The 288,358-nt window shown below is 33.9% G+C and overlaps 1 protein-coding gene, 1 long non-coding RNA gene and 1 pseudogene across 2 annotated transcripts in view; 2 read left to right on the forward strand and 1 right to left on the reverse strand.

Moving 5' to 3' along the window:
• Positions 1–2,466: 2,466 nt before the first annotated feature.
• On the reverse strand, positions 2,467–124,020 carry LOC141518404 (uncharacterized). The gene is made up of 5 exons (XR_012477183.1): positions 123,916–124,020; positions 90,487–90,627; positions 81,579–83,813; positions 75,646–75,749; positions 2,467–2,587 (listed from the first exon to the last, which is right to left on the reverse strand). It is a non-coding gene; the product is annotated as an uncharacterized LOC141518404 (long non-coding RNA).
• On the forward strand, positions 100,027–101,183 carry LOC141517168 (septin-9 pseudogene; annotated as a pseudogene).
• Positions 124,021–191,100: 67,080 nt separating the features above from the next.
• Positions 191,101–288,358, forward strand: part of LUZP2 (leucine zipper protein 2) — a 517,934-nt gene continuing 420,676 nt past the window's right edge. Inside the window, exons 1-2 of the mRNA XM_074227567.1 lie at positions 191,101–191,175; positions 206,772–206,834. Of these exons, the coding sequence (XP_074083668.1) occupies positions 191,101–191,175; positions 206,772–206,834 (138 nt within the window). The remainder of the gene's footprint in view (positions 191,176–206,771; positions 206,835–288,358) is intronic.

Here is a 288,358-nt window from a genome sequence, read left to right on the forward strand (position 1 = left end):
AGATGTCCATTTATCGCCACAATTATTTAATAATTTACTAGAACTACTAGCTATAGCAATAAACAGAAGAAATGAAAGTAATGAAATTAGGCAATAAGCAACCAAACTATTCAGTCTTTGTAAACAATATAATTTGGTTAGAAAACCCTAGAGAATCATGTTAAAAGAATAGTTGCAATAAATATGTTGATAAAAATCATCAGCATATCTATATAAAACCACCAAAACCCAACAGGAAGAGATAGAAAGAGAAAGTTCATTAAAAATAACAAGTAATAATAAAATACTTGGGAGGATTCATACAAAGATAAATCCAAGGACTACAAGTATATAATTACAAAACAATATTCAACATTTAAAGAAGCTCCAAACAACTGGAAAAATAATTTCTCATGTATTGTCCAAGGCAATATAATAATAATGACAATTTTATCCATATTTAATTACTTATTTAAATGCTATAACAATCCAACTAATGAATTAATCTGGTAGAAAAGAAAGGTCAAAAATATCCAGAATATCAATAATGATAGAAAGGACAGAAGCTGTATCAAATTTCACAGTGGATAGAGCACCAGCCCTGGAGTCAAGAGGATCTGAGTTCAAATCCGACCTCAGTCACTTAATAATTACCTAGCTGTGTGGCCTTGGGCAAACCACTTAATCCCATTTGCCTTGCAAAAACCTAAAAAAAATTCAAAGTGGTATTTCAGAGTGGCAATCATCAAAATGATCTCAAATTGGCTAAGAAATAAAGTAGAAGTTCAATGTGGTAGGTATGTAATATATAGAAGCAAATTTGCCTAATATTTGATAAATCTAATTTTCTAAACCTTTAGGGACTTATTTTTAAAAAAAGTTGCTAAGAAAAGTATCAAGTAGGTTGGCAGAAACTAGGCATAGACTAACATATAATAAGTACATAAGGAAAAAATGGACATGTGATTTGGACATAAGAAGTGGTACCATAAACAAAATTAGAGAAACATACTTTTTTTCCTTGTCAGATCTATGGGGAAGAGAGTTTCTAATGACCAAATGAGAAATAGAGGGTACTATGGGAAGTAAAATGAATAATTTTGATGGTATAAAATTAAGAAGTAGTTTCACAAATGAAACCTATATAGCCAAAATTATAAAAAATGAGGGAAATTAAGAAAAAATGTATATCTGGGTTCTTTTTGCTGATAAAGCCCTCCTTTTTCAAGTATATAAGGAATTAAATCAAATTTATAAAAATAATAGTCTTTCTCCAATTGATAAATGGTCAAGGAATATAAAAACTTTTTTCCCCAGAAGAAATCAAGCTTTAAGTAAGCATATAAAAATGTTTTATATCACTATTGATTGGTAAATGACTGAACAAGTTATGATACTGTTGGACTATAAGAAATGATCACCAAAATACTCTCAGAAAAACCTTGAAAGGTGTATTTGAACTTTTGCAGAGTGAAATGAGAGAAGTAAGAAAAAGAACACTGTACTCAGTAACAGCAATAGTGTACAATAGTCAACTGTCAATGACTTAATTATTTTAAGAAATAAAAACGATCCAAGACATTTTCAAAGAACTTATTATTTTAAAAAAAAAATGCTTCCTAAAACCAGATAATGAAGTAGAGTCTGAATCCAGATGGAAGTATATTTTTATTATTTTTTTCTTGAACTTTTTTCTGGCCTTTCTTTTACAAAATGACTAATAGGGAAATTTGTTTTGCATAACATAACAAATTTCTTGTCCTCTCAATGAGGTGAAAGTACAAGATGGAGAGAATTTGGAATTCAAACTTGGAAAAAAAAGTTATAATCATTTTTACAAGTAGTTGAGAAAAATAAAATTCTAAATTTAAAAATAAAATCCAAGATAAATACTCCAAAGGGGCACAAAGCATAACTATCACATGGAAACTATAATGGTTCCTGGGTAACTCAGATTTTTAAATTCAATAAAAATAAGGATGGTCTCAATATTAATGTTTAATGTCTACCCTCCAGGTTCTGTGTCCTGGGCAATCAGCATAACAGAGGAGTCATTTTAGGGTCACTATTTTTGCAGAGCTGTAATCAGCTCCTCCAAGTCAAGGTTCAGCAAATCTAGAAATTCATGCTGAGTGTTTTAAGATTCCCCATTTGAAACAGAGAGCAAATTGTCCAAACAAAGAATCGATTTTGGCATAGGTCAAGAATAAAATAGCAAAGTAGCAATCTCTGCTGCAACAGGATTTTTAAAAAGTAAATGGACGTTCACATTCTAGTGTTCATTGCCTGTGTGTATGTGTGTGTATGTATGTATATATACATATATTTAGTATCTGCCTAGTTATATAGTATGACATTTTCATTTTTTCTCTTCCTCCTTAACTAATATCATAAAACTACCCTGTGTAATCAAGGGAACTAATAGCACTAGTCAGCAAACATAGAGAGACAAGGGAAAAGCCTTACCACTAGTTAAAACTTCTCCAGCCATGTTGTCCAGTCATTTCTATTTCTTCATGAGGCTGTGAACCACATAACAGCAATGTTATCCATTAAGTTTTCTTGGGCAAAAATACCGGAATGCTTTGCCATTTACTTTCTTCTTAATCTAGTGGATTGAGGCAAATAGAGATGAAGTGAATTGCCAGGGTCACACAGTAAATGTCTAAATTAGTATTTGAATTCAGGCCTTTCTGATTCTAGGACCAGTATTCTATGCCTTGAACCATGTTGCTGCCTTCAGGGAAAACAGGATTAAGTGACTTGTGAAAGGTCACCCAGCTGATAACATCTGAGGTCAAATTTGAACTCAGATCTTCTGACACCAGGCTCAGCACTTTACTAAGCCACCTAGGTGCATAGTTATGACCCTTATAGGGTCAGTAAGAAGTGGATCAAGTCCAGTAACATTAGCATGAGGAAGACATTTTTGTCTCTGTCACTTCCTAACCAAATGATTCTGGATAAATGACTTGACTTTATTTCTCCCTAGCAACTTCCTAGGAATGATCTAAAAGCTGAATCATCGAGAAAAGCGTGCTATTTCCAGAATGTCCTTACATTAAGATGTAAAATAAAGTCAGGAGATTCTTTCACATAGTATGAAACAACAACAAAAATAATACATTCATCCTTTCTTGGTGATGATTAGACAGTGATTTTCTAGACTGTCCTGAGAATGTGTAAGGAAATTATTTCAATGATGACTGAGTATAGAATTTACAATCAAATCTAAAGACATTTCATGGTCCTTTCTCTTTTTATCTTTGTTTGAGTTACAGTGATCTTGTGAGTTTTGTCCATGGTTTTAGGATGCAAGGAATCATGGAACAGGAAGGAATGGATATTTCATCTAGCCCATCCATCTCATTTAGCAGTTGAGGAAATTTATAGTCATCCATGTAAATGAAGGCAGGCCCTGAAGCCACATCTTCTGCAGTCATGATCACTGCCCTTTCCATTGTATCACACCATCTCCCCTAATATGTGTCCCCGGTGTGATACATATCAGTAAAATCAGGGATCCATTTAAGGTCTCTCCTCATTCCCATCCCTGACCCATGTGTATTTGGATATGGGGAAAGCATGGAAGAGAGGGAGAATTTGGCCACCATTCTTTAGAAAATGCTTAGGACAGGGTTGACTGTGGCAATTATTTCAGAGAAGGTCCTACTACATTGGCTTCCTTTGCTCTCTGAGAGCAGTAATGCAATGGGCAGAAGATATTGCCCAGTCACTGAAAAATACAGAAAAAATGAGAGTTTAATGATGAGTATGTGCTTTAAAAGTCTCCAGAGCCCAGTATTATTCCCAATGTACCACCAGGTAAATTGACACAAGAGGATACTTCCAGGGAACTTGTAGTTCTTGCATTTCCTCATTTACACATTCCCTGATATAATCTACTCAACTGAAATTGCTCTTTTCCTCTGTGACTCCTCACAACTGACATGCTGATATCCTCCATTGCCACTTGCTTAGGGTAGACTGATAAGGAAAGTTGTTTGGGGCCAAATCCAGGAGAGGGTCAGCTCTTGACATAATATACTTAGTATACCAATTGAGCTGTAAAATAAATGATGGATGGGTCAGGGATTATACAAGCTGCTGGAGTATAAAAAAAGTTGCCTTTAATTTATTTACATGGCATGCTTGCAGTTTTAGCTTAAGAATCCATAAAAATATCATATACTGCTTTAAAATTTAAACATCTTTTCATATCTGGGGACATAAACAAAATCTCTAAGATTTGAAAATCTTAAAAATTAAAAACATATCCATCTTTGCATATCTAGGGATACATAAGATTATTTGTCTTATTTGTCCCTAATATTTACTTTTCTATTGATAATGGACAGCAATAATAAATATCATGATAAAATGGCAAGGCCCTTTCCACAAGCTGCCCATACTTTTAAAGAAAATATCAATCAGATACTGACTTAAAAGTGAATGCGTTGGCTTCAATATTTGGAAGAGAAACATGAATTATCTATTGGCTCCATAAGTTCTTGCTGATCTATGCCTTTTGTCTAGCTAACATAGAAATATTTGCTGCAATGATGATTAATTGCCCTGTTCTCGGGTTTTTTCACATGAATTTCAACATTAGATATGTCATACCTGGCTCAATTCTGTGTTTGCTTCTGATGCTTTGGGACTAAGTCACTGAATAATAGCAACTACAATGAAAACCACTTATCCTTTATTAACCATGAAAACAAATCAAGTCTTATTTCATGAAAATTTATGACTTTTTATGGTTATTGCTTCTTTGAAATTCAGGTCACTGGAACTAAGATAATAAGCTCACTAGGGCTCTAAATTAATCTAAAAATGAGTCCTGTTTTGTCCCAGAAGAAGATCTGTTTTTCTTAGTATTTATTAAGGTAAATGAAAACTCTGCAGTTAGATGTCTTGGGAGGAAGCAAACATCCTGACTTGAGTTTCAGAAAAAAAAAAAAAACCCTTTTCTAGGTAGCAATAATGACACAATGATGACTTCTGAGAGCAATCCCCAGAGCTGGGGAATGGTTGAACTCAAGTGTACCAAATGAAGAGATTGGAGAACACAGTCTGAGCTGGTTGATCTCCCCATTCAGTGAGATGACTTTTGTTCTCAGATCTATGGAATGTGATCCCAAAAGTCTGAGTTGGCAAGAATAGTAGAGAAAATCACGTTCAACCCATACATTACATGTACAAATCGTGTACAACCCAAACACGCTAGTGCTTTGAAGAATGAAAATGACTGCACCAATCAACCAAATGATTGGAAGCGTGAGTTGTACAAATATGTTTGTTATAGTAGTGGTCACACTATGTAAGACATACTTCTCGCTGGCCTTTTCCAGAATCATTCATCCCAGGGTCTAGAAAGAGGAATGCTAGAGATGGTCTCACTACTGAGGGAGTCTCTTGACCTTAAGTGGTTTCAGTTCCTCCCATATCAATAAGGCAAACAGAACAAATTGACAATGCTGGGAAAGCACAATCTGTGCTGTGATAATATTCAACCACCTGGTACATTCTAAGCTGTCACTTGATGGGTAATCATAAGTATAGTCTTTCCTCTCAGACCTTCCTCTCTGTAAGTTTTTTATGACAGGAGCTTCAACAATGATCATAGCCTGCAAATTGTTCTCTAGAATCTGCTACAAGGAAGGAAAACCCACAATTTCTCCAGAAAGTTGCTTCATCATTGGGAGAGCTCAAGTCATTTACAAGTTTTGGGATTTTGTTTGGAAGGTTTTCATCTAATGAGACTAAACATGGTAACCCAATCTCTCCTCTACATGATAGCAGTTCAGATACGTATGACCAACTGTATTGTTCCATCACCCGCATTTTCTGTTCCTCAGACTAAATGCTTCTAGTTTTTTTCAACCTATCCTTAATAAGAGTGGAAGGAAATGGTTTTATATTTCTTTATTATCCTAGTTTGTAGCACAATGCCTGGTAAATGTTAGGCACTTAATAAATGCTTGTAGATCCATTGATATATAAACACTCAAGCTTCAAATACAGCTTCTTTATTTCTGTAAGCTAGAATTTATTACTATTTTCTATCAAAGGTGATTCAACACCATTACTTTGTAAAAAACAGATTTTACAAAGCTTGTTTCATATAAAATGGTTATTCTCAACCATTGAGTGCTAAGGGACAATGGATTCCCTTGTGTAATTTTTAACCTCCTTTCTACCTCTTGCTCTTTTGTGGGCCAGTGTTACTGAAATAAGAGCTCAAAGAGCTTCCTATAACGTGGTTTTAAAATTTTCAAATCTTTTGATATGCAAGCTCTTTGGTCTTTGGTGTTGGAAGTATAGAAACAATTCCTCCAAAGGAAAGAAGGGTAAATGTTAGCCAGATTTACACTTTAGCAGTAACAGATTGTTGATAGTGGAAAAGCATAAAAGAAAACATTAAATTATCTTTTTTTGTCAGTTTCTTCATGTCTTCTCTCTCTACACAACACTCTGGCACAGCTAATTTTTTTGTAGTTTTGGGTGTCCAATTAAACATGCTCTTGCTCAAAGAAACAACCATGATTTAAGGTTTCCTTTCAAATTACTAGTAGCAGGTGCCTTCCTTCTTAGAAAGATTGTTTTATATTTAAGGAATCAAATGTTCTAAACTCCTTTGTGAATACTGTTAGAATCTGGTCAGGGTCAGAATTTATTCTTTGTGAGTGATCAATAAAATATAAAATAATGGAATTAAATGTTTTCCCCTTTCTAAAAATTAAAGATAATCCCCAAAATTATCATTGACAAAGAGGGTATTACAGAAAATACTTTCATTTTTACAGGTACAAAAATAGCATCAATTTCAGTGGGAAACACTTTAAACTAAAGCATGGCAAACAAGGAGATGTTTATTCTTCTTTGAGTGAGATGAGACATGAAGTTCTTAGTGGGAGAAGCAATCTCTTTATTAAGAGATGCAGTAAGATGAAAAAAAAAAAGACAATATAAGAGCTAGAAAGGTAAAAGTAAATTTTGAACTATCATTGGCTAGTAGCACTAGCAGCTTCATCCTGAATGCTGAAAAGGTGTTGGTGGGTAAACAGAGACAACTAGAAATCATTGATTATTTTGATTATTTCAAACACTAACAAGATATTCCCTTTATGGGTATTATATATTGAAAAGTTGAAGTCAATGATCCTAGAGTCCTATCATCTTCCTAACAAACCTATAGGAAGGTACTAAACATATGGTATCTATTTTTATTTTACAAATAAGAAAATCATGGCACACAAATGTCAAACTAGATGAGAGATATAGCTAGCAAAATGAATTTGAACACACACTTGTACTGATTCTGAGACCTATAGTCTTTCAATGTAATGGATTTGATTTAGTTGTCTTTTGAATTGTTTGTTTTTTTATCTTTCCTCTCATCATAGTAACTTTTTATATTCAGACTCTTTGTTATCATTGCTGTTGCTATTTTGCTCACTTCTCCAGCCCAATTAATGACTTTTAACTGTATGTTAACATGGAGATCTGTAACCAAAGTGAAAGGGAACTTTCCAAAGATTTAAGCATTTTTGTACTGCTCCTTTCAGAGCTAATTCTGATAGATACGTTTTCAGGTCCCCCATGTTGGAAGTGATTAAAGGAGAGGTATGATATCTGCTCTACTCGTCTATGCTCTGTTCTGTGAGTGACTACAAGCAGTCTTCCCTACTCTGGCACAATGATCATTATTCTGACTTCCCTGGGGTTGTAAACTCTAGTGTTCTAGTGTTTCTCATCACAAGAGGACTGTTACTCAAGACTTCAGCCCAGACGTGTGACCAGAGTTTATATATGGGCAATGCAAGTAAGTCCTATATCCAGGGTCAGCAAAGAGACCCCCACAGTCTCAATATGATAAATTGTCTGATCCCTTTACTCTTTGTGAACTTTGAACTTTGAAAGAACTTTGAAAACTGTGTCAGTTGATTTGTTTATCTTAAATTCTGCTACTGGTTTACTGGGGTACAGACTGCTGATATGTACTCTATTCTCTCTCAGGAAGGGAATCTCTTTCTTCTAATATTCTCATTTGTTTGGGGTTGGGAAGCTATTTGAACTCATCCTTTTGCAGGTTCTGCTGGTTCAGTATTTGTATTGAGGTATTATTAATAGACATTTAGAGGGGAATTTGGGAGAGATAAAGTTCCTACCTATTCCATATAACCTTGACTTTGTCCCAGGATTCATTCATTTCCTTAATTTTATATTATCTTCTTTGATATACCTTATTTTAAAGCTTGCAGTCTAAAGAGGCTCCTTTGGAACAGAGATTTTATAAACAAAGAAAGTAGAAAAGCAGTTTAGGGAAATCAACCTTTCCTGACAATATATGAAAAAATGCAAATTCACTTCTCCAAAGAACGGAGTCATGTGGACTTTTCTTTACTTTTTAAAGGTTCTAATTTGTTCAGTAAAACCTTTGTTTTCTTAATTTCCATTTATATTTTAGTCTTTAATATATTTTATGGGTCTGTTTACTTCATATAGTTCAGATATTTTCTCTGAATATTTCATGTATGACATTTCCTTTAGAGTTATGATAGTCTATCACCTTCATGTAACAAAGTTCATTTAGTCATTGTGCAAAATATGTGCATCAATTCTATTTCCAACTTATTAAATTTCCTTTGAGAATGATAGATTTCTTGATCTGAGAGAAGTTAAAAATTAGTTCTATTGCCGGGAGACTACATTTGCTAGCAGCATCTTTTTATCTCTGTCCCCGATTTGCTATATCCTCTTGGGAAAAGTCATTAAGTCTTTCAGAAAATTTCTCTGCCTCACTCCTATTTTAGCATTCATTACGTGTTCAGTCATGTTAAATGTATCTAACTTATTTGTGTCCTCATTTGGTGTTTTCTTGACAAAGATGGGAATGATTTGCCATTTCCTTCTCCATCTCATTTTTCTGTTGAGGAAACCAAGTCAGGTAGGGTTAAATGACTTGCCCAGAGTTATCCAATTTTGAACTCAATTCTTCCAGATTGAAGATCCAGAACTCTATCCAATGTGCCAATAGTTGCACATTGCATTACCTGTCCAGCTCTGAATCAGAATTTTTAGACTGTAACAGACTTTGCAAGTCTTACAATATATTTCTTATTGAAAGCATGAAGGCCTTTTGGATACAGCTCTAAGCAAGGCAAGATAATTTCTCTGATTCATCTTGCACAGCTAACAAATTGAAATTCTTAAAGCACAGGTCAGATTGTGTTACTCCTCTGCTAAAAAAGCTTAAGTGGCTACTTATTGCCTCAAGAATCAAGTATAAATTCCTCCTCTTTCTTTCATAAGTTGGCTTTAGGAAACTTTGAGGCTTCCTAGAAGAAAACACAAAATTCTCTGACTTCAAAACTCTTTATAACCTAAGCACCTCCTACCCCTTACTTTTCTTCTTGCATCTTATTTCCTGAAACATATGACTCTAATCTTCTAGTGAATAAGACACTCCATCTTTGGGTTCTGACCATTTTCTCTGATCGTCCCCCATTCTATAATACTCTGATTTTTCTGATCTTATTATCGACCTCTCTGATTTCTTTTAAGTTTTGGAAAAAAACCCTGCCTTCTATAAGAAGCTTTTCCCTAGCCTCTTATATACAATACTTTTCCCCTTCTACTTATCGACTATTCATCGTGCATATAACATATTTGTACATCTTGTACATACTTGACAGCCAGTTGTCTCCTCCATTGGATTAAAAGCTCTTTGAGGGTAGGGACTGTCTTTTGCCTCTTTTTGTATCTCCTGCATCAGATAGTTGTGTGCTAATAATTGAATACTGATTGATTTATACTTATTGTAGCAAGTGCTAAAAGAAGACCCAAGAGTGAGTATGTAATTGAGGCTTGATGTCAACATTCAAAAAGGCCAAGTGAAAGCTAGGGGGGGAATGAATATTGACTTGCTTGACACCTACCAAAATGTAGCCCCTTAGGGATAAGCACACTGCCATCCATGAATGGAAACACCATAATTCTGTTTTCCCCTAGAAGTAAAATTGCTCCTATCATTTGGCCTACAATATTGTTTTGACCTAAATTCTGGAGATGTGCTTTAAAATTATAAAGCATAGTTTTATGACCAATCAGCAAGATTAGGGGTTTTGACTAAATGACTCCACAATTTCCTCTGATTTACAAATTTAATATACTCCTGTAACTGTACTCTGAAGAATTCCTATTCTGTTGCTGACCTTCAGGTACCCTTTTAGAATTTTGGGGGGATAGAGAAGGTTATCATTAAGTAACAAAAGAGAGTTTTCTGAATACTTCATTATTCTTAGAGAAAATTAAATCCTTTTTTAGCTATCACATTTTTATCAAGTTAATGTATTAGTAGACTATGATTTTAGAAGACTGCCTTTTCTCTTCATATTACATTAAGCAGATGAATATTTATATTGTCTGAAAATTTAATTGGCATAATTGTCCTGGTATTAGGAAAACCCAAATTCACATCCTTCCTCAGACACAATTTTTTGACCCTATGGAAGTCAGTTGACTTTCCTCTGCCTCAGTTTCTGTATCTGTAAAATGTAGATTATAATACTTCCCAGTGTTATTGTCAGGATCAAATAAGGTAATATTTGTAAAATGCTTAATACAGTTCTAAGAATGTTCTACTTACTAAATGTGTATTTCCTTTCCTCTTTTCATGAAAAGCAATAATATTTCTAAAATATTTTATTTGGAAAAAGACCTAGCCTATTTCATGGAAGACCTAGGTTCTAAATTTCAAATTTTCCAGTAACTAAAAGTCATTCTGTTTGACCTATAGGGATGAACATCATCTGGACAGCAGGGGATTATAATAGATGATCTCTACCAATTTTTAAATTCTGTGACTCAAACTTAGACTATCTGGAAGCTTAGGAACTTCCTCTGCTCCTCCACTTAAAACTTAATCTAACTAAAACAAAGTATTTAAGAAGTGGAAGAGGCCTAAAATGCCATATTTCACAGCCAGTACCTGGCCTGAATCTTTCTAAATCCTACCTTAAACATAGTTGCTTAATTTTTATTTGAAGCCCTTTGTTGGAGATAAACCAGTCACCTCTGTATGCTAATAAATGAATAAATTAATAGAGATTCAATTCAGCTCCAAAATACACAAAAATAATAAATGAATATTTGATAAAAAATCAAAGTAAAATAAAAATAACCCAAATTATCAAGAGAAGCAGGAAATAATTGAATAGTCAAAGCAAGATGAATATTCAATGAATGCAAAATTGAAGAAAAGACTCAGAATATAATTAAGCTTCAAAAAGCAATTAACACATTCACATTAAATGGACTGATTTGGAAGATGGAAGAAATTGAAATCTTAGAAAAATCAGGATTCCAGAGACATAAGAAATGAGTATGTAAAGAAAAAGGAATAGATACAATAATTGAGGATCTGATTAAATAATTTTTTCTAGAGTACAGGTATAGGTAATCCTCCCCAAGTAGTAAAAATAAATAAATCTCAAAACCACAGCAACTAGCAAGAGAAATCTCCCCCCCAAATAAAATGTAATTAATGAATTTCAGAATTAACAGATTTTTTTGAAGTTTTGAGAATGAAGAAAACGATCATTTGTTTAAAAGTGTGCACGAGGACCATCATTGGAGACCTCAGAAATGTAGGAAAGACATAAAGGAATACAAAACTGAATAAAAGCTTCCTAGTCAAACTGCTCAGAGAGTTATGAATGTTGGAAATATGCATACCCTTCTGAAGACAAAACCACCAAAGAAAGCTCAAAATATTTATTTATATAAGCCTACTATTAAAACAAAGATGAATAAAAATCAATATTCCAAGTAAGTAGGATTCAAAGATTTACCAATAAATTCTTTAAATTTATAGCATTTTAAAGTTATTACTACCAATGCTTAAAATGAAAAAGAAAAGTTAAAAATACAGTGTTATAAATAAAATTTCACTTTATTTCACTTTTTTTAGGGTATTTTTGGTAAGGCAAATGGGGTTAAGTGGCTTGCCCAAGGCCACACAGCTAGGTAATTATTAAGTGCCTGAGACCAGATTTGAACCCAGGTACTCCTGACTCCAAGGCCGGTGCTTTATCCACTCTGCCACCTAGCCGCCCCTTTATTTAACTTTTAAGAAGGAAAAGATATCAGCCTTAAATAGAAAACTCATAATTAAGAAAAATGGAGGCGGAGTGGAGCCAAGATGGTGGCATGAAGGCAGCATTTCCTGGGAATCCTTATCCCCCAAATGCCAAAATAAACAAAGGATGACTAGCCATGATTTAGAGGGGCAGAACCCATAGAAAGACTGAGTGATGACTCTTCCCAGCCTAAGACAACTTAGAAATTCCGTGGAAAATGCATGTTTCACCACGACTGGGGGCTGAGGAAAAAACCTTGGTGCAGAGCAGCCCAACCCAGCACCGGTGACAGAATTCTGCTACACCAGAATGAGTGTAGAGTGAGGAACACTGGCTGCAGAATCTGCAGCAAGAATCTGGAGAAAGCAGCCTGCACCCCCAGAGACAGTAAGGGAAGACTGCAGAAATTTCTTTGCTCTCCCTCTAAGTAGGACTCTTCTATTTGCCTACACTTAGATATTGCCATTTGGGCTTCCATACTAAGATAGAAGGATACATCCCTATAGAGCCCTAGGGCAGAAGAAATTATTGGGACCATCTACTTATCAATGCACAGGCAAGAGAGCATAAGACCTTTCCCAGTGGAGTACCCCCCCCCAAAAAAGTCCAAAGCCTTGAAAGTGCTTTCTTGGGCTGAGGATATGAGTAAACAACAGAAAAAGAAGAATTGGAAAATAGAGAATTACTTTCATCCCATGGAAGATCAAAACACATTCTCAGATGATGACAAAAATGGAAGCTTCCATATCCAAAACCCCCAAGAGAAACAGAAAATGGACTCAGAGTATGGATGAGCTCAAAAAAGACTTTGAAAAGCAATTAAGGGAGATGGAGGAAAAATTGGGAGGAGAAATGAGAGCCATGCAGAAAAAAAATCATGAAAACCAAATCAAAAGCTTGGTGAAAGATATACAAAAAATACTGAAGAAAATAATATGTTAAAAATTAGTTTAGGCCTAATGGAAAAAAGAAAAAGACAAATGAGGAGAAAAATGCCTGAAAAAGCAGAATTGGCCAGCTGGAAAAGGAAATTAAAACAAAAAGCTCTCTCAAGAAAATAACTCCTTCAAATGCAGAGTGGAACTAAAGGAAGCTGATTAATTTGCAAGAAATAAGGAAGAAATAAAACTCTTCAATAAAAAAGCCAGAAATTAGAAGAATATGTAAAATATCTCATTGGAAAAACCAACTGACCTCAAAAACAGATCCAGAAGAAATTATTTAAAAATTATTGAGCTACCAGAAAACCATGCCCAAGAGAAGAGCCTAGACTTCATTTTTCAAGAAATAGTACAGCAAAATTGCCCTGACATCCTAGAAGCAGAGGGTAAAATAGAAATTGGGGGAATTCACTGATCACCTCCTGAAAGAGATCCCAAAATAAAAACTTTCAGGAATATTATAGCCAAATTCCCAAACTCCCAAATCAAAGAGAAAATTTTAAAAGCAGCCAGAAACAAACAGTTCAACTATGGAGGCTCCATAGTCAGGATTACATAGGATCTGGCACCATCTACATTAAGGGCTCACTGGGATTGGAATATGATATTCTGGAAGGCAAAAGAATTTGGTTTACAACTGAGAATAAACTACCCAGAAAAACTGAGCCTCCTCTTTCAGAGGAAAAGATGGACTTTCAATTAAGTAAGGGACTTTCAATCTTTCCTATTGAAACGACCAGAACTGAATGGAGAGTTTGCTCTCCAAGTACAGGATTCTGGTGAAACATAGAGGGGGTGGAAGAGAAGGTCGAACTATGAGGAACTTAATGATGTTGAACTCTTTGTATTCCTGCATGGGAAAACGATATTGATAACTCATATGAACTTTCTAATTTATAAGAGCTGTTAGAAGTATCATATATAGACAGGACATAGGAAGGAGAAGAATATAATGGTATAATATAGCAAAAAGATGGAGTCAATGGGTGAAAAAGGAAAGTACTAGGAGCAAAGAAAAGGAGAGGAAGAAGAAGCCAAGCAATTTCACATAAGTCAAGAAAAAGCTTTTTCAATGGGGTGGAAAGGGGGAAGGCAAGGGGGAATGAGTGAGCCTTCATTCTCATCAGAAATGGCTCAGAGAGGAAATAACAGATACACTTAATAGGGTGAGGAAATCTATCTTATCCTAGAGAAAATTAAGAAGAAAAGGATGGGATAAGGGGGGATGGGGAAGGGAAGGGGGGATAGGTGATAAAGGAAAGGGAAGATCGGGGGAGAGGGTACTCAGATTCCAAACACTTTTGGACAAGGCCAGGATGAAAGGAGAGAGAGAGAGAGAGAGAGAGAGAGAGAGAGAGAGAGAGAGAGAGAGAGAGAATAAATGAGAGTGGGGAGAAATAGAGTGGAGGTACAGCTAGTAATAGCAACAGTGGGAAAAATATTGAAGCAATTTCTCTGGTGAGCTTATTGATAAAGAAAGCAACTCACCCCAGAGACAGAGCCATTGGAATCTGAACACAGACTAAAGTACAATTTTCTCTCCTCTCCCTCTCCCTCTCCCTCTCCCTCTCCCTCTCCCTCTCCCTCTCCCTCTCCCTCTCCCTCTCCCTCCCCCTCCCCCTCCCCCTCTCCTCTCCTCCCCCTCCCCTCCCCTCCCCTCCCCTCTCCTCTCCCTCTCCCTCTCCCTCTCCCTCTCCCTCTCCCTCTCCCTCTCCCTCTCCCTCTCCCTCTCCCTCTCCCTCTCCCTCTCCCTCTCCCTCTCCCTCCCCCTCTCCCTCCCCCTCTCCCCTCCCCCTCCCCTCCCCTCCCCTCCCCTCCCCTCTCCCCTCTCCCTCTCCCTCTCCCTCTCCCTCTCCCTCTCCCTCTCCCTCTCCCTCTCCCTCTCCCTCTCCCTCCCCCCCTCCCCCTCCCCCTCTCCTCTCCTCTCCTCTCCTCCCCTCCCCCTCCCCCTCCCCCTCCCCCCCCTCCCCCTCCCCCTCCCCTTCCCCCTCTCCCTCTCCCTCTCCCCTCTCCCCCCCCCTCTCGCTCTCTCTCTCTCATCTTCTTGGGAGGTAGGGGTTTTATGTTCACTCTTATAACACATTCCATTTACATCAATGTATGGCATGGAAACTATGTCGAGACTATCAGACAGCTTTGTGGTGGGGGCGGGGAAGGGAGGTAAAAATGGAAGAATTCAGAGCCTGGCAAAGAATGCTGGATACATATTACTGTTGTATATAATTGGAAAGCAATAAGATGTTAACATGTTAAATAAAAGGGAGATGAATATTTTGGAAGCATCAGTAATGATGTTATTTAAAGACAAAAAATACATTCAATTTATTAAATAGACTTGGCAGTATAAGAGCTATAGAAGAAGAAAGCTTGTACTCCAGAAGACATCAAAAATCATTTTGGGGAAAAAAGAAACTGCCAGATGACAATGCAAATTAGATTTATAAACATTAGAATGAATGACTTTAATTAATCTATTCCAGCGATAGTGGTTAAAAGATCTAATTTTTTGAGAAAAACTAATATTTTCCCTGGTTAAATATAAAGCGGGCTTTGATATTCATTTTCAACTCTTCAAGTTCCAAATTCTCTCCCTTCCTCTCTTCCCAATCCCCTCTTTAAGACTAGCAATTTTATACATTATACATGTGTAGTCAAGTAAAATATTTCCATAAAAGTCATGGTGTGAAAGAAAATATACATTACAAAAATCAAGAAAAGTAATGCAAAAAAGTATTGTTTTGATTCAAAGGATTTAACTTGTAAAAAGTTTTAAAAAATTAAAATTCCTTTAAGGCAATAAATTGAGTACAGAAACATAAATAAAATAAAACTGAGATATTGTTCTAAACTATATCATGGAAGTGAAAGTTGAAAATAAAAAAGGAGACTGGCAATAATGATATTAAAAAGTCCAAGAAACTGGACTAAAACAAAAGCAAAGGTTTAGCAATTAAGAACTGACTTCCTGCAGGAGAGTTATAGAGTTAGAAGGTATATACAATAAAATTGTGAATGGACAATAAGGAAGAGGACAAAGAGTATCAGAGAAAATTTATTTCTCTTTCTGTGAAATTATTTGAGTTGTACTTTGTTCAGTTTTTAATAATGAGAGAAATGATTTTTAATAATAGATAATATATATAAATTTGTTTGAAGCTCTCTATTGAAGCGAAGCCAATCATCTCCCTAACCTAATAATTGAATGGGATAAATTAACAAACCTTATAATTAAGCCCTAAAGTTAAACTTTGCAAAGTTATTTACATATGTTACAGTACACAGGCACACATGCACAAACACTCATACATATGTGAGCGATGAAGAATTATTATGCCCATTTTCCATATCGGGAAACAGGGATGATCTGGGGTTGGGCTTGGGGTTGATTTGCACTGGATTATATAGTAAGAGCCTCTGAGACAGGATTTGTTCAGATTTAAGTATTGTGCTATACCTGATGCTTCACCTTTATCTCTTTAGCAACATATTGGGAGAGACAGAAGATAAATGTGTAAGGGATTGTCATTGGGGAAATTTTTTTGAAGGACAGAAAAGTCAAACAGAATCAAGGTAATAAATAGAGGACTTTGTACTTACCAAGTAAAATCTTATCTTTGGAAACTGAAGAAAAGGAGGAGGTAAGGGACAAAGATGCAGTTTTTGAGATATGTAAAAGTATAAGTCAGATGGTAGAACTCATCTATGGAAAGTGGAAAGTAAGGTCATGTAGTAGGAGAGAAGGGTGTGAAGACAAGCTTGGGAGCTTGGAAGAAAAAGGATAAAATTTTGAAATAAGAGTTATAAAGAGGGTGATAAAGTTTATCAGAGATGCAGTAAAATTTTTGGCATTTGAGGGGGGCACTATCATGTCTGAGAAAACTATTTTTTTAATGAATTCAGTTAAGATTTCAGTATTACTCTACCTTGATAGGGTTGACCCAGGCTTGAAGTTTAGCAAACACATGATTAGGAAGGGAAGAGAAAAGTGTCTTCAATTACTTTCAGAATCCATATATTTTATTGTTAAAAAAATAAATGTTAAATCAGAATGGACTCATGGGAGGAAGCCAGAGAAACAGGTTAGGCAACAGTTAAACATCAAAGGTCAAGATAAGAAAAGATAGGTTTAAAAGGTTTAAAAGGAATGAAGATGTGCGATAAATATAGTTATGTAAAGATTAGGATGAGATAGGGAAATTTCAATTTATAAACACTTAGAGAGAAAGATTAGTCATAATAATAATGCAGAAGGTGTGACTACCTCTCTTATTAGGTGAGGTTGAGAGAATCTAGATTTTATGAGATATGAAAAGACGAGGCTTTTCAAAGGGTTATGAGTTGATATTTTTTGCAAGGGAATGCGGTTAAGTGGCTCGCCCAAGGCCACACAACTGGGTAATTATTAAATGTCTGAGGCCTGATTTGAACTCAGATACTCCTTACTCCAGGACCGGTGCTCTATCCACTGTGCCACCTAGCCACCACCTATCAGTTGATTTTTTAGAGTACTCTATTGCATTTTAGGAAAGACAATGACAAGCAGTAGTGGTGTTTTCAAAGGAAGGCAATCAAGGCCTGATATTGTTGAGCTCATTGAAGAATGAGAAAGCCCTGTCTTGGTGATAACTGGATCAAAGAAAAAGTGAATCTTGAATATAAAGTAATAAAATGAAAAGTTCTAAATTTAGAACCAAAGGAAGAAATACATATATATGTATATACACAAGCATGCATATATATGAAAAAACTGTTAAACTAGATACATAAGTTAAAAAATAAAATTGAATGGGATAATGGGAATGCCTATCAAATTGTTATATATATAATATATATATACACATATATATGCACATACATATGTTTGTGCAGATATTATGTGATGTATTCATATTAATTCACTGATACATGAATGGCTGTAAAACATTCTTAATTTTCATGTTAAAAGTAATTGTTTAGGGGTGGCTAGGTGGCACAGGAGACAGAGCCTTGGCCCTGTAGTCAGGAGTACCTGAGTTCCAATTCAGCCTCAGACACTTAATAATTACCTAGCAGTGTGGCCTTGGGCAGGTCACTTAACCCTATTGCCTTGCAAAAAGCCTAAAACAAAAACCTAAAGTAATTTTTATATAACTATGTATATTAAAATAATTTTATATAAATATGTAAATATACATGTATACAATCACACTTTAAACATAAAAATATTTTAATATATCTTAAAATGTATAGGAATAGATATTAGAAGCACATTTTCATTGAAAAAGAAATCTTCTATTTTCCTCTAGTAATAGTTTATTGCTTTCTCGGCAATTTATAGTTTTGGGGGGTTCCCTAGAGAACTGAGACTTTAATTAAATCTGCCAAGATGGAATAGACAGTTTGTAACTAAAGTGGGATCTGAACCCAGGTCATCTGAAATTTAATTCCACTCCCTATCCCTTATGTGCAGCTTCTTTTCTTTTACATTGATTTTATATTATGATTTTGCTTGTTAAGTTTGCTACATTATTCTAACCTGTCCAAGATATTTTGTGTCCTGAATTTTCCTTTTCCATACTGTCTCATAATATTCTCTCTTACCTTAGATACTTCCTACCTCTGTGCTCCTGAGCAAATCATTTAAATTTTATAGGTCTTAGTTTCTTCAACTGAAAATGTGGATAATAATCACAAAACTCTCAGGTTTATTGTGAAGAACAAATAAGGTGCTATTGGCAAAACTTATTCCAGTTCTTCTTCCCCATTTAATGCTTAATAATTGCCTATTCCCCTTCTCTACATGTATGTAAATGGACACACATGCATGTATCTACATGCAAACATTGGATTTCATTTCAAAAAATTTATAAATGTTGAGAGATCATAGTGAAGGGGGAGCCCACCTCTGAACAAGCAAGATTTTTTTTCAAGTCTCATAACTTGTTGTGACCTTTAGCATTTCATTGAATGTCTAAGTGCCCTAGGAAAGTCTCCGAGCAAATGTTTTATCTATCTATCTATCTATCTATCTGTGTCTATCTATAAAGTGTTTCTCTATCATCTATCTATATTTCATCTATCTATCTATCTATCTATCATCTATCTTTCTATCTATGTGTCTATCTGTGTCTAAGTGTGTGTCTATCTATAAGTTTGTGTCTATCTATCTGTCTATCTATCTATCTATCTACCTATATGTCGATCAGTTTGTCTATCTGTCAATGTATCTATGTGTGCATATAATTATCTATTTCTCTCTCTGTCTCTCTCTCTGTCTCTCTCTCTCTCTCTCTCTCTCTCTATATATATATATATATATATATATACATACATATATAGATAGATAGATAGATAGGTCTAGATCTAGATATGCTGATCTACCCTGAAAGATCGTTTTCTATTATAGTAATACCCCATACTAATGAAAAGAAGAAAGTCTAGTTCATATATAGGTATATATATATATATATACATATATATATATATAGAGAGAGAGAGAGAGAGAGAGAGAGAGAGAGAGATGCATTTGTACACATATAAACACACATAATTATGCATCCCTATATATGTATATACATACCTGCCCATAAATATTTATTATAGGGTTGAGGAATAGACAGTTTAAATGATGTTATCTGAAGATAGGAGAAAATTTGACATCAAAGAAATATCTCACCAGTAAATCTATCTTCTGAGCTTCAAAAACTTTCCATTTGCATGCCAATTCTTAAAAAGCAGAAGCCAAAAGCAGGGCAAGACAGGAAGAACTAACATGCCCCTCTTTAAATAGCCAACACAGATGAGTACGGCATGGGACCGCATTCTCAATTCTGCTGCATGACCTTGGACAATTCACTTAACCTCCCCACATTTCTGTTGTGCCATCTGTAAAATTGTGATAATAATCTCTGACACCTGCGCTGCAAGCTGCGAAGGTGAACACGATTGCATTTGTGACAAATGCGGTGCCCCTGGGAAGAAATGTTCCATATGCAATCAAAACAATGATAATAACAATAACTTGTTATTATTTCCAAGACATTCACTAGAGGGGCTGGTGCACCGCTTGTTCGGACCATATTGGCCTCTAATTAAAAACTGGAAATCCTGCCAGCTTTCATTTAAGTCTGTCCTCAGTAAGGATGACTGTACTGTAATCTGTCTGTTGAGTCCCATGAAGATTAGTAAATAGTCTGGGTGAGTTCTTCCTGGAGTGAATCTCTTGCCAGAGAGTGATGAAACTAGAAGGGCATATTCAACACTCCCCAACTCAGTCTTTCAGCTTGCAAGGACTTTTCAGTGTGAATTTTTCCCTATCTTAGTCATAAGCAAATACGAATTTGAGGAAATGGTACCAGACTGTTTTCCAGTTTGGTTCTGCCATGACTGATCATGGTTGATTCCACATACAATGAAGGACTGGCTGTAGTCCTGGTCCTGGTTATCCATAATTTGTATTTGTTGAGCATATTCACATTTAATGGGAGATTGTCATTTTTCAGGTTCATTTCTTCAGCCAATAAACATTCATTTCCTCCTTACGAGAAATAGTATCTAGCACTGGAAGACTGACTTACAACATCCCCTTCCTTTTTAAAAAGCTTTAGTGTTCCTTACTGAATGTGTTCATCCATTTGTGGAAGGATTTTCATTAGCCAGATGTTGAAATCCCTGCTTGTAGAAGAGAACGAGAGATTCAGTGTCCAGTCAAGATGTCTCTAGAGAATGCAAATCTTTATGGAGCTCTCATGAGATTAAAATGGAATGTTTCGGCACTGAAGGTGAAATCTAGGCTGTAGAGAGTTGGAAAAAATACCCTTTATAAGGTTAGAACAGTATCCTAGCAGGGTAAAGCTAGGGCACCAAAATTAGACAGGAAAATAGACAGGCTTTCGAGAACATGCTTTGTCCTATTAAGAAAAGAACCCATTAAGAAAGTCAGCAATCCACAGAACTCAGACAATATCCACTTTCCCACATCCTGTTACCCAGGATTCAACTTTTTATTTTATTTTTTTTCCGTAGGATTTGAACAAGAATTGAAAATTGAAAAAAGCTGAGTTAGAGAGTAGTGTTCTCCTATTAAGGGAGACCAAAGGAGAGTGTAGGAAGTAAAAAGGGAAGCTTATTTGTAAAATGCTAAGTGCTCTTCCATGGTGTTGAAAGAGCTTTTTGTTTTCATTGGAAACCGCTGGCCTGGTTCCTTGCAATAATGCTGAGAACCAAAAGGTATGTCTTTATGCTGCAATCACAGAGCTTCCTTACTGAGTTCTAATTTGGTTTTCTTTTGGTTAAAGCAATTTCTTCCCAGACTTTTGATTAAAATGGGGAAGGTGGAGAACATCCATCGAGGAAGGTTCACAGGGCAGCAAACATAGAGCTACAGTAGACCATTTATCATTGCCATCTTAGGTTACAGATGGTAAATGACTTGTCCAAGGTCAGATGGCTAATGATCAGTCAATTTTTGATTCAAACACAGTCCAGAACTTTCCACTTTCTTCCGCGGTAAAGGAAGAAACATCCTAGAATTGATGATCCAACAGATAGGCATAATGATGAGTACTTTAAAAGGATTTCTAAAATCTTAATATTATGGGGTAGAGGGTAAATGATCCAGGAATTATGATTCTATATACACCAGGAGGAGAGTCTCAGACTTAAGCAATAGCAGGGAAAGGGAGAACAAATCTGGCAGGGATGTGGACATCAGACTGTGCCACAACAGTAAGGTGGACAGTGGGATGAAAATGTTCCAGTAGGGACAAGGAGCTTCCAAAATACCAAAAAAGAGGTGTTTCTTGGCAAAGGGGCACAAATTATGCCAATAAGTGGTCTAGAGAGAGATCGTCCTTACTCCTCTATAGGGATTGGAGACAGATCCTGAATCAACTAGAAATCGATGACAAGGCAGGACCACAGGTCTGGGGTAAAATAGACAAGAATAAAGAGTCAGTCTCTCTCCCTCATGTTCCTTGTTTACTACCTTTTCAGCCATCAACAACAATCCATTTTTATTGGATATCAGTAATATCTTGGGACATATTTCTCCTAGAGGTTATAATATAGAATTAAACTTTGGGCTTATTAGGTAGCTAATGCCCTTAATACAAAAATGGAAAAAAAAACTAAAGTCTAGTTACTGACTGGAGGATTCAAGTCAGAGAGGGATCAATGGCAAGTCTGAAATCAAACCAAGTTAGCCTTTGAAAAGACAGAATCCTTGAAACATAGATTTCGACTTGACTATACCTTTAAGGTCATCTTTTCCTCTGTCTTCCTTTGAAAGATTAGAAAAAGAAGCTTAGAGAGATTGGACAACCTTGCCCAACCTCAACCAACTACTATGTATCTGAAGTAGGATTTAGACCTACTTTTTATGACTCTGAGTTCAGAGTTCTGTGCAGCTAAATGTTCTTTTGGGATTGTGGGTTTGATTGAATCTATAGATGGTGATTGAGTAGTCTTGAAAGTCAGGGTTATAGTTGTAAGGTTACATAGAGCATTTATATAATTTGCATAATCCTTCAATGCTCACAAAGCACTTTACAAATTCCATCTTATTTGATTTTTTTCATTTTATTTGATTTTCACAAAACTGTGACATTTATTATTAACTCATGCAAATGTGGAAACTGAGGCAAAGAGAGATTAAAGTAAATTGCTTAAGGTTATTCGACTAGTAAATCGTCTGGATTCTGACTCTGGGCTCAGCAATTTTCCTCTGTATTACCTATTTTCCACTAAGATTAGATTAGAAGGATTTATCCTCTTGTACCTAAGTTGTGATTATTTTTGGTGACTAAAGAGAAAGTCATTCTATATTAAGTCTGTTTCTACTTAAAAGTAGAAAGATCAAGTGAATAAGGCTTGTCTCCTATCTCCAGCTTGTCTGAATATTTAATGTTTAGATCTCAGGCCTAGTCAGCACCCCAAACATAGTGACCAATATGTTCTCTGTTTTTCTCCATCTCTGGTTCAGTACTCCACTCCCTTTCTCCCTTTGATTTAATGCCCAAATCTACTAACCTCAAGTTTACACTAATGTGATACTGTGCCTTTGTCAGTTTTCGCGGGGAGTACTTTTTGTTCCAGACGCCCTTTTCCCTAGCAATCAAAATTGGCTTGCCCTTTATCATATTTCTCTTAGATTCCTGTTCTCTATGAGGGTTAATCTGCAGAACTGAATTAGCTTATGCCCAATAGGTGCATAACTTGTTATCCTGTTGTTTCCCATGCTTAGAATTCTACCCTCCATTTCTGCCTCCTGGATCCCAAGTTTAATTTTAAGGTAAATTCTCATTTTAAATGAAGTTTTCCTTATATCCATTCCTTGTATTGTTAGTTTTCACAAGCACAAGCATACAAACACATGCACACCTCACGTACAAATATTTCAGTTTTTTATTATTTTATTTTAATTTATTATTTTATTGACTTCATTAACTTTGCTCACATTAAGAAAATGTAACATATGTCTTTTCTGACCCTCTCTCCTCAAACTATGTAAGTCACACTTGTTCCTCAGAAAAGCAGAATATGATTATTTCTTAGGGGTATTTATTTTCTGAGACCATCAGTTTCCTACATTAGTTGTAACTAATCCCACCATTTTGTTCAGGGTCAGTGACTAATGCCCAAATTATGTTTAACCAAATAATTAGTATTTATGGGCTTTTTACAAAGGGATATTTATTTCAAAGATATAACAAGAGCAAAGTAGAAATGCTTCCCTTAACTCTTCATAATTTTTCCTATTATCCTGGGGCAGATAATTTATTTCAATTTCTCCATACCATTGACCTCTACAAATTCATTTCAGAGGCAAAATGACTATTTGATGAGATTTAATCTTAGTTACTACTAGACTGGCATGTCAAACTTTACTCTTAAATGACATTTCTTGTCCTTTGAGGAACATGGACCTAGAATATCTCTATACCAGAGAACTGTCCTGTCCTTTTGAACTCTTAAGTTCAATGGCTCCACTCCTCTTCATGTAAAAGTGGAAAGAAGAAACAAAAGAGAGGCTGAATTATAATATACTTCCATAGATCTGCGTGGCCTTAGAAGAGGAGAGTGTCCCATTGCTTCTGGTCTTTAGACACCATGAGTAAAGGAGTAAATCATCAATAAAGTAAGATTTTTTTTAATACTTTTGAAACAGTCAGTCCCAAGAATCTCTTTCTCAACAAATGATTAGCAAGGCAGACCCAATAACAGAATGTCTAGTCCTGTTCCATAGTTTCTCCAAGACATGACCAATCCCTGTCATTATGAGTCTTCTGGAAGCAGGTTTCTCAGTTTCTCAAAATGGGAAATACATATGGGCAAGAAAGTTGATGGGGTCCGTTTACCTGGTCTTGCCCTGTACTTTATATGCATATATCATCTTTTCTCAATAGAAAGTAAGGTATTTGAAGGTAAGGACTATCACACTTTGGAGTTTTATTTTTGGTGCTAACCTGATGTCTGGTATAAAGTAGATCTTTAAGACAAAATATAAATGTTCCCTTTGGTGTTTCACAAATAAACCCTCTCATTTTCTAATCTTCTTACAAAGTTCTCCCTTCTTCAAACTCCAGAGTTCCATAATAGTGTCATACTTTTTGTACCTAATAGATAAAGTACTATTTTCCATATCTGGCTGACATCCATATGTAGAATGCTCACTCCCTTAACCCCAGCTTCCTTTGTGATTCCAATGTCACCCTCTGCAGGAAGCATTTCCTGATCCCCTGACTTCTAATGTCATCCGCTCTCTAAGATTCCTCCATCTACTATGTATAGATATTGTTCAATCATTTTCCAGTCCTATCTGACACTGTGTGACCCCACTTGCGTTCTCTTAGAATAGACACTGGAATTATTTTTTGTTTCTCCATCTCAGACAGACAGGGCTCAGACAGCAAGTGTCTGAGACTGGATTTGAAATCAGAAAGATGAGTCTTCTTGTCTCCAATCCCAGTCTGTTACCCATTGTGCCATCTGGCTACCCTGTACCCAGATGTTGTATGTAACTCTTTATGAACATGGTTTTCTTCATCATTATAACATAAGTTAATAAGGCCTAGGGACTGCTGTGTTGTTTTTTTTTTTAATCACCAATGATCGGTAAAATTCCTATAACATTATAATCATTTGGCAAATACTCAATGGTTGATTGTTTGATTATAATTTTTTTCAGTAAATAAAAACATTTAGTGTCCAAAGACAAAACATCTCTCACCATTGATATTTCAGGCAAACTGGTAAGATAATAATGAATGAGGAACTTTAGTAGATCCTGCAGTCAAACAGGTATGACTGTCCACAGCTGTTTTGGGCAAGGATCTTTCTTGAAAAAATAAAAGGAAACCATCCTCAGTTTATATTTGACAGCAATGTTGTGTTTTGTGGGTGAAAAAAATGAAAGTAAAAGATCAGTTGAATATCCATAGAGTGTGTTTGTATGTGAGAAAGTGCTTTACTGAAAAAGCTGCCCTCTAATTGCTTTAAAATGTCAGCTACTTTAGAAGTGAGCACAGAGATAAGAATTACTAATGGGATATGAAGCTCTCTCTAGGTCACTGGTTTATATTAGGCCTAGGTCAATAGTGACTGAAATTCATTCTTGTCAAATGTTTGGGAAAGTCTCAGTCCATTTCCTACTAGCTAGTGGATATATCACCCCAATTGAAACGTAATTGCCAGCTCTATTGGCATTTGCATCAGAGATTTGAAGGATTACTCATCCCAAGAACCTTTAATCCTGTTCTCTAAGAGCACTTTAGGAAATGAGTCAACTTTGTGGGAAGAGGCTTTTAAAAAGGTATGATAACCTAAGTTTTCAGATAGGTGACAATAAAGAAAATGCTTAAGTGGCATCATGAGTTCCTTTGGATGGCAAATATATTTTTTCTGTGTAAATCACTGAAGAGATGTCAGTGATGGACCAGTTTGAACAACTGATCTATGCCTTAAATCCCTGAAAAGTATCTTCAAATTTGGAATGACTGCATGTAATCATATAATCATAGATTTAGAACAAGAAATGTTTTGCTTTGTTTTTTAATACTCTTTTTATTTATTTATACATTAAATAAAAGTCTTGTGATACTAAACATAATCCCTTCCCCCACAAAAATAGAAAAACTTTACAAAAAACAAAGTGAAAGAAAAAAAACTGTACTTTATTCGTTGTTCAGATGCCATCAGTTCTGCCTCTGGGGTGGATCACATTCTTTATAAGTCCATCAGAGAAATTGCTTTCATATTTTCCCACAATTGTTATTGCTGATTGTATTTTACTCCATTCATTCCTCTCCTCTCCCATTCATTCTATTTTCTCACTCTCTTCCGACTTTGCTCCTCCTCAGAGGTGTGCTATGGGTGGCACAGCATACAGAGCACAGGCCCTGGGGTCAGTAGGACTTGAGCCCAAATCTCACCTCAGACACCCAAAAACCAGCCCAGTCCTGTGGTTTGGGCAGTTTACCCAATCCCACAATCATGCATAAAAAAATAAAAAAAGAGTGTTGTATCTGACTATCCTGTCCCAAGATCTACCTTCTCCTCTATCACCTTCACCCCCTTCCCCTCCCCCTGTCCCCCTTTTTCCCCCATCTCATTCCTCTCCTTTTCTCTCTAGAGTAAGATAGATTTTTATACCCTATTAAGTGCGTATATTATATTTTTCTCTGAGCCATTTCCAATTCGGATGAAGGCTCATTCATTCCTCTTCCCAATTTTTCCTCTTCCTCCTTTATTTGATTTTAGAAAATCTTTTTTTTTGAGGCCTTCCATAGCTTGAGCCCAATTTCTATATTTTTTGGAGGTTTTGGATGCTGAAGATTGGACTTTGTCATCTTACAAGTTTATATTTTGATCCTTAATGGGACCAAAGTAATTATCGATGGTTGGGGATTTTTCTGTTTACTCATTTACCCAGGCTATGCCCTTGTTTTGCGGTACTTCCTGAGCTTTTGAATGTTATTGGGATACCCCCACAAGGACCCCAGTTCTGCTCTGGCAATCGGGGTCCCCAGACCTGGCTCTGAATATGCACAAAGCTCCAGAGTCCTGCGCCAGGGACAGAAGAGAGACATGGACAGTCTGCCCCCACCTTCTGTGGACTGAATGCTGTGGAAGCAGCTACCTGGTGGCTCCCTGCTGGGTGGCTTGGCCAGCCTGCTTCCATTTCTAGGGGCCAGGCTGCAACTAGGGCCACAGCTGCGCTGAGGGCCACGCTGGCCTGGGCTCTGTACTCAAACTGGCAGAGGTTTCCCTGCTGATCTTCCAAATCGTCCTGAGTTGGGAGGTCTGGAAATGGCTTCTGTTGCCATGAACTGGCACTGCCAGGGACTGAAGCACCCAACAGATTATTCCTGGAAGGTTGGAGCTCCTTCCCTCTGGTGCTGTGGTGTAACCCTAGCTGCACAGCCACGCTTTCTGGCCCCAGTGGAATAGAGCCTCTCTATGCATCTTCAAGTTATCTTGGGTTGGAGAATTATTTCCTTTCTGTGAGATACTCTCCATCAGTAGGAGTTACTAGAGAAGGCTGAAGGATTTTATTGTTGAATATCAAGTTAAATGACTTTATTAGGTTTACAATGTTCCTAAGTCAGAGGTGGGATTTGAATCATTGCCTTTCTGATTCCAAGACCTTCCTGAACTTTTTCCATTACATATCAACTTCATCTTTTTTTTTTTTTAGATTTTTTACAAGGCAAATGGGGTTAAGTGGCTTGCCTAAGGCCACGCAGCTAGGTCAATATTAAGTGTCTGAGATCGGATTTGAACCCAGGTACTCCTGACTCCAGGGATGGTGCTTTATCCACTGTGCCACCTAGCCACCCAGCCTTTACATATCTCAATGGAAAACATCAAAAATCACTGCCTTGGGTTTTAGAGGACCTGATTTCAAATCCCATCTCTGTCAACTCATCACCTGAGCAAGTTATAGAAAACTTTGGATTCAAATTTCTCATATGTCAGACGAGAGGTTTGAATTAATTATCTTATAATGTTCTTCAAGTTCTAAATCTGTGATCCTAATTTACTTAGGAACAGATCCATATTAAAATATTCCTAAGAAAGCAGATTTCTTCCCACTGGGAATCATCCCTTCTCCCCTTCACCTGCCCTGATCCTAAATTTCCTTCATCATTCAACTGAAGCCCTGAGTTTTGCCAGAGTCCCTTACCTGCTGTTCTGTCTCACATTGATCTCTCGCTTCTTGGAACTCCTAAAGCACTTATTACCTGTATCAATCATGTTGGCACTTCTTCTCATTGTCTTACATTCTTAAATCTGTTTTTTTTTTACTTATGCCTCCTATCCTCAACTAGGTCAACACGACAAATCCCTTAAGGACAATGGCTCTCCTACATCCCTTCTGCATTCTTATTTGACAAGAAAAGACCCATACTACACTGTCAACCCTGAGGAAGGAGAGAATAAAAGAATGAAAGAAAAAAAAAAGGAAGGCAGGAAGGAAGCTGGCATTGTTAATTCCAACCACTCCTATCCTTTCATTTTTCCTTGTCCATCTCTTAGTTGGGTAATAAATCTTTGGTCTATGTACTCAGGCTTTAGTGAGTTGCTTGATCAAGTGCTGTTATTAAATGACGGATGAGGGATGATTTTCAATAAAAGAATTGGATTTCTATTCACGTTTCTCAGGTATTTTCCTATGCTTCAATGAAAGAACAAGAACTTAAGAAGAAATGTCTTTATTTTCTGAAGGATTACATTACTCTTTTGTAGAGAACGGAGAGGAAAAGAAATATCTAAAGAAATGACTTATTCCATGGGAAGGAAAATAGGTGTATGAGGGTTGTGATCTTCCCTAATTTGGGACATGGGGAGGGATGGAGTGTGTAAAGGAGAGCATTTCCTAGAAATGTAGACAATTACTGTAGCATAATGGCCTTTATGGTAGCTTAATGGAACATTAAACAAATAAACAACAATTATTTTTACTGTTTGTGAGTCAGTAGAAAGTCTATATTGCCTGAGAGCTAACTAAATTTTGTGACCTCTTGTTCATTGCTTCTAACAGTATTTTATCTGTTATACTGGGATTGCTTGAGTCTATCCATATTACAACCTGATTGCAGAGAAGTATATAACACTTTGTCTTGGAAGACATGGGCTATTTTTAATGACAATGAAATCTGATCTATGACTTTATTTCATTGAAACAGGGACCTCCCTAATATCTATCTATACAGATCAGCAACTATTTTTCAATTTATAATTTTAAAAATTAACTATTTCACTGCATATTTAAGTGACTTGCCAATTCAATTTGATAAACATTTGTGTGCTTACTCTAGGTCAGACATTATGCCCAAGGTTACACTATAGGTATACTTTGGAGGTAATGTTCAAACCAAATCTTCTGTGATATCAGTTATCTATCCATTACACATTTTGGTTTCTTATATGGAATACAGATACAAAGAATTATAGAAAGTTAGATCTGACCTTGGAGAGTAGATCTAAACAAAGCCTCTCATTTTGCAGGTGGGGTTCAGAGCAACTAAAGTTCTTACTTAATTTCATATAGGTAGCAAATATCATAATAAGAGTCCAAACTCAACTTTCCTGTTATAAAATCCATTGCTTTTCTATATACCATGCTTTCCCAATCAATCAATCATAAGCAGTATTATGTTACTACTATGTTCTGGTCTAGTGTAAACATTGAGGATATAATGATAAAAATAGTTCTTGCTCTCAAGGACCTTACATTCTATATATGTTGCTTTGCTATAATTTATATTGATATGTTATTTTTCTAAATACACATTACAAAAGTTTGTTAACATTCATCCAAATGCATATGTATATTTTTAAGTTACAAAATTTCGTTCCACACTCCCTTCCCACCCCACTCCCCTCAGTGACAGTCAGGCTAGTATTGTACATATATAGCTGTGTTAAACATGTTTACAGATTAATCATTTTTGGTATGAGGAATAGGATTAAGGAAAAGAATACGTAAGAGATATTTTTTGGAAAAAAAGTTGATGTAGTGTTCATCAGATTCTGAAGGGCTTTTTTGTTTGTTATATTTTCTTTTTCTTCCTCTGGATGGGGATTGCATTGTCCATATCTGGTCTAATTGTGTTGTCCTAGTTCTCTGAACTGCTGAGAACTACTGCACCCATCGGGATTGATCATCCTGCAATGTGGTTGTTTTTGCTATTATTATTATTATTATTATTATTATTATTATTTAGTTTTTGCAAGGCAATGGGGTTAAGTGGCTTGCCCAAGGCCACACAGCTTGGTAATTATTAAGTGTCTGAGGCTGGATTTGAACTCAGGTACTCCTGACTCCAAGGCCAGTATTTGCTATTATTTTTTAAATTTAATTTTTTCCTGTCTAGAAAGTTAATCTGGGACTAATTTGAAGAAGAAGAAAGAATATTAGAATTGAGGCAGGTATATACCATCACAACTGGAAACAAGGGGCTTTGAAAATGTTTTTACATTTGGGTTCAAGTAGCATGTTTCTCTGTGCCATTTAAATTCTTGAGAAATCCATTTGGCCAGTTATTAATTGAGAGAATATGACTATATAATAAAAAAATGGCCCTATATACTTGATAATTCCATCTATTAGGACTATGTATACATAGTTAGTATGGAAGTAATAGAAGTCTAAGAATGAACTGAAAGTAATTAAGCTTGTATATATAGAGGTGGTCTAGCATACTGGATATATATTATGGTTAAGAAAACCTGGGTTCAAATTCTATATTTGACACTTCATGACCCTTAGTAAATCAATGAATTGCTTTCACTTATATAAGGGGTACTACTACTTCTAAACTTTTGATATTGAATAGTACCACACTGTCCAACCAAATGATTGAAGACATGAATTGCACAATTGTGTTTATTAGCAGGAGGGGTATACTGTGCAAATTTCCTTATAACCTACCTTTATAATAATCATTCCTTCACATGACCTGATTGATAGGGAAACAGGACTATTGGAGCTGGTCTGCCGTGGAATTCTCTGGACTTTAAATTGGTTTCTCTTTCTCCTGTATCCTCCTGTATCAAGGAGATACCATGGCTCATCATCTATGCCTGGCAAGTACCAGCATGTGATGTCTGGTGACAGAATGCAAAAACCCAATATATGTTCTAATCTGTCTCTCAGTGGACTGATGATCAGCATGGTCTTTCCTCTCAGACATTCCACCTTTGAGCTAATTAATCACCAGTATGTTACAATAGCATTCAACCACCTAATACACCCAATCCTATCTTCCAATGGATTACTCCTGAGTATATATCCTCTCACACTTAACCTTTGAACTACTCATTAGTTTGATATGAATGGCAATAGCTTTAATACTAGGTCAATGTCACCTTGCCATCATTGGGTCTATGCTGTTTTACTCACTTTACTCCCTTGAGCTTGAATTCACTCAATGCTGCTGGAACTGGCATTCTTTCTAAGACTTGGGTCCCCTCTAGGGGAGAAATCTTGCCAGGAAGGTCCTGATCTTCACAAAGAACAGGGAATCTCTTAGATTGGACCCATTATCCCACTGGATATCTCACAGCACCCACGTCCACTACTCCAGGTTCAGGATTCTGAACCCAATTCCCTTTCCATAGACCAAGGGCAATGGAGGTCAGTCCCCATCCCTTCAGAATGGTGCTTGTTTAATTGATCCATGTTCAATTGTTGTTTACATGGAACCCTTCTCTACTTTGACATTCAAAGTTCTCCTTTTTTAAGGCTACAATTATAAAGAATAAAGCAATCCCTATTTGCAAGGAAGTAAATTTTATATGGCATAATAGCACTCAGAGATTGATGTTATAAATTATAGAAAAATTGCATTCTCTGCCAAGGATAAACCTTCAGATAAACGTATGATTAATTTAATTAGAATTAGTCATATGGAAATCAGCATTTTAGTGTTAAATCTGCATAATTGGTATGGGCTAAATATATAGTACAAAATATTATAATGAGCTTTGTAAGTTGGACAGGAATAAAAATAACCAGAAACCACAGGTTAATTTTAAAAAAGAACCACAGAGGAAATAATTGCTAAAAGATTGAAGAGAATGCTGGACCCTTTTGGTTGATGTGAAAATGGGAACAGGGCAATAAATTCCATGGACTTCTTATGTGCTAGCATTCAAAGTGGATGGACTTTAATAAGTTTCATGGATCAATCAAAAACTCCAAGATATTCTGAAAAAAAGCTGATGCTGCCATAATTGACTCCAAGCATATGGAAAGCACAAGGTGGTCTTGAAAGGACTACTAACCTCCTCTAAGTTTTCTAAAACTGACATCTTTAGAGATTCTCAGTCACATAGGCAACTAAACATTGTCTAATACATGAAAATCTGCCAGGTAAGGAAGAGGACTTAAGACTTAGAAAAATGTAGCTTAGATAAGGAACCCTGACTTTCAGCTGTTAACAGTGGAGAAGTTGGCCTAAGAACTTTCTGGAGATATTAACGAATACTGTATTTTTGCCAGGATTTCTCTTTTCACTACCAAAGGCTATTTCAGGGTGACCTAAATATTGGAAACATTTCTCTCATTTTTTTAAGGCAGTACAATTTCTAGGTTAAGTTTCAGTTCATTAGCTTAGATGTCAGTGGAATCTTTATCTAAGTGTTCCAGATGTTAATGTACCTTTTGGAATATTTTGAATATCATCCAAACACAGGAAAAAAAATGGGACACTCCAATTCAAAAGGCAGTCAGTTCAATAGAAATTGTATGTTCCTGGACAGATATGCTGTGATTATATCACAGACATACTTTTAGAAAAAAATTACCTGTACATATGTGTCTCTCTTTGAACAATGCAGTGATTTTACTGAAGTGGGTGCTCTCTCAGTTGATTATCCCACCACCTCCCACCATATAAATATATATATATATATATATATATATATATATCCATTAGCACTGTGACTAGAACATTATAAGTATTTAAACTTTTTCTTTTTTTTTAACCCCAGAGCCTTAATGACTTTCTGTGGTCAAAGATAAACAGGCAAACATCAGCAAATTAAATATATATATATATATATATATATATATATATATATATATATATATATATATATATGTTATTGGTCAAGTTCTGGTAAATTCTCTTCAAATTATCGACTAATTTTCATAAATTCCTGACTTCAGTCTTTAAGTTTATAAATATTAGTTTCTTTTCAAGGGGAGAATAAATGATGTAGACTAAAACTTAAAAAAGCTAACCTTCATATCAAAGAAATGTCCATAGGCTCCCCATTGTAAACATCAGACGTGAAAGCTTATGCCCAATTGATCATTGATTTTTCAGAATATAATTCTATTCCCATCTATTTTGAAACTTCAAATGTATTTATTAGTCGTCATATTTTTATAGCTTTGATTTAGAGAGCCTGATTAACCCTATGAGGATCAAGGGATATTATGGTCACCATCTGGGCCCAAGTTTATGCAGGAAGAACTCTCATTGTTCCTCATTTATCAATTAGTAAATAGCAACTGTAGTTCAGGCGTTCTATATGAAGAGATATAAAGACAAAAATGAAACCACACTTCCCCATTAGGAGTTACATTTTATAGCATTTTCAGTATTTTAGATCTGTAAAATAAATCCTGGATATTAAGGACTTCACTAGGATGACATATCTAGTATCTAATTGAACCCAGATATTCCTCATCCAAAGTCTAGTGTCCTTTGTGCTATACTATCTAAATGAATTTCAAAAAAGATATCTTGGGAGTAACTAGGTGGCACAGTAGATAGAGCACCAGTTCATTTAATCAGGAAGACTGGAGTTCAAATTCAATCTCAGTCAATACTTATTAGCTGTGTGACCTTGGACAAGTCACTTAACCCTATCACATCAAAAAAAAAGAAAAAGTTAAACTGTCCATAAATCTTGTATGTCTACATACAAACATACATACATACATATATGTATATATCTGTCACATATATAAGTAGATCAACACATATGCATTATGTGTTCTATGTAATGCCACATTCTCCATGTATACATCACGTATATTCACACATATTGAAATGTTGTATAGATGAAAAACCTAGCAAAGGCAAGCAGCAAGTGTTTAGTAATCAATCACTATGTACTAGACATTGTGCTAAGTATTGTGGGTACAAATATAAAGAAAAAGCTCTATCCAGGCTGCAAAAAATAAAAAAAAAAGCAAATTAAAATATATTTTCATATTACTGTCAGATGATAATTTAAGAATAGAAGCTAAAATGCAGGGCTGACATCTGATGTGGAAAGAGAGAAGAATGTCCAAGAGAAAAAAAAAGAAGCACAAACAGCCTAAGCCTGTTATCATATGGAGACTCTGAAAGGAACTCTACAATTAGAGATCAGTACTGGCAAAGAGAAGAGATATTCAAGTGTGAGAAGACATTGAGGGAAGTTCCAAGTAAAGAAAGTAAGACAACTGAGTCATGGTAGCAAAGTCCATATAGTCAATGGAGCAACCAGGAAGGGAAACTAATGTTTCCTTACCAATTATGATTTTCTTCTTGTTGCCCAAGGGATATTAGAACATAAAAATATATTTAAGCTGTTACTTAGACAAGGAGGAGCTTAGAAAGAGAATTTCATTCCACAAGGATTAATGATCCCCTGAGTAATAGAATCAATGGACAGAAATGATGAGTGTACACTCTTTTTCAGCACAAATATCAGAGGGCATTAAGGGAGTGTCGCTTTTGTTGAGATAATTTTGAGAAATTTACAGCATAACCATTAGGCACCCAACCCACCCCACCCAGGTGATTTGATAGAAACACTTGTCCAAGAAATCCCCTTTAAGATGTATGTATTTTTTTATAATACTAGTGAAATTTGTCATTTTAAAATTGTTTTTAAAGTCTTTTGGACTTAAAACTTTTCCTTGTTATCCAATTTAATTTGATCCACTGGTGGTAAAGTTTCAATTAGATCAAGCTAGAGAGATAGAGACTTGTCAAAAGAGCATTTATTTTTTTACCAACCACTTTTTAAAAATTATTAAATATTTTGGATCCTTGATGGAGCAGAAATGACATGGTTCTTCCCTTGGGGCTCCCACAGTAAGCTGTGACTAATATTAGTGACTTTGAAATTATTTCTTATGTAGCATGACATAAATCTGACATGATGTCCACATCAGCCAAGTTATAGAGGTTCAGGATAGAGGAGTCAGTGTGTATAGTGTTATGGAATGATCACAAAGGACCATATTTGACAGTCAGAATGTCCTTCCTGATTTGGCCTAAGGACTTAAATAAAACTATGTATGATAAGTATGTCCAGAAGAATTAAAGTTACAAAATTATATCCTTAGAGGAAAACTTGGACTAGGTAGATTACATCTTTCCTCATTAGACTAATATTTTGGGGGAATTAAACTAAAAATTAGATGAAAATTATTGGAATACATGAAGGGGGAGATCAGTTAATGAATACATCCATAATAATGAAGTTGAAATCCAATGATCCTCATAATTTGCATTTCCCAACTGATTTTAGGATTAGAGTTTGAATTTGAAATAGACTATCTTTCATAGTTAATGGATCTTCTCCCTTATATTGACCATCAATTAAAAGTGTTTTTTTAAATGTTTTGCATGTTACAGAGTTTTTTTAATGACATTTCCAGTTATCAAACATCTGATTATTTCTGTTTTTAAAAGGTTAATGAAAATCTGCTTTTCCCCCACTCTTTTTTCTAGAATGCCTACAGTGAATTTTATAGGTCTAATAGACATAAGGACTGCACAGGCTAAACAAGTGTTATGGGGTTCTGTTACATGTTTTAAGACATTATGAAATTAATGGAAAAGATAGAAAATGAACACTTTAAAGAGTATTGACCTGAGATTTAAGACACAGAATTGATTTAATCAAGTAAACCCTTTACTCTAGAAAGACCAGAGTTGTCTTTGAATATGTTGCATGAAATTCCACCTGTATCCTAAAAGCTATGGAATTTGGACCTACTAAAAAGGAAAGTATTTGATTCTGAGCACATTGATGAATCATGTGTCCATTATCCAAGGGCCAATAAAAATCAATGAACAATTGTTAGACACTCAATAAATACAAGGAATTATGCTAGATGGTAAAAGAATGCTTCTTGCAAGATAAACACATAACTTCTTAACTTACCAGTATGCTTGCTAATTCATCCCTTCATTGAAATTACCTCCCTCAGTTTCCTCTCTCAAATATGTTTATGTAGGCAAAGGCTTAAGACAAAGATGCAAAAATATAAGCACATTATATTGATGAAAAAATACTGCCATAAGTTTTATGGTATACCAAAGAGTGTCCTCAACTGGAAACTGGACATCTGTGAATATTTGATTTCATCTCCATGAAACAATATAATCCTGATATTCCATCCACTGCTGTCCTCCTTAAACTTCCTACCTTGGTATTTCTTTTTAAGCATCTTGAGGGCAAAGTTTGTCTTTTCAAACATATCCCATGCACTAAGATAGTATTTATTAGAAAAAAAAGTTGAAAATGGGTTGAGAAGGTCTTGATATATACTTCAAAGTTGGGGAGTCAATGGAAAATAAAACAATAAATGACCTGATTGCCATCATTCAATGAATGTCATGAGAGTAGATTTTCACTTTCATGTTATATGGGTAACAGGGCTAGAAGATAATGATAATTTTTGCGTTCCAAGGCTAATGTATTGTTAAAAGATTAAGAAGTTTCTGGGACATGATGAAAAAGTCCCAAGAGGCTGCAGACAAGGGAAGTGATGTGTGAAGTAATGCAATATGGGTATAGTTACCTGAGGTACTTTTTAATAGATTTCTAGGATACCTCATTCAGAAACATATTCAATCAAAATCTTTTGCTTTTCTGAACAAGTAAAGAATTGAAAATGTACTTGATTTGATCAAATTCCTTCATGATATTCAGGGAAAAATTTTCTCCTTTTGTCTATTTAGAGTTGTATAGAAAAATGTTAACAGTAATTCATACACTGTATGAGGACTCAGAAAGCAATGAAAAAACTAGACTTGGAACTAGAAAAGCCTTTTGCTGTATTCCAACAGAGAAGTAACTTTACCTCTTATTTTCAGTTTTCCCAACTTCAAAATGGCTACAGTAATGCCCACATAAAGAACTTGGTAAAAATGTTGAAAATTTTATCCCGTTGAATGAATACCATTAATTATGGAAAAAATGCCTTGGAAAACTATCTTTTGGCTAACATTTAAGGAAATATAAACCAAAAGGACATAACCCAGAAAATAACTTGGAAAGGAAGAGAAATAGTAAGCAAATATTCAGAAGTTAAAATATTTAAATATAGAAATGAAATATTAACTATAATATTAATTACTATATATATATTTGGAAATGGATAGACAGAAATAAAGATCACAAATGTTAAAATTTAAATTGGATGCAAAAATAAGTTTTCTTCTATTTCTTACTCATAGAAAAGCTTACTGAGAGATGTGCTTCCCTGACATCCTTTCACCTGATGATATGAAGGGAGATGTCAAATATTTTAGTCAAAATCTTTTCTGTATTCCTAACTCCAACAGGGAATGAAAAACACTCATGTTTTTGCCAAAAGATACTTTTTATAGTGAAAAGATTGAATAATATATACCTCAGAATCTATGAGACACTCTTAGAGAATTCTGTACCTAAGACAAATATGCTAATATAGGCAAAAATTAAAAAAAAAAGAAAATGGGAGCAGATTTATCAAAATCAGTTGTATTCATAAAATAGATTTTTAAAGCATGATAATATTTTCTACTCAAATTTATAAACTTTTTTTTGAAAAAATAATAAAAATATCACCAGAATGTAAGCTGTAAAGATTTATATCACTACTTCTTTACCTTTTTAAAAAAATAATTTATCATAATTCCATGAATTCCTTAGGTTGTTAGCTTTAATTGCATAAAATGATATGTATAGGACTATAAAGATAACCTATTATTTTGATATTCATTAATCAAAATATTTTAAAGCAAAAAATAAATCTAGATTAAAACTATTCTACATCTTTTTATGTTATAGAGATAAAATTGATTGTTAATCAAATTTATATTTTGTGCCCCTGAATATTTCAATCTCTGTTACCTTGAACCATATAAATTATTTTTTTAAAATAAATTGTATGAATAATTATGTCATCAGAAATATACTGTAGAGAGGAACACTATTCACTTACAACACTTGAGTCATTTATTAGAAGGTAGATATTCCCAGCATGCAACCAAGACATTGATACCATTCTAGAGGGATAATTCCCATTTCTATTGACAGTCTTGGTATAACTGAATCAAGAGTCATAACAAAGTTGTAGGTAGATGAAAGAACAGTGAAAAGCCTCTTCCTCAAATGATAAATGAAGGAGATGGCATATTTGACTTGAGTTACCAAAAGTAACAAAAAAAAATCTTTTCCTGGGATACTCATAGGGTGTGTTTTTGCTGTAGAATATAAGGAAGTGGAGAAATTTATGAAAATGATGAGATTTTCCCAAATAGTCATCATTTGTCTTGATATACAGTGACATTAATGTGTAGGTAGGCAGGGGGATACTTGGTAAAAACTATATTGGAAAATATTTATGATCAAGGAATAAAAGAAGAAAAAGGACTGTGGGTTGTTGAGAAACTTTGTGTCTGTATTTCTTAAACATTTTCTTCAAGGATATTATTTGAAAATTCTAGATGAAGTAAACACAAAAAATCTATTAGGGAAAAAAGAAATTTAATTTATTATAGTGGACAAAAAAGGAGGGAAAAAAGGAGTTACTTAGGTCACTCATTATTTAATCAACTTTATGGGCTTAATCAGATCATTGCTCAGTCAGATTAATCCTGAAAAAGAAAAAAAGTTAAAAGATAAAGGTTAAAACAGTTGCTGTACAGAAAATAGAATCTTCTCTAATATCTGCTTGAGGTTGCTTGAAGTAAATCATGGTCTAGTATTGATGAGAACATCCTTATTGAGAGCACAACCATCACCTTAAAAATTATGCAAGCTTTCTAACCACAATTCATTTATTCATTTGCAAGCCGAATTCATTGATCTCTTTCTCTATTTTATACATGTAAGCATTTAGAGATATAAACTTTCCCCAATAGCTGCATCCCATAAGATTTGGTATGATGTGTTTTTTTTGTCATCGTTTTGGGTGAAATTGTTGATTATTTCTTTAATTTACTGTTTGATCCACTCATTGTTATAAATTAGATTATTTAATTTCTACTTAAATTTAATTTATCTTTCCATAGCATATTAATACATGTAATTTTTATTGCATTATGATCTGCAAAGAATGCATTTAAAACTCATCATTGGGGGGCAGCTAGGTGGTGCAGTGGATAGAGCACTGGCCCTGGAGTCAGGAGTACCTGAGTTCAAATCCAGCCTCAGACACTTAATAATTAGCTAGTTGTGTGGCCTTGGCCAAGCTGCTTAACTCCATTGCTTTGCAAAAACCTAAAAAAAAACCTTATCCTCTTATGAATTTGGACGGTGAAGTTTTGTACTCTGATACATGCAGCTGACATGTACCAAAGAGAAGGATAATTTCTTTCTATTCCCATTCAGTTTTCTCCAGAGTTCTATTATATCTAACTTTCATAATATTTTATTCATTTTCTTAACTTTTTTCCCATGTATTTTGTCATTAGGTTTATCTGATTTTGAGAGATGTATTTTAAAATCCATCTTTTCCCTGAAATAATATACTGAATTATGTAGAGTCATTTATTCCTTAATATAATCCAAGCTCCTTTGCACTCCAGTATCTTATACTGAGACCTTCTTTTCCTATAATGTGGAAGGTGATAAGTCCTGAATTATCCTGACTATGGCTCCCTGATATTTAAATTGTTTTTTTTTTGACTGCTTGAGGAATTTTCTCTTTTAGCTGAGAAATCTGAAATTTGCTTCTAATATTCCTTGGAGCTTTTATTTTGGAATATCTTTCTGAGAGTGATCAATGGATTCCTTCAAACTCTATTTTGCATTCTTATTCTAGGATAGCAGAGCAGTTGTCCATGATAATTTCTTGCAAGATGAAGGCTGTTTTAATGAATTTTGTTTTTAGGTAGGCCAATAATTTTAATTTATCTCTCCTGGATCTATTTTCCAGTTCATTCATTTTCCTCAGTTGATTCTTTACATTTTCAATTATGTTTTTTAACCATTTTCTTCGTTTATTGGAATCTTGCTGTCTTAAAGAGTCATATGTCTAATTCTAATTTTTAGGGTTTTGTTTTCTTAAGTTAGCTTTTTTTTGTTTCCTTTGCTATTTGATCAATTTTAGTTTTTGATGAGTTACAATTCACAAACACATTTGATCTGCCACATGTAAGCATTTTGTCACTACTTCTAATTTATTTATCATCCCTATCAGAATAGTAGCTGTCAATGATTACAATTTTTGTGCTCATTTTGATAGTTAAGTTCTGCTCTTGGGGCACAGGGGTTACAGTCCACTTCCATATGTTTTGTGCTGGGGCCAGGGTCTGGTCTCTGGCTTACCTCCTGCCTATTGTGCTGCCTATGGAGCTTTAGGTGCTAGTGCATTACTGGGGCTCAAACTTTGTCTTTCAAGTTGGAGTTGGAAACCTCACTTCTGACATGCTGCATTGCTACTTGCTGAATTTGAACCTGAATTGGAACATGGCTAAGAACCTCCTACTGACTTTCTAACTCTTCCACCTATGCTTTTTTATTCATCTTTTAACCATGTGAGATGGAATCTTACTGAATTTCCTTCTTGAGAGGAGAAGTTGTTTCAATCTGTTTTATAGTTTTAGAGTCTGTTTAGAGGATTCTTTTAAAGTTGTTTCAGGAAAAACTCCTGAAACTTCCTAGCTTCATGCAACCATGTTGCTTCTGCCCTGGAAATTCCTCAATAGAAAATTATTAAGAGAGACAACACTAGTATTAAAAGAAGTTGGAAAATGCTTTTTTTGTAGAAGTCAAAATTTTAATTAGGACTTAAACCAAGTCATGTAAGTCAGTAGAGTAAGTTGAAGAAGGATAACATGCCATGCATTAGAGATAGGCAGAAAAAATGCCTAGAACTGAGAGATGAAATCTTCTATGTAAAACAACCCAGAGCCACATAGATAGGACTAGAAAACATTTTGTGATGTGATTTAAAGTTACCAACATCCAGTATCAGAGTGAATTTTGCAGTAGTTGAAGCAAACATCTTGGTTTGTCAGCAACATGTCAAGCATATGAAATCTTTAGATCAAGTGGCAAAGAAAAATAAGCCAAGTGAAGGCAATATTATATTGAGGCTCAAGGTCATTTTTAAAACATTATAGATGATGTATATGATATGGCATTGTATATAATATTGAATTATATTAAAGAGATTCTCTATAGTATCATTCATATTGCTTTTCAGTATGAGGCAGTAATCTATATTGGATAGATCATTGAGTTTAATTTCTTTCTTTGACATATACTGGCTGTATGATCCTATAAAAATCATTTAAGTCCCTAGTGTTATACTTATTATTCTAATATAAGAGAAGATTTTCAACCACATCAGGAGAAAGAATGTCCTCACCTAGTGAAATCAGAGATACACGACCTATTTTCTATCCCTATTCTTATCATTTAGTAATAATTTAGAAACAAAGCTATAAAGAAACATATTAAATATAACTAAGATATATCAATGCAGCAATATTTATAGATGATGTCCAAATAAGAAAATTAAATGAACTATAATTTTTTCCATATTTTTATAATGAGCCAGTTTCATTAGCAAGAGTAGTGGGGCTAGTCACATTTGGGCTACATTATTTCATGTCTTGGTGAAAAGACGTTTAAAAGGCATACTTAAGCAGATAAAGTTAGGAGGATTATCTGGACATGCCTAATATTTGTTTTAAGTGATAAGTCAGTGCTGGACATGATGTAATTCTTAAAAAATTAGAAGAATTTTCATATTTCTAGAAAACAAAGAGAGAGAAATCCTAAAAGAACAAAAAATAATTATAGAATCCAGAAAAGGTGAATGAAAAGTTATAATAACTAACTTACATGGCTAGCTTTCTCATTCATATGCTATTGGTAATGATCTAATTTTCTTGAAAGCAGAAAAGATCTAGGCTTTTGCCCAATAATTCCTCCTTAAAATTTCATAGTCATGTTGCTGGCTGATAGTGTATTTATTAGAATATTGTTGTTGCCTATTGGATATGGGTGAAGTATGCACATTGATACTTTTGACAGAGCAAAATCTATACTCAAAAGTTTCCTTCAAAAATAGGGCTTCCCACATATGTATTAATGATTATATAAAATCCCAGGACTGAGTAGCTAAAGTAAGCAAAATATAAGTCATGTTATTATATGACCACCAAAAAATAATGGCCATTGTAGTAGTGTCTTACAAAAGGCACAAATACAAAAATTCTATATTGATAGAGAACATCTATAGAAGCTTCTCTTTTCAGATGACATTCATTTCCATCAAGATATACAGTATTAGAATTATGGCATCACAGATTCAAAGATGGAAGGCATATTAGAGACCACTTTTATCTATTTATTCATTTCTTTGTTTTTATCTAGGAGCCTTAGTTTTATAGTAAAGGAAACAAAGAGAAGTTAAATGACCGTCTCATGGTCATCCAGGTATGTGGTAAAATGAAAATTCAAGTAGAGTCTTCTTAATATATTAGGATTCTCTCTCTCTTATACTGTATAGTACTGCCCCTTCTCAATTAATTTTATTATTTTATAGTAGCTAAAATAAAGCATTTGATAAATATATATGTGTGTATTTAGATATATATATATACATAAAACACATATATATGTATATATAATATATACATATTGTATATATAGGTATATGTATATGTGTGTATATATATATATATATGGAATATGGATATATATATATATATATATATATATATATATATATATATATATATATATATGTGGAATATGGATGACGATCATCATCACTTTTCCAGATTTTGGTGCTCAGGCCTTCAAGCAAATCATTGAATTAGTCTGTTAGTATATATTAGCTAGGATAATAATCTGGGTCCAAAATAAAAAAATAATACAAAGACAAATAAGAACACAGCATTTTTTCACGATCCCAACTTGATCGTTTTAGTGTCAATATTCTCTGGGCATTACAAATAATTAAAAGTCCCGGAACATCACTATTTCAGAATAATCACTTTAGTAGGAGAATAAACACACAGAAAGGACTTATGTAAACTGAATCAAGGACTGAAGCAAATTATTCCATTATGTATGGTAATTACTGTATAAGAAATTATATAAAAGGATTCTCTAGTGGAAGATATGTGAGAAGATGTACTTAAGAACACAATAAATATATAAAGTTGCGATCTATATAAATGGAAAGAACAACCAATAAGATCTCATCACCTTTGAAGATTGGAAATAACATTTAGTATAAAAGATTAGGCTGAAAAATGGCAACTTTTTAGGTAGTTATCTAACTACTCATAGAAGTAATGCCATCTTTAAATTACTTAGGGAAATTTAGATTAAACAGACATCTGTGTAGTTAAAAAGAGCTTAGGATTCATTGTAGCTCTTTGCTTTGTGTACGTATTTTTAAAAAAGACACCTTTAAAAAATTTCTTGCTGGAGTGATGTTTCTCATAAAAGAAGAGAGAAACTAACAACAAGCAATCTTAAATTTCACCTTAAATGACTAGGTGTATTAGAAAGTTATGATGTGATCCTTAATATATTATTCCATTCTGAATTACATGTTGAGTTGATCCTTAGAAATATAGTGAAGTACGTAATATCAGACAATCACTTCTCAATTAAATTCTTCCAACATTTTTGCACAACTGCAGGATGCTAGATATTTTGACATAAGGGATATAAAGATAAAACCAACACTAGACTTTCCCCTAAGAAATTTATATATTAATTTGAACGAATAGGTATTTAGTATGTATAACATTAAGTCAATGCAAAGTTTATACAAATTTTGTAAGATCATTTCAGGAGGAAGAGAGTATTAACATATACTGAGAAATCTGGGAGGTGTTTCTTATAGGAGGTAGATGCTCACCTAATACTGAAGAGTGATGAAATTCCTAAAACTGGTCTCCTCCTTTCCAGAGTTGTTACTATAGTATTTCCTGTAGTCTCCTAGGATATTGCCTCTATGCTTCAGTCTTGTGAGTTTTTTCCTTCTACTTGCTATGAAAACAAGAAAGGGAATGATAAACCCAGTTCTTAGGAGCCTGGCATAAAAGAACAGACTCCCATTCACTGGTTTTTAGCTCTGTGATCCTGGCAACTCAATGATATTTTTTAGAAATTGTGTTTCCTCAACTGTAAAATTATACCTGCCCCACATCTTTCCTTGGATTGTTGTGTGGTGTTAGATGTGAACATGCATTATTAACTCTGAAGTGTTCCATAAATATTTGATGTTTTTTTTATTATTGACATTTTAAAGACTTTTACCTCCACTGTTGCCCTTATCTGACTGACTATCATTGCTGCAGTGGTGACCCAAGATTCTTAGGGTAATACTGATAACCTGGAACCTATTATTTTCTGTCAACTTAGAAAGCCTATCTACCATTTATCTCTTTTCACACTCTACAGAGGGTATGAATTACTTCACTGAAAATCAAGTGGATACTCAGATCAAAACCTATCAGGAATCCTTTACTTTGACTGTTGGCCAAATTACAAATGAAATCTGTTCTCTATGACCCAAAATCCTCACTAGGGGAAAGTTTACACATCTTTAAAACTTGATTATCATATGAACATATTTATATACTTGTATTTTTAAAGGATATAGCTCCTGACAAAACTTGTTTCCTTGTGTGGGAAATGGTTATAAACTCAGTAAAGATCTATAATTTATTAATTTATTTTTAATCTTTGTATCCTTGGTACTTAGCACAGAGTCTCAAATCTTTTGATTATTTAATAATTGCTAAATAGACTTGATTAAGTTATGGTTTATATTTATGTCAGAACTCCACATACCAAACTTCACACTCTGATAATGAATAATGGTCTAATTTGTCACTTCCCCCTAAGTAGTTGCATTTTAATTGTGAATTTCTATATTGGACCAAAATTTAAAATTTCTTTATTTTTTTTCAAAGAGAAGGAAACAGTTCATATTTTCTTCTTTTCTTAATATGAATTTTCTTTATTGTTTCTTTTTAAAATAACTTTTCAGGCATGATTGCTAGTAATGAAATTTCACATAGAAAGAGATTATAGGATTGTACATTTAGAGCTGAACAAGACCTCAAAAATCCTTTTTTCCAATACCCTCCTTTTTATGTAAGAGGAAACTGATGATCACGGAAAGAAAATCACTTGTCCAAGTTCACAATGGTAGCATCAAGATTATTATACACATGCCCTGATTCCAGGGCCTGTGCTCTTCTATTGGACTATGCTCAGCTCTTGATTCTTTTGATTGTGCCTACAATCAAACTACATAAAAAAGAAAAAAAAAACTTCTGAGGCAAGAGATAAGTCCAGGAAAGAGAAATCAAAAGAAGTAGTAACTTCTATCTGAGTAGCTATTAATGAACAATGCTCATTAAGTTATGATCACTCTGAGCCTCATTTTTCCCATTTATAAATGATGATAACAAAATACCTTCTTCTTATTGCCGATTTCAGTTTTGCCTATATGCTATATATGCCTATATGCTATATATTCTATATGCCATATATATTCTATATGCTATAAATTCTCCAAAGAGTATCTAGTCAAAAACTCCATTCCCCAATACCATGAACATTTGGTTTTTTATTAAGAAGAGTGGAAGGAACTGAACTCAGCAAGAAGAAAAAAATTAGGGGAGAAATTAAATTGATTCTCTTCTTTACTAAAGTAAGTGACTTTGCATTGATCTAGAACTCATCAGTTGTCTGTATGTAATTGTCAACTACTTAGAACATAGAACATAAGTGAAAATTGATCTTTTTTGTTGTTCAAGATCATGTTTTATGAAATTTTCCAGTGAGTTTTAATTTCTATTACTATATCTTGCTATTTCAACAAATAGTATTATATCATAAACATATCATATTATATTGCCATTGAATTGTTAAGTAATGTTCAACTCTTCAAGTTGCAATAAATCATACTGGCCATGAAGTTTTCTTGATAAAGGTACGAGAGTGATTTGCTATTTCCTTTTCCTGTCCGTTAAATCAAACTGAAGTAACTTGCTAAGAGTTACACAGCCAATAAGTTTCCAGACACAGTATTCAATCTACTGAGCAGGCTAAGTGTTTCCATTATATTATGTAGAAATATAAAAATATCACCATATTTCTTCTCTAAAGAGATAATCAAATATAAACTTGGAAAAGTCAGTTGCTCACTTATTTATATTCCAGGCACTATGCTAAATTCTAGGGATTGAAAGAAGGGCAATTGAAAAGCCTTACTTTCAAATTCCTCACAGTCTAATAAGAAAAGAAAGTATGCAAATGACTATGCAAAAACAAATTATATATAGAATTAATTGGAAATTGCAAGATAGTAAAAACTCCAGAAGTTTGAGGAATTAGAAGAGGCTTCCTATAGAAACTGTAATTTGTTCATTCATTCATTTATTTACTTATTTTGCTGGAATTGAAAGGAGGAAGCATAAGTGAAGAAAGAAGGCAAGGAGTCATAGAAAAAATATCTAGAGTTGAGAGAATACTTAGCCCTAGGAAAAAACAATTAAATCAGTTTCACTATATTGGAGTAAGTTATAAGCAGACTGGGAAGGTTTTTGAGATAAATGGGATTTAAAGGGCACTGAACACCAACTGTCTATTTTATATTAAATCCTGGAGATGATAGGATGCTAGTGAAGTTTATTGAATAGGGAAGTAACATAATCTGACTTTTATTTTAGCCAAATAACTTCAACAGTTTAGTGGGAAAATGGAGTAGAATGGGGAGAGGCTAGTACCATTCAGAACAATCAGTGAGCTATTTCAGTAGTTCAAGTGTGATGTGAAAAAGTAAGAGTCTGCACCAGAGTAAGATAGCATCAAAGGACAGATGGGTAAATTTAAGAGAGATGTTTTGAAAGCAGAAACTGTATACTTGGCACTATATTTGGCACTGAATTGGATAAAGAGAGTGAGGAGTTGAAAAATGACACCTAAATTCCAAAACTTTGTGAAACAGGGAAAATAGTGATACCCTTGACAGTATTGAGGAAGTTAGAAAGAACTGAGGAAATATATTGAATTCAGTTTTGGATATGATGAATTTTAATTGTCAATTTAACATGTCAAATGGACAGTTGGAGATGTATGTCTGGAGGTCAGCAGAGAGGTTAAATTTTGAGATTTATCTTAAAGATGGTAATTAAAGTCATGATTTCTAATGAAATCACAGGAATATAAAAGAAGAGAACCAAGACAGATGGCTCATCAATAGGGACTAAAGAAAATCAGTTTTACGGAGTAGAAGACCCCATAAAAACTGGAAAGAATAAAAATATTTACGAGCTCAGAAGATATGATCTGGATAAGTATCCAGTAAAGGAGATGGAAAAGTGTCACATAGGTAGGAGGAGAACCTAGAGAGAAGGGAATATCAAGAGAAAGAAAATGATGATAACATCCGAAGACACAGAATGGTAAAAAATAAAGAATGAATGGGGAATAAAAAATATTAGTATTGATATTTAAGAGATCATTGGTACCTTGGAGGGAGCTGTGATTTTCTATTTCTTCAACTGTAAAAGTGAGACATTAAATTGCCTCAAAGTTCATCTGGACATGGATATTCTTAGTTATTTTAGTCTTTTTTCAAGTATCAGAGATAGCTCAAGAAATTTTTACATCAAATTCTAGGAAACTCATGAATTAAAAGATAATTTGATAAAAATATCCATACTATCCATATTAATTATTAGTATTTGGGATGAAAATTTCTATAAATTCTGCTACAGTGATAAATGCCAAATATATTGCTTTGTTTTATCTAAATATGAAATTTAAAATGGAGAGAAGTGGAATGTCATTCTGTCTTCAACTAGTGATTAAGGATAAAGACTAAGGATTTTATATTTTGCAATTTATGCCCCTCTATTTTATTTTTTTTATTTATTTTCCCTGGTTTCATTTTAAAACAAATCTTAAAATCATCTTCAAAACTTTGAAATCCAAATTATTTCCCTTCTTCCCACCACCTCCTGCCTTTAAAAAAGTAAGTAATTTGATATCGATTATATATGTGTAATCATACAAACCATTTCTATAAAGTTAACATGGTGAAAGAAAACATAGATTCTCCTCCCCCCCAAAAAAGTAATCTCAAGTAAAACAAAATAAAAGAAATATGCTTCAATTTGTATTCATTTCCTCCAGAGTTGTCTTGGGTCATAGCACTGCTGAGAAATGTTGTCATTCACAGCTGATCATCCTATAATGCTGTTGTTATTTTGTATACAGAACATTTCATATTCCATCTGCTCACATAAATGTTTCCAGGTTTTACTGAGAGCATCATTCTCATTCTTTCTTATGGAAGAATAGCATTCTATCATAATCACAAACCACTGTTTGTTCAGCCAAGGACATTCACTAAGAAAGTGCTGGAGATTCCCTAAGAAAGAGCTGAATACACAGCCTTATACATATATAGCTCCCTTTCCTTTTCATTTTTCATCTCTTCTGAAATACAGACCTAGGAGTGGCATTGTTAAGTCAAAGGGTATGCAATGCTTTATTAGCCCTATGGGTAAAGTTCTAAATTGCTGGGCAGAATGGTGGAAGTATTTCACAACTCCTCCAACACTGCACTAATTTCTCTTTTTTTCCCCTACATCCCCCATACATTTGTAATTTTCCCTGTCTTTCCTATTAGCCAATCCAATAGGTATAATATGGTATCCCAGAATTGCTTCAATTTGCCCTTCTCTGATCAAGAGTGAACTAAAACAGTTTTAATATATTCATAGATAGCAGCAATAATCTTATCTGAAAATTTTTCATATCTTTTGATCATTTATAAATTGGAGAATAGCTCTTATTTTTTATAATTTTTTTCTCAGTTCTCATTGTTTGAGAAATAAAGCCTTTATCAGATAAACTTGTTTCAACATTTTTTCCTCAGTTACTTTTGCTAACATCCCATTCCCCATCCCTGGTTACTCTATTGTGTTTCTCCTTTCAGTCTGTCTTTCCTCAATTATTTTGCTTCTGCCTACTCCCTCCAATCATTTCCCTCACCCTGTTCTTCTATTCCCTTCCCCTCTTACTTTATAAGATAGATTTATATGCCCAAAAGAGTGAAGTGTGTATGTTATTCCCCTCCTGAGACAATTACTACAAAAGTAAAGTTCACTCACTTCCCCTCCCCCTCCCCCTCCCCCTCTTCCATTCCACTGCCAAAACTTTTATGTGAAATGACTTACCCCATTCTAACTCTACCCAGTATATTCCTCTCATCCCTTAACACCATTTTTAAAATTTATTATACATTTATATACAAATCCTACCTGTCATATACATATATATATATATATATATATATATATATATATATATATATATGCCTTAATAAAAGAGCAACTTGCTATGGATAATCTTTCTCAACTCTCTATGAAGGAATATAAAAATTTACATCAAGTCCCTTATGATTTCCCTTTCCTGTTTACCTTTTTATGCTTCACTTGAGTCTTGTATTAGAAGATAAGATTTTCTGTTTATTCTCTGGTCTTTTCATCAGCATAGTTTAAAAGTCCTCTATTTATTGAATATTCATCATTCTCCCTGAAAGAGAATGCTCAATTTTTTCTGGGTAGCTGATTCTTTTTTATAATCCAAGCCTTTTCCTGCCAGAATATTATATTACAGTCTTTAAAGTGGAAGCTGCTAAATATTTAGTTCCAAAATAATGTGATTACTTTTTTTTCTGAGTGCATACAAGATTTTCTCCAGAACCTGAGTATTCTGAAAATTGATCATAATATTTCTAGGAATTTTCATTTTGAGATCTCATTTAGTAGATGATCAGAGGATTCTTTCAATTTCTATTTTTACCCTGTGTTTTTGGAAAATCAGGGCACATTTCTTTGATAATTTCTTTAAAGATGATTTCCAGGATCTTCTCTTTATTATGGCTTTCAATTTGTCCAATAATTTTAAAATTATCTCCTGTATCTATTTTCTGTTTTTAAAAATTATTTATTTTTCATCCATACACGCATGAATATTTTAAAGTTACAAAATTTCCTTCTACCCTCCTTTCCCATCCCCCTCCCCTCCACAATGAGCCGTCAGGTTAGCATTGTACGTACAAATTTTTGTTAAACATGGTTACAAGGGGCATCTAGGTGGCGCAACGGATAAAGCACCATCCTTGGAGTCAGGAATACCTGAGCTCAAATCCGACCTCAGACACTTAATGATTAGCGAGCCTTGTGGTCTTGGGCAAGCCACTTAACCCCATTGCTTTGAAAAAACCTAAAAAAAAGCAAAACATGGTTACAGATTAGTCTTTTTTGGTATGAGGAATTCCTGGATCTGTTTTCCAGTGAAATATTTCATATTGCCTTCTACCTTTTCATTCTTGTGGTTTTGTTTTATGGTTTCTCGATTTCTCACAAAGTCATCAGCTTGCTTAATCCTATATTTTAAAAAAAAATCAATTTCTTCATTGAACTTTTGTATGCATTTTTCAATTGCCCCAGTATAGTTTTTTAGATTTTTTTACTTTATCATGTTTTTATGTGTATCTCCTTCATCAAGCTGCTTTTTTTTCATGATTTTCCTACATCACTCTCATTTCTCTTCCCAGTTTTTTCTCTACCTTTTTACTTAATTTCAAAAAAAAACCTTTTTTGAGTTCTTTCATGGTTGAGACCAAATCATATTTTTATTGTAGGTTTTGGATATGAGGTTTTTAAATTTATGATCTTCTGAATGTGTTTTGATCATCTTTATCAACATAATAATTTTCAATGGTAAGATTTTTCTGCTTTTTATTCTTTTACCCAAATCTATGACTTGATTTTAATTCTTTATTAGGGTAAGGCTCTACTTTCATGGGGGGGCACACTGTCCAAAGCTTCAGCTATTTTCAGAGACATTTTTAGTACCTACAAATATTCAACTCTTCCAACGTGGTATGATCTAAGGAGGGGTTTTTACTATTCTTTTGGCCTGTACTTTGGTCTGTGGATGACCAGGGTCCCTGTGACAGCAAACTCTTTTGTTCTATTCCTCCTCCTCTTCCTGAGACTGTGACCCAGCTTTGTAACCTAGATCTGAATATGGATAAAGCCACAGAGTCCTGCCTCAGGGAAAGTAAAGAGATCCCTGTCATCTCCTTTTGACCCCTTTCCATCTGCAGGCCAAGAGTGACTCCCAGGGACTATTTCTAATCTACTGGGACAGAATCTACATGCTGAGGTTTGTGTTGGACTGTGCTCTACTCTCACCCTGATGCCACACCCCTTTCCCACTGTTCTAAGTTTTGGGGGAGCTGGAAAATTGTTTCACTTGATCCTTTAGTGAGTTATTCCTTTCCAGAATTTATTTAGAGTCATAATTTAAAGGTGTTTGTAGGAGTTTGGGGGGGGAGAGTTCAGGTGAGTTCCTGCCTTTATTCCGTGCTCTTTGCTCTGTCCCTCCACTTTAAATTTAAGGGGAGAAAAGTGTTCTTCTTTGTTCCCATCGGGAGTAGCAGTTGAAGAAAGCTGATTGCCATATGTAAGAAAATTGACAATGAAAGCACTTGCAAAATCTTTGCATAAAGATTCATTCTTTTAAGTTTCTTTTCTTTGCAATTTTGGACTATGCAATATGCAACTGAACATTTGTACAATATGTTTGGATTTATGAGCTTTTGCAGAATCCCTCCATCTCATGCCCACATTTGGAGTCTAATTTTGGTAGGAAGATAAATTCTAGAAAGCTAATTCAATTGTCAAGAGCTTAGTAAAACTAGAAAGATTTCACTTATAGTTTTGCATCATATGGTCTGCTGCCTGGGGACCAACTTGGCTAAATTTTGACCACTGGGGAAAAATGATTTGGACATGGCAAACCCACGAAAGATTATCAAGATGACCCTCAGTCATGCTGTCAAAGTCATGAAGGTAAGACAGAATAAAAGAGGGCATGGATTGCCAAGAGATATACTATTAAAAAACTATAAATATTAATTTAACTGCTGCTACTACTCTCAATGTGAAATCATCTTCTAATTGCCAATGAGACAATATACTACTGGAGGAATTGAACTGCAGCCATGAAATATAAGAAAGTACAAGAGGAAAGCCTTCAATGTAGATCCTTTAAGTAGCATTGCTTAAGAAGACATAAAAAAATGCCAAGTATGAAAAGACCAGATGGATCTCTGGGAGTCTGCACTGAAAAAAATCACCAGCTCATTAAGTATTGAAGTACATGGGCAAAATCAAACTTTGATCCTAGCATCCTAAACTGTAAATGGACTTTTGGTAACAAGAGATGAGCATTTAAGTTTTACTTTGATATTGAGAAACACAACATATTATTTTCAGTTTTGTCCAATTTATTTTCCTGTTTCTGGAAATGAAGGTGCTAGTAATGGACAGTATGGGGGAAATTGTATTCAGGTGAAGTCATAAGGAAAGAATAGGAAAAATTGAATTTCTTTCAGTGAGCCACGAAGTCCAAGATAAGACAAAGTTGTACAATTTTGTTCTAAGATTAATGATTCTATGTTTCCAGTTTTTCGGTTGTTTGATGCTAAAACTTATCCTCTTAAGGTTCCAGATCTCTCTTGACAAACTAAACCCCTCTTATACCCATTGATGCTAATCTGCTCTGAGTTTCATTTCTTATGTCCCCTTGTTTTTTAAAGTAACAGTTAATAAATTACTCCAACTTAAAGATTTATTTGGAAAAAAAATGTAAAATTTTCTTCTCTTCCATACTATCTTCATCTCCTGGGTAACAGGCCAATTTAGGGTAATCTTACTGAGGCAATTCTTTAAGCTTAAAAAAGTGATTTTATCGTAGGCATTTCAAGCAAAAATGGACACAATAACAAAGATATTGGAGCATGGATTTTCAGAACATTTTAAAATTTCAATTATACTTTGTATAATTTATATTATATTATATTTATTTATAATTTATTATATTTATAATTGTATAATTTAATCATTCATGAATAGAATGGGAAATAAACAAAAAAGAAGTCAGACAAGTCATGTCCTTAGTAAGTATATTCAGTCATTGTTAAAGCACTAGATTTGGAGTTAAGAAAATCTAAGTTGGAATTGTAGTCAATTATTTAATAGCTAGGGGATCCTGGGAAAACCACTTAAGTTCTCTTAGCCTCAATTTCCACATTTCTAAAATTGGATAATAATAATAATTTCTACTTCACAGGACTATTGTGAGGATCAATGAGATAATATACAGAAAATGCCATATAAACTTTAAATATGTTTGTAATTATTATTGATTAGGGAATACATATTAAATATATTTAGTAATATATTTTAAGTTTATAATATATTTTGTATTTATTATCTCATTTGATCCTCACAACAATTTTGTGAAGTAGGAGCTATTTTTATATATATATATGTATACATATATATATATGCATATACCATTATAAAATTACCGTCTATTAAATATTATTGTTATTGTATCATTTCTATAATGTTCAATCCTTACTGACCCTATTTGGTACTTTCTTGGCAAAATTTCTAGAGTGATTTTCCATTTCTCTCTCTCTCCAGTTCATTTTATACATGAGAAAACCAAGACAAATAGGGTTAAATGAATTGCCCAGATTCTCAAAGCTAAAAAGTGACTGAAGTCAGGTTTTCACTCTGGTTTTCCAGACCCCAGGCCCAATTTTTCATCCACTGTGCTAACTAGCAGCCTCTCTAATACATATATAGATATAGATATAGATATAGATATAGATATAGATATAGATATAGATATAGATATAGATATAGATATAGATATAGATAGATATAGATATAGATATAGATATAGATATAGATAGATAGATATAGATAGATATAGATATAGATAGATAGATATAGATAGATATAGATATAGATAGATAGATATAGATAGATATAGATATAGATATAGATATAGATAGATATAGATATATTACATATAATATATGCATATGTTATTGATGATGAAAATGAGAATAATATTTAAATAAAAGTAATTTTCTAACATGCCTTATAAAATAACCTTCAACAAAGTGCTATGGGTAACTAAAGAATAAAATAGGATTATCAATTTAATTTAGGAAGTGCCTTAGCAAATAGAAAATTTGTGTAAAGAAAAGCATGAGCTACCTAACTTTATAGCAATACTTTTTAGAGCCAGGCCTTAAGGGAGAGGGCAAAGGCAAGGTGAATGATAGATTTTACTCTTAGTGACAGACCACTGTTGCAGAGAAACTAATTCTGTGGTGTCATCATCCATAATAATACAGCTGTCACTCGTCAGACATCAGTCAGGGCAGTTTTAGGACCTGGAGGGCAAAGAGTAGCTTGCACATGATTGAAGGTAGTTTTCTGCCCTAGGATAAAACATTACTAAATGGTACATTGATTAGGCCTTAGTGTAGTTGTCTGAGAACTATTCTAAGGCTGACTCTGTTTTTTTTTTTAAGGTAAATAAGAAAGACACTAGGAATCCAAGTGTCAGAGAACAGAGGCAATCAAGTTTTCTTGCACAATTACTAGTTGAATTTCAGGTCTAACAGTGGTATCAATGATCCCTATACCTTGCATGCAGAAATAAGAATATATCTGAACATTTTTCTTATTTCTTTTTTATTCTTTTTTTGTGCGATGCCAAATGAAGACCAAACAGAACATTTTAATCAACACTCAATTGTTCTGTGTTTGGGAAAGAGATAACGACGTTGGTGCTACTGGGTCCATATAATTCATTTTCACCTATTATTTATTCCTACCTTGTCATTACTTTCTTTAAAGCATTTTATTCTGTAATACTTGAGTATTAAAACCTTTTTTGGGATAGAGGTGACTCTTAGGATCATGATTTATTCTACATTTCAGTAGATTTTATGATCTGAGTTTAAAAGGGAAAAATAAGGAGAGTTAAGGTGACACAGTGAATAGAACACCAGCCCTGGAGGCAGGAGGACCTGAGTTGAAATCTGGCCTCATGCACTTAATAATTATCTAGCTGTGTGACCTTGGATAAGTCCTTTAATCACAATGCCTGGCAAAAAACAAAAAGAAAAAAAAAAGAAAGAAAATCAGCCCTCAGCAAATTGCAATAAGTGAGGAATATTATAATTTTTTTCAAAGTGATCATCTTGAAAGAACTATAGCTGACCAACCTTCCTGGTTTCCTTTTTTAACTATCAAGAGTAACCTTAATATTTGAGTCATATTTTAGTCATAAGAGATTAGTGAAACAACTAGTATATCTACAGTAGGATTTGAATATGATGTATCTCTGACTCTGGTTGTAGCAGCTTATTCTCTATACCTACATGATGTCTCTTGAAATATAACCTTTTAATGTGAGTCCAAAAATAGGCATTTGTATGAAAGCAAAAGGAAATCTATGAAACAGGTTGGGTGCTATGGGGTAGCATCCACAACTGCAAAGGAAAGAATAGGTCAGAATTTTATTCCTGTGGAATGATTTACCAAACGCATTTTAGCGAAAAAGAGCAAAAATTCATTATATGCTTACCACTAACAATAGTTTTAAGGAAATACAAAAAAAATGGTTGATTGAAAAGAGCAGATACCTCAATACAAACATCTTTTCGCGTAATGTGAGGAGGAGAAGAGAAATAGGGAATTATGTGATCTATTTAATGTAGTTCACATTCAGTAAAGTTCTAGGATACCCTTGGAGAAGAAAAATTTTATTCTGTCAAAATTTTTAATTCAGTTCAATACGTAGAAGTCTGACATGATCTTAGATTATTGTTATCTTAAGCACTGTGACAGATATAAAAGAAAAATGTAAAAGGATTTCCATGTTCTGGGAACTTAGTCTTCAAATGGAATCAAGTTTTTCTTCAGGACAAAAAGAACTCAGAATTTCATTGTGACTCATGATTTCCTCTATAATAAAGCCAAAATAAGAACAAAGAAAATAAACCATTCAGGCTGGTGATCTCTTTTCTGGTTTGGAGTTAACTGGTTTTAGTTAGGATGATCTTTGAGACATCACAACCTTTCTTAGGTAGAAGTAGCCATTGAGAGCTGGATGACACCTTGACTAGAACCTACACCAACTTCCTTTTTTACCATAGTGAACTGAAGTGAAAAATGAAGTGTTGAGCCTAAAGCTAGTCTAGAGTAAAGCACCAAAGGATGAGAAATGATTCCAAGAATTTTAAGACTCGGAAGGATCTCACAGGCTCTCTACTTCAATGCATATTTTATCTAGACTTTCTTAGATAACATTCCATTCAAGTGGTCATCTGGTCTTTGCTTGAATACTACTAATAATAATCTTGATGATGATGATGATGATTCTATTGATGATGCAAATAATGTAGAACTGAAGCTGAAAATTTTTCTTGGATAAACAAATATTCCAGAAACATCAACACTAGAAGTGAGCCCGTATCAAAGGATGAAATGTTGCCATATAATCATGTAATCAGTGTTAATAACAATCTACAAATACTTTAGAATTACATCTTAATAGATGCTATTTTAGCTGTTTATAATCTCCAAGATACATGGGAATTAAGAAAAAGCCTTACAAAACTTTCAAACTATAGTGACCTAGTTGAAGACATAAAAATCTTTTGGGGAAATATTGTGTCTCATTTCATTTCCTATTTTCCTCTCTGCTACTGTAATGCTAACTTTCAATGAGCCAACAGAAAATGAGGTTATATCCCCATCCTGTTATTCATTTGCAAAACTCAGTTATTATATCCAGCTGTAAAGTAATTAGCAGAGCATTAAATATAATAGAAGAAAAATATCAGACCTTGTCCTATAACAATTTTTGTCTGATCTTCCTCATAAATGAGAAAAGCACATTGATAATGATGATGATTATCAGTGAAGTTCATAAAACCCTTAAAATTTACAAATATTTTATAATGCAAGCAAGATTTCATTTTAGTCTCATACAACATCTTAAAAATATTCTAAGAATTTGAAAAATATTCATAGAATATCTTAAAAATAGGAATTATTGTTTGTTCTTATTCCCATTTTATAAACAAGAAAACAGACACATAGAGGTTGACTAATATTTTTGATGATCATGCTGCTAATCTCTCAGAGGCAGGAATTCAATCTAGTCATCCTTGTAATATCATGCTTCTTCTTATAAGAAATTGCTTTAGTCTCTTAAATATGTAAAACATATAGCAACAGAGAGGTTTATATGAACCCCCTTTCTTCTTTTGGTCATAGAATCAAAGATTTAGATAGGAAAGGGAGCTTAGAGTCTAAATTCACCAACTCTCCCTTGAGATATGCATAAATGCATACATAATATTCCTCTTGGGGAATAGCATTTGAGAATAACATTTCTGATGACAATATCTCATTCTATACATAGGAAATTGCTCTGAATGGATGCTTTCTTCTCCTCTCCTGTCCTCCCTTCCCTTCTCCTGTCCTGACTTATCCTGTCCTATCCTCCCCTCCACTTCAATCCTTTCTTCACCCTAATCTTTAAGAGACAAAAAAAACCCTGTAGGCTTCAACATTTTTTATCTTGATGCAAAATAGTGGAGAATGAGTTATTTCTACTCTTTTTTTAGTTTTTTTTGCAAGGCAAATGGGATTAAGTGGCTTGCCCAAGGTCACACAGCTAGGTAATTAATTAAGTGTCTGAGACCAGATTTGAACCCAGGTACTCCTGACTCCAAGGCCAGTGCTTTATCCACTGCACCACCTAGCTGCTCCTAGAGAATGGGTTATTTCTAAAGAAAAATAGTAGTAGCAGAATATATGTGGTTAACCAATCTTCAGATGAAAATGTGTAAACCATCAAGATTGTGAAACTCAAATAATTAAACAATGGCACTTATCATGATGGTGCTGGGAAGAGAAGACTATGACTGACTCTGTAGGCTAGTTATGGGAGATTAGACTTCTCTTGCATGGAGTTTCACTTTAAAAGGCTTGATTTGGCTTGTAATTTGAATTTAGAAATATTATATATGCAAGTGAAAGAAAAGTCTTCATCTCCTCCAATAATCTTATTAAATTGAGACCCGCTTGCTTCACTTTGGTTATGAAACATCAAAAACTTTATTTCTCTATGGAAGTATAGTCAGTTCCTGCCTCTGAAGATGCATACTCTTGTCACTGTGGGAATATTTATCATCCTATGACAGTTGCCATGAAGTGTTCAGAAACTGGTGCTTTTATAATCATAATATAGCAGAGGAAATCTTTATGATCAGAATTCCTGTTTTTTAGAATTATTTAGAATGTCACCTTAAAACTAGTAGGTGTATTCCAGACCATAACTACATTTTTGATTTTCCGTTAATTAACTTTCTTTTTTTAAAGATAAAAACTCTAACTTTTATATCTATTTACTTTTAATGAGCTACAGATGTTCCAATGAGATTAGGGTTTCCCTAATCAACTAATCTGCTTCCCTTTTGCAGAGTGCTGTAATGTTGATTTTTCTCTGTATAAACACCTTATCAGGGATATTTCATAGCTTTCATAACAAAACCATTATTTAATTTTATACAGCTTTATGTATCTGAATCCTGTCATCTATTCCATTTTAAAATTTTCATTGCCCTTTGCAAAATTGCTTGATTTGGTCTATATTTGCTATTTTCTAAAAGTGAATAAAATTTTCTGTCTCTGTGTAATTCTTTAGAACATTTCTTTTGTCCTGCCCTGATTGCATCATTGATTTCAAAAGTTAAAAAAAATAGTTGCAGTAGCAATCAAGATTTACTAAATAATAGCAAGCCTTCTCAATGTTGTGACAGAAAGTTAAATTCTTAGTAGCTAAGAAAATTATATTATGTTCATCTATATTTTCCCACTCTCCTAAATGACATTTTGTGAGTTATAGAGAATCATATTTGCCTATTCCAATATAATTCATCAAACATTTATTAATTACTTTCCTTGTACAAACACTATGCTAAGCTGTTGGGAAAGAATAGTCAAAAAAATAGAGTTCCTCTCTTTAAGGAAGTTTTTCGAGAAGTGCACAGCATTTATATAGGGAGGTAAGTTGTGTAGTTGTTAGACTGCTGAATTTAGCAAGCATTCAGGAAGGCCCATGTTCAGACATGATCTCAGAACTTTCTGAGTTATGTGACCATATGCATTTAAGTTCAACATGAAATTCTTTATTTTCCATCTGTAAAAGAGAGATAATAAAAGTACCATCCTCTCAGGAATATAGAGAGAATTAAATGAGATATTTTTAAATAAAATACTCTGGAAATGATAAATAACAATATAAATACTGTAATTATTATTCTTGCTAGTAGTAGTAGTGGTGGTGGTAGTAGTAGTAGTAGTAGTAGTAGTAGTAGTAGTAGTAGTAGTAGTATATGTTGGGCAACAAGATGGTGCAATACATAGAATTATGGTGTGAATTCATCTTCATGAGGTGAAATATATCCTCAGATACTTGCTAACTCTGTGACCCTGGGAAAAATCACTTACACAAATTTGCCTCAGTTTCTTCATCTATAAAATAGAAAAAGAAATTGACAAACCAATCTAATATCGTTGTCAAGAAAACACCAAGTGGGATCACATAGAGTCAGCTATGACTGAATAGAAAATTAACATTTGAGGAAATAGCAAAGACTAACAGGAAGGAGAAAAATATATCTAATGGCATTAGAAAAATAAGTGTTGATCTATGATGAAACCCTTAGATTCTTAGATGTGGACACAATGAAAGAGGAGATTTCAGTCCAGGATCCTCTACAAAATAATGGACAAAGAAAATGCCAAATTGTGGAACACCAAGTAGGAAACAGTATTAAAGAACATTGGATCTTGATCACAAGATAAGGGGATAGTTCTGTTCTTGATTATACCAGCAGATTTTATTATTGACCCTAGGCAAGTCATTCCTTCTTCCCTACTAGGCCTCCTTTGTAAAATGAGATGTTTGTACAAGATAATCTAAAGTTCTTTCCCATCCTGTAATCATGATTTTAAAAGTGGATAACATAGCATCTCTTTCACAAGGAAATCATGAAAAAGATTTAAAAAACACATTTCTAAAATTATCCATAGCATCATTTTTTTTGTGGAGGCAAAGAATTGCAAATTGAGGGTATGTCTATCAATTGGAGAATGACTGTGGTATATGGATATGTTGGAACATATTATTTTACAAGAATCATAAGGAATGGGACTTCAGAATAGCCTGGAAAGCGTTACATGAACTGATGCAGAATGAAATGATAAGAACCAGCATAATATTATACATGCTAGCAATAAACTTAGGTCATGATCAACCATGATGTACTTGTTCGTTTCAGCAATACACTAATCAGTGTTTTAAGACTTGTGAGAGAAAAATGCCATCCATCTAGAAAAGGAAGTATGTAGTTTTAAATGACGACCAAAGCGTATTATCTTGAATTTTTAAAAGTTGTCATATATTATATCACTTTTTTCCTCTATTTTCTTTCTTTCTTCCATTTGGATCTGATTCTTCTCTCACAACATGATCAGTCTGGGTCTTTAAAAAGTGGTTGATTAAGCCTTAACTTATCAAAGAATCAAAGTATATGGAAATCTTAGACCTGACATTCATCATAATAGCTCATTTCATTGATGGAAATTAATTGGGGGAAAAACTAAGACATCTTTGGTCAAAATTATGCTTGGTACAGCAATATTAAAATTGGATCTCAAGGCTATAAGCTCACTTTCCTGTACTTTATCATGCCTCTATCACCTGGCCCAGACTTAATATTGTCATGCTCCATAGACTATTGGTTGTAGATTATACAATGTTGTTCTCAGAAAAAAGTCCAAAGAAGTCTCCAACTCAAGAATTTAAATCCATGATTTCCCATTTTGGTACTATTTAGGGAAATGTTTCCCATTATAACTCATAATCAGAATCTGAGTAGAGGAATTCCTATGGCTTTTATTTGACAATTTATCAATTTTTAATATAAAGATTTCTAAAACTTATGGTTCTGGATTTAATAATAGTGAGATCAAAAAAATGTGTTTTCTGAATCTTTCCACCTCCAATTCTGTGAGCATTTCTTACCTTTAGTAAATTTTCTCCTATTTTTTAATTTATTTGCTTATTTTTACTCATATAGGCCTCTATAAGGCTACAAGCTTCTAAAACAAAATATAATACTTTATCAATCATTTTAATAATTATCAAGTACCCAGTGTGTTCCAGGCAACATGCCAGACATTGATATAATGCAAAAGTAAATCAGTCCTTGCCCTAAAGGGTATACATTTTAATTGGGAAGAAAATATATCTATATATAGGCATCTATTAAACACATTTAATTTAAAGACAAGGTAACCTTGGCGGTGAAGGTACTAGTATTTGGGACCAGTAAAAACTTGATTTAGAAGAAGATCCCTGAAGTAAATCAGAATTTCAGGAATTGCAAATATGAAGAAAGCCCATTTTAAAGGAAAAAAGATAGCAGTCCAAAGACATGGAAGAAAGGAAAGGATGTCAGAATATAAAATGCAAATATTAATTTCATGTGTAAATAGCCCCCCAAAGTAGTATAGGGTCAGATTTTAAATGACAACCAGATGAGTTTTTATAAGAACAGAGAGAAAACAGGGAGACAAGATTTTTATGGAGATGTGACACAGTCAGCCCTGTACTTTCATAAAATCTTCTTGACTTCCTGTTCTCATGTTCTAAGATTAACTTTTATATCCCTGTTCTAAGATTAACTTTTATATCCCTGTGTATTTATTTAGATTATCTTCTGCATTTACTTATATCTGAACAGTTTTTTCCCCCAGAAGATATAACCACAACCACAACCTAGTAATAAACTCTTTGAGGGCATTGACTATCTCATGAACGTATTGACATCCTAATATAGGGCCCAACACATAAGTGGCATTTCTCATAAAATAACCAGTTTCTTTCATTGTCATTAGTAATAGCATTTACTACTACTACTAGAATGTTTGCAAAGATCTTTTTATACTTTTATTCCATTTATTTTTTAAATTAATTTATTTATTTTCATCTATGAGCACATGAATATTTCCAAGTTGCAAAATATCCCTCCACACTTTCTTCCCATCTCTCGTCCCCTCAGGAAAGAATAGTCAGATTAGCATTTTACATAAATATTTACTTAAACTTTTAGAAATTAGTAATTTTTTAGCATGAGGAATTAGGATTAAGGGAAAGTGATACGTAAGAGATAATTTTTATAACGTGTTCATCAGATTCAGGAGAGTTGGATTTTTTTCTGTGTGTTTTGCTTTGTTTTGTTTTTCTTCCACTGGATGGAGATAATATAGTCCATAACCAGTCAGATCCAGTTGCCCTAGCTCTCCGGACTGCTGGGAGGAGCTGTTCCATCAGGGTTGCTCATCTCACAAAGTGGTTGTTGATGAGTCCATTGTTCTCTTGGTTCTGCTCCCTTCACTAAGCATCAGATCCTAGACGTCATTCCATGCTGCTCTAGAGTCCAACCATTTAACATTATTCCATTTAAACCCCAAATATTATGTGAGGTAAAAATTAATGATTGTTATCCTCTCATTTCAAATTAGAAAACTAAAGATTAGAGAAATAAAGTGAATTCCCGTGATTCATCATCACAAAATTAGTTTCAGAGGTAAAATTTGAACCTCGGGTTTGTGAATTTCAAGTTTGTCAACTATAACGTGTGTCCTTTCTTTACTTATGAGCAACTTACTTCAACTCTGGCCCTCTTTTTCCAAAGAGGCTTTAATGTTATCTTTTTCTTACTGAGTCTCTTTTCCATTAAACCATTCACTATCCCTTAAATTATATGCCATTCTTTTCCTAATCCACATACATTTTAAAATTAACTTTTTAATCAATCTACAGACATTTAATAAGCCTATTTTGTATTGGTTACTACAAATACAAGGAAAAATGACAGTTCTTGACCTCCAGGAACATGTATTCTATTGGGTAGACAATAGGAGTTCATATAAATAAAACAGAATATATAAATATATATATATATATATATATATATATATATATATATATATCATACACATATGCATATATATTATATATATATATATATATATATATATATATATAGTGCATGTGTACAAAGGAACAGCTAGACGGTACAGTGGTTAGAGCAATGGGTTTGGAACCAAGAAGACTCATCTTCCTTTCAAATTCAGATTTAGATACTTATTATCTATCCAGTTGCCTCAGTTTCTCAGTTATACACAAACTGGAGAAGGAAATGCAAAAGCACTCTCCACTAGCACTGCCAAAAAAATTCTTCTGGGATCATGGAGACGACACAATTGAAACAACTGAAAGATAACATCAAATACTGTCAGTAACATTGAATTCATGAGATGGATGATACTTTTAGATGAAAAGAAATGCTTCACCCAGAAGATAAATCTTGAGGTGAGTTTTGATGGAAACTAGAGATTCTAAAAGGTATAGGTGAGGAAGTAGTAAGGAGGATAATCTAGATGGGGGGGGCAAAGGGGAAGCCTAGGCAAAAGTCAAAAAGATGGAAATGGAATTTTTTTAAGAATAAAAAAGGTACAGAGTGGCTAGGTGGTGCAGTGGATAAAGCACTGGCCTTGGAGTCAGTAGTACCTGGGTTAAAATCCAGTGTCAGACACTTAATAATTACCTAGGTGTGTGGCCTTGGGCAAGCCACTTAATCCCGTTTGCCTTGCAAAAACCTAAAAAAAAAAGAATAACAAAGGCAGAACATATGTATGTACACATAAAGGAAGCACGTTAAAAAAAAGGAGGATTAGATATGATTATTCAAAATAGGGAATTTTGGAATTTCTGAAATGTAACTTCAGTAAAGAATTTCAAGAAATAGTAGTAAAGTGATCAATTTCCTTCCTTTTCCTCTTTCCATTTTTTCCCCTTCCCAATCCCTTTTTCCTTTCCTGGTTTATTGCAGTCATGCTATATCCCAACATCCAAGAAATCTAAGTTGAGTCTCTCAAAGTACAATGGTATTGTGAAGAGGAACCATGAAAAAATATTTCATCAGAGAGAAGTTAGAATGGTAAGAATGAGAGGAGAGAGAGATTTTTTTCAATAATATAACATGATGAAGAGTAAAAGAGACACAGTATGTGGATTTCACTAGATTCAACCCAGTATGAAAAGACCTTAAAGTTCTCCAGCACATTGAGTCTATGATTAGACATGGGAAGAATTCTAAATTTAAGGTGTTATGGATTCTGGTTGATTTTATTGGAAGGAATAGTCACATTGACGAGATATATTATTTTAAATGTCTAGGTGTTGATAAAGGGGGGAATAGTGATAAAAATGGATGCATAGGAATGAGCAGGGGTTATGTTCCTTTAATTTATAATTTTAATTTTATGTAGTTTTTAGCAGCATTATATACACAGAATTCATTTGATCGATGTTGACTAATTCATTGTTTAATAGTGTTATTTTTAACAGACAGATGGGATAAGGTGGGATGAAGCCATTACTATTATTTGTTGTTGTTTGAGTTTGTCATCTTTTTCTAAATGTTGGCATTCCTTTGAGGAAATGCATTTTAAAATGTCACAATAATAGCAGTAGATAGTAATTGAGTAGAAGCAAAATTAATAGTAATTGTTCTGAAGAAGGGAGTAAATCTTGGGAGGATTGGTGTTAAGAAAATTAATTATTCTCAACCCAACTCAAATACACTAGTCATTTGGAAAATGGCTATCTTCTATCTGAATGAAGGTACATCAAGGATTCCAAGTATCCTGTGTCATTTAGAAAGGCATGTTTTGAGCAAGAATCTTTGACTTAATTTCTGATCTTTTTCTATTTCCTTGAAAATGCTGTGGAAAAATGAAGACACTTCAGAGAAAGCTCTGGTAATAATATAGGAGAACCAGGATCAGCTGTTTTCCACTTTAACTTCACTTCAAAGTAGAGAAAATTTGAGAATGGAGGAATTTAAATGATTTTCTTAAAGTTACATGTTAAAAATTTTTTTAAACCCAGTTACTTTGACTCCAAATCAATAAATCAATAAACATTTGTTAATAAATTCTGATGTGCTAGATCTGTACAGGGAACTGAGAGTACAACTAGAAGAAAATAATGAAAATCCCTGAACTCAGTAAGCTTTTTCTTCAATTCAGATTAAAGCTATGTTTACAAAGTATAAAGTAAGTCTCTTTGTCCAGTTCCCTCAAACACACCAGTAAGAAATGCTAGCTGACCCAATCATTCAAAATCTATCTTGAGCTCTAACTAAACGGGCAGGCAGTTTGGTAGGTTTGCTTTATATAAATGCCATGGAAGCCAGTGATGAACTTTTCTCAAGTTGTTAGTTCACCAGATATCTCTCCAAATGTGATCCTAGCATACAGTTCAACTTCCCAGTTATTTAACTGAGCTGTCTAATAGGCACAAAGACTGAGTAAGACATAGGTTATCCCAAATTGTTATATCGAAATCTGCCCCATCCAATTAAACATCTGTGTTTGCCCTATATTTATGGATCTTCAGATAGGGTTGCATTAATCTCTAACTTGGCCTTCTTTACTACAGAGTAGAGAAGTTGGCATATTCAGCAAATTCCAATACATATTTTACCCAATCTGGATTTTTGCCATAACTTTTGTCTGCTAGGCCATGAAGCTTAGTTTGCTTTTTGCTGAGGTTGAAAATAAGTTATATCTCTAGTGATGATGTCTAAGGTTCAGGTTTAGAATAATTTTAGGAATAAAATTCTTGAATTCGCTTTTTCCCTTTTTCTGAATATGTGAAATATTCTTAATTAAAATAACCTTTTGTTTTGTTTTGTTTCATTTTTTATTCACTACGCATTTGAACAACATTTCTAAGTAACTGCAGATCCTGAATAACTTATATCTATTTCATGTGAGAAAATAGAAAGTTTAAGAGTGTGATGATTAAAGGGGCTTGAGAGACATAGTTTCTGAGTAATTTCATCATTTTTAATAATAAGGTGAGTACATTTTAAAAATATAAATATTTCATTCAGTTGTTTTCCCAACTACATGTAACAGTAGTTTACATCAACCACTTTTGCAAGGTTTTGATTTTTACATTTTTCCCTCCCTTATTTCCTGCCCTCCCCTTGATAGGAAGCAATCTGATATAGGCTTTACATGTATTATCATGTTAAACATAGACTTACATTAATTATGTTATAAAAGAAGATTCAAATCCAAAAGGAAGAAAAAAATAAATATTATAAAGAAAAAATGAAAATAATACAAAAGACAACTTTTAAAAACTGAAGATAGTAAGCTTTGTTCTGCATTTAAATTCCACAGTTCCTTCTCTGAATATTGATAGTATCTTCCATCACAATTTTTTTCACATTTTCTTTGATTATTGTATTGCTGAAATGAACAAATCCAGCAGTTGATCATTATGCAATGTTGTTAAAAGTGTCTATGATGTTCTTCTAGTTCTGTTCATTTTACTCAACATCAATTCATGCAAACATTTCTGAAGTCCTTTCCCTCATGATTTATTATAGAACATTAGTGTTCATCAGATACATATACCACAATTTGTTGAACTATTCCTCAATTGAACAGCATTCCCTCAATTTCCAATTCTTCAAGAGCTGTGATGAATTATTTTTTGTACATGAGGGTGTTTTACCCTTTCTTGTGACCTCACAGGGGGAGCTAGGTGGTACAGAGAATAGAGGGCAGGAGTTTGAATCTAACCTCAAACTCTTGCCACTTACTAGCCATGTGACTTTGGTCAAGTCTCTTAAACCTGACTGCCTTGCATCCAGAGTCATCTCCAGTTTCTTATCTGGTCACTGAACCCAGTTAGCTCTGGAGGAGAAAAAATGAGGCTGGTGACTTAGCAAAGCAGCCCCCTCACTCAAATCCAATTCATGTGCCATGGCATTACCTCCCTGATGTCAAAGTCTTCTTCAAGAATGAAAGACAAAACATTATTGTCATTACTGTATGTTCTTTGAAGAGGTGTTCCTGAGGGATAACTAATTAAGCTTCTAAAGTAAAATCTGAGCTATCTTGGGGTAGGAGACTCAGGTCACTCAAAACTTGGTGAAAGAGACATCAATTTTCATATCATCTGGTCGGATAATAGAAATAATCAATATTTTCCCAGACCTATCTGAACAAACACAATGAGAAAGATATACCAGTTACTGGAACTCAGAAATACTTTTATTATCTGATTAGGTGTTTAGATAAATCTCCAAGAGAGATTCCCCACATTGTTTGGCTTCTGTATTGGTTGGTATCTGAGATACCTGGACCCATTATGCTGGGTCCATTCAACCAATGAAATCATTTTTAATTTTACAAAGGAAAATTTACTTCAATTGTATAGCAGGAACACATGTTTGAACATTTCTCTTAACATCTCAGGGGCATAAATAATCCTCCATATCTCCTTTGTCTCTGGGAATGAGAAGGCGATTATACAATTAAACAATTTGTAGGTTTAAAAGTTTTGTGTTCAACTAGGAAATTTGTTTATCAGAACACTGGAGTTAAGGTTTCGAGACTGGGAGTTGCAGTGAGCTAATAAGGAAAAAAAACCCTTAAAAACCAAAGTTTCTAATACAGGTTTGGAGTCACTGAATGTTGATAGGGGACATGTTGAACTTGGGACTTGTTGAAAAGAATGCTATGTAGTAAGTGTATTAAGCCTTGAACATAATCCCCTTCTCATTCCCAGAGACAAATGAGATGTTGAGGATTATTTATTCCCCTGAGATGTGGCTTAATTCACTCCCTACATAGCAAATGAAAAGAACAAACAAAACAAGACCAAAACCTGAGTCACCTGACGTGAAAGGAAGGAAAGGGTGCTATTGGATTTTAATTATTACATTTTTCCACTCAGTAATGTTATTCATTCCTAGGTTCTTCTGGACAAGGGTTTTGGCTTTATAGTTAGGGAGTTCTAGAGAAACAGGCCATTTCTGCTAAGCAGTCGATAGAAATAAAAAGACTACTCCCAACCAAATGGTTGAGCAAGGATGTTCATACATGGACAAACCATCCTGTTGCTCAAAAGGAAGTCCCTGGTGTATCTCATGAGATGTCTTGATCTTAAGTGATTCAAAATACATGAAACTCTGTTCTATTGGAAAGATAGGCTATAGTCAGATCAAGAAGGGCTTTCAGTGGCAAAGGAAATATTCTTTTATCATAAAGATAATAGGAAAATCTTGAAGTTTATCAAGCATTTCTGAGAGTCCTATTCAATGTATGACATTTTTAATAAAGATTTTATTTATTTTGAGTTTTCCAATTGTCCCCTAATCGTACTTCCCTCTCCCCACCCCCACAGAAAGCAATTCGTCAGTCTTTACATTGTTTCCATGGTATACATTGATCCAAATTGAGTGTGATAAGAGAGAAATCATATGTTTAAGGAAGAAACAAAGTAGAAGAGATAGCAGGATCAGACAATAAGATATCAGTTTTAGGCTCAGAATGCAGTTCAAGACTTACCAAGAGAAAATATTCACATAGAGAATCCATCAGGGGCAGCTGTAATCCACTTCCACAGGCATTTATAGGACTGAAATATTTCTACTCCTAACTCTAGATAGAAGCTGTTTTCAACTACATTAGTTTAGGTTCGGAGGTTATGAAGTTGATGAATTTGGCTACTTACTTTTTCATTTCTTAAACATATTATGTTTTACTATACATACAATTCTCTCCTTGAATTTATCTTAACTTGAGAACTGTCTCTATAGGAAACCAGAAAATAAAGCTGGGCATTTCTAGTATTCTACTGATTTATCATATTCTTTCTTCACCTTTTTGCTGATGAGATGATCCCCTGCACACTTTCTACCAAAAAAAAGGCCACAACTGAATTTTTACAAACAACATTCCAATATGACATATCCTTGGAAAGAAAAAAATGTGAGGACTTTCACACAATGTTTCATAAATATACTCTGAAAATGATCTAAAAGGGAAAAAAATTTGCAGTTTAGAGAAAAATAACAGAAAAAGAATACTGTATGTCAGAATAATGGCAACATCAGTAACAAATTCTATTTCACCTCAAGTATTCACAGTTGCAGAGATGGAAACAGAGAGGGGGAAAACAGTGTGATTGAGGGTCCAGTTCCTTGCCCTCACAATGAACAAATTCTTTAAAAGCAATAACATCTGCATTGCCAAAGCAAAATGTTTCCTCTTTTCTTCAAATAGCAACAAAACAAGATGAATTTTGTTGAAGTCATCCCCGATGGTTCTTCTTGATGTTATTCTTAGAGTTTGAAATCTGTGGGTTTTTTTTTTGGAGGGTTTTTTGATGAGAAATAGAGTGGAGAGTTAGGAGGGGAGAGAAGTAGAGGAGGTGAGTTAAAGCATAGGTGAGGGTGATACTTGAGAAGTTGCTGTTGATCCCTAGAGGTAGGCAGTTTGCTTTGTTCATATATATTTTTCATGTACCTTCAATTGAAAGACACATATTGCCCTGATAACTACTTTAAGTAAGAGAGACTCTAATGCTAATTTTATCTTAGTCCAATAAAAGGATTTATAAAGGACTCTTCAAGAAGTAACTTGTTCAAGCCCGTATTAGCAAGAAGTGATGCATTTGTCTCTGTCTATCATTAAAATATATTTACAAATTGAAGAGGTGGGAAAATGGAGGGAAGTAATAAAAAAAATTTTAATATAACCTCTAAAAGAGAGAATCTTGAATTCAGTTATCTCCATGAATCATAATTGCATTTTTCCCTGTTTGTGACATTTTATCAATAATTGATACTGCTTTCCTCCCTGGTATCCTTGCATCAGTGAGATGGTAACCTTTTCCCCAATCATAAGGGAGAAGTAGAAGAGGAACAATCAATGAAGCCGCTAGCATCTGTAAATGTCATAAAAGTCTGGATAAATGCTACCCTATAGTGACCTTTAGACAATTATTTGTAAGGTCACTCCAATGACCCAAATGAAAACAATGGATAGCTATGGCGATGATCAATTGTTCCAGTGGGAAAGATTGACATCCTATTTTCACATTTGATCCATATTATTCATATGAATAAAAAAATAGTTACCTCAATATCTCACTTGTCACCAATTTTAGCATTTGGATAAAAAAAAATCAAAATGATATGCAGTGTAACACTACTGAACAAAAAATAACAGCATTTTCTTTATTCTGATATCTAAAGAGCAGACAGGTAATTCAAGGCAATCTAATGAAAATCACAAGATTTTGGTATAATCCTTGGCTTTTCCACTTACAATATCTGTTACTAAACAAATTGCTTCATCTCTCTTAGATATTGTTTAACTTAACACCCTCTAAAATATCCTTCCAGACAAAAGCATTTTGTAAATATTTAGCTTTTTTCTTCATTTGTCACTATTTTAAAAGTGTAGCTGTATTCTGGGTCTATATTTTAGAATGACTAAAAGTTAGAGGTTAACCAGTACTTTGTTTGAATCCATTGGACAAAACTAGGAATAATATGTGGGGTATGTAGAAACACAGATTTAGATTTTATACAAAAAAGAGGATAAGCTGATCTTTCTAACAAAAGGAGATGTTCCTAGATAGAACTAGCTTGTTCACCAAGTAGAATAGTCTCTCTCACTCATGGTCTTCAATGGGATGTTAGATGATCACTTGTCATGTTAAATCAAAAACCAAGACAGTATGAATTTATTAAGCTCTTACCATGTTTCAGACACTGTTTTGAGTTATGGAAATACATATGGTTGCAAAAGGAAAATCAGTCTTCTATAGATGGGTTCTACATGACATAAAGGAAGCTAATACTTTAAAAGGGAACAAAAAAGTAATGGGTGGAAAAGAAGATATTGACTTGGGAAGATGGGGGTAAAGTCTGTAGAGTTGGGAATGAAGCCAGGAGTGAAGTAGAATGGGTAGGATGTGGTCTTAGGGCTTCCTTAAATAAAGGTTTCCAAAAGAATTTAGCAATCAGATGAGATGTGGAGGTATTTTACAGTGTGAGAAAGCACTGAGAAAAATGCATTTTCCCAGCATGAGAATATTGCTGATGATTGGAAGAGAATTCCATTGAAGTGAAAAGTAGAAATGAAGGAAAATATGCTGACTTTCAAGTCTATCCTGCATGAATTTGTGTCAGTGTCTTTTGTAGAAGAGACTCATTTTTGGATGTGGATTGAATTAGATGATTTCTGAGATTTCTATCAAGTCTGAAATTCTGGTTTCTTGATGGGGTGACTAGAATGGTTAATAAAGGAAGCAAATACGTGGCAGATGATTATACAACACTGTAACTAAGGATGGTTAGTCTAAGAAAGAAGTGCCTAGAAATACCAGTCATACAGAAGATGTATTGGACATATTTTGCTAAAGTGGGAATGTTCAAAATTAATAAATTAATAAATTTGAGGTAAATACAAAAAGATATCCATATTATTTGAACTGTTGAAATATAGGATTAGATACCTTAGTAATTACTGGTCTTTATAGTATTATAAGATGGGAAGCTAGAAATGAGAGGATCATGAATTCAAGATATTGTAGAAAGGATTTCCATTTTGATTATGGGATTTTTGGTCCCATCCAATTCTGAGATGATTCAAATTTATTATTTTTGTTTCCTTTCACATGTTGAAAAGAATTAATTAAATGAGGATTCAGAAATAATGAAGAGGAAAAAACAAAAACCACTACATTAAGGAGTCAGTCATGGTTTCATTAGTTTTATTCTTTGTTTACTGATGTAGCTCAGAGACCCTTCATGGATTTAGTTACAAGTTGCTGTGGCCAAGAGATTTACTCTATTCTATAAATTGGTGATGACCTTTCTGTAATTAGCTGGTCCTTCACCAAGAGATAATTTTAGTTCATCATAAGTTTCCTATAGAAATTGCTTTCCTATTTGGCAGATATATCAGTGTATAGACTCCTCTGACATAACCTTCAAGAAACCAGTGTCACCTGCACTTCTTGCTAAAGATTAAAGAATTGTGATTTAATTTAACATTAATAATTAACTAGAAAGTCAGGATGGCATAATTAATAGAAGAGCTGTCAGTATGACCTGAGAAGAAGGTCCAAATCTAAATCATTATGACCGTGAGGTGTGGAGTAAGACACTCATTATTTCAGGCAAATCTTGAAGACTAAAGCTTAGACAATGATGCCAGTGCCATAGGATAGCATATTTATGCATTAGTAGTGTCATATACTGGCAAATTCATAGCTTGGCGTGCACCAGAGAGCTAAGGGATAATAGCAATGTAATAGATGGATTTATAAATATCCATAGCATATGGTTTCGTTTAAGTCTCTGTTAAAAATTTCACCCTCTCTAAGGGATTTCTCCTCATATTCTTAATTTTAGGGCCATCCCTAAAACTTATCTCCAACTTGCCTTGGATATATGTTAGTGCGCATAGATGTTTGCATGTTGTCTTCTATGCTGTATCATAAACCCCTTGTGGGTCGGAATTGCTCCTTCCTTCTCTATATTTCTGGTGTTTAACAAATTTAATGTCTTTAAATACTTGCTAACTTGATGTTCAGAAAAAATATAACATGACTTTTCTGAACAAAATATATTTTTTCATAGATGCACAGAGCAGTAGTAGTTCATGTTGTAGCTCAAAATTCATCTTACATTCTAGTAGAAAGAAATCAATAAAGATGATTTTAATTTAGGACAGGTAAGAGGTATGTTAGATAAAAGTTGGGGCCTGGAATAAGGAAATCTTGAATTCAAATCCAGCTTCAAACCCTGAGAAAGTCACTGAATTTTGTCTGTCTCAGTTTCCTCACCTGTAAAATGGAGATAATATTAGCAGCTACCTTGAACAATCATTGTGAGGATCAAATTAGTTAAGCATAGTGTTCGCCACCATGCTCAGCACATAGTAATTTCAGTATAAATATAAATTAGTATTATTATTCTGCTAGATAACTTGTGACCTTGGTCCAGTCACCCACTCTCAGGGCCTTGATTGCCTCTTAGGTGAATTAGAGATTTATTCTACTCTTTGTAAAAGCAGAGGACTGGACTGCATAAAAACCTGGGATTTCTTTTTGCCTTGAGGTCCATGAAAAGTTGTGTTTTGTTTTTTTAGTGGCTGTTATTTTAACTCAGAAATCGAGGGGAAAAAACACAAAAATCAATTTTTCATTACGTTGTGATCCATGGCCATTACTGTTATTGCTTTTCTCATTGATACCAGATGAGGATACTTCAAGGTAACATATAACCAAACCACCAGGGCTCCACATTCTATTGGAACTCTAGGGCAGGTTAATTGCAGAAGTCATTCATTAGATTCTGCATACACCACATTGATCTACCTCCCATTGTGCTAATTCTGCAAATTCTTGTCATTTAGTCTCACCAGTTTAGATCTAAAGAGGAACCATACCACCTTCTTATACTGCACTCTGACTACTTACTTCTAAACATAGGGCTGACACTGTTTTTTCTATTATTTTTTCTTCACAATCGCCATTATCTTAAAATGCCTTTACCTTTTGAATTTACATCCCCTGCTCCAGATCTGAGAAAATTTATCCTTGAGTAATGACTAGCACTCAAATCTTAATTTTTTTACTTATTTGTGAAATGGACAAACTACTGAACCTGAAGGCAGAAAGTTCAAATCCAATCTCAGAAATGTATTAGCTATATGTCCTTGGGTATGTATCTCTCTCCCTTTTTTGGCAAGGCAATGGGGTTAAATGACTTTCCCAAAGTTACACAGCTGGGCAATTATTGTCTGAGACCAGATTTGAATTCAGGTCCTCCTGACTGCAGGGATGGTGCTCTATCTACTGTACCAGCTAGCTGTCCTGGGAATGTCGCTTAAAGTCTCTTTGCCTCAGTTTTCTACCACCTCCCTCACAGGACAGTGAAATGGCTCATTTGAGAGAGAATTAGAAAAACTCATCTTCATGAGTTGAAATCTCACCTCAAGAGACTATGTGACCCTGGGCAAGTCATGTAACCCTGTTTGCCTCAATTCTTCATTTATCAATCAATCCAGAAAAGGAAATGTCAAACTACTCCAGTATCTCTGCCTAGAAAATTCCCAAAGAGTCAGACACAGAAAAATTACCAAAAATACCTCACAGGATTGGTGTAAGGATAAAATGAGATGTTATTTGCAAAAATGCTTAACATAGTACCGTGTACATAGAGGAAGTAAAGATGGACAGTCATGGATAAATTCTTATCTGCACAATAAGAAGGAACACTTAGAACACTGTTTAGATTCTGGTTTTATTGAAGCATTTGTAAAGGTCTTGAGAGCACTTTCTCTCTTTTTGGATTGGGAGCTTTTTGGTGACAAAATCCTGTCCAAATTTAAAATCATATCTTCTCCAATATCAAAATTTTATTCAGATGTATTAGCACTGTGAAATGTTCACTGAAACAAGACCAAAGAACCTCAGAAAGGACCTTTGTCAGCACACATCTGATTTATTTGTTTAAAAAAATGAGATTGTTTACAAAAGACACCAGGTTAAATTAGAGAGTTGTTTCTAAGATTCTGGGAAGAAGAATGATGGAGGATTATGGAATAGCACCATCTCATAAAGCTGAAAGGAACTATGAAGACTAAAACAACATATCAAACTAAGTTGCTTTGTCCTAAGGTCTTTCAAGGATGAAAATGGGAGACCATAAGAAGAAAAAAATTAAATTTTTGCAAAAAGTGTTTCATATGTGTGTATATATGTGTATTTATTTGTGTGTATTTTATCATCTCAAGGACAATGGAATAATTATACTTAGATGAGTAAACCATACTATTGATGTGCTTCTAGAGACTGTAGAAATGTGGCTAAAGATTGCAAAGTTGGGGCGGCTAGGTGGCGCAGTGGATAAAGCACCAGCCCTGGAGTCAGGAGTACCTGGGTTCAAATCCGGTCTCAGACACTTAATAATTACCTAGCCATGTGGCCTTGGGCAAGCCACTTAACCCCATTTGCCTTGCAAAAACCTAAAAAACAGAATGTAAAGAATGTAAACTTGGGGAAAAGAGCTATATTAGGGAAAAATTATACATGCATGTCTCTATGTATGTATATGCTCATATATATCATATCCATGCTGTATGCCTCATAATTATATAGAAATTGTGGAATAAGTGGAAAAATTTGTTGGATCCCAGTCCTACAAAAATTAATATTAATCAAATCCTATTGCATCTATATATTTGATATATCATCCTTACACACATATCACATTATGCCCACCCTTAAAGAAGTATTAAGAGGAAGTGAGTAGACTTCAAAAAGAAATATTCAACAATGAATCATATTTTAAAATTTTCACAATTTACTGAAAGATGTATATTATCTTAGAACCTATTATACTTATTATCTATTAATTTTTTAAGGAGAAATCAAATGATAGAATAAATTACCTGTCATGCTTTCTTCAAAATCATCGTTGCTTAGAAGATTCCAGTGATGGAGGTAGATAGATTTTATGGTGCTGATTGCATAAATCAGAACATCTCAGGTCTTCCTGTAAAAGATAATTAATTATACGGTGGCTTGTCCATGTACATGAACAACCAAGTGGGTGAATAATAGCCTATTACCAATGTTACAGAATGCATTTGGATTAATATTCTGTGAAGCTTATCCAACAGAATGTATTATCTGGAACATAAAACATAAATAGACAAAGTGTTGGTCCCAGACTTGATTAGGAAGGTGAAAGAAAACTTGATTGTTTACATGGCAATGAAAAGCTCTCTTACCAACCATAAACTTTCTAGGAAAGCATATCTCCGTATTTTTAGTACTATTATCAAAGAATTCTTTAGGAAGAAGTCAAGATGAGCTGGTCACAAGTATGAAAGCTGATAAGTTGACAACCAGAGTGATCCGATGGTACCTAGCAAAGTCAAAAAAGACAACAGAAAACTTGCACAATAATGGGTTGCACTCAGTAAGGTCAACTTACGAGAGGATATTATAGGTGGACATGGATGAATGAACTGCAGTCTATAACTTTGTGGGGAAATCCTGAATGAAGGAAATTAATTTCAGTTCTCTGTTACTACATCTATAAAAGGAATTGAATTGACTCCATGAACCCTCCAAGCTTTAAATCTATGAACATAGGGTTCAATTATTTCCAACCCTACAAAATATATTATTCATCAAAGTGTAGGTATCTCATATTTTCTTTATTGACATCCCCAGATAGCTGATGGTTGAGCATATAAATTCTAAATAATTATTCAAAAGAAAAATTATATATGACTGATGTCAAAATGGGAAAATATATATCCATATTGAGGCATGTGAATTTTTATTTCTTTATTTCCTTCTTTTGCCTTGATCAAAAAATAATAAGAAATAGAACAATACTGCCATTCTGATGATAGAATACATTGTCCAATCTTGCTGTTTGCTGAGTCGTTTTAATTTAAGACACTCCAGTAGAAATTTAATTTTTTAAAAAAGGAAAAAATGAACTATCTATAGCATGAATTTGTCATACAAATTAGATTTTGCTATCAGAGCTTGTATAACCAGTAGGAACCCACCTAGGCAGTCACAGACTGACTTAAGGAAATTCTCTTCAGAAACCTAATTGAAATCTCCTAGTTTGTTTAAAGTTGAAACCAGCCTTCAATTCACATGGCAATTTGCTTGATATGTATAGAACTGCCTCTATTTCTATAATTGAGCTTTGCTAATAATTTTTCCTACAATGCTTCCTACAGGAACTATAAGTGATATCACATTGTTTAAAGGGCAATAGTTGATAGACTAGGAGTTAGGGTATCTATTTTTGGAACCACTCTGCCACTTTTTATGTTATCACAGAGAATTCAACTTAACACTCAGAGCCTCGGTTTCTTCAGTTGTAACATGAGGATAATTCCCTGGTCTTCTTTCAAAGCTTTTATACAGAGGAGCTGTTTGATCTTTAGTGATTTATGTATCTTCTCTGGCACTTTGCCTGAGATGTTTGCAAATTCTTTGACTATGATTCTGACAAACCTGGATCCTTTTCTATACTTCCACCAATATTTATAGGGATGCCATAGAGAAGAGAGGAAATAATATTTATAGGGTTACTTGTCTCTAAATTGTTCCTTTTCTAATATATCCTATTACTTCTAATTTCATCTTCCTTAGACACTGATATGGACCAAACCCAACTTAGTATTTATCTTATTGCTAAATTTGGATATAATTTCTGGCAGCACTTTATAACTATATAATTAACTATATAATTGTGTGTTATAATATCCTATATGTAGTTTAAATTGTTTAGAACAAAGCTGGAATTTTTTAACTTGGAATACAAGGTCTTCAATAACCTGACACAAACACTTCCCACAATTAATTTTATCCAGCATATTACCAAGACAAAAAAAATTCACCATCACTTCCTATCTACTTACTATAAGTACATTCCATCTCTGCCTTTGTTGATAATGGCTCTTTGTTCATTGGAATCAGAATTGTTCTCAGCGATCGATCCTAGACTGTTAGCTAGCAAGTATAGAGTCAAATCTCTGAGATGTGGAAATTTTGACATGTAACAAAATTTCTCTCTTCCACATATATAAAATTTGGATAATGCTATGAAAATAAGCTTGCATTTTTTTTTGCTTTCCCATGACTTTATGCTTTATATTTGTCATGTTTGATTCTTTGTGACTTGATTTAGAATCTTTCTAAAGATCCTGGACTGATTTACAATTTTCTTCTGCAGCTCAATTTACAGATGAATAAACTGAGGCAAACAGATTTAAGTGACTTGCTGATGGGCCCATAACAAATAGATTTCTGAGGCTAAATTTGAACTCAGGAAGATGAATTTTCCTGACTCCAGGCTCAGTATGCTATCCATTGTTCCATCTACCTGCTCTTCTTCCATATAAATGACAGCAATACTGAAATTTAAGGGTTAAAAAAGGATTTCATGGAAAATCGTTCAATTTAAACCCATTTGACTTTGAAAGGTCTAGGGAATTTAGAAGTTGACATCATATTGGAAACTTAAGTCTGAGGACAATGCAATAAAAGAGATTGTCCTTTGATATACAGGAGCTTGATGGAGAAAGGAGTATATCTATATGGAGAGAAATGACAACCACTCCATAGCAACATATGAATTCAGAATGGCATTCAGATTGCACTTCTGCTATTTTCTGTATAACCTTGGACAAGTAGTTCAATCTCCTTCAGTCCCCTAAGTTTCCTCATCTGTAAAACCATTATGCTATGTTCCTTCCTACTCTAGGTTTCTGAATCTAGGTCCTAAATCTTAGGTAAGTCTACAGTGTTATGTTGAAAGAATTTTGACTGGCACATAATGTTTTAGTTCAGCATCTTTTCTTTTGTTTGTTTTTAAATTTCTTTTTTTTTAATCCATATACACATGTATATTTTTAAGTTATAAAATTTCTTTCCACCCTCCTCCCCTCAACAGCAGTCAGGTTAGCATTGATTATACATATTTTTGTAGGTTGTTTTGCAAGGCAATGGGCTTAAGTGGCTTGCCCAAGGCCACACAGCTAGGTAATTATTAAGGGTTTGAGGCTGGATTTGAACTCAGGTCCTCCTGACTCCAGGGCCAGTGCTCTATCCATTGTACCACCTAGCCACCCTGATTATACACATTTTTGATAAACAAATTTACCGATTAGTCATTTTCGGTATGAGGAATTGGGATTAAGGGAAAAAGATTTATTAAAGATACTTTTTTAATAAAGTTCATCAGATTTTGAAGAGTTTTTTTTTTTGTTTTGTTCTATTTTGTTTTGTTTCGTTTGGTCTTTCTTCCTCTGGATAGGATAACATTGTCCATAGCCAGTGTAATATGGTTGACCTAGCTCTCTGAACTGCTGAAAGGAGCTGCTTCCATAAAGGTTGATCATCTCATAATGTTGTTGTTGATGTGTACAATGTTCTTTTGACTCTGCCCCCTTCACCCAGCATCAGATACTGTAAGTCATTCCATGCTTCTCTAGAGTCTGACCATTTATGGTTTCTTAGTAAACAATCATATGTACCATGTACCATAAGTTGTTTAATCATTTCCCAATTGACTGGAATCCCCTCAATTTCCAATTCTTTGCCACTACAAAATGAGCTGCTATGAATATTTGGGAACGTGTGTGACTTTTCCTAATTTTTATTATTTCTTCTGGATATAGATGTAAAATTGGAATTGCTAGATCAAAGAGAATGATCATTTTTATTACTCTGTGGGCATAGTTGCTCTCCAGAATAGTTAGATCCATTCAAAATTCCAACAATGCATTAATGTCCCAATTCTCCCACAACCTCTCTAACTCTGATCATTTTCCCTTTTTGTCATCTTGACCAATCTGATGGATGTGAGAGGATAGCTCAAAGTTGTTTTAATTTTCATTTCTCTAATCAATAAAAATTTGGAGAATTTTTTCATGTGATTATATGTAACTTTTATTTCTTCATTTGAAAATTGGATGTTTATAACCTTTCACCATTTATCAACTGAAGAATGACTTATAATTTTATAAATTTGATGTGATTCTCTATATGTCTTAGTAATGGGACCTTTACCAGAACTCCTAATTATGAAGATTATTTCCCAGATTTCTGTTTTCCTTCTTTTTTAGAATTATATTTATTAGTTCTTATACAATAAAATTATTACTGAATGTAAAAAGAGACCAGTAAAGCTTTCATATAAAAATCATTATAGAATTACTTAATCTGTGATGAATAAACTAGTTTATGTCTATAAACTACAAATGCTCTCTGCCAGTAGGATATTAGACTTCAGAGTAAATTTTAACCATATGTTCTAATATATTTTTTGCTTTCCTTCTAATTTTGGCAGCATTGATTTTATTAGTGAAAAACTTTTTAAATTGAATATAGTCAAAATCATTCATTTTGCAGTTTATAATATTCTCTAATTCTTGTTTGGTCATAAATTTGTCCTCTTTCCATAGATCAGATAGATAGAATATTTCTTGGTCTATTACTTTATCTTTGATGTCTCCCCTTGTCTAAATCCTGTACCCATTTTGTCCTTATATTGGTATAGGGTGTGAGACATGGGTCTATGCCTAGTTCTTGCCATACCATTTTCCAGTTTTCCCAATAATTTTTGTCAAATAATGAGTTCTTACAACAGAAGCTGATGCATTTGTTGTCAAACTGTAGATTGATGAAGTCATTTACTGCAGTTTTTTTTGAACCTATGCTAATCTACTGATTCATCACTCTATTTCTTAACCAGTACCAGGCAGTTTTGATGACTGCTGCTTTATAATTTAGTTTTAGATCTGGTAGAACTAGGACACCTTCCTTTACATTTTTTCCATCAGTTTCCTTGCTATTGTTGCCCTTTTGTTACTCCAGATGAATTATGTTACTTTTTTTCCTAACTCATTTAAAGTAGTTATTTGGTAGTTTGATTGGTATGGCATTTGATAAGTAATTTAATTTGGGTAGAATTGTCATTTTTATTATATTAGCTTGAACTAACTATAAGAATTTGACATTTTTCCAATTATTTATATCTGAATTTATTTGGATAAGAAGTGCATTATAATTGAGTTCATACAGTTTCTGTGTTTGTCTTGGGAGGTAGATTCCTAAGTATTTATAGTTGTCTATAGTTATTTTAAATGGAATTTCTCTTTCTATCTCTAGCTCTTTGGCTTTGTTGTTCATATATAGAAATGCTGATGACTTATATAGGTTTATTTCATATCTTGCTACTCTGCTGATTTAGTTAATTGTTTCAAAGGAGGTTTTTAAGATGATTTTCTCAGGGTTTTTTAAGTATACCATCATACCACCTGCAAAGATTAGAAGTTTTGCTTCCTCAATGCCAATTCTGATTTCTTCAATTTCTTTTTCTTCTCTTATTGTAACTGTTAGCATTTCTAATACTTTATTGAATAGTAATAGTGTATATGGGCTTCCTTCTTTCTGTACTGATTTTATTGAAAATACTCCAAGTTACTTCCCATTACATATAATATTTGTTGATGGTTTTAGATAGATACTATTTATTATTTTAAGGAAAACTCCATTTTTTCCTAAATTTTCTAGAGTTTTAAAAATAGGAATGGATGTTGTAGTTTATCAAAGACTTTTTCAACATCTATTGAGATAATCATAAGATTCATGTTGATTTTGCTATTGATATGTTTAATTATGTTGTATGTTTTCCTAAAGTTGGACCATCCTTGCCTACCTGGTATAAATCCTACCGGATCATGGATTATCATCCTGGTAATAACTTGCCTTAGTTTCATTGCTAAAATTTTATTTAAGATTTTTTACATCAATATTCACTATGGAGATTGATCTATAATTTTACCTGTTTTTGTTCTTCCTGGTTTAGGTATCAGCACCATGTTGGTAACATAAAAGGAATTTGGCAGGACTCCTTCCTCTCCCTTCTTTTTAAAAATAGTTTATATTGAATAAAAATAATTTTTTCCTTAAATGCTTTGTAGGATTCAATTGTAAATCCATCTAAACCTGGAGACTTGTTCATCTTTATTGATAGTTTCTTCAATTTCTTTTACTGAAATGGGGTTATTTAGGTAATTTATTTCCTCTTCTGTTAATCCAGATAGGTCATATTTTTGTAAATGTTCATCCGTTTCACTCAAGTTGTCCAATTTATTGGCACAGAGTTCAGCAAAGTACTCCAAATTATCTCTTTGATTTCTTCATCATTGGTGGTTAGTTCATCCTTTTCATTTTTGATACTGGTAATGTGGTTTTCTTCCTTTTTAAAAATCATATTAACCAAAGGTTAGTCTATTTTACTGGCTTTTTCATAACACCAACTCAGTTTCAATTTTGAGATCAGTTGTTTTATTGTGTTCAATTTTATTAATCCCTACACTGATTTTCAGAATTTCCAATTGGGTATTTAATTGGGGATCTTTAATTTGTTCTTTTTCTAGCTTATAGTTTCTATCTCAATGGATAACTGTAAAATTGCTTTTAAGATTTCAATTGTACCTTTACTTATAACAAAAGGAATTTAGGTCTCATAGGATTCCCTTTGCTGAATTGAAAGTAGGTAGTGGCTTTTTGTAGAAGTTTCTCTGGATGCTACTGTATCAGGTTGACAGAGTACTTTAGAGCCCTCTTGGTAGAAATCTATGACTACTCTATATTTTAGTCAATTAATGTTTTTCCCAAGAAAAAAATAATAAATTATGTCTTATTATAAATATTTAAGTTGGAAAACATTTAAGTTTATCCATCAGTATGTCTGTGATTAAAGAGAAAGAAGCTGCTTCTTCATAATGAGCTAAACCTAAAATTGAATGATAAAGTGAATAAGCAGGCTAAGAATCTATTTATTATCTTCAGTCACTCCAAGCTGCTCCTTTACATCAAGATACATTAAGAAAAGATGTATTTCAGTTTTATAATTCACTTATTCCTAGATATACTTCACATACCTGCACATATATCAGAAAGAAAAAAAAAATGACTAATCAAAAATAAATCAATACAGTGACCATAGCTGACATTCAGCTCCTGTTGTCAGGGTTCCCCATGTTTCTCCTTAATTTTTATTGTCTCTTTCTCAAGACAATGATTTACTAGAATATTAACCATTGTTCACCTTCTTTAACTGTGCTTATCCTATAAAAGTATTATGCATGTTGATCCTATACCTCATATATCCCATGGTTTTGGAAACTAATAATCTTTCTGAGTTATGATAGGGCAGAAAATAATGGTAAATAATTATGGTAAATAATAAATGGTAAATAAATTCTCAGATATGTGGATGAGTGTAGGGTACCTGATTAGAAAGAACAGACATTGAATTGGAGCTAGCAGTTAGAAACAGAAGAAGAATTCTAACAGTCACGTTAGGCCGCTTCACTAGGGAAGACTTGGACAAGAATCAGATGGGTTGCAATCTCCACTTAGAATATTAACTCCAATTTTTGACTTTCTTTTTATTCCCCACTAGTTAGCACAATGCCTTATCCATAATATTTGCTTAATATATCTTTGTCGTTAATTGACTGGAGGGAGAACTTATATCAAAAATGTTACAATTCAATTGATGTAAGTGAAGTATTATTTTTAAATGGAATATCTTTATATGCAACTTAAATTTCCATCTAAAAGCATTTATCCACAAAGAATATGTAGGAAATCAAAATAAATGCAGAATATGAAAAAAGTGAGATAAAGAGATATTGCCACACAACACAAACAATCCACGCCCAAGATAAATGAGTGATCATAAAACAACCCTGAATATATTAAAAAAGAACTTTGGTACCCCTACATTCAAAGCAAATAATATAAGGACTCTGCCATCTAAAAAAAATCTGAAAGAAAAGCAAACTCCAAGGTCAAGTTTCCATTTCAATTATCTAGCCATACTGTTATGAAATCAATCAATCAAAATCCTAGCATTTGCTGCAGTTAAATTAAGAGAAAAAGCTCCTGGACAAAAATAAATGATTTTTGAAAGTCACATTTTATAGTCATCCATAATGGCAAAATGGAACTGTGTCAAATAGTTGATATGATGTCGTTTTCATGTGGTAGGAATACAATTCTGTTCCTAAGGGAGAAGAAGAAAAAGCATTGCTTTGGTTAGAAATTTTTATACAGCTAAGTTTATAACATTCTTATTTTTCCTGTACATATAACTCATTTCTTTTCTCAGAATGAATCAATAAATGCCTTAAAACTCTACTAAATGTTAATCTATATAGAGTAAATATCAAGACAATTTCCCTTTGTACCAGAATTTGAATGGACAAAACTTCAAGAAAGACTAAGTCTTACAGAGACAACATTATATTTCAAAATCTACACAAACTGGCATAGATAAAATTGAACCAATGCACTTTAGGAAACTTATGCTTGCGTTTCACTTTGCATTATCATTGAAAAAGTATTCAAGATACTTTCTTGATACTAAATTCATAATTGACTTGATTATTCTGTCTGATTTGACAGCTAAACTCAGTGATTGAAAATTGTATTACCTGTCAATTAAGTGATTTTAAAAAAACAATAATTTTAAGATGGTAGTCTGAGAATAAAAACCTTAATGTTTCCATTTTCCTTTAAAATTTTCATAATGATTACGTCATGAAACCCAATTATTTTATCTTCATTTTATGAATAAAATACTGAGGCATAGAGAGGCTAATTAATGTGATAATTATGACACTGGACTTGGAAACAAGCAGATCTCAGGTCAAAACTGATATCGCTTATTTACTCATTTTGTGTTTCTGATCCAGACAGCTGTCGTTTATTATGTGTCTACTATATTATCTCTCTTCTTTGTTCTACCTACTGGGAGTCAGGCAAATACTTTAATCACACTGGGTCTCAATTTATTCATCTGTAAAATGGTAAATCTGGTATAAATGGCATGTAAGGTAGCTCCAAGTACAAAATCCATAACTCTGTGCAATGGATTTTTGTTCATTATTGAATTCATTTTCAGTCATTGCCTTATCTTTGTCACTCCATTTGGACATTTTTTTTAGGTTTTTGCAAGGCAAATGGGGATAATTGGCTTGCCCAAGGCTACACAGCTAGGTAATTATTAAGTGTCTGAGACTGGGATTTGAACCCATGTACTCCTGATTCCAGGGCCGGTGCTTTATCCACTGCACCACCTAGCTGACCCTATTGATTTTTTTTCATTTGGACATTTTTTGACAGTGATATTGGAGTGGTTTGTCAATCCCTTTTCTAGGTCATTTTAAAAAATAAAGAATCTAAAGAAAACATAACTTTTCTAGCATCATGGGGTTAATCAGTATCTGAGACTAGATGTGAATTCATGAAGATAAGTCTTTGTGACTTCAAACTGAAAAAAACTATCTACTATGTTACCTAGCTGCCCTTGCCAAAGGGTATAGGAAATAATACCTACTCTTCATTTGTCAGTAAATGAACCTCAGCTAACATCTGGATAAATTGAAGTATTCCATCATTAACATATTGTGCTTTATTATGAAGTTTATCTTTGCCCAAACCCTAATCCATTTCTGCTTTCTGTCCTCAAGGTCTGTAGTATCCTATGATGATAATGAATATTCTCTTTGTGCCTCTGTTTATCTTCCTCCAAATCTTTACCCCCAAAGCTTCCATATCCTTCCTTGTGTATTTCCTTATTCTGCATATTTATAATTCACATTTATATTAAAACTGAATATGTATATATGTAAATATATCATATAAAAATATACTTCTACTCATTATAAAATATAACTTTACCTTGCTTCACTCTTTTTTTCTTTACCTAAACTACTTTATCCTAAGATTGTATGTTTCATTCTACCAAGTGTCCTTAAGGTAGAATCTTTAATTCATCATCATTGTTTTTTGCATTTTATATTTTGATGTATAAAGTGAATATGTGACAAAAAGGCATCATTTAAACTCAAGCTGTGTTTTTCTACTATATTATAATGCCTCTTCTGCTTGACTTTCAACATAGGAAAAATTATTACGACTTGACTTTTTTATCCAGTGCTGTACTAGATAAAAATATGGTGAGCAGTGCTTATTGGGTTTAACTCATACAATCTATAAAGATCTTGAAATGTAACTTTTAAAGTGACATGGCAAAATTTTACTCTATAGATATCTTTCCTGAGAATTGCTATGTCATATAATGTAATATCCAAATATTTTTCTGCTATTTTTGAATAGTGTTTATATCCTGGATCACATAATTAAATACCATTTATAGTGGTGAGTTTTTGACATTTTACAGGAGGATTTGATTTGATTTTTTAAAACAGATAAAAGTCAGTTGCCATTGACTTTGGTAAAGAAGAGACAGAAAATGGGCTCAGGTATTTCATTTCATTTCATTCCATTTCAGAGTCATAGGCAAGATGGGACTATAATATGTTGGGATGAATTGGTGAGACTTGCAAATGGACTCCCTCTCATTCAATCATTCTATCAATCAGCAAGTATTGCTGTGTTAAGAATACAATTACACTGTGCTGAGGATACAAATGAAAAGGATGAAAAAATCACTACTAACAAGTAGTTAATCATTTTAATGCATATATTTACAAACATTTATTATATATATATATATATATATAAAAGAATACATTGTATATATTGTATTTATGGGCATATAGGTAAAGGTACAGTTATATATATGAGTGATTATATGTGTGTGTACTAAACTCAAGGTAACAATAGAAAAGAGGAAACACAGGCACAAAACAAGGCTTCATTCCAAAGCTATTTTCCAAAGGAAGAGAGGGACTCTTAGTCAGAGGCAAAGAAACATTCCAGTCATGTCATAGGTAATGGTGACTTGATTAGAATGAATATCAAGAGGACTATTTTGAAGAACATGACTTCGACTTTAGTTGAATAAACAGATTTCATTGTGTCACATTATGCTTATGCATCCTAATCAGTCTCTGAAATGTCAACAGTCTGCTCCATCATAAATTTCAATTAAACATTGTGACCTGCTTCTCTCCAATTTGAATCACATCCTTCTTTGTTTGGTGTGGGGAGTTCGCATTGATTTGAGCAAGACTGGTTTTATAGTGAATTACAAGGAGTTAATGGCATTCTAACTTCTGTTGACATCATCATCTGGAAAAGACCCAGCTTATACACATATGTATTATATATATGAAGAGGAAAATAAGAAAAGCTAAAATTAGTAGGATCTGAAAGCAGAATTAGTGCTGGAAGACTGTAGAAGCCAGGTAATATAATAAATAGAGCTCTGGACCAGTGGTTAGAAAAATTGGAATTCACAACTGCTCTAAGATAACTTACTAACTGTGTAAATCTTACAAATTATTTAATCTCTTCTGCCTTGATTGTGAAGTAAGCATAATAGTAGTACCTATCTTCTAGAGTTATGAGATTCAAAAGGCATAATCTAAAGTATCCTGTCAGGGTGACTAGTTGGCGCAGTAGATAGAACATGGGCCCTGGAGTCAGGAGTACCTGAGTTCAAATCTGGCCTCAGACACTAAATAATTACCAGCCATGTGGCCTTGGGCAAGCCACTTAACCCCATTTGCCTTGCAAAAACCTAAAAAAAAAATAAAAAAAAGAATAAAAATAAAACATCCTGTCTATGGTGACTGGGATGATGATGATAGTGATAATGATTTTGACAATAAAGATGATGATAATGATGATGATGAAGGAAAATTTAAAAGAACCTTTTGGGTTCCATGTTTTCAACAGAAATATACAAAAAGGATTATTCACTTGTACACAGTTCTAATTCAGACTTTTGACAACCTTTATTCGTGTCTTGACATGGGAAAAACAAAATGGTATGGGTCAAGTTTAAATGTCAAATCTATCATAGTCTAGATATTGTCACTTAGGAAGTTGAAAATTGTTTATTTTAATTTGATTGTTGATTGAGAATAGCAACCTCATTTTGGAAAATGAAGAAGTGGGTTCAATCCACAGCACTGATATTTCCTAACTACATGTTCCTTAGCTGTATTTCCCCCTTTTTAAAAGTGAGATTATTTCAGCACATATTTCAAAGAAATTACGTGAAAAAGTTTCTAAATCTTATTCTGTACGTTAACCATTACTAAGTCCCTTTTTAAGGATATTCTTTCACTAGGTCAAAAATATATCTTTAAATGGAACCAATTTCATTTTTTAAATTAATTCATTTGAAGAAAGTTATTATTTCCATTTTTGGTTATAAAAATAGATATTTAGCTCATTCATTCATTGTAAACAAATTTCTGTTTTTATATCGAACTATAAATAAATTACATAACCAAACAATATTAATTTTGCATATACACATGATGTTTTCCCAAAGTCATTGAAGGAGATAATTGCAGAAGGAATGTTTTACATCTTTAAATCTACATACTAAATTAAGTTTTGAGATTTTTAGATAAAACAAAACTAATGAATTATGGGATTGACTTAGCTGTAGTATATTGAGATAGATAGTACATGGATTATGGAAACAAAGAATTGATGTCCTAGGACTGGCTGTGCATTTTTGTGATGCCTGATCTTGATTATCTTACTGTCTTTGGACCTTAGTTTCCTCATCTTTATTATGATGCAATCAGTCATTCTAATGTGTCATATTCTTCTGGAATGTCTCTAATAGTTAATCTGCCTCTGTGTATTCTATCTTCCAGATTCCAGCTATTTTTTTGCTTATATATTGATTTTATGATATTATTTCTTTTTTGTTTTGAATTAGTTATCTTTCACTTCCTCACATAACTGCATACTTCATATACTTCACATTCCTCATATATATTTATATACATATTTGCAGTGTATGTCTACAGAGATAATTAGATAGACATGTATATTTTTATTTATTTCAAAACACCTGTTATTTCTTTCATTGAAAGAGAATTGTTACTGTGGATTTAGGTTTTATTTTGTGCTAAATATTTCTGCAATTTGAGTCATTCATCAAGTCTATCAATCCTTTTTAATTTCTTTCAAGATACTTATTTCACTACTGAGATTTTTCAGGGATATCCTGCTGTGATTTCATTTCTGTCTTGGGAATCTACAAAGTTCTATAGCTTATCAAGTAGTGATTAAATTGCTTTTGATTTGCCATATTTTAAGACTTTTAAATGTCTTAATAATCAGCTTCCCTTCTGGTTTTGGTATCATTCCTGTTGTTCTTTATTTTGATCTATGTTTTTAACTGAATTTTCAATGAAGAAAGGTTTTAGTCTCTTCTTCCTCTTGATCTTTTTCTTGTTCTTGTTTCTCTTTTTCTTGATTTCTCATTCTTCCTTATAAACTAGTTTAGGATTACTTGCTTTTGTTAATGTGTAATTCCTTGGGACTGGACCTCAAAGCTTTCTCACTCTCCTAAATTGGGACAATCACACGTATTTTTCACTGCCCTGTCCCAAATTAATTATAAAGAAATAGGACAGAGTTCCAGCTAGATGCCAGATGCCTTATCTCCAGGTCTCATGAATCTTGTCCGACTAGTACACTGCTTCCAAACCTGTTTCTTCCGTCTCTCTCTTAAAACTGATAAAATGAGAATATGTTCTCCCATTTCTTAACATCATCTTTGTTCAAGTTATTGGTCAGTTGATGCCTTCTGCTGTTTGAATAATGGTGTGTGGGCAAGGACAAAATAATAAAGGACATAGATAGTATCGGCATTATTATTGAGTAGATCCCAGAATGCAAGCCAGGGGTCCGGGTTGATCATCCTGATATTGTGACAAATACCAGGGAAGAGAAGTTTGGGATTTGGATTCTGGGTGAGCACCTTATATTCTCTATTATTAACTAATGAGGTTAGTTCTTGGTTTGTCTAAATAGTTTAAGTTGCACTACCTATGGTACCTCATTTCTTTTTTAACAGATTTTGAGAGTTAATGGGTGCTAGACAAATGTCTTGCTAGTCTCATGACCTGTAAGTTTCCTTATATATAAAATGTGGGGGAACTGGTCTAGATGTCCTCTGTGATTTTTTTTCCTAATTTATAGTCCCAGCTAAATCTAATCCATCCTTTATCAGTTTTTCCCCCAGAGTATATCTTCTTCCCATTTATCTCTTATATCATGGTGACTTGTGCCCATCAACTATTCTTGCACTTATCCTAATACCAAGAAATTGTAATCTCTCACTTGTAAGATGTTTATGATCCCTGGATCTGTAACCTAGCTAGAACTGACTCTTAATAATTATTTGTTTAATTGAATAGCTTGAAGAATAGCTTTGATCTGTTATTTTTTTCAATTCAAGTGGGAAATGGAAAAGGAGGAAAACATATTTCGATTCATTTAGGAGCTCTTTGTATTTCACCAGTGTCCCCTGACCTCACATAAAGTGATATTGCATGACTTTTGACATTTATTTTTTAACTTCAGAGCTGGAAAGAGTATAAATTGACTTTCAGGGGTAAAGAAATCCTTGTACTTCCATCACTAGCTCAACCCAATCAAAATATGAGCTGCTTGGTGTTTCTCTCATCTATTTTCTTGCCTTTTTTATATACCTTAGGCAAGCTCCTTGAATTTAAAGATACTCAGATTAAGGGAAATGGAAAAGATTGTTTGCCTAGGAAAAAAGAGGAAAGACCAGGGAGGAGAATTTCCATATCAAAGAAAGACTGAGGACAGCTAATGCTTTGAGGCCCTAGGAAATGCCCTCCTGAAGCTTACTGGCTTATGGGGAAATAGGCAAGAAAACAGCTAAAAAGGAGATCTTCTGCAGCCTAGATGAGACTTTGTGAGCTCACCTTAAGCAGGTCTTATATTCACTTTGCAAAATCCCATGTTATTTCCACAGAAGCTTGAGAAGCAAATGACTCAGCAAGTGTTGTTGGACCTCAGAGATCAGTCACAGACCAAGTTGGGTGCAGAGGGAAGGAGAAAATTGCCTGGAGAAAGTGGGAGATAAGCCTGGCTTAATTCAGATTTTGGGGAAAGCTCTTTTGAGAGACCAGGAATGTTCTAACTCTTAAAAGATTATTCTTGTACCAGAGAACATAACATTTCCTAGATTTAAAAAAAAATGGACAGACTGGTTCCTGTCAGTGTCTATTTCCAACTAAACATTCTGCTTAAATAGCTATCTTTTTTTTAACTGAATAGATTTTTTTCCCCCTGTGGTTACCATATGCACTAGACCTTTTGTGGAACATACAGATAAATAATAATCATTCTCAGTAGATAAGGAGCTTAATCTAAGATGGAAGTTAAGACTGAAGAAATAAATATAATGAAGTGACCCAAAGTCCAGGGGTTAGGGCATCAATTTGAAGGCAGAGTATTCAGTGCATTTGCTATTGGCTCTTCAAGCTCTACAACCTTGGGGAGATTCTTTTGCTTCTCTGGGCTTCAGTTTTATCTAGAAAATAAAAGTTTTTTTTCATACACCCAACCTTTGGCCCCATATCTTAACTAGACAAGAAAACTTGGATTTCAATAGGTCATTAATTGTGAAAAATATTGGAAAGGTATTTGATGAAGTCAAAGGATGGGAATAAGTCTGTTTTAGTTGAGGGAGGAGGAGATTTCTTTATGCCCCTTAGTTCCTTGATAACTGAAATGAAAATTGGGACATATTTATAACCAGTATAAGGCTGAGAGGAATCACTTAGGTGTGGAAGAGAAGTTGATCCTTCAGTAAGTTCCCTTCTTTAATCAGAAAAAGAATTTTTACCATTTTAGAAAATGTAGAGGATATTAGACTTTCCTAAACCATCATCTCTTAAAATCATAATCAGTGTTTGCATCTTCCAAGATCTAAGAACAAGACTGACCTCACAGCATTCTAGAGATCTCAGAAAAGACTCTAACAAGAAATTCTTGAGAATCCTATGAATGGAAGAAAAGGACTTCTAGCAGCTAGCTTCTGTGACATACCTTTTGCCAAATGTGTTTTCTAACCTTGTGTGAAAAGCAGGAGTAGAGCTTACAGGAGGAAGAAACTAAACCAGAGAAAATTTATAAGGAGCTATTACAGTAGGCCAAGTTAGAGTTAATAATATCTGCAATGGGGTGGGAAAGAGAGACACCAGTAAGATTTTAGGTATATAATTCTACTAATTAGATGCTTGGATTAAGAAAGAAAAGAGTTGTTAAAGATATCACAGAATTATAGGAAACCTGAGAGATATTTTAAAACTTTAATTTAAAAAATCCTTAATTGTTGTTTAAAATGTCTTTTATTGGATAACAGAACCAAGATAACATTGAAAAGGCAATGAATGACTCACCTGAGCTCTCCCCCAAACCTCTACATTCGTCTTTAAGTAATACCATAAAAGAATGTAGCAGCAGAACCCACAAAAGAATGGGGTGAAATAAATTTCCAGGCCAAGACAAATTAGCAGAAAATGTCTGTGACATCTGGGTGGGAATGGAGTACAGTCCAGTTTAGTCCAGGTCAGCCCAGACCCAGCAAACCCAGTGAACCTTGGGAACCACTGATTAGTCACCAGCAGAATCAATCTGCTTCCAGAGCCCTCAACCCATAGAAGGTAAGAGGATCAAACAACTCCTTAGACGTTACTAGCACTATGGCAGGACACTGTAATTTTGCCTGTATTCAGATCTGAATTGAAATTCTGGCTGGCTATCCCCAAATGAGGAGAAGTCCTAACAACCAGAACTCGCAGCCCCAATATAGCCAGGACCCTCATCCCATTTCTAGGAAAGAAAAGAATGATTTTGGTTAGTAAAAGACAGGAGCACAGGCTATGAGAATAGTGAACACAGCTCTTTACATCATTTCATCCTGGAAGAACTCAAAACATTCAGGTCCCTAGAAATATCTCTGAAAAATCCATGCAAAACCACTGCAACTTGAGATAGAGTGCCCTCCACCCTGGAAGCAGAGTCTTACTTTAACAAAGAATTTAAAGTCGAGAAATATGCCAGGGAAATGAGCAAACAAAAGAGGGGAAAAAATTCTGATCATAGAAAGTTATGATTAAAAGTAATATCAAAACATATACTTAGAAGAGTCAAAACTCCTACATCCAAAAGCCTCAAAGCAAAATACGAATTGTTCTAAGTCCATGAAAGAGCTCAAATAGGATTTTGAAAATCAAGTAAGCGGTAGAGGAAAAATTGGGAAGAGAAATAAGAGTAATTCAATAAATTCATGAAAAATGAATCAACAGCTTGCTAAAGGAGACTGAAGATTTTGGCAGAAATTTTTTTTTTATCATATATAAAATGGGATTTGGGAATCTTGGTTCTAGAATAATATCCCATGTTCTTTATCACTTCTATTTTATCCTTCTATAGGACATTTGGTAAAGTATTAATTATATGAATAGAATATGAATATAGAATATGAAAAGAATTATGAGAATTACATGAGCCATATTTACTCTATCTTATAAAATTGACTCCATTTTAAAATTTAATTTTCATTACTCTGTAAATTCTACCTGTTTGTTAATTTGAAAGCACATCTTTTTTTTCATATCCTGGAAAGTATATTAGGTCCCTCTCCCTGCTTCCAACTCCCAATCTCTCTCATCCTCTTCCCAAATCAGAAAGCCTTTAATCATTCCTCCTCTGAGAAAGCAATTTATTTAATCTTGTAACCTGATTACATCCTGTTAATTTTTTTATGCATAAAAATTTTTATTCTCTGTGTTTCTTGACCAGTGTTAATAGTTCTAATCCCAATTTATTATGTTTATTAAATTGATATCTTTGTAAACTTAATATTTGTTTCCTCTATTATTTCAGATTTCACTCACCATACCTTAGTATGAAGATATGAAATGCATAAATTTTAGGTTTCCTGTTAAATGCAGAAACCTTTTGAAGACCCTCTAATTCTTGGGTATTTTTACCAATCACCTCTTTTGTGAAAATGAATATAAAACCCTCTTAAGCATAGCACCAAATAGCATAAATAATATGCTACATGATCATCAAAAAGGATAAGATATATGTCTATTATAATACACTATTATATACTATTATCTATTATTTCCCATATTGCTATGGGAAATATTGAGACAGTCATTGTGAGTCCTGAGATGAACAAAATTTTTGTAATTTTTAATTTTACTGACATTTTATTATTACAAATACATATTATGAAAGTTTTTCAAAATCCAACCATATGCATATGTATATTTTTATGTTACAAAATTTCCTACCACCCTCCCTTCCCACACCCCTCCCCTCAGTGGTGAACAGTCAGGTTAATATTGTACATACACATTTGTGTTAAGCATTTTTATAGGTTAGCCTTTGTGGAATTAGAATAAAGGGAAAAACTACATGAGGTATTTCATTTTCATTATTCTGTAAATTCCACCTGTTTTAATTTGAAGGACAACTTTTTTTCAAATCCTGGAAAGTATATTAGGTTCCTCTCCCTGCTTCCAACTCCCAATCTCTCTCATATCCCCTTCCCAAATCAGAAAGCCTTTAATCATTACTCCTCTGAGAAATCAGCTTATTTAATAATCTTGTAACCTCATTTATATCCCGTTAATTTTTTTGTGCATAAAAATCTTTTTCTCTCTGTGTTTCTGGACCAGTGTTAAACAGAGATCTAATCCCAATTTATTGTGTTTAATTAATTGATATCTATGTAAACTTATCATTTGTTTCCTCAGTTATTTTTAGATTTCACTCACCATACCCTAGGGTGAATATATGAAATACATAGCTTTTAGGTTTCATGTTAAATGCATGAAATATACAGCTTCATGTGCTGGATAAAATGTTAGGCTTAGAATTAGCAAGACGAGTTTTAATAGTTTAAAAAATCATCTCAGACACTGAGAGAAATGACCATTAATTATGAATTATTTGAGAAGATTCAGACTTCTTCCTTTTTTCCTGAAGTTGTTATTTATATTCAGTAATTAAGGAAATATTTTATTCAGTAAGCTTTTGCACCCTTTTTTCCCCATTTGACCAATTATGCTTTTTAAGTTCTTGTCTTCATTTCATTTTTGTTGTTCTTTTACAATTTGGCTGATATTGTATTTTAAGGTGATATTTTCTTGAATATCTTTTTTGTGCTTCTTTCACCAATCTATTGACTCTATTTTCATAACTTCCTTGCATTACTCTCATTTCTTTGCCCTTTCTCCCCTCTTCCATTTTTTTCTCTAAAATGCTTTTTTAAGTTCTTTCAGGAATTCTTATTGAATCTATGTTCAATTTATGTTTTTTTATCATTTTGAGGTTTTACTTGCAGTTGTTTTTATGCTATTTTCTTCTTCTGCATTTATGTCCTGTCACCATAGTAGTTTTGCTTTGTTTTTTAATAATCAAATTCTTTTTTGTGGTTGTTTGCTCATTTTTCAACATATTTCTGAGTTTTAGCTTTTGTGTTAAACATGGATTCTGCTCCTACTTTGGAGGGGACACAATTCTCAGATCTAGCTATGGGGTTCTATAAGTTGTCAGGGTTTCCAAGGTGATATGATCCAAGGAGAGGCATTTGAATCCTAGTGTTCCTCTTGGCCCTGGAACTGTGATGAGGTCCCCCTGCTTTTCTGTGATCACAAACCTTAGTGTCCCTGTCTGTCTCGGAACAGAGACCATGACTCCTGTTCCCTTATATATGACCATTAACCCTAGAACTCCAGGTCCCCGGCTATCCTGTGGCTGCTCCTCTTATCCCTTGAATTGTAGCTATAGCTCCTGCTTCTCTGAGGCTCTCAACCTAGAACAATAACCCAGATATACACATGGAAAATGTCGCAGGACCCTGAACCCAGTGTCAGCAAAGGGTCCCCCATTATCTGTTTATGACCACTTCCCTGACCCCTTTGCAATCTCTGGACTGAGTTGTTGCTTTTAAAGATCCTGTTATGACTATTAGAACAATTTCCAAAGACCCACTTTTGTAGTTGGCACAGTCAATACTTCCCTCTGAACTAAACCTTACCCAGGTGTCACAGACCTCTCCCACTGATCTCTTAAGTTGTCTTAGGCTCCAAAAATGTTTTACTTTTACCTATGGCTGATTCTGACACTCTAGAATGCTATTCGACAAATTATTTTAAAAGCATTTTGAGGGGGATGCTTAGAATAGTTGAGTTGTTTCTTGTATGTACTCAGTCACTTTGCTCTATCATTACTTGATATAAGGTTTTAAAGTTCCTTTAATAACTTATGCTATTCTATTTATCTGAGTCAAATTCAAAATCACCTGCCTATAATATGAAGGATTTATCTTCTTTTTTATTGAAAATAATTTTTTGCCATATCCAATCTACTACTTTCCATGATTTTAAAAGGACTCCAGAAAACAATCATTTAATCAGCCATTTTTCTTCTGTTCTGATATATCAGATATCTATGGTAAAATACTTGAACTTGGGAAATTTTCCTTAAAATAGCCTTATTTAGTTCAGTTAGGTTATAATTCTTCCAATAATTATTTTTTTCTCTACTTCTCATTCTGAAGATCAAACTTTTGGATAAAGAAATGATAGAGATAATGTCTGGACTTGTAATTTTATGAGGATGGAAAACTCTTAGGTGAGGAAAACACCCTTGGCAACTTCATGTCTTTGATAACTAAAGAATTGAAAGGTTTACCTATTTGCCAAATGTAATGCAACATCTGCGTGTCTAAGATATAACTTGAATTCAAGTCTTCTTATCTCCAGAGCCAATTCTATAGCCACCCTATACCCTGCCTCTCTCTGGTAATCAAAACCAAAGTTGAATAATCCTACCTATTCATTATCCATTATACTCCTCTCAAATGGCTCATTCATTTATTCAACATTTTCATAAAATACAAACTGGGAAAAGTACTATACTACTAGATGGACAAAGCATATTGCTTAAAAAAGAAACGATCTGTACGCTCAACTAACACTCCAAATGTCATGAAAGAGTTTTTCATAGATCTCAAAATATGTTAAATATTCATGTTCTTTTCTTTCTCTTTTTTCAACCCTAGTTCAGATGAAAACACATTTTTTTTATCTTTAGCATTTACCACAAACTTGCAAAATATGTATGCATATACATATGCCTATATATATAGATATAGATATGGATATATATTTGTCTATAACAACATGTAATTGAATATCTTAAATATCTTATCTGGATTCTGACCCATTCTATATTAAGAGAGAGATTGAATTTTCCATCTTTGTGAGATGGGAGAAGAGTGCTATGTCTGGGCATTCACTTGATTATTTCTCTGACTCCTACAAGACAAACCGAAATTATGTATGTCTAGTATCTCAAATATTTGTGCTCACTTTTCCTGATCACCCTCCATAGAAGGGGAAGTTAGCTTACCTTTGACAATTTTGTTTTTTTTTATCAAATGCTTGGTACGCAAAAATCTTTCCCAATTAGTGAGCAAAATAATTATTCAACCGAATAGTCAACTGAAATCAGGGCAACTTTTAAAATTAGAGTAGGAGAAAGTTCTTCGGTTGGATATAAGATAAACTCTCATTTCAATCAGAGAGTTTGATTTCACTTTGTTAGCATACTCTGCAGTGTTTAGGTTTATATGTATTAAAAAAGCCAGTGGTAATACTGGGAGTTAATTTCTCCCATGTCTGTGATTTCATGAACATTTTCCATTAACCGTTTAAAAGTTTACCGTTTTCTTCTTTGCTCTCCTAATTCTGCTATTCTTTCCACCTAGTAAAGTGTATAAAATTCATGGTTTTTCACAAAGTAAAAGCAGACCAGAGGGTGGTATTTTTTCTTAAATAATGAGTAGCTACTATTTTCCAAAAGGGACATTTAACATAAGTGAGGACCAAAGGCATCAGATTTTTGTCTTTTGTGAAGTTGGAAAGCAACAAAATGCACTTCCTTTTAAAAATACTTTAAGGAAAATACTGACAGATTGTTAAGAGAAACAAGTAGTAGTAAGGCATCTTGCTAATTAGATTTATCAACCACAGAATGATTCTTTGTTCTTAGAGAGTCTTATTCACTGACACATTGGGAGTGGGGAAGAGGGGAGGGCTCTGCAGCTGTTTAATATATATATATATATATATATATATATATATATATATATATGTGTGTGTGTGTGTGTGTGTGTATACATATATGTGTGTGTGTGTGTGTGTGTACATATATATATGTGTGTGTGTGTGTGTGTGTGTGTGTGTGTGTGTATACATATATATATGTGTGTGTGTGTGTGTGTGTGTGTGTGTGTGTGTGTGTGCGAGCTCTGAGTTTGGGGTCCTTTTATTTCTATGTATTATTTCATTCCTGGCATGTCCTGATGCCCATCTGCATTTCAAAGTCAACATTAGTGGATTCACCCATGCCAATTCATCCCTCTACAATTAGCCAAAGTGTTAATTTGATAATGACAGGGTCTTTACAGAAATGAGCTAATTGAGTTGAAAAGAATAAAGGAGAACTATCTAAGGATGTTTCCAAAAGGAAGGTGGAAATGGTTTATAACCACACAGTAGAGTTTTCAGTTTGCCTCTTTTTCTTTAAAGCCTTTCAATCACATGCCCACACCCACTTCATTATCTAGTTGGCTACAGACAAAAAAAAAAGCCTTCACAGATGTAGTGAGCTGAGAATATAAATCACTACTAGATGTAATACATGTTAGTTTTATAATGGCAGTATATAAAAATAGAATGGCGAGTTATAGATACAGATATATATATATATATATATATATATATATAGGAGAGCACGTATGTATATAAATATAGGTAAATATACATATTTAATATATGTGTATATGAATATATGTATTATGTGCATGTGTGCATCTATATCTACATTTAGACTGCCTCTAACTCTTGCTACTATCACATCTTTGTGACTATGGTCAAGGAATTTAATCATTTGAAACCTTAGTATTTCCCATCTACAAAATCAATAATAATTCATTTAATACTATTTTTATGAGGTTATTGGGATGGATCTGCTTTCTTAATCTCCTTTCCTAGGTTGACAATCATGTTCTAACTCCCCAAAATAAATGCCTTTCCCATCCCCATAGTACTTCCTGGGGCCTTTTTCAGCCCTTCCTTCTGCCTTCCTCTGTGATCTTAGCTCTTGAGTTTCAGTTAGCCTAACTATACAAAGAACTCCCTTCTCTGAATGTCTTCCGATAGTGTATTCTTTAAGCTTCAGTTTTCAACACTAATTTCCTATTGAATGTCTTTACTTTCATATACCATTTGTAACTCATGCACAACACATCTAAGGAAAAACAGACTTGCTTTTCTTTTTCCTCCGATCTTCTCTTTCTGTTGGAGACACCATCATCTTTTCATTTATTCTAGTTCACAAGCTTAGATTCAATCTTCATTCTTCCCTCTCCTTCTTCCTTCATATTAAGTTCCAAAATTTCATGGGTTCTATCTTTACATATTTTGAATCCATCAGGATTTTGTTTCCTAGGCATAACTGAAACCTTAATTTGACTTCCCTTTTCCTCTCATCTGTTTTGTTATAATATTTTCCCATATTCATGGGAAATATTCATTAAGTCCTTCTCTCTGTAATTCGTTTTTCTAAGAATTTTCAGTCTGTAATTCTTAAAACATTGATTTGGTCGTGACATTTACCCATGCAAAAAGATCTGGAAGCTGTCTCTTGTTTTATTAGAAAACCCAAACTATTTAATTCATTATTTATAACCTTCAAGATCTAACTCTAGATTATCATTTAATGTTTTTACATCACCTCCCTCTTGCCCTCTATATTCAGATAAGTTTTGTTTGTCTCTTCACAAAGCACTTCATCTCCTGCCTCTAAGTCTAATATTTACCCTTCTTAAGCTATTGTGTTTTAGCATTTCTAAAGTCATTCATGACATATAAATTTTTAAGCTTTATATTTTATATTAGTCCCTTCCTCAACATCAAATACTTGATATTATATTTTCCTAAAAGTATTTTATTTACTTTGTGTGCAACTATATATATATATATATATATGTTTATATGTATGTATATATACATATATATATATACATATATATATGTATATATATATATATATACCCAAAAGAACATATATTATATTTGCTTTACTATGTACATTTTGACGACCATAACCTAGCAGAATAAGGTCCCCTGGGAAATGATTGAATTAGGTTCCATTTGACATTGAGATTCCCTGAATTTTCTCAGGATGTATATGTTAGATTGAGCCTAGCCTGAAAGTGGTATTAGAAGAGAGGCAAAAAAGGTAAGCCACGTTGGGGAAGTTGTTGAACTGGAGCTTCTCAGTAATGAGCAGTATGAAGAATTACTCAGGTCCAGGGGTCATGAGGACCTCCACTAGTTGAAGTTGAGGAGGGCGATATACCCAACTTTATGCCACTATGGAATATCCAGACATCACTCTTTCAAACCACTTTTGCCAGCTCACATAAAAATTTTAGAATTTTGATATGAAGAATTATGAGTCATCTGCCCACCATGTAGACTTCTCAGTTCAAACATCCTCCCAAAGGAGAAATGAGCTCTCTAGACCCAAAATTGAAACTATATCATGGAGGATGGTGATTTCCATAACATCTACTCTAAGCAAGTAGAGAACTCTAACAGCATAGGGTCACCCTACTTCATCCTCAAAAGAATTGAGGTTCTGGGGCATATGATTCTAGAGCCATCTGGTAGAAGAACTGAGATTCCAGTAGTCAAACCCCAGGAACAGTCCCTTCAGAGGATGGATGCTCCAGTATCAAGACCCCTGAGCTGCCTCAGTGAAGACCCAATGGGTTTGCTGGGTCTCTAGATGAATTGGCTTTTGATTATGGTGATAAGGGAAACTGATACCTCACCCTCACCCATTTAGCCTATGGAAAATTGGGATCATATTCCACCTTTTCCTCAGAAATAATGGAACTGAAATCTCAGTCTGTGGTGGATATTTCACCAAAAATCTCAAATCAGAAGCAATTCCCAGAGATACTAGCATCATGGCAGATAACTCCAGAGATGTTGAGATATAAAGTAAGCCATTCCTCAGAGGAGTGAGAAGGTCACACACCCTTGATTCTGACTATGTGGGAAGAAATGTCATCTTGAAGAAGATGAGGGAGAAAATCATGAAACTGAGCTTTGAATTCAACATCAAGGTGGTTGGTCAGAGTGACTTAAGAAAATCTCCATTTATCAACATTATTTAAATCCAAAGTGACTCAGAAATCAGTTCAAACAGATTCAGAGGAATGGATCCCCAAAATCATTGAGAGCAAGTCCATCATTCATTAAATTGAGAAGGATGGCTGTGATTCATATACCAGTTTCAGGGATCACATTAAAAATGAGAACTGCTGGCAACCCATTATATCATTCTTTGATGATCAGTATGAGAACTACATGCAAAAGAAAACCAACATCAACTGAAAGAAGAGGATTCCATGCAACTGATTGCACAATTGCATTTATTTAATTTCTGCTACTGGCCACTTTCTCTGACCATAGATATTGAGTTCTGCACAAAATGGTTAGCATTGAAAAGCTGACATCTTGACTATGGAAGAGACTACCTCAAACAAATGATCACAGCTGGCCTACTGTCCAATGGTATTGTTGCATGTCTTTAGAAAATAAAATATCAACACACAGAAGATAGACTAGTAAATGTGAAATTTGGAGAAATTATTCCATTTGTTGTTTCATTCTTTAGATTACGGGTATTTTACCACTGTAACTTCATGAATTCTGGAGTCTGGTAAGGCAGATAGAAGAAGTTTATCTTGGCTGTTACCTGTATCCATTATTGAAGAAAAGGTTAAATTTTAGTCATAAAGTAGAGAGAATAAGATTTATTTTTTTCTTACATGTTAAACAACCCTAGCTTTGAGTACTCAAATGCATTTCTTCCTTTTAGACATTTGCTTCCAATTTCCCAGCTCCTGTTGCTTTAACTGACAAGAAGAGTTGCAGGTTAGATTTCTTTTTGTTTTGATGTTTGCATACCTAATCTTATTCAAAGCAATATTATTGATTTTAGGAAAGACCAGGAATATGGGTGAATCAAGTTAGTTTTTAAATAGATAAATTAACCTGAATTCTAGCCATCTATCCTACCATCTCCCATACGATTTGAGCAGATGTTCATAAAGGACTAGGGACCCTGTGAGAAATGACGCTAGGAGGGGTTCATATTAACTAAAATGTCATATCCATGCATATAACACATACAAACATAAACATAATGTGCAGAATGATTGAACAGCTAAGTAGATTAATGGATATAACATTAGCCCTAGAATCAGGAAGACTCATCTTTCTGTGTTGAAAACTTGCCTTAGATATTTAGTAATTATATGACTCTATTTGCCTCAGTTTACTCATCTATAAAATGAGATGACGAAGGAAATGGCAAAAAACTACATTATATTTTCCAAAAACCTCAAATGGAGGCACAAAGATTTAGGAGTGCCTGAGAAAAGACTGAATAACAACAAAATGCAAAATTATAAACAACATATGAGTTTGGAAAGTTCTTGACCTTATATTATAATGGAGCAACATATAAACAAATAATGGCAAGTTTCAGATCAATTGATTACTTATTGCTCTTCAAAGATCAATGAAAAGGGTAAAAACATCACTTTTACAAAAAATATTCATAGAAGCCTGTTTGTGGTGGCAAAAAATTTGGAAACTGAGTGAACATCTATCAATTGGAGAATGGCTGATGAAATTTTGGTATATGTATGTTATGGAACACTATCTTTCTATTTGAAACCAGGAGGGAGGGGAATTCAGGGAAGCCTGGAAGGATCTGCATAAACTGATGCTGAGATGAGCAGAACCAGAAGAATACTGTATACCTTAAGGGCAACATGGGGGTGATGATCAATCTTAATGGACTTGCTCATTTCATCAGTGAAACAATCAGGGGCAATTTTAGGATATCTGCAATGGAGAATGCCATCTGATTCCAAAGAAAGAATTGTGGAATTTAAACAAAGACCAAAGACTATTACCTTTAATTTGTTTTGTTTGATTTTTTTTTTTTAGTTTTTGCAAGACAATGGGGGTTAAGTGACTTGCCCAAGGCCACACAGCTAGGTAATTATTTAGTGTCTTAGTTCAGATTTGAACTCAGGTACTCCTGAGTCCAGGGCTGGTGCTCTATCCACTGTGCAACCTAGCCGCCCCTATTACCTTTCATTTTCAAAAAATAAAGGTATCTTATTATGTAATTTTTCTATCTCTCGTATATTTTTTCCTTAAGGTTATGATTTCTCTCTCAACACATTCAATTTTGATCAAAGTATAGCATGGAAACAATGTAAAGACTATAACACTGCCTTCTGTGGGGGGAGGGGGTAGTGAAATTGGGAGAAAAACTGTAAAATTCATAAAACAATAAAAAATTATTGCTCTTCACTTTTTTTTAAGTTTTTTTGAAGGCAATGGGATTAAGTGGCTTGCCCAAGACCACACAGCTAGGTAATTATTAAGTGTCTGAGGTCAGATTTGAACTCAGGTCCTCCTGACTCCAGGGCCAGTGCTCTATCCACTGTGCCACCTAGCTATCCTAGAAGACTTCATATTAACAGAGTAGATTGCTTCTATCCACTACACCACCTGCTCACCCTGCTCTTTACTCTTAAAGACAAAAATGATCTCATTATTTTTGGATCAAGATTCAGTGTGTGCAGCTGTGACTGATCAGAGCAATATAAGCCCAAAAGGTTCAACCACACATCAGGAACAAGCATTTTATAGGGCAATTTGGACATTTGGAGTGCAGCTGTCTCTAAAAATGCATCTCACATTACATTTGAGTCACTTAAAGACACTAGAAGTTGGTTAGAGGGTAGGAGTACAGAAGAAGGAACCTGTAAAAGGTCTTTAAATAATGTGGAATTTGAATTAAATTATAAAGGAAAACATGAGTCTGAGTTGAAAAGGAATAGCATTCTAGGATGACCAGAAACGCACCTTAGTGTTAGTGAATGGCGTCAAAGGAAAGACATTGTAAACCAAAACGATTGGAAGCTTTCATAATATTTCTAAGGTTTCTAATTCCCATCTGGTAACAGCTTGATTTTACTTTCTGGTGACCAACTTGATCATGGACAGGTTCATCATCTGTAGAAGAGCCACTACCTGACTAATTCTTAGTTTCTCATAATCAAAGAGACAGGCAAAATGCTCTCAGTCTTATAATCCTCCTTTTACTAATGAAGTAATGTTGACAAAGTGAGAAGAAATGATAATTCAAAGTAATTACGAAAATTAATTTAATTGCATATACCAGATCCATATCCAATGACCAAATGTGCCCACACAAAGGAAAAAAAAAAAACCTCCTGTATCTATGTTATTAGCATAAGCAAAGAAGAAATGCTCAAACGAAAACATTTCTAAATGAAAGATGATTCAGTTTCTGATTCGACAGTAGGATAAAGGAATTGAATTTCATTGTCTTTCCAAAGGTATTATTTAATTCAGCTTTCTATCAACTTGGGTTGGAACACAAAATAAACTGTGTGACCTTAACTTGTTATTTTACCACTATGAGTCTCAAATTATTTCCTTCTAAGTTGAGAAACTGTAAGATATCCCAGGAACCTTCATTCCATAAAATGCCTGTCATGCCAAGCAACGTCATCCAAATGTTTGCTTACTTTCCTGCCCCCCACCTTTGAATTGGGACCATCTGTGGACTGAAGGCCAGAATTTTGAAACCAATGGAAAACAAATATCAAACTCTGTACATTTTCACTGTCTTAATTTTCTAACATTTATATGGAAATATTTTTGTTATATTATTTAAAAATGCAAGTAAATAAATGGGTATGAAAAAGATTGAAACAAACAAAAGCCTAAAAAGATGATCAGGGAGACCAATTACTAATTTGTCACTAATGGAAATAAATTTCATAATGAATAAAAGCTCACAGACACAGAATAGCACTGATGTTCCCTTCCATTAGAGACTAAATGTACTTAACCAGTTCATGGCAACCTGGTGACGGCAGTTTAAGAATAATGACACCTTATTAGAAGGGAAGACTACTTCAGTTTGATGAAATGAAATCATTGTATAATAGAATATTATTATCAAGAGTGCAGAAAAATTGGAAGTTACTGCTGTGATCGGTTGTCTTTGAAAAGCAAAATCAACAGTGGATATGTATAGCTTAGATAACCTCGTGATCATTTTATATAACTTGTAAGCCCTGAGTATTGATCATCTATGCCTAAGGCAATGGGTTTACTCATTGACTTCCATAATACTTTGCCCTATAAAATAATTGTACTGATTATTTTTGGTTTTACATTATATTTTCCACTATATTCCTCTCAACATGCCCACCAAAAATTATTCCTAATAATACAGATTTAAAATGGAGAGGATGAAAAACTGTTTTGCAAAAGTAATTTAAAAAGTCAGAGAGAAGCATAGAAATTCTACTTATGTATTCACCTTTGAAAAAACCTGGTAAAAGAATCTTCTGATCTCTCTTCTTGGGAGCTCTACTTTGTCTTTAAAATTAGCAGCATTCACTTTAATTTGGTGAGTGTTCTTTTAATATTCACTATTTGTATATCATTCTTTTCATTCTATTTAAAACATTTATACCAATTACCATATATGCATAAATATATATATTCATTTATGTGTATATTTTACATATATGTGCATATATAAATATATGTGTATATTATAATCATATAGATATATGTATTTCCTTGTTTAGACATATGCAACGTACTTACCATAGTTTAAATTTAAATTTTTGGATAAAATAATTATATATATATATATATATATATATATACATATACATATATATATATATATATATATATATATATTTAGGGCTCTTTAGCTTGTCATTGATTTTCATGTGTATATATGTATGTATGTATGTGACTTGTTTGATTGTCTTTGCTCTTCACGGGGTATATGCCTGAATCAAGGGTATGAACATTTTAGTTCATTCTTTACGTAATTCCTATTTACTTTCAAGGATGACTAAGCTAATTCATAGTTCCAATTTTGTGATTGCTCAATTGATTCAATTGTGTCTGACACTTTGTGACCCCAGCTGAGGTCTTCTTGACAAAGATATTGAAGTAGTTTGTCATTTCCTTCACTACTTCAATTTCCAGATGAGAAAAATGAGACAATTTGGTTAAGTGACTTGCCCAGGATCACACAACTAGTATGAGTCTGAGTATAGATTTGTACTCAGGTCCTTCTGATTCCAGTGCCAGCGGTTTGTCTACTGTGCCATTTGATTGTTCATAGTTTCACTTCCATTTCAGGGAAACTGAATCTTCATTGAACCCTATCTTTCCTTCCATCTACAACTCAATGTTTTTCTTCCTTTTTTTTTTTAAATAAATGACTTAGGGGCAGCTAGGTGGCATAGTTATAAATCACAGGCCCTGGAGTCAGGAGGACCTGAGTTCAAATCCATTCTCAGACACTTAATAATTACCTAGCTGTGTGGCCTTGGGCAAATCACTTAACCCTACTTCTTTTCAAAAATAAACAAATAAACAAATCAATAAATGAGTGAATGAATGACTTAGCTGTTCTTATTCAAAGAATCATATGGTACTTCCATCCACTTTATTTTAAAAATTAGAAATTTGAGGCCTCAAAAGAAATTATTTCTCTAAGAATTCATAAGGATCCAATATTAAATTTGTAATTGGAGCCCAGTTCTTTGATTATATACCCAGTACTGTTCCCATTGTACAATATTTATGTATGGCATTGGAGAAGCCAAATCCATTTGGAAAATGTCTCAGGATCTTAGTGTCTCTCCAAACAAAGCTTCAGTGGAGTTGAAGCTTTAAGTTTTATCTAAGAATAATTTAGCCATCAATATTGTTTAATACAGAATGAAAAACAGGATATTTGATTAACTCAAAGACTTTTGGATATTTGTTACAAAAGGTGTAGAACTCAATGGAAAGTTTTATCTAAAAATAAAAAAAGAACTGTAAGAAAACTATAAAAGACTATTTATAAAACAATGATAAAGGTAACCCTTAACTTATATTTGAAGGTATTATTAATATTAGTAATATGATAATGAATAGTTATGATATTCTTAAAGCTTTTCATTATCAACATAGCTTGAAAGAAAACTTGAGACTAAATTCTTTCTGATTAGGTGTTTCTAAAAGCAAAATTGGATAAGGAAAATGTTAAAAGGAAACATTATTTCATGACTCCATCAAAGAAAGGGCACATATAGAGGAAATAGATGAGGTGAATGATATTATTTGAAATTTGCTCACATTTGGATAGAGAAAACTGGGCATGAGGTTGAAAAAGGACTTCTAGGAGTCTATAGATTAAGATTAGCAATGAATAGGTAAGGGAGGTACTTTTAGAGAACTGGATAAAATAAGGAATAAAAGGGTAAGGGGAGAAGAAAACAGGGAGAGGGTGAAAAGAGAGACTGAAAATGAAAATACTGAGTAGAACAAAGACTTAGAGATGGAGTTATTTTGTGTAGCTTTCCTCATTTTTTTCAGTATCCAAATTCTCTTTGAAGCTTCTGGCTAGGAAATGAACTGGGTGCAATGAATTACATGGCAATGTTGAACATTCAGGGACTGGTGATCATAATCTCTTTAGATTGGCTGTACTTAAGAGGGTATTAAACAAGATAATGGCATAAAATGCATAAAGTAGAAGATAAAATATTGAACTTTTAGAAGTGAGGAAATGTGTACTGGGTAGAATGAAAAATGGCTCTATTTTTATTTCATGTTAGCAATCTAGGGAGAAAAATAGACATGGGCTGTTGTGCTTTGGGAGTATTAAAGGCTTAAAATTTCAGGTTTTTTTTTTCATTGTCACACATTTGCTATGACACAACACAAACCAAAAATAAATGCCAAGGGAAAAGATATTTTACTATTTTACTTTTATTTTATTTTTGCTTTGATTTTAGGTTATGTCAGTAGTATGATCCAAATATCATAGATGAATAAGATGATTCATATTTTTATTGATCTTTATTTGTACTTCTTTTTCTATGTTGAAATGTGTAAATTTCTGATTTCTTTTAGATATGATTGACATCTGATAAATATTCACTGGTGGACAGGGAAAGACAAATGGAAATGAAACAGCCATTCATTAAGTGTCTACAGCCAGGAACACTGTGATGTGGTTTATAAATGTTATCTTAATTTGTACTCTCAAAATTATATCCTAGATAATTCTTTTAAACCCATTTATAGTTGAGGAAAGTTTCCCAGTGGCCTAGAAATGGTAAGAGTCTGAGGTTAAATTTAAATCAAGTTTTCTTGAGTGAAGTGCCAATTCTCTATCTATGATGCCATTTATTGCTAATTAAAACATAAATTATTGGTTGTCTTCAAAATTGTGTTAAGTTTTTAAGTCTTGCAATGTGAAGAAGTGTTAGCATACCATCGAATGTGAATGGTAAGAAGGTGATTTCAAAGCACCTAGATCTGAGGACAAGCTCCGCTGCTTCCCAATGGAGTAGTATGAACAAAACTATTTTACACTCCCCCCCCCAAGAGTCTTTCTTTATTCACAAAATAAGTGAATTAGATTGGATCTCTATGGTTCCTTCCTCCTTTAAATTCTATTCTATGAGAAATACATCTTACATGGGATAAAGGATGTTATAGTTGATAAACTAAAGTTGGACTGTAATTTTTTTTGTATATTTCTACCCAAATATACTCTGGACATGTTAAGCCCAATAAATTTTAACCTAAACTGTTTCTCAAATCAATGTATTTAAATGTAGTCTGACAAAAAAATCTTAAAGTTAAAAAGAACATCTGGAATCATTCAATATTTTGTCTTATTTGTAAAATTATTCCTCCTATTATAAATCCCAACCTATCTCAATCTTTTTTTATAGGTTTTGCAAGCCAGATCGGGTTAGGGGCTTGCCCAGGGCCACACAGCTAGGCAATTATTAAATGTCTGAGGCCGGATTTGAACTCAGGTACTCCTGACTCCAGGGCCGGTGCTCTATCCATTGAGCCACCTAGCTTCCCCCGTCTCAGTCTTTTTAAGGAGGGAGGAATCACTATCTCCAATAGGAGCTCATCATATTTTAATAGCTCGAATTATGAGAAGGTTGTAAAAATTATTTACTTCATATAAAATCCTTATCATGGAGGATGACTAGTTGAAAGAATAAAGTGGGGATTGACTCCTTTTGACCAAAAACATTGCCTCAATACTCTAGGCTTAGCATGACATTTATTGATAGTATCCAGCCCTACACACCTAGGAGGATATAGTGACAGTTCTAGTTCCTGAAAAAATTCCACCTGACTATCCACATGGTGAAATATGAGCAAAGAGTGCCTATTTCTGGTGATAAAATGAGTTGAGGTACTGTTATACTATTTTCGTCCATTGCTTACAAATCATGAGCAACCATCACAGATGGACAATTGAGCAAGAGGAAGAAAGCATACTGGATTGTATCTGGGAATCTTTTATCTCCTTCAGTGATTCTTAAGATGTTTCTTGTCCTCATTTTTAAAGGATTAATATATTCTTGTTGATGTGATATGGCTGTAAGCATTCAACCTCATAAAATTAAAAGAATTGGTCACAAACCTCACAAAATAAAAATGGAAGAATAAAAAATAGGATAAAGCACATTACAAATGATGTTGTGCAAAAGGAATAAAACAGCAGATAGCATCAAGGATGCGTATGGATAATAGACTATAAGTTCTATGACACCTTCTATCTTTGTATTTCAACAAATTACTCATTAATAAGTAGAAAAATATGAACCAAACATATTGATAATATTTTACTGTTTAGCCATTTGTCATCAAGTCCAGCTCTTCATGAGCACATTTACTGTTTTCTTGAAAAAGTGACCAGAGCTGCTTGCCATTTTCTTCTCCATATCATTTTACAAATGAGGGAATTGAGATTAAATAGGGTTCAGTAAGTTGCCTGGGGTCACAGAGCTAGTGAGTGTCTGATCAGATTTGAATTTGGGAAGATGTATCTTCCTGATTTCAGACCCAACATTGTATACATTGTACCATCTAAGCTATGCATGAATACAATGAAGGATAACAAATGGACAACTCAAATATTTCATGGCTCATATGATAATAAATTTAGAGCTGGAAGAAAACTTAAAAGGTGATTGCATCAACATACACCATTTTAGAAATGAAGAAACTGATGTGCAGATAATTTAAATGACTTTTCTGCCATCATACAAATAAGAAATGTCTGAGACAGAATTGAACATATGTCTTTTTGACTCCAAGTGAATTGCCATTACCACTGATCCATGAGACTTCTAGTATTTGCAATATATCCTCTATGGAGAATTTATAGAACTGCATAGTCAAAAAAGAATGAATGACAGTTAAGGTAATATTCCTGATGAGAAAATATTCATTTTGCAGAGCAATATTTGTTCTTTATAAAATGGAACACTTTAACCCCCGGGGAATAAATACATGTGTATTCATATATACATGTTCCTATGTATATTTGTACACATGTCCTTAGGCAAATATCTGCATGTACTTGGGGAGAGGTGTGTGTGTGTGTGTATGTATACAGTTTTATGGTGCATATACTCACATTAAATATGTGGATGTATGTATATAAGCATAAATAAACATATATACTTATATATTTGTTTGCACACACATACACACTATCAGCACATGACAAAGATTCTTTTTACATGTATAATAAAAAGAGAATCAAAAACCTTAAATAGTAGGACAATTTACTGATTTGCTCTCTTTTAACTGGAATTCTTTTCTGAACTTTTGTTCAAGGGAAAAGAATTAAATGGTAAGAAAACAATCTGCTGCCTTGGGTGAATTTCAATTATCAACTTCCCAGTTATGTCTTTGTGTTAGTAGATAGTCAATCTAATGTTCTATATTGTCTATACCTACTGTTCCAAATGAAGAGAGTTTAGAAGTTCAGAATGATGCCACGAAGGCATGATAGAACCCCTAGTCATTATCATGTCCACTAAACAGAGATTACTAAAGCCAAAACAAAGATAGTAAGCTAGGATATTTTAGAGAATTTTTCAATTAAATAAGATGTGTATTTTTTTCCTGTATGTTCCTTAGCTAACGAAAACTATTCAAACTAATCCATGACATCCAACTTTGCAAATTCTTATTAATCCAATTTTACTTATTCTTCTGTTACGAGCCAGGGGTAGGTAGTGGGGAGGGAGTAGTCATACTTGTGTCTATTATCTCTTAAATTTTTGTACAGAAATGTTTTTTTCTCCTATTGACATCATTGCTCCACTCAGACTATTAGCTGGGAGTTCATACTTTGAAGAGAGTGTTGGAACTGTTACCACTGGGTGAGAAAAAACATGAACCTCAGGGACTGCTTTTATTTCAAATGATTTATAGATATATTTTAAAACAGAAATATCTGAAATCATCCTTTCACACTGTTGAGTGACAGAGTAAAGAGGTAAGGGATGCAATTGCATTCTAAAAATACAGTATATACCCAGTAACCTCAGTGCTTTGGAAGAGTTCTTCAAAATCAGCATGAGAGGATGGCAACTTAAGCTCCTCCTCATTGTTAAGTGATTGCTAATTGGAAGAGGAATGGCGCTTGGCAAAGTCTTGAGAGCGCAGTTCCTTATGAGGTTGAAAAATGAATTTTCTTGGAGATCATTCCAACTTCGAAGCATACTTGACACCTGGTATACTTCCAAACAAGGCACTCCATTTCATCTGTTTCTGTGGGAGTTGCTAAGGAGATTTTCTTCCAATATCACATTTGCAGAACTGGCACTTTCTTTGTTTCTGTACTCTCTTCCATGCCCCTTATGTATGATGAAGGCTTGGTGCTCAGTGATGGGAGAGCCATAAAGAAAGTAAAGAGATGATGTCTAATCCAGGATAGTTTATATTATAGTGAATGTGAAAAGATATATGCCCAGAGAAACACAATGCATTAGATAACCATTAATGCATATTATAAATAAAAAGTCTTATGAGGTCAAGCAAAGGAGATAATGATTCATGGCTGGCTAGAACAAAGGACGTGATCTTTCGTAGCTGAATCTTGAAGAAGAGGTTGGGCTTTAATGTTAAGGAATACATTTTGAACATAGAACATATAATATTTTCAAAGATAATGGGCTGAAAAATTTAGTTGGAAGGGACTACAGGTCTTTAGTCCCACCTCTTCATTTTGAAGATGAAGAAGCAAAAAGTCAGAGGTTAATAACAGAACTTTTCCAAAGTCCCATGTCGGGAAATTCCAATCCATACTCTCTCACCCAGCTCTCTAGCTATTGCACCAATTTTGCTATAAGATGAATTCAGAAATATAGAATACATTAAAAAGATAGGGAATAAATGACCAATCTTCTGAGTAGTCTGAGGTATAATGGATAGAGCACCAAACACTGAACTCTGCTCCTCATATTTATTAACTGTGTGATGATTAACAAGTCGTATAACTTCTTGGAAGTTTGCTTTTTTATCTACAAAATGAATGAGATAATTCCAGTAGTAGCTATATCAGACAAATGGTATAAAACTCCTATGACAAAATGTATACAAAGTTCTTTGTACAGTTTAAAGCCCTGGTTAAGCATTAATAAGTTTAAAATTGTACTAGGTTTTGGGGACATCCAATAAACATGTCAGTTTACATTCTATATTGTGAGGTTTTGAAGTTATGACATCTAATTCAATTTAAACAACTATTAAGTACTATTTTCTATAGCACTCTATGCTAATCACCTAAGGAGATAAAACAATTAAAGATTCCACAGTTCCTATTATTGTGAAAGTTAAGAGTCCAAGTGATAAGTAAGAATGCAAAAAGCTATGATAGTTTCTTTTACTTATTTTTTTAATTAATGGCAATAGAGAGATATGACACAAAGTCCAGCATGAGGTCTGATGAAGAAAAGAATCATTGAGACATAAGGGATTAGGGAAATAGATATGCTTTGAAATCAACTCATCTCTATTTTGAAAAGTATGTAAATTCATACTTGGGTGTTTCAGATTTACTAATTTTGATTTCTTATGAGTTTGGCAGCAATCTAGGACCATGCATTCCCATATGAATTTAGCCAAGTCTTTAAATAGCAACATTTACCTAAGTGCCTCAACTAAGAAATAATCATATGATAGAAATCAAGAGTTAGGTCTGAAATTAAAGAAGCACAGATTTCAGGAGACATAGCGGGATTGCAAATAACTTAGCTAAAGGGAGAAAAAGAAGTTCCCAAATAGAAATATACCTGATATTTGAACAGAATAGTATGAATTAAATTGATGAGTGTAAATTGAAACAATTTAAGAATTTTAGTCTGAAGGAAGAAGTGGATGTTATAATTCAAATAGGGTTTTATTTCCTACTTCAGTTTGAAGGAAGAGGAGATGATCTAAAGAAATTGTTTTTTTTTTCTCACATTGACAAAATGTTTCCCTCATAGGAAGATTAACATTGATATGACTGGAAAAGTGAAAAGAATATAGCATAAATAAAAACAGTACAAAAGAGATTTGATTTTATTATTTTATGAAGAAATAATAATATAGTGAGATTTGTTGGAGTCCCCAAACAAAAATAAATATAAACAATTTCCACATTTTGTATCCTGCCCTATCGTCATTCTTCTCTAGAAAATCCTATATCCACAGAAACCTGATTTAACTGAATGATCTGTGCTTACATTTCCATCTCGGTCCACATATTCAGTCCAGTCATTCATATCACCATTTTTGGCTGGCCTCTATGAGATAATTTTTAGCCCAAGTGGATTCTAATACTTCACAGACTAGATAAGGTACATTGCCACATCCAATATCTCATTTATCATATTTATCAATTATTTCATGGCCAATACTGAAAACCAAAATTTCTTTATATTTTTAAGAAAATGAAATAAGCCTGTAAGTTAATATTGTTGGATTCCTGTAATCTCCAAAGAATCATCAAGACTAATGTAATTCAATTAGATGAATAATCTTTGAAAAACACCTCTAGACAAGATGTTGTGCTTAGTCCTGGGTGAGGTATGAAAAAGAATATGTGCCTGAACATCATCATCAAGTATTTTAAGATTTTCCAAGTGCCATATACTAATGATCCCTTTACAACAACCCTTAAGTTAGGTACTAATATTATGATTATTTCATATTCCAATTTCATATATAAAAGGGATTGAAATTCACCAGAAGTGCTGGTCACACAGATAATATCAGGCAAGTTATGAAGTCAATTCCTCTTCTCTGCAAATTTAGGGATTTATCCACTAGACCTTGCCTGGTTTCAAAGAGTTTTAACTATATAGGAAAAAATAAGATTACTAAAATCCAGGATTATCAAGTAACAAAATAAATTTAGCCATAACTAACCCTATGTAAAGAAACCAATAGAAAACAATATAGGATTAATGAGATAAATGCTCTACTCCAAGAATACATTGATTACTTTTTTTAATGTATGCCTTAATGGAGTATTGATGACCCATAACAAAGGAGCATAATTAATGAATATATTACAGATTGTACTTAGCACATTAGAGTACTGAAGAAACATTGGTTATAAAGCAAAGAATAGCACAAAGCTGGCAGAAATCTAGAATATATGTCTTCATAAGGATTCAGTTTCCTGAGAAACATGATCATAAACAAGGAGAGGACTGCCAGTCACTGAGAAAATAAAAGTGATTCCTGTGTTGAGTTGGGTCAAACCATATACCTTTTATGGTATTTACGATCTCTGAGATTCTCGTGTATGTCTGCCAAAATGCCAAAGTCATTGACAATTGCCACATAAGAAATTCCCACAAGGCAAGATTAAATTATTTGACTGTCCTAATAAGATAGATTCTTTAGGGGTGGCTAGGTGGTGCAGTGGATAGAGCACCGGCCCGGGAGTCAGGAGTACCTGATTTCAAATCCGGGCTCAGACACTTAATAATTACCTAGCTGTGTGGCCTTGGGCAAGTCACTTAACCCCATTGCCTTGTAATAAAGGCAAAAGATAGATTCTTTATTTATACCATGCCATGGCATGGCAACTAGGTGGCTTTTTGGATAGATCACTGGAGTCAGGAAGATTTGATTCCAAAAACAGTTCAAATTCTTAATTGATTATGTGACCCTAAGGCAAGTAATTTAAAACTATTTTCCTCAGTTTCCGCATATGCTAAATTAACTAAAGAAAAAAATTATAAACCACTTGTTTATCTTTACTAAAAATTCCAGATAGATTGATAAAGACTCTGGCATGCCTGTAATAACTGAACAATTACAACATATATAAATAGAAACACATGGAATGATGGAAAAATGGCTTGTCTAGGCGACTGGAATATCTGACTTCAGGTTTGTCACTGAACCTATACTTAGATGTATGACTAAGAATAATTTGATATGGGGCAGGGGTGGGAGTATAGATGTATATATGGGAATTGGAGGCAAATAATGGTGTCACAGAGTAGAATCTCAGAATGTATACAGTAACACCAAAATAGTTAAATCACTGGTTCCATCAGTATTTATTAAATGCTGTTTGGCTAATTTATAGATGGTATCCATAACAACTCTCTAAGATGGGATATAATTACAAATGAATCAAAGATTCACAGTTTTCATGAGATTTTTCAAATCAAGAATTCTCAGTACTGAAAAGAGAAATATGAACCCTAATTAAATCTACCTAATAATTATAGCTCGGTAGCACAATAAATAAATAGAGCACTGAGTTTAGAAACAGGTAAACTGATTTCTTAGTTCAAATCCAGCCTAAGACTCTTACTAACTCCTTGACCTTGGTCAGGAGTTGAATGCCTCGGTTTCCTCATCTGTGAAATGAGCTGGAGAGAAAAATGGAACACCACTCCAGAATCATTGACAATGGGGTCACAAAGACTGAAAATGACTACACTATCAAAAAAACTGTTATAGAGTTAGGAATTTCTATTTCAATTATTATTTCAACTCTTCAAAAATCTGAGAAAGAAGCTCTTTTTGAGAAAAAAACCACTCTCATGTTATATATTGTTCATTTATATTCAGCATTATATGGTCAATTTATATTCAACATTGTATGGTCAATGACATAAATGTATATAGGCTTATTTTTTTTTATAATTGAAAATGATATCTCATCTTCATTCTTAAAGATCACCATGATGGTGAGGTGATGCCATAACAAGCACGCTGTACCAAGTCACCAGTCTCACTTTATCCTCGAGAGCCATCTGGGTCCAATGGTCAGGTAGATTGGAATTGCCCTGGATGCAAGACAGACAGGGTTAAGTGAATTATCCTGAATCATTCAGCTAGTGTCTGAGGGCATATTTGAACTCACGTCTTCCTCAATTCAGGTTCAGTCTCTAACTACTACATCACCTATTTGCTCTTGTAATTATCTAAATAATAGTTTATATGTTCATCTAATGTAAGTTCATTAACAGCATCTTTAAAATTAGCTGTCTAAAATAGGATTATAGAAAAGATATAGATGAAAGTCTTCAAATTTTTGAAGATTTAATATTTTTAAAATGAACTAAAACTTTGGGGGCATACTTTAAGAGATACTACAACTCAAAGAATAGTTAGGATATCATGGGGTTGAACACATAACAAGTTCCTATTTCATTTTGAAATGCTTCCAATTCACTAAGACTTTGAGAATAATTTAGAATTCATGTTGTTCCCACAAGACTTTGATTACTGCTTCTAGCTGTCTCCATTTTAAAAGATTTTCATCACCCATATTTTGGTTATCATGTGTATCATCTTGTGTAAATTTCTTAGGAATCACTATTATGTTTGATCAATTTTGATTCACATTTTTGAGTGTGAAAAATATTCTATTTTTAGGATAATAGTTAAACTCTCTAACACATAGACATATATGTTTATAAATATACATAATCACACTTGTGAAATGCAGAAGTTAATATTATCTGTTAAGTTAATGATTAATGTTGATATTTAGATTTTAGGATATAATTCAGGTCTTTTGTTTGTGTCATTCTAGGTATTCAAGAGGTGCTGACTGCTTGCAGTTTTGTCCTTTTATTTGCATTGCTAAATCCTTAAGTGTTAACTTTCTGTTATTTCTAGTAGAACTGAAAAAAATCTTTTTTTTCATTTTTCCTATCACACAAGCCTCCAATGTTGATGAGAAATCAACATGACTTAATTTTTAAAAACTCTTATTTATATTTTATTGGGTAAGTATATTTGAATGTTGGTCATGGAAGTTCTTTTGGTTCTAATCTTGAACATAAATGTTTTTGTCAAATACTAATAAGTAAAGTATTTTTGATTGTTCAGTCTGTTGTTTTCAGGATTGTCCGATGCTGCGTGACCCCATTTGACTTTACTTTACAAGATATAAGAGTGATCTGCCATTTCCTTCTCCAGCTTGTTTTACAAACAGGGAAACTGAGGCAAGCAGGGTTACGTGATTTGTTCATGGTCACACAACTATTAATTGTCAGAGGCAGTATTTGAACTCAGAAAGATTAGCTTTCTTGACTACAGTCTTGGCTCTTGAGCCTTTGTACCACTAGCTGAACTTGTATTTATATTACATGAATCAGGACCATTCAGCTTACAGCTTATTGTTAACCTTTATTTTCTCACTGAAATGAAGTCTATATGTTGTAAGACTATTTCCACACAGATTAACCTATTTTCCATAAACATTGATATATACAAACAGAAATGCATATACACACAAATTCATACATACACATATTTGGATATATTCTTTTTTGAATGAGGAAGGTGTTTTTAATAGATATCTATTATTGTTATTATTATTATTATTATTAATTTTCATTGATCACAGTAAGTAATGCAAAGATACTTGGAACTGAAATCAGATTTAAATCCGATCCTATGTTGACTCTCTGCTTACGTTTAGCAAATCATTTAACCTCTCAGTTTCTTCATCTGGAAAATGAAGTACTTTGACTAGGTGACCTTAAAATTTCCAATCATTTCTGACTCTTCTTTCCTTTAAAATCAGGACTTTTATCTAGCAATTCATTAATTGTTCAATCCTTTTCCAGCAGGGTGGATATGAGTGAATAGAAATGAAATGAACTTGGAATTATTTAATCTAGCACTAACCAAGGAGATAAGTCACCTTAATACATGAAAGAGGCAGAATTGTTTTTGTTATTGTAATTCTTATACTTCAGGGGTGGGGGGAAGTGAAGAGGTATATAGGTGGAGTCTATGGATGACAAATACACTAAAAATTAATGACTTTTTGCATGTTGGTGACCTTAAATGATTGTTTTGGAAGGCAGAGGGGTTAAGTGACTTGCTCAAGGCCACGCAGCTAGGTAATTATTAAGTATCTGAGGTCAAATTTGAACTCAGGTCCTCCTGAGTACTCTATCCACTGTGCCACCTAAGTGCCCCCTTTAAATGAATCTTTTTTTAGGTTTTTGCAAGGCAAATGTGACTAAGTGGCTTGCCCAAGGCCACACAGCTAGGTAATTATTAAGTGTCTGAGGCTGGATTTCAGCTCAGGTATTCCTGACTCCAGGGCTGATGCTCTGTCCAGTGTATCACTAGTTGCCCTTAAATGAATTTTTTTTAAAAAAATTTTTTCTACTCTTTAAAATTCTTTGTTATTAGAGACTGTTCTCTAGAAGGAGAGAGTTCATTTACCTCTCATAGCAAACCTAGTTGATATTAGGTAATAAATGTTACTCAAATTTAATTTTTAAATCATGTAAATATTTCCATTTAGACTTTTGAAAATGTATCTTCTCTCTCTCTCTCTCTCTCTCTCTCTCTCTCTCTCTCTCTCCCATTAAATATAACATTTCTCATTTCACCCATAATATTCATTTGGATTTTAACATCTGGTTTGAATTTGCATCTGTAATTACTTAAATTTTTGTTATTTGGTATTTTTATTATATTTCTTAGCAGCTCTTTATCTTTATCCTGTCTGAAGTGGCCAGCAAGTTTTAGAATATTCAATGACCTCACAATTCTCAGATAAATAATTTGGGAGGACATTGAATGTTTTATTTTAATCATGATCCTGTATTTTTAGTAACTCTTATATCTCCTCATTGGTATACCTCTTTTGTTTAGTATTTCTTGAGGAATCATAATATGTGAGGTACTTAGCAAAGATATATATATATATATATATATATATATATATATATATATGTATATGTATAGATATATACACATGAATATATAGTGAACCAACAAAAAATAAGTAAAGCCTATTCCTTCTACCCCTTGCAATATTATTTTCTTTTAAATTGGGTTGTTATTCATTTGTATATTTTTATATTAATGTAAAAACTGGATGATAAATTGAAAAAATAGTTAGGAAAAAAGTCCATTGACTTTCATCCTACTATAGTGGCCTCATAAAAAATATAGAAATAGAAGGACCCCTAGGGACTATCTAGTCCAAATCCCTCATTTGATAGACGAGGAAGCTTAAACTCCTAAAGATGAATTGACTTACTCAAGGTAAAGAGAAATAATTGTTTCTCTTTTATAATAGTAATCAATTAATTTTGACGAGATCCGGGAATTTCCCCTTCTTATTTCCTCATGTTCTGATTCAGGGGTGGGGAACTGAAAAATCATTTGGACCAATGTCACCAAGGCAACTGCAGATCAGACTGGAAATTCAATTAATCTCTGAGTTTTTTTAGGGGTGAATTACTTAAATATTGATTAAATATAGCAGGCTAACTTTTAAGTTGTTAATTTTTTTGAGTCACAAATGAGGTTATAAATAACCAAATGGCCCTTGGAAGAAAAAAGCTTCCCCATCCCTGATCTTGTTGGTTTAATCAATCCTGGAAGACTAGGATTGATAATTTTCTCCAATTTTTTGCACACCTCAAAATGGGAAACCAATTATACTCTACTCAGACTTGAGTATGAGGAGGTTGATACTTTCTCTAGATTGCCTAAGGCTGGGGGAGGTAGTCTGGGAGTAAGAGTGACATAATCAGCCACATTTACCAGCTTCTCATTAGATTAGATCCAGCTTTCATTATAATATTCATTCTTCTCATGAATTGTTAGCAAAGAAGAGTTGACTGCTGTCTGTCAGATAGACCCAGTCTTCCAAGAGCATATAAGCTTCAATAGCCTTCCATTATCCATTTTTGGCTCTTGAGAGACAGCCACAAGATAATACTTTTTATTAATTATTTCCTGAGCATAATTAATAAAAATAATAATTACTCATATATTATGCCTTTCAAAAATTTTATGTCAAACAATATGGATACTAAATGTTAAAAAAGTTGAATTTAATCTAGGTCTTTGAACTCAGAGTCAATAATCTTTTACATTTATATATTTAATAATAAATACCTCTTCTGCCTCCTCTTTTTTTCTAAGTGAGATAATTCAATTGTATCTTATTTTAAGCCTGAAGATGCAATAATGAAAGTTATAAATGGTTTAAACTGGAAGTGACCTAAGAGATCTCATTCAGTCTATTAATTATGCATTCAAGAAGCTGAGGGTTGGATTATTTAAATGGTTTATACAGCATTATACAGGGAAACACTGGCAAATGAAGTCAAGGAACTAGATCTCCAAACTCTCACTTTCAGTGTTATTTCTGATGAAAATCTATGGGTTAAAGGAGGATTTAAATTTACTGTATGTGTGTATGTATGTATATATATATATATATATATATATATATATATGTATGTATGTCTATATATATACATGTATAGATTTATTTATCCATTCATATATATTTATGTATATTATATATAAATATATTAATTATATTATATATACATATTATATATCAATATAATTCATGTATAGAAGTTGCCTCTGAATGAATAAGGTTATTTATTAATGAAACCATAAATTTCAGGTGACCATGTCAGCTAGACAAGTTTGACTTACATATTTTTCTGCTTTTATTTTTATAGTAAATACAGATGACTTCTGTGAGCAGCCTTTTGGTGAGGATAAAAGGGAGTTTGTCTGGTCTTCCAACCCAATAGTTTTAGAGGGCAATTTATTCATAAATTAACCTTTCATCCAACAAGAAAAGGTGTTTTTAAATATCTATCACTTCACTGTGCTAGGTTGTGAGAAAACAAAGATGAAATGAAATAATTTTAACTCTAGGACCATATATTCTACTGGGGGGAATCTAAATAATAAGTAAAAAATAGATTTTAAAAATTTTGGGAGAGGATGCTAGGCATAGAGACGGTCTGGGAAAAACTGTGCTGGAGGTAGAATGGGGAAGAAAATTTGTGATTGCATAAGGTAGAGAGGAGAAGGGAGTAAACTGTAGATATGGAAAAAGAAGTGATGTTATGCAAGAAGGGAGAACAGATACTTAATTGGTTCTTGGACATATTGTGTGAAAGAGAATAAGTTGAAATAAACTTGGAAAGGAAGACAGGATCCTAGATGATGAAAGCTTTTAAAATTCCAAGCAGAACTGTGTATTTGGTCGTAAGAGGCAATAGAAACTCACTGGAGCTTGGTAAGACAGGTAGAGTGACATGATCAAATCTGTGCTTTATAAATATTGATTTGTAAGTAATAGGCAAGATTGAAAGGGTGAATGACTTGGAATTTCACAGATTAAGAAACTTCATTAGTTCTGGTGAAAGTGACTAGGACTTCAGCTAGAATCTACAGTATCAAGCTTTCAAAGTCTACCTAACTTATAGATAAAACTGAACAATAACTCTGTGTCACTTCAAGGGGGAAAATGAGTTTATTTATCATTTTTAGAAATGGGAAATCTGAGGGAGTTCAGAACATCACAAAATCCAAATAAGAATTGGCACTCCATAGAATAGGAAATTAGAAGTGCTTTTTTAAGAACCAGTGATAAGTCCTCTTGAAAGCATAAGAATTAAGAATAGCACTTTGCATGTAGAGAGTGCTTAACAATTGTTTCTTGAGAGCTGCTAGGTGGCACAGTGAATAGAGTACCAGCCCTGGATTCAGGAAGACCTGAGTTCAAATCCAGCTTCAGACACTTAATAATTACCTAGCTGTGTGGCCTTGGGTAAGCCACTTAACCCCACTGCCTTGTGGAAAAAAAAAATCTTAAAAAAATTGTTTTTTTCATAGATTGAATGCCTGGAACTATTGCACCTCCCAATGGAAGCTTTTTTCCCCCTCTCTTCTAACTATGAAATTTATCTGAAATCATCTTACATAGGGGTAAAAAATGAACTTGAAGTCTGGAGACTTATTTCTACTTTCAAATCTGCTGTTGGATTCCTAAGTTACCTTAACTAAGGTCATATTTCTGGACCTAACATTTCTCATGTTAAATAAGAGAACTGAGCCAGATGTTTTCTGCCTTCCCTTATATATTAATGAACTATAAATCTAGACTTCTATCTGTTTCAAGCTAATTTTCACTTTTGACTAGCTTCAGTAGGTGGTACAATATTTTTTGAATATTTTAAGATTTTCCATGACTCTACCAATCAATGTGGAGCAATGTGTTTTCTTGAACTTAGAGAGATTTTAAAAATAAATCTATTTATTCACTTAACATTTTCACAGATGTGTTTCTTTTACAATATTATAAGTATTAGAAAAATTCATCAAAAATTCTCAGTGTTTTGCACCTTGTAGGTACTGAGAGTTTATATTGAAGGTAGATTAACCATTGAGGAGTTAGAAAGAAATATGGTTGTAATATTTCTTTCCTGGTGTGAAAAAGAGAAATGTGTTTTGACATAAAAAATATTTTATTTATCTCACTTGCTGTTGTTAGTTGAATCATCAATGTAATTTTAGTACACATAGCTTGAAAGGAGGGTAATCTAGGAAGTATGAGATTAAAAAGGAAATAGTTATTGAGGAATATTCTGAGAAACATACAGTAAAAGAGGAAACAAATGTGCTATTGTTGACTGTTTGAAAAAGCATCTGGTTCTTACATGAGAAAAATAGACCTGTTTTATCAAATTTCCAAATGTAACATTTCAACATATCAAAGCAACTAAGATTTCATGAAAGCATATCTTTGTTTCAACAACCTAAATCACAACCTTTTCACTCCTTGATAACTCTTCTTCAAAAACAAACAAGCAAAAAAATTAAAACCCAGAGGTATGATATAGCATTATAGGAGATCAAATGTTTTATTTAAATACAAGGCCAGTGATCCTGACTGTTATTCTTAGTGTCACAAAACTAATTTAAAAATGAGAATAGGAAGCTGTGATCACTGTAATCCAACATGTTGCATTTATTAAGAATGGGTCATATCTGGTTGACATAGTAATTCTAATAATTACTAAAATGAGTTGATACTAGAAATGCTCTGATCAATTTATACTTGAGCTCAGCAAAATATTTGGCAGAATTTCTGATGGTAGTCTTAGGGACAAAAAGGGAATATGAAGTTACTTAATAGTTCATATAAATGGATTTGGAATTTGTTCCATTAATGGATCAAGACAGTAAATTGCTTGTTTCTAATTTTTTCAGAGACCGAGGTCTCCAATGAAGTGTTTGAGTCTTTGTGTTATTCTTTTCAAAATTTCTCACAATGATTGAATGAACTTTTAACTTGCAGGCTTATTAAATCTATAAACAGTTGGGAAGTATAGCTAATGTGCTGAATGACAGAGTAAGAATGGACACTAGTCTCGATATGTTAGAATCTATATCTTGATAGAAAATGTTTTGGAAAGAATGTAAAGAATTGTTCCCATTGGAGTTAATTTTAAGTTGTTACACATTTGCTGGCAATGATGATACCAGAGAAAAGCAACTCACATAGAAGTTGTACAAAGGTTTAGCCCTGTGATATGATTTGTAAAAGAATAAAATGTATAAGTAATAATCAAGAGAGATACAGTATGAAAATAGTTTGTGAGAAAGTTGAGGGTTTTAGGAAGATATAAGATCAGTAAGAGTCAACAACATCACATAACAACCAAAAAACTTAATTCTGTACTCTTGCATATTTAAACCATAACATGACAATGGTATTCATTCAGTTCAAGATAGGAATATTAGTGGGTTGGAGCCAAGATGGCAGAGAGAAGGAAATCCCATCAGTTCTCCCCCAGACCACTCCAAATATCTTTAAGTTATGATTTTAACCAAATCTTAGACTGGCAGAACCCACAGAAAAACTGAGTGAAACAATTTTCCATCCCAAGACGACTTGGAAGATCCATGGGAAAGGTCTGTTCCAACAGGATTAGAAAGGAACACAATGCAGCTAGTACATACCAACTGAAGGAGCAAAGTGACTCCAGTTATCCTGGAACAGCCCTTGGAATACCTGGGTCCCTGCGGTGCCTGTGTCCTGTGTCAGCAGGCACAGTCTCTAGAACACTCAGCCCATGAATTGCTGAAGACAACTTGTAAGGTCAGTGGGAAAACTGCCATACTAGAGTGAGGGCAAAGTCCAGTCCAGAACAGGCCTCAGGGAAGCCCTGATCCCCCCTACCAGAAGTAGAATTAGGGAGCCACTTGGCAGAGAGCCACCCTCCAGATGCTCCCAGAGCACTCAGCCCAGGGATGGAAATGGGGTCTGGGGAGATTGCTATTTTTGAAACTTGCATTTCTCATGATAAATAAGAGAACTGAGCCAGATGTTCTCTGCCTTCCCTTATTTATTAGTGAACTATAAATCTAGAGTTCTTTCTGTTTTAAGGTAATTTCTACATTTTACTGTCTTCAGTAGGTGGTGTAATATTCTTTAAACATTTTGAAATGTTGCTATATCTGAGGCAGGACGCTGTTGCTTTGCCCATTACTTTTATCCCAGGCTCAGAAAGGGAATCTTTCTGAAAAAAGATCCTGTCATAGTGGAACAGGTACCCTCTCACAGTTCTACAGCACAGGGATATGCTTGTGGTCATCCACAGACCAGAGCATTAGCCAGGAGAACAGTTAGAGTCTCTCATAAGATATTAGAGGAATTGAAGCTACTGTAAATAGCTGCAAAAGTCCTCAAAATCTTGGGAAAGGAGAGCCCCACTTTAATAAAAAGTTAAACTCAAATAATAAGCTGGTGAATTGAGTAAAGTAAAAAAGAAGAAAAAAATCTAACCATAGACAATTATTTTGGTCCCATGGATGATCAAAATACACTCTCAGAAGATGACAAAGGCCAAATTTCTGTATCCAAGGCCTCCAAGAAAAATATGAATTGGTCTTAGGCTATGGAAGAGCACAAAAAAGACTTTGAAAAACATGTAAAGGAGGTAGAGGAAAAATTGGGAAGCAAAATGAGAGCAATGCAAGTCAGTCATGAAAACCAAATCAACAACTTGGTGGAGGAGAAACAAAATTGCTGAAGAAAATAACATCTTAAAAAACTGCAAAAAGCAGTCCAAAAACACAGTAAGGAGAAGAAAAACCTTAAAAAGCCGAAATGACCAGATGGAAAATGAGATAATAAAGCTCTTTGAAAAAATAATTCCTTCAAATGTAGAATGGAGCTAAGGGAATCTCATGACTTTGTGAGAAATCAAGAAACAATAAAAGAAAACCAAAAGAAGGAAAAGCTAGAAGAAATGTTCAATATCTCATTGGAAAATAACTGACCTGGTAAACCAATCCAGGAGAGTTCATTTTAAAATTATTGGGTTATCTGAAATTCATGACCAGGAAATGACTGCATTTCTAAAGAAATAATCCATGAAAATTTTCCTGATATCATAGAAGTAGAGGGTAAAATAGAAATTGAGGGAATCACAGGAATATTGTAGCCAAATCCCAGAACTTCCAAGTCAAGGAGAAAATATTACAAGCTATGAGAAAGAAACAATTCAAATATATAACTACAGTCAGGATTATACTCTCTGCTAACAATGAAATTTATCTGAAATCATCATAGTGTCTACATTGAGGACTCCTAGGGCTTGGAACATGATATTCCAGAGGACAAAAGAACTTGAATTTCAGTTGAGACTCAACTATCCAACAAAATTGAACATACCTTCAGGGAAAATGATATGACATTCAATGAAATAGGGGACTTTCACACTTTCCTATTGAAAGGACTAGAGCTGAACAGAAAGTTTGATCTTAAAGTACACTACTCAGGGGAAACAGAGAGGATGGATGAGAAAGGGTAAATTATTAGTGATTTAATAATGTTGAGCTTCTTGTAAGTACTGCATGGCTAGATGATACTGATGATACTCATATAAATCTTATTTATTAGGACAGTTAGAGGAGCATATATAGTTAAGGCACAGGAAGGAGTTGAATATGAAGGTATAATACATTAAAGATGGAGTCAATGGACAAGAAAGGAATACACTGAGGGAAAGGAAAAGGAGAGGTAGAATGGGCTAAGATCCTTCATGGAAAAAGAACCAAGAATAAACTTGCAATGGAGTGAAAAAAAGGGAAAGGAATGAACTTTGATTACCATAAAAAGTAATGCAGAGAGGAAATAACATACACACTCAATAGAAATCTATCTTACCCTAGAGGAAAAATGGAGACTAAAGGGATGGAAGAAAGGGGACAGGGGAGGGGAGGGGTGTATAGGTGATAGAAGAGAGGGAAGATCTTGGGATAAGGTAATTAGATACAACCCACACTTTTGAGGAGGGGAGGGTGTAAGGAGAGAGAGAAAAGAATAAATGGGAGGAGGTGGGGAGAAATAGGTTCGAGTGAAATATAGCTAGAAAGAACAACTGTGGGGAGGGGATATTAATGCAACTTCTCTGATGAATTTATAAAGAATGTGATCCATTCCAAATACAGAACTGATGGTATCTAAATGGAGACTGAAGGGCACCTTTTTTTCCCTCACTATATTTTCTTGTGGTTTCTCTGTCTTGGGTGGGGGGAGATGGATTATGATTACTTTTTCAATAAGACTATGTAGGAATTTGAAAAAAAACAAATAAATGAATAGATTTCTTCTGGGGGAAAAGAATTTGATATCCTTTATTCAAAAATATTTTTAAAAAATAAATGAATATTATCATTTTAGAAAGGATGCTAACAACCTGAAGAGGTTACTGAAGTTTGCTAAACTCATGAAGAGCTTTAAACTATGTCATGAAAGAATGAATTCAAGTAAATGGAGATTGTAGAGTGAAGAATACAAAGCTTGAGGCAGAGTAGTGATAGATACAATTGTTTCCATCATACTTTTGAAATGTTACTATGTGAAAAATATTATTTCAAATTTGTCCTGTATACAAGTACTATGAGTGGAAATTGTAAAGAGAAAAGGTTTCCTCCACATAAAGACAAAGTTTCTTAATGAATAATGTGATTTTTAAATAGCATAGATTGCTTTTTGAATGAAAGTTTTCCCATTTTGTAGGTTTAGATGATAGTTGTTGGAGATGTTGAGACTTGGAAGAGCTGGCCAATAATGACCTTTCAAGTACCATCCAATACTATTATCTAATTTTCTACAATTCCCATTAATTCCCAACCAGAAAAAAAAATACCAAATCAAGACTATTCTAATAATGGATCTCCCTGAACTTTTCTACATTATACATATCAAACATATCAAATATGGCTTTCAATATTCCTCAATGTATATATGCACTGAACCAGATAGAAAATCTAATTTGAAAATATTTAACAGAAAACATAAATGTAACACATATAATGATAGTATCTGGTTTTATAAATAAATATTTCCTGCAGGATCCTTACATACAGTATAGTGGCCTTAATTTCTTTTTTTTAAAGTTATATATTTTTATTTATTTTGAATATTACAATTTTTCCTCTAATCTCTTTTCCCTCACCCCACCCCCCAACAGAAGGCAGTCTGTTAGTCTTTACATTGTTTCCATGCTCTACATTGATCTAAGTTGAATGTGATGAAAGAGAAATCATATCCTTAAAAAAGAAAAATAAAGTATAAGAGATGGCAAAATTACAAAATAAGATAAATATTTTTAAATTAAAGGTAATAATCTCTGATCTTTGTTCAAACTCCACAATTTTTTCTCTGGATACAGATATTATTCTCCATCACACATAGCCCCAAATTGTCCCTGATTGTTGCACTGATGGAATGAGCAAGTCCATTAAGACGGATCATCACCCCCATGTTGCTGTTAGGGTATACAATGTTCTTCTGTATCTGCTCATCTGGCTCAGTATCAGTTCATGCAAATCCTTCCAGGCTTCCCTGAGTTCCCATCCCTCCTGGTTTCTAATAGAAAAGTGTTCTATCATATATAGATGCCACAGTTTATTAAGCCATTCCCCAGTTGATGGAAATCCCCCTAAGTTTCCAATTCTTTGCCACCTCAAACAGGGCTGTTATGAATATATTTTGTGCAAGTGATGTTTTTATGCTTTTTCATGTTCTCTTCCTGGTGTAGACACAATAGTCTATAGCTGGATCAAATGGTATGACCATTTTTGTTGCCATTTGGGTATAATTCCAAATTGCTCTCCAGGAAGGTTAGAGGAGTTCACAGCTCTACCAAATAGTGTCCCATTCCCACAACCCTTCCAACAATGAACATTATCCTTTCTGGTCATATTGGTCAGTCTGAGAGGTGTGAAGTGGTACCTCAGAGAAGCATTTAATTTGCATTTCTCTGATAAGTAATGATTTAGAGCAATTTTTCCTATGACTATGGATTGTTTTGATTTCCTCATCTATAAATTACCTTTGCATATCCTTTGACCATTTGTCATTTGGGAAATGGCTTGTTATTTTTTTTATTTGACTCAATTCTCTGTATATTTTAGAAATGAGTCCTTTGTCAGAAATACTAGAAGCAAACATTGTTTCCCCAACCTTTACAACTAATGTTTATGACAAAGGACTCATTTCTAAAATATACAGAGAACTGACTCATATTTTTTTCTTAACAAAGGCCATTTCCCAATTGTCAAATGGTCAAAGGATATGCAAAGGCAATTTACAGATGAGGAAATGAAAGCAATCAATAGTCATAGGAAAAATTGCTTTAATCATTACTTATTAGAGAAATGTGAATTAAAACTGGGACACTATTACATTGTTGGTGGAGCTGTGAACTCATCCAACCTTTCCTGTAAAATTTGGAAATATGCCCAAAGGGCAACAAAAATGTGCATACCCTTTGATCTAGCAGTACCACTACTGGGTATATATATATATATATATATATATAATATATATATATTATATATATAATATATTATATATATAATATATATATATTATATATATATATCCATCCTGAAGAGAGCTATTGAAAAAGGGTAAAAACATCACTTGTCCATAAATATTCATAGCAACCCTGTTTGTGGTGTCAAAGAATTGAAAATCAAGTAAATGTCCTTCAAATGGGGAATGGCTTAGCAAACTGTGGTATATGTATGTCATGGAACACTATTGTTCTATTAGAAACAGGAGGGTTGGGAATTCAGGGAATCCTGGAGGGATTTGCATGAAATGATGCTGAGTGAGATGAGCAGAACCAGAAAAACACTGTACACCCTATAGCAACATGGGCGTGATGATCAACCTTGATGGACTTGCTCATTCCATGAGTGCAACAATCAGGGACAATTTGGGGCTGTCTGCAATGCAGAATTACCAACTGTATCCAAAGAAAGAACTGTGGAGTTTGAACAAAAAACAAGGACTATTTACTTTAATTTAGGACAAAAACTGATTTCTTATTGTCTGGATCTTGTTATCTCTTATACTAGTAGTACTCCATGACAATCTAGTGGAAGTAAAATACGAAGTTATAACTTGGTGATCTGTTGGGGCTCTGTCGGCTCTAATATTCTCTGATTTTATAATTGAATACCCCAAGGTTAGATGAACAAAAATCGACCTTCATAGATCTGATTGTGAATCAGTGAAGTCCTTTGATGAAGAGGAAGGAAATAGATGGTATCATTATACAGAGGAATACAAAGAAATATCTATTACATGTGCATTAAAATAGTCCTAACTAAAAATCTCATTATTTCTCCCTGGAACACATTAAGGCTGTTTTGTTTAAGAGGTTACCTAAATCATTGGAAGTCTTGAAAAAGCAATATGATTAGGAGTTTAAGTGTCTTAGGATTATTTGATTCAAGCTAGAAAATGAAAATAGACAGTTTTCCCCCTTCCTTTTATACTTAATCTCACAGAGGTGTATGGAGAAAGAGAAGGTGTGGTTCCTCATACTCTAAGGTTGTTAATAGACCAGGAAGGAAATAATGTTTTGAAGAACTGGATTTTCTAAGAAATTCAAGCCAGTAATAGGTGTATTTATAAGGAAGAGAGGTCTATCATAATTTGTGATACTTCAAATATTGTGAAATTCAGGCTAAGCTTAATATTGGCTCATTACCCTTTTGAGGAAGTGAAATGGATTTCTCTGTCTACTGAGTTGAACAATAGATAACTTTTTCCTTCCACACTGGGGCAAAGCTCTCATTGAAGTCTTTAGTCCCTTTGGAAGTCATTGAATTTTTTTCTAGTTTGGAGAGTGAAGTGAGCCTTTCAGCAAAATGAAATCATGCCCATGAAAACTAGAGTTAAATCATTTATTTAGAGTTTTAAAACTTGATATTAATCTCAAGGGGGCCACAATTGGGAAGTTAGCATTTATCTAACATATCTAAATATAAAAGGGACAAAAATGTCTTCAAATACTGAATTGCCTTGTCTACTTTGTGATCAATTGCTTTAACAACGTTCTATTAGAGTTTAGACAAAGAAAAATCAATAAATCCTTTAAAGTGATATCATGTTGTCTGAACCATCCTTTTCTGAAATGGTCTGAATGACCACTGGTGGAGAAATAAATTACCTTAAGAGTTTTCTATCAGAAGCAATAATATGTGTCAGGGGACCACTGTACTCACAGAGCATTTGCTTACAACACACACACACACACACACACACACACACAAAGACACATACAGAGACACACAAACAGACATAAAAACTTTCAAAAGATTTTTTCAAGTAGTTAAATTAAGACATTGTTAACTTTTAGTTAATTTTAATAGTTTTCAAATTCTCTACAGACCCTGTATTCCCATATTTCCTGCACCCACTTGACAGATCCCACCACCTTGCCCCTGGTATATCAGAAGTCAGATGACTCTTTTGATGGATTTCATAATTAATGCATCTTTAAATGGTGAAAATGTTATAATATATACATACATATATAAGTAAAGAATACATATATATATATATATATATATATATATAGAGAGAGAGAGAGAGAGAGAGAGAGAGAATATTACTATTAACTGTTAAAATTGAAAATAAGTTTAAAATAAGATCACTGATTAGTTTCAGGTGTAGAAACATTATGCTTCATATGTTTATCACAGGAAATTAAGTATAGATGAAGAAATGGTCAAAGACTTACTTGGGATTGTAAATACAGTTCCTGAATATATAACCCAAATCAATTTCTAAAAAGAAATGTCTTCTGTCATTTAAAAAAGATTTTATTACTGGCAGCAGGCTTTGAACTTTTTTTGTAATGCCTTATATTTAATTTCTTTTTTCTTTTTTAAAAAACTTATATATTTATTTTCATCCATGGTTACCTGCATATTTCCAAGTTACAAAATTTCCCTCCACCTTCTCTTCCCATCCTCCTCCCCTCAGCGGGGAATAATCAAGTTAGCATTTTACATACATATTTTGTTACATATTTATAAATTAGTAGTTTTTGGCATGAGTAATTAGAATTAAGGGAAAGAGATACATAAAAGACAATTTTTATAAAGAGTTCATTAGATTCTGTAAGAGTGTTTTTTTCTGTGTTTTCTTTTGTTTTGTTTTTCTTCCTCTGGTTGGGGATTATATAGTCAATAATTTGTCAAATATGGTTGTCCAGGCTCTCTGGACTGCCGAGAGGGGTTGCTTCCATAAAGGTTGTTCATCTCATAATCTCAATGAGTAAATTGTTTTCTTGGCTCCACTCCCTTCAGTTAGTATCAGATCCCATAAGTCATTCCATACTTCTCCAGATTTTGACCATTTATTGTTCCTTATAGAACAATAATATTCCATATTAATCATGTACCATAACTTGTTTAGCCATTCCCCAGTTGATGGCCATTCCCCTCAATTTCCAATTCATTGCCACTACAAAAAGGGCTGCTATGAATATTTTGGAATATGTAGGACTTTTTCTATTTTTTTTTTACAATTTATTCTGGATATAGTCCTACAAATGGAATTGCTGGGTCAAAGTGTATGAACAGTTTTGGTGCTCTTTGGGCATACTTTCATATTGCTGTCAGGAAAAGTTGGATCCCTTCACAACTCCTCCACCAGTAATGAATGAATGAATGTTCCAATCCTCCCATAGCTCTCCAACATTGATCATCTTCCCTTTTCCCATCTGGACTAATCTAATAGGTGTGAGATGATGCCTCACTGTTGTTTTAATATGCATTTCTCTAATTAATGAATTCACATACAAGTAGAATCTGAGATTTTTCATTCAAATAAATTCAACAAACAATTATTATATATTAACTCAATTGTAGCAAATTCAGGAGATTTAAAGACCAAAATAAAATAATACTAGCTCTCAATGGATTTTTGCTTCTTTTGGTAGTATTTGGAGGGGGATGACTAATTTGGGCAACATGTATAGTAATAAAAAGTTGTCAGGTAATCCCTTATTCTGAAGTGGCATGTGAGCTATTCATTTAAACCTTTAAGAAATCTAAGGTAAGGGTGGTAAGGGAGAATATACCTTTCTAACATGGTATGGTCAATCAACACAAATCTATAGAGGTTGGCAGATAAAATGAGCTAAAAAGGTACATTAACAGGAATATAAAATTTATGCATGGGAGAAATATGCAATAATAATAAAAACATAGGTCTAGTATACATTCTGATATGGCTTTCAATGCCCAGGATTTTACGAGCCATTCTAAGAACTTGTTAAAAAATATATATCCTGGAAAAAATAATTTGTTATCATTTTGAATATTAGGAAATACAGGGTCTTTGGATACTAACTAAAATTATTTGATCATTCAGCCTTATGTCATAGCAGTGGTAGTAAGTGGGGTAATGATATTGCCAGTAAAATCATCAATAGCAAGAGTAAAGAAGCTAGCAGAAGTAGTAAAATCAAAACAAATAGGAAGAAGCACTTCTAGAGTTCTGTATATGAAGAATTGTGATAAATAGTGTTAAGCGACTTGCCCAGGGTCACACAGCTGCAAAGTGTCTGAAGCCAGATTTGAACCCGGGAAAATGATCTTCCTGACTCAGGGTCCAGTACTCTAATCACTGTGCCACCTAGTTATGCCTGAATACTTACTTGTACATTATTGAGAATATGCAGGGTCTGTCATTCTGAGATAAATAAATATTTATATTTCCTCTTGAAAAGAAAAAAATGTTTTATTGACAAAACACATGATGAGGAAGTCAGCAAATTGCAGAAATATTTAAAAGAAGCCAAAATTAAACAGCCAAGTACTAGTGAAAATTGATAACAGGTTCCCAACTTTGGACTTGTTTTAATTGCACCTAATGTGGAATGAGATATGAGTGGGGCAGAGCTGCACAGTATCATATGGCTCACTCTCTCCTCTAAAGTCATCGAAGTTCAGGGTCATGAAAAAAATGAAGAAGATTGACAGTGGTCCAGGATGCAGTGCTTTACTATGGTCTTTCTAAATTAAGGTCTTCCCATATCTCAGTTTGTCTGAGTATATTCCCATTTGGTGACTAAGGTCTGTGTTAGGGATGAGACAAAAGATAGCTCAATTTAAAAGCACAAATATATCATTCTGAGAGGGGAAAAAACATTCAAGTTTCTTGTCAGAACAGAAAACAATTACCATTTACACTCCATTCTGAGTCATAAAAAATATAAATAGTAATTCACAGAGTACGCAGGGGCACCAGAAACTGTGTAACACCTCACTAAAAGTTGAAAACAAAATTAGCACTTACCTAAAATCAAACAAGATAGGACTTCATGGATGGAATCATATGCTTGCTGTCATTTAAGGACAGATAAATGACAAATGATATAAATAAAACCATCAAAATATCCTTCAGAATAACTAATAAACTGTACATGAATAGGAATCTCATTGAGCAGTTTCTTGCTGCTCATAATTGTTCAAATATAGTATTAATACCTAAAACTTAAGATGACTTTTAATAGATTTAGTCATCCCAAATATTAAGAATCTACAATGTATGTGGAATGAAGTCATCAAAAGCAACAAACCTAGCAAAAGTAAAGGATAGATAACATCCACATCATCACTTTCATATCATTTATCACTAGACTATTACCAAGGATAATTTTAATTACCCAATGAAGATAAGCACATTTTTTGAGTTAAATAAAGCAGTTTAAAATATAGTCTTGGTAACAAAGATTTCAGAACATAATGAAATGCTTATCATCTCTTCATCTAGTACCAAAGATGACTTGAATAACAGTCAGAAAGTAAGCAATCATTCTGATTCCTTAAATTAATTACCAAAACAAACAAAAACTTGTGCAATAGTCAATTAACTATGGAAGATGACTCCTCAATAGAATGAGTTCCTTTAGAGAAGGTTCTGTTTCATAATTATCATTCTTAAATTTCTAACCTAGCTCCTGGTACATAGTAAGAAATTCTTAATGAATTCTTGTTGATTGTAGGACTCTCATAAAAAGGAAACATGTCCAGAGAAAAGTTTGACTGATCATGTAGTGGGGAAAAAAGGATAATCAATGTTTAATCTGTATACTCTACTGATTTCCATACAATGTGGAAAATATGGAAAATCCCAAGTTGGTGGATAGATATTCTAAGAAATACTAATAGGGACCATGGGCAAGAGATGTAGAAAATGATAGAATATCATTTAGAATGTTATCCATAATGTTGGAGTGAGTATTCACAAAAATCAACCCAAAAGTGGGATAATGGGTTTGAAGATAATCTATCTTCATTATCTCCATATTATATTTAATGGAAGAAGTTCCATGACGGGTTGACAGGAAGCTGAGGGATACACACACACACACATACACACACACACACACACACACACACATAGATAGATAGATAGATATAGATATATGAATACATACATACATGAATGAATGGATATATAATATATGTGATTTTTGTATTTACATGTATGTATTTATATGCATTTTTATATATACATGTATTTATATATAAAGACCCATGCATATATCCATATACTTGTGTATATGTATGTATGTAGGCATGTAGTATGTATGTATTTATATATTCACAGTTATAATTATTCATTTTTAGATAATGGAGATAAGAAATAGATGTTTCACTCTGGGAAAGACACCTAGTCTTTCTGTGCCTTTTTGCTTCATTGTTAAAATGAAGCAAATTGACTTAATGGCCTCTAAGATTCCTAAATCTATGATCCTATGTTGCTTTGACTTCTCCCCTCCACCCTTATTTTTGAAGAGGTGGATAACAATGGGTATAGAATATATGGAGATATACATATATATATATATATATATATATATATATATATGTGTGTGTGTGTGTGTTTGTGTGTGTGTGTGTGTGTGTGTGTGTCAAGCTCAGCTTTAAGTTTTGCTTGATTTTCCTGAACAACCTTTTATTTTCTTCTTGTTTTCATTGATCCTTTGTTACAGGAAAGTGTTATTGAATAGAGAAGGGAAAATATATTTGTAAAGAAAAGGGTTGTAAAAATAGAAGATGTAAATACGTAAAAAAAGATTCTATTAAAATAGTGACATAAATGGTATGTCTTAAATTTCATCTGATAACCTGTTTCTATATCTGGCATGATCAGTTCTCCCCTTGCTAGAGTATGTTTCCTAAGACATTTGCTAGAGTAACAAATTTGATCTGTTATTGGAAATAAAGCAAGGTTCAAAGAAAAGTGTGGATTCTATAATTTAGAGAGAAAAGACCCAGATGGATAGGTCAATGATTATCTCCTACTGCTGCAGAAGTGGAGTCAACTGGTAATATATTCAACTTTAACCCCAGGGAGAGGACAGAACAAATTCTATCTTAAGCTATTCCATTGCTAACAAGTAGATAAAAACATGGTGCATGCAATATAGGTTGGAATTTTTTTTATTCTCAAACCCTGTTAATAAACAGCAGGGTAAAAAAAAAACTAGACTAGGGAAAAGGAGAGAAAAAAATCTAGGTCTCTGCTGATTTAATTTTGTCTTATTTTTAATTATTTGAACTAAACATGTGCAGAAGTGGGAAAGTTCAGTAAAGAGTAATTAGCTGATTATACTTATTGCAGAGATTTGAAGATTATCCAGGGATTTTAAGAACTCAAGATTGCTAAGTAAATTTGCTTTCAGAATCAGCTCAATAGATTCCTGTAAACATCTATGCTGATCATAGACAAGGGCGAACAAGAAAAAAAAGAAAATTCCTTCTACATCCTCAACGTTCATTTTAGTCATTAGTTTCAACTTTTTCCCCCCAAGCAAATTTTTGACCTATATGATAAGTACAATATTAGGAAAGGTGTGTTTTATTTGTCCCCCACTAATTCTAGGTAACTTTATTCAATGAATCAATTTAGAGGTGTTTGAAAATGGAGTTAGATTACCTTAAGTGGTGGTAAATTCTTGACAACTGAAGACATATAGCGATATGCAAAGAAGTATTTTGGATTGATTCTATTCAAGTCATACAACAGGAAATTGGACATGGTGACCTAGTATACCTATAATCTAGTGCCCAGATTCTATGGCTTTAATTATAAATTTGGGACATTTTACAAAATAAATGCCCCAAAGAATTTATCCACATTAACTTGCTCCAAATAATTAAGTACATGGTGATGATGTTTCAAGACCATTCATTGCCTATAATTTGTCAGTTGAAAGCAGTTTGGGAATTGGGCAAAGTAAGACAGGAGAAATATATAATCTTTCTCAATCTGTCCTAACTTTCTTGATTCTTTTCCTTTCCTTTTTTCATCTATATGGTGGAACACTGGACCTGCATTCAGGACACCTGAGTCCAAATTCTGCTTCAGATAATTATTTTTTTGCCACAGTTTATTCACATCCATTTGTACATGCATATTTCACAAAATTTCCCTCCACTCTCCTTCCCCACCTCCGCCCTCAGTAGGGAACAGTCGGGTTAGCATTTTACATACATATTTTGTCAAACATATTTACAAATTAGTAATACTTGTCATGAGGAATTAGAATTAAGGTAAGAGATCAGAGATAATTTTTATAAAGTGTTCATCAGATGCAGAAAGATTGTTTTGTTTTGTTTTTCTTCATCTTTTGGGGAATAACATAGTCCATAACCAGTCTAATACAGTTGTCCTAGCTCTCTAAACTGTCGAGAGGAGTTGCTTCCATCAAGGTTGTTCATGTCATAATATTGTTGATGTGTAAACTGTTCTCTTGTTTCAATTCCTTTCATTCAACATCAGATCCCATAAGTCATTGCCTGCTTCTCTAGAGTCGACCATTTATGGTTTCTTATAGAGCAATAATATTCCATAGTTTTCATGTACCATGATTGTTTAACCATTCCCCAATGGATGGGCATTCCCTCAATTTCCAATTCGTTTTCATTACAAAAAAGAGCTGCGATGAATATTTTGGAATATGTAGGACTTATCCCATTTTTTACAATTTCTTCTGGATATAGACCTAGATTTGGAATTGCTAGGTCAAAAGTTATGAACAATTTTATTGCTCTTTGGGCATACTTCTATATTGCTCTGCAGAAAGGCTGGATCGATTCGCAAATCCACCAGCAATGCATTAATGTCCCAGTCCTCCCACAATCTCTCCAACATTGATCATCTTCCCTTTTTTCACATCTTGGCCAATCTAATAGGTGTGAGATGATACTTCATTGTTGTTTTCATTTGAATTTCTCTAATCAATAGTGATTTGTTGCATTTTTTTCATATGATTATACACACACATATATTTAATTTCTTCATTTGAAAATTGTCTATTCATATCCTATGATCATTTATCAATTGGGGAGTGACTTGTGATCATATCAATTTGATACAATTCTCTATATATTTTAGAAATTAGACCTTTATCAGAACTCCTTGTGGTCAAGATTGTTTTGCTGCTTTCTGCTATTCTTCTAATTTTGGCAGCATAGATGCCTCCAATATTTAGAAGTTCACTTACTTTGTGTGTCTCCTTTCCTTGGCTATCTCCTTCACTGCTTTGGTTCCCCACCCTATAGCATGTACTGCTCAAAAAGTTGCCATGCCTTCCCATCATTAGCCATTATACTATCATTCCGCAAACTGTGGGTGTGATTTATTGCAAGATAAGTTTAGAAAAATAAAATTTCCTCTTCCCAAGAAACATAGAGATAGTAATATTCTGTAGAATGGGAGATGTGGTTTTTGATCCTTTTTGTTTTGATGTATGATCCATATTAGCATGGCCTGGTACAATAGCTGCTACTATAGATCGAGCACCGGAGTCAAAAAACTGAATTCAAATCTGGCCTCAGACACCTACTAGTTTTCTGAACCTGGGGGAGTCACTAAACCCATATTTTCCTCTGTTCTTCATCTGTGAAATGAGTATATGCTGAAAGAGGATGGTAGAGCATTCCAGTATTTTTTGCCAAGAAAAGCCCATGTATGGGGCCATAAAGACTCAGATACAACTGAATGAGTAACTAACAACAAATTAGCATAGAGTGATTTTTTTTTTAGCTCTTGCAAGGCAAAGGGGTTAAGTGGCTTATCCAAGGCCACACAGCAAGATAATTATTATCTGAGGCTGGATTTGAACTCAGGTACTCCTGACTCCAGGGCTGGTGCTCTAACCATTGTTCCACCTAGCCACCCTGGGTGATTTTTTCTTTAAAAAAATATCTCCTCTAGAGAAAAGAGTGCTCTAATGTACTTGGGATATTCTTATGAGGCATACTTATACAGATGGATTAGAATAGAGAATAACGAATTATTACATTTAGAAAGGGTAGAAACACTGACTAATGTGGTCAAGAATCTGCTAGGTCCTATAATATATAACAAATATATATTTTAAAAAACTTTCATATAAGTACTATTATGCAAATGATGTCATAAACAGTGTTAAAATCCTTCGTCACCTGATTTTTTTTTCAGTTTTATCACACTTCTAAGAGGTAGGACGATATTTTCTCTATATTCAATTCTTTTCATGAAAACTTTTTTTTTTTAAATAGAAAGGTAAGCTCATTCATACCTTCAAATATGAGAAAAATAGAGGGGAAGTACTAACACAAGGAGCATTGAAAGATGTGATCTGTTAATTTGTAGAAATAGGTTGTAGAGAACTTTAATGGATCTGTTGTTCATTCTCTAGAGCAAGAAGTAAAAAATAATTCTTTAGACGTCATTGAGTAAGTTAATCATCTAACATATTAAGAAAAGTAAGAGCAGTAACTGAGAAAATGACTATTAGCTGGTACTGATACTCTAGTTTTGGTAACCTGGACAACGAGAACTAATCCAGATTTATAATTAACATCTTTAGTAGGGAACTGTCAGATTTTTATTAGCCCCTGATTTATTCTTAGCTACATGTTGATGACAATAGAAGATGTAAAAGAGATCCAGTGTCTCAAAAATTTAAGAGCAAATTTATTCTTTAATAATTAATAGCCCAGGGACAGTTAGGTGGTACAGTGGATAAAGCACCCACCTTGGAGTCAGGATAACCTGAGTTCAAATCTGGTCTCAGATGCTTAATAATTACCTAGCTGTGTGGCCTCGGGAAAGCCACTTAACCCCATTGCCTTGCAAACACCTAAAAAAAATTAATAGCCCAAAGACATCAATTAAAAATGTATAGATAATTTCTTTAGAAGAAAAGGAATTTTACCTTTGAATAGGCATTTTCTCTTTTAATGTTTAAGAAGCTTCTTATTCTCTTTCAGGTTATTGAATTAACTCGAGAAAGATGTAGATTGTTGTTACTGTTGTTCAGCTTTCAGTTCTGTCTGAGACTTTGTGAGCCCACGTGGACTTTCTTGGTCAAGATACTGTAGTGGTTTACCATTTCTTTTCTCAACTCATTTTACAGATGAGGAAACTGAGGCAAACAAGATTGAGTGATTTGTCATGGATCACAGAGCTAGTAAGTGTCTAATGCCAGATCTGAACTCACAAAGATGAGTTTTCCTCACCCATGGTTGACAGCTATATGCCTCAAAATCTCTGGGTAGAGGAGATTTTGGAGAAGGCTACTCAGATGAATCTAGAATTGTTTTCATCAGCAAGGTATGATAGAAAGAATTTCATAGTAGTATAACCTTCAGGTCAAGCAGAAAAGGATCAATTTTCTGGAAGCTGAATAAGGCCAATTTATAAGTAGAGAAAATCAATCTGTGGTCAGTGAGCCTCCCCTTGTAAAACAATGAACAGCTAAATGAGTCATTTTATATTTCCTTCTCTCAAATCACAAGAAATGTAAAAGTGTACAGTACCCTGGGGGGAAACCAGGTGGAAGTGATGCTCAGGAGAATAAAAGGTTGCAAAATGCTTTCCATTTGACCTTAACATATTTCCCCTAGGTTCACCACCTGTTTTCTCATCTATAAAATAAGAGGGTTATGGACTATGCATCAAACCAAACATTTGTTGACTCTTCAGGTGGTTGTACCTTGAGGATGAATAATAAGAAGGCATAAGTCATCCTTCCCTCTGGTAGAGGAAACCTTCAGAAAATCTCTGGGAAGAAGAAATCTTTTGAGACCGCATGAATCCCTTTTACATTTCATATACTGTACTTCATAACAATGCCCAATAATAGCTTTCACTGAGTAGTAAAAGTAAGAGTTTTAATTCTAATTTATTTTCTAAAAAAAATAGAATATGTGTTTTTCAGAGATTTAGTTATGCAGAGATTCTGAGTGTGGACCTTCTGGAGAGAAGATTAAAAAAATCCTCAAGGGTAACATACCAAACCAGATGGAGAATCAACCTTGAAGTCAGAAAGATCTGGGTTACAGTTCTGTCTCTGACACACATCATGTATATGACCCTGAACAAGACTATTAACCTTATAGTGTTCTAGCCAACTCCTTTACACTGAAAATTTCAGGGAAGTTCCTGATGACTTGCATTAGTACAAGAAATTTCCTTTACTAAGATTTCCCTGGATCAGTAAAAGTATATGCTGTTTCCCTTTTGTGTTCCCTATATACATACATGCATATGTGCATATGTATGTATGTATGGAGTTGATATTAATATACATGGAATGTACATGTGCATATGTGTAAATACTAGATCAAAGGTATGTAAGTTGTATTTCCCTTTGGGCATCCCATGCTTCTTAGCATGATGTTTTCAACCATGTTATCCAATGCCTTCTTTGAGAATGAACAGTATCAAAGGTAGCTACTGCTCTGATGGCAAATTCTTCAACTTGAAAAGTCTATGAGCCTCAAGACCAAAGTGAAGGGAATGTGGGTGTATGATCTTCTGTTTGCAGATTCAATGCAGTCTCTGAAGCTGAGACGCAACAAAATATGGATAGATTCTCTGCTTCTTGTGCTCATTTTGACTTAATGATTTATGTCAGTAAAACACAGAGACTCCAGAGTCAAGTATTAAATGTTACTACAGAGGGTGCAACTATGATGGCCTGGACATGATCTTAGAATGTCAGACGTAGGCTTTCCAAAAAAGAATGTTTTATGGAGAAATCACACAAGACAGACAATCACAAGGGAATCAGAAGAAGCAATATCGGGACACACTGAAGGTCTCTATTAAGAACTCCAGAATTGATTATACCACATGGGAGATACTGGTACAAGACCGCCTACCATGGCATGCCCTCATTAGGGAGAGTGCTATACTCTATGATTAAGGTAGAATTAAAATAGTTCAAAGGAAATGAGAGATAAGTAGGTTTAGAGTAAGCACCCCAGATTCAGGTGGGTGGACTATTTGTGCCCAGACTAGAGTAGAGCATTCTGTGCTCTCATCAGCCACAGATGGATATAGTCATTTGTCTCAAACATAATAATGTCATTTTGGTCTTCTTCAATAACAAAGGATACAACCAAGCAATCAACCAATTTCAATTCAAAGCAGTGTCAACTCACTATTAAAAAAAAAAAGCTTTGAGTATGGTTGTGGCAATGGATACTTTCATCCTTTGCTTTTATCACACAAGGCTACTGGTGTGCCATGAAGTTCATCATCAATAGATTGAGTGCTTGATGAATCATGTAACTATGCTATCACATTAAATAAATAAAGAATAAAATTGCACTCAGTCTCATGGAGAAAAAAGTAGTTTGGTGAAAAGGAGAGTCACAGAACATTAAGAATCAATTTTTACATCATTTAAAATATTGGAAAATTAAGTTTTTGGTTCTCTAAACTGGCTATCTTTGTCAACAACCAAAGAGTTAGTATATATGCACAAAATCTTAGACTGAGAGAGAAGCATCACTGGCAACAACAAGGAGTTGATCCTCCCTGTGTATTCCTTTCTTGTGACTCCTCTGGAGTAGTCTTGCAGTATTGAGCACTGATCTAATAAGGATAATAATAAAATGGAGAATTCCAAAGGATGTTCTACAGAAAAACCTTAAGTCCAAGTTATAGGATGGAAGTACTGAAGGAACTGGAACTATTTATTCCGGAAAGGAAAAAGGGGCATGATAGCTGTTTTTTTGTGAAGTTCTGTGGTGTGGAATAGGATTTGCACTTGCCCTTTATAGCCCCAAGGGATCATAACAGGAGCATCACAAGGGATCATTAAAGGAGCACTGGAAATTGCAAAAAAAGCATATTTTGGTTCAATATCTGGGAAAATTAAAACTGTCACTATGTTGAATAGGATGATTCAAGAGATACTAATCTTCTCTATATTAAAGATCTTCCTGAAAATATTAGATGACAACTTGTTGAGTATATGAGCTGTGATTTCTTTGGTGTGTGAATTGGAGGAGATGGCTGCTAATGTCTCTTCCAACTGGAAAATTCAGCCATACTGTTGATAACTGTGATACCAGTAGAAGAGATGAACTATATCAGCTTTAACCTACTCACTGAGAATGGTCAACAAAGGATAAAACAAGACGTTTATCACAATAGAGAGCTGTATGATCTAAAAAGAAAATGAAAACAAGTGTTTCAAAAGAAGCAATAACCCATGTATACCATTGCAATGCAAATCATGACAACAGAATAAAAGAAATTCTACAACACATTGGGTAGACTCTTCTTCCAAGCTGATGATTCAGATATAGCCTGAAGTGCTCCTGAATGCAACAAAGCCAAATAAAAATCAAATTGATCAATATTAATACAATATGACATAGATAATGCTAAAAGTTATTTTATAAATCAGTATGTGGCCCACAGGAATTTTTAAAGTCAACCTTTTCTTGATTTTGATACCTCTTCTTTGGAGGTTGTAGAAAAGGGCCAGGAGAAGAGTCAGATGTAATGGGTTGTAACACACCTTGATGGAGGACACATACCTAAAAAAGAAGATATATTTATGAAAATATAGCAATTAGAGATTGGAGACATGATATAGATTTAGACCATAAACCTTTCTCCACAGATGAGGCTTAAACTAAATTTTCCTAAGGGAAGGCTATGTCTTTCCTATTATTTTTATATTCCTATAGTTTTTTCCCAGAGGATTCCATCCACAAAAACCACTTAAAATATTGAATAATAATTCAATGATTTGATAGTGATATTCTTAAAGAATGGTCAGATAGAGTGAATAGAATGAAAGTATTTCAGGACAGCTAGGTGGTGTAGTGGATAAAGCACCAGCCCTGGAGTCAGGAGGACCTCGGTTCAATCTGGTCTCAGTCAAAGGCTTAATAATTACCTAGCCTTGTGACCTTGGGCAAACCACTTAACTCCATTTGCTTTGCAAAAAAAAAAAAAAAAGAATGAAAGCATTTCTTTTATCTCTTCTTGCCTGAGGACAACCTTAACTAGAGTTCAATTTCCAACCCAATCCTTCCTGCTTGTTCTGATTATATTTTGATCAGACAAGAAAGAATAAATATACCCAAACAATATCAACTATATATTTCAACAAAATCAAATCACCAAAAACAAGCATAATATTGCTCTGCATCCTCTGCCATGTGTTTAAAAATCTTTTTTTTTTGTTTTTGACTTTGCTTTCTTTAAAAAAAATTTAACTGGGGCAGCTAGGTGGCACAGTGGATAGAGCACCTGGCCCTCCATTCAGTAGGACCTGAGTTCAAATTTGACATCAGACACTTAATAATTGCCTCTGTGACCTTGGGCAATTCACTTAACCCCATTTCCTTAAATAATAAATTAAAAAATGGTACTGTCAAAATATAAGTTGTTCATTTGATTCAGATGACCTTCTTTCATCTAAAGCTGTCTCTATTTCCAATTTTTTTAAATAGAACAATATGAGCAAGAAGAGTAGGAAAGGGGTGAAATATATAAAATCTATAGTTACCATAAAATTGTAATGGCGTTTTTAAGCCCTAAAGAAGGTCATTCATTAATTCATTTGTTTATTTGCTTAGTGCTTCACTTTCATTTTTACTATTGCTAAGGAGGAAACCCTATCTAGGATGAATATCTCATAGGAAAGACAAAAATAAAAACAGGTAACTAAGTGACAAAGCAAGTTGAATATTAGTATTTGAGAAAGAAAGACTTGAGCTTAAAGCTAGCCTCATATGCTAATTATCTGTGCAACCCTGGGTAATCTCCTTTAATCTTCCATCTGCCTCTCAGGTTATTGTGAGCATCAAGTTAAATAACATGATCTATAAACCTTCAAATGTTAAATCAATATATACTCAATTTACTCAATATTTATCATAACAGAGGGCTGTAAGATCTAAAAAGGAAAGTGAAAAAAAGTGTAAGAACAAGTAATAGTATTATTTATGATTATGATTATGATTATTTTTAGTATTAGTTGTGCCATCAGCAATAGCAGTACCAGTACTAGTAGTAGTACTTGGGGTACTAATACTGGTGATGGTGGTAGTAGAAGTAATAGTAGTAGTGATAGCAGTGGTAATAGATGTTTTACCAATAAATAGTTGAGAAGTAGTAGTAGTAGTAAAAGTGGTGGTAGTAGCATTTGTAGTAGTGGTGGTGACAACAGTTGTAGTTGTACTTGTGATAATGATAATAGTAGTAGTTGTAATGTGGTATAAACACTAGTAAGAGTAGTATCAATAGTAGCAGCAGCAGCAGTAGTAGTAGTAGTAGTGCTTATAGTATGACTACTAGTGGCAGTAGTAGCAGTAGGAGAAGGAGGATGAGGAGGAGTAGTAATAGTAATAGTAAGGCTGATAGTAGTAGCAGCAACTGGGTTGTTGGGTGTGTTCAATGAATGTTAGTAATTTCACATAAGGATTTTGGAGCCCTTTTCAGGGTTGTTTTCTAACTTTGATGGCTACCTGAACCACTTAACTCACCTGTGGCTCCAAAGAATCCATCCCATGCAGTGACCATACCTGATTAAACCATTTGGCAAGCAGGCTAAACTAGGTTGAAGGTAACCAAGGGAGGCTCAACCTCATCTGTGAGTAGTGGGGGATATCTATCCCAGGCCTGTGAAGGGTTCCACTGGAGGAATGGTTAGAAGAGAACAAATCATTCCAAGGACCATGAAGCAGGTGCTGTGGAGCTTTTGAACTTGATTAGTCATTGAAGACGGCAAGGTCATTCACTGAATCTAAAGCCATCACCAGTTGTCTTGACTATCTCTTGCTATGCTGGATTATGATGACTTTGGAAGAGAGAGTGAGGAGAATGACTTCAGGTAACTCTACCTCACTTAAAGTCGATTTATGCACACAACAAAAGACATCACTCATAACCATTCCTCAAAATCCTATGACAATAGGCAAGTGATGAAGCAGCAGGTACAGGTACACTGGGAGCTGTAGTCAAACCCTGCAAAGAGGTGGCCCTGGACCATGGGGTCGTTTCCCCAGCTGAAAGCAGCAGTGAGATTTGGCAGTCCCCTGAGTGATTGGGCAGCCCTATCAAGGACATGATGTGAGAGTGACAAAGACAATGTGTAGTACAGTGCTGGACTGATCATAGATTAATCCTCTCTAAGCTATTATTCACATTCAACCAAAGCAGTGGACCAAAAGCAAAATAAATTCTAGAAGAATCAATATTAAGAAATCAGTGTCTTTCTTAGTAGGAACACATTGCTAACTTGGAAGGAAAGCTGAGCTAATACACATTTGGCAACAGTGGAGAAGAAAAAGAGTGGTAAGGTTTCATTTAGTGTCCAGTACTCCATTTGCCCATCTGGTTCAGACCACTTGGAAACACCAAGACTGTTTTGATGAAAATGATGGGTCAAATACAGAAGCTACTAAATGAAAAATGAAAATTCCAAAGGGTTTACCAGCAAGATAGTTCATCCATTTCTAAGAAGGCAGCATTTATTTCTATCAAAACTAAAGTGTAAGTGAAACTTAGAGAGAGAAGCAGGACTCTTAGCTCAGGAAGAAGGCAGATGAAATTTAATTTTTTTTGTAGACAGTAACAAACCAAAATTCATTTATGATGCCCTGAAAACTATGTATGGGACAAAGACTTATAGTACATCTCAGCTACTCAGTGATGATGAATCCATATTGATTAATGATAGGGACATGATCTTAGAGAGAGGAAAGAGCTGAACATTTCTGTAGTGTTCTTAAGAGACAATCAATCAATGCAGAAGTCATTGATTGTTTACCTCAAGTTGAAGTCAATCATTTTCTAGCTGAAGTTCCACCTGAAGAAGAGGTTTTGCATGCCATTAGACTTCTTTGAAATACCAAAACACCTGGTACTGATTCTATTACAGCTGAGACCTACAAGGTGGGGGGGGGCATTGTTCATCCAAAAAGTAGCTGAAATTTTGCAGATTATGGGGTATCAAGAGGTTATGACCCCAAAATTCACGAATGTCTCCATCGTCTTGCTCTATAGAGGTAAAAGAAATGGATTATCCTGTGACAATAACAGGGGCATTCTCTTTTAGTTATTGCTGGTAAGATTCTTGCCAAAGTCCTTCTCAAAAGGTTAATCTTTCACCTGGAAGATGGTCTTCTCCCTGACAGCCAGCTAGAGTTCAGAAAGCGTCAAAGAACAGTTCATATGGTGTTTGTTACCAGACAACTCTAGGAAAAATGCCAGGAACTGAATAGAGGTTTGTATACAACATTTTTAGATATGACCAAGACCTTTCAAACTGTCAGTCATGAGGGTTTCTGGAAAATCATCTCAAAACATGGTTGCTGGAGAAATTCATTGTTATTGTATGTCCCTTTCATGACAGCGAGCTTGCCCAGGTTCTGGATACTGGATGATGCTCTCAAGGTTCCCCAGTTTCCAATGGAGTAAAACAAGTGTGCGTCCTTACTGCCATACTTCCCAGCATGATATTTTCAATCATGTTATCAAAAGCCTTCACTGCCTTCACTGAGGATGAAGATGACCTCAAAGTTAGCTATCACACTGATGGCAAATTCTTCAACTTGAAAAGGCTACAAGCCAAAATGGAGGCAGTATTGGTGCACGATCTTCTGTTTGCTCATGACTATGCATCAGTGCAGCCTTTGAAGCTGAGATGCAGCAAAGAATGGAGAGATTGCTGCTTATGCTCAATTTGGTCTTACCATTAACACCAAAAAAACACAGATGCTCCATCAGCCAGCTTGGCACCATCCATATGTGGAACCACTGAATACAGCAAATGGCAATGTTTTGAGTATTATGGAAAAGTTCATTTACATTGACAGTGTTCTTTCCAAGAAGGTACACATTAGCAATGAGGTTGACACATACACTGCCAGTGCTAGCTCAGTATTTGAGAGGTTCTGAAAGAAAATGTGGAGAGGTGGTATTAGACTGACTACCAGACTGAATGCCAACAGAGCCATTGCACTGATCTCACTGCTATATACCTGAGGAACTTGGTCAATCTACCAGTGCCATGTCAGGAAACTGAATAATTCCCTTTTAAATTGTTAGGGACGATTCTGAAGATCTGGCAGGAGAAGCTACCAGACACTGAGATCCTTTTTCGAGCTATATTGCCTAGCATTCCAATGTTATTACAGAGAATGCAACTACATTGGACTGGACATGCTGTTGGAATGTCAGACATGTGCTTGCAATGGAGAACTCACACAGGGCAAGCACTCATAAGGGGGTCAAAAGAAGCAATACTGAGATGCCCTGATATTCTTATTGAAGAACTTTAGAATTGAGTGTACAGAACGAGACAACTGGCACTGGACCACCCAGCATGACACGCCCTTCTCAGTGAGGGTGCTGCACTCTATGAGGGAGGCAGAATTGAAGCAGCTCAAAGGAAACGTGACATATGTAAGTTTAGAGTATCCACCCCAGATGTTCACATGAACTATTTGTGCCCAATTTGTCATATTCAGAACACATATTCATCTGATTAGCCAGTCAGAGACACTTTAACTTGCTAATTTGTCACAAATATATCATTGGTCTTCTTTTATAAAGAAGGGTATGAATCAATCAATCAACCAACCAACCAATCAGTAGCAGCAAGTACAGTAGTAATAGTCATAGTAGAAGTAGCAATAGTTGTAGTCATTGTTGTTACGTTAATAATTGTAGAATTTGGAGTTGGAACAGAACTTAGAATCAGTGATTCCAAACTTCATTTTATAATGAAGAAACTGAGACAGAGAAATGAGTGACTTGCATATAGTCATAAAAACGGACTGCTTATTTGTAGCATTGTTCATAGAACTCTTAAGTCTAAAGTCATGAAGGTCTGAATTCAAATTTGACCTCTGATCCTCATTAATGCCATGATGCTAAGGAAGTCACTTAATCACTGTTTGTTTACGTTTCACACATCTGTACAATGGAGGTAATAACACCTGCTTCTGAGGGTTGTTGTGAGTACCAAAATAGGTAAGAATTGTAAAGTTCTTAGTATATTGTTTGAAGCATAGTAGATGCTATATAAATGTTGGCTATTATTATCATCTTCAACAAACTCCCCCCCCATCATCATCAACATTGACATCATTAAAATAATTGCAATCTATGAGTCTTTATCTGTTGTAGAGGCTAGAAATGTGAATGAATTATTGGTGGATTATTAGTTTAGATCCCTGATCCAAATCAAATCAATACTTTTTTTTTTTATCCAATACTGTGTGTGTGTGTGTTTGTATGGAAAAGACCATGTTAGCATATATAGTTACTTTATTTTTCAATTATTAGGATATCTGATCCAATAATCTCACCTGCTTTAATAGAATTCACTTGTTTTTTTTTTTAAATTCAATTGGCGTTAAGTGACTCCCTCAGGGTCACACAGCTAGAGGTATATGAGGGTGGATTTGAAATTAAGTCCTCCTGTCTCCAGAGCTGGTGTTTTATTTATTGTTTCACCTAGCTGCAACAAGAATTCAGTTTCAATAGATTCATATAGATATGATATAGTTACCCAACTATAATATATACATATATTCAAAATCTTTGGGTGGGAAAATCTCTGACTATTTATCTTCTCCCTCTCTCTCTCCCTCTCTCCCTATTTGCTCTCACTTTAGCAGAAGAATTTATCTCAACAAGATTTCTGAAATCAATTAAATTTAAAATCATATCATTATGCATCTATTATGTATGCATATCAATGTATATAATGTGATTTTTACTATACATATGGTTTATAAAACCATCAAATATATGTTCAACTTTGATATTTTTCTATAATCTTTGCCCTGGGACTGGGCGACATGTTTAATTCTAATTTAAAATGTATACGATATAAGCATCTATTCCACAGAAATCTCAAACTTACATATCATGAATCTTTTCAGTAATGAGAAATTCGGAGGCCATAGGCATAGAAGCAAACAAATAACATCATCAAAGTTGATACTGATTATATATTGATGAGAAATGATTGTTCACCTATTATCTTTCTTAAATCAGCTACCTTAAACAGTTAGACAATTAATTTCTTAGAAAAAAGACATAAATTAAAAACCTGATCTGAAGGCAGAATAAAACAGAAAATACAGTATATAATTGGAGCAAATTTATCTTGATTCTTTTATTTTCTAATACCATTGTATATAGAACCTCAATCACTGTTTGCTATAATTGAGACAATGAAGGCAGCAGGATTATGTAATTTAAGAAAATAATGCAGTGATAAAGTAGTTCAAATACATTTGGTTTTTATTTTTAAGGTTGTCTTCTATTTGATTTGCATGTTGACATTTTTAGAAATCTCTGTTCTAGAGATATACAGAAATATCATTTATGTCTGATTAAATACGGTGCCTGGGGTCATTCCTATAAAAAATATCTGGGTTAGTGTTGCATAATTTGATATATAATTGCAAATAAGAGTCTTCTTTCTGTAAGAAAATGTTATGAGATGTTACATCAATATGTCAGTGCCTTTTGTCTAAATAAAAACTAATCATGACTCATATAATAACCTGAATTTATATTGGGAAAATGTTTGTTTGAATCAAATAAATGAAGTCATTTATTTCCCCAAATACATAATAATGTCATATTATTAGATACTGTGGATTCAGTGGCTTAGCATGGTCCAGTCTTAGCCATTGCTTCTATTGTTTTTCATTGGAATGTCCAGTAGCTCTTTCTCATACAATACTCATAAGAATTTAGGAAGAGAATATTCAAGCAGGGGGAAAAGAAAGCTTAAACTCATTATCATTACACTCCAGATAGCATTCTCCAAAGCCAAGAATTAGAAATAAGTTTATTGGCTCTGTCAAGACTATATGGTAATATTAGATCATATGATAAACACCATTGTAATAAGAAGGCTATAAGGTTATATGAGGATATAAGAAGAAAGCCAGTGGATGATTGCTGAAGTTCGAATCAGGGATGTCCTGAATTCAAATCCTAAATCTGATATTTAAAACCTTTATGAGTAAGGACAGTTAGTTTCACTTTTCTGAACTTCTTTTTCCATATCTATATCTATATCTATATCTATCTATATCTATATCTATATCTATCTATATATATCTATATATATTTATATATAAAATAGTGATAAATAGTTCCCAAAGTGCTTACCACATAGGAGTTATATTATATTTATATAAAATAATCTATAAAATAGATATGTTTTATAGTGAATAAAATATTGGACTTGGAATTAGATAGTTACTCGCTGTTTGATTTTGTTCAAGTAATTTAAACACTTTCAGTTTTAGCTTCCTCATTTTTACAATACAGAGAATGAAAAACACCTTCATCTTGGGACAAAGTTCAATGAAAGCAGCAATGTTGGGAGTCTCAAATTCTTAGGAGAGTTTTCAGCTTATAAACCTTAAAATTCCACTAAGGATTTGGGGGTATCCTGGATATAAAAATTGTTTACAAAGTTTAAAGTGATCATGTAAATTCCGATAGTATATTCATCACCATCATCATCTTTGTAAAACTTTACAAACATTAAAGCCTTATCTAAATTTTATGACTACAAAACTATTATCCAATTTGGGATTAATTTCCACAATCAACCTACCATTTCTGTCTGATCCAGTGAAGGGTGAGTCCTAAAGCAAATTTGAGTGGTGTAATTGGGGTCTTAATGATCAAATGACAAGTAGAATAACAGCATTAAAGTCCCACTTAACTGGAATTCAAAGAACTGAAAGCCTATATTAGCTGAAACTTCTTGTATGTGTATGTGTACATATGCAATAATATGCACTATATACCTAGGAAAAATGGGAGTAATAAGCCATGACAGTGTGATGTTGGGGAAATCAACATTTGACCATGGGATCACTTCACAATTCGCTTAGTATTGTATGATTTTATAATTTCAACATGCATTATGGATAATAACGTTTTGTTTTAATTGACTAAACCCTTCACACTGATGATTTTTTTCTAGTTCTACCATTAACCCATTTCAATGTTGGTTTCCAATAGACAAAATAAGAAAAATTTCCCCTGAGGTCATAAAAAGGATTGTAGGAAGTATCACTTTCATATACAAATGAGTGCTGTGGTGTTTCTATTTTGATCAGTGTCATCATTCCTCTCTATACATATTCATTTCTATTGAAATCAAATTGTTCATATGTGTGTGTGTTTTATTTCTTCCCCACCCCCCTCATTTTCATCTTACATTCAGAGAACACTCATAAATTGTGGGGAAAACCCTGGACAAAATGACATGTTCTTCATTAAAGGGTGGCAATTCATTCTGTGATTACTTGGTATAACCTTGAGGCAAGTGGTTTAAAACTAATGGTTGAAGTCATCTTCAATGGAGTGTATTGTGTTGCTTTGTTTAGTTCTGCTCTTCAGTTCTCATTTTCCTGGAGCTACTCCATCCCTATGCCTGCACGTTTCTGAACAATAATGTCTTTTGAAAAAGTTCTGTGGTTTTTGTACAACATTGGGTGATTTATTGCACTATTAGGCTGTTAGGATGACAGTATTTTCTGTGAAGTTTTAATGTAATAGATCATCAGAACAGCTGATCTTTCACATAGGGGCACTGGAGTAATGCGTCTTCCTAGTGCAGTGACTTGATGAAATGCTTTGAAGATGGCACCTTGAAATCAAACTGAAGAGATACAAGGACAAGGGCAGCTCAGCCACATATATTTCATTGAAATTAAAGTAACAGGACCCTGGTTATTAGAGTTCAGCGAAATGATTCAATGATGCTAATATAAAAGGAGGTTGTTTTAAATTCAATTAAAGACAATAGAGACTTCTTTTAATTTGAATCTTTGCTCTGTCTTAAGAATGATGATGAAGAAACAACATTCATTCATGTAAGTATTCTAAAATTCTATGGTCCTACTCTTTCCAACATATGGTGTTAGGCATTCTAGTGCATACAAAAATGATCATAGAAAGATTATAATCAGTCTTTCATTGCCATTTGCATAAGATCTCTTTTGAAAAATAAAGTAAGGTGGATCCTGGGAATTCTGTAGAATAAGAATCATGCATTCATAAAACTTCAGAGGCAAAAGGAAACTTAAAGCATCATGCAGTTGAACTTAAACCTTTGTCTGTGTGGGGGGGGGAGGGGGTGAGAACTGCCAAACAGTTTCACCAAGCACTTGTCAAAAAATCAGGGATTTAAGATTCTACAAGAAGAAAGTGATTCAATTTTGGAAGGTTTGAAAAAATTTTTAAGTATTTTTTTTCTTATACCTCAGTGAAATTTACTTCTCTTTAACTTTTATCCCTGGCTCTCCTGTAAAATATTGAGGGTTGCAACTAACAAATATGCTTTCTCTAGCCTAAAATAATCCTTCAAAAATTATTATGATTCTAAGAAAAAAATACAATCAGGTCCTAACCTGAAAGATTTCATAATGTAATTGGGAATATAACACATGGAATTGTGACAAGCTAACATACTCAAGAAGTGTAAGATCAGTAATGCAAGAGTGGTAGAAGCAATAAGAGGCAGGGATTTCAGAGAAAAGAAGGACTCTAATGAATAAAGTGTTGGGGAAGGATTCAAGTGGATATCATCTGGGCTTTGCAAAATATGCAGGGTTTTGATAGGCAGAGGAAGAGGGAGGGTTTGAGAGACCAAAGGGAGAACATTTAAAATGTATAGTGGTAAGAAATTGAAAGAGATTTTGGGGAGAATACCAAGAATCCTTTGAGGAAAACTAGAGGATATCAGTAGAAATTGTGGCTGTAAAAGACGATGTTATGTCTTGGAAAGTTTTAAACTTCATGTTTAAGGAATTGGGACATTTTTTCTTACATAAATAACAAAACGTTTTTTAAAAAATGACCAGTGAAACTTTCCTCAAAAGATTTATATCCTGAGAGATTTGTCATGACTGTGATCATGCTCAATCACCTTTGATTGCTAAATAAGTCCATGATGTTTTGTCCATAACTATGGGATGCTTTCGAGTCTTGCCCTTAGAGGGGGCAACATTTTAGAGTATATGTCACCAATGTGGAGGGACCTAAAGATTACTTTGAATGAATGATCTAAGAAAATTTGATTTTGTTTTATAAAGAAAACACTGCTCTTAAGCTTAGAAAATCTGATCTCATGTCCATGCCCCACTATTTCTAACCTTTTAATCTTGATCAAGTATTTTGATAATACTGTTTGTCATATATCCCAGCTTTAAAATCAGGAATGTAATTTAGATGACATCACAGTTCCCTTTGGTTCTGATATCCTGAAATATCAATTGATCAAAATAAAAAATTGATCAAGAATTCTCCATTGGTATGGGTATTTGGGGTGGTTTAAGACTTTGTCAGTCTTAGAAATAAATCAATCTATAAGTATGTATTTCTTACCCCATACTGTTAGGAAAAATGTAGAAATTTCCTCTAAGCATATTTAGCTTTCAACAGAAAAATTTTATTATTCCCAGTCTTCAGAATGGAAGAAAGATAACATGACATGATAGATAAAGTGCCCAACTTGGAGTGAGGAAGTATTACATTCAAATCATGCCTCAGACACTAATTAGCTGTCTGATCACAAGCAAGTCACTTTTCTCTGAGGGTCATATTCCTTTCTAGACAATGAAGGTGCTTATTTCTGAAATATCTCTTGCCTGAAGAGTTTTAAGTTTCAAAAGAGAATATATACCCATAAATATATCTATATATCTATATATATATATATATCTATATATCTATATCTATATCTATATCTATATCTATATATATATATATACACACAAAACACCTTACGAACTTTAATGTGTTACATGATCAAACTTGATTTTGCTTTTGAGAGAACTGAAAAAGATGAATTGAAGAAAAAAGGAAATATAGAATTTCATCCCTCCTTCCTCCCATCCATCCATCCTTCCTTCCTTCCTTTATTTACTTATTTTATAGATTTATAATAATGATAAAATGACAAAGATGAATTAATTACCATTGTGTACCATATTTCTTATTATTCATTTTTTCCAATTATTTGTAATTTTTTTGAATTTTTGAATTACACTTGTCTCTCCCTCCTCTCCCTTCCCCTTCCCCTCCCCTCCACTTGACAGCTAGTAATCTGATCTGGGGTATTCATGTACAGTCATGTTTAGGATATTTCCATATTACTCATGTTGTAAAAGAAGAATCAGAACTAAGAGGAAAAATTAGAAAAAGAAAAAACAAAGTATTTTAAAATGTCAAAATAGTATACTTTGATCTCCCTTGAAACTCCATAGTTTTCTCTGGACTTGGATGATATTTTTCTTCATAAGTCTTTTAGAATAATCCTTGATTCGAGGCAACAAGGTGGTGCAGTGGATAGTACATCAGTACTGGAGTCAAAACAACTGGAGTTCATATTTGGACTCAGACACTTGATACTTTATGTGACCTTGGGCAAGTCACTAAACCCCTTTTCCTTACAAAAACAACAACAAAAAAATTGTCCTTGGTCATTGAACTGCAGAGAGCATCCAAATCTATCACAGTTGACCATAACACAGTGTTGCTATTAATATATAAAATGTTATCTTGGTCCTGCTCACTTCACTCAACAGAGACCTTTTCTGGTCTGCCCCCTCATGATTTCTTACAGAATGATAGCATTCCATCACAGTAATAAATCATAATGTGTTCAGTGACTTCTCAATTGATCAACTTCCCCTTATTTTCCAATTCTTTGCCACTACAAAAAGAGCTACTTTGAATATTTTTGTACTTTTGGACCTTTTTTTCCCTTTTTTTATGATCTCTTTTCTATACAGACCTAGTAGTGGTATTGCTGATCAAAGGTATGTACAGATTCATTATCCTTCGGGCATAGGTTCAAGTTTCTTCCATAATGGTTGGATCAGTTCACAACTTTACAATAGTGAATTAGTGTCCCAGTTTTCCTATATCCCCTCCAACATTGATCATTTTCCTATTTTGTCATTTTAATCAATTTGATAGGTGTTAGGTGGTTCCTCACAGTTGCTTTAACTTGGATTTCTTTAATAAATATGGATTAAGAGCATTTTTTCATCTGACTATAGATGGATTTAATTTCTTCATCTGAAAACTCTGTTCATATTCTTTGACCATTTTCATTTGGAAATGACTGGTAATCATAAATTTTATTTTGTTCTCTATTCATTTTAGAGTACTTTATCAGAAATTTTAGCTATAAAAATGTCTACTGTGTTCCTTCCAATTTTAGCTGCATTGGTTTTATTTCTACAAAAACTTAAAAAAATTAATTTAGTAAAAATTATCCATTTTCCATTTTATTAATGTTCTCTATCTTTTGTTTGGTTATAAACATCCCCCCCTTCATAGATCTGATAGATGAATTATTCCTTTTTTTCCTTCTTTTATGGTATCACCTTTTATGTCTAAATCCTATGACCATTTCAATCTTATCTTGGTATAAGGTGTGAGATACTTGTCTATATATAGTTTCTACAATCCTATTTTCCAATTTTCTCATCAATGTTTGCCAAATATTGAGTTCTTATTCTAGAAGCTGAGGTGTTCAGGATTTCTAACAGTAAATTACTATAGTCATTTTCTTCTGTTTCTTTTGTAACTAATATATTCTACTGATACACCACTCTATATCTTAGTACCAAACAGTTTTGATGACTGGCACTTTATGATATAGTTTTAGATATGCTTTGGCTAAGTCACCTTTGTTTACATTTTTTCATTAATTCCCTATATGCTTGACTTTTTGTTTCTTCCATTGAATTTTGTTATTATTTTTTTCTAGCTCTATAAATACTTTTTGGTTGTCTAATTGATATGACAGTGAACAATTTAATTTAAGTAGAATTTTCACTTATTTACACTGCTTATCCATGAGCAATTGACATTTTTCCAATTGTTTATATCTAATGTTGTGTGAAAAGTGTTTTGTGATTGTGTATATATGATTTCTGGGTTAGTTTTGGAAGGTAGCCCCCAAGTGTTTTATTTTGTCTGTAGTTACTTTAAAAGGAATTTCTCTTTCCATGTCTTGCTATTGGGTTTTGTTAGTAAAATACAGAAAAACTTATAACTAATCTGTATGTATTTTATATCCTGCAACTTTGCTAACATTAGTATTTTTTCAATTAATTAGTATTCTCTAAGTATAACATCATATCATCTCAAAGAGTGACTTGTTTCCTCATTTTTTACTCTAATCCCTTCAATTTCTTTTTTCTTCTCTTATTGGTAAATTTGACATTTCCAATACAATATTGAATAAATGTGGTAGCAATGCAATTATAAATTTACTGCTTGACCTACTCAGTCTTCACAATTTGGTTATTTAGTTTCAAATTAACTTTTAGTCTATCTTTCCAGGACACTTTATTACACAAAATTTTTATTTTATCATGATTCATAAAGAGTGCATTTATTATTTCTGCCTTGCTGTATTTGATTGTGAGGCTTTTATGCCCTATTATATGATCAATTATTGTGTAGCTGCCATATACCACTGAAAGATAGGTATATTTCTTTCTATCCCCATTCATTTTTCTTCAGAGGTCAATCAAATCCAAATTTTCTTAAATTCTATTATTTTCCTTAACTTCCATTTTGTTTATTTTTCGGTTAAGTTTGTCTAGTTCTGAAAGACAGAGATTGATATCCCCTGCTAGTATTTGTCTTGGGAATATGTTCTTTTATAACTCATTTAGCTTCTCCTCTAAGAATTTAGATGTTAGACCATTTGATGTCTATACACTTAGTGTCAATGTCATGTACCATATTGCTCCTCACCACTTGAGACTGTTTAAATCCAGAATGCCCTCAACAATCACCTATTCTGTGCTCTATTTATTTGTGTGCTTCTCTCTTACAAGATTATTACCCTCTTTCTTTAAAGGATCATGCCTTGCTCTTCTTTCTGCTTCCCATGAAGTTTCTCAGGAATATCTTGTCTGCAGTAAGTCCTTAATAAATGTGTAATATTCATTTTGAAAACATAAACCTAATGAAAGTTCATCAGAAACAATGACAGTCTCTTAGTTGACTCTCTTTTTTTCCCCTACAAATGTACGGTTGTTAGATCTTGTCCTTCATTATTGAAGAGTACCCAAAATAATATCACTGTAGAAAAGAAAGTTGCAATATGTTCAACTGTGTTTGATCAGAATAATACAAGCTCAGAATGCTCCATCACTGATCAGACTGAAATAGTTAAGTGTACACTTGGAATGGCATCTCTACACTAGAATATTTCATGTTTATTTTAAGTAACTTCATTTCTGACCAACTCGTAGAACACTACACCTTCACTGATGAGAGCATGTCATAATGTTTGTTCCTGTACTAGGGTCTTCCAGGCTTCACAATCAATTCCACAAATTTTTAAAATTTTATTTTGTTTTTGTAAATTATGTTTTACTTTTCCAAATACATGTTCTGAAAGTTTTTTAACATTCATCCATTTGCCTATGCATATTTCCAACTTACAATATTTCCTTTCACCTTGCCTTCCCACCCCTCCTTCCCTCAGCAGTGAACAGTCAGGCTAATATCATACTTACATATTTGTGTTAAGCTTGTTTATAGGTTAGCGATGTTTTGGTATGAGGAATTAGGATTAAGGGAAAGAAATACATAAAATATATTTATAAAATAGTAAATGAAGTGATCCTCAGATACTGAAGGATTTTATTTTGTTTTGTTTGGTTTGTTTTGTTTTGTTTTTTCTTCCGCTGGAGGGGGATAGCATTGTCCATAGCTGGTCGCATAGCGTTTTCTGAGCTCTCTGAAATGCCGAGAGCAGCTGCATCCATCAGGATTGATCTCAACATCTCAAGATATTGTTGACATGTACATTGTTCTCTTGGTTCTGCCCCCTTCACTCAGCATCAGATCCTGTAATTCATTCCATGCTTCTCTAGAGTCTATTTATGGTTCCTTATAGAATAACAGTATTCCAAAATATTCATGTACCATAATTTATTTAGCCCTACCCCAGGTGATGGGCATCCCCTCAGTTTCCACTTCTTTGCCTTTGCAAAAAAGAACTACTATAAATATTTTGGAACATGTGAGACTTTTCCCAATTTTTTATTTCTCTTGGAATAGGCACAGAATTGGAATTTCTGGCTCAAAGGATATGAACAATTTTATTGTGCTTTGAACATAGTTCCTTATTGCTCTCCAGAATTGTTGGACCACTTTACAATCCCAGCATCAATGCATTAATGTACCAATCTTCCCACACAGTTCCACAATTCTTAAAAGATACCTTGAGAATGCCCTTGTACTTTTCTGACCTCCCTATGAGTGCTTTTCCTATGCAAGATCTGTTCCCACAAATAGTCTTTTTGGCAAGTATATATTTAACAATGGAACAAGGTGACCTACTCTAAGAGTTGTGCTAATGTGAATGCCTGGCAGCCTAGTTGTGCAATAGCTCTTGGTGTCTTGTTCTGCCAGGTGATTTTCAGAATCCTCCTAAGACAATTTAAATATAAGCAATTTCCTGGCATGATACTGGTAGACTGTTCAGATTTAACAGGCATACTACAATGAGGTCAGAATTATAGACCTTCAGTTGATAGTCAATCTAACAGCTCTTCCCTTCCATATTTTCTTTTGGAGTCTCACAAATACTGGGCTAGTTCTGACAAAGCATATATTAACCTCATTATCTGTAAAACCTCCCTGAAAAGTATACTACCAAGGTAGGTGAATTTATCTACAATTTTTCAATATACATATATGATGTTGATTGAGTTTTTTAATTTATTAGCCCCAAAGTAGCACAAGCAGAAAAGAATCAAACCTTACTTTGGTGCATCACAACTTCAGAGATTACATATAGTGCACCATCATCAGTGAACAGAAAAACATGCACCAATACCCCCTCCACTTTGGTCTTGGCTTTTAGACTTTTAAAGTTGAAAAATCTTCAGTAGCTGACCTTAATGTTGTGTTCATCCTCAGTGAAGCAATTTAATGTGGATGAAAACATCATGCTCAAAAGCATGGGAGGAAGGACACAATCTTGTTCCACTCCACTGGTGACTGAGAAATCATGTCCACCATCTATAACTTGGGCAAGCATGTCATCATGAAAATAATGAACAATACTGATGAACTTCTCCAGATTACCAAATTATGACATAATTTCCCATAAACCTCCTGATTGACAGTTTCAAAGGCCTTGGTGAGATTTGCAAATGTTGTATATAGACTTATGTTCCAGACCTAGCATTTTCCCTGGCAAATACCAATTGCCTGGTTAATATTTATAGGAAGGGAAAAATAAAAATATTCATTATTTCATTAGAATAAGATTTAAACTTCCATTAACAATTCCTTGCTTGTGTTTAATCAGCTGACATTTTCCTAATTTTATTAAAGTCAAGAATACCCAATAGCATAATTAAATGGAGTAATGTATCCAAAAACACTTTGAAGAGTATAAAGTACTACATAATGAAAAATGGAATTATTATTTCATTCTTATTGCTTAATAATGACCATATACAGCATAAATATAAATTTATTCTTTCATTACAAAGAAGTGCGGCTTTAGTTCATATATATATATATCTTTGCATATGTATATACATATTAGTATTTGTGTAAATTGATAACTTTGCATATTATATATTCATTAATATATTGTGAATTTAGGTATATATATATACATATATATATATAGAAATATATATATATAGAAATATATATATATATATATATATATATATATATATATATGTAGTAATATTTTCCCCAGTTATACCAAAAAATAGACTCCTAATTTATAATTCCCTGGCAAAGGCAGGCACTGTGTTAAGTGCTCCTGATTCCCCTCAAAAATAACATGAAAGAAACCTCTTAACAGAAATTCCATCAACAAAACCCAGAAAGAGAAGTGAGGAGAATACCTACCAACAAGGTCTGTCTTAGGGTGCAATGTTTGAACTGGGAGTGGAGACCAGAGGGCCAGTGCAGGGACAGCTGAGGGGGACCCCAGAGAACTGGCCTTGACCTCAAAGTCTTTGGTGAGTTGGTAGGTCCAAGGACCAACTTTAGCTATGTAGTATTTGGCCAAGGAGAGAGGAGGGATGGGATGGTGAGTTCCAACACAGAGAGTTTCAGAGCATGCATGGAAAATGTCCAGCTGGGCAAGGGACCTGAGCTCCATACTTTCAGCAGAGCCTTCCCCCAGAAAAAAGGGTAAACAACCCTCCATCCCTCAGGCTCAAGTGTGGACAAAAGAGTTCAGTTAACTGAAAGGGAGATTAACTCTCTCCCTCAGGGCTCAGTACATTGTTCAAGGTGAACTCAGACCCTGATGCTGAGGGCCTCAAGCACTCCATAGAAAGCAAACAGCGCAGCCTACTGGCCTGCCGTTGGAATTACTAAATCATATGAACAAAGCCTGTAGCATCTTCAAAAGCAAACCTCTGAGATCCAGTCCCCCCACCCCCTCCAACACAAGATCCTAGGAAGATGAAGAAAGGCCAGTAGAGAAGGGGGGGGCATGGAGGAATGCTTAGAAGAATTATTTTCTAACCCAGAGAGATCTAGCACTTTTGAGGAGAATATAAATTGGACTCCAACTCAGAAATACTTCCTTGAAGAAATCAGGAAGTAGTTTAAAAATCAATTGGAAAAATTGGCAAAAGAAACTCAAGAGAAAAGTAACATCTTGCAACAAGAAAACAAATCCTTGGAAAATAGAATTGGACAAATTCAAAATGATAATAATTTTCTCAGATCCACAAGTGGGCAAATATAAAATGAAAATTTTCTCAAATCCTCAATTGGGCAAATGCAAAAAGAAAATAATTCATTCAAAACTACACTTGACCAGATGGAAAACACCTTCAAAAATAGAATTGGCCAACTGGAAAAGGAATTGCAAAAAAAAGATAAGTAAAGAAAAATTATTCTCTACAAAAAAAGAGTGGATTTGGTGGAAACTAATGACTTCATGAGACAACAAGATTTTGTTGAACGAAACCAAAGATCGAAGAAATAGAATAAAATGTAAACTACCTCATCAGCAAAACCACTGACCTCAAGAATAGATCAAGAAGGGACAACTTGAGAATTATGGAGTTCCTGAAAATATTGAAAAGAAAAAAAACCTGGACTTAATATTACAGGATGTAATGATGGAAAATTGCCCTGATATCATGGAATCAGAGGGCTAAATAGTTATTAAAAGAATATATCTATCCCCTCCTGAAAAAAGACCCCCAAATTGAAAACACCAAGGAATGTTATGGCCAAATTCCAGAACTATCAGATAAAAGAGAAAATCCTGTAAAATGTTAGAAAGAAAGAATTTATATACCAAGGAGCCACAGTAAGGATTATGCAGGACCTGGCTGCAACAACATTAAGGCATAGAAGGGCCTGGAATGAGATATACCAACGAGCAAGAGAGCTTGGAATGGAGCCATGAATCCACTATCCAGCAAAGCTAAGTCTTCTCTTCCAGCATAAAGGATGGACATTTAACAAAATAGGAGAACTGGGAATTCTGAAAGGGAGACCTGAGGAGATAGCATCTTTCAAGTATGGATATAACCTATCCAAATAAAAAGATATGGGAAATGAAGTATTGCACATAATGAGCAACAAGAAGGCTAGGATAACTATTTCATATGTGTCTTGTCTTAATCTCTGTTCATCAAGCAAAAGACAACCAAGAAGCATTCTATCTGTTTGCAAAATCTTCCAGTTCACCACTAATTTTCTTAAATGCTTATAACAGCCCATTGTCTTAATTTTTATTTTCTAGTTAACTTTTTGCTTTTTTTCATTTAGAACAGGTTATGCTTCCCCCTTTTCCCCAGAAATGGAATAAAATAATATTTAGTTAAGTATGTATTTCATAGAGACTTTATTTTCCCTCAGGGTTTCACAACTCAATATTCCTTTGCCCTATACCCTTGTATATTATTCAGATGAAATCATATCTGATTCTGATGTGAGGACTAGAGGGCCTAGTTCAAAAGATTTCAGAAGTCACAGTGAAGGGGGATACATTCCCCAGAGATGGGAATGTGAGTCCACTCTGAGGACCCTTCAACACCTTTCAAGTATTATCATGACACATTGGTAATAAAAACCATAGTTTATAAAAATCAGACAAAAATTGCAAAAAAAAGTCACTGTCTTCATATAGGAATGTGACATTAGAATCTACCTGCCATCAAATCAATAGGACATGAACAGAAACTAAGCAAATCAAGTTATAATGTTACAAATGACCTATATCATCTGGCGTGTTGCCAAGTGTCTTGGTCCTTCACCTTGATAAATATTGATTCTCTATATTACTTGAACCATTACAAAGTGATGGTTTATAGATCCTAACTTTGTCTATTAGTATTATCATCACCAAATGGATATTTACAGCCTGCATTGACAATGCTAATGGTTCAATAAGGAAAATGACAAAAATCAAAGTGTAGGAATTTTACAAGCTTGATAAAGAAAATACTGATAAGGGGCAGCTAGGTGGCCAAGTGGAAAGAGCACCAGCCCTGGAGTCAGGAGTACCTGGGTTCAAATCTGGTCTCAGACACTTAATAATTACCTAGCTGTGTGGCCTTCGGCAAGCCACTTAACCCCATTGCCTTGCAAAAAACTAAAACAAAATACTGATAAGCTAATGAAAGTATGCTTTCTGTCTCCATGAAAGAACTATACTAATGACTCAAAATTTATTTTACCCTTTTAAACTTCTACAGTTGCCCCTAATTCTACCTTCTGGGCCATGGAAAATAAATCTATATTTTCCTTAATGTGGTTTTCTTAATAAAAAGCTATAGTTCTGCCCATTTCACTGATTTGAGCTCAAATATCCAGTGACTCCATTAAATTTAGGAAGATGCATAAGACTACTAAACCTTAAAGAATCTTGAGTTCTTCAAAAGACACTCACCAGTCTCACAGATTTATAACATATTTGCTCCCATTCCCTCTAAAGTAAAGCCAAATTGAATTGGAAGCTATTTCCCCTACTTAATCATGCTTTTCCTCATTATCATATGTTGCCCACAAGCTTCATTCCCTACTTGGAATGTATTTCTTCCTTCTTACTGTCTCTCAAAACACATTATCTTTCTTGAACACAGTTCAGTTGCTACCTTCTTGAGGAATCCTATCCTTAGCTCATCATAGGATGCTGATTTTAATGCTGGGAATATTCCTGTTTATTACTTTTCCTTTGACCTCTTCATTCTTTTTTGCAAGACAATGAGGTTAAGTGACTACCCAAGGTCACACAGCTAGGTAATTATTAAGAGTCTGAGTTTGGATTTAAACTCAGATCCTCTTGACTCCAGGGTTGGTGTTCTATCCAGTATGCCATCTAGCTGCCCCTGACCTCTTCATTCTTTACTGTGCAATTCAAGTGTCAAGGTATATTTTGTAGGTATTCAGAAAAGACTAAACTCCTTGAGTTTAGGTTCTGTTTTATTTATGTCTTTATACCTTATCATGTAACAGAATGTCTTACCAGTAGTAGTCAACAGGTTTAGAGGGAAGGGAATAAACTTTTAATTAGCACCTTACTACATGACTGGCATTATGCTAAGTACTTTGTAAATATTATATTATTTGATTTTAAAATAAGCCTATGAGGCAAGTGCTCTGTTTTTTTGTTGTTGTTGTTGTGCTTGTGGTTGTTTAGGCATTTCAATTATGTTCAACTACCCATGACTACATTTGGAATGTACTTGGCAAAGATAATAGAGTCTTTTGCTATGATATTCTCCAGATCATTTTGCAGATGAGCATATTGAGCCAAATAAGATTAAATTACTAACCCAGTGATACTCAGTGCCTGAAGTCAGATTTGAACTCAGGAAGATGAGTCTTCCTTACTCCAGGTAACGGTACTACCTAGCTAACCACTCAGCCCTATTATTATCCCAATTTTACAATTGATTAAACTGAGTCAAATGGAGATTAAGAAATTTTCTTAAGATAAAGCAGTTAGTAGTTTTGAAAATATGAGATGGTGGGGAAAATATTTGCTATTTCAAAAATTAAAAAAAAAAACACTACAGAATCACCTTATTCCTAATTTATCTGATGACAGCCATGGATCAGTCATTAAATCTCAATAAGATTATTTTAAAACATATATTTTAAGTGAAATAAGATATATTCAATTAAAACTGTAAGTCATACAAGCATTGCACAGTTAGCTTATGCAACATTCAAGTGATTGTGAAAGGCAAGGACATTTATAGGGTGGAAAAGGTAGGTTGGAGTCAGGTTAAGAAGAATTTGAAATGCCTAACAAGTTTTTATTGGGTCTTAAAAGTCATTGGTAGACACTTCATTTTATTGAGAGAAAATGATTTAGAGATAGAGTTATACAGTCAGTCCATGGGGCCAAGGCAGTCCATCTCATTCATTTAGCAGCTTAAAAGAAATTTGAAGTCTAGAGACATTCAATGACATATATCCATGATCACAAAATTAAGCCAGTAGGAGTAGGTTGAGTTAGCAGAAATGTATCCACTAAGATGTTATTTTAAAAGATGGCAGTTGGGAAGGGAAGATGAAATATATGTATGTTTCCATGTGGTCACAGTCACTCATATATATATATATATATATGTATATATATATATATATATATATACATATATATGCATATATATATATATGCACATATATATATACATACTAGTACCTATTAAGTACCTAATCAAAATCTTTTCCTCAGCAATTTTTTAAAATCACATCAGTTACTGCATTTCATTCAATATCAATTTATATGTCACTCTCCATTATGAAACTATCTTTAAAAATAAGATTTTTTTATTAAAAGAACTAATTATGGAAAAATGATTAAGGATTATGTTGAATGTTTCTTATTGTAGAAAGAGAAGAAAAAGAAAGAAAAGAAGGGAAGGAGAGAGATCAGAAGAGAAACAGAAGGATATATATATATATATATGTATATATATATATATATATATAGAGAGAGAGAGAGAGAGAGAGAGAAAGAGATGAGAAGAAGAAAGAGAAGAGCAGAGGGAAGAAGAGAGCAAGGGAAAGATGGAAAGAAAAATAAAAAAGACAAAGAAGGAGAAAGAGAGGGGCAGAGGCAGAAGATTAATGCATCATTTGTCGCTTAGTTTCCCAATATATATTCACTGAGTGGAATTTAGAGATATCTCTTTGATTCTCACAAAGTAAGTGTTTAAATATCTGCTATTGGGAAGATATTGGAACTTTAAGGATCAATTTTTTTAAAAAATGAAATAATAACTACTCAGAATATGCTCAAATTTTAGTTGAAGAGGTAGGGAATACATAGTATCTGTCTATTACAAATACAAAGTATTTGTGCATGCATACACAAAATCACATTTTTATATGTAAATATGTGTGTTTCTATCATTTGCATGTGTGGATGCACACAGATAGATTAGATAGACAGATATAGACACATACACATATGCATGCATATATGAAAATATGTTCAATCTTTTCAGTCCTATTTGACTCTATATGACCCCATTTGGGGTTTTCTTCATAAAAATCGAGTAAATGACATTGCTTTTGCCCCCTCATTTTTCAGAAGAAGAAAGTGATATAGGTAGGGTTAACTGACTTCCCCATTATCACTTAGTAACACTAAGTTAAGATTTGAAAACAGGTCTTTCTGACATTAGGTCTAGGTTTCTATACATTACAACACTTAGATGCTCTGATCATCTATATATCTGCATATCTACCTATATATCTACCTATGTGTCTATCTATATTGCCATATATCTATTTATGAATATATCCATGTGTCTGTCTATCTATCTATGCATCTATGTAGCTATCTATCACGTATCTATTTATCTACCTGTGTCTATGTCTCTCTCTCTCACTCTCTCTCTCTCTATATATATATATATATATATACAAATTATATATATATATATATACATATTTCTCCATATATTCAAACTAATTAAAAATAAGAATTCAAATGACTTTGGATTGGATAAAACTTGTAGCTGAGGGGATCAGGGAAACTTTTCATACAAAACAGGATGCCCTAGCAGCATCTTTAAAGAGGAATTAGATTCTCTAGGACTGAGCAAAGGAAGGGAGTTCATTCCAAGTGTGAGAGATAGCCCATGCAAAAGCAGGTGGTTGAAGACAGAGGAGCCTAATTTGGTTGGATGGCATGAGATATAGAAAGGAGATTAATTTAATGAAATTGGGAAGTTAGCTTGGGGGTAAATTGTGTAGGGTTTTAAAAGCTAAACAGAGGCCAATATCAAAGTCATCCATCAGTGAGGGAGGAATCTGCTTTTTAAGGTTGGTTTGTTGATGGCTTAGTGTGAAGAAAATCCCTAATATCAAGGTAGCCAGTACTTACATATTATACCCCCAATGATGCTGTTTCAATGACTTTATAATCTCATACATAAAATATTTTATGATTTTATACACAGCAGATAGCTTACTGTTAATATAGCCCATCAACCCACCATGCTTCCTTAAACTATGTTTCATTCTTTGTTTACTCTATTGATTTCTATAAGCAATCAATCTTAATTATCGAATCCCATTCTCTAGCATGTTTTATGACTATCAGTGTGATATTCAACCTTCCCATCTGTTATCCATTTCTCTTGCTACATAGCTTGCCTATCTCCTTTTATTAGCATCCATGATTTGATTAATATATCTTTTCTATTTCTTAGCCTTTGTCCACTTTAGAAGTTAAGTTGATTTTATTTCATTCAAGTCCCTCATTTTCCATCTGTGGTGCTTATCCCAAATATATATATATTATGTTCATCAGATGGATCTTTTAACTGCATAGCATCATCTGGTCATTGGTCATTTGAGTTGATTTGTTTTTCCTATATAAATTGTAATACTTATCTCTTTTAAATAGTCATGGATTTTAGAGCAGAAGTTCTCTAATATTCTGGGACATCATCCAATTTTTCCAGTGTCATTCATGAAAAGGAATATATAGAGAAGTTTGCAATATAATAAATGTTACTCGATGTAATGTCCCACAATTTATTCTACCTTCCCATTTGAAGCTTTTTCCACTAGTCTAAGTAATTTTAAAGATAAATTTTACCTTTGATTCAGGGTGACTCCCACAGTCTACATTTTATTGTTTTAAAATTAATAAAATCATGATAAGTTTTCTTAATCTAAGATTAGTTAAGCGGCATTGGTCAAATGAGCAGAAGCCTTGCCTTCTTTGATCACTTTTCTCTTCCTGTCCTTTGCAATTCCAAAGAAAGAACTTAGAAGATACATGGAGAAACAATGAAAGGCTAAAGGACTATTGATATTCCAGTGCTGATGAATTCTAATGGTTTTTTGGAATGAATGAGCATAGAGAGACTGAAGGAAGAAGGCAAAATATTCTTCACTAGGAAGAATAAGCAGATATGTACCATACTAGAAGCAACTTCAAGTTCCCAGTAATAACAATGATAACAAGGCATTCTGCCTTCATCCTAAATCTCACTATAGTATTTGTCTCTTGACACTATTGTCTGTTTTCCCCAATATATCAAATTCTGATAGAAACATGAAAATATATACTCCTCCAATGGTGATACCAATCAATATAGTAGTCTGTGCTGGTCCTTAAGAGAAATATTCCATACCTATGATTCCATTAGGCTACCTAATTTTACAGGTAAAAATAAAAGTGCATTTGGTCTGTAAAATTTAAGGTAAATTTGGACCATACTTCATGTGAAACATAAACATACTTCTGGACAAAATTGTCCCTCAACTTTCAAAAAATATAATTTTTATTTCTTTTGAATCAAAATAGTAAGAAAATGATATAAATAAGAAATGTTTGGGAGACCTACTTTGATGAAAAGGATTAAAATGAGTCATTATCAGCATGGGGATTCGGATTTGCATAACAAAAAAACTGATTCCCCTTGCAAGATATTTAAATTTTAAAATTGTTATTATATCTGCATTCAGTCAAGTGCCATAAGCTTGATATTTTGCTTTAAATTATCTAGCTAGCTAGCTACCTATCTCTCCATCATCTATGTATATATTTATCTATGTATGTATCACTGTATCTATATATATGTTCTTTGAGTCTATGTATACATGCATAGATATTTCTATGTATGCATACATGTTTGTATGCAGGTATTTATCTATCTACCCTGTGCTGTTAAGATTTCAAGCTTATTAATGCACAAGTACTATCTATTGGCAAAGGAGAGCAACTGCAGAGTGACTCAGTGAGGGGAACTGTTCTAACTCCTGGTGGAAAAACAAAAGAATGTTGGGGGAAAAAAAAAAAAAAAACTTGTTTTGTTTTTGAGTTAAGACAATATGAAATTTTGTTTTCTTTTAATAAAGCTAATATTTCAAATATGGTAGACGGAATTGAACAAAATTTTGAGTTAGAAGCAATTGAAGTTCATAGAATCACACATGTTACATTAGGAGGTAGATTAGTTGCTATTGTTTTCAGCTCTCTCATTTTGTATTAAAGAGAGGAAAAAATAGTTCATTTTTATAATGATCTTTAAAATATATTTTATTATTGGTTTATTTTATCCACTTCTTGGTTTAGCTATAGTAAATTATTATTATTATTAACATTATTATTGTTATTATCATTATCATTATCATTAGTGAAGTAACTAAGAATCTGTGATTTTTCTATAATATTGCATGACCACCCAGCCAATACATATCAAAAATGGGATTTGAACTTCTTATGTTCTGATGCCAAGTCTAGTACCTTATCCTCCATATAAATTAAAGCTTTCAATGACAGAAAGAATTGGAAGAGGTGTTGTGATATAATTCTAATCTCAGCTCTGCTACTTAGTTGTGCAACTTTCATCAATTCAGTGAATTTCTCCTAAGAACCTCATGTAATTTATCTGTAAAATAGGAGTTATTATCATTTTTTCCCTCTTATTACAGAACCTGGTTGGGAGGAAAAAATTGATAAACTATAAAACGCCACTTATTTTCAAACTCCTATTGTCAGCCATATCTTTGAGGGGCAGTTTTGTTGGAGCAATAAGAGTGAGCTGTTCAAGATACCCGAGTTTGAATACCAAATCCACCTCTGAATAAACAAATGACTCTTTCTCTAAGGTCTTTAGATATTTTCACATGGAAAATGAGAACTGGTAGGCAAGCTGATTTCTAGAGTCTCTTCCAACTCTGTAATCTAGTGAAGAGTTTGGTTCAGAGTTGTATTTTTCAAACCCAGTGGCAAATTAAATTCACTTTTGTCGCTCCCTTTCTTGGCTGCTTCTGGTATGTTTGAATTCTTGGAACATCACACAATTCAGTTACCATGCCCCAGTATCCAATTCCATTCTTAAATGTTCAAACCTTGGGAAGAAATGGAAATGTAAGCATCTGAAAAGAACCGTTTCACTCAGATAACTAGGTTTATCATTTGCTGGAACCCTTCACACTTAACATTTTAATAGGTTTCTGTCCCTGTCTTAGCAGGATATAGAGAGGATAAGTGAGATAGCATATGTGAACCACTTTTCATTCCTTAAACTAAAGGATTTCTGTAAATGCAAGTTGTTGTGAGTTTTTTTTTATTATTATTCTAAAGATTTTTCTGCTTCTTTTTTCCTGCTGAAACATAAGGATCATGTGGACGTTATATATTGCTTTCTTATTCTGTTTAAAGCTTTTAGCATTGACTCCAGATACTATTCACAAGATGACAGGGTTTGAAGTCTTGGAGCAGAGCAAAGTTGCAAAATCAATAGAACTCTCATCAGTCAGAGTCACAGGACCCAAGATTCATTTCATGAATCAAACAGAATGCAAAGCCAAATGCTTTTTCTCTTTCCCTTCAATCGTGTTTTTGTCTGGACAAATTAAGTTAATTGGAGACTTAACAAATTGGTCAGGTATTGGCAGGGAATTTGTTTTTAATCCATGGGATATATTCCATGAATCATGGAGACTCCTTTCAGAAATTCCCGTGTTGGATTTGAAACCAAATCCTTTTTCATTAGATTCCTTTAAACTTGTGTCTTCCTACAGCAGAGTGGGTGTGAGTGTCTGTCCTTGGCCCAGCATCATTATGGGAATGACTTCTTTCTTTCACTGGGATTGACTTTCTGCTATCTGCTAATGAATTTAGTGGAGCATACAGTATGAGAAGAAACAGTAAGACTGTCATAACTGCTTTATAAATGTTAGTCATCATCATCATCAATATTTTCATTGTTCCTGTTCTCTGCAGGAATGTGGGAACACTCTTACAACAAATAAAGGAATTTGGAATTCTTTTTCAATATTCATAGCTCTTCAGATGATAGATTATAAATTTTGGAATGCAGATAAGAGTCTATCCCCAAATTAGACAAATGAGGAAAATGTGTCAAAAAGGAAGTTAAATGATTCGGCAGAGTTATGTATGTAGTAGATAGAAAAAGAATCTGCAGAGCTAGGTGGCACAGTGACTAGAATTCTGGGTCTGGAGTCAGGTAGATTCATCTTATGAGTTAAAATCCAGCCTCAGGTATTTAGTAGCTGTGTGACCACTGGGCAGGTCCCTTAATCCTCTTTGCCCTAGTTTCCTCATAGGAAAAATGAATTGAAGAAGTAAATGGCAACACTTACTAGTTGGATGATCCTGGCAAGTCCCTAACCCTTGTTTCCTCAGTTTCCTCCTATGGAGAAGGAAATGGCAAATGATTCCAGTATCTTTGCCAAGAAAAACCTCAGATGGGTCAGATACAATTGAAACAACTGTATAGCAGCACCAGCAGAAGAGGAAAGGGATGGATGCCTATTCTTTACCAGGTGCTATGCTAAACCTTATTTCATAATTATTATCTTTTCCATTCATCAAATCAATCCTGAGAGATAGGTGCTATTATTATTCTGATTTGACAGATGAGAAAACTGAAACTAAATGACTTGCCTAGGAACATACAATTACTAAGTGTCAGAGGCTACATTTGAACTCAGATCTTCCTGACTCAAGGTCCAGTGCTCTATCTACTGTATTACCTAGATTCTTAGAACTGAGATTTGAACTCATTTCCAGATTCTATATTCACTGATTTTTTTCTGCCATACCTTGAATTCTTGGAACATCACACAATTCCGTTACCATGCCCTTAAATGCCTTGATAGGGAACTAATCCAGATTTTTATCTGCCTCTTATAACTCATCATCTCCTTCCCATTACAACCCCCAAGTCTAGTACTCAGGTCTAATGTTTTCATTCCTCCCTCACTTTCTTCCTGAGATAGACCATCACATATCCCCACCAGGACTGGCAGGCTGAGCTGCTTCCACTGGGGACATTGCCCTCCTATCCTCCTATCCCCCATCTTCCCTCCTTTATTCAGGCCCAACTTTTTTCAAAACTTAAATGAGAAGAAAATTAACAACTTGCTTTCTCCTTATGATCAAGTGGATGGCCAAGCTTGATTCTCTCCGTTGTCATTGCTTGCCAAGTTTCTCTAGGACTTAACATCTGCCCTGGTGCAATGCTCTTCAGTTTCACAGCATTTTCATATGACCTTCTCCACTTACTCAGTATTTATTCAGCATTTGATGACTGATTGATATGGGGAAAAAAAGAACCCTTTATAGGAATTCTGGACTTAAACATCTATCCTGCCATTGAACATACTTTTCTGTGTTGTCTCTTGTAATTAGAGCGTGAACTCCTTTAAATAAGAGGGTTACATATTTTTTTTGTAGTGGAGGACAATGCTGAATGGGCACATTTGCTAGATGTTGGAGAAGCTCCAGAGACTTTTTTTATGATATTAGGTTTGAAAATTGAGAGGGGATTGGGGCGGCTAAGTAACACAGTGAATAGAGCACTGGCCTTGGAGTCAGAAGTACCTACCTGGGTTCAAATCCGACCTCAGACACTTAATAATTACCTAGCCCTGTAGCCTTGGGCAAGCCACTTAACCCTATTGCCTTGAAAAAAAAATCTAAAAAAATTGAGAGGGGGGTGAGATGACATATAAAAAAATATTTCCTGGACTGAAGTACCATTAGGACAACCAAAGTCTGCCTGTAACGATCACATCAGACATTCTAAGATCCAAAACAAAAATCATTTCTTATGTCACTGAACTCTTCTTTTTCCCATTTGCTTTGGGAGATAGTGATATTCTACCTATTGCTTCAGGTATAATTAAAAGAAATGCAGTTTTCCCATTTTAAAGTTATATTTAATATAGATTTGAATTCACTGGTTAGATCAAAAACTGTTAATTAATTTTAAAATTCCAAAAACTAAAGAAATTAAAACATGAACAAATGAAGGCACATAGATATTGTTATTGAATTGTATGAAAAGCAAAGATATATAAATTCACGCGTTTTGGTCAAGCCATCAAAATTCTAACTGGTCTTGGGGCTCTTGAGCTAAATAAGAGAGAAACGCATATAATACAATATTACATATTTTTTTCAAACTAGCACAACTGAGTACAATATTTCTTATTATGAACAGCCTCAGTCATATACAGACAATTTGAGGGATAAAAGAAGATTGAGTGAGTAAAATATATGAAGCTTTTAACTCGCGAAGTACCTCACCAAATTTACTTGTTGGCATTTTCCTCTCATGGACTGATAAGTTCAGAAGTGAGAGGGGGAATTAAGACCTTAAATAAAGGAAGTGATACTCCCTGGGTATACCATGAATGGAGAACTTAAGAATGAATGGTGATTCTTCCTAACAAAGGTATGGGACAGTTAAGGGTGGCATCATCTAATTTTGCTTTTAAACTAACCATCTCCTATCCTCTCTCTCTCTCTCTCTCTCTCTCTCTCTCTCTCTCTCTCTCTCTCTCTCTATATATATATATATATATATATATATATATATATATATATATATATATATATCTGCATTAGTGTTCTATGTATTGGATTTTAATGCTCTGAATTTTTTTTGTTGACAATGACTAATGGGATAAAAGCTCAGCTGTAGATAATGGAGCCCAGAAATTACTGCAGGACCTTTACTTAGCTCAAAACTTCCCCCCAGCCATTTCCCTTTTTCTGGGTTTCACATTTTCTTACATAATCAGGGTGTTTCTGAGAAAAGAGACTATCTCCAAGATTTCCATTGGCATAGATAACCTTTGAATGATAAAACTTCCCCCCATCCATGCAAGGTAGCACTTTGAAACCTATAGAAACTTCTATGCACAAAAGTAGAGTGTTACATTAAAAAAAAAAAAAGAGATAATCCATTCTTGAGATCACAATCAAAGTTTTATCATGAAGGGAAAAGATAGTGCCATGAATTATAGTGACTTAATCTTTGAGAACCTAAGGTTACCTACATATAATTATAGAGGAGCTCTTCCCCTAAGGGATAGAGCCAGAGTTGCCTTGGAGTAAGCTCAAATTAGCTGAGCCGACTCATTAAATTTTCAGTATGAACATTTATACCTTGGTAATTGGAAAACAGTAAAAATCAAAACTTTATTTCTTGTTTTATTGATTGTTCAGACCTAAGAATGTTTCAGTGAAAATATGAATAATGCACATTAAGCAGTGGGAATGCAAATGAAAAAAGAGTCAAAAGATAATCCCTGCTCTCAAGCAACTAACAATTTAATGTTAATCTATTATTGGGATTCCTATGCTTTTCACTGATATCAGGGATTCCTAGATGAGGAATTGCAGATTACCAATGTAGATTATGTTAATTATAAAACCATTACAATATAAAACCATTTTAGTTTAATGACTTTTCTAGAATTTTAGTCTTTGGGATTGTATACAACTGGGAAAATTTTATAACTTAGGTAGGATCACATGGAGAATAATGTGTCAGAGGAGAGATTTGAATTCATTGCTTAGTGATCTAAGACCAATTTTCTGTACACTATGCCATTCTTCCTACCATAGTTGGTATCTATCTTTCCCATCTTCCCAACCCAAAGTCAGTGAGGAGAAATTATGTACTTGTCCTATTCTTTTGGAGAGAAGAGAATCTCTCTTCTATTTGATCTTGTGACTCCTTCATCCATCTGCATTCCTCTAGAGGTAATAACTTGAGAAATATTCATTCTTTTCCTGTAAAATATTTTCTCAGTTCTCTGATAGCCTGCCTGAAGGCGCTTTACCTAGATGAGATTATGATATTTGGTTTTGCCCTTTGTGATGAAATCGACTCATCTCATTGCCATCCTATATTAACATGGAATGAGCATCTTACCTACATGTTCAGAGTATCATATTACCCCAGTGGGGCCAATGCTCATCTTCCAGAGAAAATCTCTTCCCTTCATTTTTAACCATTGATACACAGAATGGAAACAGCACCCTTCCCATTCTGAATTTCTCTGATAATGACCTTTATACAACCTGGATTTCAGTAAGCTATGTATACATATACATATACAAATGTACATATATTTGTATATGTATATGTATATAAATAAAATAAGATGTAGACTCCAGAAATTCAAAGTTCAAAATCTGCCTTAAACACTCCCTAACTGTGCAAAACAAGATATATAGTCTATAGTCCCAGACCCAGTTTTCTTATATGTAAAAGCTGATAATAATATCATCTAATTCAAAGGGTTATTGTGAAAAGAAGTTGAGATGTTTGACAGAAAACTTTTTTCAAACCTTGAAAATGTATAAATATTAGCTATCATTCTCATCACTAATTGTTATTGAGACTGTCATCACCATTATTGTCATTGTCATTGCTATTATTATGATTAGCTCTCTGAATCTGTGACAAACAGCAGATGACAAGATATATGTATATTCAACTTGCAGCTATTTATCAAATATCCAACTAAGGAAGACCCAGGTCTAATAATGATATGGCTATGACCTTGGTGTCTAAAAGATAAATTCTGGAAAGTCATACATTCGGACAAAAGAGAACTAAATTGTATAGACTCTTCTGTCTTTTAAGGTTTCAGTTTCTTGAACTTTAAAATAGAAATAAATTCTAAGGGCTATTGTGGAGAAAGGACATCATAAAATAATGGGATAGAGATGTACAATTTTTTGTTATTACTGTAGTTATCATGATTAATTTTATATTTGTTACAATTGTAAACATTCTAGAAATGGTTATTTAGTGCCTATTTTGTGCAAGACATTGTAATAAACACTTTACAATTATCAACTCTTTTGATCCTTTCACAACCATCAGTATCAAGACCAATTATTATTCCCACTTTACAGTTGAGAGAATCCAAGTTAATTCAATAAACTGTTATCAAGCTATGTGCCAGATAATATGATAAGCACTAGAAACTGAGATTGACAGTAATTCCATGTCCAGTAAATTCTGAGGTTGGATGTAAACTCTGTTCTTTCTGAAGTCAAGCCCAATGCTCTTTGCCACTTAGGCTGTTAGATTGTACAACTACCTGAAGAACAGATAAACTAAATGTGGGAATTCAAGTTTGAAAGTCTAGGAACTCCTGCTAGCTTATTTTGAGCATTGTTCTTCCTATATCATCAAGAGGTTATACCCTACCAAAATGTAGGGACTAACTTTTTAACATCTCAAAATAAATCTCTGAGCAGGATATAGATGAACAACTAAAGATATAACATGGCTATGTCCCTCCAGAACCATCTTATTAGTGTTTAATATGTATGTTTGTAATTGGTCTTCTCAACACTCTGAAACTGAAATTATAAGTGAAAGGACTCCTACAATTACGGATGAGAAAACTGAGATTCTGAAAAGATGCATAGCTTTCCCAAGACTACACAGATAGTAAATATAAGTTTCCTCTAAAACCCTAGTCTTCTCTAATTTCAGTTTTATTTCTACTTTGCTTGATTGGTTCAGAAAAAAATGGGGAAAAGTTCATTTCTTTTGGTACATATGAAAATGAATATTCTGCGGTTTTCTTGGAGTCGGCTTATCTGAGCAATACTATTTTACCTGAAGAGAGTTAACAAGTGTCAAACCAATCCAATCACACTTGGAAAATGAGAGGTGAACTCTTTGCCCACATTTGCAGAAATGGATTTAATATTATAGATGTCCTGAGTTTCATTTAGGGGGATAAGCCTCACAAATACTTTTACACTAATATCTTCTTGTGGTTACAGTTGAAATATTCTATTCCATCCAATTGATGAAAAGTTACCATTGCTAAATTTCCTTGCTTATGAATAAATGAGAGTAATTTGACACTTGGAAATGACCTGGGCAGGCTGAAGGAAATCACTTTGTTTTTTCACTTCCTTGAGTATTTAGATGGATATTTTTCTTCTCAAAACTGAGGAAAATATTTATCCAACTTAACGCTGATGTGGGGTATTGAATGTGATTTCACACTGAAAATTCTAGAGAGGGTCATTTTCAAGATGGCATGCATCCCAGAAAATGTTTATTCATTCACCTTTAGCTGATTCTACCAGTGTCAAAATTCTTTGACCTTTGGCAAGTCTTATGGCAGAAAGAAAAAAGGAATAATAAAAGTTTCACCTGTTACCTGGGTGTATTTTTTGCTCCTCATAGTATAGATTAGTCACCACCAAATGACTTTTTTTTGCATCTTGTAGTCAGCCATGAAGCTACTCAGAACCATGATCTGACAGATAAGATATTTTGCACATATTACTGAAGGGTGATTACATATAGGCAGAAGATAGGAAAACTCCAATTTTTGTAGCTCTGCACAAGGAGATATCCTCCCTTTCATTTTTGCTCTTCAACAATATAAAGTTCTGATTCATCTGAATTACTAAGGCTAGTCTATACAACAAGAGGGAAACTGCTTTTCCTATTTATGTTAGCATCCCAGCAAAGAGCAGTATTTTCCTTAAGGTGATTAACTTGGCAATTATTATTTGGGCTGCCCAATCACACCCATTTTTGAACATCCTTACTTTTCCATTGCCAAGACAAAAATTTGAGAGAATTGCCTTATAGTCCATGTCTTGAAGTGGAAATACACTCATATTATATCATTACTGCAATAGAATTACAAATATGAAAGTCATTGCCGAATTGTCAGTGGTTAAGAAACTTCATTGTTTAAGGTTTCACGATTTTCTATCTTTCTATCTTCCTTTTTTTGTAAGAGAAAAACGAGAAAAGAAACTCATAATCCTTTACCTACTTAGGTCAGGGGAATAAAGGGGATTGTGTCTTTTCTTTGTCTAGCAGTAGTAGGGCTTAAGCTATAACTCCTACAGGAACTCAGACCCGGCAAGTATCTCATGGAATCTTGGATCTACTTAGCTCCTTTTCTCCAAATCTCCTGGTTCATAAATATAACATCAGGGTTAGAAAAATTCAAAAGCTTAGAGGGAGAACCTAGAAATTAGAGAAAATCAAGTTAGCGACTTTCCCAATAGACGCTATTTTAAAGAACATCATGATTTTCACTCTAGAAATAGAGAGCGTTCAACAACAGTACAATTATAAAAGGGAGTGATCCAGTTCACTCATAAAATTAACAAATAGCAAATAGACCATGTAAATTATCATGGCATGTAAAGACTAACAGATTACCTTGTGTGGGGGGTGGGGGGAGGGAAGCAAGATTGGGGAAAAATTATAAAACTCAAAATAAATAAAATCTTTCTAATTGCTTTATCTAGAAAAATAAATTACATTCATAGAACATTAAAACAGAACAGGGTACCTACTCTTTAATGGTTTTATGGTAAGATGGGTAATATCAAACAGAAGAAAAGAGCATGACTGGTCTACTCTGTCCCATTGGAAGAAATAATGATGATGATGATGGTGATGATGAAGAAGATGATAATAATTACTATGACTAACATTTGTGTAGGACTTGCCATGTGCTTATTTTATTGAATGATTTATAATTATTATGCCAATTGCTGATCACATCAAGTTGGGAGTTAGATACAAATGAGAAAACTAAGGGAAATATGTGTACATACAAACTGCTGAGATGCCATATGTATTGAAGAGTGCTTTTCTAACCACTTCAGAACCCTTGAGATTTACACAGTTATGCACTTCTGGATTGTACATATCTTTAATCCTGTTTTGCATTTATTGTATTTGTTTGGTGGGAAAAGCAAACATTTTTTGAGATTTATAAAACATATACTCTGGGGTCTTGATTTTGATGGGGTTTAAATCCAGAGTCATCTCATATACTCATGTGACACATTTTGATAAAACTCGCAACCACAGGAATGTAATGAAAACAGTAAACAATTTCCCCACAATAGGCTACATTGATTTTCAGCAACCAGAGTTAAAAGCCCCACTGTTCCCATTGAGAACCCACATACATTGTATTTCATGGCAGGAAGCCTCAGTGGGATGAGCGATACAAACCCTGCCCATGCACAGGTAAAATTGCACCCCTGTTCACCAAGGTTTCAAGAGACTTATTCTCTTATTGGGGAGATAAACTATGTCAACACACTTGAATGAAAAGAATTAAAAAACCCACCACAATTGAATTCTGAACTGGAGATTCTGCAGGATGTGAAAGAATGGTTAGTTTTGATTTCTTTTGTTTTGCTTTGGGTCTGTCTATGATTTCACTCATTCACTTACAAAGTGAAATCAGTCTATTAGACTCTAGATGCATTGCGGGTAGTGGGGGTTGTTTTCCTCTTTTTGTATCCTTTATGCTATTACTATGCTTAATGGGTGATACTAAATAAATATTGATTGGTTTATTAATATCTATTGATTGATTTAGCAATCTCCCCATGAGTAGATCCCCTCTACCAAAAGAGGATTGTATTTATTACTGCATTTATAGTCTAAGCAAATTAACTGAAGCACTGAGAATATAAGTTCATTGAAGACAGAAATGACTTTATTTTTTCTCTCTGTAGCTTCAGTGCTTTCACAGAATAGATGTGACCTATGAGATACTTAATAAGCACTGATTATTGATTCTTTATTGATTGTTTATTCCCCTTTGTTCTTGAAGAGAGACAAAATGATATCACTATATTTGAGTGAAGGTACAATGTGTCCGACTGGGACTGGTCAGAACAATATAGTTCAGAAGATTTTATCCCAGGTTGGACACAGATATTTGATGTGAACATATGGAGTGGAGTTTCATTGTAAAGTTATTTAAATCATTTGTATTACAAACTACCAAGGGTAGAAAAATGAAAATAAAAGGAAGGATTTGATCCTAAGTTTTCGCAGTTCTGTCAACTCTCATATCTATATTAAAGAAGTATGTGTGTATTTGTGTGCTTAAAATATATACTTAAGATATGATGCCTAAAGTAGATGGAGAAAGAAGGTAGATGTGGAAGTAGCTTAGTTTAAACAAAAAAGAAAGAGGGGGGAAAAAGAAAATTCAGAATTCTGAACCTTTCCCTTGTTTATACAGCTCTGCCAGTAAGAATAAGAGGTAACCTGGGAACATTAATAATAGTCTGATTGCCAGCGAATGCGCTGTTCAGCAGGGTAAATTACAAGGTCAGATAGAAGTGCTATTTTCCTTTGTAGGAAACTATCCTCATTCTCCACAAAGAAAGACAGAGAATGAGGGCAGGTTTTAGCATCCTTCTGTTAAAAAAAAAGTGGGGAGAAGAAGGAAAGAATCATCAAAGAAACTCATTCTGGACAGAAACCACTTGCTAATAATCCTAAAGATACTGCATTTGGGAAATACAACTTCTTTAGTTTTCTTTGGTCTGTCTCACTCAAAGTTTGTAATTCCTCATACTATTCACATTTATTCAAGTGTAATTTTTTTCCTCCCAGGGAAACTTTTGAATAAGTAAACAATATTTTCTGTCTGTAGGATCGTCAAGCAGACAAACTGAATGGACAAAGGATTCAAAAGATTAGGGACTTTCAGAAGTTGCCACAGATGGAAAAGATGCAGAAAAACGAAGCAAAAGTTTTACTAATCACAGCATGTATAATATAAATTTATTTAGGAAAAAAATGTTTAGGATTGCCTTTTATTTGATTGTATGGAGAATTTCAAGATGTAGAAACATTTGCTTTCTAAAAGACAACCCTATCTTATCTGAAACACAAATAATTGCCTAGAGCAGCACAAGTGTCAAATATGGTGCCCAAATATGGGGTTATAGCACAACAATCTAGGGTGATGCTTGAACTAGATGAAAAGTTTGTTAGGAAATATTTAATGAAATAAATAAAATTAAAATTGTTCATTGTTTTTGAGTTATGCCCAATTCTTCATGACCCCATTTGGAATTTTTTTATAACGATCCTGAAGTAGTTTGTCATTTCCTTTTCCAGAACAATTTACAGATGAAGAGACTGAGACAAATGATGTTACTTGACTTGCCCAAGTTCATATAGCTAGTAAATATCTAAGACCACATTTGAACCCAAGAAGTTGAGACTCTTTGACTATGGTTCCACCAGGCTCTATATTGTATTACCTAGCTGTCCCCAACCACAATAATATATAGATACTAATAACACGTTTTCTAAGTCAATATAAAGTTTACAAAGATTCTTATATGTAGTTTAACTTTTCCTCCCCCACTTCTATTTCAGTTTTACTCCCCTGAACTAAAAGCACTGAGAGTTTAAGGTTTTCCAAGTTCAAGACCAGTTTCCTATCCATTATGTTGTGATACCTCTCTGGAAAAACAAAACAAAACAAAATAAAAAGCAAAGAATGAATGAAAAAAGTCATTAATAAATGAGAAAGGATAAACAAATAAAGAAATAAGACAACTATGAACTGGCTACTATCTATTATTTCATTTTATAAGGTGGGGAAGAAAATATATGTTAGAAAAAATATTAAGTGAATCAAGTACTTTGATTTTTTTTTTTTGTCTATTTTCATAATTGGGGCACTTTGGAAAGGTAGTTTGAAAGAAGCTACTAGTTATATTCTTTGAGAGTTCCCAAAGGTTCAGAGGCATGAATTAACTTGCTGAAGATCACAAAGCTTTTCATTGTCATTTAAATGCAAACTATGAATCTGGTTCTTCTCATTGCTTAAAGTTCTGGGTATCTGAAGATCTGGTAGCAACCACACTTCATTGTCTCTAGGAGTAAAGAGCACTACTGACTGACTTCAGAGTTTGAAAAGCTACTTTTCTACTTTCACCCTGTGTGATATTGAATAAAATCAATTTACCCCTCAAGCCTCAGTTTCCACATCTGTAAAATATAGATGTCCTAGTAGGTGACCTCTTAGTTTTTTTTTCCTTAGCTTATCAGAAATGATGCAATTGTTTTTTTTTTTTATTTTTCCTGAGAATTTTAAGTTGTATTTCAGCTTAGTTCAGATTTTACTGACACAATAATCTTCTAATGCAGGTGAAGCTAGATGCTTCATTGGGGAGTAATGAAAAATTTGTTGGAACCAAGGCTCTGATTCCAAATCAGCCCCAATGCACTGGGGTAGTAATGTGGGAGGACTTCATACCTGTTCTTTCTGTGTTAGACAGGGCTATGAAGAGCTGGAGAGACAACTGAAAGAAGTCTTCAAGGAAAGAAGCAGTATTCTCCGACAACTGTCAAAGACTTCCCGGGAACTTGATGGAATTAAAGTAAATCTTCAGGTAAGATTAATATTCATATCCTGAGTGACAGCCAACCATTCACCAAATTATCTGCTATTCATTCTGATAACAACATAGATAAGAACTTGTGGTTTTATTTGGTTTTATTTTTGCATCTTTAGTGTTGAGATCAATGACTTATGCATAGTGTATGTCTACACATAGTAGGTCATTTAATAAACATTTGTAGAATCAAATTTATCTGAATTCTAACCAGCACTGAAAAAGCTCCCTGTTCTTGAATATAACAAAATGTTATTTATTAGGATGTGAGGTTTGCAAGAAAATACCATTTGAACAGGCAACCTGGGAATTTGCAGTTTGTAAATGGAGAGATTGAAAAAAATTTGTTATTTGCAGAACCATCAGTCCCTCACAGCTCCCAAGATAAATTTGACTCCACTGTTTTTCCTATTATAAAGTAATGAAAAGCAATAATGAGCAGGAGAGAAAATGAATATAGGAGTTATCTAAAAGAGAGCATTTTAAATTCCCATTGGCCCAAGGTCTGAAAATTTTCTGACAAACCCAAATCATTGCATCAGGGAAAGGCTGAAGGGAGGAGAATTATTCCTATAAAACCATCATTTATATCTTGAGAGTCTTTGAAAAGGAATCTATTCAGCATTCCAATCAGAAGACTTTGTCCAGTTTCTGTGGGATTATCTTGCAACATGCCTATGGGCTCGCAGGAGAATATTTAGTAATGTACCCTATGACCTCCCCCCTATCCTTTACATCTGAAATATAATTTATTATTCATTTTTTGAGGGGTTACAAGGCAAATAGGTTAATTGGCTTGCCCAAGGCCACAGAGCTAGGTAATAATTAAGTGTCTGTGGTCGGATTTGAACTCAGGTACTCCTGACTCCAAGGCCAGTACTCTATCCACTCCGACACCTAGCTGCCCCTAGAATACAATTTAGAGGCAGCAAGAAAAAATGAACTGTGATACCTTCCATCAGACCTTTAAGAAAATTCATAGGCCCAAGATTTGAGGTTATGATTTCCTTCCAAAAATATTTCATTGTCTACCTAGGTGTTATAGGCTGTTTTTGTTTGTTGCCTCTTTGTGTTTTGGTTTTGATCAAGAATTTAAATCAAAGGGAAATTAAAATATTCTTTAGTTTATTATGCTCTATGAGGAATCAGATATCTTTGGTGAAATAAATAATTTTCCCAAGATAAGATAGTTAATTCATGGCAGAACTTTACTAGACCTAAGATTGCTAGAAATTCAATTCAATTTTTTTTTAAATTTCTTCTACTTTACATTCTGTTTCATGAGAGGAAAAATACAATTTAAGTGAATAATTATTAATTTCTTATTAATATATGTGTAGGCACCCTGAATTAATAAAAACTTTGGGGAACCAATAAATGAACATTCTGTTAGGTTGCATAAAATATATGCTGCCATTTATACCCTGGCATAAAACAAAGTGTAAATCAAAGTAGCTATATTGAAAACCAAGGTCATGAAGGAATGTAATTTCACCTTAGGAAATTTTGTTTTGTTTAGACAGAGAGACTTAGAAGAATTGGAAAGTTGGCACAAGTTCCTAGAACAGAAACTAGGTTGAAGGTGACGGGAATTGCATATGACAGTGGAAACACTAAAATCAACTAACGGGAAAATGAAGGCCCAGGGTTGTATGGACATGGGTACTCTGAAATGAAAAAGGTATTCCATGATATCGAATAACATAATATACTATATTCACTTGTAAGGCAACTGCTTAGTGCAGTAGATAGATTTGGGGATCTGAAGTCAGGAAGACTCACTCATCTTCCTGAATTCAAATGTGGACTCAAATACTTACTATCTCTTTCACCCTGGTCAAGTCATTTAACCCTGTTTGCCTCAATTTCATTATGTATAAAATGAGTTACAGAAGGATATGGTAAACTATTCCAGTATCTTCCCCCAAAAAGAAAAATCCCAAATGAAGTAAAGAAGATTTGAACATGACTGAAAGAAATGGACAATAGCAATATAATCTCCTTGTCACATAAAAGACTTTAACTGACCTGAGACATTAAAGCCTTCCTTAATAGACAAAGATGATCACTATGTACATAAATTATTATATTGAACTAAATAATATAAATATGAAACAGATAAGACTAGCTCACTTCTAAGACTATGTCTCAATTTAAAGTATTGAAATCTCTGATCCAGGATGCACTTTGGTACCCATGAGATGTAGTGAACTTTTTGCTTCATTCAATATATGATCCCAACATGGTATGGATTTTTTAAAAATCAATTATTTTTATAGTTTTTAAAATTTTCTTTTTTTATGTATCTCCTTCAATATTGAAAGGGTTTTGACTATCAATTTTTCTTTTAGGCAGTGTGCGCATGTCTTCCCCAGTTTGAATATCATATTTTGCTTCCTTAGGGGGATGGGAGTTCATAGGATTAAAGAAGAAAGAGTGATAGAGACATTAGAAATAATTTAATTAAAATGTACCCCCCAACTACATTGATGAAAGTAAATCCAAAAGATGCACAACAAATAAATGAATTGTCCAAGGTCACATAGTAAGTGACAGAGCTGAAATTTGAAGTCAGCACCTCACCTTAGTGTTCCGTGCTATCTTTAAGTTTGATAGAATAAGTTCAAAATTTAAAAATGGTCTCAAAATGAAGATATCTTTGTCTCCTGAAAGCTTATGTTCAGTATACATATTGTGCCATATCTATTTGCTTGTGTTCTATAAGGGTGACTGCCTTCAATCTCAATTGGAATCAGATGGAATATATATATATATATATATATATATATATATATATATATATATATATATGTATATATGATAAATTGAAAACAAGTATAGCAAAGTACTTGAATTTGATGTATAAGTGACCTTCCTGAATCCTCAGATAACTGGTGGCAAAACCTATGCTGTTCTTGCAGTATTTAGATATTTATTTTTCCTGGATTACATAGTCCCTTTTATGCAATATGTTGTCCTTAGAGTTTTGTATTGCTTGCTTCATTGAGATGGATAATGAGCTCATGTGGCCACCATTCTCTTAATGTTTGGTTGCTTCAATTTCAGGACCCTGCATTTCTGGGACCATGTTTGTGTTCCTTTTCTTCTTTTGCAAGGCTGGTTGTTTATATGCTGAGTAATATAAGCAAAGCAACAACAGAGACAGCAAAAAAGGGATGATAATTTACAATTTTGTGGAGAGATTTGAAGTTTTGGGCAGCATTCTCTCCACTGAACTTACAAAGATAACAATTTTCATTCTAATTTATTTGGGTCCCCCAGTTCAGAATTTTTTTTCCTTACTTCATTATTCTTGCTTTTCAATCATTTTTTGGATAATATCCAAGTCTCCATGATGCCATTAAGGATTTTCTTTTCAAAGATACTGGAGTGGTTTTCCATTTCCTCCTCCAGCTCATTTTACAGTTGAGGAAACTAAGGCAAATTGCTATGAGTATCTTGTCCAGGGCCACACAGCAAGTTTATGACTCCACATTTGAACTTAGGAAGATGAGTCTTCATTACAGGTCTAGTACTCTACTGCATTTCTTAGTTACCCCTGAGCTACCTAGCTGCTTGATTCCTAAACATGTCCTTAAAGCAATCCAAAGGCTACATGAAGTCATTATAATTCTTCATTGAAGTCCCATATTATTCATTGACTCTTCCTCTCTATGAAAAATGGGTGTTGGATTTGATATATGGATAAAGAAAAAAATCAAAGGAAGGGTAGCTAGGTGGCACAGTGGATAGAGCACCAACCCTAGAGTCAGAAATACTTGAGTTCAAATCCAAACCCAGACACTTAATAATTCTCTAACTGTGTGACCTTGAGCAAGTCACTTAACCCCATTCCTTGCAAAAACCAAAACCAAAACCAAAAGAAATCAAAGGCATCTCCAAGCATCATTTCACAGCCAAGTAATACTGATAGATCTTTCCCTATTCTTTGCTTTTTCTCACCAGTCATTGAAAAATGATGAAGCATCAGCCAAGAGTGATGTTCAAAAACTTCTGGAATTGGGCAAAAAACAAAGGTAAGACCCTTATCCCCTTTTTGCTTTGCTTTCTTTACCTCTTTTGATCATCCCCTTCTGAATAACTCAATTCTGTAACTGTGGGCAATCCACTGTGCTAAGGCTTGGGTTGGCAAGGTGGAAAGAAGTAATTACAAGGAAACACTATCAACAGTGATAGTTGGGAATGGAAGAAGTTGTTTTGCTTCAGCTACACATGGAGTGTCAGCTGATAGATGTTATCCTTCATTTAGCAGCTAGAACTTGGCAAGATTAACTAGAGATAAGCATTTAGATTGTATGGAGTCTATTAAAGTCATTGAATGTGGTTCAACCCCATCATTTAATACAGTTTAAAAGCAATTCCAGAGACTTTTAAAAGGACCCTGATAAATGGCTATAATAAGAGGTGAACATGACAATCGGTTCCTCAAATCACACTGCACTTAATCATATCCCAAAGTATCCATTGTGAAGGGAACTTGTTCTTTTAAGCATAATCCCTAGAGTGAATATTTTGAGTTAGGGATTTGTACATTCTTTGTATTTTTCCCACACCATTTTGTTGTTTAATACCTTAAACTTGGGACCACAAGATAGATGTGAAGTCCTTTCAATAGGGCTTGGAAAATAGAAGGTCATATCCCAAGTCATGCAAACTGGAGTCTCTTAGAATTCTTTATAGCAAATTCATGATTAAGAAAGGAAAGAGTATTAATTTATCTTATTGTCTTAATTGGACAATACCAGTCTTATCTAGGATAGATTTGAGACTTGGTCCCAAGCTGCCAAAATGGAGAAATCACCTATAGCACTTAAGAGTTTTTCAGTCAAGAGAAATGAACTTAATATGTTATTTACAAGAATAATTCATTAAACTGGAAAACTTTCAGATTGAAGTTTTCCTTACTATACCCTGCATTCCAGTTGAGTTCTGCCCTATCCTGGTTTTCTGATGGACTCTATCCTGTGTCATTCCATCACGGTAGCCACTCTGAAGTTGGCCTTCTAGTCTTCTTCCACACAGGCTAGTGTTACTGTCCTGTTATCCTTTAGTTCAGTCAATGAAGTTAAATTTACATTAACCCTTAATCCATTCTGTACATTGTTCTTGAGACTCAGGATAAATAGATTATTTTTTAATTATGCACTTTCTTAAGAAGTTTATAATCTAGTTATGGGTACATTGTAAACATATATATTTTGAAATATTTTATATATAACATAAGTATGTATTATGTACACAAAGCATATATGTTGTAAACCAACATAATAATTATATGGCATATATACATATATTGTAAACATAAATGCATTGTATTAATTATATATGAAGAATATGGACATTCATACATATGCACACATAGCTTTATTCAAAATACACACAAGTAAAGCAGAAAAGAGTGGTCCTAGAAGCTGGGAGATTTGGGAAAGATGAAGAGTAAAGAATTTCTCAAGTAGGGCCTTATTTATAAATTTCTGGGGTCTCTTAAGTCCTAACTACTATTTAACCAAGGCATAAAAATTGCTAATTGTAGCTCTGACCATTCAATCAGAATTATCCACAATAAACTTGCCATTTAAACTATTGTCAATCGCAATAATGCGCATGTGCTCTCTCTTCTCTCTCTGTCTCTCAGTCTCTGTCTCTCTTTATATATATATACATATATATATATATTGCATATAAATATATATGTGTGCATAAATATATATATATATATTAATAATATGTGTGTGCAAGAGAGAGAGACTGTATGTGTGTGTGTGTGTGTAGATATATATATATATATATATATATATATGTATATATATATGTAATAAAGTAAGAATTTAAAATCACTTTGGGGCACTTTTGGCTTCAATTAAAATCCCTACCCCCCCCCTTTTGTTTAAATATGATTCTCTTTCCAATAGTCCTCTACCATTCATTACTAGAGTCACAGTAGACAAAGACCGAGCTTTGAAGTCAGAAAGAAGCATGTGTTCTTAAGTCTCCCATCTGAAACCTCCTCCCCGGAATCTCACTCACCCCCTCATTATCCAGATAATTTTCTCTTGCTCTATATTACAGAATAGGAGTTTGACTACATAGATAGAGGAGGCTTCCCGATCAGGACCAATCTATACTGATGAGAAATAAAAAATAAAAATTCTGGTTGATGAACTTGACAAAATGTATTTTAAACGTATTAACAGAAATGCAGCTTGGCCTTATCCTGTTTCTGCACATACCATCACACATTCTATCCATCCATTCATCCATCCTGCCATATTTTGGATACTGACTCTCCCTCTCATTCTTTAAATTCGACTTCCCATCCAGTGAGTCCTCGGGGTTCTAGATCAAGCTAGGCCTAAAATGTTGATTTCAGCAAAAATCAAACTAATACAGCATGAAAGGCCTAGAAAACTGTATACTAGTAAATTTTAACAACCAACCCTATAAATGAAAATCACACAAATGACCTAATTTTTTATTTTAATCTGAATGAATAATAGTTTCTCCATCACTTTCTTAAATCAATACAAGCAATAAAACAACAAAATAATCCCTCATTTATGCTGTTGGTATATTTCTGGGACAAATGTTCTCACTGAATATTTAACGACTAGCTTTCAGTAGTCTATATAATTGGTGCCATCACACTCCTGAGCATCTTTGGGGCATAGGGAGAGAAAAGTCCCCAGGATGGAGTTTGATATAAGGCTTTCAATAGATGTGAAGAGATTCAGAAAATCAGATCCCAATTTTCCATTTTGCCCTCTAATCGGGATGGAAGCAGTAAACATAATCTACCTTTGCTCTATATCTTTTTTGAATTCTGTAGACAACTTGTTCTTTGAGCTTATTTCCTAGAGGTATAATAAGCAACAGCCTGGGGGTTTGGTTAGGAAACTATTATGAGGGCATTTTGTCTACTATTTGAAAACGAACCAAAACAGAATAAAAAGGCAATAAAGATAACATGTATTAACATGCATGAATCTGGGGGGCATTTAGTAAATTGTTTATGCTTATTTTCTCCTCCCAAGTCACTAAGTAACATCTTATCTTGTTGACAACTCAATTATGAGAAAACATCACTTAAAGAAATATTTCCCAGGGGATGCAAAAAAATAAAAAAGCAAACACATATTTAAAATTTTCCAAATAATACAGTATTTCTATGGGAAATAAAGTTTGCTACTGATGTCCTTTAGTTCACTGAAACCAATATTTTCTTTATAATAAGAAGTATTGTCTTTAAGGCTTTATATCATATATAAATATATATATATATATATATACAATCATATATATATATTTATCTAATTATCCAGCATAATTTTTTATATATATATATATCCAATCATATATATTTATCTAATTATCCAGCATAATTATATATATATATATATATACATATATATATATATATGTATATGACATTGGATAATTCACTTAACTTCTCTCAGTTTCAATTTTCTAATTTTTAAAATGAAGAAATTGGACCAGGAGACTACAGAGACTCTTTTCAGTTTAGAACTGTGAAAATTGAAATTAGTATTGGAATTAATAAAATGATTATGGATTACCTACTGATTTTATGAAAGAACTAGTAATTTAAATTTTAGACAGTCATAGATGAAACTGAATTGCTGAATGAAACTTTTATAAATAATGTTTGCAGACATATAGTGATAAATGTGTGGTTTATAAATGGTGTTTGGGAACAGATGTTGACTGTCATAAATATTTAACAGGTATATAGAGATTCAGAGCCAGAACATTCTTGTGAGGTGTTCTACCAAAAAAGTAATGGATTTTTTTATCATCATCATCATCATCATCATCATCATCACATTTCTATAATTTGCATCATGCTTTCAATTTTTAATGGGATTTCCTCAAGAACCTTGTGCTATTGAGAATACAGTTATAGGTTTCATTTTGAAGATGAGGAAACAGAAAATCAGAGTGGTTAAATGGATGATCCAGGGTCACACATCTTATTAATGGCCAAGGCATTTAAGTCACTCTATTGTTTACTGTTTCATTGTTCAGTGCTCTTAATCATAAGTACAGAAGTGATGGCTACTGTGGCTGATAGAAGATGTATATGGGAATCTAGAAAAATTACTTCCCTCAGACTGTACAGTAATTTTAAAAATGTGTATAATGTTAATCATATCTTGGTCCTGCAAATAAAGCTTTGGTGATTAAAAAGAAAATCAAGAATTAGTCTAGAAAAGAGCATAATTAGAATTCATTTATTTTTAAAATGCCTTGTTATCGATTGATAAATCCAAGAAGGTTCATTGGCATTTTTAAGAATCTTCAAATTATCTAGCTGACAAAGGATTCATGTTAATTAATTGTCTAGTGTTTTATTCATAAATTATATGTGTGTTTGTCGTTTCATTTTTTTTGTCTCAAAACAATGAGGCTGTCCTTTAGCTCCCAGTATTTACTAAGTTCTAAGTCCTTCCATTGACACACACTTCAGTAAAAGCTAAAATCTCAGAAGAATTGTGGATAGAGAGTGGGATGATATTAATCAAGAGGAATCTATAAATTAAGAGGTAGAGAAAGAAGTTGCAAATATGCAGACTCAGCAAATCTGAAGTCACTTTCTCTCACCAGCACATTCTCACCTTACCATAGTTTTAGTGGAATTCCTAGATTGGAGTGTTTTATTATATTAATTGGAATTTCTACCCATTATGAGATTCAAGGATGTTTTCCACAGTGGGATTCTTTGCATGACATCATGACAAGGCAATTTCTTTTAAATACAATTTCCCTTTTTCATTTGTATCCAGAGACAAAGCCCTTATTAAAGGGACCCTTGGATAAACACTAAGTGCTTCAGGTTGGCCCTCCTCGGTTCAAGTTGTCTATTTTCTAAACACAAGTAAACAAACAAAAAAAAACCCTCTTTCCTCATGAGCAGAGAGGACTGAAGAAATTGTGTTATGTCTTTTTTTTTTCCTTGTACTAAACTAGGGAAGAAATGAAGTCTCTCCAGGAGGCCTTTCAAAAGCAACTTAATGAGGCAGCTGAGAAAGCAGAAAAGCAACAGGCTACAGTGAGTGTGTCTTTTGTTTTCTCCCTTGGCTTGAGGGCTGGGAAATAGTAATTCATTCCAATGTTGCTATGGAACATTTGTGAATGGACTTCCTATAGAGATATTCCAATAGATCTTAACAGAAACAGCCTTGGTTAAATCCTGTTGAAATATAAATGCTGTTTCTATTACTAATTGCCATCTACCACTACTACTACTACTGCTGCTACTACTACTACTACTAATACTAATAATACTAATAATAATAATAATAGCACTGCTAATAATAGCTGCTATTATTGCTACCACCACAACCATTATCACCACCACTATTTTACCTCCTCCTCCTCTTCCTCTTACTCCTCCTAGGCCTACTACTACTACTTCTATTATTTCCACTACTGCTCTTCTTTCTACCCTAACCCTACCACTAACTTGACATCACTCCTCCTCCTCCCACTACTACCACCACCACCACCACCACCACCACCACTACTACTAGTACTACTACTACTACTACTTCCACACCCACAATCACCACCACTACTACTACTACTACTACTATTACTGCTACTACTACTACTACTACTACTACTACTACTTCTTCTTCTACTACTTCCACATCCACCACCACTACTACTACAACTGCTACTACTATTCCTACTACTACTACTAGTAGTACTACTGCCATGACACCCCTAAAACTGAGACCCAGATCTTCTTTCTCTTATGGAAAAATGTTGGATAGGACTCTAGCATCATTCATGGTTTACTTCAAGTGACCTCTTTTACATTATTTCCTGATCTCCCTAGATATTCAGTTTACTGTGTACATAATTATAGACAAATATATCATTATATTTAAAAGTTATATCCTTTCTATAGAATGTTATCTCCTTGAGAAAAGGGATTTTTTTTTCTTATTTTGTCATTGTATCTCCAGAACCTACAACAATGTTTTGCCTAGGTACTAAATAATTGGGTTGAATTGATCTCTAAAAGCACAAAGAATTATCTCAGTTTAGATGTTTACTTTTTAACCTTGGGACTTAATGTGGTAATTCTAGAATAGATGGCTTTTTTTTCTTTTAAACAATTTAATGGTTTTTTTTTAAATCATAGAAATTTCTCACGGTATTCCCCCACCTCTACTGAGCACCACTTTTTTTTTCTAAGAATACCATTTAGACAAAACAGCAAATGAAATCACTTAAATCTGAAAACATTTGCAATAATTTATTAGACTAATCCCTCACTTGTGTGCAATGATGAAGTGTTTGATTAACTGGGTTTTTTGGCCAGACTCATTGCAGATCATCTGGGTTTGACTGCTTTGTAGTATTTAAATTTGCAGGGTTTTAGATTTTATACACATTGTTTTCCAAATTCCGCTTTCTTTTTTCTGCATCAATAGACATGAACTTTTGTATGTTTTCTAATTTTCTCATAACTTTCATAGCTTAAAAATTATTCTATCACTTTCATATGCTATAATTTGTTCAAATATTCTTCAGTTGCTGGATATTCATTTTGATTCCATTTGTATGCTGTGAAGTGGTTGTTGTTCCAAGAGTATTATTGTCCTCTCTTGGGGAGAAACCTGAGATATATGGTGGGAGCTAAGTCCCAACTCTCATTATTAATTAATTGCATCATTCAAAATCCAAAACAAAAATCATGTTCCTGTGATTCTATTCATCTGAGGAACTTCCATATTATTATTCTTTTCACCAAGGCAGACTGGCAATGCATCTATAACCTGTATTTCCTGGTTCATTAAGATATTATTTAACTCACTTATAGTCAAACAATATATGACAATGACAAGACTTAAACTTATATCTTCATTTCTGCAGTGATGATCTTTTAATTGTCTATGCTGTCCCTTAACTACAATTTTACATGATAAAATCAGGAAGAAGACATGACAATGCCAGACAAAAAGGACTCTATTTTGTGTGCTTCCCTCTCTCTTTTGGGTATGGATAACCTTTACTTACTTTATTTTTTCATCACCTTTTATTTATCAACCTTTCAAAGAATAGAGGTCACTATAGACATGCTTATAGATAGAATATTTTTTTTGCTCTTTGTGATTAGAAAGGTGATATGTACTCTTCCCTTTCATGCCCAGGATCCAAGATCCTGGCATCGCTGATGGAAGACTATATTGCTTTCCAAACAGTTCCACTGGTTAACCGTGAGATCTACAGCTGAAAGTGAACTTCAATAACTTCTATGGATCCTCATTTATGTTTGATCTCCAGAAAGACTTAAAATCTTCATAGGATTTTATGAAACTTGTTATCAAGTCCAAATACTCCAAAAATATTACACTTTTTCTAGATACATAGAGAAATCCATTAAGTTTGCATCCCCTCCCCTCCAAATTGTATCTGAAAATAATGCAAAAAGGAATGACAAATGTGAGCAAGTTTACTGCAATGAATTATAAATGAATATTTGTGATAGAGAACTAGAGAAGTATATATCTCCATATTTCATTTCTAAGAAATGAAAACTAAAAAGGACAAGAGAGTCACATGGAAAGAGGTAGGTTCACTTAACTGGTGGATAAGTCCCATGCATCAGTGGTATTCAGACAATGTGAAGAGAAGACAGAAAGGGACCCAGGACATAAAATTTATGTTCTGAAGAAATTTTAAAGAATGGTTTATATGAATAAGAAGCACAGATTATGGACTATTATGATTGGACAGTAATCTGAATCACAGCAGAGAATACCATCATTAGTAAAATCACAAATCCATTAAAATATTTGTCAATAAATAATGAGTCTTTTAAAACATTAACTCACTGCAGCAACACTCTAAAAAGAATTGCCTAACCTCAGAAATTGTTATCAGGAAAGGATTCAAGCAAGTAGAACTCAGGATTGTGAATGGTATCTATCTATCTATCTATCTATCTATCTATCTATCTATATGTATATATCTGTCTGTACATCTATCTATCTTTCTATCTTTTCATACATTTCTCTAAATATTTGCTCACATAGGGTTCCATAAGCATGAGATACATAGTTTACAAAAAAGGAGGGGTGTGGAGAGGAAAGGAATAAAATTGGCTATATCTTTCCATGCCTAATGATTCCTTTCTTAGTTCTAAATAATTTATGATGGAGACATCTTGCTTTAATATATCATAGCTATTTAAAATATATAATATGTGCATTTTCTTCCTAACCAATTAATTGGTAAAAGTTAGAGCAAAAATGTTCTGTCCTCTGAGGTTGGTAGCTGTCTATGGTGAAGCATTTGAGCTGCTGACCTAGTTGAGTTCATCAAATGAGGGACATTATGGAAACCCACAGGGGAACATTCTTGAGATTCAGGCTTCAAATAGATTGGTTTGCTGGGCCCCTGGGAAAGTACATAATTTTTGAGAAGTAAAGGAGGACATTAGCATAGGTTTTCTCAACATATTATCCCCCCAATATCACTCCATCTCTAACCCACTTAGAGTTTCACAATTGTAAATTTATTTTATATCCTTGAAGAAAAGTCTATTAGTATTCAATTTAAATTTCCCTATTCTTTTGTAAGTTAACAGCTATCTGAAGCAGTGAACTTGGACTCAGGAAGATCTGAATTCAAACCTTACTTCAGATATTTACTGTGACCCTGGACAAATCACCTAATCTGTATTTGGTTCAGTTTTTGATCAGTAGAAATGGGGACTCATTGAAAGAGGAAATAGTAAACTACTTCAGTATCTTTGCCAGAAAGAAACCTATAGGCAAAAATCCATATATTGGGATACAACTGAATAGCAGCGTTTAATTCACTTGCTAATACTTCTCTTGCCATTATGTAGATCAATGGAAAGAAGAATATATTTGGTGTCTGACTACTCAGTTTCAAATGCAAACTGATCTTATGAAACTTTATGATCATGGACAAACTATTGAATCTATAGCTAGAATAAAGGATAAAGCATTATTCTTGGAGTCAGGAAAACCTGAGTTCAAATTCTGTCTTATCTCTGTCATCCTAAGGCATTAAGTTCTCTCCAACTCAATTTCCTCATTTCTGAGATGAGCATATCTGAGTTGATTACCTCTAAGATCCCTTCCAGCTCTAAATTTATCATTCTCTGGGCTTTTTTGTGTTTGTTTTTATATTCGTAAAACAGGGACCAAAATATATAACTAACTACCCTAGAGGTGTGTAGGAAGCCAATAAAAATATTTTGTAAATAAATTTGTGGTTATGTCACACTTAATAAAAATTTCAAGGATGTCTTTGTTAAAAAAAAGTAAACTTAGCACTGATGACCATACTATCAGTGTTCAGATATCTGGTAGACAGTAGATGAGTAAACCACTCCAAAGGGCAGAGTGGACCTAAAAATAGAATGAGAGATCAATTCTCTCTACCTCACGGTTGTGCTTGTTTTGTTTTGTTTTGTTTTCCCAATTTCACCCTGGAATTCACAATCATAGCCTTGAAATAGGGTTCCATGTGAAAGAGTTTGGCAGCCACCTTTAGAGTTTAAATTTTCTACCACTGCTCTGAAAAGTTTAGTTTACTTCTTTAAAGTGTTCTTACATTTCTTGAGGGGAGACAAAAGTCCTGTGTTCTTATGGGAAAATGAGCTTTTTGTTCATCTCTAGAGATTTTTGTGCTAAATATGGCCTTCTTGGGGCGGCTAGGTGGCACAGTGGATAAAGCACTGGCCTTGGAGTCAGGAGTACCTGGGTTCAAATCCGGTCTCAGACACTTAATAATTACCTAGCTGTGTAAACTTGGGCAAGACACTTAACCCCATTTGCCTGGCAATAAATAAATAAACAAACAAACAAACAAACAAATAAATATGGCCTTCTTGTGGTCCCCTTATGACTAATAACACCTTAGAGATTTGAATGTTTCTAAGGTAATTGAACCCCATCCTTAAGAATATAGGCAGACTGACAGTTTTCATTTAGAATAATTACAGGCATAAGGAATCCTTAGGAGAAAAAATAGCAAATGTCAAAAAGAAGAAAATTATACCGAATTGAAAAAGAAAATTATATGCAACATAGATCTTTGCAATTAAAGGTAGTATCTCTATGTCTTTGCAAAGCATGTTAGATTTGCAAAAAGGAAGAGAACAAGAAAAAAGTGAAATATATATTCTGATGACTGGGGTTCATCTGCATCATTGTAAGAAACCATCCCATTCCTTTTGTTTTTAAAAGTCTCATTAATTTCTCCCAAATCTAATTTTTTTGTCCTTGCTTAGCTTAAAAAATGAGCTTCATATACCATATAGGACAAACTTGACATATTTTTCCATACTGCTTATTCATACCACGTATCATCTATTAGTTGGTAATGTAAGTGATTGTATTTTGACATTTTTCTCAGTTCATGGAAAGAATAATGAATGTAGGAGTCTTAAGGAACTGATGGGAAACCTGATTTTGACATTATGTAACTTGACTAATCTCAGGTGAATCAGTTAAACTTTAAGGGCCTTTATTTCTACATCTCTTATATTAACTAAGAAGATTAAGTATGTATGTTTGTGTATACATCTGTGATGAAGGAGGAAATTTTCATTCAAACCATTTTATTGAATTATTCTTACTTTCCTCTTCTTCCTTTTTGTTTCTGTGTGAGTGTGTATATGAGGGACTAGCCAGATAAGGAATAAAGTGTAATCTAATCTTTTATTTCCAATGCATTCTACACAAAAGACCTTCCTAATTGAGCAATTTGTGTACACACAGAGCATTAAAAGCAAACCCAGCGTGGTTGTACTATTCCCATAGAGTTGAGCATAATAATGCAATCATGTCCTACATTATTCCATCTTAGTTGATTGGCAAATTATCTCTGGAATTTGATATGTAGTAAACAAAGAGCACCTGCTCATGAAGTGATGATTGCCCATATTAGCCTATTTTTGTATCTATGAATTTAAAACAATTAAGGAAATTAAATTATATTTTTAAAACCCTCTTTAGTTTGACCTTCTAGGATAAGGCTAAATTTGGAGTTAAAAGAACACTAATTATAAAGTTGAATATCATTTGTTCATCTCATTGAACAAATGGGCAAAAGTTTTTAAATAAAATCGACCACAGAGGCGGCTAGGTGGTACAGTGGATAGAGTACCAGCCCTGGAGTTGGAAGGACGTGAGTAAAAATCCAACCTCAGACACTTAACAATTACCTGACTGTGTGGCCTTGGGCAAGTCACTTAATCGCACTGCCTTGCAAAAAAAAAAAAACATAAAAAAAATGAAATCTAACACAGAAGTTGCCATGCATGTTTTATATGAAGCATAAATTGTATACTTTTTAATGTATCATTGGAATCTTAGGACCCTCAGAAGTAATCCTAACTTATTGATTATTCAGAATCTTCTGAGAATCAAAGAACATCCAATTTGATGTCATGAGATATTGCTTTAATCTTGATTCTCCAATTTTACATAAAATTCAGAAGTTGGATTACCTGTACCTTTCAATTCCCAATCAATTCTTCTAATAATATAACATAGATATAATTGTGATAAATAATCATGATTACAAATAATAATAAGCATAGAATATCCTATTTCACACTTACAAAATATAGGATACTGAGCTTCAGTCTGCTCATCTGAAACTAATGGTAATAGTATTTATAAACTCAAGGAGCCTTCAGTTTGGGGTGTGTCTAGATATGTCATCAATATTCACTGTACAGTTCTTAGGGTAATAAAAGAGTGTTGGAAGGTAGACAAATATCGAGTTTCAAAGATATGGGAATTCCAGATATCATGGTGCAGTGTACTGATATCTGGTCTTGAAATGATGGTTCTTGTCTTATGTATAGTATATATGACCCTGGACAGATCACAATATCTCCATTCCCTCAGTGCATTTTCAAAGTCAATAAATTGCAGGGGATGTGTTTGTATGCATTGGTAGATGGAGTTGATTAGGACCTCATGAATGCCAAGCTGATCCTGTCATCCACTAGCAAGAAGTATTCAACAGAGTTATTCTATATTCTGTCTCTGCAGTTCAGTTGATAAAGTGAAAATTATCTGAAGTCTCTGTCTTCTATTTATATATTCTCAATGTAATTTTCATAATTCATGGTATATAACTTTCTATAGGAGTGCCAAAGATATAAATTCTTTATATTTGAAGTCAAAGACCTCCTTCCCTTTGCTAACCTGTATGAGAATACCCGATTCCTTGCTCCACTAAACATAGCAAGTGAAAGAAAACTAAAGTGGCGCAATTGGTGAAACAGGATGAAATCCAGAATTGGGGACCTGCTCAAAATGGTTCCTAAAGTGCTACTAGATTCAGGAAAGTTGAGTGTGAATTCTGGCTCTGACAATTATAAGCTGTTTGAAACGAACTCTTTGCCTTCAATGCCTCAGTTTCCACATTCAAAAATGGACATAAAAGCATCTTTATGTATGAAACTCAAGGACTTGAAAGAAGATCCCAAAAGCATCCATACATACACCGACAAACTTTATAATGCTTTATAAATGTTTATTTACATTGATTAGCTCACTGAAATCCATAGCCATGTATGACTCATAATATACCTTTATTGTTCCTGGAAACACTCATTTTTTTCAACATTTTAATTAGTTCCTATTTATACAAAACTAATATATGTACATTTCTTTCAAATGCTCAATAATAAGCTATGTTCCTAAGTTGCAATTTTTAAAATAGTAAAACTTTTCAGTTATATTCAAATTAAAACAGATGTTTTTTAACTAGAGCACATGGTTTCATCCCTGATGGATTTATTAAAATTATGCTAAAATATATCTCAGAATCTATTTAGCCTAGCTTTCTGATCACTGTGTCTTTTCCACCAAGGGGAAGAAAAGATACATTCTGTCTGCATAAGGCAATAAATTTTTATGGAATTCCTCAACATACTGAGTTGAGTCCATGGTAAAATGTATTTTTATAAGTAAAGTCACTTTGAGTTTCAATATTATCCAACATAATAGTTCAGGTAACCAAAAGACATATAATAATTTTATAAGCAATAAACTGTCTTTGGTCTATTTTCCTTTTAAAATACTCTTTTCTGAGATTTGCATATTTTTGTTTTTTTTTCACCTGAGGCAAATTAACAGTGCCACAGCTTGTGAAAACAGAGCTCCTAATGGAGAACCCCGATAGCTTACTAAAGCAGGACCGTGCATTCAGGTATGGCACTGTAATTAAAGATATTAATGTGGATTTGATGCATTTCACTACCCTGGTTAATTTTTATGGCTTAACTTGCCCTAAGTGAGACATAATCAGTATAAAAATAAGAAACAGCTGCAAGCTTTGATTCTGCACCAAGGATTTTGTGCCAGTGGACTCATCCATCCTTTATATCAGGTAAATAACAAAATGTCGCCTGCCTCCTAGAATTTGACTTAGACTTGCTTGGACTAGCAATAATTTCAATGGGGAGAATTCAGTTTAGTCATTTCAAGGTCACAGATGGCAGGATGCTATCAGCATTGGCTTGAATATGTTTGCTTTAATCATTGTCATCATATTAGAAAGGAAAGAGCACAAGTCACCCTCTGTGCCTTGTCTTCATAGCTGAGGTACTCCTGCCCTTGTGTGACATTGAAAAGCTTCCAGTCTTTCAATCTAATCTATTTTCATTATAATTTCATTATAAGTTGTTGTTAATTATGATCAACACATTTAAATAGCAGAGGGATTTAAGTATGTGGAGAAAATCATTTAAGCATCATTGACTAAGCAGGTGTGTTTGGATATGCAAGGAAGCCTCTCATTCTTTTGTGTCTTTTGGTAAGCGGAAATTCTATAGCAAATTCATAGGAAACACATTTTGGATCAATATGGACAGCAACTTGTTCACAGTTAGTTCTTCTCTGACAGAACTCGCAGGTGTTGGCTAGACTCCTAGGATCTTATTGGTGACTTTAGATTTCTCTTAGCCTGTCCAGGGCCCACCTGGTCACTTGGCTATCTCTAAACTATCCGGCTGGCATAACAATCCTCCTCCCAGAATTTAATCAAGAACATTTAGATTCCTGCCGTCTGGTTAATGAGGAACAATTTTGAACTTCCCAACTGTCTCTGATTTAGATCATCTCCATTTTGATTTCCTGTTTTGTCTAATTCTGCACTTTGCCCCCACTCCTCTATTTGCTTCTTTTGGCTCCCCTATACATTTTGTCTCTCTTATCATGTAAGCACCTTGAAGATATTAGCTTACTTTTTTTAATCGCCAATACTTAACATAGGGTATTAATATTTTCCCATTTTAATTCAGCTATCAAAACATGGCCATCATGGCAAGTTTCCCAAGAAATTGTATATTCAAATACTGTTTATTCATGCATAGAGGCAATCCGACCCTAGGTAGAGAAGACTAGGAGTGTTAGACTGAAGCTGCAAAGGAGTTGACTTAAGTCTGCTGGACGGAAAATTTTCCTGACAATTGGAGCTATACCAAACAGGCATAGAATACCTTGGGAGGTAATGTATTTCTTAAATAGCAGGTCTTCAAGCAAAATGACATGGTTACTTGCTTTTCAAATAGAGGAATGTTCAAGTATCATTTGGACTAGATGGCTTCTGGAGACATTTCCAATTCAGAAACTCATTCAGTGGATTAGACTTGGGATCCAGTGAAAGGTTTCAATGAAACCCTTTTCAGCCTTGAGATCCTGTGATTCAGAGAGCTCCACTTAACCAAGAAAGCAGATTGGTGGTTTTTGTGATAGATTAGTTGAAACATCTTTGTCAAAAATCCCACCTCTGAATCATTCTCCATTTGTTGGATGTTGATAAAGTCATTTGACATCTCTCAGCTTCATTTGTAAAGTGAAGGATTGCTTAGATGAATGATATCTAAGCTTCAGATCCATTCTTAATCTGTGCTCCTGAACATCTTGTAATCAATGGAAATTTTGAGCCTTTATTTCCTTACTTTTAAAGTACACAATGATGTGTAGTACCTACTCCATAGGATTATTGTGATAGAATGAGGAACAAATGAGATAGTGTTTGTAAGACTCTTCTTAGACCTGCTATATAAAATTGGACTTTGAATAGGTGCTTTAGCATTACCTTTTTTTAAAGAAAAATAAATTTAAGATATACTCCTAGAAAAAGAAATAAAGTTAATAGCGGTGGTAGCCACCTATAATCCTTGATAGATGAGATTCGGAGATGGTAGGTTCTTGGAGCCTAGGATTTCCCAACAGTAATGTTACACTTCATCAAGAATAAATTATTTTTATATCAGAGTTTTATTTATTAGGGACCACCTATTCTCACTCTGTCACTCCTTTCCTTCCCTTTCTCTCTTCTGTTCTTTTTCACTGTCCAATTTCCTCATTTTTATATTTTTCTTATGTTGGAACTGTTTTTTCTAATTTACGCAAGTTTGTTTCTTTCTCCTTAGGTAGCTTGGTAACCCTCAGCTCCTGGGGATCAATAAACCCAGTGATGAACTCTGTATATTGTATGTGTATATGTATATTGTCTTTGCTCTTCATTCTCAAAGAAGACCATATTATCAGGGAGGTAATGCCATGACATGTATATGAATTGAATTTGACTGAAGGGATCCTGTGCAAAATCATTAGTCTCACGCTCTCCTCTGGAACCTTCTAGATGTAGTGACCAAATATTCATCAGGATGCCCGAAGATTGTCCCGGATGTGAGGCAGTCAGGGTTGAGTGACTTGTCTAAGATCATTTAGCTAGTGAATGTCAAGTATCTAAAGTTAGATTTAAACTCAGGTCTTTCTGATTCCAGAATCTGTGCTCTATCCATTGTACCACTGCATATGTGGATGTGTATCTTAATGTGTATGAAGTTGTAAATGTAAATGAATATGCATTATGTTTATGTCACATGCACGCTCTCACACATATCATATTTCCCTATAAACATATCACACTTCTTTATATGTAGACATACGTGTATTCTATTTGGACATACAGGTGTGCATATATACGCCTGTGTGTATTCTTGATTCTTCAAGAAGTATAACACTACTGTTGACAACTCCTGAACTCCAGGAATGTATGCATGGAAAATGTATGTGTGTGTGTGTGTGTGTGTGTGTGTGTGTGTGTGTGTGTGTCCAAAGTTTGTCATTGCTTTTTCTTTTCAGCAAATTTATTAGGTATAAGATAGCATCTCAGAATTGTTTCAATTTACATTTCTCCCATCAATAGTGAGTTAGAATTTTTGTTATTTTCATATGACTAATGGATAGCTTTGATTTCTTCACCTAAAAACTGTTCAAATCTTTTGATCATTGATCACTTGGGAATACTCATCATACTCATAAAACTAATTCATGTAAACAAAAAAAAAGGAGAAAGACTTAATGGAGTCTGAATGAAGATCAGTGTTCTATTTTCAATTTTTAATTTTTTGTACTTCCTTTTGTTCTGTTTCTTCTTTCACATGATTGATATGGAATTATGCTTTATATTATTGCACATCTATAACCTTAATGAAATTATTGATCATTTTTGGAGGGAAGAAGATGTGAGAACAAATTTTGGAACTCAAAATTCTATCCAGAAGAGTATTAAAATTCCCTTTACCCAAAATTGAGGAAAAATACTATTTAAAAGAAAAAAAAATCAGTATTTCTATATTATTTTAAAAACAACTAAAAGAAAAACAATCGGGTTTTTCCCTTATTATAATGAAAATCTATCTACAAAACCAAATATTCACATTATTTGTAATGGGGAAGCAATAGAAGGTTTCTAAATAAAACCAGTGGTAAAACAAAGATATTCATTTTCGTTATTACTTGCTTATATTGATTAAGTGAGGCAGTGGTTAGAACATTGGGCTTGAATTCACAAAAACATTTTCCTGACATCAAATCAAGCCTCAGAAACTCAATGGAAGTTTGATCCTGGGCAATTCACTTATCCTTATTTGCCTCAGTTTATCTCCTATCAAATTAATTGGAAAATTATCCCACATTTTTGCCAAGAAAACTCCAAATGGAGTCACAAAGGGTCAGACTTACTGAAATGACAGAATATGAATAGTGATAGAATGTTAATGTAACATATTTTGTATATATATATATATATATAGATAGATAGATAGATAGATAGATAGATATAGATATATATATACACATATATATGTGTGTTTATATGGTAGAATATATGTGATCTGTAGCATGTAATACATATGTAATACATAATAAATATATATAATTTAGATTTTTACATGTATTTATATAAAATTGCATAATTATATGGAAGAAAAGAGGGCATATTATCATTATGTATAGATGGGATAGTAATATTTTGAGACAAATAATAACTTCTATAAGTATCTCTTTACAAAAAAATTAATGACTATATTATCTCTCTATATCATTAACAAAACCTAGTAGAAATGAAATTTTACTAAACATAACAAGAAATGTATAAAATACCAAGAAATTGTATTTCAAAGAAAAGTCAATAGTTTGATCAAAACTGTATATTTTTAAGAATTAAAGAAAGAACTAAATAAATAGAAAGATGATCAATTTTCATGACTGGTTTGTGCTAACATATCAGACATGATTGTCATACTATTTAGTAATATAATTATTTTATTATCAATCAAATAGCTAAAAGGACATTTTATATAAAGATAAATTCAAAATCATGTAGAGAAATAAATTGTCAATGACACAAAAAGAAAAGATATAATGAAAACAAATAGAAAATTGGGTGAGGGCTATGCTTCATGAGTTTTGATATATACAAAAATATGAAAATAAAAATACAGTATTGGATGAATGCAAAACTTATCAGGAACACAAGAGAAATAGGTTTCTGAATTTTTAATAAGTCCAACCACATTTAACAGAAAACTGATGAGAAATTTATAATGAATCAAAACATCAAAAATAGGTAGATAGATTAATGAATATACAAAAATAAAAGGCATTTATCTAGATCCCTCCATCCAACCCACCCTTCCTTCCTTTTTTCCTCCCTCTGTCACTCCACTCTCTCATCCTTCCTTCCTCTTTACCCCTTTGTACAATTACTCAGATTTCTAAGACTAGGTGTAACAGCAAACTGCACCACTGGAGGGAGTTTCCACATCAGGAGTTTTTCATACTGATGAAATAATAGATTGAGAGAAATATATACACACACACATGCACCATAGATAACGACACACACATTACTAAATGTTTTCACAATAAGGTCCAGGTATTCTAATAAGAATCTAATATGTTTTTTGTGTGAATATATTTATTTATGTCAGTTTGTATCTATATTTGTGTAGGTATATGTAAATATAAATATATTCTTCATATATATGTATATATATATATATATATATATTTAATACAAGTATAAGTCAAGAATTAAATTTTAATGTCATTTTATTTCCAAATTGTTATTAAGGCTTTAGGAAATTTGTTAGTATCTGGGTGTGACATATATTTATAAAATATGTATATATGTATATAAATGAGATTAAGACCTTCTTTGGTATTATCTTCACATCCTTATTATTAGCAAATATTTTTTCTGGTACAAAGACATTTAATAAATTATTACTCATTTAAAAAAATGAATTCTCCCCTTGACAAACATAAGTGAAGAATTTCTTTAATGTTGGGTGCAACTAGGTGGTGCAGTGGATAGACCACTGGCCGTGGAGTCAGGAGGACCTGAGTTCAAATCTAACCTCAGACACTCAAAACCTAGGTGTGTGAACTTAGGCAAGTCACTTAACCCCATGACCGTAATCAATAATTTTTTAAAATTCCTTTAATTTCAATGTTATTTTATTTCCAAATTATTATTAAGGCATTGGGAAATTTAGGTCGTACATGTGAAGTATATATAAAACATACATACATGAATATATAAATATACATATTTGTATGTACATATATGTATATATGCACTAAGGGTTTTTTTAGTATTATTTTTACATCCTTGAGATTAGCAAGTAGTTCCTGTACAAAATAGACATTAAATAAATTGTTTCTCTTTAAAACTATTATATTCTAGCCTTTTATACAAACATAAGTCAAGAAATGCTTTAATTTTAATGTTATTTTTTCCAAAATTATAAGTCAAGGAAAAATTTTTATCATTCTCTAGGTGCTATAAGTTTAGTTGTGTAAGGGATTGCCATAGTTATCTGACTTTGGTTCTATATATTATATTGTATAAAACAGGGCATCATTTGATTCATGATATATCTGAAACTTTATTGAGTAAAGATTGGTGTTATTAGCATCTTGATTGATCCTGTTCTCTCTGCAACTATCTCTCTTGGGGGGCGGCTAGTTGGTGCACTGGGGTGGCTAGCTGGTGCAGTGGGTAGAGCACTGGCCTTGAGGTCAGGAATCCTGGGTTCAAATCAGAGCTCAAACACTTAATAATTAGCTAGCCGTGTGGCCTTGGGCAAGCCACTTAAACCCATTGCCTTGAAAAATCTAAAAAACAAAAACAAAAAACAAAAACAAAACCCTATCTCTGTTTGTCTCAAAATATTGATAAATAACATATTAAATTATCACACAATATTCCTTTATCACACAAAGATTTCAGCTGGAAATAAATGTTTTGCAAGTGACATTTTATAATGCTTTCTTAATTGGAATGCCATGACTTGAACTTCTATACTGTTTGAAAAGTAAAAGTTCAGTCAGTGTGTGTATATTTTCATGTTTCATTTTCCTTTTCTTTCTGTATTTTTAATCTCATGAGTAAGGATGTTAATAAGTATCTGATCCAAAATGGGGGGGAGAAGAGTAAAGATACAGCAAAGAACGAAAATAAATCCAAGTAGAATTTGAGAAGAAATTTGTATTTTCTTTTTAGTATAGAAGAAAATCTTACTTTTTTTTTGCCCTTTGTACTTTTCAAGGAGCTTGTTATCTTTGATTTGATCCTCATTAGAATGCTGTTGTATTGAAAGGGCAAGAGGTAAACCATATTTTTTTCTTTTTACAGAGACAGAAATAGAATGAGTGACATACCTTGGAGCACATAACAAGTAATGTCTCAACTGTCTTGATAGCACAGCAACTAGAATGCCGGACTTAGATTCAGGAAAATTTGGCTTAAACTGTGTCAGCCTTAGTTCCCTTGATATTCAAAATGAAGAAAGTCATTGCGCCTTTCCCATAGGAGTATTGTGAAGATTAAGTAAAATAACAAATAAAACGACCATGTATCACTATCACCATCATCATCATCATCATCATCATCATCACTGCCTTTTAACTTAAAGGCTTTGTTTTTTAAACTACACTATACTCTCACATAGCAAAGCAAACTGTTGAAGCCAGTAGCATTATTTCCTACAACAAATCTTAAATTCAATCCTAAATGAGCTTTTAATTGAGTACAGTTATGATCTCCCATTAAATGAAAAAGGACATTTTCCCATTAAGTTGAGGTATGTATATGGGGATATTAATGACCTCTTTGGTTAATAAAAATTTAATTCCCTTTTGCTTTCTCAGTATTTTATTGATAACTGTGGAGGTAATTGCTTAATTATATATTGAAATCCTGAATGGTAAATTAGGAAACTGTGGAGATAAATTTAAAATGTGTCTGCATAATTAATATTCTATTCACTTTCAGATTAATTTTTTAAAGACTGAAATGGAAAGGAAGAGCAAGATGATCCGAGATCTCCAAAATGAGGTAAGAAACATCTTAAAGAAAAATGCTGCATTAAAAGCCAAGAAATGGATCTAGATCTAGATCTAGAACTATGTTGATAGATAGATAGATAGATAGATAGATAGATAGATAGATAGATAGATAGATATCCAATGGCAATATGACTAAACCATGGATAACATGCCATTTTGCCTTCCATTTGTCTTCTTTTATAGAATAACAAAACTATCAAGGATAATTTACTTCTGAATAACTGAGAAACAATATAAATTCAGGCTTCAGTTGCACTGTTTATGGTATTTCCTATGAATTACTGTCTATTTTGGCCCATTCTTTTCCATATCCCCCTTTCTGTGTGGTCATCTTATTTTCCACTGTTGTTCTATTTTTGTTTCTTTATTTCTGTTTGTTTTTAATTATTTTGTTGACTTTGGTTTGTAATAACTAAAGGTGGAGGCAAGTATGCTTTCTACATGCACAAAGGCATTATATCTATTTCCTAATGAGTTCTATTTACCTGGATTAGACAGAATATGTACCTAGGTACTTTTTCTAGTTACCACTTAGAATAAATGGATGAGTGAGTCATTGACTAGAAAAGCATTCTTCATATCTACAAATTCAGAATGCACTATGTACTAGTCAATATTAAACTATTTTAAATCATTCTAATCTGAATCAAGAAACAAAATCACATCACAAATTTCCTTATATTTAGCACTATTTCCATTTACTTGGTTTGACAAAAGAATGAGAGAGAGAGAGAGAGAGAGAGAGAGAGAGAATTCATTAAACACTTCATTCAAGACAAATCAGAATAAATGAGCAAGAGACATAAAGGGAGAAAGAATGTAAAGCAGAAGTTGGCAGAAGGGATTTCTTTCATGTCTTTCTTAATGATTTTCTCTTTGATCCATTTAAAGAATCGGGCTAAACTTGAAAGTTTGCATTTTTTTACTGAAATGTATCTGGTTCTATGTTACTTTGGAATACTTTAACAGGAATATTTTTGAGGGTGAATGATCTTGTTGATTCTCTGATAAAGTGTTAGTTGACTATTTTGAAATCATATGGAGTACAGGGTTAATTATTTTCTGCCCTCTTTCCTCCCATCATTTTCCATACAAATGAAATCATGTCCCTTTAGATATCATTCGGCAGCCTTAATGTAGAAAAGTAGTTACAAAAAGGCTACCAATGGGGGAGAAAATGGGGATCTTCGAGGTTGATAGCTTATATGAATCCTGCCATTCTACATCTAAGGTTATTGGCTGTTAACTGATATGGTTGTGCAGGGAATTCACTTAGCAACATAGAATGAAGAAAGATATATACAAAAGATAGAAGCAAAGATAGCTGAGAGATGGGGAATGCAAAAGTGCATCAGTTCCTATAAGAATACAATGAGTAGGGGCAATTAGGAGGCACATGGTTAGAACACCAGGCCCAGAGTCAGGAAACCTGAGTTCAAATTCAGTCTCAGACACTGAAGAATTACAGAGCTACGTGAACTTGGGCAAGTCACTTAACACCATTGCCTTGCAAAAATAAAAAGAAAAACAAACAAAATAAAGAGAACATTGAGTACTGTCAAAGTTCACCTGAAGGAGGTTTTGAAATTGAACAATAACAAAAGAGAGACGTTGTTGTTATTAGGAGGAGAAGTGAATCTGGAGGAAAAAAGAACTGGAACTGTTGCCCAAAAAAAATGAGATAGCGATAACCATTGTCAGAAAATATTGTTCTTTTGCTGCAAAATTGTCCTTTTGCATTTTTCCCCCCTGTCAGAAAGAGTAATTTCTGGACTGGTGAAGACAGAGCCAATGTGAAAAATAGAACACTGACATCTAAATAAGAGAACACTAAACTGATCTAAATGAGTAAAATCTCTTAGCTCAAATGAACTTCATCCTTATTGCACTGTGACAAACATATTAAAACTGCTCATTATATTTGACCTCTTTCCTGATCACTTCATCGTTATTACCTCATTTGATAATTCTATGATGTGTGGTGTTATTATTGTCCCCATTTTTGATTTGGGAAAACTGACAAAAATCTATACATTGACTTAACAAGGATCATGCAATTAGGAAGTGTCAGGCTGAATTTGGACCTAGGTCTTTCCTTATTCTGGGTTCAGTGCTCCAGTTAGTATACCACATAGATGTTTTAAATATAATAGCAGGCATCATTCCTCAGTCAGATTTGACTCCATGATTGGTACGGTGCTCTTTAAAATATTATGAAGAGTCCAAGAAAGTCAGCAGAATGCAAGAACATATTATGGAAAAATTGAAGAAAGGCAAATATCCTGATGTTTTTAAAGGACACTAATCTGCAAGCCATACTATTGCCAAGGGACTTTGACTTCAATTCCTTAGAAAATTGTACAATTTATTATTTCCAAGTCATGGTGGGAACATAAAGAAAAGGAAACCATTTTCCACTAAGCTTAATATCTTGATGCTCCCCTGGAAAGAAGAATCCATTAGAAGGCCTAAGGTGTCTGGGCTTTTCTCTATGCAATTTAAGATTTATATCAGTGTGCTTAACTAAAGGCAAAGAGACTTTCACATAAGATTTAAGTACTGTAATGAGTATTTTACTTGATTCTCACAAAAACCATATGATGTAGATTAGTAGAAGACACAAAACAGATAAAGTTACGATTCAGGGACACATTGATAGGTCATAGAATTAGAACATGCTGAACAAGATGAAATTCATTTAGAATAATTTAGAATTTGAATTTGCTTTAAAATTTCAAGATGGAGAGGCACAGGAGCTCATTGGGAAAAAACAAAAAATATATATCAAAACAAAACAAAACAAACAAACAAACAAAATAACATCTTGGGTTTCTATGGATTTCAAAGTCATTGTTGATCTTTGTAGTGATATAGCAACTAAGAACATTAATGCAGGAATTATTTTTCTTTTGGTTTTTAGGGTCTTTCTTACTTTTGAGGTATAAGATTCTATGAATTGTTAACTTTTACACATATTTTCTCTCTTTTAATTTTACATATAAAACTAAGTTCAGACAGATCTCCAGATAATTCATACCATGTGTCATTTTTTGAACTAGTCATCTTAAGGGAGCTCTCAAATGGTTATTAAATTCTTAGCCAGCTTAACCCTTTATGCTTATTTTTGTGTTTTCTGAGCTCTACTGTGCTATATTGTTGCAAAATAAATTAACTCCAAAATGATCCCTCAACCCAAAAAGTAAATAAACTTGACCTTGGAATCCTTGGTGTTGAACTTATCCAAGTTCATTGGAATCAAATGGATGGATGAATGGATGGATGTATAGATAGATAGATAAAGATAGAGATACATGTATAGTTTTATATATATATATATATATATATATATATATAAAACATATATATGAAAACATAAAATATATAATATAAATATATGAAATACATGTATAGTTATATATATATATATATATATATATATATATAAAGGAGATCTATAGATATGTCTTTATATATAAACACATACATATATGTGTATTGTATGTGTATATATTTTTGTATCGATTTATATAAATATATATGCATATGCCTGGTTGGTTTGTTCTTATCCTCTGTTATAGAAGAAAACCAAAATGACCACCCAATATTAGAGACAATTTACAGTGTGTCCAACTGTGGCTAGTCAGACTATTGTGATCTTGGAATACTCTACTACAACTCAGGCACAAATTGTTTATATGAATAGCTGGGGCATTTACTCTACACTTACATACCTCAAGTTAAGTTTGAGCTGCTTCCATTCAATCTTGCTCATAGACTGCATTGCCCTGTCTGATAAGGGCATGCCATGCTGGGTGGTCCTGAAACAGTGTCTCCCAAGCTACATAATCAATTCTAAGGTTATTTAGAGAGACCATCAGGGTGTCTCTATATCTCTTCTGCTGACTGCCTTATGAGTGTTTTTTCTGTTTGAGTTCTCCATAAAATAGATTTTTTGTTATTGTTGGGTTTTTTTATAAGTATACCTCTGGCATTCTCAAAAGCTGGCCCACCCATCATAGTTTCATTCTCTTTAGTACCATTTGAATTCTTGGCAGTTTAGCTCAGGACAGGACCTCAGTGTCTGATTTCTCCTCCTGCCAGATGATCTTTAGAATCTTCCTAAGAAAATTTAGATGGAAGCAATTTTCCAGATTGTCCAGGTTTCACAGGCATACAGTAATGAGATCACACAGCAGCTCTGTAGATGGTTGGTTTGATAGTCAGTTCAATATTTCTTCCCTCCCACTCTTTTGGAGTCTTCCAAATACTGAATTAACTGTGGCAATGAGAGTGTCATCCTTATTTTCAATGTGTGCCTCCCTGGAAAGGACACTGCCTAGGTAAGTGAACTTATCGGCAATATTCAAAACTTTTCAATTTGCTATTATCAGTGATTATACGTTGACATGGGCTGGCAGAACACTTGGGTTTTCATAATGTTGTAAGACAAACAGTACAAGGAGCAGAGAATCAATCGATATGATGTTACAACTCAGCTTCAGAGGCTGCATTGACTGTACAATCATCTGGAAAGTGAGAATCATGGACCAATACACCCTCCAGTTTGGTCTTGACTTGTAGCCTTCTCTTGAAGAATTTACCAACAATGTGGTAGCTGACCTTGAGACCATGTTCATCCTCAGTGAAGGTGTTTGATAACATTAGTGAAAACATCATGCTAAAAACATGGGAGCAAGGAGATATTCTTGTTTCATTCCACTGGAGATTAGGAAATCATGAGAGCATCATCTGCTACCCAGAACCTGGACAAGCATAATGTCATGAGATTGATGTACAATACTGATGAACTCCAAAGGGCAATCAAATTTTGACATAAGCTTTCATCACTGAAGGTATCAAAGAGTGTAGACAGATCAAAAAAGGTTGTATACATATCTCTGTTCTGCTCCTGAAATTTTTCCTAGAGTTGTTGGGCAGCAAACACCATTTTGACTGTTTTTCAAACCTTTCTGAAGCTACACTTGGCTTTTAGGTGGGTGACCATCCTCCAGGTGAGAAGAATCACTTTATTGAGGAGGGCTCTGGCAAGAATCTTACCAGCAATAACTAAAAGAGAATCACTGCTGTGATTATTATAGGACAATCTTTTCCTTTAACCTCATAAAGATGGAAAATGGAGCCATCTTTGAATTCCTTGGGTATAAACTCTTCATGTCATTTAATATCAAATTTTCAGTCAGTTTGGGATGAGCAATGCATTTCCCACCTTGTAGACCTCAGCTGGAATAGAATCAGCATCAGGTGCTTTGTCACTTGAAAGGAGCCTAAAAGCATTTAAAACCTTTTCTTCAGTTGGATATTCAACCAGGGACAGGGACTTTATTTTGAGATAACAGATAATGGCTTCTGCATTGATTGATGACAGTCTGTTAAGAAAGTGTTAAGCCCATTCTCTGGGATCATGCTCCTATTAATAATAACATCAATACTGAGTAGTTGAGTTGCACCATCTGTTCTTTGACTCATAAATAGCTTTCAGGGTGTTAAAAAGGCACTTTGGATTGTTCCTATCTGCATAAGACTGAATTTCATTTGCCTTGGTACTGAGACAAAAAACCTGGATCTCTCTAAGCTTTACTCATAGTTTACTTTTGATGGAAATAAATGCTGCCTTTTTTGAAATAGATGAACTATCCTGCTGGTAAAACTTGTGGAGTTCTCATATTTCTTTTAGCAATTTCTGTATTTCCCCAACATTTTAATCAAAAGTCTTAATGGTTAACATTTTAATCAAAACAGTCTTAATGCTTATGAGTGTTTTGATGCAGATGAGCAAATGCAATGGAGAACACCAAATTTCTGAAAGCGGCCCATTCTTTTTATGTTTTGCTCTTGCCAACTGTCTTGGCTCAGTCTTCCCTCCAAGTGAGCCACAAAATGTTCCAGCTTGGAGAGAAACTCTAATCTCTAAATATTAATTCTTCTGGTAGTAATTTTTTTCTTGGCACTGACACTTAAATTGAATATGAATACTTAACTTGGGAAGCATGAGTCTGTGATCAGTCCAGTACTCTGCAACATACATTGCCATTGTTATTCTCAGATCTTTTTTGTCTCCTGTTCTTTCAATCACATAATAAGGTGCCAACATTTGCTGTAAGGGTGCAACCAGGAAGTTTTATTACATTTAGATAAATGGGATACAGTTTTTGTGATAAGAATATCATGAGAAGCACAAGTTTTCCATAGTAGGTGACCATTGCTGGTGATATTTTCAATTCCATTCCTCCCAAGGACTCCCTGTCATGTCTGATAGTCTGAGTCTACCCTAGCATTAAAATCACCCAGAATTATAAATTTTTCCTCTTTTAGAACATTGATGATTAGCATTATCAGGTCTTCATAGGACTTTTCTTTGACTTGATCAGGATTTATCATAATAGGAGCATAGGCACTGATGATGTGGTGTTTCCTTGCAAGTGGCTGTCATGCATTCATTTTTCATAAACTTTCAAGATTGTTGAATGGATTATTTTTTTAATTTTAATCATAATTTTTTTATTATTTTTAATTAAAGATGTAATTTGAGTTTTACAATTTCCCCCCAGTCTTACGTCCCCCCCCCCCATGGAAAGCAATCTGTCAGTCTTTACTTTGTTTCCATGTTGTACATTGATCCAAATTGAATGTGATGAGAGAGAAATCATATCTTTAAGGAAGAAAGAAAAAGTATAAGAGATAACAAGATCAGACAATGAGATATCAGGCTTTTTTTCCTAAATTAAAGGGAATAGTCCTTGAACTTTGTTCAAACTCCACGGTTCTTTATCTAGATATACATGGTATTTTCCATTGCAGACAGCCCAAAATTGTCCCTGATTGTTGCACTGATGGAACGAGCAAGTCCATCAAGGTTGATCATTATCCCCATGTTGCTGTTAGGTGTACAGTGTTTTGATGGTTCTACTCATCTCACTCAGCATCATTTTGATTGCAAAGCTTGCCCTAACTTCATGGTGCTCCCATTAACTGTGGACACCTCAGAAAATTATGTTTCTAGCTTTGACTTCAGTAAGCTGGCCCTCATTTGCCAACCTTGTTTCACTCAGGGCTACTATTTGGATATGATACCTTCTGAGTTCTCTTGCAATGAGTTGTACATCTTTTAGGTCTATTGGATCTTTTGTTTTCTATGAGTGCATATAAATTCCATTTTCCAATGGTGAGTGAAATCTTCTTTGAAGAATTTTCTGAACAATTTTTTTTTTAAGTTTTGAACATGGGATCCCTGGCTGCCATATAATCAGGCCAGAGTTGGGTAAGGATACAATTTTAGAACCCATTTTCTAGCCCCTTCCTCAAGCCAGGAGGTGAACAATATGATCCTTAAAAGAGGTGCTCAGATACCCAGGGGGGGCTGCCAAATCCTACTGCTATTTGCAGTGGGGAAAGGACCCTATGAGTAAACTCTGTGAAGCATTGTGACTACAGCTTCCAGTGTATCTATACCTGCTACTTTGTCACTTGCCTATTGACATGAGATGTTGAACTAGGAATGGCAAAGTGATATGGGTGATGTCTCTTGATTCATGCATAAATTGGATTTAAGTGAGGCAGAGTTGCATGAAGTTATCGATCTCACTCTCTCTTTCACAGTCATTACTATCTAGTGGCAAGTTAGTGTCCAGACAACTAATGATGACTCTAAATGCAGTGGAAGGCCTCAGCTTCTTTGATGTCTAACCAAGCTCTAAGCTCTCCATAGTACCTGTTTCAACTGCCTTCATTGGCAACTGGAAAAAATGTGTTTCATTCTCCCCTTTCACCAGTGAAAGACTTCACATGCTTGGAGTAGATAACCACCCCCCCCAACTCACTGAAGAGCATGAGACTCCCTCAGTTACCTTCAACTTGATTTAGTACTACTGCCGAAATGATTTACTGGAGTGTGGCCACTGGGTGTACACAATTTCTTGGATTGTGGGTGACAGGTAGCTTAGGTGCACATTAAAGGTAGATTTAATACACTCTATGTTAATAAATAAAATTATATGTGTATGTATACATAGATAAATATAAATATACTCAATTTGACAGCAAGGCTCATTAGATAAATTCTTCATTCCTATAATTTTCTCCATTTCAGGCTGAATTTTCTCAAATATGTCCTACTTTAATAACAGAACTATCTGTTTTTTTTTCACCAAAACAAAATCTGAAGGGCAAAGTAAAATCACAGCAGAGATTTAGTAGACTTTGTACTATATCCATCAAAGACTACTCCTACCCACAGTCACAATTTGAATTTTAGAGTTCCACTTTTTGAGGTAAAAACTGAGAATCATTGCTAAGGGATCATAGGATTAAGAGCTGAGAATAACTATAAATGTTAACCTGCTTAAGAAAATTATAACACATAATAAACAAGCTTCTCAATCTGACTGGCAGTAAATAGAAGAGTTCTGATTTAAACCTAGATCTCTCTAGAATAAAGTATATTTTATTTTTGGAATACTATTTTCATATAGCTGATGATTAGGTATTGCTCAAGGAATTCCTTGTTGACTGAGTCTTCTTACATTTTCTCCTATGGACAGTGTATTTTATTATCTGGCCTCAAATATGGGGATATTACACAATGTATGGTGATATTACCAATCTGCTCTCCAGGAAAGTGCTGATTTCTGGAATAACATGTGTAACTAATGACCAGGTGCCTCCCTTTTGATTCTTTACCCACAGTCCAAAATCATTTGATAAGTTAGTTCTTCCTCTTGACTTTTATATGCTTGTTCAGTTTATTTTTAGTTCTACCCTTTACTTGGGATGGAAAATTGAACATACTAATTTTGTATCCCCTCTTATATGAGCTATGATCAGGTTTTGTTTACTTGATGTTATGCTTTAATTCCTTGAGTATATTACGTGTTTCATAATTTTGCCAAATTAGCTTGGACACATCTCACAACCTCCCCATTATAAAGTATGTGTAAATGATTACTAAATATTAATTGTTAACTTTTCATTTAGATGTAGAAGTAGAGGATTGGGCCAAATAGTCACTGAAATAGCCTAGATATGTTGAATTTGTAAAAAAAAATTCCTTATTGCTTTATTTTCTTCAATTTTGCCACTTTTAAATGTTAAGTTCAGTAAAGATACATTTATCTAACTGAAGGAGATGTTTAAATATCCAGTTAAGTAACTGAGATTTTACAGCCCTTTATCCCTGGTTGAATTATTCTCATTTTAATTTTTTTTTTTTTACTTTTGGTGGCATCTAGGTGGCATAGTGAATAGAGCACCATCCCTAGAGTCAGGAGGACTTGAATTCAAATCTGGCCTCAGACACTTAATAATTACCTAGCTGTGTGACCTTGGGCAAATCACTTAACCCCACAGCATTGCCAAAAAAAAGTCTGCACTTTTTTAATAGACCAAAAGGAAAAAAAAAAACACTTAGTTAAGATTTGTTCAGATAAACAATGGAATGACATTTCATATTACACAGGAATGCTAATATTTTTCTCTTGCCTTTTTTGCATTTCTCCTCTCTTTTAGCTTCTCCTTTCTCCCCTTCTTCTTATCTTGGTTTCTGCCTTAGTTCTTTCCCTTCTTTTCACTAATTCTTGTTAATTATAAATTCAGTGCTGGGAGAAAGGAAAGTATGAACATGCTTCCCACTCTCTAGGAACTGATAGGCTAGTAAGGGGATAATATAGGGAAACAAATCATCAGGACATGAGGACTTATATGATGCATCCTGTCAGAGAAGTATACAGAACAAGTGTAGATAGAAATTTGATGTGAATTGTATCATTTCATATAAATATAGAGTGATGTACAATTATAAGAAACTCCCAGTTGAGAAAATTCCCTCTTTCAATGAAGTATTATACTTTCACTGCTACATAAAAATTTGCCTGAACCTGGGACAAGCCATTCCAGAGTCTTTGACAAGAAAACTCCAAATGGGATCAAGAGGAATCATACAGAACTGAAAGATGATTGAATAACAAATTGACATGATCTATCACAGATATAGGAAATATGCTCAAGTCTTCTTAGCTTCTAGGTAGAATCCATTATACCACCAACAATTTTTTTTTTTAATTTTTAATTCCCACCTTAATTCTCACTTAATAATACCTGTCATTTTTATAAGAATCTACAATTTCAAAAGTGCTTTTACCTTCTACTTTACACCATTCAACAACAAAATTAAGCACATTGAGGTCAAGACACCTTGACTTTTCTGCCCCAGCACATGTAGCCCAACATAATGCATGGTATGAATTCAGTGAATGATTAATTGAATTAAATTGTTAAAGATATCTTTAAGATATCTTTGTCTGAGAAAGTAAACAAATTTCCCAGGAGCAAACAGCTAATATGCAGAGACAGGAATAAAATCCCAGGTTTATACTGTAAATCCACGTTTTCTGACATTGTAAGTTATCTCTTTTCCATTAGGGTTGAGCAGGGAAGCCTTCTTATAGAGAATCTTAGGTGTACAGATTTAGAATTAGAATACATTCTATTTCCCAGTCTGGTCTTCTCATTTCATAGATGTGTACATAAGAATCTGTCAATGAAATGACTTTCCCAATGTCTCACTCAAGGAATGAAAATCAAACCTAGAATTCAAGGACAAATCCTTCCAGTTCTAATCCAATCCCTTCTCCTTTTTATTATGTTGTTCCATTGTCATTGTAAAATGAGACAAATTTGCCACTACCCATTCCCATCTATTAAGTCATGTTTTGAACTAACAATTATATGTCTAATTTATTCTGAAAATATATGAATTACCTTTTAAAATATGGTAGTTAATAGCTTTTAACAGTATATAGAAAGATGGTGACATGAGAACTGGCTTTTCCAGGAACTCTCTTCCAAATTATTTCAAAATCTTAAAATTATGATTCTAATTAAATTTTCAAGAGAAAGATCCCACAGAAAGATCCAGTGAGGCAATTCTCCAGTCCAAGGTAACCTGTAAAATCATACGCAGGTTTAGAGGGGGGCTGCAGCACAGCCAGGATCACTGGACAGGAATAAAGTAGCTTCTGCCTTCTGGGAACAGTCCAAGGGGCACCTGGGTCCCTGAGAAAGCAAGGTTCTGGAAGAAGAAGCAATATCCTGACCTTCCAATACAGGGAACACAAAGCCTAATTTGGAAGATCAGTGAAGAAACTTTGCCAGATGGAATGGGGAGCCAGTGGGGCCCTTAGCACAGCCATGGCCCTTGGAACAGTCCAAATCCCAGGAAATGGAAGCAGGTCCACTGAACCACCCAGCAAGGAGCTTCCCATCAACTGGTTCCAGAGTGCTCACCCCAAGGAAGATAAGAGGGTGCGCGAGACTGTTGAGGTCTCTCCTCTGTCCCTGGGACAGGATTCAGGTGCTTTGTGACCACGGTCACAGTCTGCTCCCCCCCTTGTTATAGAGCATGGGATCCTCCTCACAGCCCCGGGTTAGAGGGGTGTGCTTGTATCCACAAACCAAAGCAGAGGCAGGAGAGCAGTCAGAGCTCCTCATAAGACCTTGGAGGACGTGAGGTCCTTGCAGAAATGTCCCAATAACACTCAAAAATTCAGGAAGGTTCTGTTAAAAGGTATCAAGTTATCTTGTGGGGGGGGGGGCAGGGAGGGCCAAGATGGCAGCCTGAAGGCTGCAATTCCCAGAAACTCCTCCCCTCCCAAAACTCCTAATTATGACTCTAGCCAAAATTTAGATGGGCAGAATGTGCAGAAAGACTGAGTGATGCATTTAACCAGTCAAAGATATCTCAGAAGTTCTGCAAGAAAGCTGTGTTTCACCAGGAACTGGGGTTGGAAAAAAGCTGTGGCTGCAACCCAGCCCAGCCCAGCCCAGTCCAGGGATCACCAGTAACAGCTTGTAGGGGCATTGAGAGAACTCTGCTAAATCAGAATGAGTGTGGAATGAGGAGCACCAGCCACAGAACCTGCAGCAAAAATCAGGGGAAACCAGCCTGCACCTTCAGATCACAGCTCACAGATGGTAAGCAGGTCAGGGGATACAGCAGAAATATCTCTGCTTTTCCAGGAGCAGGACTCTACTCTTTGCCCACACTCAGATCCAGTTTGCAGTTTGGCCTTCCATAATAAGATAGCAGGGCTCCTGCTCAAAACTCCAGGGCAGAAAGGATCACCTGTGGTCATCTACATATCAAAGCACTGTCAAGAGAGCATTTTTCCTTGGAAGAATAAAGGTCCCAGTGGGATACACTAAAAAATAAAACAAAACAGTTGTCCCAATAATATCCAAAAGCTCAGAAGCACCCGAAAACCAGGCACAGACTGGAGAAATGAGTAAACAGAGAAAAAAGAGGAGCACCATTGAGAAATATATTGTCTAAGATCCCAAGAATCCTCCTCAATCTGAAGATGAGGAAGTAGAAGATCCTTCATCTAAAGACTCCACAAAAAAACAGAAATTGAACTCAGGCTATAACAGAACTCAAAAAAATATTTTGAAAATCAAGTAAGGTAGATAGAAGAAAAATTGGGAAAAGAAATGAGAGAGATGCTGGAAAAAAATGAAAAAGAAGTCAGCACCTTAGTCAAGGAGATCCAAAAAATGCTGAAGAAAAATAACATGTTAGAAACCAGCATATGTCAAATGGATAAAATAGTTCAAAACATTACTGAGGAGAAGAATTCTTTAAAAACAGCATTGGCCAGATGGAAAAGGAGATAAGAAAGTTCTCTGAGGAAAACACATCCTTCAGATGTAGAATGGAGCTATAGGAAGCTGATGATTTTACAAGAAGTCAAGACGCAATACCTCAACAAAAGAATGAAAAATTAGAAGAAAATGTGAAACATCTTATTGAAAAAAAAAAACACTGAACTGGAAAACAGATTCAGAAGATATAATTTAAGAATTATTGGAATACCTGAAAGTCATGATCAGGAAAAAAAAAATCCTTAACCTCATTTTTCGAGAAACCCTACAGGAAAATTGCCCAGATATCCTAGAAGCAGAGGGCAAAATAGAAAATGAGCGAATCCACTGATCTCCCACAGAAAGAGATCCAAAAAAAAGAAACTCAGGAATATCATAGCCAAGTTCCAGAACTCCCAAGTCAAAGAGAAAATATTAAAAGCAGCCGGAAGGACACAATTCAAATATCATGGAGCTACACTCAAGAACACAAAGGACTTAGAAGCAATTACATTAAGGGATCATAGGGTTTGGAATATAATATTCTGGAAGGCAAAAGAGCTTGGAATGCAACCAAGAATCAAGTACCCATCAAAACTGAATATCCTCTTCTGGGAGAAAAGATGGACTTTCATAAAACAGGAGAATTTCAAATGTTCCTGTTGAAATGACCAGAGCTGAACAAAAAGTTTCACCTTGAAATAAAGGACTCAGGTAAAGCATAGAGAGTGGAGGAGATGGGTAAAATTATCAGGGACTTAATGGTAATGAATTGCATTTATTCCTGCATAGAAAAATGATACTGATAATACTCATATGAAACTTCTCATTTAATAGAGCAGGTAGAAGGAGGTTTTATAGATGAAGCACAGGAGAGAGTGGAATCTGAAAATATAGTGTCAAAATGGAGTTAATGCTTAAAAGGGAAAATGTACTGGGAGTAAGAGAAAGGAGAGGTGGAATCAGAGCACAGGCTAACATATTTCATATAAAAGATTATTTTCTTCTAACAATGAGCTTTTGCAATGAAATTGGAGGGGGGAAGGCGAAGGGGAATGAAGGAACCTTCACTCTCATCAGAAATGGCTCAAAGAGGAAACAAGCATATACACTCAAATCACGTGTAGACATCTAGAATAAAAAGGAGGGAAGGGGGGAAGGGAGAAGGGGGCAATGTAGGTGATAAAGTAGAGGGTAGATCATAGTGGAGAAGAGTCTGAGATAACACATTTTCTTTTTTACTTCTTAAAGCAAGGGACTGGGATTGGGTGGCCTGTCCTGGACCATGGGACCAGGTAGTTGTTGCGTCTCAGGGGTGGTATGTGGGCTCCAGACATTTTGGCCCCAAGGCCGCTGATCAGTCTGCTGTGCTACTCAGTCAACCTACAACACATTTTAAAAGAGGGACAAAGTGAAAGGAGAGAGATAATATAATAAATGCTAGTAGGGAGGAATGGATAGAGGGATTTACTATCAGCAACAGCAACAGTGCAAAAATATGGAACTAACTTTTATGATGGACTTATCATAAAGTATGTGATTCACCTGAGATAGAGATGATGGTATCAAAACACAGACTGAAACATGTTTTTTTTTCTCTTTCCTTCACTTTATTTCTCATGACAATCTATATTTTTTTGGGGGGGTTATGTTTACTCTTGAACAAGAATATTTTAGTGATGTACAAAAAAGCATCACTTGTGCAAAAATATTCATAGCAGCTCTGTTTGTGATGGCAAAGAATTGGAAATTAATGTAAATGTCCTTCAACTGGGGAATTGCTTAGCAAACTGTAATATATGTATGTGATGGAACACTATTGTTCTATTGGAAGCCAGGAGGGATGGGAATTCAGGGAAGTCCAGAAAGATTAGCATTAACTGATGCTGAGTGAGATGTGCAGAACCAAAGGAACATTGTGCACTCTAGCAGCAACATGGGGTTGATGAACAAACTTGATGGGCTTGCTCATTCCATTAGTGCAACAATCAGTCAAAATACTTTATTTTTCTTCCTTAGGGATATGATTTCTCTCATCACATTCAACTTAGATCAATGTATACCATGAAAACAATGTAGAGATTAACACACTGCCTTCTGTGGGAGATGGGGGTAGTTAAGCAAGATTAGGGGGAAAATTGAAAAAAATTAAAAATTAAATTAATTTTTTTTTTAAATTTCAGGAAGTATCTGAAAATCAGAGCACAGGCTAGGTAAATGAGTAAATAGAAAAAAAGAACCTGGCCATAGACAATTACTTTGGTCCCACAGAGGATCAGAAGATGACTGAGTCCAAACTTCTGTATCCAAAGCCTCCAAGTAAAATAAGAGTTGGGCTCAGGTTATGGCAGAGCTGAAAACAAGTTCAAAAACCAAGTAAGGGAGGTAGAGGATAAAGTGGTAAGAGAAATGAAAGAGATGCAGGAAAAAACATGAAAACCAAGTTAACAGCTTACTTCAAGGAAATCCAAAAAAAAAATGCTGAAGAAAACAAAATGTTACAAACCAGTATAGGTCAAATGGAAAAAGAAGTCCAAAAAGTGAATAAAGAGGAAAATTACCTTAAAAAGCAGAATTAGCCACTTGGAAAGGAGATAAGAAATCGTTCTGAAAAAAGCCAATCCTTCAAATGTAGAATGGAGCTAAAGAAAGTTGATGACTTTGTGAGAAATCAAGACACAATAGTTCAACACCAAAAAAATTAAAAACTAGGAGAAAATGTGAAATATTTCATTGAAAAAATAACTGACCTGGAAAAACGATCCAGGAGAAACAGTTAAAAAATTGTCCTGAAAGTCATGATCAGGAAAAGAGCCTTGACAATATTTTTAAAGAATTACTACAGGAAAATTACCCTTATATCCTAGAAGTAGAGGGCAAAGTAGAAATTGAGAGAATATACCAATATTCTCCAGAAAGAGATCCAAAAATTTACCCCCAGGAATATTATAGCCAAGTTCCAAAATGCCCAAGTCAAAAAGAAAATATTTTAAGAAGCTAAAAAGAAATAATTCAAATACAATGGCTGCAGTCAAGATCACACAAGCCTTAGCAGAATCCACATTAAGGGCTTGTAGGGCTTGGATTATAATATTCTGGAAGGCAAAAGAGCTTGGAATGCAACCGAGAATCAAGTACCCATCAAACCTGGACATCCCCTTCCAGTGCAAAAGATGGCTTGTCAATGAAACAGGGGAGATTCAAATGTTCCTCTTGAAAGGACCAGAGCTGAACAGAAAATTTTATTTTCAATTACAGGACTCGGGTGAAGCATACAGAGGGTAGACAAGAAGGGTAAATTAAGAGGGATCTAATAATGGTGAGCTGTTTGTTTTCCTTCATGGGAAGAAGATAATGATAACTCACATGAAACTTCTTATTTATTGGAGCAGTTAGAAGGAACATATATAGATAAGGCACAAGAAGGAGTTGAATTTAAATTTATGATATATTATAAAAATAGCATCAGTGGGTGAAAAAGGAATGTCTTTTTTTTAGGGTTTTTTTTGCAAGGCAAACGGGTTTAAGTGGCTTTCCCAAGGCCACACAGCTAGGTAATTGTTAAGTGTGTGAGACACGATTTGAACCGAGGTACTCCTGACTCCAGGGCCGGTGCTTTATGCACTACGCCACCTAGCCACCCATGAAAAAGGAATGTCTTGGGAGAAATGGGAAGGAGAGGTAGAATGGGCTAAGATATTTCATGTAAAAGAGTCAAGAAAAAAACTTTTGCAATGTAGTACAAGGGGAGAAGGTGAGGGGGAATGAGAGAGCCTTCATTCTCAACCAAAATAACTCAGAGAGGAACATACATGAATATTAGTATATAGAAACCTAGAGGAAGGAAGAGAGCAAAGGGATGGGAGAAAGGGGATGGGGGATGTAAGTGATAGAAAAGAGGGCAAATCATGGGAGAGAGCAGTCAGATACAACACAATTTTCGTTTACTTTTTGCAAGGGGGTGGGTTTGGGTGCCCTTTCCAGGACTATAGAGCTGGGTGGTGGCTGGGTTTCTTTCAGGTGGCTTGGGGCCCCCTGGCTCTAGTGCCAGTGCTCTGTCCCCTGCATCACTTGGCTTCCCCACAACACACTTTCGAAAAGGGTCAGAGTGGTAGAAGGGAGAAAATATAATAAATGGTAGTGGGAAGGAATGAATGGGGGAGAATTACAATTAAGCAACAGCAACAGTGGAAAAATATGGAAGCACCTTCTCTGATGGACTAATGATAAAGAAGGCGATCCACCCCAGAGACAGATTTAATGGTATATGAACACAGAGTACAGCACAATTTTTTTCTTTATTTCATTATATTTCTTGTGAGGTTTTTTTTAATTTTTATTTTTGTGGGGAAGTGGGTATTATGTCTTCTCTTACAACAAGACTATTTTAGTAATAGGCAAATAAATAAAAATGTAAATTAAAAGTGTCTATTATAATCATTATTGTTATAACTGTAAAAATATATAAATATTCTGTTAAAGAAACATAAGATGGAAAAATAAAATAAAGTAAAAGGATTGGAAAAGAAAAAGGAAAAAGAAATTTATAAATCAGAAAAAATAGTATGTGATAACACAATATAGCTATTTTTTAGCATCCTTTTAGAGACCTTTGAATTTCTGCCAGTAAGAAACATGAACTCCTATTCAGAGAAAGTCATGCAAGAGCAAGAGCCCTTTCCTACCTGAATGTATTCCACCCAGAGTCATAAACCTCAGAACTGCTACCATCCAATATGGGGGCAGAAGATTAAGTAAATTCTGTTTTACAAGGACAAAGAAACTTTAATTTTTATTTCAGATTGTTGTGATGGTTTTCATGCATCAGGACACTATCAAAGTATATATATATATATATATATATATATATATATATATATATATATATATATATATATATATATATATATATATATTGTGTTTACTCCTGAATCCATCTTTTCTAGTTTAAGGGAAAATTCTGATTAGGAAATAGAGCCTAATTAGAACTAGAGTGTATTAAATTCTACTTTTCCTTCTCAGTCATTTTCCAGGAATTGCACAGAGGGACTCAAAATGAATGATAACATTGAATTATTATCAATAACAGCAGCAGTAGTCAAATATTTCATTTTTTATATAATTCAGGAAAATCTATTAACAAGATAGAAATAATTTGATGGAGCTCTTTGCAGTTTTACAATTATACTTTTCTCATAAGCTCCTAGGAAATCAATATTCACATGTCTTATTATTCCAGTTTTTCAGATGGCTGAGACTTAGAGATGTGAAGGAAGAGAGATGGCCTGAAATTACCTGAGTAAGTTCAGTTGCCTGAGGTTACCCAGTTAATAAATGCCAGAACAAGGCCTCCCACAGAAATATTCTGATTCTAAAGTCCATTTATATCACCATTCTGCCCCACTAAGTGAATATATTTACATTTAGATTGTCACACCGATTAGTTTTGTCTGGATGAAAATTTCTAAGATATTGCACAACTGTAGACTTCATGAAGAAAAGAATAGGGTCAACTCTAAATTATATATCCCTGATGGCTCTTATATCAGGGTTTTGCAAAGAATCAGGGTGTAATGAATGTATTAATGGATGCTTCTATGATTGAATTCCTACTGAGTGAAACATCAGAGACTTAGAAAACGTTAAAAGTCATTTGATCATGGACAGCTAGGTGACACAGAGTACCTACTATGGAGTCAGGAGGACCTGAGTTCTAATGTGGTCACAGACACTTGACATTTACCAGTTGTGTAACTTGGGTAAGTCACTTAACCCCATTGCCTTACAAACAAAACCAAGGCAAAAAAGGATTTTGGTTCAAGTCTTTCATTTTTATGTGTAAAAAAGAAACTGAAGTCCTATAATTGACTGTAGATCATACAATAAATTTGTAGAACAAGGATTTAAACTCAGATCTCATTATTCTAAAGTCAACAATTTTATTTTGGAAATCTTTCCATGTGTTTGCATCACAATGCATCCTCTCTGGTTATCTCAAAATTCTTCATAAACTAGTCTCACTTTCTCCTGTTGCTAAAATGTATACAGAATCTTCACTTTGTTTTAAACAACTCTTTTCATTTACTTACATTGGTCAAGCTCATTTTTCACTTTAAGTTTTTATTTCTTCCCCCTTTTCTATAATTCCCATTGCTCTTACATCAATCCCATCTCTTTAAAGTTCTGCTCCAGTTCTCCCTCCTTCATCCATATTTCCTGGACTACTTTCACCCTCCTCTTGTCACAAAGATCATGATAGACACAGCCAGCCAAAAAGCCAGAAGTTTGGAAGTAATTTTCAAGGGTATCATTAACTGAAAATGATATAATATGATATAAACCCAAACAATGTAGATTGTGCTATAATATTTCATTAAAAATAATATATATTTGAGATAGAAAATCAGATGTAAAAAATTGTTATGGAAATCTGATACATTTCTCAGTTCTGAATCATGTTGGTTAAATATCCTCTCAGTGACCCAATGTAAGTAGAAGCTGCTGATAAGTCAGAAAATTTTGACTGATACCAAAAATTAAATATAATCTATTCTGCCTGTTCTTATCAAAATGAAGATTTATAAAAGCAAAGTTTCCCCCCCTTGTTTCCAATTTGTAATCAATAGTTCTATGGATTTATATAATTGTATATAATTTATTGATAGAAAATAATTTCTATCCCTTATATCATTTTAATTTTTTATAAGCTCAAGGGAAAGGGGGCATCTATAGGTTTAGTGACTTACTGAAGGTCAAATGGATAATAAGGGCAGCTAGATGGCACAAAAGCAAAGTACCAGACCGGGAATCTGGAAGACAGCTTTGTAATTGTAAATCCAGTCTCAGGCATTTATTAGCTGTATAACCATGGAAAGTCCATTAACTCTCAGTGTTCTTATCTATAAAACAAATTGGTCAAGGAAGTGGTGGCATCTTTGCCAGATACCTCCAAATAGAATCATGAAGAGTCAGACACAACTGAAATAATTGACAAAATGCTTGATAAGTGAACTTACATGGTGTATTTCCACTTTAAGTAGAATATGGTATATTAGCCAAAACACTAAAGTTTGTGGATTTAACTGCTATTTCTAATTATTGGTTATATCAACTTGGGAAGGTGACCATTTCTCTGGACCTTGGTTTCTGCATGTGTAAAATAAAAGAATGGAAATGATTTATCTCTAAGTGCCCTTCTAGTTCTATGTCTGTGCTCATAATGGCTACTATTTTTTTAATGTCATATTGTGGTCTAATTGTCATTTTGTATTTTTCTGGTCTTTAGAGTCTTCAGGGAACAGGGAATTGTTTGTTATGCTTCAAAAATATTTTTGAGGCAAATACCTTGTTTCAGACAGAAGCAAGATGGGTCAGAGAAAAGTGGGGTGACAATTTTATTTAAGGGCCTCAATTTTGACTCATGGATGTGTCTATTAATTTCAGCAACTGGACAGCACTTGGGGATTCTGCCTACCAACAGAGCTCCTGGTTTCTGGTCAATGAGTTTTGTCAAATTGAATGGTGATAAATGTTGAAGTGATGCTTTTAACAAGTAAAAATTGCTTTATACCAATGTCATGTATTCCTCCCACAGTTTATCTAAGGAATCAATTAAAATAGAGAAAATGAATGTGTAACAATGCTTAGTATTAGGATCTCATGTCTTTTGCCAGAAAGGGTAGGGAATTTAATAATATTAGCTATTTTTAAAACCATAGAACTAAAACACTGAAGGAAAGACTGTTTGATATGAAGAAGAAACACATTTTCCAATAATTATTTTCTGTTTCTCATTCTTGTAACTTAAGTAATTTTATTCAATGATAATGTATCTATTAGATTTTAAGTTGTTTTAGTTCAAGGACTCTGTCAAATTCATCTTTGTCCAACATAAACTTTAGAGAAATGTATTAAGATACATAATTGTTGAACTTATAAATGATTCATTCATTCTATTAGCTATTCATGTATAGCATTTCATTGAATGCATTCAATATAAGAATTAATGAATCATGTTAATGATTTATGTTTTCCTTTTTCCATTTCCTTCAATTATAATGGCAGTTTTCTAATTTTGATAAATGATGTTTTGGAATATGCCTTTTTCTGTGTCTCTTCTCTTTCTATGGTTTCTCTCATCTTCTTCAAAAGCCTTTAAAGAAGGAATGTCCTATTAATTATTTATACATTTGGGTGACTCTAAAAGCAATTTCTCATAGTGTCAAGATAGTTCGTTTAAAACAGTAAGATACAGGTTCAAATCCATTTTCAGAGAATGGTTTGCTTTCAAAACCTCAGAAAGTCACTTAATCTTTCATTAACTCAATGTTAAAGGGAAAAAATGCTTATCAACTAGATTTAATTTGAACAATTTCCTTAAACTGATTTTGCTAAATTAGATAAGTAAAATCCCCATTGTTGTAATAGGTGATCAAATATTTGGTATTCTCTACTAAGATGATATCATACATTCTTTAAATATCTTTGATAATTTTGGGTAATCTGAATTCCCCTCTAAATGGTATTTGCATGACAAACTGGATAATCCATCTTGGACTAGAAGATTTGGACTTCTAGAAAAATAATTCTATTGATTTGTCAATAAACAAGTAAAGATTGGGGCAGGAATGTAAGAAAGTGATGTTCCCTACAATCATGATACCTATGTAGTTGACATTCCACTTAAGTCTAAAAGTGAACAGGCATGCCCCAACCCCACATCACCTCTGATCTTTGTTTTGAAAGAATAGGGTGATTCTAGCAATCGAGCCAATGAAATAGTCTAATCTTGAGAGAACTATTCCACACAGTCTCATGTAAACCTTTAAAAGTATAATTTCCCTATTTGGAAGAATATTGCAAATGTTTAATAAGAAGACAAATGCAGATGAAAGCAAACTCATTGTTTTACGTTTTAATCTACAGATTAGCAAAGATGATAAAAGAAGGGAAAATTCAATATTAGAACGGTTGTGATAAAATAAACACACTAATGCATTGTTTGTGGAGTGGTGGAAATCACTTTAGGATTATGCAAATAAAGAGATTAATATGACCTTACCTTTTAACTGAGATATTCTATCACTTGCATGGTATCCCAATGAGGTCAGAGACAAAGAGAGTAGCTTTATTTAACCAAAATATTCATAACACTGATATTTATGGTAAGAGAAAAATGAAAAAAAGAATATGTCTACCCATTGAAGAATGGCTACCCCAATTGTAGTACATGAAGATAATGTGATATTAAATGCACTGTAATAAATAATTAACATTATTGCTACAGAGAATCTTGGAAATACTTCCATGAATTGATCCAAAATGAAGCAAGCAGAATCAAGAAAATAGTATACATAATGACAAGAATGATAAAAATGGAAACAGCAATAACGACAAAATAATCAAAAATGGAACTTTCAATGATTGCAAAGAATAATCTTTTCCCCAAAGAAGAAATATGCAGAGATTTGACCCCACTTGTTTATAGAACTGAAGGTGGTAGAAGAAAAGATTTCAAAGATGTGAAACTCAATATAAAATGTCAGATATGTATGGTATAGTAAATGGTTTTAATTCTTTTTTTTACTTATTTCTCTTTTTTCTTCCTAAAAGTGTTATTTCATCTAAGGGACTATTCTCTGGGAAGAGAAGGAAATAAAATTTAAAAAAGAAAATTTAGTCAATGTAAAGCAAAAATACTTCAATAAAATATATTTAAATTTATATTTGTTATATGATTTCTTTAGGGAATTATTGTCTGTAGTTATGTTTTCATAGACATGAGCTAGAGAAGATCAATTGATCTACTTATGAAATATGCAAATTTTCTTATTAAAACTTATTAAAGCAACAACATAAATAAAACTAATAATCTTTTCTTTTATAAATTATATAGGATCATAATTTAGAGTTCAGAGGAACCTGAGTTTAAAAATAGTCAAACTCACTCATTTTACAAATAATTAAATTGGAACACATAGATGTAAAATGATTTCACCATCATCATAGAGGTGGCATGGAAAACTTAAGTTCTCTGATGATAGTTTGCTGTCAAGGATGTTTACCAGATTACTGTAGGAAGGGAAGTTGGAATGGAAAATGGGACAGGAACATGGCCAGGTAAAGGACATGCTATGTGCTTCAATGCAATGGAACATGAAGAGAATGAGAAGGTCTCCACAAAATTACATAAAAATTATGTGATAGGTGAAATGCATCATGAAGAATTATAGAAGCATCATGAAGTTATTCATGATAAATAGAGCAAGATTAAAAAAAATGCTCTAATTCAATAATCTATTGTATTAGCTCTGGCTGAGTTTCATGGAATTAGATGTCCTGTCATGATTTCTTGATAGTCTAAAGTTTAATAATTTGGTACACTTTTCCAAATCCCCTCAGAACCTTTAGGATTTAAAGCATGTTGCCGTCCAGAAATAGATTAATTTAATTTTCCTGTTTGCTACACAGGGCTTTAGCACACTGACTAGTATACAGTAGGTGCTTAATAAATTTTAACACCTTTTTAATACTTAGTGTGACTTGAATTTCTTTGACTCTGTGCCAATTTTGCTATAAATTTTGGAACACAAACCTCTAAACCATGACATTTGTTTTTTGGTGACTTGGACTACACAAATTCATAAGACATTAGGGGACTATTTAGAGACTATCTAGTTCAATTCTTTCCTATAACAGATGAGAAAAGGGAGACAGAGTAAAGTAATTTGCCCAAAGTAACAAAAGTAATAAATCATAGAACCAAATAGGAACACACATTCTTTCTCCAGCCTTTTTCACTATAGCCAAGGACAACAGATTTTTTTTCTTCCAGTCAAGATTAAAGTTGCATCTCTTACCAGAGATAATAATTTGCATCATGGATTTTTGTGAACCTGGTTCTCATATTGATGTGTCTTAGGAAACTTTTATTTTTTCAGCCATGGTTTTCTAACTAAAATCTTTTTTAAAGTAATGTTGCAGAATTTTGAGATTATCTGAAACCTAAGACACAATTTCAAAAATATAAATGGAAACACATTTTCTCCCCAGTGGCAACTGTGCTAAAGCTTCTAAAAAACTACCCATGGCCCTTTTGGACAGCTTTTTAAAAATGTAGACCATTAAGCTTTGGAACAACTTCTACACCCTAAATATAAGTGTTAAGAAGGCTATTTGTTTGGTTGGTGCTTGTCCTTTGTGCTGAAAGAGCACCAAAATGTCATCACTGTGTTAGAATCAAACTACAGTGTTTCTGACCGTGGCTGATGAGGACAATATGAGCTGAGAATGCTCTTCCACAAGTTGAATGAGAATATTCCATGTAAACAGTTGGGGCAAGTTATCTGAATTTGCACATCTTGTGTTTCTTTTGAGCTAATTCAATTCTGATTTGCTCCTATAGAATAACAACTTCTGTGGTAAGGACATGCCATTGTGGCCAGTCCCATGAGAGTGTCTCCTATGTTAACACAATCAATTCCAAATTTCTTTTTTTATGTTTTTTTTTTGTAAGGCAAACATAGTTAATTGGTTTGCCCAAGGCCACACAGCTAAGTCATTATTAAGTGTCTGAGACCGGATTTGAACCCAGGTACTCCTGACTCCAGGGTTGGTGCCTTATCCACTGTGCCACCTAGCTGCCCCTTCCAAATTTCTTAAGAGAGAGAACTTGATAGCTTAACTAAACATCTTCTTATGTTCTCATATTTCCTATTTATTTGATGGATCCATTTGTTGATCAAAAAACAAACAAAACATATGTTTTAAACAATGACTCGATCATGAAAATATGTGTAAACCAATTAGCTTAGGTGTATGACATATAACCCAACGAATACTTCTCCTTTTATCATTCCTATCCCTTGTTTCTCTTGTGCTTCTTGGTGACACATTATTCTTCATTAATAGACAAATGTGATCCTATTGGTTGTTCTATTCAGATATTTGGGCAGGGGGAGGGGAATCCCTGAATGTAAACCTTGTCTTTCAAAGACAAGTTTAAAGCATTATTTTTGAATGAGGAGAAAAAGAATGCAAAAAACAAATTCTGAGTCGATGGTTGTGAGCTTCTGATTTTACCCTCAAAGATTTCCTGGGAAAGAAGACTTCTCCTTTCTCTCTGCCTTTATGAACAGCATCATCATTGGGCAAAAATACAGAGATGAGTGAAGCAGCTTCTTCTAAGTTTTCGTTCTTCTATTTTCTTGATCTCACAAAAGCAATTAAGTCTTCACTACAACTATGTATTGATAAAGCATGAAGGATAACCATTGTGTTGCTGATTTAGCAATTCTGTTTTTCTTTTCTTTTTATTTAATATTTTTTATCCATATGCATATATATATATATATATATATATATATATTGAAGTTATAAAATTTCCTTCAACCCTCCCTTCCCATTCCTCTCCCCTCAGCAGCAGTAAGGTTAAGGTAGAACAAGTTATGATACATGAATACATATTTTTGACAAACATGTTTACATATTAGTTATTTTTCACATGAGGAATTAGAATTAAGAGAAAGAGATATATAAGAGATGATTTTTCTAAAGTATTCATCATATTCTGAAAGGTTTTCTTTTCGGTTTTTTTGTGTTTTGTTTTGGTTTTTTTTGCTTTTCTTTCTCTGGATGGGGATAACATTGTCCATAGCGGGTCTAATACACTTGTCCTAGCTTTCTGAACTGCTGAGGAGCTGCTTCCATGAAGGTTGTTCATCTCACAGTGTTGTTCTTAACATGTACATTGTTTTCTTGGTTCTGCTCCCTTTCCTCAGCATAAGATCCTATAAATCATTCCATCATTCTCTAGAGTCCGACAATTTGGTTTCTTATAGAGCAATAATATTCCCTAGTACTCATAAAACATGACTTGTTTAGACATTCCCTAATTGATAGGCATCCCTCAGTTTCCAATTATTTTCCACTACAAAAAAAGCTGCTATGAATATTTTTCCCTTTTTTCTTATAATTTCTTCTGTTTATATAAGTAGAATTGAAATCGCCAAGTCAAAGGCTATGAATAGTTTTATTGCTCTTTCGGCATAGTTCTATATTACTCTCCAGAAAAGTTGGATCCATTCACAACTCCACTGCATCAATGTCTCAATCCTCCTAAAATCTCTCCAACATTGAACATTTTCCCTTTTTCTCATCTTAGCCAATCTGATGGGTTAATTTGCATTTATCTGATCTATAATGATTTGGAGCATTTTTTCATGTGATTATATATAACTCTATTTTCTTCATTTGAAAATTGTCTATTCATATCCTTTGACCATTTATCATTTGAGGAATGACTTGTAATCTTATAAATCTGATGCAATTCTCTATATATTTTAGAAATGAGACTTTTATCAGAATTCTTAGTTATAAAAATTATTTCCCATCTTCCTGCTTTCCTTCTAATTTTGGCATCATTGATTTTATTAGTGAAAATCTTTTTATTTTAATATAGTCAAAATCATTCATTTTTCAGTTTATAATGTGCTCTAATTCTTGTTAGGTCATAAATTTGTCCCCTTTACATAGATCTGATTGATAGAGTATTTCTTGGTCTATTAATTTATCTGTGGTATTGCTCTTTATGTCTAAAGCTTAACGATTCTATTGATGGAAGAATAAGCAAGAAAATTTCCATTTGCATTTCCATTTTTGAAAACATCTGGGGGCAACTAGGTGGTGCAGTGAATAGAGCATCAACATTGGGGTAAGGAGTACTTGAGTTCAAATCTGACTGCAGACTTCATAATTACCTAGCTGTGTGACCTTGGGCATATCACTAAAACCCCATTGCCTTGCAAAAAAAAAAAAAATGAGTTTTTGCTTCGAAGTGGCAGAGAAGTAAAAAATTGAGGAGTTTCCCATCTATTGGGAAATGACTAAACAAGTTATGGTACATGAATACTATGGGATATTATTGTTCCATCAGAAACCATAAATGGTCATACTCTAGAAAAGCGTGGAATGACTTACAGGATCTGATGCTGAGTGAAAGGAGTAGAGGCAAGAAAACAATATATACTTTAAGAACAACATTGTGAAATGAAGAACCCTGATGGAAGCAGCTCCTCTCAGTAGTTCAGAGTTAGGACTTCTGTATTAGTCCAACTATGGGCAATGTTAGCACTATCCAGAGGAAGAAAAACAAAACAAAACACATATACCACATATACACACAAACAGCCTTTCAGAATCTGATGAACATTTTATAAAATTTATCTCTTATATATCTCTTTCCCTTAATCCTAATTCCTCATTTTGAAAATAACAAATCTGGAAACATGTTTATCAAAAATATGTATGTGTAATGCTAACCTGAGTGTTCACTGCTGAGGGGAGGGTGGTAGGAATGGAGGGTGGAAGGAAAGTATGTAACTTAAAAATATCTATGTGCATATGAATGGAAAGAAAGAAAGAAAGAAAGAAAGAAAGAAAGAAAGAAAGAAAGAAACAAAGAAACAAAGAAACAAAGAAAGAAAGAAAGAAAGATGAAGGATAGGCAAAAATATATGAGCTATTAATCTATTCTTGAAAGAATTAAATGGATGAACATTTTTAAAATTATATTTCTAAAGTATTTTAAAATTTATCAAAGTAGTTTTCATATAAAAATATAGATATATACATGTCTATATGTATTTGTATAATATGTTTACCTATGTGTGTGAACATGTGTATATATGAATACATTCATATGCACATATACACACAAGTAGATACACACACACACACACACACACACACACACACAAACAAACACACATTCTCCTTTGAAAATGAGAAAAGAAACTCCAAGGGTTTAAATTACATTACTTGCTCAAACTGACCTAGGCAAAACAACTCTTACCTGAGTCTCACTTTGCCTACCCACTACTCCAAAACAAAATGTGCTTTGTGTTTTGCCCATTTGAAATTCAAATTTTATTACTAGAAGATCTGACAGCCCCATTTTAAGGCAAAGAATGTGAAAATATTGACTCATTAAATACACGTATATCTCATGCTTTTGAGTTCCACAGATACTATTTTTCATTTACTGATAAGGACTGATAACTGTAATGAAAGCAGATTAAATTTAATATGTGGAATTTATAGCAATACAAAAAGGATCCCAAGAAGTAGCTTACAAAATTCATTGTTCAGTCATTTTTCAGTTTATCCAATTTTTCATGACTCCATTTAGAGTTTTCTTGGAAGAGATAGTGTAGTAGATAGTCATTTCCTTTTCCAGCTCATTTTACAGATGAGAAAACTGAAGTAAACTGGATTAAATGACTTGGTCAGGGCCACTCAGCTAGTAAGTGTCTAACAATAAATATGAACTAAGGAAGATACGTCTTCTTGACTCCAGGCCTGGAACTCTATCCTTTATAGTACTTAGCTGCCTTGCAGCTAATATACATGGGGTGAATTTGCTAACCAATTAAAAAAAAAACACACTGATGTGTGTATTTTGGGTTGGTTATCAGATTATGAGGTGGGAATATAAGGCAATTAAGGGCAATGGAGATGAATTTTGAAGATCTGAGTTCAAATGTTTAGCTCTGATACTTATTATTTCTGTGACATGGAACGTGTACTTAACCAGTTCCCAAACTTAAAATGCATGAGAAGACTGGTTTTCTGGGACAGAGTTAAGACATAGAATGCAAGTAGATGGAATGTTGGATGTAGAGTCAGTTCAGACTTCATATTCTCCACTAAAAATTAAGCAATGTGATTGATCCTGGGCAAGTCAAACTCTGAGCCTCAAACTTCTAATCAATAAAATGGAGGTAACTAGACTCAATATCCTCTAAGATCCATTGTAATTATGAATCTATAGTCTTATATTCTTAAATCACTTAAACTCTTTGGCTTTAATTTCCTCACTTCTTCAATGAGATTTTGAATTAAAAGACTTCTACCTTCTACCATCTACATCTGAAACTCTAACTCCATCTTGTCTCCTTTGAAATCTATACAAACTTTAGCAAAAAAAAAAAAAAAAACCCTCTATTCTGGTGAATGCCTTTAGAGAAATTTGATTTGATATTTCACTCTGGTCTATTGCTTCCCACTCACAAACCTGCTTCAGGTTGCAAGACTCCAGATAAAGCAAAGTGTTGTGACCTTCCCCACACCTTCATATTAGTTTGTATTAGCTCAGTGGAAGCATTTTTCATCTTCTGGCAAATAGGAATGGATTTCACTTCTCACCTATGCTTTCACAGATCTCCAGGGGATACTAACAGTTATTAGTATGTATCTCATTGGGGCCAAAACATAATCAGAAACAAAATTTTGTTCCTATAAGAAAAAAAAAACAACAAAAAAAAACTTTAATTATGCTTTTAAATAAAAGCTGTACAGACTTTATAAAATGAATTACTCTCTATTCTCAAACATTATTTTCAACTCCATGCATCAGAGGCACACTCAAATAGTAATTGAAACGCTTGCAAAGCAGGCATTCTAGTTAATTGAAGTTTCTGAGGAAGTCATTGGCAGTAATTCTTGGTTAACCAGAAAACTCCCCTTTACCCTTCAATTCATCAGAATCCTTCCAAGGAACCATTCTATTTTTAATTCTTAATGCATTACATACATAATTCTAAATTCATGCATATTGGAAGGGAACTTTAGTAATCTAGACCAATCCAATCATTTTCATAAGAGGATACCAAGAGTCACAGAAAGGAAATTATTTGTTCATGGTAATATAAGTAACAAGTGACAAAAACAAAATGTGCTTTCCATCTCTCCCATTTGAAATTCAAAGTTTTATGTATGCCACTATGCCTCTGATGATGAAAATATCCTATAAGACCCCAGGCTTACTATTTAGAATTGTATTATTTTTCTTTGTCAGAAACTTAAGATGTTAAAAAGAACATATGTTATCTCTTTGTGTTTTACCTTCAGTAGCCTCATTTTTTGTGGGGGAAGAAGAGAATACCTTATCAATTTAACTTATTATTGCAATTTATAACTTGTTTTCTTAAAAGCTGGGTGAAAGGGGAATAGATAAATTCAGTTAATGGCCTGTTCCAATTGGTCTGATGGTTGGTTAATGGGTGATGGTTACAATGCTAGGTTATTTAACTTCCTCATTTGTCCTAGAAAGACATTTTCTACATTCAGTACTTGCTTTCATGATTACAGCTCATTAAATCAACTTGCTACTTTGGCAAAGTTAGCCAAAGTTTAATGTCCCAACCAATGTGCACCCTTCAGATTTTTTAAGAAGCTGGGAGTTTTGATTGACATTTTTATAAGAATTGGGGACTCGTTTTCTATTGTTTATCAGGTATTCCTCACAAAATGGATGTCTTAGAGACCATCTGGCCAAAGAGGAACATTCATTTATTCACTCTACATCCTCTCTAGTTGCTTAAGGCTGTTTGTTTGAGTCACAAGTAACCCAAGCAAATTAGGTTGTGCAGTTAAAATTGGTAGAAGATTTCTAGAAGAAAATGTTTATGTTTTTACAGTCATTTACAGCAAAAGAACCTCAGATAGGTACAGGTGCAGACCATGTTAAAAGAGATATCAATGGTATATTCTTTCAGACTTTAAGATAATTATGATTTTTATCTGTATGGGCACGGTGTCCACTGAAGCAGATTGCTCACTTTCCAAACCTTGATAGGTGGCCTTAATGACATAAAGTAGCCAAGAAACATTCATCACCTGTGGTCAACCTTCTGGAGATGGATTTCTCTAAATTTAACTAATTTATCCTCAGGCAAAGTCTAGTACATTGGGTGCATACAAATTTAAAGCTTATCTAGCTTGGTGTTTGGTTAAGGGAATTGGTTCCATTGGCATAACTTCAAGAACCTAGGGTCAACTCTGGGAGTTGGAGAAGGAAATGGAAAAGGAAAGTTAGCAAACAAAAAAAATAATTTTCAGATACCACCTCCAGTGATGCCAATTATAACCCATCTGTCTGTTTTCTGGAGACAACTTTACTTCTCCAAGAAGGCTTTGGAGGTTGGATTTTTGAGACAATTCATATTGTAGCCTTGATAATACCTGTCTGTTAGTTTTTGGGAAATTCATTAATCTCAAAAAATATTCAAGCTCCTAACTGAAATCTTATTAGGGTGGGAGTTGCATTCAGACCTTAAAACTAACACATGGCAGCTAGATGGCACAGTGCACAGAACTCTTAAACTGACGCCACAAGGACCTGAGTTCAAATCCAGCCACAAGCACTGACTAACTGTTTGATCTTGGGCAAGTCACCTGATTGCCTCACATTCACTGTCATCTCCAGGCTTTCTGCTTCATTTCTGGCCACTGGACCCAGATGGATCTGGAGGAGAAAATGAGGCTGGTGACTTAGCCCAGCCCTCCATCCCATTCATTCAAATCCAGCTTTTATGCATATCATGAAATCACCTCCTTGATATCTTGAGACTGAAGGGCAAGCATCAGCACAAAGCAAATGCAATGATTATGTATTTGTGCAATTATGTTGATGTCCTTGAAGTCAAATTGTGATATGACTTAGCTCAGAGATTTATTTTAGGTGTTTCTTTAGCAGTTATAGAATCACAGAGCCAGTAATTTCCCAGATAAAACCTTCGAAATAATCTAATCTAACTTCCTCTATCATTTTGATAGATTTCAGAGAAGCAAACATGCTTAGCCATGTTTATGAGTAAGTGTAAACTTCCAATCCCATGTCTGATACCATGCAAGGAAATCTTTTAGGTATGCTGGAGAGACTGTGTTCTAGCTCTTACAATCCAGGGAAACCCTAGACTATGAGGCTAATAATACTGAAGCTGTGGAGCACCAGCAAGCTTTTCTTCCTATACCTCGGAGCCTGCAGTGAATCTCTTTTTGCATAATTTCTCTGTGAGAAAGTAGAAGCAAAACCCAGGTAAGGCTTGTCCTATGATTACCTGAGCAGACGGGCAAAGACCTCAGGTAAATCTCTAGTTTGAAATCTGAGCTTTTTACTTTTCTGCATCAGCTATGTAGCAGATGCTGGGATGCCAGGGACTTAGAAAATCTGCCACCATGAAAATTGCCTGAAAGCCTCCAGATTCTCATTAAAATGCCTTTGAGACTGAAATGTGAGGAAGGAAGGCGTTAGGTACCTTAGGAAATCAAGGTGTCCTTCGTGATGCACCACTGGTTCTGCTTTTGGTCCTCTCTGGGAATAAGAGATGGAACTAGCAACTATATGTTTGTTGTTTGCTGAAGGGAAATCAGGACCCTTAGAGAAACACATCTGCAACATCCCATTAGTACAAAGGTTCCCTCTTATACCTTTGGGTATGTGTGTTGTTTTTATTATATATTGAAATGTTTTCCTTCATTTTATTCAATTTTCCTTTTAACTGGTGATCATATTAAAGGATGCTCCCAATTGTAGAATCTTAGAACTGATCAAGCCCAAAATCCTTACTTGCTAGATAAAGGAAGTGAGGTCAAGAGAGGCCAATGAGGTGGTACAAGAACCTAGGCTTTTATGATTCCTACCCCAGACTCCTAGTCCCCAGATTCAATTTTCTATTGAAATAGAAAGATGCAGGTTTAGGAGTCCTCTGTGGGTATTATGATGGAAACCCTAACTCAGTTTATAACGAACTAGACTCCAACGAATTCAAGTCCTCAAGGATGTATTAAGTGACTGCTCTGTTCTAAGCATTGTACTAGACATTGAAGATATAAAGAAAAAGGAAAAGTACTTTTGGCTTCAAGAAGAAATGACAGATGCTTGTATAAATATGTATATGTAAAAATAATATATAAATATAATATGGTATATAATTTATATGATATATGTATATGATATAATATACATCTCTATAAAATATACATAATATAAAATTTCTATTATATGATATATACCATTTCTCTATATTATATTGGCATCATATACATAGGTATACTATTTCTCTTCTCTCTTATTGACTGGAGCAAGATTGCGAGTCTCCAACCTTCTTGCCTAAGGAAGTAGCACAGATGGATCTATAAATCATTTAACAGCTGTGGAAAGGATGGATTGATAAAGGAAGAAACTGGATGTTGGTTAGTGAAGTGGTAAAAAATAAGACATGATAAAGCATTGAATGAAGGTGGTGGCTAGGTGAGTGGTGAGAAGAGGTTACACATGAGAGATATTATAGATACAATCAAGAACACTTAACAACAATTGTTCTGTTGCTGACAGAATGGATAGAGCACCAGACCTGAAGCCAGGAAGACCTGAGTTCAAATCTGATTTTTTAGACTAAGTCATTTAGCTCTATTTGCCTCAGATTCCTTTTCTATAAAATGAACTGGAGAAGGAAATGGCAAAATACTTCAGTATCTTTGATAGTATATAAAAGAGAAAGTTGAGTTGAAGATAATTACAAAGTAGTAAACTTTATTGACTGTAACAATAGTTATACCCTTAATAGCAGTAAGAAAGTTAGCAAAATAAGTGTTTTTCAGTGGAAAAATTTAGTTTTAGTTTTAACCTGTTTAATCTGGAACAGTTTATTCTGACTTAAATTGTTTCCTGAAATAGTAAAGGGAGATTACCATCTTTGATCTTAATAATTAGAATCTTGAATATAATCATTGTTTATTCATGTTTATCCATCATTATTAGGTTAACATGATTTAGGTATGAAATTGATGTTTACCTATAAAAATACATAGAAATTACAAATTTTGCGTGATTTTTATTATGTTTTATGTGAAGCTCAGTCTTAGGTATAAAACACAGTTTTGTTTGAATTATGATCACACATGCTATCATATTGAAGTAATTTCCTCTCTAAATGCAATTTTTAATGACAAATTTTAAGTTCCAAAGAGTTTGCTTATGTCACTAATGGCCTGAGAAGTAGTAAATTCTTTTCTACCATGAAATCTTTAGTCCACAGGGATTTAGACAAGGGAGATAATTGATAGAATAATAGCATACTATATCTACTTAAGTTCTGTGAGGATGTAATTCAATTCTTTCCTTTAGTTTTATAGAAGAGGAAACTAAAGTCTTAAGAGTATATGATTTGCTTAGTTAATTATTAATTGTCATTTAATGGAGGGGACATAAACTTACGCAATCAATTGAGGGAAAATATCACTATGATTTTATCAATCCCATCATCTGGATATTTGCCTACAAATGCTGCTGAACAACAGGTCTATTGGAATTTTTTCCCCTGAATTGACCAGCTGTTCTGACAGCATGGAAACACAGCTTGTGTGGTAATTTTAGCAATTTGAGTCAAATATTGTAGCCATTGCACTGTATTGCATTGTGTAGACCAAACATCTGGGGGACTGACTGAGTCTTCCATTGAAGCAACTGGAACTTAGATGAGGCAGCAATTTACTTAAAAGGATAATAAGATTCAAAGTTGGAAGAAAAATCCAGATGGCTTCTTGTTCAAATCCCTTACTTTGTAAATGGCCCAGTGAACTTCCATACCATATCGAACATTACAAGCAACAAGAGGTTTATGAGACCTGAGACCTGAACTTGGGTCTACTGATCCCAAGTACACTGTACTTTCTACTTTACCACACTGATTAGTATGTTGAGAAAATTGCACTGTTCAATTTTCATAAGAGCTAGGACAAAGGTTGGTGAGCAGACAGAAGGCCAGAATGATAGATGATTCTATAGATACAGAGAGACATGGAAAATCAGACAGACTGATATAAATGAAGATATACTTAATTCATTATCTATTTGACTCTCATAAATTATATGATATATATATATGTTTATATGTATATAGACATATACAGATATATACATATATAGATAGGAGTTAACCATCTATCATCATCTATCTGTCTGTTTCTCTTATCTTGACCCATACTAGCCTAAGAAATGGCAAAGACTTCAACTTTGACTTAACTGAGATGAATCTTCTCTGACTGCTGTTGCCAAATTATTGATTTCATATGATAATAATCAGCCAGCTTTAGATTAAATTATATTTTTAAAGAACCAAGTAAAGATCTTGATTCTCTAGTACAAACACAGCTTAGAATGTGTGTGTATATATATATATATATATATATATATATATATATATATGTGTATAAACATATTCACAAATTTACATGTATAAATGTGATATATATGAGATTGATATATATATATATACTCAAATATGCATATATGAAATATATAATCTGTTGAGCTACCTAATAAATCAGTATTGAATTGTAGAATACGGGATCACCCTAAGCTTCCATATGATTAAAATAACTATTACAAAGGGAATATTACCTCCTTGAAATAATCTATTTCATGATCTCTGAATTATAAATGAAAGCATAATGAAAGTTCAAAGTAATTTAGAAGATATGAATTTTAACTGTATGTCACATTATGAAACAATTAAAATATGATATTTTGCTGCCTACCTGGCCTCCAGATCACTTATTATTTCCTTAGGACAATTATGTCATATTTCCCAAAGTTTCACGGATACTTAAATCACTAATAAGGCAGCAGTAGAAGATTTAGGACTAGCCTCCACCAATCAGATTTCCTGGAGAGCTTTCATGGCATCATTTCTCTTTTCTTTTCTTCATATACACTTGACATACATTAAAAAAAAAGCTTGTTTCTCTGTTTTACCTTTGAGAGCACAGATACTGTCCTATGAAAATATGATTATGTTCCTTTGCTAAAATGACTCAGGGTGGTGATTTCTTTTTTTCAGCTTAGGAGCAGTTTTTTCTCTTTATATTTTTTCATAAAGGAATCTAAGCAATGAAAGAGTTAAGGGAGCATGTGCTAAGCTGAAACAGAGGAAAGATAAAAGCTAGCATTTACAATTGTATTTTGGGTTTCTAAACTTTATATAAATGTATATAATTTAGATATCTTCATGTAAATTCATATATATGTGCAAAGTGATTACATGTATATTTTGTGCAAGTACACATGGATAAATCTGTGCATTTATATGGCAAGACACATGCTTATGTGTGCATGCACATACATTTAGATAAATATAAATATCTATATCTATATGTATTTAAAAACAGTGAATAGAGCTCTGGTCTTGGATCCAGGAGGGCAGGAGCTGAAATCTGACCTCAGAAACTTTACACATCATTTAACCTTAATTGCCTCATATCCAGGTCATCTCCAGTCCTGATTCCTATCTTGCCACTGGACTCAAATGACTCTGGAACAGAAAATGTAGCTGGTGACTTAAAACAGCCTCTCTCACTCAAATCCAATTCATGAACTTGTCATGGCATCACCTCCCTGATGTCATGGTCTTCTTTGAGAATAAAAGACAAACATCATCATCATCATCATCATCATCATCATCATCATCATTATTATATATGTATATACACATGTATTTGTATGTATATCATATACATTTGTAACATATAAGTATATGTGTATACACAAATTTCTGTAATACATGCGATATATAGGTATATATGTATATTTCATATATAGTAATTTAATATTAAAAGAAATCTGAGAGATCATAATGTAGCTCAGTGTCACAATGGTTAATAATATTATCTATCTGATAGAATTGTAGTAAATACCAAATTATATCTATATATGAATATAAAGTCATACCATTTCCCCAAAGCCCTACTTTCTTACCCAGTCATCATAGTAGTGATCTGGAATTCCTAAAAGTTATGAAATAGAGCATAAATACTGGCTTTACGAGTTTAACATCATACAAAGTCATTTGGCAAACTTTGAATTGATAGATACAAATGATGACATCAATATAAATATTCATATATGTATGTATATACCTATAAATATGAAAAATATACCTCAATCCTACGAAATACCCTTGCATTGCTAAAGTATCAATTACTTGGGTGACAATGAACATATCACTAAATCTTTGCCTGGATGTTATTTTCTTTATCTTTAAAATGGAGGGGGAGGTGAATAAATTTTCCTATAAGTTCTCCTCCAACAGTAAATTGATGATCATAAGGTAATAGAAAAAGCAAAAAGTATTAAAGATGCTAAAAGAACATTTTGAGACCTCCTCCAGATTTTAATTTAGGTTTCCTGAACTTGATTTTTTTTCCCACTAATTGATTTCTCAAAGCATCACTGGTAGAGATGAACAGATCTATTTCTACACTGATATTGCTATAAACTCATTCAGGATATCAAGACAGGTTGTTTCTAAATGAAAGAATGGCTCATAAGTTGTTTGTTGAGAGGCAAAAAAGACAATATTAGCCTCATTATACATACCAAACCTAAGAACCATTGCTGCATGGAACATTTATTCCTTTTGCCTTGAAGGACCATTGAAAAATGAAGCAAAAATAAATTATCTCAATAATTGTACCATATGAGGCAAAATTCATGACAGAAGATGAAGTAATAAAATAATTTCATAAAGGATAATGTTATAGAAACTACACTTTACTTAGTTTCAGAAGGAATTGAAAACAAATCCTGATTGCCCAATTAAACTGTTGTCATTGTTATCATTATTGCTGTTATTCTCCTCCTACTATTCTTCCTCTTCTTCCATTTCCTTCTCCTTTTATCCTAAATTTTAAAATTTTTTTTTGTTTTTGCCATGCTATGGGGTTAAGTGGCTTGCCCAAGGCCACACAGCTAAGTAATTATTAAGTGTCAGAGGTCAGTTTTGATTCAGGTACTCCTGACTCCCTGACTCCAGGGCCAGTGCTCTATCCACTGTGCCACCTAGCTGCCCCTATCCTAACATCTTATGACCCCGTGAACTAAAGGATGCTAGAGTCTTCAATCATTGTCTATCTTCCAAAGTCTGTGTAACCTCGTGTTTCTTCCACAAATGACCCTGTCTATCCATCTCATTCTCTGTTGTCCTCTCTCCTTTTACTTTCAATATTTTTCCACATAAGTCTTTTCCAATGATTCTTGTCATCTCATGATGTAATCAAAACATTTGAACTGCGATACCTTTCTAACCTTGCAAAAATCTCTTAATCTCTCTAAACTACAAAAAATGTCTGAAACGTCTTCAACTCAGTATCTGTGATGCTATGAAAAGTAGAATATGGATTAAAATAATGTAAAATAATTATAACCTAGGTAAATGTAGGTGATGTTCACAACTATTTTGACTTGTGTCAGCTTCTGCTTAATTTATTCCACTTTTTTCTGTAGACTTAGAATATTCTATGGATCTTTAATGGAATTAGAAAATCCACAAAGTTGACCTTGGTTCACATTTTGGTTACCTTTGCTAAAAAAATCCCTTGCTCACAACTCTTCTGTACTCTAATGAGGTGTGCCCACATGACTCTATTGGGGGCTCATGCTCTAACACATTCCGTGATTGAAATTGTCCTTGGGTAGGAACTTTATAGGGATGATCCACTCTTCATTATCATACTCAATTCTTGTAGCTAATAATCTTAAACTGTTATTTAACAGTTTACCTCAGTCCTGAGGACATCTTCTGATTTCTTAGCAAGCATTTCTTACTTCTATGAATTATACAATTAACCTTTTTTATTCCTCAGTATACTATGATGGACTTTCAAACCTTTGCTCACTAACTTAACTATCATCTGGCTTTCAATAAACACTATATCCTTTACTCCCCCAGAGACTCTGTACCTGCTTTCCTTTTCATGTTTTTTCCATCAGTTCCTCACTCCTCCAGGCTAACTAATAAAATATCTCTACATTCCCTTCTTATCTAGTCATACTCTGAAACTTCCTTTGCTATCAAGTCTTTGCTAGCAAAGTCAGAATGTCACATGGCTACTAAGTCACAGCTCTCGAAATCGACTTCTGGCTGTTCTTTGGACTTTTTTTTGGATTTCTCAAGCATCCACATATTTGTTGAATGACAGCTCTCAAGACAATAGAGAATTGAATTATAATTTTTAAAAACATATTTATTTTCAAGAGATGATTGCAATATTTTTCTCCATAAAATACTAAAGCATATAATTTTTCACAATATAAAAAACCAAGAAAACAAAATATTTTTTTTCTTTAAGTATTGTTCTAGCATTGTTTCCTTATATAAAAGTAAAATAAAAGTGTTGTTTAGAAAGCTATATAGGATCATCTAAGCTGTGTTACAATGTTATTTAATTTTTATAGCACATAATTCAGCATAAACTGGAGAACAATTTGAAATCAAAATGACATTTTGATTAGCAGTTCACTTTTGTATGACTTTTAAGTTTTACAGAGTTCTTTTAATACAGTTTCATTCTGAGAAACATGAGAAAAATACTGTAGCCCATTCCAAAGAATATGAAAATATCATTAAGCCATTTATAAAGATAAGGAAAGAGAGATTGTTGGAAGTTAAATGACATATATGGGATTATAAGGATCAAAACTGGAATTCGAACCAATTTTACTTTATATTCTCATTCCTTCTACCATCCCATACATGTTCTTTGGGGATGTCTAAAACTGCCATCTTTTTCAATCAGATGAAAACTCTCAAGTCCTAAGTACTATAAAAATGCTGTTTTTGATATTCTTACAATGTGACACAAAGTACAGAATTTTGACAATACTGGAATAAAATGGAAACAAATTATTAGTTCTTATACATTTTCTCATCTTCATACAATAAAAGTTGACTATTTCCTGTTATGTTCAAGGTTTACTTGGACCATGAGAAGAAATAAACATATATGAAAACATATAAAGTGATGGATTTGTTGACATGGTTTAAATTCAATTTAATTTTTCCTATCACTTACAAAGGTAGTTTTCTATATTCATCTTTTAGTAACCTTTTGAGTACAATATTTTTTCTACCACTCTCTTTTCCTCTAACCTCTTCCCATGGCAGCAAACAATCTGAATAGGATTTAATAATGTTTATCATATTTTCATATTAGTCATGTTGTAAAAGAGTAATTAGAACTAAGTAGGGAAATCGTGAGGATCAAAAGAAAAAATAAGAGAAATTTTGAAAAGTGAAATAATATGCTTTGCTGTAGATTCAGATGCCACAGTTTTTTTTTCTCTGTATGTGGATGGGATTTTCCATAGGAGGTCTCTCCAGATTCACCACTTCTATTTCCTGTATTAATTATAAGTTGTTGATTTCCAAAAGAAAATGAGGCAAAGCATATTCTTAAATGAAAATTGATTGCAAAGTAATAAGTTATTTTCCTTAAGTCTAGACTTCTCATTTCCTATAACTGGAACCTGAAAATCTTCCTTAGAAATGTCAACCTATTCATCTCAGCTAAAGAATCAGTTAAAAACTAGAACTAAAGGGACTGGCCTTGGAAGCCTTGTCAAATCTTGTTAGATGCATGAAGTGTTGAAGAAGAAGAATATGTCTATAAACATTACTTTGTCAGAGGGAAAAAAAATCTAGTCAGAGCCATGCATTTCTGTGTTATTCTTAATTAAAAAAACAGCCTAAGCAAGAAATGCATTGTTAAGTCACTATTAATTGGGAAGGATGTTTTGAATTAATTTTCATAAAGGGAGAAAGACTGTATTTGTGCTTTCCAGGTATCACTTTGAATTACATAGGGGTTTGATTTGGATTGAATGGATGTCATTTTCAGAATGGTTAAAGAGAATTTGGGGCAGAGGGAGCAGTATGTAATCAGGGAAATCTTAAATCAGTCTGCATAGAAAGGGAAACAAAATTCTTGGGCTTTGACATGGTACTTCAATTGACTGAACTATTTGGTCTAGACATATGTCAGAATTCTAATTATAACTTTGGGAACATCATAGTCTATAAGTTTCTTCCCATGCTTATGCTACACCAGGAATAGCTAGTTCCTATCTGCTGTTGTTCAATGAATTCCTGTAAATCTAAGAAACAGATGTGCTCTCTGCCTCATCAATCTCTTCATCCCCTTTCAGTTAAGCCATTTCACTCCCCAGTTTTATTTATCCTTCCCTTTCAGGTTTCCCTTTATGACCTGTTACTCTGTGTTTTAATGAACGACAAAAACCCCTTTTTTAATTCAACATTTTTCCCCCTCTTCTAATTTTCCTCTATTCTACTGAATAAAGAAGTTTTAATATCTCAATTCAACAAAATCTTATAGTTTGTTTTTGTTCATTTATTTCTGTTGTGTCCAACTCTGTGATTTCATTTGAGGTTTTCTTGGCAAAGTTACTGGTGTAGTTTGCCATTTTCTTCTCCAATTCATTTTTGAAATGAGGAAACAGAAGCAATAGAAGTAAATTATTTATTTGCCCAGGGTCACAGAAGCTAGCAAATGTCTGAGGCTAGATATGAACTCAGGTTTTCCTGACTCCACATATAATGGTCTAGGTACTATGCCACCTAGCTGCCTACTAAGAGGCAAAACCAGTTTAGTCCCTTGCCCTCAAGAAGTTTGTGCTATAAGGAAATAAGTACAGGAACAATATATTTTTATCACATGTCTATGTTCTGAAATGTTGGCTGCCCCTCTCCCTTCAAATTATTCAATGAGGAACAAACAGCTTTCTCTCTGCCCTCCATGTCCATTTTTATACTCATTCTTTGCCACTACTGCTCACTATTGTGAGACTACCACTGGGACAGAGATTAAGAAGAAGTCTGAGGGATTGGAAACTGAACTATCCTTAGAGATCTAGAATTCCAAAGTACATCCCAGGCCATCTCCTCTAAGTCCTTACTTTTGACATGGATATAAAATAAGACCCAGTGGGATTATGGACTTTGGCTAAGGGCACACAAGTAATAAATATCTGAAATAGGATTTTAACTGAAGTCTTCTAATGCCATTATCAACATTTTCACCCCTTTGTTCCATGCAGCCTGGCGAGGCATCCTCAGATGTCTTGTCTATACTGCAAAACTAACATGACCAGAACAGAGTTTATACTTGAGTGACTCAGTGGATAGAGCGCCAGGCCTGGAATCAGGAAGACCTGACTTCAAATTCAGCCTTCACTACCTGAATTTATTAGCTGGGCAAATCATTTCACTTTGTTTGCTTCAAATTCCTCATCTGTAAAATGAGCTGGAGAAGGAAATGGAAAACCAGTCCATTCTCATTGCCAAGAACACCTCCAACTGGGGTTTACCTCTCATCTCCTGATTTCTATTGCATCTTACATCCTCCTAGTCACAAAAGTATCTCTCTCTCCCCTCTCTTTCTCTCTGCATCTTTCTCTCTAGTCTGTTTCTCTCTCTCTCTCTCTCTCTCCCCTTTCTCCTTTCTCTCCTCTTTCTCTGTATCTTTCTGTCTCCTCTCCTCTCCTCTCCTCTCCTCTCCTCTCCTCTCCTCTCCTCTCCTCTCCTCTCCTCTCCTCTCCTCTCCTCTTCTCTCTCTCTCTCTCTCTCTCTCTCTCTCTCTCTCTCTCTCTCTCTCTCACTCTCACTCTCTCTAACTCTGACACTCTCTTTTTCTCTGTCTCTGTCTCTCTCCCTCCCCTATTTATCATATCATATCAGGGCATTGCCAAATCCTTTCTATTCTACATTAATAACCTGTTTTTATACCTCCACTCCCACTCAACACCAAACTCATGTGTTACTTCTTCAGTGAAACTTTGGCCACATCAGCCAACGAAAAATGTTTTTATCTTGCTTCAAATTTTATGTGAGCTAATTATCTAGAAGACTCATTTCTCTCCATCAATTAATCAATTAGTCACAAAGCAAGCATTTGTTAAGCAGTTATTAAGCATGAAGCTAACTTCTGGGAATAGAGAAGGAAATGAAACAGCCCTTGCCCCTACGGACCTTACATTGCATTAAATAACATATGCCACCTGTTCTACAACTCTCATCTCCATCTTTCTCAGAGGTACCACCAGAGGTCGCATCCTATTGATTTCATAGAAGAGTTTTGCTTCACATTAAATTGTTAGGAAAAGAAACTTCTCACCTCAACATATTACTTTCTGCCTTCTTTGTGCTATGACCATGGGACAGCGGGCAGAGACCACTGGCCTTGGGGTTAGCAAGACGTGAGTTCGAATCCAGTCTCAAACAATTTACACTTACTACCTGTGTGACCTTGAGCAAGTCACTTAACCCTTATTGCCTCTCCTCCAGAGCATCTTCAGTTGTCCTGATTCATTTCTGGCCTAGGGGAAAAAGAAAGACTGGTGACAGCCCCGCCTCACTCAGATACAATATCTGTGCTTGCCATGGCATCACTTCTTGATGTCATGGTCTTCTTTGAGAATAAAGAATAAACATCATTATCATCATCATTATCATCATCATCATCACCATCATCATCATCACCATGTCAAACAAGAATATTTTAGTTTCCATTCTCCATAGGATTTAAAGGCAATTCCTTTTGCAAAAGAAACACCTGCATAGAATATCAGCAATATCGTAAATAAAACAAAGAAGAAGGGTTCCAAATGCACAAAGATTAGAACTCTCCAAGTCATTTCTATTAATGCATGTGGCAGCATTTTGGAAAACAAAACAATATTTTTTCTTTTGTTTTGTCCTCTTCCAAACTAAGCACATATTCAGTCTTTGATATAAAGGTTGACAAAAATCAAGTTATTCGTTTTGTCCCTGTCTTTGAACTAAGGACTTTCTTTTTTATTCCCTGAATTCACAAGACATAATTGACTTTAAAATAACCCCAACATGAGATATGGGTGCCAGGAACTTTTTTTCCTTCCCATGCGAGCCACAAACTCTTTGATCTATAATTCACATCCCTTTAGAGGGTGACTAAGCAGGGATTTTTTTTCCCCCCTTCTGATGTAAGGAAGTACCTTTTCTTCAGTAGGTATGTTGTTATTTGTTGTTTTGTCCTTCCTTCTTGAAGAGGACTAGTGATTTCAGGAGTATTATGTTGACTTGCAAGTGAATTGAATTTAAGTGAGGCAGTATGGTGCAAATCATCAGCCTCATTCTCTGCTCCAGCATCATCTGGGTCCAGTGGCAAGACATAGATCAAGACCACTTAATGGTACCCATTCATTGGAAGACATCGGCCTTTCTAAGTTAAGGTCTTTCCAAGGTCTCAGTTTGTCTGAGGCAACACCTTTTTAGTGATCAAGACTGAGTTAGAAATGAGGCAAAAAAGGCCCTTTTACATAATGAAAAAAAAAATTCAGTCTGAGAAGAGAAGACCCTCAGGATTTCTAGCCAGAATAGAAACTAGTGTAATTTGTACTCCCTCTGACCAGTAATACCCAAACAATGAACAAGTGAGTCTTAGGTTGGGTGCCTTTATTTGACAAATCACCTTGAGAGTCAGTCCTTTGGATTTAAGGCATAGTCAAGTGTGTCTATTTGAGCAGCAATGCCTTTATTAATGCCTAGTTTCCAGAGTTCTTACAAGAAATTTATATTACATATAAGATCTTTACCAGTTATCATAATATCTGAGACAACACTCATTCAATTTAAGCTTGGATAAGAAATTAATCAAAAGATGTTTATTCCAAAAACAAAAAAAAGGAAGGAAGGAAAAAAAGAAAAGAAAGCAATAGAAAAGAAAAGAAAGAATAGGGATTAAAATAAATTTTGGAGAGGAAAACCATGTGGGTTTTTTGCCAGAACAGAAACAATTACTATTTAACTAATTCTGAGCCATCAAAACCAGTCAATGAACAAGGGAGACCCAATCAATGAGAACCAGAGTGATAAGACCTTCTCAAAAAAACACCATTTGATTCCAAATTGTCTTTATCCAAGTCTGGCTTCACTAAGTTCTATTTCAAAAAAATTTATATTCCATTGTACAGAGGAATCACATGTAAATGTAGAAATATAACAAAGTACTGATATTTTGTGATGAGTCATTAAGGAAGGAGTTTGAATATGACATTGCTGTCAGGGTCAAGGGAAATGTATTTTTCAGACTTCCAGAAGAAATCTCAAAGAATCAGTTAACTTCAGAGACAATTTTCTAATTGGGACTGCTTGTAATTGATAAGGTGCAGTTAAGATGCCAGTGATGTGTATTACTAATTCAATAGACTTTTGAAGTTGGCCATGGGAGCTTAAATACTAACTAAAATATTGATTGCCTCTCTAGGAAAGGAAATAATTATGCATTCTGTGAACTAAGTAAAGGGAAGGTAATAATCATTTATGTATTATCTCCTAAGTGCCAAGCACTTAACAAATTTTCTATCATTCAGTCCTCACAACAACCCAGTGAAGTAGGTGCCATAATTATCCTGATTTCAGAGTTGAGGAAATTGAGACAAACAGACTTTGTGACCTTCTTAAGGTAATACAACTGCTAAGATTTGAACTCTGGGATCTCCAAATAACCAAGGAAACTTTTTAAATGAAGCTTTTTGAAATAGAGATTATTTTTTATATTAAGTGATGATGTTACATTATGAATATTTAGTTTGTAATGATGTTCTGAGAATGATTTGTGATGAGGGAATAAAATTAAATTAAACATATATTAATCTTCAGAGTTTGTCCTAATAAGGAACAAATATTAACCTCCAGAGTTTGGCCTCAAGAAAGAGCAAAAATAGAATTTAGTTGACATATGCATTTGTTAATATTTCTCTGAGTTTGCTGGAATGTGTGGGGGTCTGGCTGGAGAACCAACTTCTCTAGATGGAATCTTAGAACTGGAGTTTTTTGTACTATTTGACTATAAGTAGGCAGGATATGAAAGATCAACCCAGGTTTATCCAGTCAAAGAAGGGAGTTGTCCCCAATCTAGGATGAAGACGTGACAATTCTAAATAGGGCCGAGGAGCTAGATATTAGACTTTCCATTAAATGGAGTGCCTTATCAGTTACACTAAAGACTTCCACAAAAGCAATGTGAATCTTGCCTCTTAAAGCCTAGATACTTTCTTTATGGGAATTTGAAAGGCAAATAGCCAAGCTTTAACATTTTTAGTTGCAAAATTGTAACTGTTCTTAAAGATTAGGTCTTCCTTTTACCATTTGTTCTGATTAAGAGATGGCTTTTTTTGCCTTCCAAGTGAATGGTGACTAATTTTGTTCTTAAAAGTTAAGTGGAATAAATAAATTTAGTGTGTATGTGTGTGTGTGTGTGTGTGTGTGTGTGTGTGTGTGTGTGTTTTAAAAGGGAAAAATTCACGGTTCACACTTGATAATGTACATCGAGACTAATTATAAACACATTTGAGTTACATATCTTTTAATCCCATCCACAAAATATTGCATTTGGTTTTGATCAGAAGTTCTTAATATTTGGTTCATACATATATGGAAGTCCCAAAACACTTTTATGGGGTATGTTAAAAGGTCAAAACTATTTTCTTAATGATACTATTATTATTTTTGTTGTTTTAAAGTCATTTTCAGTTTTGTCTGACTCTTCATGACCCCATTTGAGGTTTTCTTGGCAAGATATTAAAATGATTTACTATTTCCTTCTCCAGCTCATTTTACAGATGAAGAAAGTGAGACAAACAAGATTAAATGACTTACCCAGATTCAAACAACTTTTATGAGTCTGAGACTATATATGACCTCAGGAAGATGATTCTTCCTAATACTAGACTGGCACTGTAGTTGAATTTATAATAATTATTATTATAATAGTGTCAGTTTTATTTAATATTGTTTTAATATTATTCTAGTATTTTAAATAACCATGATTTGCTTCTTGAAATATTTTTCCTTTTGTCAATTATATATTTATGTGATTCTGGATCTTATTGATATACTGCAAACAAAACAACCCATTAGACAAACTGAATGCCAAAGCAGATATGAGGAGACAGCTGTCTTCTATTAAGCCAAACATTGAAGAGATATTCAATTATATATACAATAATGCTAAAATAAATGGTACACTTCTCACATTTTGTGGCAAGTTGTAGTTTTCATTCAAATACCATTTAAGTTTAAAAGTAATGGACTCAACCTGGGTTCAAATCCGGTCTCAGACACTTAATAATTGCCTAGCTGTGTGGCCTTGTGCAAGCCACTTAACCCCATTTGCCTTACAAAAACCTAAAAAAAAAGTAATGGACTCATTTTCAAATATATATATTGTATTTATTTGTTTCTCCAATACTTGCAATGGGAGTTTTTACCAACCATTGCTTTTTGCTGGGTTTTGAGTTTTACATTTTTCTCCCTCCCTCCATCCTTTACCTCACCCCTCTCCCCCTGACAAAAAGCAATCTGATATATGTTCTACATTTATAACCATGCTAAGCGCAAATCCATATTGATCATGTTGTGAAAGAAGACTCAGATCCAAATAAAAATGTCATAATACTTGACCACTTTTACAAATTGAAGATAATAAGTTTTGGTCTTCATTCAAACTCTCCAATTCCTTTTCTAAATATGAATGATATTTTCTAACACAAGTCTTTTTTAACTTTTTTAATTTTTTTTTTTAATTTTACAATTTTTCCCCCAACCTTGCTTCCCTCTTCCCACCTCCCCAGAGAAAGCAGTCTAATCATCTTTACATTGTTTCCACGCTCTACATTGATCATAATTGAGCTTGTTGTGAGGGAAAAATCATATCCATAAGGAAAAAATAAAATATAAGAGATAGCAAAATTGCAAGAATAACTTTTTTTTAATTGAAGATGATAGTCTTTGGTATTTGTTTAAACTCCACAAGTCTTTCTTTGGATACATATGGTATTCTCCACCACAGAAACACTAAAATTGCCCCTTATTATTGCACTGATGAAATGAGCAAGTCCATTAAGGTTTATCATCAACCCCAAGTGACTGTTAGGGTGTACAATGTTCTTCTGGTTCCAGCACAAGTGTTTTAAAATTGTCTTTAATTATTGACTGTTGAAATGAAAAAGTATATTATGGTTGATCATCACCCCCATGTTGCTGTTAGGGTATACAATGTTTTTCTGGTTCTGCTCATCTCGCTCAGCATCAGTTCATGCAAGTCTTTCCAGGCTTTACTGAAATTTCCTCTCTCATGATTTCTAATAGAACAATGGTCCATCACATACATATACTACAAATTGTTCAGCCATTCCCAAATTGATGGGTAACTCCTCAATTTCCAAATTTTTTCCACCCTTAAAATAGCTACTATGAATATATATGTATAAGTGATATTTTCACCCTTTTTCCATGATCTCTTCAGGGTATAGACCCAGTAGTGGTATTGCTGGATCAAAGGTATGCACATTTTTATTTCCCTTTGGGTATAATTCCAAATTGCTCTCCAGAAAGACTGGATCATTTCACAACTCCATGAACAACACTTAAGCATTCAAGTTTCCTCTAATGATTATTTTCCTTTCTAATATTGGTCAATCTGAGAGGGGTGAGGTAGTACCTCAGGAATGCTTTAATTTGCATTTCTCTGCTCAATAAAGATTTAGAGTAACTTTTCATATGACTAAAGATAGCTTTTATTCCTTTGTTTGAGATTTGAATAAGCTTACTTTTTACTGAAGTATTTACTTTTTAAAAACAATAGTCTTAATATGGAAATAATTAATAGATGTACCTGACAGAAATAAAAGTTACTTGGGATTCTCAATAATTTTAAGAATGTAATTGAATCATGAGGCTACAAGTTTGAATAGCACAGATGATCTAATGAATTTCAATGTGCTTGCTCTTCAAAATCCAAACTCTCTTTTAAATTAAGCCCTTGAGCAAACTAAACCAGCTTTGGAGTCCAGAGGACCTGAACTCAAATACAGTCTCAGAAACTTGATACTTACTAGCTGTGTGACCTTGGGAAAGTCATTTAACCCCCATATCCCACAAAAAAAAACAAACAAAAAAGATTAAGCTCTTATTATATGCAAGGACAATATTTGTTGCTAGAGATACTAAGATAACAGTGAAATACTTCAGCCTTCTGGAAGCTTCCTTTCTCCTTGATACAGTCTATGATCTTTAATGACTACACTGGTAATCACAACAAACAAACAAAAAAACAAACTAATTTATTTTCCAAAAGAGATTCCTTAATTTCATATACTAAGGGTGGGGTGCTGATCTTGAAATACAACTGATTTGTTGCCATAGAAAAAAGGAATTTACTAAAAGTATGTAAAAAGCAATTAAATGATGAGCAAAGCATCCTGGTAAAAAAATTAGATGGAAAATGAATGAGAACAGGGCTCTGATTCTCTTTGTTAATTTTAATTTACTTTTGACTTCCCCTTTCACCATTCTTCCCTTTTTTCTGTCCTTTTATTCCATTTTTTACTTTCCTCATAATTGCCCTAATCCCAAAGCATTGCCAAACATTAAGCATTAATGTACATTATCATCATAACAATTTGCCATAGACTTGTTTTTTTCTGCAATTAATTTAATATAACCTTAGGAAAAAAGAATAATAAGAGTTATAATGATAATGATGATGATAATGATGATGATGTTATTTGGCCATGACAAAACATGCAAAATTTTCAGAGAGTTTTAGGTACATTATTTCATTTGATTGTTTCAGAAACCTTCTGAATTATGTAGTTTTATTATCTACATTTTACATATTAAGTCACTGAAGCTTTAGAGTTAAATACTCTGGTCAACTTTTCATAGATTATGAAAATCTGAGGAGAGCATTCAATAGCCGACTCAATCCCAGTGAACCAGGATTAGACATTGGAAGTCACCAAGCACTCTGCTGCCAGACTGCTCAACCCACAGATTGTAAAGGAATAGAGGAGATTACAGATGCCTGAGGCATAACTATCTGGCTTTGTCCATGCTCAGATCCAGGTTGCAGTCTGGGACCCAAGTTTTAGGAAAAGGTGATCAATAGAGTTTACTGCCTACAGCAGAGCAGGGAACCTATCCATAGTTCCAGGGCTGAAATGGTGCTTATGGTCATCCACAGACCAGAGCACAGATCAGGAGAGCATTCAGAGACTTCTTAAGACCTTGGTGGAATAGAGAACTTGCAGGTCCCTAATTGGGCAGGGGGGAGAGGAGGGAATCCCTGAAAATAGCTGTCAAAACCCTCAAAAGCTTGGGAGTGTGTCCTCTATTCTGGCAGCAGAGCCCACCTTACGAAAAAAGTTAAAATCAAGTCCTAGGCTAGGGAAATTAGCAAACAACAAAGGAAAAAAAACATCCAACCATAGATAATTACTTTGATCCTATGGAGGACCAAAATACACACTCAGAAGATAACAAAGACAAAGCTTCTGCATCCAAAGCTGCCAAAATAAATATGAATTAGTCTCAGGCTATGGAAGAACTCAAAAAAGATTTTGAAAATCAAATAAAGGAGTTTGTGGAAAAATTGGGAAGAGAACTGTGAGTGATGCAGTAAAATTATGAAAACTGAATCAGCAGTTTGTTGAAGGAGATAAAAAAATACTGAAGAAAACAACATGTATAAAATCAAGGGTCAAATGGAAAATGCAGTTCAAAAGGTCAACAAGGAGAAGAATGGCTTACAAAGTAGAATTGCCAAAATGAAAAAGTAAATACAAAAGCTCTCTGAAGAAAATATTTCCTTAAAATGTACAATGGAACTAAGGGAAGTTAATAATTTGTTAGAAATTATGAAATAATAAAACAAAATCAAAAGAATGAAAAATTAGAAGTATAAAATATCTCATTGGAAAAAAAAAATTGACCAGCAAAAATTCTTCAAGAAATTGTCCAGGAAAATATCCCTGATATCCTAGAAACAGAGGTTAAAAACAGAAACTGAAATATCCACTGATCACTGACTGAGACTGCAAAATGAAAACTGCCAGGAATATTATAACTAATTTTCAGAGCTCTTAAGGTAAGGAGAAAATATTGCAAGCAGTCAGAAAGAAACAATTCAAATAATGAAGAGTTACAGTCTACATTAAGGGATTAAAGAATTTAGGAGTATAATATTATGGAAGGCAAAAGAGATTGGATTACAACCAAGAATCACCTACCCATCAAAACTGAACATCTTCTTTCAGGGGAAAAGATAGACAGAAAGCTTGATCTTCAAGTATAGGAATCAGATGAAGCAAAGAGAGGGTGAATAGGAAGGGTAAATAATGAGGGACTAAATGGTGTTGAAATTTTCATATTACTTCATGGGAAAATGATACTGATAACTCATATGATCCTCATTTATTAGAGTAGTTAAAAGATTCATATATAGAACAAGGAACAAGAAGGAGCCGTATTTGAAGGTATAATATATTAAAAAGATGGAATTAATGAGCGAGAAAGGAATGTACTTGCATAGAGGGAAAGGGTGGAAACTTACTCTATTAAAATTGACTCAGAGAGGGAATAACATATTCACACAAGTGGGTATAGAAATCTATTTTTACCCTAGTGGAAAGTGGGAGAGCAAAGGGATGTGAGGAAGGAGAGTGGGGAGGAAGAGCTGTAGGTAATTGAATGGAGAGAAGATGTTGGGAGAGGGTACTCAGAGCCAACACATTTTTGAGGAGAGAGTTTGAGTGCTAGAGAATATAAAAATTGGAATTGGGGGTGAATAGGTTGGAGGGAAATATAGCTAACAATGGAAACTGGGGGAAAACTATTGAAACAACTTTCTCTGATAATGATTTCATTTCTCAAACATAGAAAACTGAGGCAAAATTATAAAAGTTAATAGTCATACCCCAATTAATGAATAATTAAATGATATGAATTGTTTTCAGATGAACTTATCAATGCTATCTATTTAAATATTTTTTAATCCCTTGCCTCACCACAAATGGGAGAAATTCGGGTGAGAATACTTCTGAAGCACTACATTATGCCTATTAGATTGAATAGCATAAAAGGAGAAAATGACTATGTTGGAAGGAATGTAGAGAAACTGAGACATTGATGCACTACTGGAGGAGTTGTGAAATAATGCCAACAGGTCCACAGAGCAATCTGGAACTATGCCCAAAAGTATATAAAGGACTAGACCCTTTGTTCTAACAGTGCCATTGTTAAGTCTTTATTTCAAGAGATGAAATATGGGAAGAAAATAATCTATTTGAGTAGGAATGTTTATAGTAGCTCTCTTCTGGTGGCAGGGAGGTGAAGACTGAGGAAATGGCAGTGACTGGGGAAATGGCAAAAGAAATAGTGGTATGTGATTGAGATGAAATGCTATTCTGATACAGGAAATGATGAACAGGATGGCTTTCAGTAAAAAACTTATATGAAAAGATGCAATGAGAAATGTGCCTTATTCAAAGTATCAGCAATATTGCAGGATGGTCAACTATAAATGCCTTACCTTTTTTTTCAGCAATGCTGTGACCCAAGTGAACTCAAAAAAACTTATGATAAAAATTTTTATTCATTCCCAAAGACAGAACTGATGGTATCTGAAAACAGACTGAAATATATGTATATTTTTATTTTATTTTTCTTGAGGTTTCTCTTTTTCTTGGGGGGAGGGGTATTATGTTTACTTTTACATGATTATTGGAGTGTTTGTCATGTCTATGCATTTTTAACCTATAGCAAGTAGCTTATTTTCTCAATGAGAGGCAGTGGTGTGTGAGGAAGGGAGAGAACCTGGAACTCAAGGTTTTAGAAGTAAAAATTTTACTGGGGTTAAAAATTTCAAAATAAAATAAAATACAAGTGAACAAAATATTAAGATTTTTGTAAATTCAATTTGCTCTTTTTTCTTCCTTCTTTACTCATTTTTCCCTACATGTAAATATATTTTTCCACATTCATCCTTTGTCAGACCTTTGAGTTCTACTATTTATCTCTCTTCCCTCTTCCCACCTCATGGCAGCAAACAATCTGATATAAGTTGTACATATATAATCATGTTTAACATATTTCCATAGTACACATGTTATAAAAGAAGAATTAGAATTAAGGGGGAAAAGAAATCCAGAAGTTTTAAAAAACGAATATAGTAATCTTTGTACTGAATTCAGATATAATTTTTCTCTTAATGTAGAATGCATTTTCCATAACAAATCTCTCAGTATAGTGCTTAGTCATTCAACTGCTGATAGGCGCTCTGTCTTTCAGAGCTGATCATCTTAGAATGTTGCTGTTGATATGTACAATGTTCTCCTGGTCCTGCTCACTTCACTTAAAATCGGTTCAACCAAGTCTTTTTAGATTTTTCCAAAGTCCATCACTCATTATTTCTTTTTCTTTTTCCACAATTGATATTTTATTTTACCAGTTATGTGCTATGAATTATGAAAGTTTTTCAACATTCATCCACATACATATAGAAATTTATGTTACATAATTTTCTTCCACACTCCCTTCCCAAAACCTCATCCCTCAAGGCTGAAAAGTCTCATGAACATTGTACATATACATTTGTGATTAACATGTTTACAGAGTAGTCATTTTCTGTATGATAAGTTAGGACTGAGGAAAAAGAAATGAAAACATGTGATAGGAAAGGAAAAAATAAGAGAAATTTTTAAAAAGCGAACATAGTGTTGATTCACATTCTGTAGGCTTTTATTTGTTTTGTTTTGTTTTTCTTTCTACATATGTGGATAGCACTACCCAAAAGAAGTCTCCCAAGATCTATGATTTGCAGAGAGGAGCTGGATCCATCAAGGTTCATCAACTCACAATGTTCTTAATGTGTACAGTATTCTCTTGGTTCTGCAGCTTTACTCAACATCAGTTCCTGTAATTCATTCCATGTTTCTTGAGAATCTGACCATTCATGATTTCTTATAGAACAATCTGACTATAAATTATCAGCCATTCTCCAGTTAATGGGCATCCCCTCCATTCCCAATTCTTTGCCACTAAAAAAAGAGCTGTTCTGAATATTTTGGAACATGTGGGACTATCCCATGACATAATTCCATATTGCTCTCCAGAATGATTGGATCTGCACACAACTCCATCAGCAATGCAACATTGTCCCAATCTTCCTGCAACCTTTCCAGCATTGATCATTTTCCCTTTTTCTTATGTTGGCCAGTCTGATAAGTTATGAGGTGATGCCTCATATTTGTTTTGATTTGTATTTCTATAATCAATAATGATTTGGAGCATTTTTTCATGTGATTTTATATAGTATTATTTCTTGAAAACTGTCTATTCATATCCTTTGACCATTTATCGTTTGGGGAAAGACTTGTAACCTAATAAATTTGATTCAGTTCTCTATATATTTTAGAAATGATACTTTTATCAGAACCCCTAGTTGTGAAGACTATTTCCCAGCTTTCTGTTTCCTTCTAATTTTGGCAGCATTGGTTTTATCATTGCAAAAACTTTTTAATTTAATATACTCAAAACTATATATTTTTACATTTTAAATGTACTCTAATTCTTGTATAGTCATAAATTTATCCCCTTTCCATAGATCTGTTAATTTATCTATGGTGTTAATTTACCTGATCATGGAATATTATCCTAGTAATAACTAGTTGTAATCTCTTCGGTAAAATTTTATTTAAGATTTTGCATCAATGTTCCTTAGGAAGATTAGTCTGTAATTTTCTTTGTTTTAGTTCTTCCTGGCTTAGGTATCAGCACCATTTTGGTGTCATAAAAGGAGTTTAACAGAACTCCTTCCTCTCCTATTTTTTAAAATAGTTTATGTAGAATAAGAATTAATTTTTCCTTAAATGTTTGGTAGAATTCACTTGTAAATCTATCTGGACCTGGAAACTTTTTCTTAGGCAGTGTATTGTTGTTTTCTTCAATTTATTTTACTATATAGATCCTGTATCCATTTTGACCTTATTTTGGTATAGGGTGTGACACGTGGGTCAGTGCCTAGTTTTGCGATACTGTTTGCCAGTTTTCCCAACAATTTTTTGTCACATAGAGAATTCTTATCCCAGAAACTAATTTCTTTGGGTTTGTGAAGCTGTGGATTACTGTAGTCATTTACTAGTGTTTCTTTTCTTTTTTTTTTCTTTTTTTTCTTTTTTTTTTTGGGGGGGGGGGCGGTGTTTTGTAAGGCACTGGGGTTAAGCGACTTGCCCAAGCTCATACGGCTAGATAATTATTATGTGTCTGAGGCTGTGTTTGAACTCAGATCCTCCTGACTCCAGGGCTGACCCTCTAGCCACTGAGCCACCTAGGTGTCCCTGCTGCTCCTTTTGAACCATCCTAATCCACTGATCCATAACTCTATTTCTTAACCAGTACCAGGAAGTTTTGATGGCTATCACTTTATACTGCAGTTTGAGATCAAGCAAGGTTACCTTCCTTTACATTTATTGTCATCAATTCCTTTAATATTTGTGATATTTTTGCTACTGCATATGAATTTTGTTACTATTTTTTCAAGCTCACTAAAGTAGTTATTCGGTTGTCTGATTGATTTGGTACTGAATAAGTAAATAAAGTTTGGTAGAATTGTTATTTTTATTATATTAGATTGACCTAACTATGAGAATTGACATTTTTCCAATACTTAGGTCTGATTTTATTTGAATGAAAAGCATTTTGTAATTGTGTTCACACAGTTTCTTGGTTTGTCTTGGGAAATATATTGCCAAAAATATAAATGGAATTTCTCTTCCTTTTACTTGCTTTTGGGCTTTGTTGTTCATATATAAAATTGCTGATGATTTATGTGAGTTTTTTTAATAATCTGCTACTTTGCTGAATTTATTAACTGTTACAAGGAATTTTTAAGTGGTTTTCTCTGGTTCTCTACATATGCCATCAAACAGTCTGAAAAGAGTGAAAGTTTTGTTTCTTCATTGACAATTCAAATTCCATAAATTTCTTTTGTTTTTCTCTTATTGCTAAAGCTGATATTTCTAATATAATATTGAGTGATAATGTGCATCCTTGTTTCACCCCTGATCTTATTGGAAAGGCTCTAAGATTATCCCTATTACATATAATATTTATTGATAGTTTTAGATAGATGCAGCTTATTATTTTAAGGAAAACTACATTTATTCCTCTATTCTCTAGTGGTTTTTTTATTTTTTTATTTTTTATTGTTATTAAAGATATTATTTGAGTTCGACAATTATCCCCCCAGTCTTACTTTCCTCCCCCCACACACCCCCATGGAAAGCAATATATCAGTCTTTACTTTGTTTCCATGTTGTACATTGATCCAAACTGAGTGTGATGAGAGAGAAATCATATCCTTAATGAAGAGACAAAAAGTTTAAGAGATAAGATCAGACAATAAGATATGCGGTTTTTTTTTCCTAAATTAAAGGGAATAGTCCTTAAACCTTGTTCAAACTCCACTGCTCTTTATCTAGATACAGATGGCACTCTCCTTTGCAGAGAGCCCAAAATTGTTCCTGATTGTTGCCCTGATGGAATGAGTGAGTCCTTCATGGTTGAACATCACCCCCATGTTGATGTTAGGGTATACAGTGTTTTTCTGGTTCTGCTCATCTCACTCAGCATCAGTTCATGCAAATACTTCCAGGCTTCCCTGAAATCCAATCCCTCCTGGTTTCTAATAGAACAGTAGTGTCCCATGACATACATATACCACAGTTTGCTAAGCAATTCCCCAATTGAAGGATATTTACTTGATTTCCAATTCTTGGTGGCATCCCATAAATTTCAGTATGATGTTTTATTGTTCTCATTTTTTTGAATGAAATGATTATTTCAATGATTTTTTTGTTTTATCATCTTGTTCTTTAAATTGCTTTTAATTTGCCAGCTATTTTTAAGTTTATCTGTCCATGGTCCTTTAAAAAAATTAGTGCATCATGGTCTGAAAAGTATGCATTTATTATTTCTGTCTTTCTGCTTTTGATTATAAGGTTTTTGTATGCCCTAGTACATGGTAAATTTTGGTATAGCTAACATGTATTACAGAGAAAACAGTATATTCTTTTCTATCCCCATGCAGTTTTCTCCAGAGAACTATCTTATCTAAATTTTCTAAGATTTTCTTCACATTCTTGACTACCATCATACTTATTTTGTTGTTAGAGTTATTGAGTTCTTAGAGAATATTATTATAATTTTGCTGTCTTGCAATTCATTCAGTTTCTCCTCTAAGAATTTGGATACTATAGCACTAGATGTAAATGCATTTAATAATGCTATTAATTTCATTTCCTATGGTACTTTTTAAGAAAATATAGTTTCCTTCCTTTGCCCTTTTAAAGAGATTGATTTTTGCTTTTTCTTGTGTCTGAGATCAGCATTGCTACCCCTGATTGTTTTTTTTTTTTACTTCAGCTGGAGTATATATTTTGCTTACCTTGTGTGTATTTCTCTGCTTTAAGTGGGTTTCTGGTTTTTCATTCATTTTGCTATCTGCTTCCATTTGTAAGGGACAGTTCATCTCATTCACATTTACAGATAAGATTAATAAATCTTTATTTCCTTCCATGTTATCTTTCCCCATTTGCACTTTCCTCTTTACTTTTTCCTTCTCATCAATATTTTGTTCCCTTTCCCCTTTAACTTTTCTTTTAAATTTTAACTTCCAATTTCCTTTCACTTAGATCTTCACTTCCCTTTGATCATTCCCTTCTTCCCTTCTTCTATCCCTCCATTACTTCCCTGTAGAGCAGGATAAATTTTTAAATCCAATTGGAAATGTATCTTATCCAAGCTTGATGGACTGATTGCTTGATTGTTTGATAAGCAGCATTGCCTCATAGCCATTAGAGTTATACTTCTCAAGAGTCATGAATCACATCAAGTTATATCATATTTTATCTTACCCCCTTTTCATGTAACTTCCATGGATACATAATCCCCATGAACTGAAATATTGTGCAAAACCAAATCTTTTCATGAACTATTTAACCTCAGCGCCCCCCATACTCTTTCCTACACTCTCCCTCTTTAGCTCCCCAAGGAATCCCTCCTTAACTAAAGTGTAGATTAAGATAAAATCATTTCCTAATCTCTTTATAACCAACTCTTCCTAAGTAGTTTCCCCACATTTTGTCACCATGGTACTACAAACCTCTAAGTATATAGTAAAATAAAGTCACATGGGATTTAATTAAGTATAGAGTCTCTAAATACTCTGCAGGTCACTTTTAAGAACTTTGAAATTGATTGTAAGGTATGAGAGACATTAGCACAGAAGATGCCCTCATCAGAAAAAGAGCTGAGTCCTTTGAGTAAGACAGAATTAAAGTAGGTTAAAGGAAACATGAAACACATAAGTTTAGAATAAGCATACCAAGTGTTAACCTAAACTATTTGTGCCCAACCTGTGGTAGAGCATTGTAAACTTGTATTGATCTGATTAACCACAGTCAGATGCTCTGTAATTTGTCTCAAACATCTGTTATTTCATTTTTGTTTTCCTCAAGAAAAGGTCCAGAACCAATCATACCCATATCCTCTCACTTCAGTCTCTTCAATTATATTCAACCCTTTAACTATGCTAAGAGAGTTATAAGTGTTAACTTCCCTTGTAGAGTTGTATATGATTTAATGTTCTTGAAATTATTTTTCTTTTTTTCTCTTTCCATTTACCTTTTCATATGAATCTTAAATCTTATATTTGAAGATTGAATTTTCTGTTCAGTTCTGGTCTTTTTATCAGGAATTTTGGAAGTCCTCTATTTCATGGAACATCCATCTTTTTTCCTTGACAGAATATGCTGAATTTTTCAGGGTAGTAATTTCTTGGTTCCATGTAACTCAAAGTCCTTTGTCCCCCAAAATATGGTATTCCATGTCCTCTGGTCTTTCAATGTTGAAGCCTATAAGTCCTGTGCAATTCAGATTGTGCTTCCTTGGTATTTAAATTGCTTGTTTTTCTTTCTTTCTTTCTTTTTTTTTTTTTTTGCTGCCTGTGTTATTTTCTCCTTTATTTAAGTATTCTGGGATTTGGCTATGATAGATAGTACTTGGAGTTTTCATCCTAGGTTCTCTTTCTGGAGGAGTTCACTGTATTCTTTCAATGACTGATATTTTCCAGGCTCTTTTTTTTTTTTATCAAGGCATCCTGGTAGACCAAAAATTCATAAATTATCTCTCCTGGTTGCTTGTTTTTTCCTAAAAGATACTTTTCTTCATTGTTTAGTCTTTTTTCTTTATTCGATAGATTCTTAGATTAATTGGCTTTTGTTCGTCCAATTCTAAAATTGGGAGTTTCATATTCTTCAGTGAGCCGTTATGTTTCCTTTTCTAGCTTGTTAATTTTACTTTTTTGCTGAGCTGCATTTCCTTTCCAGTTGGTCAATGTGAGTTTTAGATGAGTTGAATTCCTTTTCTTGTTAGCCAATTTTAATTTTTGAAGCATTACATTCTTTTTCCAGTTGACTATTTTTACTGGGTTTTTTTGGTTTATTTATTTGATATTATTACAATAATCTTGTTATGAGAGTAAACATAAGCCCCCCTCTCCCCGCCCCCAAGAAGATAAGAAACCTCAAGAATACAGAGAGAAAAAAATGTGCTTCAATCTGTGTTCAGATTCCAATGACTCTGTTTCCAGGATTAGTTGCTTTCTTTATCATAAGTCCACCAAAGAAGTTGCTTCATTATTTTTCCCACAGTTGCTATTACTAACTGAATTTCCCTCCACTTTATTCCTTCCCACTCTCATTTATTCTATTTTCTCCTTTTACCCTGTCCCTGTTCAAAAGTGTGTTGTATCTGAGTACCCTCTCCCACGATCTTCTCTCTTTTCTATCACCTATCCCATGCCCTTATTTCTGGCATTCCTCTTATCCCATCCCTCTCTTTTCTATGGTAAGATAGATTTCTATACCCTATTAAGTATGTATATCATTTCCTCTCTGAGTCATTTCTGATGAGAATGAAGGCTCATTCATTCCCCCTTGCATCCTCCCATTCCACTCCATTGAAAAAAGTTTTTTCCTTGATTCTAATGTGAAATATTTTAGTCTCTTCTTCCTCTTCTTGCTCTTCATTCCAGTACTTTCCTATCACTCATTGACTACATCTTTTAATTATATTATACCATTATATTCAGCTCCTTCCTGTGCCTTGTCTTTATATGCTCCTTCTAACTGCTCTTATAAATGAGAAAGTTCATATGAATTATCAGTATCTTCTTCCCATGCAGGAATACAAGCAGTTCAACATCATTAAATCCCTCATAGTTAGTCCTTGTCCACCCTCTCTATGGTTCCACTAAGTTCTATAGTAGCAGATCAAACTTTCTGTTCACCTCTGGTTGTTTCAATAGGAAAGTTTGAAAGTCCCCTGTTTCTTTGAAAGTCCATCTTCTACCCTGAAAGAGGATGTTCAGTTTTGCTGGGTAGTTGATTCTCAGTTATACACCAAGATTTTTTGCCTTCTGGAATATCATATTCCAGTCCCTATGAGCCCTCAATGTAGTTGCTGTCATATCCTGTATAATCCTGACTATAGAGTAACAGTAGTTGAATTGTTTGTTTCTAGCAGCTTTCAGTATTTTCTCCTTGACTTGGGAGTTTTGGAATTTGGCTATAATATTCCTGGAAGTTTTTCTTTTGGGATCTCTTTCAGGAGGTGATTGGTGAATTCACACAATTTCTATTTTACCCTCTGCTTCTAGATCTCAGGGAAATTTTGCTGTATTATTTCTTGAAAAATGAAGTCTAGGGGATGCCTAGTTGGTGCAGTCAATAGAGCACTGGCCCTGGAGTCAGGAGTACCTGAGTTCAAATCCAACCTTAATCACTTAAAAATTACCTAGCTGTGTGACCTTGGGCAAGCCACTTAACCCCATTTTCATTGCAAAAGGCTAAAACATAAAAAAATAAATGAAGTCTAGGCTCTTTTCCTGTTCATGACTTTCAGGTAGTCCATTAATTTTTAAATTATCTTGGATCTGTTTTTGAGGTTGCTGTTTTTCTAATGAGATATTTCACCTTTACTATTTTGGGGAATTTTTTTGAATAGTTTTATTTTTCCTGATTTCTTGTAGTCATCAACTTCCTTTAGTTCCATTCTGCATTTGAAGGAGTTATTTTCTTCAGACAAACTTTTAATCTCCTTTTCCAGCTGGTCAATTATACTTTTTAAGGCATTCTCCTTATTTCCCTTTTGTTTTGCTTTTTCCATTTGGCCTAATCTGGTTTTTAAATATTATTTTCTTCAGTATTTTTTATGTCTTTCACCAAGCTGCTGGTTTTCATGATTTATCTGCATTGCTCCAATTTCTCCTCCCAATTTTTCCTCTACTTCCCTTAATTACTTCTCAAATTCTTTTTTGGGCTCATCATAGCTTGGGCCCATTTTCTATTTTTCTTGGAGGTTTTGGGTGCAAAAGCTTCAATTTTGTTGTCTTCCGAATCTTCCATGAAAGCAAAGCAATTTTCTATGGTCAGATTCTTCTTTCTTGTTTGTTTGCTCATTTCCTCAGCCTATGACTGATTTATTGCACTGCCAAGGCTTTGAGGGGTTTTGGGGACAACCCACAGGGACCTTAATTCCTCCAAGGTCTTTTGAGAAGCTTTGACTGCTCTTGCCTGTGCTCTGGTATGTGGATGACCACAGGTCCTCCCCTCTGCCATGGAGCTGTCAGGAGGGTCCCTGCTATGGTAGACCCAGACTGCAACCTGGATCTGAATGTGAGCAAACAGCAGAGTCTTGCCCTAGGGAGAGCAGAGAGACCCCTGCAGTCTCCCTGACCCCTTACCAACTGTGGAATGAGCTCTGGCAGTGCAGGCTGGCTGCCTGGATTCCTGCTGCAGGCTCTCACCTCAGGACTGTTCTGAGTCCAATGCTCACTCCGTACTCACTCTGGTGCATCAGAGTTCTCTCACCACCCCTTCAAGCTGTTCCTAGTGATCCCTGGGCCGGAAAATCAGGAAACTGCCCCATCTCCATAGACCCAGGGATCTAGGTATTAGGCCCAGCTGCACTGTGCTATGGCTGCACTCCCAGAGGTATTTTCCAACATCCATGAAACAGATCTTTCCTACCGAACTTATAAGTTTCTTGGACTGGGAAATTGTATCTCAGTCTCTCTGTGGCTTCTACCCCCTCCAAATTTTGGCTAGAGTCATAATTTGGCAGCTTTTGGAGCTTTTTGAGGAATGAGTTTTCAGGAATTCCTGCCTTCAAGCCCTCATCTTGGCTCCACCCCCCAATTATTTTTTACTTCTAAAGGAATTGATTTCTTTGGTCAATTTTTCGTAATTTTTCTGCATGGCTCTCATTTCTTCTTTTCATTTGTCTTCTTCCTCTCTTCTTTGGTTTTTAAATTCTTTTTTTTTAATTTCTTCTATGAGGTCTTGAATTTGAATCCATTTCATAAACTCCTTTGAGCCTTCCTTGTAGGTGGAATTTTGAATCATCTCTATCTGCTTAATAGCTTTCTATGGTTGGTGCTCTTTTATTTTTTTTTTATTTTTTTGAGCTCTTCTCCTGGGGTATAGGGATTATAGATTCAAGCATTTTTTTTTTTGCTGGAACTGGAATCTGATTCCTAACTAATTGCCAGTCAAAATGTTGCCTATATAGTATAGGCATTGCCTATGCAGAGGTCTGTTTCCATCTTTATGTCCAATCCTGTCTTTAGCTCCAATTTTCTCAGGGTTAAGACTTTGCATTGGGACCCTTCCTGCTGGTTTGCTATCTAGCTGTTGGGACATGTGCTATTGTCTAGTAGCCTGGGCTGGGACTGCACTGTGGCCAAAAACCTCCCAATGGCTTTCCTGCTCTTCTATTTATCTGACTTTATTTCTCCTTTTATCCTTTAGAGACAGAGCTTCACTGAAAATCCTCCATGGTGTCTACAATTGGAACCTATTTTTATCTTGTCTTTTTTGGTGGGATCTGTAGCTTTAATGTCTGAGCAGGGACTTCATTTAATGTTGTGCATGGAAAAGCTCTGGGTCCATATTAGCTTCACACCACCATCTTTGATCTGCCATGGAAGTCCTATCCACAACCTCTGTTAAAGTATATTATTTTCAGTTGCCCTGATAAAACTACAATTCTAAAAAGCCACAAATATCATCACATCAAAATGAAATTAAACTCATACACTTTGTTCTGGTACTCTCCTTCCAGCTGTCCCAATAGAAATACAACCCACATGAGTAAAGTACTATCACATCTTGATCATTTTATACCCACACCTTCTGAGTACTCTCCCTCTAATTGTCCAAAGAGAAACGCAGTTCATAAGAGTTACAAGCTTTATCTTCCTGTTAAATCTTATTGGATAACACTTTTTCCTTAGTCTTATTAATAATATTTTCCTTTTCATTCACCTTCTTATTCATCTCGTAAGTTTTCAATTGAGTATCAGATTTTCTATAAAGTTGTTTTTATCAGGTAAGTTTGAATGTCCTCTATCTTTTTAAAAATCCATCTCTTCTCTTAAAAGAAATGCTGAATTTTGCAGGGGAGTTGATTCCTAACTATAATCTAAGCTCCTTTACCTTCTGGAATATCATATTCCAGACACTCCAAATTTTTTTTTTAATTTTTCCCTCCCATTTTTTAATGATGGCACTGATAAGTCCTGCATCATCCTGACCATGGTTACCTGCTTAATGATTGCTTTTCTTTTTTGCAGCTTGCAGTATTTTCTTCTTTATCAAGAATTTTGAAATTTCACTATTAATATTCCTTGGAGTTTTTCTTTTAGGATCTCTTTCTGGTGCTGATAGATGGATTCTTTCAAGGACTCTCTTGCCTTATTCTAGAATATTAAGACAGTTTACCATGATAATTCTTGCATGATATTTTCCAGGTCATTTTTTTCTGATCATGGATTTCACATAGACAATAATTCATAAATTATCTCTCCTGGATCTATTTCCCAGATGTGTTGTTTCCCTAAGAGATACTTTACATTTCCTTCTTTTGTCCCCTGTCTTTTGGCTTTGTTTGACAGAATCTTGTTGTCTCATAGATTCATTAGTTTCTACTTGTCCAATTCTAATTTTTTAGGGTTTTATTATCTTCAGTTAGCTTTCATGTTTCCTTTTCTGATTGGATAATAATTTTACTTTTTGATATACTAATACTTTCCCAGTTGAATATTTCAACATTTAAAGGTGTTAATTTCTTTTTTTTTTTAATTTGGTCAATTTTACTTTTTTTTTGGCTTTTATGCAAACAGGGCTAAGTAGCTTGCCCAAGGCCACACAGCTAGGTAATTATTAAGTGTCTGAGACTGGATTTGAACCCAGGTACTCTTAACTCCAGGGCCGGTGCTTTATCTACTACACCACCTAGCTGCCCCTGTCAATTTTACTTTTAAAGGTATTTTTTTAGTCCACTTTTTATAATTCTTCTCATTTCTCTTATTTTTTCTCCACTTTTCTTCTCTTAGATATTTAAAATCTTTTTTGAGATCTTCTAAGAGGTTTTTTTGAATTTGAGAATGAAACAAAAACCCCATCACATGTAGGCATTTTCTCACAACTTCTTCTTTTAATATTTATTTAATTTTATCATCCCTTTCACAATAGTATATTTTTTGTGATTCATGTTTTTATCATTATTTTGCTCATTTTGACAATTGTGATATGCTCCTAGGGCAAAGTTCCAAGTTAGTTTTTGTTTTTTTTGTTTTTTTTTTTGCTTGGATCTGTTCTTTGGCTTACTGCCTGCATATAGTGGTGTCTGTGGTGCTTCAGGTGCTTGCATTTTGTTCCCTCCATGAGGGGAGCTCAACCCTATCCCATTTGTTGTCCCAGTGTTCCTTGAATTTTGTCATTTGAGATTGGATTGCGGACCCTCAAAAATGGCTTGCTACAGCATGAACTTGCTGATCCTGGCCCTGAACTGTGCTGTGGCTAAGAGCCTCCCACGGACCTTCCAGTTATCCTGCCTATGCTGGCCCCACTTCCCTTTATCCATGTGATGCAGTTCATTATTGAAGTTCTGACATGGTATCTTTAGTTGAGAAATTATTTCACTCTGGGTTTTGTTTTTGTTTTTGTTTTTTTTCACTTTAAGATCTGTCTAGAGGTTTCTTTAAAGTTGTTTCTGGAAAAAGCCCTGAAGCTTTCTAACTGTGCTCTGTCATCTTGGCATCACCCTCAAAAGTCTCTTCTTAATCCTCTTGATATGCTTAAGACTAGCCCTTGTTCAAAGTGAAAGTTGGCACTCACCCAACCCTGTTTTCTAATTTGATCTCCTTAAAAAGGAAGCTCTAGGTGTCCAACCACTTTTGTGATGGGAAGATCTTCATATATATATATATATATATATATATATATATATATAGTCAAAATTCATTATTCACTTTGCTTAGTCGCTAATCATCAACAGAGATATGTGCCAGATTATATAGTACACTCAAAATCAGGATATCCAAACCAACTTGATCTTTCACATTATGAGTTTGAAAAAATAGTACAATGACTCAGCCTCAAGAAAACACTTGAGCTAGTGCTGACTTTCTCAATAGACAGACAAAACCTTGGATGTGAAATAAAGTTACATTGAAAGGGGTTAATGTTGCTTTTCAGTAATCAGATAATTCAAGGCATTAATAGCAACTGGAAAACTGACATGTGTCAATTCTTTTGATTTATAGTTACTGGTCATATCCATATGTAAATTTCTCAGGAGAACATAATTTAGATCTTCCAAAAGCAGTAGAAAATTAAAAATAAATTTCCAAAACATTTCCCTGTTCTAAGTCACTTCATTTTCACTGAAAGTGTATTTTCTTCAGAGAAGCACTACCTTGTAAATAAGGAAAATGAAAGAAGCAGATGTAAACGCAGTATAAAGAAAAGAATCCTAATGGATGAAGCAAGGCTTTAGGGTCATTTTTGAATTATATTATCAGTCTGATAAGATATATATATATATATATATGGATAATTAATTTAATAATATAAAATATATTAATATAAATATATATAAACTAATGTTTTAAAATGTTTTTAAGCATAAAACATGCAAACAGCAATAATGAAAACAACAACATAGTTTTATAAAAGAAACCAAAGGTCCATGAAAATAAAAATATGCTTTCTCCTATCCAACTTCAAAGATCCTCTGAAATCTACTCATGTAGGTTTCATCAGTTCTGTCTTTGAACCCCGGCTAAGGAGAGATCCCTAATCTGTAATTATCCTAAAATAGCATGGATTCTTTTTCCAGTATGTACTGGTCTAGAGATTTCTTCCAATCTTCCACAGTGCAAGTCTCTGAAATAGCATTTTATTATATTTCTGCAGTGGTTACAATTTGATGTTTAGTGTCAAACTTTTCATGTAGAAGCAGTCATCTATCTAATCTGTGATTCCTGCATAGAATCACAATGACTAACTCCTCAATAATCACTGTAGCTTCCCTGGGCTCTACCTTGTGAACTTGGTACTAATAAAGGAGCATACCATTTTTTTTAATTGTGCTCTGTTCTTGGATAAATAATTGCTTTGAAGAAATTGCTTTCTCACAATTTTTTTCCAATGAGATTTGAGAACGCTTGGAGGGCTGTAATGGTGCTGATTCAGCTTTCAGGATTTTAAATAAAAAGACTAAATAGGAAAAGTGACATCCACTCCAATGAAAATTAATATTGAGGTACCTAATCTCATATAGACTGAGGCTAAAATGAGTTTGTTCTGTCAGGTCTGTTCTCCTAACTCTCACATATGAAGATAGACAGGGACAGAGTATGCATTTTTAGACCTCCTGAGATTGACCATTGAAGGCTTTTCAGTTTTAATAAGTTAATTAGAGAAGGATGGAGGGAGGATTTGCTTAGATCTTGATTAAAAAGAAATGAAGAAGACCTGGGTAATAAACCCAGGTGATAATAAGCTGGTAAAGTATATGAGCGAAGTTCTGTGGGTGTTTATTTAATTACTGGCATTAGAGGGTATTTTTTTCCCAGAACTTTGGTAGCATCAGTGCATGTCTGTATCATTCCAAGTTTAATTTATATTAGACTTCCTCACATGCTCTAAAATCTACTTAAAATGAACTATTATCTCTTCTTCCTGCATAATGTTGAATCTCTTGCGTAGTTCCTTAGTATTAGATTGTCCTTACATCCATGCAATACATGTTTTCTTTCCTCCCCCCTCTGTCAGTCGTTCAATCATTAAATACAATTTTATTATTGCCTTCCATTTACCAAGAATTGAACAAAGCATTGCCAAATGGCAGTCTCTGCTTTCCAGAAGTCCAAAATCCAAGTGGAAAGAAAACTTGCAAATAACTATTTTAAAATAAATTCTATACAATAAAAATTAGGAAGCATTTGATGGGAAGATACTGAAATTACAGATGGTCAGGAAAGGCTTTTACTAGATGGGAGGATTTTAGCTGGGATTCGAAGGAAAACAGGGAGACCTGGTGATATTGATAAGAAGGGAGAGGATTCTGGAAAAGGGGGAATAAATGCCTAGAGATGGCAGTTTCGTTTTGGGGGAATGGCAAGGATCCAGGTTTCACTGGTTTGCAAAGTCAAATAATGTCAGAAGATTGAGTAGTATGTGGGGTAGCTTTGGAAGAATTTAAATGTCAAACAATGGATTTTCATTTTCATTTTAGAAGCTATAAGGAGTCATTCTAATTTATTGCAGAGTAAAGTGGGAGTAAGGGACTGGCGCCTATACTTTAGAAAGTTCACTTTGATAGCTGAGTAGAAGAAGGGCTAATGTGGAAAAGAAAAAAAAAACCTCGCAGAAGGCAAATCAAACATTAAGTTATTGCAATAAGTCTATGTGTGAGATGATGAGGATGGATATCAGAGTGGTGGAAGTCTCAATGACATGAAAGGCGCAGGCATATTCAAGTGATGTTAATTAGTCTGATAGTTTTTACCAACAAATTCATTTTAAGAATATTGAGAGAGAGAGAGAGAGAGAGAGAGAGAGAGAGAGAGAGAGAGAGAGAGAGAGAGAGAGAGAGAGAGGGAGGATTCAGGGAAGACCCCTAGATTGTAAGCTTAGGTGTCTTAGAACTTACGATGCTCTGGACAGTAATAAGTATGGGGGGGGGATTAAGGGGGCAAATGCATGTTTAGTTTAAGATCCCTACTGAACATCTAGTTCAAAATAGTAATAGTTGGTGGGGATAGCAGTTTATCTTAGTTTGAGTATCATCAGTATAGAGATACAATCCATGGGAGCTGATGAGATCACCAAATAAATAAGTATAGAGGGGAAAGGGGGCTCATGGTATGACTAATTTCATTTTGAAGATCAACAAAAATGTTAAAAATTATTTTACATAAATGTGAGAAAAATAAAAATAATTCTTAAAAAAAATGAAGGGAAGGTCAAATATCATTTTGAACATGATGCTTTGTCTGATGCTCTTCCTCAGGGGCATATGATATTAGGATATTAGGAATATCCTTTTCCATCCCAAGGTGGGGGGATACATATTTGATTTGGTATATTTTATACTTATTTTCATGTATTCATGAAACTTTCTCATTTAAGTTCATTGAGTGGAAAAATATCATGTTTGTGTTTGGATTCCTACTTCTGGACACTTAATCATTGCTCTATGAATTCTTTGATAATCAACTTGATGAATTGATACAAGCAGAGAATGCGCTGTAGATTTGATATTTGTACCAGATCTATGTTTATATGATTACATTCATCTTATAATATTTTCTTGGCAGGGTCAACCATATTTTTTTCTCAAAAACATGCATGCAGCTTTAAGACAAAGGATTCTTAATTATTTGTGAGTGTATGTATGTATGTATGTGTATTTGTATGTACTGTTTTTCTTTGGCAGTCTGGTGAAGCTGAAGTTTCCAAGTCAGAATAATATTTTTAAGTGACTAAAATAAAATATATAAGATTACAAAGGAAATTAATCATATTCCAATAAAATCATCAAAATATTTTTTGAAATAACAAGTTTAAAGACTCCTATTTAAGAATTTTTCTAGACTCATATCAAAATAGTTAGCTCACAGTTCTACCATTTATATCAATTATAAAGAAGAAACTATCATCATTAAAAATAAATAAATGAATGAATAAATAAACAAAGAAACAAATAAATGAACTAAAAAATATGTACAAATCAGAAAATGGTCTCTGCAGTTCCTTTAGTCTCATTTTAAATCTTGATTTTTTTGTTCAAAGAAATAAAAACATGGCAGTGAGTTGCACATAAGCTTCATATAAACAAAATTTGAAGGAACTATGATTTATTTTAAAAAATTTACCTTGATTTTTGGGATTATATAGTATTAAAATTTCTTTAGAATTCATAAAGAAGAAAGATACAAAAAATATTATTCTGACTTCAAGAAACCTGGGTTCTGAGTTCAATTTCCTCATTTATTTTATCCAGGACTTGGACAAGTCAATTCCCCAAAGGTAATATCAATTTCCTTTTAGTGGATCCTGAATTAGAAGGCATAAGGGGTCTTTGGTGATGTTAGTTCTAAAGGAAGTATGATCTAAAGGAAATATGATCATGGGATTGCAGATGTAGAGTTTGAAAGTACCTAAGAAACCAACTATTTCCATATACAGATAAGGAAATTGAGATCTAGTAAGAAAAAATGACCTGCCTACAGTCACATGGAAGTAAGAGTCCATGATAGCTCATTTGACTTCAGAATCATTTCTTTCCTATTGATGTTGCAGTTGTTTTTAAGTCTCTTTGGTTCTTTTCGATTCTTTATGATCCCATTTAGGGTTATCTTGGCAAAGATACTGGGGTTTGTCATTTCCTTTTCCAGCTAATTTTATAGGAAGCAAAGAGGGTGAAGTAACTTGCTCAGATAGTAAGAGTCTGAAGCTGAATTTGAAAATATTCCTCTATTTAACTGTTCTTTTCTCACTGAACTATGGCTGAAATTCATTTTTTTCTGTTAAGATGTAGTCAGGGGGCAACTAGGTAGCATGGTGAATATAGTACCAGCCCTGGAGTCAGGAGGACTTGAATTCAAATATGACCTCAGACACATAATAGTTATGTAGCTGTGAGACCTTGGGCAAGTCCATTAACCCCATTTCCTTATTAAATTAAAAAAATGTAATCAGAACAGATTTTCTTCTTGATACCACAGTATACTAGAGGACACTGGATTTATTGTCACAAAGACCTGGATATAAGTCTTACTTGAGAAATTTACTAGCTCTATGACACTGGAAGCATTAGTTAAGCAACCTCTGCCTCAGTGTCCTTTTCTGTTAAATAGAAGGAGTTAGACTAAATGGGTTCTTATGATCATTCCCCTTCTACCTGTGAATCCATGATTTTCATCTCAGTAGTATTATATTTTTATGTTTCATCCTGCACATAAGAAGAAAGTGCTAAGGATGTCACAATTGTGGAAAGTGGGATGCTTATCTGAGTATGACTTACTTTTTTTGTTGCAGCAAAAATTGTCATTATCTATTTCCTTTGTGGGATGTCTCTAAGCAGACACAGACTTTTTGATTCCTGATTATGGTAAATTCCTATTCTCTTATTCTTGTGCTTGCTTCTTTCTTTCTAATTTCCAGAGTTTCAGTCTTGTAAAATACAATACCCCTTTCTCCAATTTACATTACTCTCATCAAAACTTCCATATATACAAGTCAATTAGGAGAACTAATGGGTATTCAGCCCTACTTTTGTCTGGCATCCATCATAGAAGTTTCATTTATCATGGTGGAACTGGGTGACTATGACCTGAAGCAGGCTGAATATAAGGCCCTATAATGTAGATTTAGAGCAAGATTATATAAATGCCCAAGAAAGTAAAAATACTGATAATGGGGAGGGGTGAGTTTGTGATGATACCATAACTCATTTTGAATCTTTCATTTTCCAGGCGGGGTAGGGGTTGGGGGGGAGGAGAAATGAGATAACCCTGTTGGGTTTTTTCTCTAGCAAAGGAAGGTAAGCTGCCAAGTTTTGCCAAATGTGAAATGGTAGGATATGCCCAGTGGGAAGGTTACTTTAAAGAGAATTATAGCAGTGGAGGAAGAGAAAAAAATAAGAACTTGAATCAATATTTCAAAATCTTGAGTAGATGCTATTGATTCCTTTTCTTTTTATATTTCTGAGATAGGGAAAAATAACTGTTTTTAATGATCATATTTTCATGAGGCCCCAGAAGTCACCTTGAAGCCCAGTAATTTATTTGCTCTTTCTAAAGTCTATATTACCTTTCATTTTCCAGAATTTAACCTTTCCATGCATATTCCCATAATTATGTTTTGGGCAATTTAGATACACATGAGTGAGGCAGCATGAAATCATGTATAGAGAATTCTCTCCACATAAGTTCAAACCATGTTCAACTCCTGTCCCTGATAGAATATATAGACTTTAAGATTCTAGGTAAGGCATTTAATTTCTCAGTACTTCAGAACAAATTTTAAAAAATGAGCTAAGTATGGTGAGAGTTAAATATAATCTATGACAATGTAACAGTTTCATTAGTACACTCAATATGTCCAAATAAAGTGAAGAAGGCAATTTGGATGGTTATCTCATGGAGAACCTATAAGAAGTTATGTACAAAATTCATGGAGAATGTGCCAATATATCAGTCTACATACTGATCAGATCACAGATTCATTTGATTATTTGCTACAATGTTGATATGATAGATGTTGAAAAGCAAGGAATGCCAGAAACTATCCAACATTTTGCACTTGATGAAACTGGTGCCCTGGGAGTTACATAACTTGTATAAGGTCACACAAGTATAACCTGAAATGGAATTTGAATCCTTATGTTCTGATGCCAGACACAGTGCTCTTTCATTGCAATTCATGAATTATTCTAGAGAGCAATCTATTTTTGAAAGCTGTCTGGACTTGGTGTTTAAGGATCTGGGTTTGAATCCTGCCATTGCCCTCAATTACCACTCTAAAATAGAGAAAACATTGTTCTCAGAATTTACATCATATGGTGCTTATGAGAAACAAATGAGATGTGACTGTTGAATCACAAGCAAATTTAGAATATTATAATTCATTCAGATAGTTATCTATATTACTCAGTTATTTACTGCATTAAAGAAGTATTAGAGTAGACAAGGCATTCATAGGTATTTTTTGTTTATTTTATTTTGTTTTTGTTTTGTTTTGCTTTGCTTTGTTTAATTTGATAGACCTATTATTCCACTCAAATAGTAAATTACATATGTACAAACTGTTATATTTGACAATAAACTTATCCATAAATTTCCATGAAATTTCTACACTCTTATAGACAATTCGGTACAGTGACAAGGAAGGTCAAAGCCAGGAAGACCTAATTTTTTTTTGCTTACTTTAAATACAATGGTATAAACCTTCATTGTTCTAGAAAATTGTCTAAAATTGAAAATTTACACTGTAAATTGTAGAGAAATTTTTGACCTGCATTGATTAAAAAAAAATGTCCTTACCTTGTAGCTGTCTGTATAAAGGATATGTATCTCTGTCTTCTGGAATATTTCATTTTTTTATTGATGTGTTTGGGATAGAAATAAATGTTTTGTATACACATATATATATATATTCATAAGTTTTTGATATATCAGATGCTAAATTTCCAATGAGGAATGTCTGCTAACAAGTAAAAATAATCTACTAATATTTAGGTTGCATTATTTAAATGATATTATTAAGAACATGTATTCTTAGAGCATCTAGGAAACAGTAGATAGCTCATTATTTTTGGAGTTAGGAAGATGTTTTGGTTTAGACTCAGACAATGACTAACTGTGTGACCCTGTACAATTCACTTAACATCTCAACCTTCATTTCTGCATGGTAAAATCGAAAAAATAATAATAATAATAATGCCTCTCTCACAGCATTGTTGTAAGGAACAAATGAGATTCGTAAAGCATCTTGTAAGCCTTAAACTGCTATGGCAGTGGGAGCTTTCACAATTCCTATTGTATTATAAAAACATCCGAAAAACATTTCCCCATCTTAGCCAGATGGGGAGAGTTCCTTATTTGAAGAAAAGCTCTAGTCATTTTGGGTGTCAGTATCTACCTTGCCTGCAGGATCCTCCTTTCAAAGACAATAGGGATTGTATTACTCCTAATGATATACTCCATCATCACAAACAGCAGGGTTGGCTTAGAAACTAATCAAGTTCAAGGTGGCATATAGAAATCTTTCCATGTAAAAAAAAACATAATTTATTCAGAAAATCTATTCTGATAGCATCATCTTTTCATTACTGTTTTTTGTTTCAAAATGACTTCATTTCAGAGTGATTTGTATAAATTGTACTTGCCCCTCAGAATGAATGCTCAAAAATGAACAAAATTCACCAACAGCCTGGGTTGGGAAAGAGCAGGTAAGGAAAGTGTGATTTTTTCCCCCTTCAGTTCAGAAACAGTCTCTTATGAAGAAAACGTTGATTCCATCAGCTCAACAGGAGTGAAGTCAAGGACCAATATCCTTCAATTTAAACCCCTTTCCTAGTGTTGGTTGGCAGTTAGTATTATACAGGACTGAGTCAGAAGAGAGATTTTATTTCAAGCTCTTCCAATGATCCATTTAACCTCTTTTTCACCCTTTTAAATACAGGAACAAAATGTTCTTTGCCTATCTCTGACATGAAGTGACTTTTGCTGAGACAATGTCTGTGAAGAAATTTGAATGTCCCAGAACAAAGATGCAAAATCTTTTATAGGCATGGTTGCATGATTATTTTTATTCTCTTTTGTACCCCGATCCTGAAACTTTAGAGCAAACTAGAATATATTATCCTAAGACTTCCCTCTCTGGACTTCTAGGAGTAGTAAGTAGGGCTTGTGGCATCAGAAAGAATGCTGCGTAATTTAAGGTCATTTGGGAACCTGGAATTTGGTCAGGGAAAGAACAGTAAGTTTTTACATTCCCTACAGGTCATTTTTCTCTTCCTTGCTCAGAGACCCCTAGTAGCTCATTAAATCCAGCAAAAAGACAAACTACCAACTCAGAAACATAATGATCCTTAGGATTTCCAAAACATCTGAAGACATGGCAAAGGATTTGTAGGGGAAAATGAAAAAAAAAAAGTAAAATATTCCATTCCTTAGTTTGATTGTCATCTAGGTTACACTTATTATCAATGGATGTGCCCCCAAGGGACTAACTTTGACTTGCTCATTTTTTCCTTCTCTATCTCATTAGTTTCCATGAGCTCAATAATCATGTCTATGCAAATAATTCTTAAGTCTATTTTTCCCATCTCATCCTATTTGCTGAGCTCGAGTCACTCTTATCACCTGCCTTTTGGTCTTGTTGAAGCAGGTGAACATATATAAAGACTTAACTAAACATTAGAAGAAAAAGAATTTAAACTTTCTTTAAACCACTATACATTTTGAATTTTACTATAACTATCTAGGGCATCACCATCCAGAGAGGAATGGGATGATAGAGTATCTTCTTAAGTGACTGTTTAACACTTTTATCTCATTTGAGTTTATACTATACCCCTGGGAGATAGGCATTGTTATGATCTCCAATGACTAACTACTCAAAGAAAATGTCATTGGCTCTCTCAGGGCCTTCTCCAGTCATCATGAACTATATTCTGCCTCTGGACCCAGAGGAGAAAGTGAGGTTTGTGATTTTGCACAGTCCCTCTTTCTTAAATCCAAGCTACTTGCATATCGTGATTTTACCCTCTCAACTCATGGTCCTCCTCCAGAATGAAAGAAAAACTATAACTATGACTATGATTTCCATTACACAACAGAAAAAATGGGAGCAGGCAGAGGTTAAATGACACACAGTAAGAGTCTAAAAGTCTTTCTAACTACAGATCCATTTCTCCATCTACTATTTCAGTGAATTGCTACTCACTCACCTAAGGCTAGCCACCTCAGTATTATCCTTTACATATCATTAGCACTCACTTCAACTATTTAAGCTGTTACCAAGTCTTGAGATTTCTGTTTTCACAGTATTTCTTATCTACTTTTATCTTAACTCATACAGCCATCACAATGGAGTAAGTAATCATCAGATCATGCTGGAAATATTGTAGTAGCAGCACCACTTCATTTCTCCCCATTCTAATCAGTTCACTCAGCCACCAGATTGATTTTCCCAAAGTACAGATCTGATCAGGTTAGCTCTATGTCCCTCCTCCCTATTCCAATGCTCCCATTTTAATTGAAAGATAAAATACAAAATGGTTGTTTGGCTGCTCCCTTCAAACTTTTCCTAAGTTTTTCATGTTACTCCCCTCCAAGAACCCCTGATCCAGTATCATTATCCTCTTTCCATCACTGGAAGTTGATGTCTCATCTCCCATCTCTATGCCTTTTTTACTGTCTGTTTTCCGCATGCCTGAAATTCTCTCCTCTGTCAACTTTGATTTCTGCCTTCCTTCCAGATGCAGCTCAAATAACTTTATCTTCAAGACATTCTTTCCCCTCCTCCCCCTTCCCCCCCCCCTATATTTCACATGCTCTATAAAGGTATTCTATGTACAATAATTTTACTTGGTGTCTCTCCTTTTAGAATCTGGGGACTTAGGGAAAACAGAAGAATCTATTTTTGCCATTTTTTAAAAAATCTCACCTAGTTCTTCCCATAAAGGCTGGTATAAAGTAAATGTTTAATGACTATTTGTTGATGATAGCATCTGAAAACAAATATAAATTTTATCTATTTTTTCTCTCATATAATAAATTTATAACCCCTTTTTCTATCAACAATCACCAGATGTTGCAGACATCCTAGAGGGGTAGATTTCCATGCTTTGTGGAGGTCTTGGGCATAATTCATAAGGCACAAAGGTCCTAAATTGGGAGGAGGAATTTCTCTAAAACTAATGTAATTTCTGTTCATGAACTCTCTGCTCCTAGTGAACATGAAATGAAGCACATCCTGAGTTGAGGGGCGCCCCCTTGGTGAATAAGCCCAGAAGCAGTTTTATCAAATTCCACCTTTTGATTGTGAAGTCATATAAATATTCTTCCCCAAATTCCCATTGGAACCAGATCCCACATAGGCATAACTCAGGCTTAGAGAATTCAATAAACATGTTTGTTATCCTAATTCTCTTTGTTCCTTATGAGGATAAACTCTGGAGGTTAGTTTAATATTTTATTAAGGCCAAACTCATCAAGATTGTACTGAGCACATAGGCTAGTGAAGAGAGTACTAGAATTGGAATTAAGAAGACCTACATTAAAACCCTGCCTTTGAACATCCTTTATATCCGTATGCAAATATTTGGGATCATCCATTAAGTCACTTCAGTTTCAAATAAGTTCACTGAGTGAAATTGTTATTTGTCTCATATTAATAGCTAATAATGGAATTAGGAGCAAGTTTTTTTTCTTCCTTTCCTACTTCCTCATGTAGAAATCAGACCCTGTAGGTTATCCAGGCAGTCTTTGAAGTGTAGGACTAATACTGAGAGGGGAAAACTCAGATCTGTTCAAAAGGTAAAGAAATTTTAGTTTAGGTGAATTGATAGATCCTGGCCCCCTGTGTTTTACTCAGACAGATCTGGAAAAATATAGATTCTCCCTTTTGTAAGACAGTGATATGAATATAGATATGTCTCTTTGAAAATCGAGAGTCCTACAATATATTGTTTATAAGAAACACAATTTAAACAGAAATATACAGAGTAAATGTAAATGACTGGTGTAGAATATATATATACATATATATATATATATATATGTAAAACAGGGTCACAATCCTTATCTCTGACAAATCAAAAGCATAAATAGATCTCACTAAAAGGAATAAGGAAGAAAGCTACATATTCCTAAAGGGTGGCATACACAATGACATGCTATCAATACTAAACACAGCTTCATCAAATGGTACAGCATTCAAATTCTTAGAAGAGAAATTAAATGAGTTACAGGAAGATATAGATAACAAAACTATATCGTTGGGGACCTCAACCTCCCTCTCTCAGAAATAAATAAATTTAACCACAAGATAGGAAGTTTAGGATTTGAATAAGACTTCAGAAAACTTAGAGATGATAGACCTCTGGAAAAAACTGAATATGGATAGAAAGGAATATACCTTTTCTCATTGGAACATGTGGCACCTACAAAGCATAGAATAAGGCATTAAAAACCCCACAATCAAATGTAGAAAGGGAGAAATATTAAAAGTATTTTTCATATCATGATACAATAATACTTTAATAAAGGACCATGAGATAATAAATAAGAAATTACTGATAATTAAATAATCTGATTTTAAAGAATGAATGAATCAAACAATAAATAATAGAAATAATCAATAATTTCATTCAAGCCAATGACAATAAAGATTTGAGATACCAAAACTTGAGGGATACAGTAAAAGCAGTCATTAGGGAAAATTTTATAGCATTAAATGCTTATAAGAATGGAACAGAGAAAGAGGAGGAAAAAATGAATTGAGCATACAACCAAAAACACTAAAAAAAGAACAATTTTTAAAATCCCCAATTAAATACTAAATTACAAATTCTGAAAATAAAATGAATATTTATAAAATTGAAAGTAAAGAGACTATTGAACTAATAGTTTTGTCAAAAATTCATTAAAATAGATAAATCTTGGTTAATCTGATTATAAAAGACTGAAGGAAAACAAATTGCCAGGTAAATTCACACCATTGAGGAGGCAATTAAAGAAATAATTTGAAGCCATTTTGCTCAATGGTATGCCAATAAATTTAACTATCTAAGTGATATGAATAGCTACAAAAATATGTTTCCCAGATTAACAGAAGAGGAAATAAAAGACTTAAATTGCCCCATTTCAGAAAAATAAATTGAACAAGCCATCAATGAGCTCCCTAAGGGGGGAAAAAAACTCAACTCCCATTGGATTTACAAATGAATTCTTCCAAACATTTAAATAATATCCAATCCTTTATAAACTATTTGATTAAAAAAAAGTGAAGGTTTACTAAATTCCTTCTATAAAATCAATCAAGTGCAGATATCTAAATCAGAAAGAGTCAAAATAGAGAAAGAAAATTATCGACCAATTTCCCATTTGAACATTAATACAAAAATTTTGATCGAAATATTAGCAAAGCTATTATAGAAAGATATCACTATGATTTGAAAGGATATATATATACCAGGAATTCAGGGATGATTCAGTTTTATAAAACCAATAATCATAATCCACCTTATCAATTACTAAATTAACAGAAATCATATTATCATCTCAAAAAGCTTCTGACAAAATATAACCCCATTTCTATTAAAAACAATAAAAAGAACAGTAATAAATGGAGTTTTCCTTAAAATGATATCTATCTAAAGTCATCAAGATGCATTATATGTAATGGGGATAAGCTACAAGCATTTCCTATAAGATCAGGATTGAACCAAGGATGCCCATTATCACTATTATCCAATATTGTATTGTATTATATATAGATAATAGCTTAAACAATGAGAAGCAAAAGGGGGAATTAGAATAGATAACAAAGAAAAAAGCTCTCACTCCTTTCAAATGATGGTATCCACAGTGAATGTTAGAAAACCAACTAAAAGACTACTTGAAACAATAACAACTTAAAATCTGAAATAAATCCACGCAAATTATCAACATTTCTACATATCGTCAACAAATCCCCGTAACAAAGGATACAAAGAGAAATTCTATTTAACGTTAACCACAGACCACAGTCTATCTACCAAACAACCCCAGAAACAATATGAACACCATTACAAAACACTTTTCACACAAATTATGTTAGATCTAAACAAATGGAAAATATCAAGCATTCTTGGATAGACTGAGTTAATGTAATAAAAATGACAATTCTACCAAAATTAAATTTCTTATTCAGGGCCATACAAAGCAGACAACTGAAAAAATTATTTTAGAGATCTTGAAAAAATAGTAATAAAATTCATCTGAAGGAACAAAAGATCAAGTATATCAAAGGAATTAATAGAAAAAATACAAAAGAGGATGGTCTAGTCATATCAAATATAAAACAATATTATAAGGCAGCAGTCATCAAAACTGTTGGTACTGGGGCAGCTAGGTGGTGCAGTGGATAGAGCACCAGCCCTGGAGTCAGGAGAACCCAAGTTCGAATTTGGCCTTAGACACTTAATAATTCCCTGCATGTGTGAACTTGGGCAAGTCACTTAACCCCATTGCCTTGCAAAAAAAAATTGTTAGTACTAGCCATGAAATAGAGTGATGGGTCAGTGTGCTAGATGAGGTATAAAATAAGCAATAGTAAGTGCAATCAACTAGCAATCAACTAATTAAAAAACCCATAGAAGTCAACTTCTGGGATAAGAACTCATTATTTGATTAAAAACTAATGAGAAAACTGGAAAATACAAAGGCAGAAACTAAGCAAAGACCCACATCTTATACCCTCTACCAAAATAAGGTCAAAATGGCTACATGATTTAAATATAAAAGGTGACAACCTAAGCCAATAAAAGAATAATTTATCTGTTATATCTATGTAAGGGAGAGTAGTTTATGAACAAACAATTATAAATTGCACCATAATGAAATGAAGAAAACTTGGAAATAATTTTCATACCTAGTGTTTCTGACAAAAGATTCATTTCTAAAATATATTGGAGAACTGAGTCAAATTTATGAGCTCAAATCATTTCCCAATTGATAAATGGTTGAAGAATATGAACAAGCAGTTTTCAGATGAAGAAATTAAAGCTATCTATGATCATATGAAAAACTCCTCTAAATCATTAATGATTAGAGAATTGCAATTTAAAACAATTCTAAGGTACCACCTTGCAGCTATCAGATTGATCATTTCATTTTTTTGTCAGTTTAGCTAATTTTGGAGAGGATGTGGGAAAACTAGGATGGTAATGCATTTTTAGTGGAATTGTAAACTGATCCAACCTTTCTGGAGAGCAATTTGGAATTATGATCAAGTGGCAATTCTGTATTCTTAAGATATCATAAAAATGGGGGGAAAGACCAAAAAATATAATAATAGCTACTCTTTTTGTAGTGTCAAAGAATTGAAAATTGAGGAATTTCCCATCAATTGGGAAATGACTGAACAAATTATGATATATGACTGTGATGGAATTGTTCTATAAAAAAATCATGAGCAGGCAGACTCCAGAAAAGCTTAGAAAGACTTGTATGAACTGCTGATGAGTGAAGTGAGCAGAACCAGGAGAAGATTGTTCACCTTAACAGCAACATTGTGAGATCATCAGCTATGATGAATTTAGCTCCTCTCTGCAGTTCAGTGACCAAGGACAATTTTAAAAGACTTGTGACAGAAAATACTACCCACATTCAGAGAAAAAACTGGAATCTGAAAGTAAACCAATACTTCACATTTTCACTTTTTAAAACATATTTTATGTCTTTTTTTTCTTTTTCTCATTTTTTCCCTTTTAGTTCTGATCCTTCTTTCACAATTTTACATAGATGGAAATATGTTAAAAATTATTTTACAGGAATAACATTTATCAGATTACTTACTGTCATGAAAAAGAGGGAAGGAAAGAGAGGGAGGTAAAAAACTTATAGAAATATGTATGTTGAAAGCTATTTTTGCATCTAATTGAAAAGATAAAATAACAAAAACAAGTAAATCAGCAATCATCAAAACTAAAAAAAATGCAAAAGTTAAGTCTCTTTGACCAAGACTGAGTAATCAGAACTGCTACCCCAGTCCCTTATTACCCTAGGTCTACTTCTGATTTTAATATCTGATCTTGCCAATTGTTAACTAATAATCAGTGTTGATTTCTACCATTGGGAGCCTCTTTAGTGCATATATTCATGGAGTTGATTCTATGAGGGGTCTTTGGCATTTGAGTGTCACTGACCCCTCTTAGTGTGAATATAGCATTATTATAGTGTGATTAATAGAATGTTTAATTACCCCCAAATTATGTTTCAGAAATTTATATACTTTTCATTAATAAACTATAGAATACTTGTCAGTAAGCAAATATTTATTAATTTCCTGCTGTGCCTGAAGTTCTCACTTGCCCTGGCGATTGAAAAAAAAAAGAAACAAGCAGTCTGGAGGACTTTGTATTTCCCTGGGGGAATTTATATCAAGTTGGGAAAGACTGAGTTATGAGCATGGGCCCTGGAGTCAGGAGTATCTGGGTTCAAATCTGTCCTCAGACACTTGATAATTACATAGCTCTGTGGCCTTGGGCAAGCCACTTAACCCCATTTGCCTTGCAAAATAAAATAAAATAAAAACAACCTAGGTAGATGATAATTTCAGTAAAAGGGCACTAGCAGCTGGGATACAAAGGGGTAAAGCATACCTGCCCTCGAAGAGCTATTATTCTATTGAAAGGATATAAGATCAATATAGATATTTAAATGCAAAGAACAGACTAAAGATAAACTTAGGAAAAGGGAAAGAATGCTAATGAAGAAGTTGCGGCTCATATTATGGCTGAAATGGCTCATATTAATGAAAATATTTAACTAAATTTTTAAACTAAAAAATTTTAGTTAAAAAATTTAACTAAATTTAACTAAATTTTAAAAGAAACTGGGTGAAAGAAAGCTTTTAAGAGGTGATAGTGAAAAGAGACTTTACCCTCGCTTTGGATAATACTCTATCCAAAGACACAGAATGAGGTGATGGGGTAACTTATAAGTCATTTTGTATGGAGGAGGAATTATGAAATAATTTGGGAAAAATTCACTAAGATTCAGACAATTCTCTAAGGCAAGACATTATAGATGGAAGGTCAGCATAGATTCTTGATCTTTGGACATAGAGGAAAAAGAAACTTTCTTCTTCACTATACTTAGGGAATACATAGGCTGAACCTTCATAGTAGAATCGGAAAAACATCTCATATTTGTAATACAAATTATCCTTATCCTCCATCTGTATTCCAAAGTAAGCTTTTTTGCAGAAAACATTCCCCTTGCTCTCAGTCTCACTTTTGCAGAAGTGTTGCTCCCCAGCCCCCAAATGAGTTCTTCATTGAACCACCAAGGTAAAATCATTTACTCAGCAGAAAAACCCAAAGGATTCATGGTGTTTAAAGCTTAACATGCTACAGAAGAGAGATTTATGCTACAATATATGACGAGTTTCTCTCTGTTGTTGTAGCTGCAATGTTTGAGAACCATATTGATTATTATTAAGCTGCCTTTCCAGAATCATATTGATTTCATAACTGAGAATGGGAAATTAAGCCTTCATAATTTACATCCGCAGGTTTACAATAAGTGGAAATTTGCTAGACTTTTCTATGATTATGCCCAGATGCACCCATTTGCCTATAAAAATCTCTTTGTGAATGGATCTCTAATTATTTCCATAATTTGATTAGAAAATGCAAACTTTCCAGTTTAAATAACAAC

Source organism: Macrotis lagotis, chromosome 3 (assembly GCF_037893015.1).
Source record: "Macrotis lagotis isolate mMagLag1 chromosome 3, bilby.v1.9.chrom.fasta, whole genome shotgun sequence".
In the NCBI taxonomy this organism is placed as follows: Eukaryota; Metazoa; Chordata; class Mammalia; order Peramelemorphia; family Peramelidae; genus Macrotis; species Macrotis lagotis.